The 261,090-nt window shown below is 41.2% G+C and overlaps 1 protein-coding gene and 1 long non-coding RNA gene across 4 annotated transcripts; one reads left to right on the forward strand and one right to left on the reverse strand.

Moving 5' to 3' along the window:
- Positions 1–71,775: 71,775 nt before the first annotated feature.
- LOC115789897 (uncharacterized) lies at positions 71,776–72,321 on the forward strand. The gene is made up of 2 exons (XR_004020746.1): positions 71,776–71,892; positions 72,015–72,321. It is a non-coding gene; the product is annotated as an uncharacterized LOC115789897 (long non-coding RNA).
- A 33,856-nt stretch (positions 72,322–106,177) lies between these two features.
- Positions 106,178–235,802, reverse strand: sorl1 (sortilin-related receptor, L(DLR class) A repeats containing). 3 transcript variants are annotated; one of them, XM_030744182.1, is made up of 48 exons: positions 235,482–235,802; positions 208,388–208,504; positions 201,528–201,662; positions 200,600–200,761; positions 198,100–198,167; positions 189,909–190,089; positions 174,381–174,482; positions 173,409–173,578; positions 170,306–170,498; positions 161,132–161,249; positions 154,774–154,847; positions 153,656–153,744; positions 152,508–152,686; positions 149,684–149,870; positions 148,777–148,905; positions 147,364–147,449; positions 146,220–146,392; positions 145,906–146,037; positions 145,418–145,509; positions 144,287–144,533; positions 144,031–144,169; positions 143,690–143,863; positions 143,451–143,564; positions 143,239–143,361; positions 139,426–139,545; positions 137,122–137,247; positions 136,864–136,974; positions 136,526–136,657; positions 134,333–134,464; positions 133,950–134,084; positions 132,827–132,979; positions 132,149–132,328; positions 130,549–130,677; positions 129,830–129,956; positions 129,513–129,682; positions 127,312–127,424; positions 125,361–125,465; positions 125,206–125,272; positions 124,489–124,571; positions 124,294–124,384; positions 123,999–124,189; positions 120,247–120,366; positions 113,129–113,293; positions 112,529–112,703; positions 111,257–111,363; positions 110,829–111,018; positions 109,774–109,986; positions 106,178–109,229 (listed from the first exon to the last, which is right to left on the reverse strand). In XM_030744182.1, exons 1-48 carry the CDS (start codon positions 235,800–235,802, stop codon positions 109,162–109,164), a joined length of 6,708 nt encoding a protein of 2,235 aa, XP_030600042.1. In that variant the 3' UTR covers positions 106,178–109,161. The 3 variants fall into 3 exon arrangements, with proteins under 3 accessions (XP_030600042.1, XP_030600043.1, XP_030600044.1); XM_030744183.1 differs by having other exon boundaries at positions 132,149–132,325; positions 235,482–235,801; XM_030744184.1 differs by lacking the exon at positions 133,950–134,084 and having other exon boundaries at positions 235,482–235,801.
- Positions 235,803–261,090: the final 25,288 nt, after the last annotated feature.

Genomic DNA, 261,090 nt, shown 5'->3' on the forward strand with positions numbered 1-261,090 from the left:
GTGCCTTGCCTCCTGGCCGCTCCTTGCTGGTTGCCTCCTCCCCCTACCCCCCTGGGTTGGGGGTGCCTCGGGGTTCCTGGTGGGGGGGCTGGGTGTTCTGGCGTGGGTGCTGGCCTGCCCCCCTTGGGGGTGCGGTGCGGGGCTGCGTTGGCTTCATCGGCGTGGGGGGGGGCTCTGTGGAGGGTCGGGCGGTCCTTGGGTGCCGTGGGCCCGGGAGCCCTGCCGCCGGCCAGTGCAGGGGGCTGGCCGCTGGGGGGGGGCTGGCTTCTCATCGCCTTGGGTTCCCTGAAGCCCTCGCTCCTCGACTGGGGGGGCTCCGTCTGAGACCACCCTCTCCCGTCTGCTGGGGTAGGTGTGCGGTTGTCTTTGGACTGAGTGGCCGGGGGTCTTCCTGGCTCTTGGTGGGCTGCTGGTGGCCTGGGGTTCCGGGGGCTTTCCGTACCTGCCTCTGGCTTCTGATGGGTGGAGCTGCAGCGTTTTGCCCTCATTGGTAAGTACGTTCCATGACACAGACACAAACATGACACAGACACAAACGCCCACTCAATCACAACTCAACAAAATTGTTGGTGTGCGTAACATGCTTTGTTAGTTTGTTTTTCACACACAAATTTATTTTTGCAAGTATTGATAGTATTTTTTTATATGTTTAAAGTGATGAAGTATCTGATTAATAGACTTGTGCTCTTTCCCCTTTTTTTTTTTTTGCTCCCTTTCTCTCTCCCTTTTCTTCTCTTTATTTTCCTCTTCAGCCTGTCAGCTCTGGCTGTTACATAGTATGTGGAAAAATAACTCAGATAAATAAAATAAAGGGTTAAAACATCAACAAGAAGAGCCTATTGAGAACCTATAGAGCTCATCTTGAAATAGCAAATATGTTTGGCACAACAACGCATTCAGATCACAGTTCTGCTTGCAAGATCTACCAGACATGACAGGCTTTAAAAAAAAAAAAAAAAAAAAAAAAAAAAAAAAAAACTGTTGCAGTGTTTTCAAAAGATGAATACTGGGGTGATGGTGACTTTGTTCTGCCGGATGTTGGGTGGTTCTTAGGCCCTGCGACCCTGTTCTTGGCTCATGCCGGCTGGCCTCTTGCGGGGTAGGCTGCCCATTGTCTCTGGTTTTCTGGGGCTCTTGTCTTCAGTACTCTCGAGGGGCTATAGATGACCCGGATCTCCTGGGTCTTTCTCTATCTGCCTGTTGTGGCAGCTTGTTATTAAGTGCATTTTGTGACAAAGACAAATATGGAGACATTCCCATTGGCACACACACACACACACACACACAAACCAAACACAACAAAATTGTTGGTTTGTGTATTGGTGTTTTTTGTTCTTTTTTTCAGGTGCTGTTTGTTTTTTGTTTGTGTGCTTTTTTTTTATATAGTTGGTGACCTATTGTGTTTTTCTACTTGTGCTCTGTCCTTATCTTTTGATCTGTTTTCTTGACCTTTTTGTTTTTTCTTTCTTGCTCTTTTTTCCAGCCAGTCAGCTCTAGCGTTGCCATTACACATGCACTCATGTGAATAAAAATATAAATATATTAGTAAGTAAATGAAAAATACTAACAAGAGGAGTCTATAGAGATATTACAGAGTTCATCTTGGAAAAGCAAATATATCTGGCGCAGTCAGTGCATTCAGTTCATGATTGCAAAGCATGCCAGACAAGACACCCCCTCCCAGAAAAAGAGAAAAGAAAAAGAAATTAAATGAAATGCATTAATTTTTTAGTGTGTGAGACTTGTAGGTGTTACAGACAAACGTACAGGCTAATTTACAGATACAGTATAGGTAAGCAGACAGTGTGCATTGTTGTCTTATATCTGATGACACAGCAGTTTGTGAAGGCTGGCCCTTTTTCTTATTCAGAAGCTACAGGGTGAGGTTGTCATTATCACAGCAGTGTAATTTTTCTCTGTTTTCGTCTGGGTTGTATCTTGTCTGAGAAAGAAGGAGAAAGACGCTGCACTCATACATAGCCTCTTGTATGACAAACCTTTTGTTTGTTTATATCTGTGGTACATCAGGGCAGGTGTGTGCTCTGTAATGCACAGTGCTTAACTGTATCATTTGAACCTGGTTTAGTCAGTCTTGAGTGGCAGGTGAAGAAGCAGAGTGGAAGTTGGTGGAGTTTTGTTTTGTTTGTTTTTTTTAGTTCAGTTTTATTTATAAACTGCCAGTTCATGACAACATTCATCACAAACAGATTTATTAAGGCAAGACCCTAAAATATTACAAAGAGAGCCCCAAAAAATCAGACAGGTAGAACCAGACTCAGGACGGACAGGCATCTGCCGTGAGTGGTTTGGGATGAGTGGAAAGAGAAGCAAAACAGCAAACAGGAAGCACACAAGCAGAATTTCTTAGGTCAGAAAACCACTGAGCCAGTCAGACTGTTTGTGGGTGTATCACCCACAAACAGTCTGACATTATCAGTGGCATTATCAGTGGCTGTCTGACATTATCAGTCTCACTCTGGCACCTCGAAAGTAGACTTTAAAAAAATCCTCAAAATAAAAGTTATCTTAAAAATTTGATAGTACTGTGACAACAATCAGGGTAGTAGGAAGAAAAAGAACACAACCACAGATACACAAAGGAAAGGGACAAAATAAAACCAATTTTTAGTGAGTAACGAAGGATACATAATCAGTGTTGATAGCACTAGCAACACTAACTAGCTATAATCCAGCCATCCATAATGGCAAATTCTGAGCAGTTACTGACATTATGGGCCAAACCTATTAAAGACCTGCCCCAGTGCAAATCCCTTTGTTATTTGTATGAGAAATTGCAGGCAATTCCCTTTATTTAAATTAATCATAGAAATGTGATTTGTCAAAGGTTTGAATTTATTGCAAATTGTACCAAATTTAATAAAGAAAAAAGTCTTATTTTGTGTCCGATGTAGCTGTGGTAGTTACTGCTAGAAGCTGTTATTTATTTGAAATGTTAGGCATAAAATGTTATCAGGATGAACAAACCTTGGCACAGATTGCTCAAAGATGTGCCAGGGCTTTGGTTTTGTTCTGTAGCTCTTCACTGACTCCTTCCCCCAAAAGTTTAGAGCCAAACCTCATATATTTCTGGTTCTCAATAATACTGGTATTCTTTTTAATCAGCATGATTTAACTTAAATGAACTGAAATTAAAGAGGACACAACAATTGTAGTCAAATCATCCTTTCTGCTTGCCATATTTCATTTGAGACAACTTTACTGAGAGAAGAGACACAAGAGTCCCATTTTAAAATTTGCAAGTACCATTTACAATATGTACTTCAAAGAATGTTTAAAGAAGTATCCTTCAGCCTATCAGTTTGTCATGTGTCACTGTGTCTTATGTGATGAAAAAAGAAGCAACATATATAAGGAACTAATGTCCCACTGAATCTTAGAAAAGTAAGAAAACAGCCATTCAGCCTGATTATCGGGCTGATGTGAGTAGTATGGAGTGTCATGGCTAATTGTCAGTCTCCAAGGAATCTGTAACCATGACAGCAGAGGGCTTCTTTGTGCTTTCAGGGCTTTTGTTCAAATGTCCTTTTTTAAAATTGTGTCATCATTAGATTTCTCTTAGCATATCAAGTACTCATGCATATTTTGCTTTCCTTATGATATCAGCACAAATCTGATGCTTTGAGCTGCAGTGCAGTGTGTAACAAGATATAATCTTTTCATGGATATGCAAACCAAAACCTGTTTTGCCAAAAAAAATTCAACAGAAATACGACCTGACGCTAAACTTAAAATTCTATATATTCAGCCAGTTTTTCCACCCTTTCATATGTGATTGAGTTTTAAAATGTAACTCAGTTTCTTTGAGGTTCATTCCCCCATCATCTCTCTTTTTTGTGTTCTGGAGGTTCAGAGAATGGTCTCAAATGCACAAGTCTGTTCTTAGGCCCTCTGGTATCTGGGCCTCTCATCTATACTCTTGATGCTGACTCCAATGCAAGCCAACCTGCTCTAAACAAAAAAAAAAAAAAAAAAAAAAAAAAAAGGAAGAGGAGAGGCATATAGAGAGGCGGTAGAGGGGAATGGGAGATAGAGAGGAAAGAGAGTCAGACAGGACAAAGCTGGGAGTGGGGAGAAACTGAACACAGTGTCTGTTGTGTGTATGAAGGCAGGACTTGGCACAAACACTGGCCAGTCTGTAAGAGTATCCTGTGCTCTCTGCTCCATGCCTGCCTCCTCAATACTGTCTTTGTCCTGCCACTGTGCACAGTGACACTGAGAATGCACACAGCAACACCTGGCCCCTTCAACACACAGTGTCTCCTCTGCTTTAACACAGGAGGAAGCAGCATCAAACATAGGACAACACTAGATAGGACAGGACAGGGCAGGATATCAGACTTTTAACAATAAAAAAGCAAGGCTTTTGTTGATTTGTTCCAACACCTATTGTATATTTGCATTTCCTTAACCACCAACTCCATATGACCATGTGAAAAATAACTGCAAGCAACCTCTTGGGCCTAAAAATTAAGCAAAAAAACAAAACAAAAACTGCATTCCCTTCAATGGCCACTTGATGCTGTCTCTAAAAATGAGTCAGTTTTAAAATGCCTAACTTTAGAGCAGAAATTAACATGTTTATCGCCTGTTGCAGAAAATGGTTTTGGTTTCAAAAGTTAACATCCCCCTTCTTGACAAATATATGATGGTGGGGGTTTTTTTGTTTGTTTGTTTTTTGTTTTTTGTTTTTTTAACTTACTTGTATAATGTTATTATGGTTTAAATTTATGTGTTTTTAAGAGTGAAGCCACTTTCAGTGAAACATGGTAAATTTACCAGAATTTATCTATCTTTTCTATAGTCTTACTGACCTCTCAAAGTAGCTTTTACAACAAACCTCACTGACCCATTTATGACCATGGAAACCTACAGTAGGTTAATAAAATCAGCAAGACAAGGATAAAAAAAAATGTAAAAGAAAAAAAAAAGAAGTGTAGCCAAACAGTGAGTTTGGTGGTTTAGCTTTATTTATTTACATATTTGCATGTATGTATTTATTTATTTATTCTGTGGTGTTTTGTGGATCAAAAATTTGATAAAGGCTCAGTATGAACCAGGTGGGTTCAGGATGGTGATGCTTCCAGCGGAACCAGCGGCATTTACAAAGATCAAAAAACAAAAGGCTTTTTATGAATAAATATCCCTCAGCACTTACACTCAGCACTTAGTTTGTACAGCTAAACTGTACACTTTAATTGTGCACTAAGGCGCAGAATTAAATACAAAATTAAGTCCTCGACAGGTTGTGATTTTTACCCAACAATGTAACAACAGCATAACTGCATCTGTGTGAGGGACTCAAGCCTGACTTAGCAGGTTTGTTGTGGGAAGTGAATCTCTCCTGATATGTGAGAAGTGCAGCTGCAGCAACTGAATGCTGTTAGCTGACATTAGTCAGCTTTAAAGTTTGGAGATAGGTGGGGCTGTATGATATTAGTTACTGAAAGTCAGTTACTTAAAGGGAAGAGAGCCACAATAAACTGGAAATTGACTCTCTAGCCATGACTGTCCTGGTGCTAGATTGTTTCTGATATCATATGCACCTTTTTTTATGTGACTTGTTCATTTTTTAATATCACAATTACCAACAGTATCGATATAACATGAAACCCCTACTGGCCATCATCTCCTTTCAGAGTAAATGGACTAGTTCTTATATAGCGCTTTTCTACTCAGTCAGAGCACTCAAAGCGCTTATACAACACGTTTTTTACATTTACCAATGCACACCCATTCATACAAGCACTTCCATGTTAACTAAGCTAAGTGCTTTTTAATTATATAACATCCACACACATTCACACTCCGACGGAACGGTCGGAGAGCAACTTGGGGTTAAGTATCTTGCCCAAGGATACATTGGCATGTAGCCTGGAGTAGCCAGGAATCGAACCCCTGACCTTCCGATCAGTAGGTGACCTGCTCTACCTACTGAGCTACAGCCACCCTACAGTACCCTTTGCTTGTATGAAAGTATTAGTACCATTCAAAACATTATTAAAACATTATTATTGTGTAAGTGTTACTACAACTCAAGCCTTTACTACCATGGCAGAACTTTCTTTTCCACACATGAAAATGTTTTACTGTAGGCTCCCTGTTTGATTTTTACAGTAAAGATCAAGGTACTAAACTAACAGTGTGTGGAAGTTAACCTTGCGTGGAAAAACGAACGGGAAACTTCTCACTTTAAGACTCCGTGAGTCGTGTTTATTAACACAGGAAAAAAGCTAGCCAAAAAAAACCAACAGCAAAAAAAACATCATCGGGACTCTTAAAGAGACCGCGACCATTACATGAATCACAACATTAAAGACGGTGAACAAACAACCTAACCATAACCATAACCGGACATGTATACAAAAGTGAATTATGCCATCAGTGTTGATAGCACTACACATGCCCCCCCAGAATTCACTACAACAGAAAACCTGAAGAAGAAAACATCAACGGCGTGGTGGGCGAAGCAAACGCCCGGCACGGCTCCGCCGAACGGGAGGAGGCAGAACCGCGTCCTCAGCGGCCGGCTGAGGGGCTCTGCTGCGGCATGGTTGAGGGGCAGGCGGAACGGGAAAAGGGGGCCTAGTCAGGGGCCGACCTCGTTTTGGGGGCAGCGCCAACTTGACCGGCCCAGCCGGATCTAGGTGAGCTGGTTTAAGGCGGTCCACGGATATAGTCTCCGCTTTGCCCCCCACGTCCACCACAAAGTGCTTGTCTCCAGTGCCCATGACACGGAAGGGGCCCTCATAAGGCGGCCGGAGGGGTCCGCGGCGACCATCTACTCGAATGAAAACGTAGCCCGTAGACTGCAGGCCCCTGGGGACGTGAGAGTTCGGCAAACCATGGCAGGAAGTAGGAAGTGGAGCAAACCGTCTGGCATTGTCCAACAGGCTGGAGCGCTGGAGTGCAGCTGACCAAGGGGTCGTGGTGCTGGGGACGAAATCCCCAGGGACCCGCAGCGGCTGGCCATAGACCAGCTCCGCGGAGGAGGCCTGGAGGTCTTCCTTAGGTGCTGTCCGGATGCCCAGCATGACCCATGGGAGTTTGTCCGCCCAGGAACTGCCCGTCAGGCTGGCCCGCAAGGAGGCTTTCATCAACCTGTGAAAACGTTCACAGAGGCCATTACTCTGGGGGTGGTAGGCCGTGGTGCGGTGGAGTTTAACCCCCAAGCTCGCTGCAACAGCGTTCCAAAGTTCAGAGGTAAACTGAACGCCACGGTCTGAGGAAATGTCTGAAGGGGTGCCAAAACGGGACACCCAGGTGCCAATAAATGCCCGTGCCACATCGGCTGATGTTATGGATGAGAAGAGGAACAGCCTCCGCCCACCGTGTGGTCCTGTCGACCATAGTGAGCACATGGGTGTAACCCTGCGAGGGTGGAAGGTGGAAGGGCCGACTAGGTCGATGTTGACGTGGTCGAATCGCCGTTCCGGCACTCGAAACTGTTCCAGTGGCGCTTTAGTGTGGCGGTGTACTTTGGCACGTTGGCATGCCACACAGGTGTTTGCCCAGTCCCTCACGTCCTTTTTAAGTCCATGCCACACAAACTTGGCTGCCACCAGCCGTTGTGAGGCCTTGGTTCCAGGATGCGAGAGGCCGTGGATGGCATCAAAAATGGGTCGCCTCCATTTCGCAGGCACCACAGGCCTAGGAGGGCCCATGGAGATGTCGCAAAGCAGAGTGGTGCCAGCCTCGTCGAATGTCACATCTTGTAGGCGCAGCCCAGTATTGGATGAACGGCAAGCCTGCACTTCCGTGTCTGTGGCCTGGTCAGCTGCCATGCTGCCGTAGTCCAAACCGAGGTGCACCGCCCCTGCGATAGCACGGGAGAGGCAGTCTGCGACATGGTTGTTCTTTCCGGAAAGGTGTGCAATGTCCGTTGTGAATTCCGAAATGTAAGTCAGCTGCCGTTGCTGCCTGCCGGACCATGGCTGAGTGACTTTGGACATGGCGAAAGTCAGAGGCTTGTGGTCCACAAAAACGGTGAACTGGCGTCCCTCCAGCAGCGAACGAAAGTGTCGGATGGCGAGGTATACACCAAGGAGCTCCCGGTCGAAGGTGCTATACGTCCGTTCGCTGGGGCGCAATTGCCTGCTGAAAAAGGCAAGGGGCTGCCAAGCATCACCCACCCACTGTTCGTAAACCGCACCGACTGCGTAGTCCGAGGCATCCGTGGTAAGTGCGATTGGGGCGGAGGAGGCTGGATGGGCCAACATGGCGGCCTTAGCCAAGGCTGACTTAGCGTCGACAAAAGCCTTGTCTCTTTCCGGGCTCCAGCCCACAGGCTGTCTGGGTGTGCTGCCTTTCAGGGCCTCGTATAAGGGTCGCATGGTTTGGGCGGCCCCAGGGAGAAAACGGTGGTAGAAATTAACCATGCCTAGAAACTCCTGCAGGGCTTTGACAGTGACTGGGCGTGGAAAAGTGGTGATGGCCTCGACTTTTGACGGAAGAGGAACGACCCCATCCTTCGTGACTCTGTGCCCCAGAAAGTCTATGGTGGACAGGCCAAACTCGCACTTGGCTGGATTGATGATGAGCCCGTGTTCGGTCAGCCGCTCGAACAACGTGCGAAGGTGCACAAGGTGCTCTGAAGGTGATGAACTGGCCACCAGGATGTCATCCAGGTACACAAACAGGAAAGGGAGATCTCGTAGCACAGAGTCCATGAGCCGCTGGAAAGTCTGAGCAGCATTCTTGAGGCCGAATGGTGTGCGCAGGAACTCAAATAATCCAAACGGTGTGATTACAGCTGTTTTTGGGATGTCGAGAGGGTGTACGGGCACCTGATGGTATCCTCTGATCAGGTCCACCTTTGAAAAAATGACCGTACCGGCCAGGTGCGCTGAAAAATCCTGGATGTGTGGCACTGGGTAGCGGTCAAGCGTTGTCGCGTCGTTGAGCCATCAGTAGTCCCCGCAAGGACGCCAGCCCCCTCCGGGTTTAGGGACGAGGTGAAGGGGGGAGGCCCAAGGGCTGTTGGAGCGTCGAACAATCCCCATACGCTCCATGGACTCGAACTCCGCCTTGGCCACGGCAAGCTTGCTTGGCTCGAGGCGCCGAGCACGAGCGTATACAGGCGGGCCAGTGGTGTCAATATGATGCTCGACACCGTGCTTGGCTGTGGAAGAGGAGAAGGTGGGCTGTGTGAGTGCTGGAAACTCAGCAAGCAGATGCTGGAAACTGTCCGTGACAGAGAGCAGGCTGGAGAGGTGTACTGCGTCAGAGGCTCCGAGCGTGCATGCATAAGAGCAGAAGGTAACGGCGTTGATCAAGCGCTGATTTTTAACGTCCACCAACAGCCCATATGCACACAAAAAATCTGCCCCTAAGAGGGGAACAGCGGACTTTGGCAGTCACAAAAGTCCCCAGCCAAGCGTTGCCCCCCCAAAACACAGTTCAACATGTCTTGTTGCCGTCGTAACGGATGGGGCTGCCATTAGCAGCTTCCATGGGGGGGCCGTGGGTGTCAGCTACAACGTCCACTTGTGAAGCAGGCAGGAGACTGCGCTGCGCCCCTGTGTCGCAGAGGAAAACGCCGGCCGGAAATGGAGTCGTGGATGAAGGGCAGCCTGCCGACATGGCCGACGCTCACGGCCACTAACGAGCGCCGGCCTTGGCGTTTCCCACCCCGCTGAAGCTGCAGGGAGAGCGGCATCGTTTGGCCTTGGAGCCAAACCTGGCATGGTAGTAGCACAAACCGGAAAGACGGCTGCCGACGCGGGGGCTGCTGCTGCGACGAGCGTGTGATCATTCCGTACTTCGGAGAAATCACCGGCAGGAGGGAGGCAGCCGCGCAAGGCTGCTGACTAGCCAGGAAGCACTTGTCGGCTTCCGCAGCCAGTTCTCTGCAATCAGTGCTGACAGTGTTGGCTAAAGCGGCTCTCACGTAGCAGGCAGTTGGCGCAGGAAAAGGTGTACGAAAAGGAAATCCGGCTTATTGTTCACCGAGCAGAGCGAGCATGCGGGTCCATGAGCTCCGAGGGCTTGCTGTCACCGAGCCCTTGAAGGGAAAAAAGCCTATGGCCCTCTCGGCCGTCGGACAGTCCGAATGTTTGCAGTAAGTATTCCTTCAGAGTTTCATACTTTCTTGTTGGAGGAGGGTGAGTAAGAGGCTCACCACTCTCGATGCCGTAGAACTGCCCAGGGGCCGATACCCACGTAGTAGTATTAGTTTCGTCGGCGGTTATCTGGCGTAAGGCAAACTGTGCCTCAGTCTGGAGCAAACCAGGCTGAAGCAGACGATTCCCAGAATTCGGGTAGCTTGAGAGACACAGCGTTGGCGGTCATGGTGATCTGGATACGTCCAGTAAACAAACGTCGGGGTCACCAGTGTGGAAGTTAACCTTGCGTGGGAAAAACGAACGGGAAACTTCTCACTTAAGACTCCGTGAGTCGTGTTTATTAACACAAGGAAAAAAGCTAGCCAAAAAAAACCACCAGCAAAAAAAAACGTCATCGGGACTCTTAAAGACGACCGCGACCATTACATGAATCACAACATAAAGACGGTGAACAAACAACCAACCATAACCATAACCATAACGGACATGTAACAAAAGTGAATTATGCCATCAGTGTTGATAGCACTACAAGTGTCTCTATTAATGGGCTAGCACTGTTTATTCCTGGCAGACATGTGTCAGCATCCAGAGTAGAAGCACAGAAGGATTTAAAGAAAGAAAGAAGAAAGAAAGAAAGAAAGAAGAAGAAAAGAAAGAAAGAAGAAAGAAAAGAAAGAAAGAAAAAGAAAGAAGAAAAAGAAAGAAGAAAGAAGAAAAGAAGAAAGAAAGAAAATTTCACAACAGGAACAAAAAGAGTAGTAATCAGAAGGCTGTGTGTGTGTGTGTGTGTGTGTGTGTGTGTGTGTGTGTGTGTGTGTGTGTGTGTGTGTGTGTGTGTGTGTGTGTGTGTGTGTGTGTGTGTGTGTGTGTGTGAAAAGAGAGAGAAAGAGGTATTCCAAGGGAACGCTGAAAATGGAGAGGTGGTGGTGAGCGGCATTCTTTTAACAACATGATCTGTGCAGGGAGTGGAGCAGGGTGAGATAAAAGGAGAAAGGAGCGTTGTCTGAGTGCAGCTACAGGAAAAGCACGATTAGAGCAGAGGCCCAGTATCAGGTGTGGCAGGTCAGCAATCCCAGCCAATCACACTGCAGGAACATTAGGCACAGAGCAGCTTGACTCCACTGCTTCTCCCAGCACCACCCCGACCAGCCCACTCCATTCACCTCCTATCAACATCAAATGTCTACCTCTCTCAGTCATCTCTCTCTTCCTTGATGATGCACTTTATCCATTTCTCATCCTCAGTCCCTTTTTGCCTTGTTGCTCCTGTCCCCCAAACAGCTCTATCTCAGACAAAAGTATCTTATCCAATAACAAAATTGTGGATACAATAAAACACAGTAAAATTACCAGTATTTTTGGTTTGAACAGATTAACTGTAATGGTAAAAAAAAAAATAATAATAATATCAACTATGAATTAAATACTGTTGTGCATTGTGAACTGTTGACTATTAGCTTGACAAGGAACTTTACTGTCTTTCAGCTCACTGTCAGTTCTCAGAAAAAAGGTCAGTGTTGCTGTTGCAGATTGTTGCACTGCCCCCAATGGCCTAAAAATCAGTTGCCAAACTGTCTAGCAACAGATAATTTGGAAAGTCATGTGAAGTATGAGATACTGTACTGAGATGAAATGAGATTATTTGTTACTAACGTGTTACTAAATTGTATAAAGGTGTGTTATTCTGTATGAATGTCTACAGATGTTATATACGTGTAGGTATAGAGTAGACATTTTGATCAAACTGCCAACTGTTTGATAAGCTGGACCTTCAGTGACACAACCAATGGTTGGTGCTGACTAGGCTGCTAGCTCTATGCTAGTTATCACCTATGATAATCTGAATCACTGAGTATACTAACAGTTCATCCCAAAATTCTCTGCTCTGACTTTGTTGATTGAAATTCTAGTATTTAAATTTTTTTAGAATAAAGCACTGCGTGATTATATGGCTAAATATGCAACTTGCAGTCTAAAGGGCTTTGCGTGTTCACTAAAGTGGTCACACTTTAGTGAACTGGTTACTACCAGGTCATGTAAATCACAGGTATTCTTCCACAATACAAAACCATGGATAAGCAAAAGGGAAAACTCAGAAAAATGAGACTGGCAATTGGGACAAGGAATGCCACCTCTCTGGTGGGGAAGGAGCCTGAGCTAGTGCGTGAGGTTGAGAGATACCGGCTAGATATAGTTGGGCTCATCTTAATGTATGGCCTATGCTCTGGAACCTGTCTCCTAGAGAGGGGCTGGACTCTGTTCCAGTCTGGAGTTGCCCTCTGTGAGAGGCGGCAAGTTGGGGTGGGTATTCTTGTATCCCCTTGGCTTGTTGCCTGTACAATGGAATTTTCACTGGTGGATGAAAGGGTTGCTTCCCTGTGCCTTCGAGCCAGGAATGGGTCCTGACTGTTGTTTGCGCTATCCGCCAAATGACAATTCAGAGTACCCACCCTTTTTGGAGTCACTGGTTGGGCTGCTCGAGGGTCAACCATCCAGTGACTCCTTTGTCCTACTGAGAGACTTCAACCCTCACATGGACAATGACAGTGAAACCTGGAGGGGCATGATTGGGAGGAACGGCCTCCCTGATCTGAACCCGAATGGTGTTTTGTTAGTGGACTTCTGTGCAAACCATGTTTTGTCCACTGTGTTCAAACGTGGGGATGTACATAAGTCCACATGGCACCAGGACATCCTAGGTCGCAGGTTAATGATCGAGTTTCTAATTGCATCATCAGATCTGTGGTTGTATGTTCTGGACACTTGGGTGAAGACCTCTCTTCAGCTCCTCAGCTGAGCTGTCAACTGATCACCACCTGGTGGTGAGTTGGATCTGGCAAACCGTCAGGTGACTCAGAAGGGGAAAGCAGTGCTCTACCCACACGGTTTATAGTGCGGGTGGGGCGCTACTGACTTCAACTGAGGCTATAGTCGGATGGTGGTGGAAGGAAGACTTGGAGGACCTCCTTAATCCCACTGACATGCCTTCTGTAGTGGAAGCAGAGTCTGGGGATTAGAGGGATGACTCACCCATCACTGGGGGTTAGGTCACTGAGGTAGTTAAACAACTCCTTGGTGGCAGGACCCCTATGGTGGACAAGATTTGCCCTGAGTTCCTGAAGGCTCTGGATGTTGTAGTGCTGTCTTGGTTGGCATGCCTCTGCAACATCATCTGGGGCAGTGCCACTGGACCGGCAGACTGGGATGGTGGTCTCTATCTTTAAGAAGGGAGACCAGAGGGTGTGCTCCAACTATCGGGGGAGCACACTCCTCAGCTTCCCCGATCAGTTCTATGCCAGGGTGCTGGAAAGGGGAGTCCGTCTGTTAGTCGAACCTTAGATTCAAGAGCAGCAATGCGGATTTCATTCTGGTCACACTGGACCAGCTCTTCATCCTCTTGATGATATATCCATCTTATCTCAAAGACCTCATAGTACCATATCACCCCAATAGAGCACTTCGCTCTCAGACTGCTGGCTTACTTGTGGTTCCTAGGATACTTAAGAGTAGAATGGGAGGCAGAGCCTTCAGCTTTCAGGCGCCTCTTCTGTGGAACCAGCTTCCAGCTTGGATTCGGGAGACAGACACCCTCTCTATTTTTAAGATTAGGCTTAAAACTTTCCTTTATGATAAAGCTTATAGTTAGGGCTGGATCAGGTGTCCCTGAACCATCCCTTAGTTATGCTGCTATAGGCCTAGTCTGCTGGGGGGTACACATAATGCACTGTTTCTCATTCACCTTATTTACTTTGTTTATACTCCATTCTGCATTTAATCATTAATTGATATTAATCTCTGGCTCTCTTCCACAGCATGTCTTTCTCTCCCCTCAGCCCAACCGGTCGCGGCAGATGACTGCCCCTCCCTGAGCCTGGTTCTGCTGGTTTCTACCTGTTAAAAGGGAGTTTTTCCTTTCCACTGTCGCCAAGTGCTTGCTCATGGGTAGGTGTTGGTTCGGTATTAGTGTGGGTTTTCTCTGTATTATTGTCGGGTCTTTACCCACAATACAAAGCGCCTTGAGGCGACAGTTTGTTGTGATTTGGCGCTATATAAATAAAATTGAATTTAATTGAATTGAATATGAGAGTGGGTGGGAGTTTGCCCATCCGGTCTACATGTGTTTTGTGGACTTGGAGAAGGCATTCAATTGCGTCCCTTGGGATATCATGTGGGGGTTGCTGTGGGGGTATGGGGTGTATGGCCCGTTGTTGAGGGCCATTCAGTCCATGTACATCCGCAGTGAGAGCTTGGTCTATGTTGCCGGCAATAAGTCGGACTTGTTTCCTGTGGGTGCAGGACTCTGCCAGGGATGCCCTTTGGCACGATTCTGATCATAATTCTTGTGAAACACAGAGAAATGGGGAAGGAAACAGAAACTCTTTACCAAAAGCTATAACAGGATTCAGAAACTATAACAAACTGAGAATCTACACTGTAAGTAAACTTAGAAACACAGCAGAGATATAATTAAAAAAAATCAGAAACTAGTCACGGAGGCTATAGGGTAGTCACGGAGGCTATAGGGTAGTCACGGAAGCTATGCTGTAGTCACGCGAGACTTTGTGAATCTCGGCAGAATCGCCAATGGCGGCGTGATTCCATTTGCAAACATTTGAGTGATTAGCTTTTTTTTCCGCCAATTTATAAAGTAGACAGGCTTAAACTAACAAATCTAGATAGTTTTTCAGCCTAACTTAAATTTTTTGCAGGCAATCTGGAGGACGGTTTGAAGAGGACCTGGACAGTCTGTTGCGTTACATCGACGGGTTGTTTTGAGCGAGTCATTATGGGGAAACCCGACAAGACGTCGACTCCCTCCACCAGCAAGGGAACTCCGGCCACGAAAAGAAGCCGCCCCGAAGATTCCCCTAGAGGCGGTATCGCCACCCACCACTAATATTGTGGGCATTCTGGAGTCCATTGACAACAAGCTGTCAAGCTTTGACGGCCCGCTTGGCCCTGGTTGAAATCCTCCACAAGGAGTTTCAGGCCCTGCGGGGAGTCAGTCGAGTTCAGCCAGCATCAGGTGGAAACACTGGCTGCTGAAAACGCTGTCCTCAAAGAGTCGGTGAATTCCCTCACCGAGGAAACGACCCGGCTCTCAGCTGAAAATAAGAAATTAAAGAATCTATTATCGAGCTTCATGCCCGCAGCATGAGAGAAAATCTTGTGTTTTCAGGTATTCCGGAAAAGGCAGAGGAGGACCCGGAGGCTACAGTGAAGGAGTTTATCCAAACTCACCTGAAGCGTCCCGGATGACACCGTGAAGACCATCGCCTTCCATAGAGGTCCACCGCCTGGGAGGAAAGCGACCCGGAGCACGCAGACCCAGACCAATCGTGGCCAAATTCGAACACTTTAAACAAAAGAGCTGGTTGAAGAGCCGCGGCCGGGAGCTGAGAGGGACGGACTTTCAGCGTCAACGACCAGTTTCCGAAGGAGATCCTGGAGTAGTGACGCAAGTTCCTGTTCCCCATCCGAAGAAGCTCATGCAGGGAGGCTCCCGGGCTGTCATCGCCGTGGACAAAACTGTATGTAAACGGACAGCTTTACCGCGACAAAAGCACACGCCATGGCTCTACTGATTCGTTCAGGTGATCTGTGTCCATATTAACGCTCTTTTCTGAGTTTCTTTTTTTTTTTTTTGTTTCTTATTTCTACTTTCTCTGCAGTTTTCTAAATGTATATTCAACTGTCTAAATAGTACCAATAACGCCGATTAATGAGCATAGTGCCGTGATCACTTGTTTGTTTTGTTTTAAAGGATGTTTCTTCTTCTTCTCCTCCTCTTTTTCTTTCCTCCTTTCTTATTTCAGTCTTATGTCACTCAGGTCACTTTTTTCCACGTCTTCTTTTTATTTCTGCAATCAGCACGCCAACACGCCAACATACAGAGCATACGCACACATACACACACACACACCCACCAACATTACAGCGCATATACACCACACATCTTTAGTGAGCACACAACAGCCCATAGTTAGGTTAAACATGAGCACACTCAGATTTGTCTCATGGAATGTACACGGAGCTGGTTCGAGGGAAAAAAAGACTAAAAATTTAATCAGTTTAAAAGACTTAAAGCAGATGTTGTTCTTTTACAGGAGACACACATGTCCAAAACATCTGTGCACACTCTCTCCTCTCCACAGTTTCCCTCACACTTACTCAGCCTGCTACAACTCCAAACAAAGAGGTGTAGCTATACTGATTAACAGGAAGATAAATTTTAACATTAGCAACACTACTATAGACCCTGAAGGTAGATTTATAATACTTAATTTATCTATTCAGAATACAGATTTATGTATTGCTAGCATATATGGACCAAATGTTGATGACCCCTCCTTCTTTCATACTTTCTTCACCTCACTATCTGATCACTCTGACACTACACTAGTAATAGGAGGAGACTTCAACCTGGTACTTAATGCAGATATTGACAGGCTCAGTACAGCAGTGAATCAGAGGAACTGGCAGTCTGCAGACATTCTTAAACAGTACATGAAGGATTTTGGTCTTTTGTGATGCTTGGCGTTCACATCACCCCACTCTGAGGGATTATAGTTTTTTTCTTACCAGTATATCCACTCCCACTCCCGCATAGACTACTTTCTAGTTAGCAGCTCCATGTGATGGACATTACAGACACCTCAGATTCATCCTATCACGATCAGTGATCATGCACCGGTTGTCTCTCTCTCTGACACAGAAAAAAGTTACACCACCAACCAGGAACTGGAGATTTAATACATCATTACTTAAAGAACAAGATTTCATTAATTATTTCAAAAAGGAGTGGTCAGCATATTTAGAAATAATGATCTCCGGAATATCACCATGTGTTCTTTGGGAAGCAGGAAAGGCAGTAATGCGGGGCCAAAATATATCTTACTGCTCGATATGAAAAATAAAGAAAAAACACTTGTGTTAGAATTAGAACAGAAATTAAATCTTTAGAAACTGCCTATGCTGCTTCACCACAAGAACATCTAATTAACAACCTGAGGAAACTGAAACTGGAGTTAAATGAAATAACTGATAAAAGGACACAATTTATGTTGCAGAGGCTGCGTTTGGAAAACTTCGAGCATGGAAACAAATCTGGAAAATTCCTGGCCAACCAATTAAAACTAAATAAGAAAAAAACAGCTATTTATTCTATTAAAGATTCAACTGGTAACATTACTCATGACCCACAACAAATAAACAACTCTTTAAAGACTTTTATGAAGCTTTATACTCACCACAGATTAACCCATCTGATACTGAAATGGAAGAATTTCTTAACAATATAATTCTACCAAAACTAGATGACGATCAAGCTGCAGCTCTGGATTTACCTCTTTCATTATCTGAACTTAGTGAAGCAGTACAGCACCTCCCAAATAATAAAGCCCCAGGTCCAGATGGTTTTCCAGCCGAGTTTTATAAAGAATTTTGGTCAGAGCTAGCTCCCATTTTTTTCAGAATGGTAACTCAGATTCAGAGTGATCACATCTTATCTCCAACCCTAAACTCTGCTAACATTAGCCTGCTTCTTAAACCAGGCAAAAACCCCACACTCCCATCCAGCTACAGGCCAATCTCTCTCATTAATGTAGATCTTAAAATAATTTGCAAAGCCATTGCCAAAAGATTGGAAAGTATTACTCCATTTATTGTACATCCAGATCAAACAGGTTTTATCAAGGGTCGGCACTCAGCCAATAATACACGTCGACTGATAAATATAATAGACTATTGTTCTATTAACAAATTAGAGACGACAGTCGTGTCTTTAGATGCAGAAAAGGCATTTGATCAGGTAAATTGGAAATTCTTACTAGCAGTTCTACAAAAATTTGGATTCGGTTCATCCTTTATAAACTGGATCAGAACACTACACAGCTCCCCAAATGCACGTGTTAGGACAAATGATCTCATTTCCCAAAGCTTCAGTCTGCAGAGGGGCACTAGGCAGGGCTGCCCACTCTCTCCCTCTCTTTTTGTAATTTTCATTGAGCCACTAGCAGCAGCAATCCGTCAAAATGCAAATATTAAAGGGATTCAAACTGAAAATATGAACCATAAAATTAGCCTTTATGCTGATGATGTATTACTTTTCCTTGGGAATTCACAAGCTTCTCTCTTGAAGACTATCACACTGATAGATAAGTTCTCATCTATATCCGATTACTCTATCAATTGGAGTAAATCAACAGTTTTGCCTCTGAATTGTAATTTCCATAGAACCCCTAGGGCCCCACTAAAGTCAGGAAATATTAGATATTTAGGCATAAATTTTTCCGCCAGGCTCTCAGACTTGGTAAGATTAAATCATATCCCCTTATTAAAAAAAACAATAGAGGATGATCTCACACGTTGGAATAGTTTACCTATATCACTCATGGGGAGAGTTGCTGCCATTAAAATGATGGTCTTACCAAAAATTAATTATCTATTTTCACTGATCCCTAATAAACCTTCTATTCCTTGGTTCAAGTCACTAGATTCAAACATCTCAAAATTTTTATGGAAAAACAAACCATCAAGAATAAGCTTAAAAACTTTACAAAAGCCAAAACAAAGTGGAGGTCTGGAATTACCAAACTTTTATTACTATTTCTTAAGCAATAGGTTGCAGTATATTTCAAAGTGGATCAAATCCAATTCATTAGACAACCCATGGCTGGATCTAGAACAGGAGTTTTGTGGAAAAATAAAAATCTCGAATCTACCTTTCATTAGCCCTAGTATTAAACATCATAACTGCTATAAAAACCTTAGTATAAATACTTCTCTGAGAGCTTGGTGGGAATTTTTGAAAATAACTAAATCTTCACTTATCCCCTGTAAGCTAACACTGATTTGGAACAATCCAGATATTTGGTCAGAAAAAGAAAAGTCTGAATTTTCCCGTTATGGGCGTGATAAGAGTGTAATAATTAGAATATATTATCCAAGATGGAAACCTTATTACATTCCAAGAACTTATGTCAAAATATAGAATTGGCAACGGTAGATTTCTGGAATATCAACAACTTAAGTCCATTTTACAGGGAAGATTTAACCTTAATCAGTTGAATCTAGAAATACCTACATGGGTAACAGAATTTCTTAACCTCTATACCCCAAAATTGTTGTCAAAATTGTATAAATTATTACTGAAAACTGATGATTCAGTTTCCCTCCCAATTGCAAAATGGGAGCGTGATCTTTCTGTTAACCTAGATCAAAATTTATGGACAGAAATATGTTTAAATATCTTCAAAATGACTAAAAGACCCCAAGTACAACTTTTACAATATAAAATTCTCCATAGAACACACTATACTGGACAAAGGATGTTCCAAATGGGCCTTACACATTCAAACATATGCACCCACTGTACAAGCAATTCAGAGGAGAATTATCTACATGCTCTGTGGTCTTGTGTACCTGTTCAGAGATTTTGGCAAAGGATATGTAAAGACCTATCCACATGGTTTAGCTGTCGCATCCCATCTTCCCCCAGACTATGCATCTTAGGTGACATCAGTGAATTAGTGATGGAGTCAAATATGTCACACATAGTTCTCACCGCCTTGTGCATCGCTAAGAAAACTATCCTTATGAATTGGAAGTCAAAAAATAAACTATGTATTACTCAGTACAGAAATTTATTAATAGATTATGTTAGTTTAGAGAGAATGTCTGCTTCATCTAAAGATCAATTGGAGGAATTTGACTCTCTTTGGTTCCCACAGATCAGCTCCATTACTTAGTGGGGGTGGTTGGCTGTTGGTTCTGCCCCTGAGGTGCTTTGTAGGCGGTCGGGTGGAAGCTCTGGGGGCCTGTGTAGCTGGTAGCCTCCTGAGACTGGAGTCCTGGGGCGACCTTCTGGTGATGTCTGTGTGCCTGTTCTAGTTGATGGTGGTGGGGGCTTGGATGGTGCTGCCTTGCGGTCCTGGGGTGTGGTCCGGGGTGTTTGGGGTGATGGGTGCCGGCCCCCGGTCGGTTGGCTGGTCTTCCCTGGGTGGCTTGGGGGCTGGGCCCTGGGGCCCCGGACCTGGGGCCGTGCCGGCTCCCGGTGGGTCCCCCCTGGCGCTGGGGGGTCTCTGCTGTCCCGGGCGCGCCACCGGGTGGGGTGGGTTGACCTAACCTGCGTTGGGACGTCCGGTCTGCGCTTTTGGGGCCCTGGGGTGCCTGCGCTGCCGGGGGGTGGGGTGGGGGGTGGGGACGGCGGTGGGGTGGTTGGTGGGGACGGGGCACCGTATTTCCAACTCAGGCCAGCATGTCCTGTCGCTTGTTTGTGTCTATTGTTGAGTGAATGGGCGTCTAGAGAGTGGGCTACCCTCTATGATGGGGGCGGTGGCACCAGTCTCAGGTGCTGCAGTGCTCTGGGATGCTGTCACCATGGCCCCGGGCTCACCCCTCCCTGCCCTGTGCTGGGGTGTGGGAGGTCGGGGTGCCTACTGAGCCAGTGGACTGCTGGCTCTCTTCTTCCAGGTTGGGTGGGGTTTTTTTTTTTTTTTTTTTTTTTCTTCCACCTTCCTGGTCTTACCCCCCCCCCCACCCACCCACCCACACACACACACGTAGGGTGTAGGGTTGAGAGGCTTGCATCTCCTTTTTAATTGCACTATAGACATTATAATTCACAACACATGCACACATACTACACGATACATATAGGACCTTTGGGGCAGGCATGTTACACAGAGGTTGATGAGGGGCGGCCGCTGAGGTGGCTCCATTCAGATCCTCATTTCTGTCTGTCCCCAAATTTTATTTGCATTTTAGACATGGAGGGTTTTTGGGGGGGCAGTGTGGGCGAGCACTGACGTCCAGCAGTTGGTGCTTGTGGCACAACTGCCCCCTCAATTTTAACTGCACCCTATACACCTCATTCATTCACAACATAAACACATACACTTATAAGTTGGGCGGGGGAAGGGGGGGGGGCCATCTCACACCCCGATTTCTTATGCCTCGCCCGGGGTCGGGGTCGGGTGGTTCCTTGGGGACCGGGCTGGCGGCATCTTGGGGTCACTGTTGGCCCTGGGGTGGTTTCCGCTCCCATCTTCAGAGAGTGGGTCGCTATGGATGAATGTGTGTCTTTGTATTTGTCACAGTCTTCGTGAGTATGGGTGGGCGAGTGAATATGGTGTATCTATGTTTATATGTGTGGGAGAGTGTGTTTGTGCATAAATGTGTACATGGGTGTACTTGCCGGTGTGCGTGTGGTTGTATGTTTGGCTGGACCTGGGTCTGGGCCGGTGGCTTGCCTCCTGACCGCTCCTTGCTGGTTGCCTCCCCCCCTGCCCCCCTGGGGTGTGGGTACCTCCTGGTTCCTGGGTGGGGCCGGATGTTCTGATGTGGGTGGTGACCTGCTCCCCTGGGGGCTGCGGCGCGGGGCTGCATTGGCTTCTTCGGCGTGGGGGGGGGGGGGGGGGGGGGGGGGGGGGGGGGGGGGGGGGCGGCCCTCGGGTGCCGGGGGCCCTGGGGCCCTGCTGCCGGCCGTGCGGGGGGGCTGGCCGCTGGGGGGGGCTGGCTTCTCGTTGCCTCGAATGCTCTGGTGCCCTTGCTCCTTGGCTGCTGGGACTCCATCTGAGACCTCCGTCCTCCGTCTGCTGGGAGGGGTGTACGGTTGTCTTTGGAATGAGTGGCCGCGGGTCTTCGTAGGTCTTGATGGGCTGCTGGTGGCCTGGGCTTCCTGGGATTCTCTTTGCCTGCCTCTGGGTTCTGATGGGCGGGGCTGCGGCTTTCTGCCTTCATTGGTAAGTACATTTCATGACACAAACACATACACCCACATAATAACACAAAATGGTTGGTTTGTATAACTATTCTTCTTTTATTTTAATTTATTTTTTTCCCCACACAATCTTTAATTTTGTAGATATTGTCAATATCTTAAGTTTAACAAGTGGCTAACTATTTGGTTTACTTACTTGCACTCTTTCCTGTTTCTTTTTTCTATTTTCTCTCCTTTTTTTTCCCTTTCTTCTTCTTCCTCTTTCCCTTTCTCTTTTCTTTCTTTTCTCTTTTCTATTTCTTAAACCTGTCATTTCTGGCACAATTTGATAAATAGCATGTTAAAAATAATTCAAATAAAATAAAGGGTTACACAGTAACAAGAGGAGCCTATAGAGAACCTATAGAGCTCATCTTGAAATAGCAAATATGTTTGGCACAACAATGCATTCAGATCACAGTTCTGTTTGCAAGATCTGCCAGACATGACAGGCAAAAAAAAAAAAAAAAAAAAAGAAACTAGTCAAATGGCCCAGGACCATGACACAAAATGGCAATCATTGTAATGCTAAGCTTAAGTTTTCAAAATGGGGTCTACAAACCAATGGCTGGAGCCAACATTTATCTACAGTTTATGGGCAGAAGTAGAATTTTCCTGTTTACAGCCTAGTAAAACTTTTTTATTTATATAGCATCCAGTCACAACAGCAGCCACCTCGAGGTGCTTTACATTGTAAGGTAAAGACCCTAAAATAATACAGAGAAAACCCAACCCCCTATGAGCCAGCACATGGCGACAGTGGGAAGGAAAAACACCCTTTTAAGATACCCGCAACACCAGGCTCAGGGAGGGGCAGCCGTCTGCTGTGACTGGTTGAGAGTGAGGAGAGGGAGACAGGAGAACAACAAATGTTTTTGCCTCTGTGAATATTTTTCCCTTACAGGATAACATTAAAGCATGATTCTGTAGTTCGTGACAGAAGTTCAACCAAGTTTAGCCATCTTTTATATGTAGTCTATGAATGTTAGTATGTAATATTCATAGACAATGTAACATATAATTTTTTATAATTGCATATGACATATAACAAAGGCTATGCTTTCTGTTTCTGCTTCCATCACAACAGCAGCATTGAATGCAAACTGTAACAATAATTCAAAACTGCTTTTGAACAAAAGGCTAACCCAACAACTGAGCAAGCAACTTACTGCAAGCCATTTATGTTCCTTGGAGAAGGCATTCTTTACTAGCCAAAATAATTATGATGACAACAAAGGAGGAAGTCAGGGGGCTAGCCAAGGACCCACAAAGTCTGCACACAGAGGAGGTTTGTATGGATGGATAAACTGAGACAACCATGAGTGTGGCAAAAGCTTAACCAGCTACTTATTATTCTAACAGTGATTGTCCTCTCTTTCAGTCCAAACCTTAATCTTTCCCTAAATCGAACCAGGGGGTGAAAATGATCTATGCTATTATTTCCTGCCACCAGTAGGGGTGATAATTTATGGGTCATACTTGGGGAGTAAAGAAAAACAACCTATATTGTCGGTTAGACTGGTGGACTTGTGTAATTTCTAGGATCCTGGGTGGTTCTCGCCTCTTCTGTGCTTAATATCTTTCATCACTCCCACTGTGTATTTATCATTCTGTTCTATTTCTACTTCATCTAACCCAATCGCAAAACCATAGGGAGTACTACTTAGCACCCACACTGTTTGGCTTCTGTGACTGTGTGTGCTTGGTCTGGCTTGCAAAAGGAAAGATATTCTTCTTCACACTTATCAGAAATTTCAATTTTAATTAGAATAACAGAAGATGCATAGCAGAAACCCAGGAACAATCCTTATGTTGCAGATGTAAATCCTGAGAAACTATGCTTCTAAATACCTTGGATGATTTACTTTGCCTAAAATTAAAATCTAAATTACATTTTAACCCTGAAATTCTAAACTATACGATTTTACATATTTGAAATACATGTCTTAAAACTGAAAATTCAGAGTGAAATATAAAATGCCAGATAGAGATGTAGGTGTTGGATTTAAGCATTCATTTCTTATGAGTACCTTTTTCTGCTTAAGGAAATGGTCATTTCCCTTAAAAGTATTAGTTTGAAAATGAACAATTACTTTTTCTTTTTTTTTTTTTACAGCAGTTTCAGGTAATGATCTAGTTCCAGAGCAGCCTTTATGCATTCAAATTAAAGTTAAATACTTTCATAATATATAATAATATTTGTCTATGGAAGAATAACACTGGTCAACAACAAATTTGTTGTCTGTGTTTTTTCAGCTGATTTAGGACGAATCTGATGCGCTGAATCCAAAAATCACATTGGTTTTGCTCAATCAGGTCAAGTTTTTGAGCTATGGCCACATGTCGTTTTTTATCTTTTGTTCACATGTACGCATGTGTGGAGCATTTTAGAAGAAGTAGGTGGGGTAAAATGCAATGTCGAATAATTGTTTTGATTGGAAATGATCATTTTAATGACAAGAAGTATTCAGGTCCGGTAGTTCTGGGTGATTATGTTGAAAAGGGATCAGTTTGAAGTCATAAAACCTCGAAGTCTTCCAAAAATTGGTGCGGCAAAGCATAAAGTTGGTGGATCAAAACTAAAGTTAATGGGGCAGCCACCCCACGAAGTGTATAGGAAAGTTTGCCTCTGTACCCATCGCTCACTCGACTACACTGAAGGAGAAGTTTTGAAGCGGTGAAATATGCTGGGAGAAAATTGGTTATGATCAGCATAAGTGGTTTATTTGTGCTGACCTGAAGATGGTAAATTTTTTGTTGGGACAACAGTCTGGCTTCACCATGTTTTCTGTGCATGTGGGATAGTAGGGACCGTGCTCAGCTGTGCGGGAGGAATTGGTGCCTTGCGAAGAAAGGAACATCATCAACCACCCTCTGGTGGACAGAGACAGAATACTCTTCCCACCGCTTCACATCAAGCTCGGCTTAATGAAGCAGTTCACCAAGGCTCTGGACAAGGATGGTGACTGTTTCACTTACTTGTGCCAGGCTTTTCCAGGATTGACCATGGAGAAGTTGAAAGCTGGCATCTTTGACAATCCTCAGATCCGTCAGCTCATCAGAGATCCAGAGTTCGAAAACTCAATGAACGAAGTGGAACTGGAAGCGTGGAAGGCATTTGATCTGGTAGTGAAGAACTTTCTTGGCAACAATAAGGCCAGAAACTATGCAGAACTTGTCAACAACATGCTGACCTTTCAGAAACCTGGACTGCAACATGAGCATCAAGATGCACTACCTATTTTCATATATGGACCGGTTTCCTGAGAACCTGGGTTCAATGAGTTACGAGTAGGGGGAGAGATTCCATCAGGACATGAAGAGATGGAAGTCCCTGCCGCTGGGCATTCCAGGAGTTCGAAGAAATGGAAGTTCAAGCCCTGAAGTTTGAACAATGGTGAAACAACATGCAATTTACGTGTACTTACCTTTATCATTGCCCACCATTCAGTTTACAGTAATCAATGTTTCTATCAGGTAATCAATATATGTTGGTTGTAAAAACATTTTTTCTCTTAAAAACATTATTTAGGATGATATGTGTTGACAAAAATCAGCTGATAATGCCACAAAAATGTAATCGATTTTGTCACAAGATCTGATTTTTTTCAATCACTTAGCACAAAGAACCTAACCTGATGGAGAAACGGATTGCCATTTCCTGATTCAGCAGGGCAAAAATACCCTAATCAGTTGTAGAAATCTAGACAACATTCAAAAAGTTAAAAAATTGTTGCCCAGTGTAATCTTTGAAACATGGTCAGCGTTTAAGAGTAGAGGGATGGGATAGGGTTAGAGTTAAATCTTAACGCCACACCTGCAAGGAATCTTGCAGGTGTTGGCGTTAAGACTAATTCTTTATTGTAACAACCCACCTACAATGTTATTGATGGTTATGTGACAGAAAGGACACACAAAGAAGACAACTACTTTACAGCACACGCTATTAGTAGCTGTACCAATTCTTATACTCACAAAGTATCCCTTTTTTTTATTTTTGCAGTGCACACTAATTAAAATTTCATGTTATGTATATCCAACACAGACAGTGTAAAAGATGAATGCAGCTCCAGACCTGAAGAATGAAGCCCCACTTATGAATATTTTAAACATATTTATTGTAATTGTACATTGTTTTCTTACATTTTATCACTAAAACTATGTGACATTCTTCATTTTAGACCAAAAATAGAAACAGATCATCATGCCACGAAATTATAAGAGGAAGACAGGCAGGGCTTCCACTCCTCTAGAGGACATGGACAGAGCAGTGAAAGAGGTGGAGGGGGGAAGTACATTCGTCAGGTGGCAAGGCAGATGAACATATGTAGCACTGCACGAAAAGAGGCATATCCGTCCCCGTATACTGACGCGGGCGCCGCTAGTAAACGGCAGCTTTCGTCAGCATACGGGGGATGCGCATATTCGTTCGCCTGAGACGGATATGGTCGTTTACGTACCACTAGAATCAGCGGGGGTAGAGGTACGGGGGGGAGCCGGCAGGCGCGAGGTGTTAACGACTCCCACTTTACATATGAATAGCAGCGCTGCAAGCCGAAGCAGCGGCAAGAGACCCACGTGGCTTCTCTGTCATTGGATGATAAAAATGACCATCACAATTCAGTATTCACATGTGATTGGTTTGGTAGATCTGTCCCCCCATTGGCCTTTATAAAGACAGGCCTGGGTAAGCCCCTCCCTAATAAATAATAACCCAGTAATAAAAATTATTTTTAATTATTATTTCTGTGATATACCTTGTATGTTATGTTGTATTCATGCCATGCTAATAACCTCAACTAAAAGGAATTCATTAAGAGAAAACAAATTGTGAGGCACAAGTTTGAATTTTTTTTTTTTGTTTTATTTATAAAGCAATATGCACATACACCACACACACACATCATATAATCTATATATATATATAAAGAAAACAAAAACATTATGACATATAATGCTTTGCTACATCTGGGCCATGTTGGTGGTGGCTTTCTCTCAGAGCATGGTCCAGCATACAAACACTTATGGTGCACAGTGTTGTATTTAGGGTGAGCTTCTAGTCTGTCTTGCAGTTTGGCTCAAGAGGTCACTGAGCTCCTGGCTGGGGAAGCTTGGGGGTCTTAATCCAGCCCGACACGCCCTCTGAGACGCCATCCTCCTCATCCAACATGAGGTCAGTGGTGACACCGTCCCAGAAGGCAACCTCCTTCACTGCCAGGTCACTCGTCTCGCCTCCAGCAGCTGTTGACACAGAGCACACATTAAGTCATTATGAAACTATATGAAATATTGTGAAAAATCAGGAAACTGCACTGAAAGTTTGAGTCTCTTGACTTTGAATGTACACATAGCAGATAAGACCCTGAATGCAAAAAAAAAATTAATCAGCCCATCTTTGTCATCAGAAACAATGGTTATCTGACAAAGTACCAACTCCTGCATCCTGTGAATAAAAGACAAATGAAAAAGTACTTTGAAAAAATTTAACACTGATAAAAGTACTTCAGTGATTTTGGTCATTAACCCTTGAGGCACCTTTAAACTGATTATACACTTTTTGTCTTTTAGGTCCCAAAATGTTACAGCTGCCGAAACTATAAACATTTAATGTTAATTATTTTCACCTTCACTGCAGTGGTGGGCCGTCAGGGCCTGCAAGGCCTTCTCTGCTGGCCTAAAAAATATCTGAATCACAGACTGATGTTAATTATATCCTGTCCATCAATACTTGTTAAATTATTCCAAATGGTTTGTACGGTTCCTTTCACAGCTTTTCCTGTGGTCGCGCTGTTTCCAGACGTGTATTTTCATATTAAAGCATTTAACCAATCACATTTCAGCCATCATTTGTTGCCAGGGTCAAAGAAATCTGCCTGGAGGCCTTCATAATCAGTTCTGCGGGCCCCGTAGTACAAAAATAAGTGTCGAGCAAACAGTTTGATCAACCAATCAGATTATGAGTTGGCAACACTGAGGCCCTCTAGCAGGCGTACGGTAACGTCAGCATATTCATACACTTTGATTGGATAGTCAGTGTACTAGCCAGAGCTAGCAAACTGCATCTGTAGCCAGCTGCACAAGCAAAAATATGGTTGTGTGATTTTATAGCTGTTTTGTCAACCCACAATGGCTGAAGGAGGAGAAGAAATGGATTTGGTTGCAGATTTATTGCCAAAGCCAAGACGGACTTTTCAAGAAAAGCTGGACATCATTAAGAAAGGTCGGGGCAACTCCGAAGCTAGCAAGCCTGTCACAACCGGGAAAAGGATGTGTCCACCACTTTCAGTCCACTAATTACGAGCGGTACCACTGGCTCACAGGCCCCGAGGAACACTGCAAATTGTATTGCTGGGAGTGCTTGTTGTTTGCCACTGATCGACATGGTGTTTGGAGCCACACTGGGTTTGTAAATTTGACTTGCCTAACCAAGGCAGCAAACGAGACACCAAAGCACTGCCGGACACTTACAAGCAAACATTCGGGGACACCAGAGCGGATGAGCGAGCAAGTGCGCAGGAAGCGGAGCTCCACGACGTAAAGGTGAAGAATAATAGGGAAATCTTAAAGAGACTGTTAGATTGGCTTTTTGGGGGGGGGGGCAAGCAGGAACTTTCATTTCGGGGTCACGATGACTAAAATGTTTCTCTTAATAATAATTTTATGAGGTTGTTATCAATGCATTTTTATATGTGTCGCAGCTGTAGCGGCAGTAAAAGCAGACTTGTGAACCTTGGGTTTGTTTCTTCGGTAAATGCTTTTATTCTGGCTACATGAGCTCTCAATCTGTGATGCAACAGCTCTTTCTACTGCATTTCTGCATAAAAAGATGTTTTTATTGCCATAAAATAGTTATTGAGGGTGGAGTGATTCAGGCGGATCACTACTGAAGGCCAGGTGTGAAATGCACGGCCGCCACTGCTTTTTATATACATTTTGGGTTGTTCAGAAGAAGCCAGATTTTATATAAAGTTAAAAAAAACAATAAGTAATATTTTCCAAAAATAAAACTGCATTTCCAAGCTAACTACACAAATACAGCAGACCAACAAAACAATCCAATACATCTTACCGGCTTCCTTCTTGCACGACACAGGGCAGAGTTTTTAATGGCTGCCGCCTTTTCCGGACCGTGAGGCTGACTGTAGCGGAAGCTGCGGCGAACCGTCTGTAGGTTTTTCAAGAAGCTGAAAAACATTTTTGTACATTGTAAATAAACACAGTGTACACACAGTGCATACATAAACAATATTCAGGCAAAAAAAGATACTTACACACAATTATATCACTGTCCACGCATTAGAAACCCACTCGCTTTGCGAGGCGAACAGTCTGTGGAAAAAAACGTGAAAATAAATAAGAGTAAAAACATTTGAAGTTCTTCTCTCCTCCACACATTGAATACTGCTGCTTTGTTTCTGATTCTTACCACTGCAGAGGATCATACCGGCTTTTATTGGATTCAGAGTTGTGCAGGCCGCGAACTGCTTCCTGTAAGATGAAATAAAAATAAGAAACCAAATCACAATACGTCTGTCAGCTTACTGTGACCATTCCTCCACTCTTAGTATTTTTGTTTTAGAAACGACCAAGTCTTACCGCAGTTTTCGGATCGTGCTGCCGTCTTTTCCTCGAGTCCTTCTGTAGGTGAGGCTTTGTTTAGAGCATGGAGTCTCTACACAATAGACGCCATGTTGTCTTTCAGTTGCACTCGTACAAACTTGAGTAACTGAGTCGATAACCCACTCACTGCAGCCAGCAGCGTCTTCTCGTCTGCAGCGGGGCTGGTTGAGGCTGGCCGGTAGAGAGGCCCGCTTTCACCGGGAGCTTCTGGGGTGTTGAAATATAGACGACGTCCTCCATTGTCGTACCGGGAAAGCAGCGTAGACAAAAACCGCCATTCAGTTTGAACGGAAGAGAAGGAAGGCACTGATTGGTCCTACAGACCTTCAGCGTGATCCTGCACGTGATCTTTATTGTCCAATCACAGGCGAGGAAGTTGCCACACGGAAATTAAATTCATTTCATTTCAAGTGAATTCAATTTTATTTATATAGCAGCAAATCACAACAAACAGTCGCCTCAAGGCGCTTTGTATTGTGGGTAAAGACCCTACAATAATACAGAGATAACCCAACAGTCAAAATGACCCCCTATGAGCTGGAAGATGTGTTGTTCACACATCCACTGTCTGTTTAAGCAGGACAACTGAGAAGGTGACTGTTGCATTAAAATTTTCCTTATTTTTTTTTTATTTACCTTTTTACATTTACATTTTTCTCATGAAGGTTTTGCTGATATCTCTTATGTACATCCATGTATAGCAAAATAAAAGTTTATACATTTTCGTATTCCATCTGCCTTGGTAGTCTTTAATGTCATTAATGCATGTGAACATTCACTGAACGTTTATAGCAGCGTTCATGGGATGTTGTCTGAATGTTCAATGCTAGCTGGGAAGCCACTGCACAGGAGAGGATGATGATGTGACAGACTTTTTGTTACAGTGAATTAGACTGAAAACTGAGTATGCTTTTCAATGAAAATAATGCTTGTGGTGTCACCAAAATCAAGTTATAGCCTTTGTTTATCTCCCTCAGTCCACTAAAGTTCAGGGTTCACAAAAAACTCCATGACAAAGGCTCACAGACAGAAGCTCACAGACAGAAGCTCACAGCCTTATTGGAAAAAGGGACAAAAACTGAAAACTTCCAAAATATATTTCCAACTAGATAATTCAAATTTATAAATTAGAATGATTTCTTGTGAGATTAGTCTTGTTTGAATGTTTCACTGTAGAAATAAAAATATGTTGGTTACAACTTGGGAGGGGTAGACCACTGGTGAGTATTGGTGACCACTGGTGAGTACTTGATTTGCATTTGTATGACTCACAGAAACCTCCTTTACATATGAGAGCCTGCCCAAGACCTGAGGAGAGGGGGGAGCTGAGGGAGCACTGACACAGAGAGTCCACGGCAGTTTCCCTACAGTTTACTGTTCTGGCCAAAGCCTCTTGCTGAGAGCCCTAAAACTCAAGGCGCGCGTCAGTATTACATACAAGAAACTGTCGAAAAACCCACTTTTCATGCAGTGTAGGATGTCATTAAAACGATACATGGAGAAGAAAAAGATAGATGGAAAAGAAATAAGGCCTGAATATAAAAGAACTGGACTTGCCAATCAAATATTTGACGAACATATGGAGAAAGAGCTGGCAGAACATATAAAGGCACTAGCAGCATTTATGGTCTAAGTCCCATGAAATGCCGTGAACTGGCTTTTGAGTATGCACAAAGAAATAACATCAATATCCGTGCAAGGTGGATCAGAGAAGAAAAAGCAGGTTGGGCTAAGTGTACATTTATTAAGAAAAAGTAATTATATTTTATTTAATAATTATATAATAATTATTTCCCCGGGAAATGTTCATTATCAGTTCTCACCATGCAGATAGTTCACAGAAAAGCAAAATTGGGTACTTATTTAGAGTGTATAGCTTCAGCTTGTGTAAATCTGAATGTAAGCAGCAATGGCTCAATAAGGGACAAATTAAGAGATATGTAAATAATGCTAATAAACTGTTTGTGGTGGCCACATATATGCACATTTCACACCAGAATGCCCCAAGCTCTTATTGCGAAGAGAGAGACCGGAATAGATCTGGAAAAGGCGGGAGAGAGAGGCCTGGGATAAAAGGGCTTGACTCCTCCTTTTGCAGGAGTTATATTTGGAGTTCTAGTTGTTGTGAGTTTACCGAATAAAGCTGAGACTACATACCTGCTCGTGTCTCCTTCCACCGACTCCTACATTGGTGACCCCGACTAAAGAACATGTCTGCTGACGACAGCTCAACGGCCGCGGCCGCTGTTTCCTCACCAGCCGCCGCCGTTTCCCTCACCAGCCGCCGCCGTTTCTCCCGCTATTTTTGCGGCCACGGTCAAGCTCCCGGAGTTCTGGCAGCACGATCCAGAGCCTTGGTTCCAGCATGTGGAGGCCCCAGTTTCACCTCCGCGGGATCACCTCAGACGACACCAAGTATTACCATGTCGTCGCGGCGCTGGACTCTGCTTCTACCCGCCGGCTGATGGGACTGCTCCGGGACCCGCCGCCTGCTAACAAGTATGGAGCACTGAAGGAGAACCTGCTGCGGATTTATCAGCTTTCAGACGAAGAGCGGGCTGATCGCCTGTTGTCCCTGAATGGCTTGGGAGATGGTAAACCCTCCGAGCTGATGGAGCACATGCTGGCTCTGCTCGGCCCGGGCGACGCTTCGTTTCTCTTTACGCATCTGTTCCTGCGCCAGCTCCCCCCTCCCGTGCGCACCGCGCTAGCCAGCTCCGCTCTGATACGGGCAAAGGATTACCGCGGGCTAGCTGAAGAGGCGGACAAGATTTTGCTGGCATCCAGGCATTCCGGTGTGCATGGACTTTTACCGAGTGCGGCTCTACAAGGGGCGGAGACGAGAGAAGCTGGTGCTGTGGCCGCCGTCGCAGAGCGCCGGAGGAAGGAGAGCGTGCTCTGCTTCTATCATCGCCGGTTCGGAGTGAAGGCGAAGCGCTGCATTCCGCCGTGTACCTTCCAGCACCAGGGAAACGAGAGGGCCGGTGCTCACTAGCAGCTGTGTGCACTGGCAGCTCGGACAAGCTGCTCTTCATTGAGGACACTGCTTCGGGACGCCGTCTGCTTGTGGACTCGGGTGCTCAGCGTAGCATCATGCCGGCTTCAGCTGCGGACGCATTGGGACAATGTCACGGACCCCTGCTGGACGCGGCGAACGGTACCCCCATTCGCACATATGGAATGAGGTTGGTGACTGTGTGTTTCACGGGACGTCAGTTTAACTGGGACTTTGTGATAGCGTCTGTGTCAGTACCTATACTCGGCGCTGATTTCTTGTGTGCTTTCAGGTTGTTGGTCGATGTAGCTAATAGGTGCTTGATAGATGCTGTGTCTTTTGATACCTACCCCTGTACACTTGGTAGTCCTGGCCCCCTGCCCCTCGCTAACATGCTTGCCACAGGTGATGAGTACCAGCGTTTGCTTGCCGAGTTTCCCACCCTCACGGTTCCCACCTTCTCTGCAGCCGTAGCTAAACATGGTGTGGAGCATTACATTACCACTGTGGGTCCGCCGGTTTTTGCGCGTGCACGCCGTCTCGATGCCGCGAAGTTAGCGATAGCCAGGGAGGAGCTCGTGTCTCCTTCCACCGACTCCTACATGTTCATCTTTTCTAGGACGTGATTAGTTTGTGGCCTTTAAAGCACGCCACCATTTGTCATGCCGCACTCCTGAAGCAACCTCTCTTGGTAGAGCTACTGCCTTCAATAGGCACAACGTGGGGGAGTCCTTTGATAACCTCTCTAATGTGATGGACAGGTAATAATCATGTGTCAGCCCCAAAAAGACACTCCTGTACACAATCTCTCTTCTCTCTCTCTCTCTCTCTCTCTCTCTCTCTCTCTCTCTCTCTCTCTCTTACACACACACATACACATCTCTCTCTCTCTCTCTCTCTCTCTCTCTCTCTCTCTCTCTCTCTCTCTCTCACATACACACATTGACCAGGAAGCCTGGGACGGAGATGGGGAACATCTCTAGACGGTCCCTGTACTCATAGACTGTACTGTAGCAGAGTTGACATTACACAATGACATCCAAGTACCTAAAACTGCTGTAAACCTCTCTGATCAACAGAACTTTAATCTAATTTCAGGTATAAGTTCCCTCCACACAAGATCTACAACATGGATGAAACTGGTGTGACAAGAGTACAGACACCTAAGCAGATTGTGACCAGAGAAAGGGAAGAAACAAGTGGGTTCAGTGACATCAGGTGAAAGAGGAGAACTTGTCACTGTGGCCTGTGCAGTGAATGTCACAGGAAAAGAAATCCCACCCATGTTTGTTTTCCCACGTGTCCATTTCAAAGAACAGTTCCTGAATGGATCACCAGCAGGATCCATAGGTCATTCTACGAGGTCTGGATGGATGAATGAAGAAGGCTTCATCATCTTCATGGAGCACTTCATCCGCCAAACCAACTGCTCCACCAACTATTCAATTCAATTCAATTCAATTTTATTTATATAGCGCCAAATCACAACAAACTGTCGCCTCAAGGCACTTTGTATTGTGGGTAAAGACCCTACAATAATACAGAGAAAACCCAACAGTCAAAACGACCCCCTATGCGCAAGCACTTGGCGACAGTGGAAAGGAAAAACTCCCTTTTAACAGGAAGAAACCTCCAGCAGAACCAGGCTCAGGGAGGGGCAGTCATCTGCCGCAACCGGTTGGGCTGAGGGGAGAGAAAGACATGCTGTGGAAGAGAGCCAGAGATTAATATCAATTAATGATTAAATGCAGAGTGGAGTATAAACAAAGTAAATAAGGTGAATGAGAAACAGTGCATTATGTGAACCCCCCAGCAGACTAGGCCTATAGCAGCATAACTAAGGGATGGTTCAGGGTCACCTGATCCAGCCCTAACTATAAGCTTTATCATAAAGGAAAGTTTTAAGCCTAATCTTAAAAATAGAGAGGGTGTCTGTCTCCCGAATCCAAGCTGGAAGCTGGTTCCACAGAAGAGGGGCCTGAAAACTGAAGGCTCTGCCTCCCATTCTACTCTTAAGTATCCTAGGAACCACAAGTAAGCCAGCAGTCTGAGAGCGAAGTGCTCTGTTGGGGTGATATGGGACTATAAGGTCTTTGAGATAAGATGGTGCCTGATTATTCAAGACCTTGTATGTGAGGAGAAGAATTTTAAATTCTATTCTAGATTTAACAGGGAGCCAATGAAGAGAAGCCAATATGGGAGAAATCTGCTCTCTCTTTCTAGTCCCTGTCAGTACTCTAGCTGCAGCATTTTGAATCAGCTGAAGGCTTTTCAGGGAGCTTTTAGGACAGCCTGATAATAATGAATTACAATAGTCCACCCTAGAAGTAATAAATGCATGAATTAGCTTTTCAGCATCACTCTGAGAAAGGATGTTTCTAATTTTAGAAATATTGCGCAAATGCAAAAAAGCGGTCCTGCATATTTGTTTAATATGTGCATTGAAGGACATATCCTGGTCAAAAATGACTCCAAGATTTCTCGCAGTGTTACTGGAGGCCAAAGTAATGCCATCCAGAGTAAGTATCTGGTTAGACACCATGTTTCTAAGATTTGTGGGGCCGAGAACAAGAATTTTAGTTTATCTGAATTTAGAAGCAGGAAATTAGAGGTCATCCAGGCCTTAATATCTTTAAGACATTCCTGCAGTTTAACTAATTGATGTGTGTCATCTGGCTTCATTGATAGGTAAAGCTGAGTATCATCTGCATAACAATGAAAATTGATGCAGTGCTTTCTAATAATACTGCCTAAGGGAAGCATGTATAATGTAAATAAAATTGGTCCTAGCACAGAACCCTGTGGAACTCCATAATTAACCTTAGTGTGTGAAGAAGGCTCCCCATTTACAAGAACAAATTGGAGTCTATGAGATAAATATGATTCAAACCACTGCAGTGCAGTGCCTTTAATACCTATAGCAAGCTCTAATCTCTGTAATAAAATGTTATGGTCAACAGTATCAAAAGCTGCACTGAGGTCCAACAGGACAAGAACAGAGATGAGTCCACTGTCAGAGGCTCTAAGAAGATCATTTGTAACCTTCACTAATGCTGTTTCTGTACTGTGATGAATTCTGAAACCTGACTGAAACTCTTCAAATAAACCGTTCCTCTGCAGATGATCAGTTAGCTGTTTTACAACTACTCTTTCAAGAATCTTTGAGAGAAAAGGAAGGTTGGAGATTGGCCTATAATTAGCTAAGACAGCTGGGTCAAGTGATGGCTTTTTAAGTAGCAGTTTAATTACAGCCACCTTGAAGGTCTGTGGTACATAGCCAACTAATAAAGACAGATTGATCATTTTTAAGATAGAAGCATCAATAATTGGAAAGACTTCTTTGAACAGTCTAGTAGGAATGGGATCTAACAAACATGTTGCTGGTTTGGAGGAAGTAACTATTGAAGTTAACTCAGAAAGATCAACTGGAGCAAAAGAGTCTAAACAAATACCAGCAGTGCTGAAAGCAGCCGAACATGAAGAATAATCTTTGAGATGGTTATGAATAATTTTTTCTCTAATGTCTAAAATTTTATTTGTAAAGAAATCCATGAAGTCACTACTAGTTAACGTGAAAGGAATACTCGGCTCTACAGAGCTCTGACTCTTTGTCAGCCTGGCTACAGTGCTGAAAAGAAACCTGGGGTTGTTCTTATTTTCTTCAATTAATGATGAATAATAAGATGTCCTAGCTTTACAGAGGGCTTTTTTATAGAGCAACAAACTCTTTTTCCAGGCTAAATGAGCATCTTCTAATTTAGTGAGACGCCATTCCCTCTCCAGCTTTCGGGTTATCTGCTTTAAGCTGTGCGTTTGTGAATTATACCACGGAGTCAGGCACTTCTGATTTGAAGCTTTCCTTTTCAGGGGAGCCACAGTATCCAAAGTTATACGCAGTGAGGATGTAAAACTATTGACGAGATAATCGACCTCACTGGGAGCAGAGTTTAGGTAGCTGCTCTGCACTGTGTTGGCACATGGCACTGAAGAGCATAACAATGAAGGAATTAGATCCTTAAACTTAGTTACAGCACTTTCAGAAAGACTTCTACTGTAATAAAACTTATTCCCCACTGCTGTGTAATCCATTAAAGTAAATGTAAATGTTACTAAGAAATGATCAGACAGGAGGGGGCTTTCAGGGAATACTGTTAAGTCTTCAGTTTCTATGCCATATGTTAGGACAAGATCCAGAGTATGATTAAAGTGGTGGGTGGGCTCCTTTACATTTTGAGAGAAGCCAATTGAATCTAACAATAGATTAAATGCAGTGTTGAGGCTGTCATTCTCAGCATCTACATGGATGTTAAAATCACCCACTATAATGATTTTATCTGAACTGAGCACTAAATCAGATAAAAAGTCTGAGAAATCAGACAGAAACTCTGAGTAAGGACCAGGTGGACGATAGATAATAACAAATAAAACAGGTTTTTGATTTTCCCAATTAGGATGGACAAGACTAAGAGTCAGGCTTTCAAAAGAATTAAAGCTTTGTCTGGGTCTTTGATTAATTAATAAGCTGGAATTGAAGATTGCAGCTAATCCTCCTCCTCGACCTGTGCTTCGAGCATTCTGACAGTTACTGTGACTCGGGGGTGTTGATTCATTTAAACTAACATATTCATCCTGCTGTAACCAGGTTTCTGTAAGGCAGAATAAATCAATACGTTGATCAATTATTAAATCATTTACTAATAGGGACTTGGAAGAGAGAGACCTAATGTTTAACAATCCACATTTAATTGTTTTATTTTTTGGTGCAGTTGATGAAGCTGTATTATTTATTGTTTTTGAATTTTTATGCTTAAATAGCTTTTTGCTGATTTTAGCTTTGGTTTTTGGTGGTCTGGGAGCAGGCACAGACTCTATGGGGATGGGGTTTTGGGGGGATGGCAGGAGGAGAGAAGCTGCAGAGAGGCGTGTAAGACTGCAACTCTGCTTCCTGGTCTCAACCCTGGGTAGTCAGGTTTTAGGAGGGTTAATAAATTTGGCCAGATTTCTAGAAATGAGAGCTGCTCCATCCAAAGTGGGATGGATGCCGTCTCTCCTAACAAGACCAGGTTTTCCCCAGAAACTTTGCCAGTTATCTATGAAGCCCACGTCATTTTTTGGACACCACTCAGACAGCCAGCGATTCAAGGAGAACATGCGGCTAAACATGTCGCTCCTGGTCTGATTGGGGAGGGGCCCAGAGAAAACTACAGAGTCCGACATTGTTTTTGCAAAGTTACACACCGAGTCAATATTAATTTTAGTGACCTCCGATTGGCGTAACCGGGTGTCATTACTGCCGACGTGAATAACGATCTTACCAAATCTACGATTAGCCTTAGCCAGCAGTTTCAAATTTCCATGAATGTCGCCTGCTCTGGACCCTGGAAGACATTTGACTATGGTCGCCGGTGTCTCTAGCTTCACGTTTCTCAAAACAGAGTCGCCAATAACCAGAGTTTGTTCCTCGGCGGGTGTGTCACCGAGTGGAGAAAAACGGTTAGAGACGTGAACAGGTTGGTGGTGTACCCGGGGCTTCTGCTTAGGACTACGCTTCCTCCTCACCGTCACCCAGCCGGCCTGTTTTCCCTGCTGCTCGGGATCTGCTGGGGGGGAGCTAACGGCGGCTAAGCTACCATGGTCCGCACCCGCTACAGGGGCCTGGCTAGATGTAGGATTTTCCAGGGTGCGGAGCCGAGTCTCCAATTCAGAAAGCCTGGCCTCCAGAGCTACAAACAGACTACATTTATTACAAGTACCGTTACTGCTAAAGGAGGCCGAGGAGTAACTAAACATGTGACACCCAGAGCAGGAAAGTGCAGGAGAGACAGGAGAAGAAGCCATGTTGGTAGTGAGTCGGCTAAGGGCTAAGCTACTAGCTGAGCTAAGCTAGCGAATTTCTAAAAACAAATAAAGTGAGTAATGTGAATACAGGTGATTCAGCAAAGAGTATGCTATTTAAAGTAGGTGAAGATTACACTAAAATATGTTATTATCCAGATAAATCGAGTTATACAGATATAACAGCTAACAGACAGCAAAACACTGTGCTCCGAAACAGGAACCGGAAGTGATACAATACTGCAGTGAGAGGCAGTGAGAGCGAACTACCCAGCTCATTCTGGACAGCCATGAATCTCACATCTCACTGAAGGCGGTGACAACTGCTAAAGAAAATGGTGATGTTATGCTCACCCTGCCACCACACACCTCACACTGTTTGCAACCTTTAGACAAAACAGTCTATTACTCATTGAAAACCTACTACACTGTAAACCCGGATAAGTTGAATCTACTTAAAAAAACCAAGGTAACTCGTTGCCTTAAATTTTTTAAGTAATGAAACAGTTCATTAAACTCAGCCTGTTAAGTAAGCATTACTCCATTTCCAATTGAACTAAATTGTATGTTCTAATTGACTAAACTTATCTTTTATAGTTCATGAAAAAATAAAATATCTTTTCATCAATCAGTTCCCCCTATCCTTTTCATGATTGTGTGGGAGGGGTGGTGGGGGCTGGAGCCTATCCCAGCTGACAAGGCAGTAAGATGCAGGGTAAACCCCGTACAGGTCACCAGCCTGTTGCAGGGCTGACACAGACAACCATTCACACCTGTGGGCAATTTAGAGAGACCAATTAACCTAACCCCAGTAACTGCATGTCTTCAGATTGTGGGAGGAAACCCATACAGACACAGGGAGAACATACAAACTCCACACAGCAAGAGTCCCAGGCTAAGGTGGAATTGAACCCAGACTATCAGATAGCTATTCTAGCTGTGAGGCAGTAGTGCTAACCACCACACCACCATGTAACACAAATTTTTTTTACAGTGTTGAACTGTGTCTGTTTAAATTTGGTAAATAAACATGATAAAACTCAGCCCTGCTGAATGCTGGTACATTAACATTTACAAATAACATTTGTCCATGGAACAATAAAAAAACTATACGAGTTGTGAACAAAAGCCAAACAAAAACATCATCCATCCATCCATTTGCTTCCGCTTATCCTGTTCAGGATCGCGGGGGGGCTGGAGCCTATCCCAGCTGTCATAGGGCGAGAGGCAGGGTACACCCTGAACAGGTCGCCAGCCTGTCACAGGGCCAACACAGAGAGACGAACAACCTTTCACACACATATTCACACCTATGGGCAATTTAGAATAGCCAATTAACCTAACCCCAGTAAGTGCATGTCTTTGGAATGTGGGAGGAAACCGGAGTACCCGGAGGAAACCCACGCAAGCACGGGGAGAACATGCAAACTCCACACAGAGAGAGGGAGAGGCCTGGGCCAAGGTGGAATCGAACCCAGGCCTTCCAGATGGTATTCTATCTGTGAGGCAGCAGTGCTAACCACTGCGCCACCGTGCTGCCCATCAAACAAAACATCAAATTTCTACTATTCCAAACAGCGAGAGGCCTGGGCCAAGCTGGAATTGAACCCAGACCTTCTAGATGGTATTCTACCTGTGAGGTAGCACTGCACATTAATCCAGTCTGTTAAAACTGGTGTAAACTAGATTTTTAGCAGGTGCAAATCTTGATGATATTAAGTTGTTTGAACTCAAACACATGATTACAATAAGATAGACCATCACAAAGTACAGTCTACTCAGCATTAACAAGTAATGTTCACATTCTAGGCAATTTTAAGTAATATGAACTCAATATTTTTAAGTGGAACCAAATCTGGGTTTACAGTGTACAACAGAGCGATGGATGGATGGATGCACACTAATCCTGGTAGAACCGTAATGATTTATGAGGTCCCAGAACTTGTAAACCAAGCATTCATGTCAGCAATGACACCAAGAAACATCACATCAGGTTTCAGAGTGACACGCATATTCCCATTCAACAGGGATATCTTCCCAGATGAAGATTGTGCCCCATCAATGCTAACAGACAGGCCAAACCCAGAAGAGACCTCCACCAGTGCTGCTGCTGATCTGCGTGGACCATCACATGAGGAGCCAACCCGTGCCACAGGTATTGAAGCAGGTCCAGACCCAGGTGAACCACCCACTCTTCCAGAACCAAATCCCAATCAATCATCAAGTGACAAAACTGGTTCTTCTGCCCATTTGGGTAATGTATCTCCAGAAGCCTTACTTCCCTTGCCAAAAGCCACAGCAAGAAGGCCCATAATGAAAAGAAAAAAGTAAAATCAAAAATCATGACCAACACACCTGAGAAGATGGAGCTGCAGAAGGCACAAAAAGAAAAAAAAGATAAAATGGCTGAAAAGGAAAAGAAAAAGAATGAACGGCAGAGGAAAAGGGCTCTCAAAGAATCAAATCAAACTAAACTCATGATGGACTATGATAAAGCAGAAGATGGCCTGGAGGACACACATGACAGAAAAAATGAAATGGGTGAAAAGGAGAAAAGGAATGAAAATAAGAAGAGAGGGGCTCTTAAAGTGTCCAAACCAAAAAGGAAAATGTTGTCTACAGCAGCTCAGAAGAGAGTGACATTTCCATCCCACTTAACGACATGACTGACTATGAGAGTTCAGATGCCCAGAATGATGATGATGATGATGATGATGATGGTGACAAGGATTTGTCTGCTGGGGACTTTGTAATTGTAAACTTTGCAGTCAAAACCAAATCTTACAACTACACTGGATTGGTTGAGAAGGTTGATGGTGCCGACATCACTGCAAAGTTTCTAAGGCGAAGTAGTAAGAGGTCTGTGGATGGAAAGCCCATCTTCACTTTCAAAGAAAATGATGAAGGAGTTATCCCTAGAGAAGATGTGCATAAGAAACTACCCACACCACAAAAACTTGGTGGTACAGCCAGAAGGGAGCAGAAATTTATCTTCCCCTGTTGCATTGACAAGTGGAATGTTATGTAGTAGGCCAACTCTGTGAAGAGAATTGCCGTCAATTTGGTCTTCATTTAATTTTGTTATGAACATATCTTCATGTGGCGCTAAGCCTTGTTTAAGAAAACTGGCCTTCGATGTCATAAATTACCTTTAAATAGAATTGCTGATTTTTATTATTCAAATATTTTTATTTGTTTTAAACATGTAATAACAACAATGAAACAAAAACAAAAACAGAACCAAAATGGCAACAGGTGCTGACATCATATAGAGGTTCTGTTTTTGTTAACTGCAATTTCCCCATTTGTGGGACTAATAAAGGCATTCTGGATTCTTGATTCTTGAACAGGAAGGAGGGGAAGGGAAGAGGATATAGATTAGATTAGATTAGATTAGATTCAACTTTATTGTCATTACACATGTACAATACAAGGCAACAAAATGTAGTTTAGCATCTAACCAGTAGTGCAATAAGCAATAGTTAAACAGTAATCGAATATAATGAATATGCTTGTGAGTATATTAATGTGAATATATTAGAGGTATTATAGACATACAGTTAAAATATAAAGGTGCTATACATATGTATGAAAGAATTTATCAATTTAAATCTCAATATGAGATGGATGTTTTTATGTCCGCATTTCAATACAAAATGTGCTAAATGAGTAAAACTATGAGAATATGCAATATACAATTATACAGTGATGTACCATGTAACAAGTGATGTAAATAAATGTGGTACAGTCAATGTCCAGGATGTAAGTGAATGTTAATGGTGGACAGAGTTCAGTAAGGAGACAGCTCTGGGGAAAAAGCTGTTCTTCAGTCTGGTCGTCCTGGTCCGTAGGCTTCTAAAGCGCCTGCCAGAGGGCAGAGTGACAAAAAGTCTATGAGCAGGGTGATAGGGGTCTTTAAGAATACTGCGAGCACGCCGCAGACAACGCTTCGTCTGGATGTCCTCAACTGATGGAAGTGAAGTCCCTGTGATCTTCTGGGCCGTTTTCACTACTCGCTGTAGAGTCTTGCGGTCTGCGACAGTGCAGTTTCCATACCAGACTGTAATACAGCTGGTCAGGATACTTTCTATTGCACAGCGATAAAAGTTCACAAGGATGGTCGAAGACAAGTGTTGTCTCCTTAGTGTCCTCAAGAAAAAGAGGCGCTGGTGAGCCTTCTTGACCAGGCTAGAAGTGTTTGTGGTCCAAGAGAGGTCTTCTGTTATGTGTATTCCCAGGAACTTGAAACTGGCGACACGTTCAACAGCCATCCCCATGATGTAGATGGGGTCAGGTTTGTCACTTTTTATCTTCCTGAAATCTACAATAAGTTCCTTTGTCTTACTGGTATTAAGGAGCAGGTTATTGTTAGCACACCACATGGCCAGATGCTCCACTTCCTCCCTGTAGGATGTCTCATCGTTGTTGCTGATGAGGCCGATCACTGTGATGTCATCAGCAAACTTGATCATGGAGTTAGATGCATGAACAGTTTTGCAGTCGTGAATGAAGAGGGAGTAGAGAAATGGACTCAATACACAGCCCTGTGGTACACCTGTGTTAAGTGAGATGATGGTAGAATGGGTGTGGCCTGACCTAACATGCTGAGGCCTGTTGGTCAGAAAGTCCTTAATCCAAAGGCAGAGGGAGGGGTTAATGTCCAGATCTCCAAGTTTTGTGACTAACTTGGCAGGGATTATGGTATTAAATGCTGAGCTGAAATCAACAAACAGCATTCGTGCATATGTGTTATTGTTGTCCAAGTGTGAGAGCGCGGAATGTAGCGCAATGGAGACTGCATCCTCGGTACTCCTATTGCTTCGGTAAGCAAACTGATGAGAGTCCAGTGTGGATGGGAGGCAGTCCTTCAGTCGTACCAGGACGAGTCGCTCAAAGCACTTCATGATGATGGGTGTGAGTGCTATGGGACGATAATCATTTAGACACATTGGGTTGGAATGTTTCGGCACTGGTATGATCGTTGTGGATTTGAAGCATGTTGGTACAGCTGACTGGGTGAGGGACAGGTTGAAGATGTCTGTAAAAACTTCAGTGAGCTGCTCCGCACATGCTCTCAGTACACGCCCAGGAATGCCATCAGGGCCAGCAGCCTTGCGTGTGTTGATCCGGTTCAGTGCAGCATAGACGTCTGTAGAGGTGAGTGTGAAGGGCTGGACATCTGCAGAAGGTCTGATGTTGATAGCTGCCTCCCTGTTGTCTTTGTCAAAGCGAGCATAGAAGTCATTTAGCTTGTTCAGGAAGGAGACGTCTGCAGTAACCAGAGTGGAATTGCTGGGCTTATACTCACAGATGGCCTGAATGCCCTGCCACATGCGTCGGGGGTCAGAGTTGGAAAAATGATCGCAGGGAAGAGGGGAGGGCAGGTATGAGGGCTATATGCTCAGGAGATCTTTGTCTCAAAATACAAAAGAAATGGCTGCCAGGTGATGTTGTATTGTTGAATTGAGTCGTTAACTGTATGTTTCAGATGCTCAAGCTTCAGATGGAACATAACATCTTCTATCCATTGCTTATGAGACAGAGGAGCAGCTCTCTTCCAATTGACTAATATTAGGCGTCTTGCAAGTAGTGTAACAAATGCTGTGGCATTGGCCTGCTGCGTTGTTATTGGTGTTGTCGGAGGGACAACCCCAAATAAGGCAGTTAGTGCACTTCGATCAATATTCCTCTTACATACAAATGTAATCGTCCTAAAGATTGACTCCCAAAAGGGGAGGAGCCTGGGGCAAAGCCAGAACATATGACTGAGATCAGTAGGGCTGTGCCCACACCTAACACAAGATGAGTCTACGCCAGGAAACATTCTAGATAGTTTATTAGGGGACAGGTGTAATCTGTGCAGCACCTTAAACTGTAGCAGGCTATGTCTAATGCAAATTGAAGAAGAGTGGATTCTTGAAATTGCGGCCTGCCAGGCTGCATCAGTAAATAGTTCCCCTAACTCTTCTTCCCATGATTCTTTCAGATGTCTAAGTGATGGGGATGCAGCGTTCTGGATTTTGCCATATATAGCTGATACTAAGCCCTTATCAGTCGGATTCATATCCAAACATTCATCAATCCACGTTATTCGAGGCAGCGTTAATATAAAATTAGCTTTCACCTAACGGTATACTTTGAGATACCTAAAGAAGTCACCCTGAGGGACACCGAAGTCCCTTTTTAGCTGTTCAAAAGAAATAAATTGGCCTCTTTCAAAAAGGTCCTTTATGCAAGTTATGCCACTCTCGTGCCACTTTTGAAAAGATGGATCTATCAGAAAACCTGACCTCATTAAACATTTTGATGATGGCTTTATGGTATCTTGTTTCAGGTTATGAATAAATCAGTGAGTCAGTTTTGTAAATTTTGGTTATTCCAAGAGTCAAAAAGGATGACTTGTAACTGACGAGTCTTAGCCAATGACTAAGCGGTTTTACAATCCAGTCTACTCCTTGTGTGTCACATCCAGTTAAAAAAAAACACTGAGATGACAACAGGGAAAACGCTTATCGCAAGGCTTCATAGCAGGACTTAAAGAACAATGGGTTATGTCACAGTGGCTCCTACCATCGTTTATACTCACATATAGATCACATATGGAGTGCACGACTTAAATCACTTTAGCTTGCCCACAGCTGCTGCAAGCTGCTCTGCAACCACCCTCAACCCATCACCTCTTTTCATGCTGTTTCTGACTTAATGTCAATCTGTCACCGAGGTCTGCTCTGTCCTGTGCTGTAAGCTTGCTGCTGTTCTTGCTTCCTCTGGCTTTTCAGATTTGAAAGGGTGAAAGGATGGGGAGGTTCCAGAATAGAAACACAGCACCAAACATCAGTATTCTTTTGAATAGAGTGGCCCTGTGGCTTTGGTGATACAAATAAACACTGACACTTTAACACCATACTTTATTAAGATTTTCATTCTTCTTTAACCCCGAATAGGTAGAATACTAAACCGAGCTTGAATTTCAAATATTTTGTTAGTTGCTATTTCTAAAGTTGAAAACAAACTTGTAGTAATATTTAAGTTAGGAAGAATAGAATTGATTCCATGACAAACATTTAAAATCCAGTTAGCCTGCACCTGTCAACACATTCAGAGTGAACTTTATGTGTGCTGTATTGACAGTAGAAGAGGTTTATAGTTTGCATTCAGTTTTTGGCTACAGAGATTTAACAGCATGTACACTGAGAAAAGAAAGACACCAAAAACTGAGCCATATGGTATTTAACAGGTTATGTCAGTCAATGCAGTTATTACCAAACAGCAGAGCAGCTTTCCTATCAGCCATCAATGTAGCAGTTCTAGCAGCTTCTTTTCAGCTAACACGGATTACTGTATCTCTGCACCTCTCTTTGAGGTATCCATGTTAAGTCATGTGCGCCATAAGCCTGTTTTTAGCACAGCAAATGAGGTGTGGGGTACTCTCAAAGCCACAGAGTGCCTATTCAACTGTCAGTGGGAAAAGCCAACAGAAGGCTTCAATCTGTATCCTTTCATCTACATCCTATAAGCCTTACAACTAATCACATCAACTGAAGCATGATGTGTAGAGATGCTTCCGAGAAAGTCCTGTGAGAACAAGAGGAAGAGACAAGTATATGGCAGCTCTTTAAAACATATACAGAATGTCACATCCAGACAGTCTGCCACCAGGCACAGCCAATATATTTAAACTGTACGTTTAGATCAGCTCTGTTCTGTTTCTGTTTGTTTGTTTCTTTTGTTGCTAATAGTATTTTAAAAGAAAAAAAGAATCTCAGAAATTCTCTTCTTAAAGCTTTAGATCACATATGGTCAGTATCAGTGTTGGATGTACTCAGTATTTAGTTACTTTTTCAAACAAGCAATACTGCTAAATATGTTGGAACAATTTTCTGTTCCTTCTGTTGTGACAAAAGAAAAAAAATTCTCCTGTATTTGCAACTTCTGATTTCTTCCAGCTCTTTCACATGCAGCCAAGAAGTCTAGTCAGCTAACTTGATGGTGGAGAGCACAACTGTTACATCATGAAAGTATTTGTATTGTTTTGTTCACCAAGGGCCACCACTAAGGCTTTTTGCTGGTTAGGTGGTAGAAGAAAAGCTACCAGTATTAATTTGCAATGCAGTGAGGCAAAGTCAGTACAATCAAAGTAGATGTGCAATACTGTAGGTCAAGCAACTTCTGATGTTTATTTTTGGTAATGCAAAAAGTACTCCAACTAGTTCCTTTCAATGGAATGGTGAATGGACTAGTTCTTATATAGCGCTTTTCTACTCAGTATGAGCACTCAAAGCGCTTATATAAAGAAAGGTAACACTAGACCCATGGGCTATGTGGTGGTTAGTACCACAGCATTCTTTGTAATAGTCATAGTGAGAAGGTCCTGGGTTCAATTCCAGTCTAGGGCCTTTCTGTGCAGAACTTGCCTCCTGTCCCCATGTCTATGTGGGTTATCTTGCCTCCAAAGACGTACAGGGCATTGGGTTAATAGGTGACCCCAAATTACTTGTAGATCTTAATGTGAGCACAAATGGTTATTAGTCTCTATCTGTTAAAACTGTGACAGACTGACAATCTGTCCAGGGTCTATGCTGCCTCTCACCCTATGGCTGTTGGGATAGGCTCCAGCCCCCTGCAACCCTGAACTGGATAGGCACAAGAAGGACAAGAAGATGAATGGCTAGAAAGCCAAACTAGTGTTTTATCTGTTAAGATTGACTCACTTTTGGAGTCAACCTCAAGTGGATATCAGAGGAACTGCAGTTTTTATCCATGCAGAAAGCAGTTTTTTTTTCTTTTGTCCTATAAACCAGATGACCTCTCATACATACAGGTGATAGTTGTGTCTGTAACACCTAATAAACTTTTTGAACAGAACAAAGTTGCAATCATTAACTAGTGCAAAAAATCTTTCTTGCAACACACTTCATGATTCAAATGCTGTTGCTGAGTATGTGTGTGTGTGTGTGTGTGTGTGTGTGTGTGTGTGTGTGTGTGTGTGTGTGTGTGTGTGTGTGTGTGTGTGTGTGTGTGTGTGTGTGTGTGTGTGAGAGACTTTTTTTTTTTTTTTTTTTTTTCCAAAAAGCAACTAATGAGAAATTTATTGATTTTTTCCGGTGACTTTGGTGACTTTTGGAGACTTTTTGAGATACCCCAGAAAACCAAAATTTTCCGACGCCCTGTTTTGTGTACATACAGCACCCCCTTTGTACGACTGGACTTCACTTTGGCACCGAGGGAACATTTCCTCACCCCTGGACCTTGCTGCAAACAAAGCTGCAACTTTTCCAGAGAGAGCTGTCAAAAACAGAACCCTGTCCCACATGCTTCCCAGCTCTGCAGGAGGTCATGGCTGTCAGTGCGGTGTGCAAATGAAGCAGTATGCAGCAGTTATTGTATCTCTTGCTGGTGAATTCAGCGACTGTTTTTGAGTTTTTGCCACTATCGAAAAGGACCCTGATGACGCTCCACCTCACCTGCAGCTGGAGCTGACTGAGCTTCAGTGTGACAGCCAACACCAGCATCTCTCACGCATACATTTTTATTGGTGTGATGCCAAAAAGTGATTCTTGTTATTTGCCAAAAAAAGATTTGCTGTATTTAAACTGCTGTAAATGACTTTGTCCTATAAGCTGTCAAACAGATGAATCATGAATTATATTGATTCATTTTCAGTGAGAAAGAACACTCTTGTCACAGGTAGAAACTACAGTCATGTTTTGCCAAAGTCCATCCATCCATCCAATTTCTTTCGCTTATCCAGGGCTGGGTCACGGGGGCAGCAGCCTAAGCAGAGAAACCCAGACCTCCCTCTCCCCAGTCACCTCCATCAGCTCATCCAGAGGGACCCCAAGGCGTTCCCAGTCCAGCCGAGAGATATAGTGGGGATCAGATGTCATGGTTGATTAAACATAGGCATACAGTGTGTTGTTTCCTGACAGTCATTTTATTAGCTTTTATTTAGCTCTTTTCAAAAGGTACTTTTCTTCTTTTGTTTTTGCTGAAGCATGCTGTAGATGCTTGCATGACCGGCAGTACTGCTTGAGAACAATGGACCCACCCGTGTCAACTCTCATTGTTGTCTGTATAATGAAGGAAGTTCTCCCCAGTGATGAACCCTCATCCATTTAATGTTAGACACTCTCTGTGCCCCCTGCCCCACCTCACCCAATCGTCCGTGGTTAATGAAAGCATTACAGACTGTTTTGCCCATCCAGGCAAAATCCCTGTCATCTCCCAGTCATACCAGCCAAATCGACTGCTGGCCCACCCCCTACTCTCTCACCCAAACTGCCCACTCTGTTCCCCGCCACTCTGTCTCTCCTGTGCCTCATTTACAATGCCCTCCTGTCACTTTCCTGGCACTCCACATGCCTAAACGCCAGCCAAACTTATTCTGCTCCCCGCTTCTATATCCGCTAGGCTTCTTCTATCACCCCATCACTCCTCGGTCTCCATTCACTTGTCTTTCACTTTCTCACTCCTCCTCAGGCTCTCCCATCCCTCATCTGACAAAATTCTGCCCCCACCCAAGCCTCAATTTGTTTTCAATTTATGTCCCTCCAGCCCCACATCTTTTTGTGTCTATATACGTTTCCTCCTAATACCATCTCATCCAACTGTCATTACTGGCTGTACTTATCTCTGTTCTTTCCCTTACATCATCCCTGCTACTATCCTTTTCTTTCTCCTTCCTTATCACTTTTCATCCTCTCATTCTTTTCCCATATTTTTTGCCCCCCTGTGTTTGCTAGCCCAGTAGTTCAGTCCATTTTCCCCAACAACTTAATTCAATTCAATTCAATTCAATTCAATTCAATTCAATTCAATTCAATTTTATTTATATAGCACCAAATCACAACAAACTGTCACCTCAAGGCGCTTTGTATTGTGGGTAAAGACCCTACAATAATACAGAGAAAACCCAACAGTCAAAACGACCCCCTATGAGCAGCACTTGGCGACAGTGGAAAGGAAAAACTCCCTTTTAACAGGAAGAAACCTCCAGCAGAACCAGGCTCAGGGAGGGGCAGTCATCTGCCGCGACCGGTTGGGCTGAGGGGAGAGAAAGACATGCTGTGGAAGAGAGCCAGAGATTAATATCAATTAATGATTAAATGCAGAGTGGAGTATAAACAAAGTAAATAAGGTGAATGAGAAACAGTGCATTATGGGAACCCCCCAGCAGACTAGGCCTATAGCAGCATAACTAAGGGATGGTTCAGGGTCACCTGATCCAGCCCTAACTATAAGCTTTATCATAAAGGAAAGTTTTAAGCCTAATCTTAAAAATAGAGAGGGTGTCTGTCTCCCGAATCCAAGCTGGAAGCTGGTTCCACAGAAGAGGTGCCTGAAAGCTGAAGGCTCTGCCTCCCATTCTACTCTTAAGTATCCTAGGAACCACAAGTAAGCCAGCAGTCTGAGAGCGAAGTGCTCTATTGGGGTGATATGGTACTATGAAGTCTTTGAGATAAGATGGTGCCTGATTATTCAAGACCTTGTATGTGAGGAGAAGAATTTTAAATTCTATTCTAGATTTAACAGGGAGCCAATGAAGAGAAGCCAATATGGGAGAAATCTGCTCTCTCTTTCTAGTCCCTGTCAGTACTCTAGCTGCAGCATTTTGAATCAGCTGAAGACTTTTCAGGGAGCTTTTAGGACAGTCTGGGGAGCCTGCCTAGTTCTTCACTAATGCCTCTGAATACAGCCTGGAAGACACAAAACCTGACAGCTTCTGATGCCGTTAATGGAACACAGCACATTCAGACAAACATACGCACACACACACACGCACACACACACACACATACGTACCAGATGCTAAAACATTGCAGAACATTTGATATGGTAACTGAAAAATCTTCCTACTTCCTATCTTAACTTCCAGGTAAACAATAAAATTTCACCAATCATTTTACAAAGTAATCTAGCTGGAAATGTTTTGTCTTCACTGATTAGACAGACCAATGAGCTACATCATCATCACCATCATCATCATCACATTTCCTCTCTCTGTCTCCTGCTCTCTCTTCCTTTTTTCCTTCTCTTGCTTCTTTCACCCAACTTTCAGCTACTTCCAGCCCATTTTCTTGTAACTTCATTTTCTTCCCTTTCACCTTAGCTTTGATGTCAGTCACAAGTTTTTTACACTTTTCTATGTCCAGCGTGCTATCAAAACTTTCAAACTTTTTATACCATTTTACAAGAAACAACCCATTTCTGTGGTCCCTAGTCATCATTAACTTTGCATCTCCAGTTATTTTCAGGACATTGCCGTTTTGTTTTGCTACAGCAGCTGCCCATCTTTCACACATATGAATTTAAGGGTGCCGGCCTCTTGTATGGATTTCACCTGAGCAGCACAACCTGTATACTGAGTTCCACTTGGGTGACACCGTTGGGTTTCTCACAAAACTGAGTAGAGACACACCCTTAAATCATCATTCACCTTCAGTGTTTGCTCACTCAAACGTTTGGTTGCAACAAAGACAAAAACAAATAAAACACTTTCCCTAGGGTGATCTAAATATATTCAGATCACCTCATGAAAGGCCTTTGTTTATATTTAGACTGTTTCTTATGAGGAAATACCCAGTCACTTGGTTAGAAATGTCTGTTATTTCTTAAACCTGGGTCTCAACATGGCACCACGGCCCAGAGTTCCCACTGCGGGTCTTGGACGGCACGTTAATTTTACTTAAGGTCCGGAGTTCCCACTGTAGATCAACTTGAACACTTGCGCTCAACTCATGCGCAAAAGTTTTAACAATGTCATGGGTCTCTAAAGACACCCTTTTAGGCCCAGAGTTCCCACTTTCCCTGACACTCTTAATAAAAATTGCTTCTTACCCAGAGCTGTGTCTGATTCTTCTTTTTCTGTGTGTACACAACTTTACAGTGACGTCTTTGGAAGAGGAGCTGGAGAGAATAAATGATCCAGCTTGAAGGACCAAGTAATGTCAGAAAAAAATATATTTTATATATTTTAGGCGCACACAAACAGCTCTCATAGTTAGAAGTTTAATTTCTTGCAAGAAAGGACCAGAATACATACACAAAGAAGTTGTCTGCATGTGCTCACTCAAGGAAGGTCTGAGGACCATTTTTATACACTTGATTACATGCAAACACATGACCTTGTATGACAGAAGGAATGCAGATAAGGAGGAAGCGGGCAGTTGATACAGTTTCACCAGCTGCAAGTAGTCCAGTCTGTTCAAGGCAGCTTTTAGAAGATCATGCAAGGTTTTCTTCCTTCTCAGGCATTTTCTGCTCATCAGCAGCAATTCTGACAAACAACTTATACATTAGCATGATTATTATAACTAGATGATTATTATACTAACACTGAATTTATTTTCCTCACAGTTATAGTAGCTTTGGATTTTACATTATAGTTCAGTTTTATTTTTCTTGCAACGTTTTTCTCTAATTCAATTAGCTTTAATTAGTTTTTAGAGTAGTTTTCTTGTTTTTAATAGTTTTTATTTATTTATTTTTTGTTTAATGCTTTCATTTAGTTTCGTTTTCGTTGTAAGATTCAAGGTGCAAGGGTACCTATTGTGTAATGAGAACTCAACAAAAGATACCATTTAAAAAACTGTATTCACAACCAACAACCAACTGTTCACAAGACAGCAGCATTATGTGCTAAAATGTGTGTAATACTAAGGACACACATGAATATCATGAGACATTAACAGGAAGAAACATAAAGAAAAACATTAACTCCAAAACCCAATAAACTCTGTAATAAACTCCCAATAAACTTCAGCGTGCAGTAGAATAACAATACCTCACATGTGGTTTATAACATCAGAACCCAGCGAATGTCTGGCAAAAACAAACTGAACTCTTTGAAGGAATCAAAGCTCAAATACAGCTTTTCAAGCTTGTGTGTATGTGTTTGTATTTGTTTGTGTCACACAGTGGTGTGGACTTCCCAGTTTCAATAAAGAAATATTTCAGTGTATTAACTAGTTAGCAGTTTTGTTTTGTTTTTTTCGGTGAAAACAGTCCTTGCTGCATGGCTGCAATGCTGGTGCTCAGGAGCTGCTCAGAGACAATAGCTTGGTTAGATACTAACTAGACTTCTGCACTGGGTCTTTGCGGGGCCAATGTACACAACCTATGTAAGTGGCCAATGTCACTGCTGGCATTTATGCTTGTGTGAGCTGCATTATGTGTGTTAGTTACCTTGTGGTCATGTGCCTGTGTTTTATATACAGTGCCAGCTGACAGAAACAAAAAATACTCTGAATGTTTCCCCCTCCTTGGTCCTCACTCTTTATGGTCAGGGTTTTTTTTTTTTTTTTGGTTGCAAACATATTTGTCCCTCTGTTTATTTTTCACTTTCTTTATTTCTCACATCCATTCCGATAGTTTCAGCTGTCTCTCTCCAGGAATTTGCTGACATTTGTGAATCCTTATATTGATGCTTTGATTATTATTCCTGATTGTTATTGTCTCACAGATAAATTCAAAAACTGCAGCAAAACATAGCCAGAAATGCACTGGAGGACTCGACATGTGCTGAGCAGGCCTTGCAGGCTGTGTGGACCAAACATGTAGTTACATTTCTCAAGAGGTGCACCTCAGATTACGTCTGAGGTGCACCTCAGGTTGTAGGTTAGGGTTAGGGAGCCACTACAATCAATTCCCCTGCCTGCCAAATCTCACTGTGAACCCTGACTGTACCTTTTCTGTTTGTATTCTCATGTCTATTATTACTTTATTATATTAATATATTACAAAGTTCAGTAAGCTTTGCACAAAAATAGCTTGTAGATAAATCCTTCAAAGATCTACTTTCTTACTTTGAGTACATTTCAGAGTCTGTATATTTTCAAGAAATAGAATCAGTACTTCAAATTTTACTGGCGTATTTTTTAACACAGGTATCTGTACTTCTTCTTAAGTAAAGAATGTACCACTAATCACTACAGATTTTCAAACTTCATGTGGCCTTCAGAATTGCTCACGAATAGTGTATAGAGAGCTTCATGGAATGGGTTTCCATGGCCGATCAGCTGCATCCAAGCCTCCAAGCCATCCAATCCAAGCCAGGCACAATCCAAAATGTTGGATGTAGTTATGTAAAGCATGCCACCACTGGAAGGATGGCCCAAAAGTCCCGTAAACACACTCCCAAACCTTGTGGAAAGCCTTCCCAGAAGAGTTGAAGCTATTATAGCTGCATATTATAGCTGCATATTATAGCTGCATATTATAGCGAGGGTGGGCAAACATCATATTAAACCCTATGGATTAAGAATGGGATGTCACTCAAGTTAATATGCGTGTGAAGGCAGATGGAAATACAGTGTATCTTAGGCTGATTGGCAATTCTAAATTGGCTTTAGGTGTGAATGTGAGCATAAATGGCTGTCTGTTTCTCGGTTTTATGCTTGTGATGGACTGCTCATCCATACAGGATGTGACCTAGCCTATTGCCCTATGGCAGTTTGGATGGACTCTAGCCATTTGCTCTCAGACTGCAGGGTTGTGGTTTGTAGAGTTTCCTAAATTGGAAAGGGAGGCAGAACCTTCAGCTATCAGCTCCAAATTTAGATTCAGAAGACAGACTTATCTGTTTTAAGACTAAACACTTTCCTTTTTGATAAAATGTATAGTTAGACCTGGTTCAGGTGATACTGAAACATCCCTTGGCTGTGCTAAGGCTTTAGGCTCTGGCTGCTGTGGGACCTCCCATGATGCACTGGGCATGATGCCCTGTGTGTTTATATGCCAAAATTGTAACTTTTGTCTACTGACTGTTGTTTGGTTTGTGCTGTTTGTTATTCATGGACTCTGTATGCTCTCCTTTTCTCTCACCCCCTAACCCATCTCAGTAGATGGCTCCCGCTCCCTGATCCTGGTTCTGCCTCGTCTGTTAAAATTAAAGGAAGTTCTTCCTAACCCCATTGCTAAGTGCTGCTCATGGGGGATCATCTGATTGTTGTGGTTCGCTCTCTAATGTAGTAGGGTCTTTACCTTACAATATTAAGGAGAACTGTGCTAGGTGAATAAATCTGAATAGAGATAATGAGTGAGATGGTAAGATCATGGTTTCTACCATCTTCAAATCAGCGCTGTTCAAAAAGGGTGTAAAACACTGAAAACTGTTTGCATTTTAATAAAAGGACTTTTTTCAGATATCACATAATTTCAAAGGTATACAAAAGTTTTATATGTATTGGGTTTAAACTTGTCCTATTGGCAGACTGAGTTTAATAAACTAGTCTTATTTTCAGCACTTCAAGTCAAGACTATATCACCTGGGCCTTGACATATTTACATTGCTTTGTTTCTTTAATCTTTTTGGATGTTTTAACAAAATCTGAGAAAGCTTAGCAGCTCTTGGAATTTGAAACATGTGATGTATGTGACTATACCCCAGGCTTGGGAATTAACAACTATACATATGCAGTGGGCTGAATTATCTTAGCAAATGTGCAAAATTTTCTCTGTTTAAGATTCTCAGTTTGTGTATTTATAAACTTTTTAAATTAGTAAACTTTTTTCTAAAAAATCTTTGCTCAGTCAACCTTGAAATGAAACAAAATTAAGGTTAGGTATTTGAAAGGTACAGAGCCATGAAGAATTATTTGACTCCAAGATTTATTATTATACAAAAATACCCCCCCACACACACACACACACATACACACACACACACACACTACTTACTCACTAGTTAATGTTGGCCTTTTGTATATACAGAATCATGAAATATGGACACAGTTTGTAGAGATACTGTGGCTCAGTAAAGGTGATTTCCTCACAGACAAATAAGTTGTTTGTAATAATTAAATCTCCGCAGTGTTGTAGTGTAAAGTTGCAAAAAAGTCATTATCAAAGGCAGCAATCACATAATTTTTATTCTTACTTGCAAATAAAAAGATGATCCTATACACTCTAAAAGGTAATACCTATTCTTACTTAAATTACGTTTGTGTGCTTTACTTAAGTCTCACTATACTGTTGAGTTAACTCAAGCAATGTGAGTAATGTACATGTTTAGCCTGAGAAAGGTACAAGACTAAGTTCTAGTGTGTAAACTGGACTTGAATATTTTGTTACTGGAGTGAATGCTGGGGTGAGTTCAGCAGTGCACATGCGCAGTACAGAAGTGCAGGAAGCTTCCAGAAACCCTGTGGACTTACACATTGGAAGAAGCTGATCTTCTCTAAAGGTGAGCTGTCCATCTTCATTCTTTTTTTTTTTTATGTGTCATGTATGACTTTATTATTCAATGTATTGTTACAGGCTAGTTTTGCATGATGATGCATAAACGTATTTGCAGACTAATGCTAATGTTAATGTTAGCATGGGCTTATGGGGCCAATATTAGCTAAAACTGCCATGTACTGTATTTTACTTGAGAGCCTTTAATGTTTTGTCCATGATAAGAGCTCTTAACATTAATTACCTGTATTTCAAATGCAGTACATTAGCATGTTTGTAAGCGTAAACCAGGCCTGCTAACATTCGTGTAGCCTTAATTTCACTCGGTCATGGAGGGTAATGTGACGTTCAGGAACAAGCCTCGAGTGGAAGAACTGCTGAACGGTTCAAATACTGGCACCAGAACCCCGCTGGTGGAAAAGCGGCCTTGCTTATAATATTCTGGACATGGAAGCATGGAAGAAAAAAATGCAATGCATTCCACTAAATAAGTGCGCTCAACGAGCTGAACAATTATTTTGTATCACTTATTGTGAAGAATGTGATTCATTTTCTTCAGAAGATGCTTTCGCTTACTTTTATTGTTTTTCCCTTCTTGTAGACCAATGATGTTGTTGCCATGAGGACTGCTGTCCTGCGATGTCTCTTGGTTTTCCTCGGGGATGATGAAAGAGACTGCTACAATGTCCCTTTTGTACGTATTGCAATTTGGTTTATTAGAGGTTCTGCACTTGGAAATCAAGATTTTCACCCCATTCTCTTTTCCTCTTTTTTTTTCTTAGGATTCAGTTGCCGACTTCACCCAGGTTCCTGTGGGATTATTGCCTGTTATTCCTGAAGTCAGTCAGCAACCAGGTCCAAATGCTCTTCACCTTGAACCATCCAGCATGTTATCATTCTGGAAGGTACAATTGTCATGGTTGACACTGAACGCCATGATCAAGCTGTTTGCCTCATATTTGGACTGATCTGTGCCCTGCATCCTGACTGTCAAAAATGCCTAAAAAAACACCTTTGACTTCATTCAGAGGCTGATGCTCAGTCTGGTTTGTTTTTTTATGCCATTATTTGTATTTCTATGTTTTTTCACATTGTGTATTTATTTAATATGATATTTTTTTAACTTACTATCATATTTTAATTTGATTTTTTTTTTTGCACTGTTGCACTGTATTATCAAATAAGTTGGTAAAGGTCTTATTTTTTTTGTTGGATGCAATGTTTGGTACATGGATTACTTCATCAAGCTATTTATTTATTTCTATGTTTATGTCAGAATCTGTCCTCCATATATAACTACTTAAATCACTTTTTTTTAAATGTTACAGTGCTAGAGTGCCTACTTGTTACAGTTCAAAATAAACTGTTTCAGTTGCTGCTCATTCAGCCTGTAAGCTGACTTAAGCATCTTTCTGGTATTACTGTTATTGAGCCCTGTGCAAGGATAAAAACGTGATTAGTTTTGTATTTGCTCATGTGTGGCCACATTGGCCTTTTGTTAAGAAGCTGAGGATAGTATTTTGTTAAAAATAAAACATTGAACCTTGTGAACTCATCATGTTTTGTTGTAGTTACTTCATTCATTTAAGGCAATCGGTTTCCTAGAGTCTGCTGAGTAAACTGTACTGTTCAAGTAAGTTGGACTAACTTGATGTAGCTAAGTTAAGAACAGGTTAATTTACTTCCTATTTCTGAGTTGAAACAACTTCACTAAACTAAGTTAATTTAACTTAACATGATTAAGTTGACACAATAAGGTCTTAAGTACACTGAACAAGTATATGTTAAGTAAACAAACATAAATACTTACTTATATTTTTCAGGGCAATCGGTTTCCAAGATTTCCAAGAGTGTATGTACATCAAAATGAAACTCCTATCTGCTACGTAATGTTGATCTCCTAACTAAGCTGTTAGGTAAATGATTTCTTTTGTCACTGTGATATGAATGGGGTTGCTGACAAATGTGTAGTTAGGAACATTTTCTTTTGTACAGGAACCACAAAACAGTTATTTTCTGCTCATTCTATTCTGAAAAGGCTTAGTTGGTATTACTCAGATTAAGTGAGTATAAACCAGAATTCCATTACAGGATCACACACAAGCACATTTTCATTGCACAGCACCTGAGTTTCCATGTTTTTGGCTTTAACTCTTTAACACATTGCATTGCAATTTATACGGCAAAAAGCTGAATCTTTGTTTTAGTTTAATTTAGTAAAAGGTATGGTAAATATGGAAATTCAGAGGTAGGGAGAGCAGCAGCAAGATCCCAGCAAACAACAGAGCATGCACCACTGACAACAGATATGACATTAAATCAGAAACAGCAAAAAAAAAAGGAGGACTTTGGGAGTGTCAAGGTGGCTCAGTAGATGAGCAAGTGACCATGTATGCCACGTGCCTGTGGTGTGGGTAGCCCAGGTTTCATGTTGGACCTGTGATCCTTTCCTGCATGTCCTCCCCTGTATCTCTCTCCCCATTTTCCTGTCTCTGTTTACTTTGCCCTATCTAAGGCAAAAAGGCCAAAAAAAGAGGGCTTGGGGTGGAGGTGTGTTGCAAAGCAGGGGAAATACAATTGTTGGAAGGCTGAAGCAGCTTAACTAGTGTGTCAAATAAAAGATTAAGTGTAGGAGGGTAACTCCTGAGCCATTGGCTGCAGAATTAGATCTATTAATCACAAAAAAATGATATATTACACATTATTTGTTACTTTGGCAAGTGAATGAAGTTAAGCCATTTCATTACAATACTTATTTAGTCCTTGAAGAAAGTAATTCGTTCCAAGGCATATTTTTATTAGTTTTGTGTTATTTATCAATATGATTTTGTATGCAATGCCAAAAACTGACAGTGCATCTAAATTAGGTGAACACTTTAAAAAAAAAAACAACTGAAAACTTGAAGTTATAAATCATGCAACAGCAGTACATTAAATCTCCACCCTGCCAATAACTCATATTCTCCATAAAGGCAATCACTGAAGATTCCTTGCCCTTTCCTGACCACTCAGAAATCACAAAGCATTGTCACACTATGCTATTGTTGGCCCAGAATCTTACTAGGTGTATTAACAATCTTACTGAGATTGTTTTTATTAACTATATACAGTGAAAAATAAAGCCAAAAGCTAGAATACTGTCCACTACATCCACTCCAGGCTGTGTAATCATTGTGAACCTGTTGTAAATACCACTAGTTTCTGAATCCCGTAACATTTTTATGAATCATTCATAACACTGCAGCACTTATACTGAGATCTACCACTCCAAAAGGACTCCACCCATCATCATCTGATAATTCTGTGATAGCAGCCTTTCCATAAATATGCAGTTTTATGGTGTTATTTTATCATTTTACATGAATACAATAAACAGCACAGACAGAAATTCATCCATCCATCCATCCATCCATTCTCTTCCGCTTATCCGGGGCCGGATAGCGGGGGCAGGAGCCTAAGCAGAGAAGCCCAGACATCCCTCTCCCCAGCCACCTCCTCCAGTTCATCCGGAGGGACCCCAAGGCGGTCCCAGGCCAGCCGAGAGATATAATCTCCCCAGTGTGTCCTGGGTATACCAGGACACCTCACCCAGAGGCGGCCAGGAGGCATCCTAATCAGATGCCCGAGCCACCTCTACTCTGAGCCCTTCCCGGATGGCCGCACTCCTCACCTTATCTCTACGGGAGAGGCCAGCCACCCTTCGAAGGAAACTCATTTCTGCCGCTTGTATTCGCAATCTTATTCTTTCGGTCACTACCCAAAGCTCGTGTTTGGTGGAGGGTAGGAACATAGATCGAGAGCTTCGCTTTTACACTTATTTAGGTGACAGTAGCTCTGGCAAATTCACATTTAGCCAGATTAACTGTCAAGTTTGCCCAAACCAGTCTTAAGTCAGTCTATGTGTGATTCCCAGGTCTCAGTGTATAAATATACGGCACAGCCATGTAACCCAGACACAACGGTATTCATTAAATGCAGAAATGTGGCTGGTGCATTTGAAGACCAAATGGCATAACAGTATATGAATACAGACCTGAAGGAGTGGTAAAGGAACAAACCTCTTTGGTCCTTGTAGTGAAACGAACCTGCCAATATTCTTTCAGTAAACCCAACTTACTCACAAACTTTGCGCCTCCCATCTGGTCAACACAATCCTCCATTCTGGGAAGAGGATAGGCATCTGGCTATAATTAGTCAGTGCAAGGCCTAAATGTGGAATCTGGGTTCTTGACCAAGCAGATGAAGAAGGCTCAGCAATGCCATGTTCCAGCATATATTGTACCTCAGCTTCTAGTCTTTCTTGCTTATCGGAATACACCTGATAAAAATGCTGTTTAATAGGCTGAGCCTCACCAACATCAATATCATGCTCCACTACATGAGTACATGATGGTGTATCTGAAAACAGGGATGGCTTATGCCTGAATTATGTTAATCAAGGTGTTACAAATATCCAAATGTCCCAGTATAGCAGATAAATTACTCTGCTTCTGAATTTTTAAGCCGAGGTTTAACACTCCATCTTCCATTTCCCCTTCCTCCTCAAAACCTGCCATCACCTGAGATGAGCTAGAGGTAGCAACAGCGGCCAAAAGAGAAGGCTTTCCACATACTGTGGAGTCACCTGCCTTACTAGACCAATCAGATAATGGGTAATGAGCATGATATGGCTTGAGCAAGGTTACATGGCAGAGTTAACTGGATTTTTTTTTATTTGGCATGTCAATCAGGTAATCCTGTTCTGATACCCGCTTGATCACAGTGCAAGGACCAAAAAACTTTGCCTGAAATGGCAATTCGACAAGTGGCAACAACATCAACACCTGATCACCAGAACCGTAGTGCCGTTCTTCAGCTCTATGATAGTAACCTTTTCATCTTCTTTTGAGAATGTTCTAGCTTCTCTTTAGCTAGCACACCGGCCTCTTAAAGCTTCTGCCTAAAACCATTAATATAATCTATTGCATTTTTTGGTAGTTCAGAGGACCTCCACTGGTCATTTATCACAGCCAAAAGACCCATAACAGTGTGTGCAAATACAAAAACAAGGTAACACTGACTCCCTGACAAAAGTATTTAGAACTCCTGAATCTCTTAAAATCGTAACTGGAACTTTTTGCTCTCCACCAACCAGAGATAGAAACCCCTCAGATAGGAATGGGGCATAACCTGAAACATCTTCATCTGCATCTAATGTTTTAGTCTGCATCTGAAAAGGAGATACTACCTTGAATACACTTGCCGTAGAAGCGCTAACCCAGCAGACTTAGGAGACAAAGTACTGGGCCCTCTTTCATGCTTCAAAGAGGGACAGTTATTTTTCCAATGACCCCTCCGTTGATAATAATTGTAAATCAATAATTGTAAATCCTACTGGGATCATTCTTCCAAAATGCGCGACAATCTTGTGTCGAACAAAACTCCAAACCTGTTCTCCCCCCTGTCAACAGCATCTTTGGAATCAGCATCTCGACACTTATCACCAGAAACACACTTATGGGTCAAAACAAATTCATCAGCCAGTACGACCACCTCACATGGTGTTTTAACCGTTCTTTCATTAAGGTAGGTAGCAATATAGCCAGGAACAGTTTAAATTGTCTGTTCCAACAATATAAGGTCACAAAATTGCTCAAATTAACCTACATTTGATGCAGTACACCAACGCCCAAAATGGGAAGCCAACTCCCTCACAAACTTCACATGCGTTTGATTATCAGATTTCTTCCAATTTCTAAAAAGCTGCTTATATGCCTCAGGAACCAGTTCATATGCTTTCAACACTGTCATTCACTGTTTTATAGACTTTACACTGCTCTGAAGACAAAGCTGCAAAAGCCTCCTGTGCTTTCCCAGTAAAAACACATTGCAGTAGCAAAGTCTGTTCTCCATCAGATCAATTTCTTGAATCCACAGGACACTCAAACATACAAAAAAAAAGCACATCTGGATCCTTCTCATTAAACTTTGGGAGCAAGCGTAAATTACCTGTAACGTCAAATCCACAGCCACCACCACTCAACTCTCCAGAAACCAATTTGCCCTCCTTAATTAAATTTAGTTTACTTTGCTCAATTTCCAATTTAGGCTGCTCAGTTTTCTGTTTCAATTCAATTTTATTTATATAGCGCCAAATCACAACAAACAGTCACCTCAAGGTGCTTTGTATTGTGGGTAAAGACCCTACAATAATACAGAGAAAACCCAACAGTCAAAACGACCACCTATGAGCAGCACTTGGCAACAGTGGGAAGGAAAAACTCCCTTTTAACAGAAAGAAACCTCCAGCAGAACCAGGCTCAGGGAGGGGCAGTCATCTGCCGCGACTGGTTGGGCTGAGAGGAGAGAAAAAAAAGACATGCTGTGGAAGAGAGCCAGAGATTAATAACAATTAATGATTAAATGCAGTGTGGAGTATAAACATTATGGGAACCCCCCAGCAGCCTAGGCCTATAGCAGCATAACTAAGGGATGGTTCAGGGTCACCTGATCCAGCCCTAACTATAAGCTTGGTCAAAAAGGAAAGTTTTAAGCCTAATTTTAAAAATAGAGAGGGTGTTTGTCTCCCGAATCCAAGCTGGGAGCTGGTTCCACAGAAGAGGGGCCTGAAAGCTGAAGGCTCTGCCTCCCATTCTACTCTTAAGTATCCTAGGAACCACAAGTAAACCAGCAATCTGTTTCATCACCTCAAGCTCCAACTTTCTCTGTTGTCTAAGTTTCTCATTATCCATTTGCAACAGTAACAATTCTTTCTGCTGTTCAAAGGTCAAATTAGCAGGTGATGTGGAGAAAATTGTACCTTCAGTACACACCAAAACTCTTCTGTCACACAGGTTTGCCATCAAAATATTTTTCACAGATTCCTTCAAGCAAGATGTAGAGATGTCCACCTTAAAATGATCAGCAATCTTCAGCAGCTGATCCTTAGTACACTGATAGTACACAGAAGTGCTTCAGAGGGAGCCTGAATAAAGCCATGACAAACTTCCAACCAAAATCACCACAAAACTTCAAGCCCACAGGTGCCCATCAAAAGCAGACAAGTTAACCAAAACACACTGGAGTTTCCCCAACCTAGTCTACCTAACATTAGATAAACTAATTACATACAGTCATCCCTAGCCTTCAGGTGGCTACCGGCAAGGGGTACTTATTCACTAAAGCCCAGGAAGTCTGACCAGCCCCTGCTATGCAGTTACCATAAGAACAAACTGGATGTGATTCTGAGCACAAAGCTCTACTCGCTTTCACCACCAAAATAAATTTCCCAAACAACAAAGGCCCCTAATAGATCCAGTTGTCAAAGCTACTGAGAAAACATCGGAAAACCACTTACCTCTACAGCCCAGGCACCAAGCGCTTACCAAAATCACCAGTAAAGCAACACAAACTGCACAGGAACTCCAAATCACGGCCAAACAAGGAAACGGGAACAAAAGCCTCTCCCAAACCACTAACACATCAAGCACAACACTAATCCATCCACCAACAAGACAACCTGCCTGCTCAGGCAGACACAAAAAAACTTTGTAAAACTCACCAGAGTTACCCAAATCAACAAGCCCCCACTTTTTGTCACAGGGCAACATAAATAACATAACCAAACTGTGTCAGTCAGTAGTGTGTGCTATGTCTGGATGCATGGTGTGAAACAATCAAAAGAAAGCAAACCCCAAGGAGAGAGAGAGTCAAACCTGATGCTGGCAGCTTAAATACTACAGGCCAATCAGCCAGCACAGCTGCAACCCGTTCCCCTCAGGACCTCTCGCCAACAAGGAAGCACCCCAGAACTCACAGGGTGTCACAAAAGAATAAATCCATTTTATCTCAACCTGATATTTTCAATTAGTATGATTATTTTGAAATTTAAAGCTATTCACAGTCATCCAAATACCCAAAGCCGGGTGTTTCGGTCCACTGGCAAGTTGTCCATAATCCATTTTTAACCCCTGCATCTATTATGGTCACTGTGGTAAAAAGTAATTGTTGCTTCCAGTTTTAGTTATAAAAGCGCTGACACATTACATATTTATTTAATATTCACCAGCTATCATATCCTTAAAGTATACTTCAAGGATATAAGTAGTATGATAAGTAGTCTTTTTCCATGGCCTCACTCCCACACAGGAGTTTTTCTTTGGCCATTGCCCGAGCCACATTCCGCTCGGCCTGCCAGTACCCATCAGCTGTCTCTGAAGTCCCACAGGCTAACCAAGCCCAATAGGATTCCTTCTTCAGCTTGATGGCTCCCTTAACCTCTGGTGACCACCATCTGGTTCAGGGATTACCACCACGACAAGCACCATAAAGTGCTAAGTGCGGAACACGGTCCATTCGGACGCAGTGTCCTCAGGCTCCCTCTGAATGCTGTCAAAGTTCTGCCAGGGGTGGGAGGCATTCTGCCAGGCATTCCCAATTTGTTTAGGTGCACTGGGTCTGTCGAGCATCCTCCCCCGCCACTTGATCCAACTCACCACCAGATGGTAATCAGTTGACAGCTCATCTCCTCTCTTCACCCAATTTTCCAGAACATACGGCCACAGATCTGATGATGTGATTACAAAATGTTTGAACATGGTGTTTGCTATGCACAGAAGTCCAATAACAAAACACCATTCGGGTTGAGGTCAGGCAGTTTGCTCCTCCTAATCACACTCCTTCAGGTCTCACTGTCATTGACCACGTGAGTGTTGAACTCTCCCAGTAAGACAATGTAGTCACCGGATGGAGCACCCTGCCCAGCGACTCCAAAAAGGGTGGATATTCTGAATTGTCATTTGGCGCATAGCGCAAACAACAGTCAGGACCTGTTCTCCGGCCCAAAGGTGCAGGGAAGCAACCCTCTCGTCCACCGATGAAAACTCTGACATACAGGCAGCAAGCCGAAGGGATACAAGAATACCCACCCCAGCTCACCGCCTCTCAACGAGGGCAACTCCAGAATGGAACAGAGCCCAGCCCCTCTCCAGCACTAGCACAGGCTCTTTCCCCACAAGAGGTGACATTCCATGTCCTAATTGCCAGTCTTGATAGCCAGGGATCAGTCTGCCAAGGCTTCTGCCCTTGACCACCGCCCAACACACCTAACACCCCACCCCTGCAACACCTCCTGCGGGTGGTGGGCCTACAAGAGGGTGGGTCCATGTCTCCTATTTGAGCTGCGTCCAGCCAGGCACCACAGGCTAATGCCCAGCCACCAGATGCTCTCCCTAGAGCTCCCTCCCCAGGCCTGGCTCCAGGGTGGGGCCCCAGTAACTTTAAACTGTTCTCTCAGTGACTCTTCCATAGGGGTCTTTGGAATACGTGGGGGACCTCCTTAATCCCGCTGACACATCTTCTGTAGGGGAAGCAGAGTCTGGGGATTAGAGGGATGACTCACCCATCTCTGGGGGTGAGGTAAATGGTCACTGAGGTGGTTAAACAACTCCTTGGTGGCAGGTCTCCTGGGGTGGACAAGATTCACACTGAGTTCCTGAAGGCTCTGGATGGTGTAAAGCTGACTTGGTTGACACATCTCTGGAACATCACGTAGAGATGGGGTGGTGCCACTGGACTGGCACACCGGGGTGGTGGTCCCCATCTTTAAGAAGGGAGACCGGAAGATATGCTCCAACTATCAGAGGATCACACTCGTCAGCCCCCTTGTCCTGGTCCATATTGCTGGCAATAAGTTGAACTGGTTTACTGGGTGTTGAACTTCGCCAAGCTGCCCTTTGACACAGATTCTGTTCATAATTTTTATGGACAGAATTTCTAGGCATAGCCAAGTGGTGGAAGGCTTCCACCTTGGTAGCCTCGGAATCTCATCTCTGCTTTTTTGCAGATGATGCGGTCCTGTTGGCTTCATCAGTTGATAGCCAACAGCTCACAGTGGAATGGATTGCAACCAAGTGTGACTTGGCTGACATGAGAATTAGCACCACAAAGTCTGAGCCCATGGTCCTCTGCTGGAAAAGGATGGAGTGCCCACTCCGGCTGAGGGATGAGTTGCTGCCCCAGGTAGAGGAGTTCAAGTATCTCTGGGTCTTGTTCACGAGTGACAGGAGAAGGGTGTGAGATGCACAGACGCATTGGGTCTGTGTCTGCAGTGATGCAGACACTGCACCAGTCTGTCATGGTGAAGAGAGAGCTGAATGTGAAAGCGAAGCTCTCGATTTACCGGTCAGTTTACGTCCCTACCCTCACCTATGGTCATGAGCTTTGGGCAGTGACCGAAAGAATGAGACTGCGAATACAAGCAGCAGAAATTAACTATCAACCCAAAGGGTTGTGGTGGTTCGGGCATCTGACCAGGATGCCTCCTGGGCACCTCTTGGGTGAGGTGTTCTGGGCATGTCCTACCAGGGAGGAGGCCCCTGTGGCAGACCCAGGACACACTGGAGAGATTATATCTCTCAGCAGGCCTGGGAATGCCTTGGGGTCCCCCTGAATGAGCTGGAGGAGGTGGCTGGGAAGAGGGAGGTCTGGGCTTCTCTGCATAGGCTGCTGCCCCTATGACCTGGCCCCGGATAAGCCGAAGAAAATGGATGGTAGGCTGGATGGCTGGATGGATAAAAAACTATCAACCATCCATCACTATACTGAATTACCCTACCAGATATTTCATTAAATGATCAAATCTGTTCAATGAAATTCTGTTTCTGTGTAATAATCATTTATCAGCAGCTTGTGACATACAGTTATGTGAAAAAGAAAGCACTGGGGCGCCTGGGTGGCTTAGTGATGAAGCCGGCGACCACATACATATGCAGTGCGGGCGGCACGGGTTTGAGTCCCGGCCCGTCGTCAATTTGCCCACATGTCTTCCCCTGTATCCTTGCCCCATTTCCTGTCTCTCTCCATTGTCCATAAAAGCTGCTGTGGACAAAAATGCAAAAAAAAAAGAAAGCACAACCTCTTTCATTTATAAGGTTGTACTTATCAGTGGCATTTTTTATGCAGAAGTAATGTGTGGAAAAACTAATACACCCTTACTGTTTCCACAGGAATTAAGAGAGTGAGTGCATAGCTAAAAAGTAGCTAAACAGTTATCATATTGGAAATCTGACTTTACTGTATAATTTGCTGTACAATGGATCAAAATTAATTAAAAGAGTAAATGTAAAATCTGATAAAAATGCAAAAAAAAAAAAAAAATTACAGCTAGGAATCAGAAAGCAAAGGCATTAAACTTGATGAAGATAATGTCCTGGTGCAGGGAAAGATGTGCTCTATTCTATATTCCACATCCAGATCTTCAGCCTTAAGAAGCCTGGTGAGTAATCAGCAGATTGCACACAGGTGGGTAATTACCAACTGCCTCCAGGTGTGCAGGCAAGGAAGGCAGTGTGCCAGGGAAGGCTCCACCTATGAAACTCAAATAATTCCACACACCCACAGACAGAGGAGACAGAAAGAGAGACAGAGCAAAAGATTGAAGAAAAGAGAGAAAGAAGCAGATTGGACCAGGAAGACCAGGGAACCATGACAGAATTAATGCTTTGCACTAGAGATAATATCCCAAGACCAAGGGCTTTGATTTACCTGGGATTTCTAGTAATCTAAAATATAAGGAAAGTGAGTGAAATATGCAGCTGAAGAAGAGCGCGTGTGAGATATGTCTATGATGAAATTTAACAAAACTTTTGTGTTCTTTTCAAGCTTGAGATCACATGATACTGCATCAAGAGTACACTGTAAAAAAAGTACGTAAAAATGACAGTGGAAAACTGTGAAATGGCAACAGTAACAGACCGGAAAATCAAAAATGGTGTATTTCTGTAGCAGAAACATGTGATTACCGTAAATCAAAAAACAATACATAACTGTAATTTCCACTGCGATAATGTGTTGAAATGACAGTGAAAATCTTTTTCCTGCACTGCAAAAAATGTTTGTAAAAAATACAGTGGAAAACTGCCAAATGGCAACAGTAATAGACCGTGCAATTGAAAAGGGTGTATCTCTGTGGCAGAAACATGTGATTACCGTAAATCCAAAAACAATACATAACTGTAATTTTCACTTTGATAATATGTTGAAATCACACATTTTCACTGTGAAGATCTTTTTTCCTACACTGCAAAAAAGTCTGTAAAAAATACAGTGGAAAACAGCCAAATGGCAACAGTAATAGACCGTAAAATCGAAAAGGGTGTATCTCCGTTGCAGAAACATTCAATCATCATAAATCAAGAACCAAGATATAACTGTCAAAATATGCTGAAATCACACATTTTTAATGTGAAAATCTTTCTTTTCTGTAAACTTTCTATAAAAATGACACTCATACCATAAAAATAATTTCTGTCTGAATTATACATATTGCTGAATTGTACATTTAAATGTATTTCCCAGGTTGACTGAAATTTAATCAGGAACTTTTTGAAATAATAGTTTGTTTTTTCAGAAAAGGAAATGCAAAACATTGTATTGTTTTATTATTCTGTGTATCAACTGCGTCTGAACTGTAAACTGAATAACTGGATTTACATTTCATCTTACAAATTTTCTTTTCATGCACCTCGTGAGTGGCCCCAAAATATTCAGCTTATTGCAGAGTAACCTGCTAATATAAAATGAGACTGAGAGAGATACATGCATGTGTCACAGACAGAATCCAATCAGCAGCTTCAGACTGAGCCATGACTGAGCAGTTACACTCAGAGGTTAGTGCCTTTTCTGCCCTCTCTGTGGGATAAATGACATTACTACACGATGGTACATCATCCTGCCCCAGGGTTTACTCCAGTTTTGTGTCAACCTTGCAACAACTAGTTATGTCACCACGGTAAGGTAAGTTACCTTAACAGTACTGATACCATTAGCAGCAGTGAAGACCTGAGCCACCATTGTGGAGGTAAAGCCAGAGTTAACTTTAACCAGTATCAACTAAGGAAATGTTCAGCTGTAATTTTGGGGGAAGTTGTTTAAGACATTGAAATGTTGTGTTCCTCACTGCAAACTTAATCAAAATGAACTGTTTATTTAGGTGCATTCGCTGGCATGTTGTAGATAAGGAGAAATTTAAGGCTAATTTTTACCGGAGTTATAATCAGGGTTAAAGTGGACCAGAGCATCTTCAGTTAGTGAGTAATCCATATGAAAGGCAGTTTGATACTTAATACTGTACAAAGGTCAATTTTGTCTCTTTTCCATGGATTCTGTCATCAGGCAGTGAGCACAAAAACATCAGCATGCTGGTGGGTTTCAAAAACGGCAGGTTTGATTCTTGTGAAGGAGTCGCTTGCATGACTCATCTAGTGACATCACTGCCTGGCCAATCAGTGGCATGCAGCCTGTTGATGCCATATTTTCTACATTTTCAATCAACTTGGCGCACCTGGAACCGCGGCTGAGTAGGTACTAAAAAAGTATGTGGTAGCACCTCCTGGTCCACACTCCAGTCCAGTGGGTGGCGGTAATGCACCTATAAGCTGGTTTGCCCACTGCCATTAAAACCACAAGAACAAGGTACTAGCGCCCATAGATATACGTCTATGCTAGCGCCTAATGGAATACCCTAAAAACTAAGCCAAGCTGAGTCTAGCTGAGCTGAGTAGGTACTAGTGGAAAAGCGGCAGTCTCTGATATCTCCATGCTGACAGCATGGAGATATCAGCTCTGTAACTAGAGCTCTGCTAGCATTATAGAAGGTGAGCAGCATAAACAGAGTGTTTGTAATTGGCAGGTGATTTGAAATGTTTCAAACTGCTCGACAAACTGCAGTTTGGACCACAGTGTGCCTGTGAGCTAAAATGTAATAACTGTTATTCAAAGGTTGCATGGAAATACCACGCAGTTTAGTGCAGGCTAAAGTAGTTAATTTGAAGTATTGTGGTGACATGTACGGTGATGCAGTGTGTTGGACTAGTGCAGAGCAGGCTGTGGTGTTAATGGCCAATGTTAACAGGCATCAGTTTAAATTTAAGGACTGGACTGGTACTTAATGCCTGAGTGTTTGAGCTGATCTGTCTGCTTACACCTTGTTGAATTCAGTTATATCCAAAAAGAGCAATAAACCAAAGTGCAGCAGCAGATGTCAGCTGATCAGTGTGTAAAATTCTTCCCATGCTGCATCACTGCTACACCAGATATTAGGTTTACCCAATCTGCCAAACTCATGTTAACCCCAGGACATAGTGTAGGGGTGGCCAACTCCAGGCCTCGAGAGCCAGTGTCCTGCAGGTTTTAGATGTGTCCATGATCCAACACACCTGAATCAAATGGCTGAATTACCTCCTCAGTATGCACTCAAGTTCTCCAGAGTCCTATTTGATTCAGGTGTGTTGGATCAGGGACACATCTAAAACCTGCAGGACACCGGCTCTCGAGGCCTGGAGTTGGCCACCCCTAACATATTGTATCTGCTCCTGTTAATGTTTGTCTCTAAGACAGCTGTTAACACTTTTAAATGGTTATAGATGAAGATTTTTAAATTATTTTGTTTATTTTATTTTTATCATTTCTTTATTTATGCTTTCTTTTCTGTCTTTTATTTTATTTGTATTTTTGTGGCATGCCTACTTCATTGAGTAGTGTCAGTAGACAGACGGGAAACACAGCAGAGAGAGGGGATGATCTGCAGCAAAAGGCCCAAACTGGAATCAAACCTTGGCCAGTGTGACATGTGGTGCATGTAGTACCAGGTGAGGCCCAACTGTTTATGGATTTGAGTGTGAAATGTATTAGAACTTGCATACCTACAACTGAGGCAGTGGAGACCGTCAGAAGACGACTACAGGAAGACGATTCCTTACTGAACAGAACCAGCTTCACCCCAGATCAGATTTGTGCACTTTTAGATCTCTGCCTTACCACAACATATTTTAAATACAATGATGGATTCTACAGACAGAAGCATGGATGTGCCATGGGCTCCCCAGTGTCTCCCATTGTAGCCAACCTTTACATGGAGGAAGTGGAAAGTAAAACTCTTGGTTCTTTCAAAGGGATGGCACCTAGCCACTGGTACAGATATGTAGATGACACCTGGGTCAAAATCAAAACCCAAGAAGTGGAAGCCTTCACTCGTCACATTAACTCAGTGGATAAATACATACGTTTTACCAGGGAGGACACCAGAGATAACAAGTTACCATTCCTGGACTGTGCGGTGCTTATCGAGGAAGATGGAAGCCTCAACATTGAAGTTTACCGGAAGCCCACACACACAGACCAGTATCTCCTCTTTGACTCCCACCACCCTCTGGAACACAAACTTGGGGTGATCAGGACCCTACAACACCGTGCGGAAAGTGTCCCCTCTAAGGCAGAAGGGAAGCATAAGGAACACACACACATTAAGAAAGCCCTCAAAACATGCGGTTACCCCAACTGGGCCTTCATCAAATCAGCTAAGATGCACAGGAATGAAGGCCAAACACAAACTACAGAGAATGGGAAGGACAAGAGGAACAACATTGTCATCCCATATGTGGCAGGCTTGTCAGAGAAACTCAGAAGAATTTTCTCCAAGCATGACATCTCAGTATACTTCAAACCAAGTCACACCCTAAGACAAAAACTGGTTCATCCCAAGGACAAACCCGCCAAACACAAGATCAGCGATGTAGTGTATGCTGTTCAGTGCAGTGAAGAGTGCTCGGACCTCTACATTGGTGAAACCAAACAGCCTCTTCACAAACGAATGGCACAACATAGAAGAGCCACCTCGACAGGACAAGATTCAGCAGTACATCTGCATCTGAAGGAAAAAGGGCACTCTTTTGAGGATGCCAATGTTCACATTTTGGACAGGGAAAACAGATGGTTTGAAAGAGGAGTGAAAGAAGCCATCTATGTCCACTGTGAACAACCATCATTGAACAGAGGAGGTGGATTACGTCACCAACTTTCCCCCGCTTACAGTGCTGTCCTGAGCTCCCTTCCCAGACGTCTCAACCCCCATTCACACCTTTGTTCCAGTGACCTCAATAGGCCACAGGAAACAATAGAGCGGAGTCCTAAATTGGTTTCAACTGAAACCACTGATTAAATATGACCCACGCCCCCTTCACACCTGGGCACATGTGTTCACGCACATGATCAATAGAGGGTCATAACCACCTCCAGGGGACTACGCCCACAGGGGTTTAAATACCTGGGTCTCTCCACCATTTGGTTGAGAACTGAAGAAGCCTTTCGGATGAGAGGTGAAACGTCTTCAAGAAACAAAAAGAAGTCCAGTCGCCTTTTTCAAGCTCCAGAGACTACTATGACCTGGATGACTGAGAATCTACACAGACAATGTATTAGAATGTAATTTGCTACATGTGCAGTGAGCAGAGTGACAGTGTTGATACCTCTCTAACTTAGGAGGATGTTGGTCCTGTCAGTCCTATCTTCTGACCTGCCAGTGGTTCAGATGGACTTAATCAACTACTTTGCTGTCCTACCAATCTACCTGTCTGATCAGAAACCAGTCTTGTCAAGGATAAATAGAGGTAAGTGGTTGGACAGTTCAGTGTGTGTTGACTGAAAATTTGTTTAATTCATTTGTGTAAGAACTATAATATTATCATTCTTATTATTACTGCTTTATTTTATTTTGTTATTCTGGCTGCAGAGAGGATCCTGCAATTCCACAGCAAACACCTGATGACTAACCGGGGTACTCAAGCAGAACTGGTGACACTACAATTACATACTTTTCCCAAAGAATGTCTAAATGCAAAAACTATTTATATTTCAACAATGTCTTTGTTTGTAATGGGCTTTATATGTTATTTTCTCTGTAATTAACCACGGGCAGTTGGTTGTAAAATCTTAGCCACTGGTGTTCTATTTTTTTCTGGGTGAAGTTCTGGCAACAACAGCTGCCACTGTTTGAATGTAATGTTGATTTTTACAATTAAATACTGTTATGTATCACACAGTTGTATTCTGTTTTTCATCGACTATAATTAGGTTTAAGGTATATCATTTGTATTTGGAATTGTTTATCATAAATGGTTTTAAATTGTCACCGTATTTTATACAGTAAAATATAGGCAACCATAGCGGCCAGTATTTTACCATGAACCCAGCTTATGGTATTTTGCATTGAACCCGGTTTACAGTATTTTGCCGTGGACCCGGTTTACGGTATTTTACTGTGAACCTGGTTTACGGTATTTTACTGTAAACCCGGTTTACGGTATTTTACCGTGGACCCGTTTACGGCATTGTACCCTGGACCCGTTTACGGTATTTTTCCTTGCACCCGTTTACAACAATGTACCCTGAACCTTTTTATGGTGTTTTACCGTGAATCTGTTTACGGTAGAATACTGGCAGCTGTGGTCGCCGGTACTTTACCGTGAACCTGTTTACGGTAAAATACTGGCAGCTGTGGTTGCCGGTACTTTTCCGTGAACCTGGTTACGGTAAAATACTGGCAGCTGTGGTTGCCGGTACTTTACCGTGAATCTGTTAACTGTAAACTGCTCTACGGTAAATACTGTAAAGTACTGGCAACCACAGCTGCCAGTATTTTACCGTAAATTCAACAGATTTTTTTTTACAGTGTACAGCACTTTTTCTCTGTAACCTTTTATCAGCTCTTGTTTTTGATCTGAGATGGCATTAGGTGATGGCCATGTTGTTGATTTTCTCTTGATAGATAATGCTTTGATCTCAATCCATGTTTCCCTTTTACAGCAGTACTGGTAAATGTGCCTTTGCCATGTGCACCTGATGCACCACAGCTTGGTCCTGCAGGAAGTATAGCAATGCTGAACTTGAATCCCATCTTACGCATCTTAAAAGGGTGCTGAGTACACTTACTATAATTACTATTATTTTAAGATAAGATGAGATGAGATAAGATAAGATTAATTATTCTTATCTTAATAGTTGGAATATTTCAGTGTTACAGGAGCTAAAATATTTATCAGAACTTCCATCCATCCATTTTCTCCCACTTATCATTTTCAGGGTCACATGGGGGCTGGAGCCTATCCCAGCTATAATAGGCGAGTGGCAGGGTACACCACAAACAAGCTGCCAGTGTGTCGCAGGGCCAACACAGAGAGACAGACAATGACTCACACTCACACTGACACATATGGGCATTTAGAATTACCAGTTAACCTAACCCCACTAACTGCATGTCTTTGGACTGTGGGAGGAAGCCGGAGTACCTGGAGAGAACACACGCAAACACGGATAGAGCTCGCAAATTCCACACAGAAAGGCCCCAGTCAGATGGTGGTTTTGAACCCAGGACCTTCTTGCTGTGAGGCAAGTGCAAACAGTCCTAATCCCCCATGCCATGATGCCACCCTTATCAAAACTTATTGGTAAATATTTCAACAATATAGCTTATGTTGTTAAAATATGCTCAACAAAATAAATACAGCATAAAAGGACCCCCCCCCCCCCCCAAAAAATAACCTCAACAAGCTAAAATGTTCACAGAAGAAGAAGCACAGTTAGACATTGGGGGTTTTGGGGGAGAGTGTGGATGAGCACTGTTGATCGGCAGTCAGGTGCCCATCTTGCATCTGTCCCCTCAATTTTAATAGCACGGTGTGGGAGCCCCAGCTGAGACCCCCTCCTTCTCTGAGATTGGGCACTTGGTTATCATCGGGATGTGTGGTCTCGGGTCTTCGGTGCTCTTGGGGGTCTGTGGGTAGCCTGGGTTTCTTGAATCTTTCCCTGGTGGTCGTTGTCACGGCTTCTCACCCTCATTATCAAGTACATTTCATGACACACACACACAAGCACACACAACACACATGCACGGACACACACACACAGGGTTCTGTTGTGTATTTTGTGTTTTGTTAGAGATGCAACAGGTAATATTTATATTAATGCAGAAAATCCCTGGGTACATTAAAAATAATTTCATTTCAAAGCTGAACTTGCTTTCACAAGTTAGGAATTTGCATTTTATGTTTAATATGATAAATTTTTAAAAAAATCACTTTTCATTGTGTTCAGAGAACCATTTAGATGGACATCCACAGTTGAGTTTGTACTGAACATTTGTCCACTATTACAATCCTTATACTCATAAACTACTTTTTTAAGTAGTTTGAACACTAAAACATACTTGCAATTAGTTACTTTTGTCTTGCAGAAAGAATATTCTGCACCTTGTGTTCTTCATGTGCTTTGAGTGAATGAACTCTCACTCAAAGCAATATTTGTTCTGTTGCTGAAATACATAGACCATCTGGCAGGATGACTTAGACTAAATCAGTTAAATAAATAAATACAGTCATGGTCAAAAATGTTGGAACCCCAGAAAATTTTCCAGAAAATGAAGTACAGTATTTCTCCCAGAAAATTATTGCAATCACATAAGTTTTGCGCCCGAAGAGGTTACATGGGCCCGCCTTCCTGTAAGCCCACCACCCGCAGGACGCGTTGTAGGGGTTGGGTGCAGTGTGTGTCAGGCGGTGGCCAAGGGCGGAGGCCCTGGCGTTTCGATCCCCGGCTATCGAGACTGCCTATTGGGACATGGAATGTCACCTCTCTGGTGGGGAAGATGCCTGAGCTAGTGCGTGAGATTGAGAGATACCAGCTAGATATAGTCGGCTCACCTCAACGCATGGCCTGGGTTCTGGAACCAGTCTCCTGGAGAGAGGGGCTGGACTCTGTTCCAGTCTGGAATTGCCCTCGGTGAGAGGCGGTGAGCTGGGCTGGGTATTCTTATATTCCCCCCGGTTTGCTGCCTGCACGTCGGAGTTTTCACTGGTGGACGAGAGGGTTGTTTCCCTGCGCCTTCCCTAGGCCGGGGAACAGGTCCTGACTGTTGTTTGCACTTATGCGCCGAATGACAGTTAAGAGTACCCACCCTTTTTGGAGTCGCTGGGCAGGGTGCTGGAGAGTGCTCCATCCGGTGACTCCATAGTCTTGCTGGGAGACTTCAACACTCACATGGGCAATGATAGTGAGACCTGAAGGGGCGTGATTGGCAGGAAAGACCTGCCCGATCTGAACCCGACTGGTGTCTTGTTATTGGACTTCTGTACAAACCACAGTTTGTCCATAACGAACACCATGTTCGAACATAAGGATGTCCATAAGTGCACATGGCACCAGTACACCCTAGGTCGCAGGTAAATGATCGATTTTGTAATCGTATCGTCAGATCTGCGGCCGTATGTTTTGGACACTCGGTTGAAGAGAGGAGCTGGAGCAGTTTACAAAAGAAGAGTGGTCCAAAATTCCAGTTGAGAGGTGTAAGAAGCTTGTTGATGGTTATAGGAAGCGGATGATTTCAGTTATTTTTCCAAAGCGTGTGCAACCAAATATTAAGTTGAGGGTGCCAGTAATTTTGTGTGGCCCATTTTTGGAGTTTAGCATGAAATTATATGGATTTTGTCTTTTTCCCCCTTTTTTTGTGTGTTTCCCATACACACAAAGGAAATGAACGTGCAAAACAAAACGTGTGATTGCAATAATTTTCTGGGAGAAATAATTTTTAGGGGTGCCAACATTTTCGGCCATGACTGTAGTTCACTCACTGAAATGGCAAGCCCAGCAAAAGAAAAGAAAAGAAAAGAAAAGAAAAGAAAAGAAATCCTAATCAATAAAAATCAAAACTATAATACAAAAAAATAGCAAATCAGTGCAGGCATTGTGGTAATATGTGATACAGATTTTCTGTATCTGACATTATGTAAGTGGACCTGAAACAGATGTTGCCTGTCCAGAAAATGGTACAGAGGGTGATCTGAATCAATTTATATTCAGGTCAAACTAAATTTTGTCTGTACAAACTACATTTTGTCTATAATGAACCCATGCCCATAAGTGTACATGGCACCAGTACACCCTAGGTAAATGACCGATTTTGTAATCGTATCATCAGCTCTGCAGCCGTATGTTTTGGACACTCGGTTGAAGAGAGGTGCTGAGCTGTCAGTGATCACCACCTGGTTGTGAGTTGGATCAGGTGGTGAGGGAGGATGCTGGGCAGATCTAGTACACCTAAACATCTGTACACCTGGCAGAGGGCCCAGTCCATGAGATCTTTAACTCTCACCTCCTGAGCCTGAATGGACCATGTTGCACACCTCCATTGTTGAGGCTGCTGCATGGAGCTGCAGCTGCAAGGTGGTTGATGCCTGTCATGGTGGTAATCCCCAAACCAGATGATGGACCCTGGAGGTGAAGGGAACCATCAAGCCGAAGAAGGAGTGCTATTAAAATGGCGGTGCCCTTGATGGCAGCGGCCGCAGGCACTTATCTCTTGGACGAGTGTTCTGGAACACGATCTCATTGTATGTCTTGACGTATAATGACAATAAATTCTTCTTGATTCTTGATTCTATTGGGCTTGGTTAACATGTGGGACTTCAGAGGCAGCTGATGGGTACGAGCAGGCCAAGCAGCTGGGTTGATGGCTGAAGCAAAAACTCGGGTGTGGAAGGAGTTCAGGGAAGACATGGAAAAAGACTTTCAGATTGCCTCAAAGCGATTCTGGCAAACCATCAAGCAACTCAGGAGGGGAGAACAGTACTCTACTCACACTCAGTCCCTGTACAACTGCAGCGAGAGCTTGGTCTGCATTGCTCTCAATAAGTCACACTCGTTTCTGCTGGGTGTTGGACTCTGCCAGAGCTGCCTTTTGTCACAAATCCGGTTCATAATATTTATGAACAGAATTTCTAGGCATAGCCAAGAGGCAGAAGGCTTCCACCTTGGTGGCCTGAGAATGTCATGGATGGATGGACGGATAGATGGTATATAACAGCGCAGTTATAGGTGCAGTTTCCATCATGTTTGTTTAGTTGGGTACAGGTTGTGTTGTAATTAAAGCTAGTTCAGTCAGACAATTTACTTTTGAAATGAATGATTCTTTACAGCAGCAAAATACAGTTAGAGTTTAGGCTCCAAGCTCATCACTCCCTGCAAACATGCTAGAGAGATTGGGAAGTGATGAGTAAACATTCCCCCAGAGCCTAGTGGTGGTTGAGGTATTGAGACAACACACAGTGGTGCAAGGCAGCAACAGCACTGAGATAGTGGGACAAGTAAATTTATAAAAAACCCAAATTTTTAAAGTTCTGTGATTAATTCAAAGAGATTGAATTGAGTTGAATTATAGCTTCTTGAGCTAATTAAGAATTGTTTAAAAACTGAAAAAACTCATTGTGTTAAAATAAGGGTGTTAAAAGTTTTTAATGTATTTGTTTATTTCATTCAGAACTGTGAATGATGTACGAAAAGTGCTGCAGCACCTCAGGGAGTATGGCATCATACGCAAACCAAACCAAGTGTGAACTGTTCAAACATGAGATCTGCTATCTGGGTAGAATAGTCTCTGCAGAGGGCGGCAGGATTGATCCAACTGACTTTGAAGCTGTTAGGAAACTAAAAGACACCAAACCTCAGAATGTGGGCCAACTCAGAAAAATTCACCCACTACAGACAGTACATCAAAGACTTTTCATGGAAAGCTAGCTGTCTTTATGAGCTCCTAAAAGCAGATGCAAAGGAAGCTCCTGACAGTAATAGGAAAACAAAGGCAAAAATGGGGAAAGTGAGCTATGTTGTGCCCTCAAACAAGCCGATTATGTGGATGGATCATCACCAGCAGGTACTTGAACAACTGTTTGTGCCATCCACCAGTATTGGGCTTCCCTGATTTCACTGATCCATTCATTGTACATACCAACGCATTACACCAAGGCCTAGGAGCAGTACTGTATCAAAAGCAAGATGGCAAACGTAGAGTTATTGCTTATGGCTCTCGGATGTTGACACCTGCTGAAAAGAACCATGTTCTAGGGTCCTGCACAGAAATTTGTTAATGTCCTGTGACAATTTACCTTTTGAGACCCAACCAGACCCAACCAGAAGCAGAAAAGGAGGCACCAGCCTGAAACTCAAATTCAGGAGTCTGATGAAGACAGTGGGGATGTGTATGAACGTCATCACGAACCACTCCAAGCGTGCACAGTGCCAGCAGAGAGAAACCGGACTCTAGATGAATCAGAGATGGCATGAGAGAAGTTAAAATCCCAACTTGTGTCTCACCACCAGCACAGCTTCCTCAAGACGAGTACCTGGAGGAGTTAAGTGAGCCTACTGAAAATCAGCCTGCAGAGGAAATAGACTTACTTGCTGAAAATCTGCCCAATGAGAATTCATTGTATGCTTTTCATCCTCAAGTGAGGCTGCTGAATCTGAAAAGCAAGATATTGAACCCCAGTCATGTAGCATCTGAAATGTGCCAACAGCTGGCTTGTTCCCTTGTCAGTGTCTCATGTAGCAAACACTATCATGAGTGTCTTTTGTTCTTTTCACTCACTTCTTTTCCCTCTGTGTGTTTATACACCACTCTGCATTTAATCACTATTATTAATTAATCTCTGGCTCTCTTCCACAGCATGTCTTTTGTTCTGTCTCCCCCTCACCCCCAACCAGTCACTGCAAATGGCTGCCCCTCTCTGAGCCTGTTTCTACCAGAAGTTTCTTCCTGTTAAAAGGATTTTTTTTTCCTTCCCACTGTCACCAAGTGCTTGCTCATAGGGGGTAACTACCCTCTTGTTGGGTAGTTGGCTAATTGTTGGGTTGTCTCCGTAATTATTGAATGATCTTTACCTTACGATATGAAGTGCCTTGTGGTGACTGCTGGGATATGGTGCTAATTGAATTGAATTGAACTGAATTAAATTGAATTGAATTGGTCAGCCAGTGTATGTTCCTCACTGCTGGCCAGGTGATGTTTCTCCATGTTAGTCTATCAATCTGTCATGTCCTGGGTCTTGAACCCAGTGTTTTTGTGTTCATGGACTTTTTGGGGTTCTGTTCTGTCATTTTGTTATCCCTGGTTCCTCCATTGTGTTCTCATGTGCTTACCTCCCCATGTTAAGTTTGCATTTGTTTCCCTGATTGTTCACTTCCTGTTTTATTTTGCCAGTCTCCTGTTCTGTGTATGTGTTGTCCAGTTTTACAGAGTCCCTGTAATTAGTTTCAACTGCCCTTCCACCTGGTGCTTGTTCCCTCGTTACTTTGTGTATTTATTCTTCATTTTTCCCTCTGCGCCTTGTTGCATGCTCCCTCGTGGCTGTGTGTCTCCTGGTGTGTAGTTGACCTCCTGTTTCTGCTACATTTCATTTGTGTTTTTGTGAGGTCTCAGCAATAAAGCTTCTCTCTGAGATAATCTGGTCTTCCAAGTCCTGCATTATGGGTCCACCCTCCACATCCCATCCAGCCATACATGACACAATCTCTCTAATATCATATCACCGTGTCTTTTTTAATTATTATTTCTAAAGATTTTTCCAGCTCTTCATTTTCTGGTCTGCATATTTGTTGCGATTAAAGTCTGACAATCAGCTTACAGACTGAGAACCTTTTGTACTGTGCCACTGAAATTCAAATCACTTTGAATCATGGACTTTGAGAAATATCTTTTAAACAAAACCCACAATTTCCCCAAAACATTGTAATTTAGTGGTAATTTGCTGAAAAGTCCTTTGTAGGTGGCTTTGTTTTCTTTTGACCTTAATCATGACACAGTGTGAAATAATTTATGGATTACAGGAAGGACATGTAGACCCACTACATCCACTCATCCTTTCTAAATTCCATCAGCTAAATCATGCCACGTCCCCTGAACCTTTGTTTGTTTAATTCTGTCTGCGACATCTATCCCACACAGCACAACATCAGACTAATCAATCACCACGCTGCCTCACACTGCTGCTATTGTCAGAACCCTCGCAGACTCAAGGAACACACTGGCAACCTCTGTTTGCATCCTTTCTCTGGACCTTAAACAGGCCATATAGCCCTCTCTTTGTTTGCCCCACCCATATTGATGGAATCTGAAAGTAAGCACATTTGCAACGGATATTAGCAGTAGGCTTGCAGAACAATAGCGCAGAGAAGCATGGTACAAAGTTGAGAACAAATGTGCCCTTTATGTCAAGTGGGGGCCTTGTTCTGAGAATGGAGGGGAGGAGATGTATGAGGAGGGGTGTCTTCTCACACTGCAGATGGAAATGAAAATATCTGCGCGCACACACACACACACACACACACACACACACACACACACACACACACACACACACACACATCAGTTTCCACTATGAGTTCATACTGATAGCCAGATTCATGGAAGGCCCAACATCCTGACAGAGATTAAAGAAAGCCATCATTATACACACACTTAGACACTCAAATAAACATACATCAAAAATATTCTAGTCTTCCAAACAAGCAGCTGGGGAATCTGCACTGTATATCTCCATCTTCAGCTCCAGCAGTCTTCCCCTCCTCTCTGCTAATAAAGGCGCCTTTACACCTGCCTTTATGGGTCCATCTGTCCGTCCCTCTGACACCATCATGGGGGGGCATTATTGGTTGTAGCTGCAGGGAGTCTCTGAACACACATGGATATGATTCTAGCCTGCAGTAATGCAGCACCACTGCAGGATCAAAGGAAGGTTACACTGATATGTTTTTACATCTCTGTTTCCCATGCAGTTGACTACTTAGTCTTAGAATGATGGACACCTAAAATCATTTTGTTTAGTTAACATGTTTGTTGTATTTTTGTTGGACACAATCTGAATTTGCAGATTTATTTAGGTTCATATAAACCTAGCACAAAAAATAAGGAAATATAGGTTTGGCTGATTATTTTTTCATGGGATATGTTTTTCGGGGCGCAATATTCAACTCTGCTGCTCAACCCACAAATGCATTTCCTTACAAATGTGACACCATTTAGGTGAAAATAAACAGGTTTTCCATTGGTCTAAAATTTCTTGCCAAGAAGCATTGTTACAACAAAGAAATAATTCACTAAACACAAATTTCCTTTCTTTCTGGCCTAGGTTTATTTGAAAATTGATAATTTGTTATGGAATAACACAGGAAGAGGCCACACCTGAAACTACTGATCAGTCAATTGTCTAATTACTTTGAACTTATGAAAATGGGGGACGTTCTTAGATAATCGATGCAATACTCTTGTTAAACCCCTCAAATTAAAGTTGTAGGTCTGCATGTCAATCACATTTTGATTGTGGGATTTAAAATCTACTGTTTTGGTGTTCAGAAGCAAAATGGGATCATTGTCCAAACACAATACAGGACTGTAAATCTTTCCTAAAATGCAAAATTCTCTAAAAATGGACAAAATTCAAACCCAAAGTGATCTTGCTGTGAGGCAACAGGCAACATAAAAGGGCTATAAATGTTGCATTCAGGTAAAATAAAGAGTGTCGGTTTCAAAAGTTTGTTAAGGCTGCCCTCTCCCCTCCCTGATGGACATCTACACCTCCCGCTGCATCAACAGAGCCAGGAACATCATCAAGGACAGCTCACACCCTGGCTTTGACCTGTTTGACCTGCTGGCAGGCGCTACAGGTGCATCAAAGCCAGAACAAACAGACTCAAGAACAGTTTCTTCGCCAGAGCAATCACCACGCTGAATTCTCACACTGTAACTGTGCAACACCCACATCTCTGTGCAATATAAGATTATTCATACTGAACAATATCTAACATTCCTATATTGTGTAATATCCAGTATTCATTCACCAAGAGCAATATTCATCATCTTCATTATTATATGTATACACTTATTTACTTTTCTTACAATGTACAGATGCACCAATGTATGTATATATTTTTATACATTCTATTTTTTGTATATTTTATACATTGTTTATTTTCTGTATATTTCTTTATTTTACTAGATTTTAATATTTTTATTTTTATTTTAAACATTTGACCTTTAAAAGAACTCTGCATACCCTTATAAAACACATTCATACATCCATTTTATTAACTGCTTTTTCAATTCAGGGTCACAGGAGAGCTAGGCTCTATTCCAGCTGTCACAGGGCGAGAGGCAGCATACACCCTGAACAGTCACCAGTTCACATGTATCACTATACATACCATACCACACCGCACCGCACATATCACTTTATAAAGCACTTTAAAAACAACAGCAGGGCTGACCAAAGTGCTGTACAATAACACCAAACACAAAAGACAAAAACAGACAGAGGGCGAAGAGATATAAAAACACAACAGAGGTGTAAAAAGTTAGAACAATGAATTAAGAACTACAAAAAAAGTATCTCACACTGGGTCAAAGGCCAAGGAGTAAAAGTGTGTTTTTGAACAAGATTTAAAAACAGCAAGTGAAGGAGCTTGTCTGACATACAACGGCAAATCATTCCATAATTTTGGAGCTGCAACTGCAAAAGCTCGATCACCTCTGAGTTTGAGTTGCATCTTTGGAACAAGTAAAAGCATCTAATCTGCTGACCTAAGGGAACAAGATGGAACATATGGGTGCAGCAGTGTAGACAGATTAAATGGGGCATAACCATTTAGGGATTTAAAAACAAATAAAAGAACTGGATTCATAAATGAACTGGAAGCCAGTAAAGAGAAGCTAAAATTGGGGCGATGTGCTCGCGTTTGCTTGCACCAGATAAAAATTGAGCAGCACCATTTTGCACCAGCTGTAGGCGAGTAAGGGAGGCCTGGCTGATTCCGATCAAAAGAGCATTACAGTAATCAAGATGAGACGTTATAAAAGGATGTATTACCATTTCAATATTATCTTTGGAAAGAAGAAACTTGATTTGTGACAGTCACCTCAGCTGGAAAAAGCTGGATTTCACCAATGTGTTTACCTGAGTATCAAGCCTTAACGTCAGATCCATTTTCAAACCTAAATTAGTGATAGCTTCTATCAGAGAGGTAGGACCTAAACCACTGGAGCGCTGCACCTGTGATGCCCACACACTGCTCCAGCCTGGAAATGAGGATCTCATGGTCCACAGTGACAAAAGCAGCTGTTAAATCTGATAGCACAAGTAGCACACAGTCACCATTTAATATCATTAAAAACCCTTAACAGAGTAGACTCAGTGTTGTGATGGGTTTTAAACCCAGACTGGAACACTTCCAGAATCGCATGTTCATCCAGAAAAGTCTTTATTTGGGTGAAGACAATCTTTTCCAAGATTTTAGAAAAAATTGTAACTTGGAAATGGGCCTAAAGTTTGATAAAACCAACAAGTCTAGGCCAGATTTCTTCAGCAAGGGCTGCACAACAGCATGTTAAAATTTTTCAGCACCATACTAGAGGTCAAACTACTATTTATAATAGTAAGAACAGAGAATGAATGAATGGACCAAGGGTAGGAAAAACTTCTTTAACAAGCCGTGCAAACAACATCAAAGGGGGAAAGTGATGGCTTCAAACTGGAAACCAGCTGCTCCAAAAAGGAGAGCGAGACAGGCTGAAAGTGGTCAAACATAGCCGAACAGGATATTAGGGTAGATGCTCATAAGAAGGTTGTGAAATGAGGGTCCTAGTGGTTGCAGCCTTCTCTAAGAAGAAGTGAAGGAATTGATCACAAATTTCACAGGAAGCATCCAGATGGACAGGTTCATTGACATTTAGGACAGAGTTCAGTGTTGTAAAAAGCACACGGGGGTTGTGAGAGTTACAGTAGAGACAATGATATCAGAAAAGTCTTTTGACCTAGTGGCTTTCATGGTTTTCTGATAACACCGCCATCCTTTTTTTCCACCTCCGTTCAGCTTTCCTGCACTCCCATCTAATGGCACGGGTACACTCATTTAACCATGGCTCCAATCTGGGCTTTACTTGCCTGGTTTTTAATGGAGCTACAGAGTCCAGGACAGTTTGGCAAACAGAATTAAATTGAAGGGTCAGCTCCTGAGTACTGGTAGACACAAAGGGTTGAGGTCACTTCATGAGCAAAAGCAGCGAAGAAGTGAACGGCGGTGGAAGGTTTTAAAGCAGGGAAGTGCTGTACAGGAGTGCATTTTTTTAGCAGGTTGACAGAAAGGAACAAAATCAAATAAAACCTGACCTGAGGACACTGCAATGCCAATTTGCAAATTAAGAAGAGATAAACCCCACCATTAAACTTGGTCATATCTCGGCATGATTTCAGCTGAGATCAGAGAAGTCACTTAAAAAGTCTCTATTACAGTATACTTTGGTGGACCGTAACTCACCATGCAGAGTAGCGCAAGAGAGTGACCCAACTCAAAAAGACTCAATCAAAGCTGGAGTATGAAACTGGAGAAGACTAGTTCTTATATAGCACTTTTCTACTCTATCGGAGCACTCAAAGCATTTATACAACACATTTACCCATTCATACAAGCACTTCCATATGAAGCTAAGCTAAGTGCTTACTGTCTACCATTCAGACTCCAACACTTGTACTGGAGAGCAACTTGGGGTTCAGTATCATGCCCAAGGATTCTTTGGCATGCAGCCCGAAATCAAACCATCAACCTTCCAATTAGTAGGTGACCTACTCTACCTCCTGAGCCACAGCCACTCAGACAAGTGCTTACAGTCAAAGACTGATTTGAAAAGAGTCGCTAAACCTCCACCACGACCCGAGGACCGCGGAGAATTGAAGTACAAGCAGTCAGGCGGCAGCAGTTCAGAAAAGGCAGTGGACTTACCAGGAGACATCCAGGTTTCAGTCTGGCGGAGGAAATACAGGCCAACAGGGGATAATAGCTGCATGTTTGCTGTACATCTTTGCTTTGTATCATTCCATGGTTTAATTATGGCTAAATTAAAACGGTTTGACATTATACAGTACAGAAATTTGTATCATGTTAGCTGGTGAAGTTTGGTTAGCTTGTTATGACAAAGCATATTTCAATAGTCATTAGGCTGATGTTAGTAGTGTTATGTGGTTGGCAAGTGTTGACATGAGGATTGTTTCTTTTACGATATTAATGTTTCTGTTTAAAGGAGAATACATGTGGGTGTTTACTGTCATGCCCTTAAAAAATGACAATACTTCATGTGTATAATCATAAAGTTAGAAGAACACAGAAATTTTGAAAAAAATAGGTAAGGCCAGAGGCTTACACCACTTCACATAAGCAACAGAGGGGAAACTTGTGTATTTGGACAAGCAATTTTCTCCTTGGGTGTTAGTTGCTGAAGAGGTGAAAATGATGCATCAGTTTGCCAAGAGCCCTTTTTGAATATTTATCATCATTAAAAAGTGCTACATTCAGACCTTTTAACCATGAATGGAGTTCAATGAGGTGTCTACAGGATGAACACACTGCAGTCGAGAGAAACTACAGGAGCTCCACCTGCATTTTGGTGAAGAGGCTGTAAATATAAATCAGAAGCATGCAAACAGCAGATGTAATGGACCATCAAGGGAGAGCAATGCACACTTTCCAACACTTCCTGTGAGAGCTGTGAGTGCATGCTATCTGAGTGTGTTTTTGATTATAAGGATGGTGTGATGGTCAAGTACTGACACCTCAGCAGAGACAGATGGTGAGCTCTCCCTAATTTATTTACCAGCCAGGGAAAGAAAGTCAGATGGAGAGTGAGAGAGTGGAAGCTCAATATTGCAAATTCTCCAAAGTCAGTTGAGCTTTCAAAAGAAACTGAAGTTGATATTAAATTAGGTGAAATTAGAAAAAAAAAGTAATGTGTCATGTAGCACAGATGGTTTTCCTGGATATGTAGCTTCTTTGAGAAAATGGTCAGCTGGTATCTTTTAAAGAAAACAACAGAGAAAAACTGCAAACCAAAATTTCACATTTGGACATCAGACTGAATTTCCACTGGGCCAAATCTGTTCCAGTATTACTGCAGTGTCAGTGTTGTCTCTAAGAGGTGTAGAAGTGATTGTGTCACACCTAATTCAATTCAATTCAATTTTATAAATCAGTGACAATAATTATTTAACAAAAGCTAAGCTAAAATGCAAAAGTTGTGTGTGGAAAAAGTATACCCTTACTGTTTCCATAGGAATTGAGAGAGTAAGTACACAGCTAAGACCTACACAATACTGTTATCCATGCTGAAATCTAGACTAAAAACTAAAGGTGACAGAGCCTTTGCATTCGTGGACCCCACTCTCTGGAATTTTCTGCTCTCCATTCAATGATCTGTGAGCTTTGTAGGTGCTGAAAAGCAGATGAAGACTTACTGTTTAAAACTATGTAGCCTGTCATTCTATTTTAGTGTCTTTTGTTTGTATATAGCACCAAACCACAATAAATAGTTGCTTCAAGGTGCTTTATAGTGCAAATACAGGGATAATACAGGGAAAACCCCAACAATCAGATGACCCCATGTGAAAAGCACTTGTGGGACAGTGGGAAGGAAAATCACCCTTTGAACAGGAAGAAACCTCGTTCAGAACCAGGCTTAAGGAGGGGCAGATGGCTGCCGCTAATGGTTCTTCTTCCTCTCTCCCTGCAACACACAATAAAACACACAGATGGGACCGTTTCTCTCACTCTTAGGCTCAGATTTATTTTATTTGGCCATTCAAAGATGACTTGGACAGGTTGCTGTAATTCAGTTACATTTTTTAACAGGCATGCCAATGCCACCTGCAAAGAGTTGGGTTATACTGTAGACCAGTGGCACATGTTGCAGTAGGGGTGCACAGGGAGCAAATATGCTGCATGGAGTGAAAGGGACAAGTGTATGTACAGCACCAGTCAAAGGTTTAGACACACTCACCCATTCCAAACTCTTGACTGGTAATCTAGGTGTTTGAAAAATAACTGGAAAGATAATTATTGCTATTGTTATCAATGAACAGTTGCAGCAGTGGTGGTAGTGATACAGGTAAAACCATCTGTGCCAAACTTTCAGATCTGCTGCAATTGGTGTAAAAGAAAAATCAAAACAACACATATTTTGAGATTCAGTGTGACTTACACACTTAGAGGAAATTGTTTCAGATGTTCATCAGAAATGAATGTCTATATTGTCTCAGGCACACAGCCCTGACTTTGAACACAGAACCACTACTGTTCAACCTGTTTGTTTGTGAGTGGCAGCCAATCAGAAGAAAATCGGCTTTTTCTGGCATCCCTCATATCAGAAGCAATTTTTGTGCAAGTTCACACCCCACAATTTTTATCAGTCATTAACAACAAAAGGATCCTCGTACATGAATAAGGGTCAGCGCAATAGCATCAACTTGCTTTTGTTTTCTCTTTCTTCCCTCCCAAAAATGATATTAGTTCAACTTATTTTCACCTTTTATTTTTCACATAGCTGTCTGTCACACCTACAGTGACTCCACATCACTCTTATAGAGAGGTCAAGAGGAAGTAAAAATGGTTGTTTAAGATGGAGGATGGTCTGAGGGGGTGCACCAAGGCCTAGTAGGTGATAAATAAGGATTATTTTAAACTGGGAGAGTGCAAGAATAAAAATCTGGAGGTGGAAATGATCAGTACATTTAAGAAAATAGATACAACAAGGTACAACAGAAGAAAAAGAGTCCTTCCTACTACCGTAAATATACATCAGTAAAGTATGTTTTAAGTCAGCTTTTATCTCAGTAGAAGGGGAGAATATCTTTCATTTTAAGCATGAGACTCTGTAGTATTCTGAGTGCTGACAAGGTTGATGAGCTATGAACCTCAGTAAAATATGAAATGAGCAGAATATTTATATAAAGTGAAAGAAGAAAAACCACCTCAGTAAGTAGCATGTGTCCCACACATTTTCTCTGCTGACTTAAACAAACTGAAGCATTTATTACCCACCAGTGACTGAGTGGAGACCAGTCTGAGGTGACCTCCCATGAATATGGTTCACTAATAAACAACCATTATCTTGAATCACATTTATTAATATTTACATGAATAAGATGAAAAAGGGCTGAAAGAAATATATTTTCCAAAAGAATACACCATATAATAAAAGGGGACCTGTTATTCACATTTTCAGCTCCATATTTTGATTCAGGGACTTCACTAGAGCAACTTTGAATGATTGACAGTTCAGTATAATCCTTATTTATCTTACACTCAGTCTTGGTGCAACCTCTGTCTGAAACAAGCTGTTTTAGCTCCTCTTCTCCCTCTGATTAAGCCAACTGTGTTTTGACTGGTTGCTCCTTGTAAATTGAAGGTTTGAACAGCAGTGTTTGTGGCCCACTGCGGAATATTTTGCAAAATATGTTTGTTAAGAGCATGCAAACAGGTGGGGAGAGATAGCTTGGAAGAAGCCTTTAAAGCCTTACAAGCATTAAAACTATGTATTCCCGTCCCCATTTAAGCTTCATGTATCCATAAAAGTGTCAAAATATCGGACTGCCAAATAAGCACTGAGCACTCACTGTACCACAGAAAGTGCACACCATATATTATTATTTATTAATTAATCTCTGCTCCCAATATGAATTATTTTATGAACCCACAAAAAAGTGAAACACAAACCCTGGTTAAAATCATCACACTGATGAAAGGAATAGCTTTTTAAATGGTTTATCTTCTTTTCTGTTATCTAGTGGCAATATGCAGCTGGTGAAACTTGTTGCTAGGAGAGATGCAACTCCAATCACTGCTATTGGCCAGAAAGGGCAGGATGTTCATCCAATAAAAGCCCCATAGCAGCAGGACAGTGATAGCCACCCAGACACAATTATTATGGTGCCCTGACTGCTGCTGTTGAAGTGGACTGAAAAGTATCTGTTGGAAAGGTCACCGCTCAAATTGTTACAAAGTGCCTTGAGGGGACTGTTTGTTGTGATTTGGCGCTATATAAATAAAATTGAATTGAATTAAACTGAATTGAATTGAATGTCAGCTGAGGGAGAAGAGAGCACTAGGGCATATGTACCCTCACATACTGTATATTGTATTTGTGTTTTTTTAGTTAGTATGCAAACACTGTATAGAGAGAGTGTGGCAAACATATCAATTCAATAAAAATACAAAATTATGTAATCCATGTATTTAGTCTTTTTACTACAACTGCTTTGTTCTAAACTCCAAAGACAGAAATTGTCATGGTCCTGGGCTGTTTGCCCAGCACTTTGTGTTTTTTGTTCCTTGGTGTTGTGTTGATGTATTAGGTTTTCTTATGCTGGGCTCCTGGTTTTGATTCCTGGCTTATGTTTTGGTTGTGGGTTATTTTTGTGTTTTTAGGTTGTGCTGGTGTCTTGTATTTGTGTTGTCTACACTCCGTCCTGGTGTCAGGGTCATGTGGCTTAGTCTTGGTTTGTGTTTCCACTTCCTATTTTATTTTGGTATGTCTTGGTCCTTGTACTTTGGGTTTAGTTTTGCTTCCTGTGTTTCCTTCCCAGCTGTTTCCCATTGTCCCATTACCTAGTGTGTATATATTGTCAATGTTCTTTGTCTGTTTGTTGTCAGGTCATTGTCTCCATCATGGGGGAGTGTCTGTTTGTTCCATGTCTTGCCCTGAATGTTCATGTCAAGAAGAATTTCAAGAATCAAGAAGAATTTATTGTCATACGTCAAGACATATAATGAAATTATCTTCCAGAACACCCATCCAAGAAATACAGACAAACAAACAAACATGGGGAGATAGGTAAACTGTGACCATGCTGCCCCCTTCTGGAGCGCTGCCATTAAAAAGACAGAAACAATAGCAAAAACATATACATACAAGGATACAAAAAAATCATCTCATACTTTGTATACATACATACATACACATACACAGTATAAGTTTACAGCCAGCGGAGGCAAGAGGGGTGTCGGGCGACCGTGGGGCTCTCTCAAACTCCCCTCCTCAGCTAACAGTTCTGATAAGAAGTGGAAAAATGTTCATCAGAGGCTAGGTCAAGGGAGATCAGTCCAACACAGATCAGAGGGAAGACAGGACAGCAGTGGGTGTAGAGCATCTGTTTACAAAACATCCAGGAGAAAAACTGAGATAAGCGGCAGTCCAAGGCCACCAGGGAGCCAAATTTCTGATTCTTTGATTTGTTTTGGTACAGAATGTACTGATTAATTTGTTGACAGCCTTCAGTCTTTCTGGCACCTCTCTGTGGTGAAAAAATCCAATCATCCGAATCCCTTGGTTCAATCCTTCGCCTTGCAGAAACAGATAATGCTCCAAGATCTAATCCCTCCAATCAGCTCCAGAAATACTGAGTCTGAGTTTGAGTCTGTACCTTACTGCTTAACCCGTCATAAGCAGCCTTACCATGGCCCAACAGCTGCCCAGACTTCCTGAATTGTAACGACAAGCCAGGTATCTCCAGGTCCAATTCTGAGAAATCCTAGCGTCAATAAGCCAAATGTGTATGTCCTCCATCGACAGTACGGCCAGACACGTTATCTTCCACTCACACAGGAATCCATAATGTAGCCAGCTGGGAATATCAATTGGATAAGAGGGAATAGGGTTCTCGTTTCTCCAATCCCCCCCATGGTGAAAATTTGATCAAAATAATGGCGTTGAATATGTATCGAATCATGTTGGCAGCTGGTAAAATAGCCATCACTAGGAACTGGCTGAAGACAGAAGTTCCTAAATGGGAAGATTGGGTTGACGTAATGCATAATATTTATATGATGGAAAGGCTGACTTTTTACATTACATTAGAATATGGCAAATTTACGAATTATTGGAAAAATTGGTTGGACTTTATATCTACATTGAGATCAGATTTTGTTGAATAATAGTTTGGGTTTGGGGGAACCCTTATAGTGCTACAGAATGTAAATAGTTCGGACGTAGGTAATATTCAGTGAGAAGATTGGGAGAAGAGAATGGACAAGAAAACCTAATTTTGTTTTGGAAGTGTTTGGATAGGACGTGTAATATAGAGGATAGCAAAGTAGTTTTGTACAAGACATGTGTGCACAACTCTTCATGGTTGGTGTTGGAAAAAAAAATACTTGGAAAAAAAGAAAAAAAATGTGTAAATGTTTTGGATGAATTGTTTGGAAAATCATTTCAATAAAAATTGAAAATTAAAAAAAAATAATAACGGCATTGAGAGACCAGCTGACCAGATCCATAATGATAAATTCTAGTTCGGAAGCTTAGTGAAGAGAGGCTCTAAGCAGCAAAGCAGGATAAAAAGGAAGGGCTGGGGGGAAAAGAAAAGTGGGTCCATCTCTGCTGAGGAGCTGAAGGAGAAAAAAAAAAAATGTCATGTCTTGGATTTCGTGCCTTATCTTGCTCCCAAATGGATTTTGCACTTTTGTTTTGACTTGTCAGTAAAGTCCTTTTTAGTTCACATCCATCTACAGAGTCCTTCTTTTGGGTCCAGTTCAGCCTGTCACTTTGCCCACCTTGACAGGAATATGTCCTTTTTACTAGTATCTCAATCCAGTCCAGGCTCTAAATTAATTGACACAGACTATCACTGTCAATAATAAGAAATTTGAGGATGATGATGTAGATGTTAAGTCTTGTCTAAGTATGAATATTCTTTTTAAAAAAAAATGGCAATGACAGTGAGACCTGGACGGCCTGCCCGATCTGAACCCGAATGGTGTCTTGTTATTGGACCTCTGTGCAAATCACAGTTTGTCCATGACGAACACCATGTTTGAACATAAGGATGTCCATAAGTGCACATGGCACCAGGACACCCTAGGTCGCAGGTCGATGATCGATTTTGTAATCATATCACCAGATCTGCGGCTGTATGTTCTAGACAGAAGAGAGGAGCAGAGCTGTCAACTGATCACCACCTGGTGGTGAGTTGGATCAGGTGGCGGGGGAAGATGCTCGACAGACCTGGTGCACCTAAACGTATTGTAAGGGTGAGCTGGGAGCGCTTGGCAGAAGCCCCAGTCCGGGAGATCTTCAACTCCCACCTCTGGCAGAACTTCAACAGCATTCCGAGGGAGGCTGAGGATACTGAGTCCGAATGGACCATGTTGCGCATCTCCATTGTTGAGGCTGCTGCTCAGAGCTGTGGCTGCAAGGTGGCTGGTGTCTGTTGTGGTGGTAACCCCCGAACCAGCTGGTGGTCACCAGAGGTGAAGGGAGCCATCAAGCTGAAGAAGGAGTCCTATCGGGTTTGGTTAGCCTGTGGGACCCCGGAGGCAGCTGACAGCGAAATGCAGCTTTGGCAGTGGCCGAGGCAAAAACTTGGGTGTGGGAGGAGTTCGGTGAGGCTATGGAAAAAGACTTTCGGACTGCATCAAAGCGATTCTGGTAAACCATCAGGCAACTCAGGAGGGGAAAGCAGTGCTCCACTCACACGGTTTATAGTGCAGGTGGGATGCTGCTGACTTCAACTGAGGCTATAGTCAGATGGTGGTAGGAATACTTCGAGGACCTCCTTAATTCCTCTGACACACCTTCTGTAGTGCAGTGTTTTTCAACCAGTGTGCCGTGGGAAATTATCCAGTTTCACATAATATGCCACGAGTGTCTGTGCTGTAGTCATGACTGGAGCATAATCATGTAATACTCTTACATATCACTAGACTAGATAGCAGCAGGTAGCAAATTGCATTGTACATAGAGACAAGAGAATTAAGCCATGTTTCCATACGGCTTGACTCGCCGCGGGTCGACTCGACTCGACTCGCCGGGATTTGACGGCATCTCCATTAAAATCAGGTACACTTTGTTAGTCCTTTTTCCGTACTCACTCACCCAAGGTTCTAAGCGATCCAAGGTGGTACAAAAATATGACGAGGAATAAAGCATGGCACCGATTGGCCAGGGAGTATCGTCACTAGTAGCAGAGGCATGAGAGCGACTCCTTCACCACAATCATTATTAAAAACCCACAGCAAGAAACTGGAGGCATGTAAAGCACCGGTTGAATGCCCAGACCGACAGTTTGCAGCGGTAGTTTTGCAACATGAATAGAATAGAATAGAATAGAACTTTATTGTCATTATACATACAACAAAATGAATCATTATACAACAAATTATATAACGACATTCCATCATAATATAACGAAATTGCATTCGGAACAACCATCCAGAGAAGAACAGACAAGACTAACATAGGGGAGATGGGTGTCCACAGCCGCTGCCACTCTGGCAATCAGTCCCCGGAAAAGGAAACAAACACACATCATGGGGTAGTAAGGTTAAAAAAAAGTCATCTGGTACAGTGCTCAAGATGAGCACCATACCAGGGTCCAAAAAAGACCACCTTAGCAAAGCATATTTGCACATTTAAAGCCAGGATAGCAATATGGTGGGGAAGGAGGGGGGGCAGGAGTGGGGGGCAGGAGGGGATGCAACCGGAGACGAGAGGGTGGGGGGCATTGCAGAGCCAGATGCCAGCTCCTAGCCAAAACAGTTCGCTGATAGTGATGGAAGTTCATCAGCGGCCGTGGTACACCAGATCCAGCTTCACAAATCACAGAAAGGGCTGAGGGGAAGAGCGACCATCACACATTGTCCTGGAGAGATATGATTGCCAGTCCAAGGCCGGCTAGGGAGCCGAATTCCTGATAATGCAGATGTTGTTTTGGAACAGGCTGCTTGTTTTTTTCCAACAGCCTTCAGTCTCACTTGGGAACCCATTCAGTAAATCCAATATTCCAAATTCATTTGTTACCATCCTCACCGTGCAGAACCGAACCTTATCTCCAGATCTAACCCCTCTCGCCTGCGAGCACATTCTCAGCTGGGCTACCCGTCCGCTTAACAGCTCAGGTCCAACAGGCTTTGAGTCTGAGTTTGTATGGCTCTGCACAGCCCATCCACCTGGGTCTGCAGCCTCGGCAGGTGTCAAACTGCTGCCCAGATTTTCTTAATTTCCCAGTAAATCAGGTATCCTCCGAGCCCAAACAGAAGAGACTCCGCTACCAAATATCCGAATATATAGACGTCTTCAACATCCTCGATCTCCAGAGCTGAGAGGCACACAGGTCTCCACGAACTCCAAGAATCGATGACATATCCAACTGGATCTGTTCCACTCAGACACGCAGGCTCCCCTTTCCCCGATCTCATATTGGAGAAAATTCGATCAATGGTGTTTAGGGCCCAGTTTGCCAGATCCATGTTGCTCTTAATCTTATTCTTATTCATACAGTGTGTAAGAGACGCTCTTACAGCAAGCAGCAAGCAGGAGAGATAGGGAGGGCAGGGAGAGAGATAGAGGGCAGGGAGAGAGATTTATAACCCTATACTGCCGGGCGATCACCCCTACTAGCCGAACAGCTGGTTAGCACAGACCCTTAGGCGGTTGATCAAAGGAACTTTGAATTACATAATAACACGACCGTTTGTCCTATCAGAAAAATTCAAACGGTTTCTGAAAGCTGAGAAACTGCACTTCACAACAAAAATAGGGTATTACTGTGTTGTTATTACGGTAATTGTTGCCGTAAGTCCACGAACAGCGGCACTTTTGAAGTACACTGAGCCGATTATGACATTCGGGGGTATAGGGTTATAGTTAACAATGACAACTTTCATCCATTAAAACATTATAGGGGGATTTATGCATGATGATGATATTAAACTGGCATTAGCTGTGAGCTTGCCTCTATCTCATGTATTGTTGTGTTGTGTTATTCCTGGTAATAGAATGCTTTTGGACAGAATTAGAGTTTGCAAAACACTGATGTTTTCTACCTTTAAGACCACATTGTTGTGACATTTCTTATGTTCAAGCTGTGTTTTTGAAGTGGACATGTTAAGTGCACTTTTTATTTGAAAGAATATATATATTATATGATAAAGTTCTTTTTTGTGTTTATTTGATTCCTATTCAAGACACTTTGATAAGAATGACTATATTGTTAATATAGGCTACACAGTATCATTTTTTAACATTTTTGACTGGTTGTGTGCCTCGTGATTTTTTTCAATGAAAAAAATGTACCCTGGCTCAAAAACGGTTGAAAAACACTGCTGTAGTGGAAGCAGAGTCTGGGGATGAGGAGGATGACTTCATCCATCACTGGGGGTGAGGTCACTGAGGTGGTTAAACAACTCCTTGGTGGCAGGGCCCCTGGGGTGGACAAGATTTGCCCTGAGTTCCCGAAGGCCCTGGATGCTGTAGGGCTGTCTTGGTTGACACGCCTCTGCAACATCGCATGGAGATCTGGGGCAGTGCCACTGGATTGGCAGACCGAGGTGGTGGTCCCCATCTTTAAGAAGGGAGACTGGAGGGTGTGCTCCAACTTCCGGGGGATCACGCTCCTCAGCCTCCACAGTAAGGTCTATGCCAGGGTGCTGGAAAGGAGGGTCTACCTGTTAGTCGAACCTCGCATCCAGGAGGAACAATGTGATTTTCGTCCTGGTCATGGAAGGCTGGACCAGCTCTTTATCCTCTCAAGGATATTTGAGTGTGCGTGGAAGTTTGCCCAACCAGTCTACATGTGCTTTGTTGACCATGTCCCTCGGGGTATCCTGTGGGAGGCCCTGCAGGGGTATGGGGTGTCTGGGCCGCTTTTGCGGGCCATTCAGTCTCTGTACAACCGCAGTCAGAGCTTGGTCCGTATAGCCGGTAATAAGTCAGACTTGTTTCCTGTTGGTGTTGGACTCTGTCAGGGCTGCCCTTTGTCACCGATGCAAATATTTTGGAGTAGACTGCCCTCGTTGTTTTCACAACAGCCTTCAGTTCTCTGGGACACTCACTGTAAGTCCAAATTGCTTGGTTACTGGATGTGTAGGAGCAGAATATGTATTTACTGGGTATCACGCATCACAGGGTAATTGGTGGGCCTGACTATATATGGTAAGGGTTTTTTTTGGTTTGGTCAGGTGTTCCACCCGGAAGGGAAAAACAGTTTTTGACCGCTGAAGATGCAAGGACCTTGGAGAATTATGGGTGTTGATATTTCAAGTGTTTCTAGAAATATGTGCAAGTATAATGGACACTGATGATTGTGGATAAAAATAAATGGACGAAGTGTTCAACTGGCAAGTATGACTCAGACTTTGATTCATCAGGCACCGTGATCAGCGCGTCAATTAGGTTAGCCCGTGTGTAGCGCCTCAGTGGCTTAAAGCATTGGCTTAGCCTCTACAATCTCCGGCCCCTAATTGTTATGGCCGACTGACATAACAGTTACTGTTCCTCACTGTGCAGACACGTACTATATCTCCAGATCTAATCCCTTTCATCTGAGAACACGTTTGCAGCTGGATTATGAGCATCCAGCTTGCGACTCAGGTCCACCAGGTACTGAGTCTGAGTCTGTACGGTTCTGCATAGGTCATCCACCCGGTTAGACAGTCTCGCTAGGGGCCGAACTGCTGCCCAGATTCTTTTATTTTTCCGGTAAATCAGGTGTCCTCCAAGCCCAGACTCATTATCTGCAAAGACAGCATGCTTAATAAGACCATATGCTAAGACCTAGCTCGTAGTGAAGAAGCCAAAATGATATTAAAGTGCAGTGTGTACTGACCCCAGACAAGTGATTAAAGCTTCATTTTGAACAGGTACCAAAAACAAAAATGAGTGGTCAGGCTTGTAGACATGTAGTTTCTGTTTTTACACATACCTGTTTCAGTAATATAGCTACAGCCACAACATTCGACATGTTTGGAGGTATAAGGTTAAAATGTGTCCAGTCTTTGCTATGTTTTCCGTCACACATTTTTCTTACCGTTCCTGTGTGTAGCCTCTATGTAACGTGCAAAATTGAGGATAAAATTCACACAGGCTCACCAAAACTGGAAGCTACAAGAATGGAAAGATGTGGCCTGGTGTAATGAGTCTCGATTTCTGAGCAACATTCAGATGCTAGGGCCAGAATTTGGTGCAGAAAAAGAAAACATGAACGCATGGACCCGTCCTGCCTTGTATCAGCAGTTAAAGTTGATACAAGGCAGAACTGAGGCTAAGAATAAATGCACACACACAGTTTACCTGAGCATTGTTGCTAACCATCTCCATCCCTTTACTTTTGACAGCTGCTTCTAGCAGGATGATGCCAGTAATATGTCCATGCAATAAGGAAAAAATATATACATCAGCAAAGATATCCTTTAAATTCAAAATTAAATGGCAAAGATCTAACAGATCTTATGTTTATGTCAAATGTATGCATGTATACCTATATTTGGAAAACTTTGGAAATAAAGTTAAACATTTCTATTTTATGTCATAATATTTAGCTCGCCCACCGACAAGTGGAAGGAGGCTATGTTTTCGGTCGCGTTCGTCTGTCTGTCTGTTTGTCTGTCAGCAGGATAACTCAGAAAATTCAGAATGGATTTTGATGAAAATTTCTGGAGTTACTGGGGTGGTACAAGGAATAATTAATTACATTTTGGTAGTGATCCAGATCATGATCTGGATCCAGGAATTTTTTTTAAAGAATTCTTTACCATTGTGAGACAGGGACAATATTCTCATATTTGATGATTACTCAGACAGTTACAAACAGACTTCGATGAAAATGTCTGAAGTTGTTGGAGGCGGAACAAGGAGCATTTGTTTGAATCTTGGTGATGATCCAGATCACGATCTGGATCCAGGATTTTGCAAAAGGATTATGATTAGAGACAATATTAGCATATTTGCATCTAAACTTATGAGGATGAGTCAGAATCCTCTAAAAAGAATTAGGGTACAGCATGACCATAAGTTCTGTCATAGAGCAAAGTTTATTCATGATAAAAGGAGATCCAGATCCAATGATCCAGAATGCTGAAAATTATTTATGATTGAGTGTGACAACATTGGGTGGTATCTATTGCAGTGTAGAATAGAATAGAACTTTATTGTCATTATACATACAACGAAATTAATCATTATCAGCACAGTATCAGTATCAGCACATAGAAAATATGGGGGCGGCAAGGTATGCACTCCACTAAGTGACCTTCTAGATTTTACTGAGAAGGAATTGTACTAATTCCATCTCTTCACATGATCTCCTTAAAAGCGGAGTGTAGAAGCACGTGCCCTCTCTGAGCTTGTGTTCAAACCAGTGTAGTCCTCCTTTACTCCGACATTAATTGTCCTTCACTGGAGCGTGATGGTAAAGTGACATTCTGAGGACTATCAGATTTAGGAATCTTTGTTTGATCCCCTCTGCTATCCACTATCCTGTGTTGCATTCTTTTTCTCTCTCACAGCCATCCACCTGTTCTTGACCCCAAGCTGTTGGCCTCCAGTCTGTTGACCTTTGACCTCAGCCAATTATAAACAGCCAGGAACCTCTTGACTACCTCTTGACCTTTGGAAAGTGAAATGAGCTATTTGTTATTGTGTGTGTGTGTGTGTGTGTGTGTGTGTGTGTGTGTGTGTGTGTGTGTGTGTGTGTGTGTGTGTGTGTGTGTGTGTGTGTGTGTGTGTGTTTTCTGATCTTTGTTCTCAGTTTTAATTAAGTATAAATCATTCAGACACATACTCAGTACACATCCTTCCTACAAATCCTTTGATCCTTTGGTTGTTCTGGCTCTGTTGATGACTCCAGCTGGATATTTTTAATGTCTGTTTGTTAGTCAGTCCCCCTCTTTGGTCTAGAGCAGGATGAAAATATTCTGAAGAGGTCGCCTGAATTTCAGCTCTCTCCATCAGCATCAGTAGCAGGTCACAGTTATTATTTCTCACATCTTCTAGGTAGTCATGAACATAGTTTGATACAAATATTCACAGCTCCTAATATATCCCACGGATACACCCCAGACTGCCATATTGTGCTGTCTTGCCCCCTATATCAAACCATTATGCCCAAGGTGTCTTATGATGGCGGCACTTGAGGCACCAACCATGCACTAATGCATCATGGTTGTCATGTTCTTTTGCACTTACCCAGCAAATATAGTTGAAAAACTGACATTATTTCCCTGGTCAAAACTGGCTACAGTAGGACGGCAAAAATTGCAAATCAGATGTATATGTTGTTTCCATGTATACAGCAACGTAAGAAATATTGTTCACATTATTCCAATAATGAAAAAAAATGCAGGCCTCTTTTTTCACACAACATTTGATTACCCCAGGGATGGATACATTGATACAATTGTCCTTTATCTCTTATTGTTCTTCCATTTAGGCTCAGATAGGTTTGATGTTGAGGGTGCAGTGACTTCTCTCAGACGCGTTTGTGTAAAAATGTAGGGAGTAAAAGTTAAAAAAATGTCAGAAAAATAATTACTCAAGTAAAGTACAGATACCTGAAAAATCTACTTAAGTAGAGTAATGAAATATTTGTACTTCATTTATTCCCACCTCTGGCCAACAGTTACTCAGTGTTGATATGTTGTTGTGCCCATTGAATCATTTCATTTAAATTGATTTTTAGTCATAGGTTTGGTTAGGTTTAGGAAAACATCCCGATTTGGAATAAATCTGCCTTTTCACATTAACTTATGGACCTACTGTACTGCCAAAAGGCACTCCGTCACACTCTTGGAAAGAGACACCTGTGTAAATTGTAGGATCTTCACCCGCAATACAAAACGCCTTGAGGCAACTGTTTGTTGTGATTTGGCGCTATATAAATACAATTGAATTGAATTGAATTAAATGTGACACAAGAACAGTCTTTCTTTTTTTTTTTTTTTTTTTTTAAGACCGCATTATTTAACACCCCAGAAATTGAAACAGATTGGATGAGACTAATTGTTCATTTAATCCAATCATCAAGTCAGAATGATCATTTGTCCCTGTTATATTGATTTAAAAATACCAGTAAACTGCCCATCATCTGCCACAGCCATTCCTCATGTACTAAACTAAAACTGTGAACCTTGTAAAGATTATAGTGTACCTACAAAATATCAGCATAATTTTGGGACTATCAATAAGTTAAGCATGTTGATTTTAATGTTTGTTACTGGATTCTATATGAGTCAATATACAACAATTACAACAATTACATCAACATTTTTTAACTTGTCCATCACAATTTTGTGTCGATGAAATATATTTTGTCATTCCTACGTCTAATAATTTTCATTCTTAAATTTCTTGTGCGACCTCCTTAAAGCATCCCCAGCCCCCAGGTTGGGAATTACAGCTACATTGCAAAAGTATGTTTTAAAACCAGCTTCATTCAGCATATTAAATGATTGCACTGTCAAAATGTGGCGTTGGACATGGATAATTTAGTGAAATATAATGTCAGCAAGCTAACATGCTCACCAATTCAGTGCTGAAATATATACACTGACCAGGTTCTGTTGAAAATTGTTGACCAGGTATGTGGTCTTAGTTCATGAAACCCTTTAAGCAGTTACTATAGTCGCTACCTTAGACTAGCTTAGTGTGTTGGTTTCACTACTAATAGTCTAACTGAGGCTGGTGGAGATATCATTAGTATTTTTGGAACTAAACAGAAGTGTCTGACAGTTTGATTTTGGATGTGTTACCCCTGTGGTGGGCTCACAACTCAACTTTCATGCTATGACAGCTGGTAAAAGGCTCCATCTCCCGTTCAGCCCTGGTTGGATAAGCAGTTAAGAAAATGGATGGATGGACATTTGGATTAAAACTCGAGATTATAGGATCATCAAAATTATCACAGTTAATCATAAGGGATTCATGAAGGTTTTAATTGAATTCCATAGCAATTTATCAAATAGTTGTCAAGACATTAAACTCCAAAAATGTCAAGCTGCTGGAAGTGCTACAGGAAGTGCAAAGATGGATTACAAACTTGATAAAACAGGCAGCTGTCCAGTAGTTTGTGTCTACGAAAGTATCACATTTACACCACATGATTTGGATCAACAACTGAATATTTCTTTGAAACTGTACCACTGAAGTAAAATTCACTGAACAGACCGTCCTACATCAGAGGGACCCTGTGTCAAACTCTGCTTTTAGGAACATTTAATGTAGTTCAGCTGGATTTTATTTATAAAGCATTTTGAGTGCTCATTTAGAGTGGAAAAGCACTATATACTGTAGGTACAAGTCCATTTATCATTATTTCACCTATGCCCTACCATAGGACATTAGAGAGAAAACCCTAACAATCAATGATGTAATGCACCCACACTGCATATAGCACTTTTGTAGTCTTATTGAACACTCAAAGCACTTTAGACAGTCAAATTTTAACCATACATTCATATAGAACTTCCACAGCCAATTTAGATTTATCATTAATTTTGTACATGACTTTGGGTGGAAGCCAGAGTGCCCAGAGGAGGTTCTCCTTGTACCTGGGTGGCACAAGGAGAACATAGAGCAAACTCCACACAGAAAGGCCCCAGCCAAGATTCAAACCACAAACCTTCTTGCTGTGAGGTGACACCTTTGATGTCCTGTGTGCAAGCACTTGGCAAGCACAGGGAGGAGAAACTCCCTTTTAATAGGAGACACTTCCAAGGAGGGGCAGTCATCTACCAGGACCAGTTGGGTTTGAGGGGAATGAGAATACAAGAACAGCATAGACAGACATATGTGTTCATATATCTGTGTCTCTTTTCTAACTGTTTCATTATTTTAGGCATTGCCACAGAGAATTTATTGTTATGTGATAATTTATTTTATTGTTGTTCAGTGGTTGAAATGGTTCAAGTACACAACCATTTCATTTTCATTACCATACCTCTGACAACTAATGTCTTTATTTATTTTTTTAATAAAATATCAGAAATGTTGAAAATTCTAATGAAGCTTTCCCTGAAACATTCACCAACAGTTAAATTCTAAATGTACTTTCATGGAAAGCAAACATTTAAGAAATGGGTACCAGAAGATTTCTGTATTTTTACCAGAGGTATTTTTGCTTAAAACCATTAAATCAATTATCAAACATGCTCAAATTATAAAATATGCATTAGTAAATTCATTTACAAATTACTTTTAATTTCTTTTGTTTATACAGACATTAATAAAATAATTTATTGTTATATAATTTAATTTATCATGAAGAGAAATTATAAATATATTTTTTCTAAATGAACTATTGATCCATTATAGCTCAAATGGAAAGGAAATTTACAGGGAAACAACATTAAGATCAAACATAAAAAAATAAATAAATAAAAAACTTTTTTAAAAAGTATTTTTGAATTCAGAATTTTTTTAAAAAGATTTTCTGACTCTTTTGAAAATGCAATTTGAAAAGAGAAATAAGTGAATACATTCAAAAATAACATTAGGAATACAGATTTATTTCTGACTCTTTATCAGTTTAATTTCCTCTTCCTGTTAGCTGCTCAATTAGCATTTTACCTTTTCACGACTCTTTTGGTCTTTGGAGAAAACAGTTACACAGTTACAGTCAGCAGTGTAGCTCCACTCTTGTAGGCTCGTGTTAGCTTGTGAAAATATTGCGTCCCAACAGTAATACCTAGCTACCATTTTGGGTAAGCTAATGTGCGCTTCAAAAAAAAGCCTGAAGCAGCTCAGACTGTTAGAACCACCACAGAGCCCTGTTACACAGTGCTAGTGCAATGGCTGCAACCTACAGCCTTAAATCAATAATAACATCTGTAATCTTTGTCTTGGCAGAGGGCAATAATATAGAGAATGACTAGACTGACATATCATTTTAATCACTTTGTCTTAATAAAGTAATGTATCATCAGGGATAATGAGTGTTTACAAACAGCATTTTAATCATTATTTCATAGTACATTTGTTTTAATTACATGAGTGCACACATTCTAGGCCTTTTGAAAATATGATTGTTGAATTTAAATGATGACTGTAACAGGTTTGGTAAAGTAACATGACTACTGCAAAGTTTTCTTGGGTCTAGTTAAAATTACGCAAGTATCACACCACGTCAGGCATATATAGTTCCATTTTATATAGTACACTGTTGAAATGAAAAATTGAATATTCCAGTTATTGTTACTTATCGTTTGTCAATAAATGGACGTCACTGATAAGTGAAACTGAGCTTTAAGTGTTTTTGGCAAACTTGTTTCTTGTTTTTTAGAATTCAATAGCAGCTGTGGAGGAGGGTACTTCAATATTTCCTTGGGTCTCTTCAACATCACTTTCCCGCACCTGGAAGCTGAGTGATGGCTGACGAGGAGACAAACCTCAGAGTTTTACGTCCTCTTTGCAACAATTTCAGGGAGAGAGAGAGAGAGCAGCTTCCAATCTGTAGAAAGGGAACTGCTTTATTTGGATGTGTGTGACTGTACTGGTCCTCCATAATTTTTCACTCAAATAGCTGAAAAATTAACTAACTAATCATTTCAGCTTGAGTACTGGTGCTTTCTGGGATGTATATATAGGCATGTATACATTCATTTAACCAGAAAAAAAAATTAAATTAAGAGTCTCTTATCTTTTGGTATCTGTTGTATAGATGTTTGTGTACATTTGAGTGTCAGTTTACACTCTTTGTGACTCCAGACAGATCTAATCCCATCAGAGTGATGCTATCACATGCCACTCAGCTCATCTTTATTGCTGAAGCTCTCGTCTCCTCTCCATCCAACATCTGCCAGTGTAACACAACCTTCATGCAGGTCAGATATGTACAAAACGAGTATAACTATAACCTGCAGATCTTAATTTTACATTTTCCCCCAGTGCAAGTGTTCTTTGTTTTGTGAGAAAACTAAACTCCCCCAATCCATAAACGCTGAGCTGCAGACAGTAGTAAAATGATTCAGAGGCAGCAGACTGAATGCAATGTATTTTAAATGAAACTAATATGACAGAGCTGCTGCATAGTCAATCCTGCCCCCTGGTGGTTGTCCCTCACACACACACACACACACACAGACACACACACACACACACACACACACACACACACACACACACACACACACACACACACACACACACACACACACACACACAGTGACTCTGAGCTCTGTGAATGCTGTTAAGTGTATGCTTGTTCCTGAGTAACCTGAGGCCCGTCTGAGGGGCCTGATGAGCCAAATATAGCCTGGCTTCAGCTCCAGTGGCAAGTAGCAATAACACAGTGCTCAGCTGTGACCTCCATGTTGAGTCGACTGGCCCATGAAGGGGTCAAGTGGTTTTATGTGAGTTCCTTTTATCCAGTGGTTTGCCCTGCAGTTTTTGAGCAGTCCCTGACCCCCAACTCCAAACAGCCAGTCTGTGTTGGGCTGATAAGGTGCTCCTCTCAGCTGTACATGACCACATTATCTTCAGCAGGACACCTGTCAAAACACTGCTTTAAAATGAGTTACAAATAAGCAGTGAAAATGAAATATGTAACTTTTACATTCAAATATAAAAGTTTATCATTAAAAAACAGAAGTAATTGCCTGTTTAGACAGCTCTGCTGAAAAATATTAATGTACTCATGGCATACTTGTCTTGATGCTAATTACTGCTTCAATACCACAACATTTATGAGGCACATGTGTACTGCATTTATGTGACAGATAAGATAAGATAAGATAAGATAAGATAAGATAAGATAAGATAAGATAAGATAAGATATCTTTATTGTCATTGCCATTGCACAATACAATTACATTTTGTCAGAGCCATCCTCTGGGTGCCGAAACAATAATTGATACAATATAGAAATAAGAAATATAATTAAAATAAATAAGGATCTGGTATTTACTGTGAGCAGAAGTAGGATGATGCAATAGTTTGTAGGTTTGGCTTTAAAATCAATCACCAGTCAAGTCCATGTGAACCACTTTTAAGAGGTCCATTTGTCTGCACTACAAAACATGAATTGCCAAAAGTCACAGGTAAGTTGTGGGTCTGTTTGAAGTTACCGAACTTGTAAGTGATGAAAAGTAGAAGGTATATTGCTGTGTAAAGTGTTCATTTGTCTCTAATATCTTAAGCTGTCTTAGTCAGAGGTTCAGCAGTTCAAGAGTTGACTGAACTTTGTGTGATAAGGTTATCTGTCCCAAGTGATAGGTCTGTCAGATGAGAACATTGTGGACAATCATGTATTACTGTACTGTTTTTGGTTTTTCAATTCCAGGAATGAATACAGACACCTCTTTGTTCTAAAACAAAGACTGGACTGGAAGGTTAGCCAGAAGCTAAGCAAGCCATAACTGAGTCACTTGTATTCAGTAATCCTCTCAGTCCCCTCTTAGTCATGTTTCCAAGCAGAAAATTGACATTAAGCTGCTCTGATCAATATTTTCATATGAGCAATGGAGCAATGACTATGTATAACATGACAGGGCTTATTTGTAATAGTGAATCCAGTGAGAATTATTACCCAGGTCTGTGGTTCCCCTCATTTCTGTTGATTATTTTAATCCTGTTTCAGTTCAATCTTTTGGTTCTTATGGACTCTCGAGCTTTACTGCAAAAGCTTCACTGCACTGTACAGCTGACAACCTTTACTATAATAGTTTCAAAGGATTGATTTGGTTGGTGTTTTGAAGCTTGATGTAATGAGTGAGTGGTGGATCTGACTGAAACTGAGGGAAACGTGATGCTCTTGGTTTAATTATGTTAAGCTGGTTTATGGAAAATAATTAGGATGAGACTTTACACACAGTGCATGATGTTGTATTAAGTAAGACTTAAAACTTGTGATTGAGACCACAATCAGTGGTCAGCCCCTGCTGTCCTTTTTAAAGAGGTGCAGTTTTAAATCAATTCAACACTGGCTTCACTTTCACAGCTGGAAGCCACAGCCATCTTTCACACACAGTCTGTACTCCCCCCTTTGGCACAGTCATAGTAACAGCAAGAAGACATCTTATAAAACTAGTTTTTCTGCCATAACTAAACTTGAGTTCATTCCTTTTTGACATCCCAGTTTTTCCTTTTTGCTCTGTTTGGGTTTCTTTTGGGTTTTTTTTGTGCCACTGTCTTTGAGTTCATGAACAAGTCGTTTCATGCTGCATTCTTGTTGGTTGGTGAGTAGGCACAGATTATTGTGTCATCCTAAACTTCTGTTACTGATGAAATTTATCCCAGCTCCTTTGGAGATTGTTATAAAAGGTAAAAGATGCTCCCATGAGACCCTGGTCATCTCTCACCTCAGAAATCCCAGAATTGCAGTGTGTACCTAGCTGTAGACATGAATCTTCAGTCTATCCATATAATAATGTTTGCCCATATATAGCACAGTTATAACATGTTCATTATAGTCTTAGTTTTCAACATCCCACATAGGTTTGCTGCATTGAAATAAAAAGGAGACGACAGTTTAATTTTCAGCAAGTTTATTTCATTATAAGTGTTTTTTGAAACAGCTCACAATGTTTTCAAAACATTTTACTTTCCTCGCAATCTCTGACACAAGCAAGCAAGACATTAACATCTTCCAACATGGTCAAAGTCACTGCCAAATGACATTTTGAAGCAAGCTATTTCACAAGAGTCCACTTTAAAAGAAGTGAAAAGCAAACAGCACATAACAACCAATAAGAAGACTTTGCACATGTGTAAAACCTGACTAAAAATACTAAGAGGCCATCTTGCAGCACAAAGGAGCAGTGATCTGACAAAATTAACCAAATGCCCGAACAGTGAATTCCTCCTCAGCCTTGCATGCGGGTCGTGTGTGTGTGTGTGTGTGTGTGTGTGTGTGTGGCTGTATGCATGCATGTGCATCTGTGTTACATTGTACAAACAGTAAATTACATAGAAACCTAACGTGTTCTAATAAGGCAATATGTGGCAAAACAGAAAATCAGAGAACGCAAACTCTACAGAGCAAAAAACAGCATCAATGCCAGAAAAATCTGTTAAGGCCAAGAAATGGAACAAAGTGCCTCATGAACAGGGTGAAGAGCTGCGTGAAATCAAGCCTAAGTCTTGAGGAAAAATGTCAGCACAGACACCGTTTGATGATCTAGGAAGGGATGAGATGATGAAAGCAAACATGTGGGCTCAACCTGACAGCAATGGTTTGCTGCGCTGAGTTCACAAATCGGAAGGTTTTAAAACAGCTGCAATTTGCATGCAGAAACAGGTTTAAATAAAGGCTGTGTTCCACTGTGTGTGTGTGTGTGGGGGGGGTCACAAATCCGGGGGTAAAGAACAGAGCATGTGCACTGACGTCACAGGTGGTGACAGTAGCATAATGAGCTGGAACATTACCAAAAAAGTACAGATGCAAAATACATTCATGAAGACGTCCTTACAAACAGAACAAAAGCAAGATCAACACAAAGCAGAACACCATCAGTTCAAATGGCTTCCACAGGCAAAACACCAACATCTGCTAATGGACTGCGGTACAGTGTTAGGTGAGGAGGGCGGGAGCAGAACTAATGTTTGTGCATGTGTGTTAATGCATCTATTCATGTGAGATTCAATATTGTCCCCACATGTTACTCTCTCTATCCAATCAGCTGCTCCTTATGCAACACTGGTTCCACCATCCTAAAGAAACCAACCAGCATCCCTATTGGCTTGCTCGTGCAGTTCTGCTTATATTTGTCCACGTGTGGATAAAAATGGCAAAACTTTGAGAGTTACAGCTCATGGAATGTGAAGGGCTGGATTTATTCTATTTACATCCTTGAAGTTTAAAAGTTAAAGTTGAAAAAAAAAAAATTAAAAAGGAGGGACATGTAGTAATTATTTGTCCTGGTTATTTTTGTCGAACTGAGCGTCAAAACATTAATTGTTAACAACTTGGTGGTTGTTTCCTGTATTTAAGACTTTCATCAAAGGTTTATGAGTTCGAACTTGTCAGATGTGAAGCCCTGCAAACCTTCTCTCTACATATTATTGTAGATTTATTGTCTATTTGACTTTTGGACTGTATTGTTTTCTCATGAGGACATGCACACCACACACTGTGTGACTATCCACAGGAACAGGACACATTTCTATCTAAAAACCAAACCAAATAAATGCAAAACAATAAAATGACTAGACACAACCAGCAGTGTGTAAAAAACTTCTTGATGAAGTGAGCATTTAAACTTTGATCTAAAACAGCCTAAAACTGACGCTCACGCACAGTAATCTGTACCTACAGCTGATCCAGGACCTCTTCAAAGATTTCTTTATCTATTCAGTAGATGCACAGTGCGGCCTAAGCTATGGCGGTGGTGGTGATGGGCTGGTGTCCGCTCCGACACAGTTCCCTGAGAACCCCAAACACACTTCCTTGAGGACTACAACTATGGCAAAATGTTGCGAACAATGATTTGTGGTTCTGAACAATATAAACAAACAATAAAACCCAAAACAAAACAAAATACACATTTTACTGAACAACATGGTGCAGCATTACAAGGAGAAGATATTTTAAAAGCCAATATTTACAAATTCATTCAGGTGATCTTGGCAATGCTAGGAGGCTAGGAGGGCGTCTTTCAAAGCCAGGAATATTCTTCAATCTTGTGTTGCCTCTACTGACACAAAACAGTGCTGCTGGTGGAAAAGAAAAGCGCACCTACGAGGACACTACATGACGCCACCAGCCAATAAAATCACTGATCTGATTGATAGCGCTGTCAATCAAAGACTTTTTGTTTCTGCACCAATCAGCAACATCCAAACTGGTGATCCTTTGACAAGACAAACAATTCTGATTCTGGAAAAGAGGACACGTGATCCACAGTTAACTCATCTAACTGGCTCACACGGGGCACCAATGTTACATATACTGCTACAGTATAAACTGTACTCGTACCAGAATATGTAACTATTACTGCTCCAGTATTTTCTATTTACACATTTTGTATACAGCGTAAGTCTATAAGTTTGTATTTTTTAATGTGTATTTCCTGCATTCTATATTCCAGTCTCTGGATCCGTATTTTGGCTTTAAGCAATGTACCACTCCTATGGGTAATGAGTTTGCATTACAGATAGGGTCGTTTCTTTCCCTGACGTGCTCCACAAACTCAAATCCTTCACAGTTTCTTCAGAGTCCACTTCTTCCTCCCAGTCTTTTTTTTTGACCCCATATATATTTTTAACATTATAAAAAATAAGTTATTGCGCATCCAAAAAAAGTGCATTGTACATTTGAAAAATATTTTTCTCTCTTTACACATTTCCATTTTTCTTCATGTTTCTGCTAATTGGGGTGGATTCCCACTGATGAGGTTGGGATGGCGTCGAGTTTCCGCCTGGTGGCTCTGCGCTCCATTGTACCGCGCTGCCGACAGGGAGTGAAGGGGACTAAAGGGTGGAAGAAGAGAAGAGAAGGGAACAGAGAGAAATGGGTAATGGGGAGGTCATGCTATGCGATAACCATGGGAACATCGTCTGAGAAACCGCTGATCATGGGAGCATCTTCATCATCATCACCTGTTGAGGAAGAGGAGAGGAAAAAGAGATATTTAGAAAATGTCACGGAATTAAAATTACATGTAAATTTGTTTAAATCTCAACACACACTTGAAAGAAGTGGACATGACTCAGAAGCCAGGAGTCACTGCATGCTCATATAGGAATGACTTGGCAGCCACATCCTGAAGTACCTCCTGCTCTATTTTTACTCTAAATGTCACAATAATTTACAAAAAGACCACAATTAAAACAGTTTATCTCGTACTTCAACCTGAAATTTAGATGACTTTTATAAATAACATCAATGTCTAATTTGTTTTTTTCTGCCCAATATGATATTTATCATTTTAATTTTTCCCAAATTGTTATTACAGATGGAAACTTCCAAAAAAGTGGCACATCAGTTGTGTTAGCCAAACCACATTCTGAAGGCTTCTTCCAAAATGTCAGCAGTATTTTTTCTTTCCTACTCATCTTTGCAATGTTATGCAACGAGGTTCTCCTGAAAAAAACCTGGATGATCATACTTGTGAAGAAAAACCAACAAAATCACTTTTATTACCCAGTTCATCCCCAGAGGAGAAAATGGCAGAGCCCAGCCGAGAGTTGTAGTGGGAGTTGGCAAAGGCGGTAAAATTGTTCTGCAGCCGCCGGTGTCGGAGGTAGAGAACTACCAAGCCGCCACACACTCCCAGCAGCAGCAGGAAGAGGACAGGAACCACCACTGCTGCCATGTCCCCTGAGTGGGCCTCTCTGCGGGATGCGTCGCTGCTCCCTGTACAGGCGGGAAAAGAGCATTTGCACATGAAAGGAAGTTTTCTCTCATTTTTTTTTTTTTTTTGCACCTCAAATTTTTAAATAAACCCCAATTCAGGGTGATACAATGGTCTCCACAGGTTACCTCAGTGGTTTTTAAAATAATATGCCCAAAGGAAAAGTCAAAATTTCAAGCCATCTTTCACGACATACCACCTGGCATACTGTCAATTTCTTTGGACTGCACTGTCAAAGGCACCTTTAAGAGTCTATCTGCAAGATTTGGACCTATGACACTCCTGCAAAACAATTTACAGATATTAACCTGCAAATTGTTTCTTCATATTTGTGGATGGCTTTAATTTTGAAAGATTTTAAATTATTTTTAAACACAAGGATTTACAATAAGTACCTTTTACAATGCATCACTGAGAGCAAAACTTTGTGTTGGAAATTTGTTTACTGTTGTGATTAAAAACATTTAAGACCCATTAAAACTGAATTTCAGAAATGTTTTTTATCAGTAAATGTTTTCTGTTTTAAGACTAAGGACCCGTGGATACCCTGTTATTAGAAATATTATTTGCTGTGATGATACGACAGTCAACAAACTCAGCATAGTTGCCATCATAAGATGGTCATAACAAGTTCATAAATGCTAATAAACTGGCGAATGCCTTGAGCAGCTCCACAAAGTCAACCTTACCCATCAGATTTGCTCTTTAGGATTCCTTTTTGTTCATTCTTTTCACATTAAGATCAATGGAACTCCAGTCCAGGTTACATGTGGAAAATGTGTGGATGACAACACTACAGGTTTAACTAATGTTTAACAGTAATTACTAAATGAATCTGCAGTACCTGTCAGTTGGTTATAGAGCAGTAGGGCAGGCTCCCCACACAGCTGACCATTGAGCAAACAGCGAGCCTGAACAGAGAAAGTGTAGTTGTGTCCCATCAGCAGGCTGCTGATCCTGAAGTACGTCTCTGTGGTGTTTCCCAGGTATGATGTCATGTTGGTCCCACTGTCAAAGACATGCACTTCATACCCCTGTGAACAGCAACCGAGGCAGTCAGTGGAGCGTAATAACAGCAGAAAAGCAGAACCAAAATCAAAGCAAGAACTATATAAGAACAGTGCCATTAGGGTCAAAAACTTCTCAAACCTTATATCACTTAAACTTAACTAACCAGACCTCTTTGGTAGCACAGAAGAACATGCTGTATTATAGTAAAATAAAACAATGGTGCACCATAGATGCAGCAGTGGTCAGTGGTAGGTATCTCACCCTGCTCTCATTGAAGCCCTTCTCTCGGACAGCCAGGCTCTTCCATAAGAGGAATATGTGGTCTTTTTCTGTCAAAATTTTCAGGGCTTCGGGTGCCGCAAGAGGAACTACATGTACAGGGAAATGACATCTTAAAAAATCCATAGTTTATGAAACGTAAGCATAGAGGAGGTGTACAGTTGTAGCAGGCCAGGAAACTTTGGTCAATACTCATAAGCGGGATTGACAAACTCTGACAAACTCCAAGGACTGATTATGCAAGAATAGGTTGCTATCTGTCAGGATTTGGCCAAGAAGTTGATTGACAGCATGCCAGGGCAAATTGCAGAGGTCTTGAAAAAGAAGGGCCAATAGTGCAAATATTGACTCTTTGCATAAACTGCCAATAAAAAGCCTTTGAAATTATAAAATGCTTGTCATTATACTTCAGTGTGCCATAGAAACATCTGACAAAAAGATCTAAAAACACTGAAGCAGCAAACTTTGTGAAAACTAATACTTGTCATTCTTAAAACTTTTGGCCACGACTGTCTTTGTTCTCCACTAAAAGACATCAGCATAGTTATGAGCACACCTGAATAGACTGTCAGGGTTGTGTGTGATAAGTCAACCAGATGATTAAATTCTGCTGAGTTCAATAGTAGGCACCAGAAATATTACTTGATCAAACTAATTATTTAGATGCCAGTTAACTGTTGGTTCTAAGATGTTACATCACCTGCTGAGACTGCAGCTCCAAAATAGAGTGCAGTCTCACTGTGACAGGAAGTTGTAAAGTGGAAAAATGGCAGCTGTGCAAATCAGTTGTGAAGTGCTAAAATCCACAAAACAAATGGTTGTATGTAGGCTGCATGTGTAAACAGGCGTGTGTCACTTGATCAGAGCAATGTGTAACTACATTCTGCAGGCACTGCTCATGTAAGCCATTGTGGGTTGGCAGTGTTACACGTGCCGCAAAAGTTTAACCTTGTCTTATAAAAAGGATAGGTGACTTTACTAGAACTGTGATAATACCAGATTTTCACCTCATGATTATTGTGGTTAAAAAAAAAATCATGTTAATGATATTTATGATGACTATATCTACATTTAAAAAAACAACAGCAACAATGTTAAAGTCACCTATAACTATTATGGGGGGTTTTCATTTTTGTTATCTTTTTGGCATCTTAATTTTCTGATGCAAGTCATAAGGTCTAAGTAACTAGGTGTCCATTTGTGTACGTATCTGAGTGTCATATGCTGTGGTGTACTGTGCTGTACTGTGCACACCTGTGCCGAGCGTGAAGCTGGCCTCCTTGCTCATGTTTCGCAGGCGGACAGAGACGCTGTATCGTCCTCCAGGCTCCAAGCCTTTCAGTAGGTACTCCACTGTGTTGTTCTGGGTGGTCAGTTTGTAGTCACGCTCCACCTTACGAATCACATCCCGCACATGGATTGCATATGTCTAAAGAAAGAATAAGTGATTGCAAAAAAAGCCACTGTTGAGAGTTGGTGGATGTTAAAGGTTGTAAAGCATTAGGTAATAATGTATTTATTAGATCATAATTCTTTTTTATTATTCAGAATAAAGGGGTTCTACATACCCACAGGAAACCATTTTTAAGAACAACACCTGCAGCCACTGAGTGAACTGTTCATGTGTTTCATGCATATTTGCATATAGCTTGTGCTCAAATGCCATATGCAACTTAGCATCCACCAAAACAGTTACATAAGACTATCCTGCGCTGTTCTGCTACCATGTTATGTACTGTACGTCATGTATGTTGTACAAAAATGAAAAGACCACCATATTACGTTTACCTGAGTATAACTGTAATGACAACAATGTTGACTTTGATGAGACAAGAACATAAGAAAGAATGGTACCAAAGGTTTGCTTGGGCTGTCATAAGGTGGCTGCCATTTCAGTGTAGCCTGAGTCTTGTCGACTCGTACACGGTGGAGGTTCCTGGGTGGCAGCCTTTCATTGGGAATCATTTTCACCACAGCATAGTCAGAGGGAGGACCCAGGAAAGGAGCAACAGCCCGCACCTGAACAGAGAACACACAGATCATGACGGCTCATGGCTAATGACTGAGTTCCACCCTCAATATGATGTTGCCTATACTTGTGTTGCCAAATATTGCAAACCCAATTCTGAAAATGCTTCATTTTGACAACACCTAACAACAGTAATGACAAAGTAGTAATTTCTTGACAAAGTCAAGCTGGTAATTGTGATTTAATTTTTCCTAGTCTTATAAGCAAGATTATGTTTTAATGGTTTTATTTGTTTTACAGATGAGTTAGATTATTACATATCATAAAGTTAAATATACATCGCTTAATCACTTAAATATTTTAGAAATCTGTCAAAAACTTGTTTAAAACTAAAAGTTTTATATATATATATATAAAAATAAAAAATCCCAGCTTGCCCTGTGGGCAGTCTTTTCTCAGGTCCTCTACCAGAGGCCTGGGAGCTTAAGGGTTCTGTGCAGCATCTTCACTATTCCCAGGACTGCGTTCTTCTAGACAGAGATCTCGGATGTTGTTCCTGGTATCTGCTAGAGCCATTCTCCCAGTTTGGAGGTCACTGCCCCGAGTGATCTGATTACCACTGTTACCTTCACCTTCCACATCCTTTCCAGCTCCTCTCTAAGCACTTGGTACTTATCGAGCTTCTCGTGTTCCTTCTTCCTGATGTTGCTGATTCTTGGTATTGCAACGTCTATCACTATGGACTTCTTCCTTCGTTTGTCCACCACTACAATGTCTGGTTGGTTAGCCATCACAAGTTTGTCTGTCTGTATCTGGAAGTCTCACAGGATCGTAGCAAGATCACATTTTGACCTCGGGACTTCCACGTCATACTCGGCACAGATGTTCCTGTATACTATGCCAGCCACTTGGTTATGGCGCTCCATGTATGCCCTGCCTGCTAGCCTCCTGCACGTGGCTGTTATGTACTGGATTGTCTCAGGGGCATCTCTGCACAGCCTACACCTGGGGTCTTTCCGTGTTTGGTAGATCCCAGCCTCTATCGATCTTGTGCTCCGGGCTTGTTCCTGTGCTGCCATGATTAGGGCCTCTGTGCTCTCTGTCAGTCCAGCTTTGTCCAGGTATTTGCAGGATTTTTCTAAGTCAGCCACTTCTTCTATCTGTTGGTGGTACAGGCCTGTCCTTCCATGATGGTTCCTGTTGTTCCTCCTCTTCTTTCTTGGGTTTCTGCTGCCTGAGGTACTCAATAAGCACCAGATCCTTTCCTACATCTTCCTGATGTAATCATGAACTTTTGTTGTTTCATCTAGGACAGTGGTTCTGACACTCACTGGTCCCCGGCCTCCTTCCTTGCTTAGCGTACAGTCTCAGGGTGCTGGATTTGGGGTGAAACCCTCCATGCATGGTCAGGAGTTTTCTTGTCTTGATGTCAGTGGCTTCTATTTCCTCCTTTGGACAGCTTATTACCCCAGCAGGGTATCTGACAACTGGCAGGGCACAGGTGTTGATTGCCCAGATCGTGTTCTTCCCATTCAGATGACTCTTTAGGACTTGCCTTACTCTCTGTAGGTACTTCGCGGTTGCAGCTTTCCTAGTGGCCTCTTCATGGTTCCCATTTGCCTGTGGGATCCCAAGGTACTTGCAGCTGTCTTCGATGTCTGCAATGTTGCCTTCTGGTAGTGCAGTCCCCTCAGTTCTGACTACCTTCCCTCTCTTTGTTACCATCCGACTACACTTCTCCAGCCGAATGACATTCCGATGTCATTGCTGTAGATCTGTGTGGTGTGGATCAGTGAACTGATGTCTTGTTCACCCCTGTATGTGAAGCCCACAGTCACAAATTTGGGTGTAAAGATGGATGAGAGTCTTAAGTTGGAGAGTCAGATTTAAATCCAGTTTCTTTCACCTGAGACAAGATTAAAACTATCTTGTCGAAAGATCATTTTGAAGCTGTAATCCATGCCTTTGTTACGACCCGGCTGGATTACTGTAACTCTTTGTATATTGGCGTTAACCAGTCCTCCTTGGCTCGTCTTCAGCTGGTCCAGAATGCCGCTGCACAGCTTTTGACTGGAATACGTAAGAGAAAGCACCCCTGTTTTATCTTCATTGCACTAGTTACCTGTTTCTTTTAGAGTTCATTTTAAAATTCTTTTATTTGCTTTTAAGTCTTTAAATGGCCTTGCTCCATTATACCTCTCTGAGTTACTGCACCTACACTCCGCTTCCCACGCGCTCAGATCAGCTGACAAACTGCTTTTGGATGTGCCGAGGACTAAGCGGAGTCTTAGGGGACAGAGCCTTTGCTGTGGCAGCCCCTAAACTGTAGAACTTGCTGCCATTGCATATTAGACAGGCCTCTTCACTGGCCACTTTTAAATCTTTTCTTAAGAACCACTTATTTCACCTGGCTTTTGACCAGCTTTGAGATGTTGATTTTAGTTATTGTGTATTTATTTCTTATTTATTTTTATCTAGTTAGTTTATACTATTTTATAATTTGACTTGTGATAAACTATGTATTTTATTGTTGCTTTTTTCTTGTGTTACCTTTTTATCTACACTTTTCTTGTGTACTGTTGTGTCCTGTTTTCTTTGTTCAGCACTTAGGTCAGCGCTTGCTGTTTTTAAAGTGCTTTATAAATAAACTTGGCTTGGCTGGTGTACAGTTTGATGTCATCCATGTACAGGAGGTGGCTGATGTTTGCTCCATTCCATAGTCTGTATCTGCAGCCAGACTTGTTAATGATCTGGCTGAGGGGATTCAGGCCTATGCAGAACAGTAGTGGGGACAGAGGATCTCCACGATAAATCCCGCACTTGATGGTGACTTGTGCGATGGGCTTGAAGTTGGACTCTAGTGTTGTTTTCCACATTCCCATTGAGTTCTTGATGAAGGCTCTTAGGGTCCTATTGATCTTGTATAGTTCTAGGCATTCCAGGATCCATGTGTGTGGCATTGAGTCATCAGCTTTCTTGTAATCAATCTAGGCGGTGCACAGGTTGGCCAGTCTAGTCCTACAGTCTTGAGTGACTGCTTTATCTACCAGTAGATGGTGTTTTGCTCCCCTGGTCTCTCTGCCAATTCCTTTCTGGACCTCGCTCATGTATTGAGCCATGTGCCTGCTCATCTTAGCTGCTATGATGCCTGACAGGAGTTTCCACGTTGTACCGAGTCAGGTTATGGGCCGGTAGTTGGATGGGACTGATTCCTTCTGGGGATCCTTACGGATCAGGGCTGTTTGACTTTCAGTCATCCATTCTGGGTGTCTTAGCTTCTAGCAGCTGGTTCATTTGTGCTGCCAGGTGCTCATGGACTGCAGTTAGCTTCTTAAGGTGTGAATCATATCAGGGCCTGGAGCTGTTCAGCTCTTTATATATGAGACTCTTTCCTGGATGTCTGCCACTGTGATTGTTACTGGATCCTGTTCAGGGAGGTTGCTGTGGTCTGCTCTTAGATCCATTAGCCAATGAGCATTGGTGTTGTGTGTTGCATCCTTCTCCCATTTGCCCTTCCAGTATTGCTCTGTCTCCAGCCTTCGTGGGGTTGCTGTTCTCATATTGTTCCCCTGCTACTGAGAGTACACCTTGGATGGTTCAGTGAAGAACATCCGGTTTATTCTCCAGTCTCTCTGGTGTACCTCTTCAGGCAGTTTGCCAAGGCTGTGAGTCTTTACTTGGCAGTCTCTAAGGCCTCAGGTATAGACAGCCTGTTGTACTTCTTGGGCGCCCCTTTCTTCATCACACCTTTCTGCAACTCTGAGAGGTGGCAAACTTCCCTCCGTGCCTTGATCTTAGCCTCTAGCCATCTTTTCCATGGAGGGTACTGCTCCTTGTGGCTGTTCATCTTATAGCCAAGCATCTCAAGTATCACTGCCGTGGTATACATCAACTGATTGGTTTCAGTGTTGGTTGAAGTAGAGATTGTCCGTATGCTGCATTCGCATCTTCTAGTAGACATTCAGAGGGTACAAGGGGGTCCAGGTTTCCAGCTTAGCCATGACCTTATCTTTCAGGTCAGTATTCAGAGTACTAGTTGTTACTATTATTGGGGCTTGGTACCCAATCTCGGAGTGTGGGGATGATGAAATCTACTGCCTGACCTGTCGTCCTGGCTCCCCCTTACCTTAGCATTTGTGTTGTACCTCATCAATTTCCAATTGCGATAGCAGCTGCTTCCTTCATATATTGGAACACTGAGCTACAAGTTGTATTGATGATAATTTGGATGTTGGGTTTCGAAGAATCCAAAGGTCCCACATCCTCGTCATGTAACCCCTCTCAGTGGGATTACATGTGTAGAAGCATTCCAACAGTTCCTGCCCCTCATCTCGTGTCCATTTATGTCATACCCTTCTAGTTCCAGTAGCCCACTTATGGTCAGTATACCCTGCTTTCTCAACACCTGACGTGGACCTTGTTAATCCGGGCGACGTCTGAGCCGGTATGGCTTCAATCATCTATCTCTTGCTCATATTCCGAGGTAGGCTTGGTTAGCATGGGGGGGTCTAGCCTGGGGACCCTTACTGGATGTATGCCCTGGTCAGGATTTTATACGCAGATGGCAGTACACAGTACATATACGATGCAGTTTTTACATGATGATTTAATTTATCAAGGAAAAAACCTTATCAAACCTACCTGGCCCTGTGTGAACTCATGAATTAACTGTGATTAACCACATTTTTTGGAAAGCCGAGTTAAATTTCATGAGCCACACCCAGGCCTAATTACCGCCTGACCTATTGAATCACTTAATCAAACCTGTCTGAAAAAGTGAAGCAGGCTAAAAGATCTCAAAAAGCAGCACATTATGCCACAATCTAAAGAAATGGCTGAGAAACAGTCATTGATATCTATCAGTCTGGAAAGGGTTACAAAGCCATTTCTAAGGCTTTGGGACTGCAGTGAACCACAGTGAGAGCCATTATCCACAAATGGCGAAAACTTGGAACAATGGTGAACCTTCCCAGGAGTGTGCCAAAATTACTGCAAGAGCCCATCGACGACTCACCTGGCAGGTCACAAATGAAGCCAGAACAACATCTGAAGAGCTGCAGGCCTCACTTTCCCCGGTTAAGGTCAGAGTTTATGATTCAACAATAAGAGAAAGACTGGGCAAAAATGGTATCCATAGGAAAGTTCAAAGGTGAAAACCTCTGCTGAAGAAGAGCATAAAGGCGCATCTCACATTTGCCAAAAAATATCTTGATGATACCCAAGACTTTTCAGAAAATATTCTGTGGACTGACGAGACAAAAGCTGAACTTTTTGGAAGTTTTTTGTCCTGTTACATCTGGCATAAAATTAACACAGCATTTCATTAAAAAAAAAAAAACCATCAGACCAACAGTCAAACATAGTGATGGTAGTGTGATGGTCTGGGGTTGCTTCGCTGCCCCAGACCCCTGTTACTTTGTCGCAACTGATGGAACCACAAATTCTGCTCTCTACAAGAAAATCCTGAAGGAGACTTCCCGGCAATCAGTTTTTGCTCAAGTGCACATATGCAGCAGACAGTGATCCAAAACACAATTGCCCGTAATTGCCCATAGGTGTGAATATACTCACATTCAAATCTATGGGCAACCTACTTCAAGTGTGACTGACTCTCTGTGTTAGCCCTGCAACAGACTGGCGACCTGTCCAGGGTGTACCCTATCCCAGATACCAAAGGGCAAGCGGCCCCTCAGAACACTGAACTGGATAAACACAAGAAACTGGATGGATAATCTGAGACATTTTAAGTGTGAAAAATATGCAAAAAAAAAGAAAAAAATCAAGAAGGGGCAAATACTTTTACATAGCACTGTATATTTTTTAAAATCATAGTGCATATTAAGTAATTTAAAGATACAGTTTGACAAAACTAAAAATATGAAGGATGTTTAATATAAACAGCTGCAAATGTCCCTACAGTGTCAGTATTATTTCTTTACAGAAATTATTAATCAATTTTAGAAAATAAATTAAAAATAACTGATAAAGATTAATCCCTTGAGTTTTTTAAATCGACTGTTTTATTACACTACAAATTGAATACCTTTTCAAATGCCACTTAAAATAGTCATTTTTCATTTTTTATTGAATAAAAATAAATAATTCCATGTTTTTAAAGTGTATCTATTCTGCTTACATTTTTTTCTACTCTATGATGCCAGTTAGAACAAATATTCCTAATATGGTCATCTCAGGCACTCTGCTTGACAAGGACAGCCAATCACAAAAAAATGAGTGTTACAGGGGAGCTGGCCTTAAAGGGAGAACAGTTTAAGTGGCTTGTTACAGAGGAGAAGGGGCTGCACGAAGGCCCAGAATATTCTGGATTCAGGGCTGGTGACTCTGTCCACTGAATGTCATGTTCACAAAAGCAGTATGAGAATTGCTGCATTATAAGAGGCCTAACGCGTGCCAAGAAAACATTCCCATCACACCAGGAACAGCAGCCTACACTGTAGTCACACAGCAGGCTGGCTCCATGGATTCTGGCTTGCCTGCTTTAAACCCTTGTTATTATTCAACTTTAGTTTGAAAACTGTTTGCATTTAAATTTCTTCTTCACTACTAAGCTTTGATCAACGGCTTGCAACACCTCCCACACCACCTTCAAGTACAAACGTGATGGCACAGCTGTGGAGAAGATCATGGTTATATTTGCACCTGCATTCATTAAGCTTAACACTGAATAATTTCCACTTCTGCGCTGAATTTTTGTTTTTTTAGGTGGGAGATTTTGCCCTTCATTTTTCTCACACATATTATATACACAAATTTGTTCTTCTGGAACTAATCTGACTTCATGCTAGAACAAACTTTTTCAGAATAACAACAGAGAAGAACTCACTAATAGATGGGCCTAGTTTCCCTTATAGTGGTGCAGTGTTCAGAAACAGCAGGTATTCAGTGAATGAAGACATAAGAAGCTGGATCAGCAGACTGCAGACTTTTTGGAATTATTTTTGGTCAGTAGAGAGGAGTGTGTAAGAATAGAGGAAGGACCCACCAGGAAGAGATATTGTTCATCGCTTTCTACAGTCACTGTGAGGCCGGCAGAAGTGGTATGCACCTGATGAGGACTGAGGTAGAAATCCAGGAAGGAGGTGGCATAAAATACACCATACACCTGATCACACACACAGATACACACAAACACACAGAGTTACAATGGCAGATACTCATATTCAACATGGCCAGAGTTTTAAATAACTAGGGTTAGCGTATGTAGGAGTAATCCCTTTGAGACAAAAAGTCAGGCTTGGATGTGTATTATGTGAAAGAGAGGGTTTATCCCTTATGTGGTCATCTGTGGGACACAGCTTGGTTAACAAGGGGCAGTCAATCAGAAGAAAGTTGGCCTTAAAGGGAGAAGAGCTAATGGCTTGTTTCAGACAGTGGATGAACAATGGGCCGCACTGAGGCCCGATAGATAATGATTATTTATGTGATCTCAAATGAGTGGAATAGTTGCCCCTTAAGAATCCTTTGCTCATTAATGTGGAGACACATTATAAAGCAGACACATTATAAGAGCGAGACATGGCACGCAAACAAACTTCCACTACAGTCAATGGAAGAATTCTGTAACAGCAAAGATGACGGCAGAAGTCTAAATTCAATAAGGAAATGGAATGAAAGATTTTATACTACACATTTGATTTAAGAATGCTGGTTGCCTTTACTTTAACAGCTGCTACATTTAATCTGTCTTATTCAAAATCAGCACTCCTCATCAACTGTGAAAGAGAAACATTCACATAGCACGCTCTAAAGATGGCAAATTTCATATGGTTTCATATGGTGCATAAAACTTTGTTGCATTGCTGCTGCTCCTCTTCATAGTAAAACTATGTACATTCATAATATTAATTCTGACTCAGAATTTTGTCATATAGTTGGGCTCACTTAAACGCATGGCCTGAACTCTGGAACCGGTCTTCTGGAGAGGGACTGGATTCTGTTTCAGTCTGGAGTTGCCCTCGGTGAGAGGCGGCGAGCTGGGGTGGGTATTCTTGTATCCCGTCGGCTCCATGACAGTGAGACATGGAGGGGCGTGATTGGGAGGAACGGCAGGTCCGATCTGAACCCAAATGGTGTTTTTTGTTATTGAACCTCTGTGTAAACCACAGTTTGTCCATGACGAACACCATGTTTGAACATAAGGATGTCCATAAGTGCACGTGGCACCAGGACACCCTAGGTTCTAGGTCGATGATTGATTTTGTAATCGAATCATCAGATCTGTGGCCATATGTTCTGGACACTAAGGTGAAGAGAGGAGCTGAACTGTCAACTGATCACCACCTGGTGGCGAGTTGGATCAGGTGGTGGGGGAGGATGCTGGACAGACCCGATGCACCTAAATGTATTGTGAGGTTGCACTGGGAACACCTGGAAGAGGCCCCGGTCTGTAAGATCTTCAACTCCCACCTCCAGCAGAACTTTGACAGCTGAGGACACTGAGTCCAAATGGAGCATCTTCCACAACTCCAGACCTTTGGCTGCAAGGTGGTTGGTGCCTGTCATGGTTGTAATCCCCAAACCAGATGGTGGTCACCGGAGGTGAAGGGAGCTATCAAGCTGAAGAAGGAGTCCTATTGGGCTTGGTTAGCCTGTAGAACTCCGGAAGCAGCTGATGGGTGTCGGCAGGCCAAGCAGAACGCAGCTCGGGCAGTGGCCAAAGCAAAAACTCGAGTATGGGAGGAGTTTGATGAGCCCATGGAAAAAGACTTTCGAACAGCCTTGAAGCAATTCTGGCAAACTGTCAGGCAACTCAGGAGGGGAAAGCGGTGCTCTACTCACAGGGTCTATAGTGTGGGTGGGGCACTGCTGACTTCAACTGAGGAAGTGGACAGAATACTTTGAGGACCTCCTTAATTCCACTGACACGCCTTGTGTAATGGAAGCAGAGTCTGCGGATGAGGGGGATGACTCGTCCATTACTGGGGGTGAGGTTACTGAGCTGGTTAAACAACTCCTTAGTGGGAGGGCCCCTGGGAAGGACTAGCTTTGCCCTGAGTTCCTGAAGGCCCTGGATGTTGTAGGGCTGTCTTGTTTGACACGCCTCTGTAACACTGCGTGGAGATCTGGGGCAGTGCCACTGGATTGGCAGACCAGGGTGGTGGTCCCCAGCTTTTAGAAGGGAGATCGGAGGGTGTGTTCTAATTATCGGGGGATCACACTCCTCAGACTCCCTGGTAAGGTCTATGCCAGGGTACTGGAAAGGAAGGTCCGGCCACTTGCTGAACCTCGGATTCAAGAGGACCAATGAGGTTTTCATGCTGCAGGAGTATGGTGTGTTTGGCCCATTGTTGTCAGTCCCTGTACAACTGCAGCGAGAGCTTGGTCCATATTGCCGGCAATAAGTTGGACTCATTTCCTGTGGGTGCTGGACTTCTCCTTTGTCACTAATTATGTTCATAATTTTTATGGACAGAATTTCCAGGTGTACTGTAGGCTAGTGGCAGAAGGCTTCTGCCTTGGTGGCCTCAGAATCTTATCTCTACTCTTTGTGGATAATGTGGTCCTGTTGACTTCATCAGGCGGTGGCCTCCAGCTTGCAGTGGAACGATTCACAGCCAAGTGTGAAGCAGCTGGTATGAGAATTAGCATCTCTAAATCTGAGGCCATGGTCCTCAGCCAGAAAAGGGTGGAGTGCCCACTCTGGCTCAGGGATGAGTTCCTGCCCCAGGGTGGAGGAATTTAAGTATCTCGGGGTCTTGTTCACGAGCGATGGGAGAAGGGAGCAGGAGACTGACAGACAGATTGGGGCTGTGTCTGCAGTGATGCTGACACTGCACCAGTCTGCCTCTCACTTAGAGGTAGAGTGAGGAGTGCAGCCATTCGGGAAGGGCTCAAAGTAGAGCTGCTGTTCCTCCACATCAAAAGGAGCCCAGCTGAGATGATTAGGGCATCTTACTAGGATGCCTCCTGGGCACCTCTTGGGTGAGGTGTTCTGGGCATGTCCTACCAGGAGGAAGCCCCGGGGCAGACCCAGGACACGCTGGAGAGATTATATCGGCTAGCCTGGGAACACCTTGGGATCCCCTGGATGAGATGGTGGAGATGGCTGGGGAGAGGGAGATCTGGGCTTCTCTGTTTAGGCTGCTGCCCTTGCGACACGGCAGAAGAAAAGGGATGGATTTTCTTTTCTTTTCTTTTCTTTGCGCACAGAGATTTCTCCAGATTCTCTGAATTATTTGATGATATTATGTACTGTACTGCTGAGATATTCAAAGTCTTCACATTTGTATATTGAGGAACATTGTTCTGAACTTGTTACAAAATTTGTGGATGCAGTTTTTTGCAGATCTGTGAACTTCTGGCCCAACTTCTAAGAGACTCTGCCTCTCTAAGATGCTCATTACTGACCTGCTGCCAAATAACCTAATTAGCCCTAAAATGTAAAATGTTTCTTTTTAGTAACACTTACTTTTACAGCTTTTTGTTGCCCCTGCCCAAACGTTTGAGGTGTCACTGCCATCAAATTCAAAATGAGCAAATAATTGCAGTTTAAATGTTTAATATGTTTTCTATGTTCTACTGTGAATAATTTTGCAAATCATTATTTCCATTTTTTTTGTTTATATTTTCCACAGCTTCCTGCTTTTTCAGAAATTGTTGTGCTCATATTTAAAATGTTTCATCTACAACCTGGAGTTTGACCAACATGTAGCCCTAATAAACTCATTGATGGAAGTAGGAACAAGTGTAAACTGGTGTAGTTTGCTATTGATATTGTTTCTGTGTGTATTGTACTTGCGCAGGCGATCCACTAATGGTCCAGCTGCACTCCACAGCTGTCTGATTGACAGCCTTGGCTTTGAGGAGAGGCCGCTCTGGCTGCGCGCCTCTGGTCTGTGGATGTGACAGGGCAGTGGGACTGTCACCAACGCTGGTGTGAGCCCACACGGCCACCTCGTACACTGTCCCTGCTGTCAGGTTTGTAACTGAAAACAGACAGCACATGTCAACACCCAGGAGACACTGTCGGAAAAATGCATGTAACATCTTCAAAATATAACTTGGGGGGGGGGTCACATAGGAAGAGTACCTTTGAGGACCCCTGATGTGACTGTATAGTTTGTCTTCTCCTTCACATGGGTGTCAAACTGCCAGGACAGGATCACAATGTACTGTTTCACCTGAAAGAAACACAGGAGAGCCATCAGAGTTGTTCGCACAAATGCTGACATAAATGAGATCAGGTTTTAAAAAGGAAAAAAAAAAAATCAAGAGAAGCTCTTACATCGTACTGTGAGTTTAAGCTAAATGATAGGCTCATGGAATCAGTGGTGATGCTGTCGGCGATTACAGAGGGAGGCGGCAGAGCTACAGCAGAGAAAGAGAAGTCAGAAAGGTTTCCATGTCCTTTTCTTAGATTTCAGGCTAATGAGGAAGTATTTTCAGAACAGTCTGCTTGTATCTTCAATGGTGGCAATTTTGTTTTCTTGAACTTAATGTTACTGTTAATGCACACTCAACACGTTCTGAATCTGTTTCACATTAAAAGCCTTACACATTATTAATCTGTTTATTTTTTATGGAGCAGCTGCGGGGAATGCTGAGTTTTATTTGCAGCCGTTTAACACAATTAGAATAAAAGTGAGTGAATTACATTTTCTCTGTCAAGAAATGGTAGGAATTATTCTGAAAATATTTACTAGGGTGATTCCTGCTATTTAAAGCTAAGCTTATTATTATGGGCTAGGGTTACTTCATATAATTGACATTTTAAATCAATTCATGTTAAACGTTCTCTTAGATCAGTGAAAACATCTGATGTGAATTGGTTATGTGGCTATTCTTGACAGCTCAAACCTGCATTCCCTGAAGAAACAATCACACTATTACTCATGAAGTTTCAGAACTATGCCACTTGCACTACCTCAAATGTTTCCTAAATACCAGTAGATGGCAGTGCAGGGCAGCTTTTCAAATGCCAGTGAATGGGCGACCAGCTTACCTTTCCTAGGAGTAATGGATTTCTCTTCAGACCAGTTTCCAACACCTCGACCGGTCACTGCAGCCACCTGGATAAACATGAGCGATTATTAATACTGTACATGATACTGTCACAACTGATACTTCTAACATTTTGAAGCAGCGGAGGCGTCTTACTTTGAACCTATACAGAGTTTCTGGCTGCAGCTCCTTCACCTCAGTGCTGTTTGTGGTGGATCTCTGTGATGTCCAATCAGCACTTCGAGGCACGCTGTACTCAACCTGTCAACAAACACAAATTAAGGCATATTTAGCCTTAATTCACACAAAAGCCAGTGAAGTAATCTATAAAGTTTAGAGACATTTTCTAACCCAGAGGTGGGCTAGAAAAACTGAGAAACTGGGACTGTTGTAGAGGGCTGCACCAATATGCTGAACTCAGTTCTGCTCAGTATTAATTTGATCCCTTTATAAACCGCTACTGTTGCAAGTAGATGTTTGTTACAATTAGGCAATGAAAATGTGAAATGAAATGCAAAACAGCAATAGCAGTTTTTATAGTTGTTCAGTGAAATACATCTTATTTTAGGTTTGAACAAGTGCAACAAGTCAGGTTCAATGTCATAGCTTAGAGGATCTGTTTCTGTATTTGTTAAACTTCATCACTGAGAATGTTTGTTCTCATATGAAGATCCAAAGACAGCCAACATTTTCTAAGCATGTTGCCTTATGTGTGGAAAGTTCTCCTCTTTGAGAGAAGAATAAAAATCCTGCAGTGATCCTAACCTCAAGTGCTCTGCCAGTCATGAATCAAAGGTGCAGAAAACTGTGATTCAGTGTGCTGGGCCTGATGAAGTTACCAATTTTAGTTAGAATATCAACAACATGTTTAATTTTTAGCACAGACTTACACAACACTTCCTGGTGTATAATACAATGCAAAAATACCAGTTTCAGTTCTGGGTTCAATTCAGCCACTTTTTCTTGCCTCCAACATTTTTCTCTTGTCAGATTTGGACAGCCATCGGCTGTAACACCTGCTGTCTTTCCAAGTATGCAGTTACGTCCATAAACAAATCACTTCCATTCGATGCATTACTGCCAGCTCCTCTGCAAACAAACTCTTTTGTTATTCCCACGTTGAGTAACTGCCTGGGCTGTGTCGCAGACATCACAGCTCTCGCCCAGAGCCAAGGAGAAAAAGTCAAAATTGTCCACTGTGTATTTCAACTGAAACTCCAGATTTCCCGCAGTGTCCTCGATTCATCTTGTCACAGTTTACACTGTGCCTCTTGCTTTGCAGGGCATATTAGTGTGGCAAAGTCCACCAAGCACTCATTGACAAACCCTCCACCAGAAAGTGGCGTACTGTTTTTTTGCAGCTCTGTGGGAAACCGCAAAGATGATCCTGACTGCTCCATCCCTAGATGTGTAAAGTTTGGTAATAAGTCCCAACTGTTTTTTGCAGCTTCCTGCTCTGCATCAGCCAAATTGTATTTCTCTGCATGTTTTGTCTCATAATGGCAATTCAAAAAATCTACTCTCGACAAACTAAGCACACAACTTTACCTCTGACTTAAATCCACGTCTTCTTAAAAACTCTGCATTCTGCATCACTGTTTCTTTTTTTTAAAATGTCAGTTCCAACACATTTATAGCAAAGCTGCATTCCCTTGCAACATGTGTAAATTTAAAAGAGCATAAAAGCAACAGTTGTATTGTAAGCTGTATTGTGATTTCACAATCTGAAGAGAAGTTTATCGGTGTTTGGTGGCTGAACTGAGACAAACTGCATGATGTACAATTATTTATGTTTGAATCCTAATTTCCCACTGACTTTATGCGGGCCGGTCAGGGACAACTGACTAGCAGTAGCATGCCATTTAATACCCAGGTAAATGGACTAGTTGTTATATAGCACTTTTCTATATAGCCACCCCAAGGTCTGTTCTAATCACTGGTTTCTAGATTCTGCATTTTGAAACCTCAGCGTTTGTGTTTTACCCATGTTGGGTTTTTGAAGCCATTTGCAAATACACCAATCAGAACAGATAATCTGTTTCACTTGTTTTGGTACCAATACAAAAATAATATATTAATCCATTTGGTTACTTAGAAAGTGACTTACAATGTACTCCCTGATGAGGCCGTTGCCCTTGTCAGGAGGGCTCCAGGAGACCAATACCGTCCCATCCTCACCATTATCACAAGACAGCTGCAGATTCCTGGGAGGGTCAGGTACTAAACCACACACCCACACCCACACACACGCATGCACGCACGCACACACACACACACACACACACACACATTCATCACCCAAAATATAAATACAAAATAGTGTCTTTACAGCAGAAATACTAGCAATCTCTTTAGGGCAGAGTGTAGTACTGTAGTACTACAAGTACTACAGTGATGAGTCTCCTGAACATGAATATTTATCACCATTATTCATATTACTCCCTAAAAAACATCATGCATTTATTGAACTTTTATAAACAGGAGTTAAGACCAGATTAGCCCGTCTCACAAAAGCAACCACTGGTCCACAGCCTCCACTGCAGGATGTTTAGGTGTACATACGGAGGCAGCAAGAGAGACCACAGTTCTGGAGAAAGTGATGGAGCGTTAAAATCAGCAGCAGCAGCAGCATCTCTCTCTCTCTCTCTCCCTCCCTCCCTCCCTCCCTCCCCCTCTCCCAGTTAGAGTGTGGGGCAGTGCGCCACTGTAAACCAAAGGGGTGCTTGATTTGTAACAAGACAAAACAACTGCTTTGTAGCAGAAATACTAATACTGCACCAAAGTCTTGAGCCACCCATCAATTATTTATATTTTGCTTGCAAAATGGGAAATAGATGCAGCGATTTATTGAAACATGCAAGCATAAAGGAAAACACAGTATGCAAGCCAAAAACAGAGTTTATACATTTGGAATGAGCCTGAAAGTCAATATTTGAGTCTTCAACACAGCCTGAACTCTCTTAGGATTAAGCGTTCTTATATTTTTTTAAGTAGTCTTCAGGAATTCTTCTCCAGACTTGTTGAAGGACAAAACACTTCTTTGTTCTGTTCTCTGTCAAGATGAGCCCATGCTTCTTCAATAATACCAATTCATGACTGATAGCATTTCATTCTATTTTTCAATGCAGATATGCTTTTACTGTATTTGTTTTTACAATCATTGTCAGGATGAATGAAGCTGTTGTCAATCAGACACTGATTGGCAACAGGGTTGTATGGTGGATCAAAATCTGGCAATGCTTTTCTATGTTCATAATTCCAATAGTTCTGACAAAATCCCCAACACCACTGGCTGAAATGCAGCCCCAAACCCTGACAGAGCCTCCATCGTGTTTTACAGATGGCTGTAGACACTCACACTACCTCTTTTGCTTACCTCCTCCATACACAGTGATGACAATTTGAACCCAAAATTTCACATTTGGAGTTTTCCCTTAAGATCTGTTGCCACTGATTTTCAGTCCTGTTCTTGCGCAGTTCAGCATGCCTCAGCCTTTTCTTGTTGTTTCCCTTCCTTAAAAATCACTTCTTGACAGCCACCCTTCTACTGAGACAATTTCTGATGATGCCTTAACTCCTTTATGGCTGTGAAACTATGTTATTGGTGTTATTCATCGATTCAACCTAAGAAATGGGAACACATGTGTTTTTGCAACCAGCTGCTAGTAACCAAGTGCCCTAAGATATCATCGAGTCCTTTGCTAAGTTGTCTGTTACATGCAGACACAACACTGGTTCAGGTGGGTTTTTTTTTTTTTTTTTTTTTTTTTTTTTTAACACGAGTCAGTGTTAAGTGTCTTAACAAACAAACAGAAAAGAACACTCCTCTGAAAATGGTCAGGTGCAAAGACTGGACTGAAAATGAGTGAAAAAGCAGCCAATGTCCACAGAAAACCTTGAGAAGACCTTCAGAAAGTCTGAAGAACTACTGCTAAAAACCATTTAAAGATTTTACAAGGAAGTCTGATTCCTTGGAAGCTAAATATTTAAAAATGAGGGGTAGCTCAAGACTTCTGTACAGTACCTTAAAAACTATACAATAAAGAAATTCTTATATCCCAACTCGGTGGCAAAGCAGCAGCACGACAGCAGATGGTAACGCGGACAGTTTTGCTAGTCGCTGTGCTAACACGCCTGCTAATGTTTCCTTGTTCCGCGGCGAAAATTAATCTGATGTTCAACATTTGTTCAGCATAACTTTTCTCCCAATATAAACAAATCCAAATTTAGCTTAAAATTCAGACATGAGCAGAAGTCAGAGCTGGAGTTATTTTAAGAGCCTCATGTGGTTGATCATGTGATACTCACATCCCTCTAGGGTCCTGACTGTGATCATCTCATTGGTCTTGTGCAGCTTGCTGAGGCACTGAGTGAGCACCTTCACCTGGTAGGTGGTGTCTGGTTTTAGCACAGTCAATTTGTAGCTGGCCTTGTTACTGCTGGTATCCATGATGGTCCACTGCTGCATTCCCACAAGCCTTAAACACAAACACAAGATGAGAAACATCCTGGCAAGATGTGTCAGAGTGACTTTTTATTATAAACCCTTTTACCAGATTCAGTAATGTACTGTAGATGGCTGATATCTCATAGTGTGACTCTAGGATTACTGACTAGGTTCTCACCTGTAGTAGATGAGGAAGTTGCAGGAGTCCTGGGGAAGGTTTTTAGGACGGGTCCAGGTCAGAGTGATGCCACCAGAGAAGTCTGGTGTCCACTTGAGGTTCTGGACTTTATAGGCCAAGGTCTCCGCTGGTAGAGAGACAGGACAAAGTAGATTCTGATGCTGAATTAGCTCATGAGAATATTTCAGGAAAACACAACCTGCAACAACCAACAACAGCTGGCAAGATTGCATAGGACAAGGAGGCAGATACTGAGAGATATATACAGGTTTTCATCCATCCATCTTCTTCCGCTTATGCTTTATAGGGTTGTGGGGGGCTGGAGCCTATCCCAGCTGGCATAGGGCGAGAATCAAGGTGCACCCTGGACAGGTTGCCAGCCTGTCACAGGGTTAACATAGAGAGACAGACAACCATTGACACTCACATTCACACCTATGGGCAATTTAGAATCACCAATTAACCTAACTCCACTAAGTACATATCTTGGAAGGACTGTGGGAGAAAAATCAGAGTAACTGGAGAGAACCCACACAGACAGAGGGAGAACATGCAAACTCCATACAGATGATGGATTAGAACCCAGAACCTTCTTGCTGTGAGGCAAAAGTGCTAACCACAGTGCCACCGTGCTGCCCTATACAGGTTTAATATGAAACAAACCTATACATGGGTTTCTTTCATGATAAATCAAAAGAGTAAGAATAGAGTGGACCTACTGGTACAGCTATCTTCATCACTATGGTCAGAGCAGTCCAGGAACCCATCACACCACTCACTGTCCAGCACGCAGGCTTCAGAATCAGAACAGCGAGTCCCATTCACACAGAACAGAGGCCCAGGGGTAGCTGGAGACAGAAAGAGGCTTTATATGAACTGCTTGCTTATTGCATTACCTGCATGCAAGCATTATGTTCACTGAACAAATCAGTGTGTGGATGATTTCCTACAACTGAATTCAGAATTATAGAATAGAATAAAAAGAATAAAATCAGCATCTCCACTCCACTCCAAACGTATCGGAACACTCTCTAAGGTAAAATCCATGCTTTGTAGGGTTTAAGTCTGGAGATTGACTTTCTCTGGACTTCTGAGTTCACTTTACTGCTGCCATCATGCATGACATCATCAATGAAGATTAACGAGCCGTTCCAGAAGAAGGCATGCAAGCCAAAGCCATGACATTACTTTCACTGTGTTTCACAGATGAGCTTGTATTTTTGGGATCATGAGAAGATCTTTTCTTTCTCCAAACTTCAGCCTTTCCATTACCTTGGTAAACGTTCATCTTTGTCTCATCAGTCCATAAACTGTCCCAGAATATCTGAGGCTTGTCTCTCTACTTATTGGCACAGTCCAGCTTGGCCTTCCTATTCTTCTTGATAATTAGTGGTGTGCATCTTCTGGTGACGCTTCTGTACTTTTGCTCAGTAGATTGTGATACCTTCACTTCTGCCCTCTGGAGGTTGTTGTGATGTCACAGTTGTTTTAGGGTCTTTCTTTACAGCACTTACACTCTTTCTGTCATCAACTCCTGCTGTTTTCCTTGTTCTACCTGTTTGACATCTGTTACTTAGTACACCAGCTACCACTTTCTTCTCCAGGACATGCCAAAACATTGTACTGGCTATGCCCATTTAGCTCTGATCAATTTTCCATCTTCTCTCAGCTTCACAATTGATAGACAGTTCTCTGGTTGTCATGTTGATTACTCCTGTAACTATAAATGCCCAGTCCAGCAAAACCCAACTCTAAAACTGAGCATAGACATTCAGTGCTATTTATTGTCTGAATAATCAATGTAACAGGACACACCTGGGCAACAAAACATTCCAATACTTTTGCTCACAAGAAAAATTGGTGGCTTCAGAAAATAAGGTGCCATATTCTGAACTTTGTATCAAATCCAGATGTAAATACCTGGAAATAAAAGCTGACATGTTGGCCTTTTGTCTCATGTTCATTCTATAATGTCAAACCCAAATGTTTTCAGTCTACAGCAAAACAAAAACAGATTGGCCTCACTGTTCCAATACTTTTGGAGGGGAGTGTATCTAAAAACCATAACACTTGACTCTTCAAATTATGCCAGAAATCTTGGAAGAATTATGGACTCAGCCACATAAAAAGAACTATTTCAAAGCTGGCCTACTATCACCTTAAAAATATGATTTTTTTAAACTCTTTCTGCCATATTTATACCATCTGGACAATGCCACAATTGTAAAAAACTTTATGATAAATAAACTGTTTTTCCTCACAGTCTACACTCAGTATTTGTGTGACGGCATCTTGCAATTGCAGTATGCAGAGACTCACGGCAGTGAGCTTCATCAGAGCCATCCTGACAGTGGCGGTGTCCATCACAGCGCTGCCAGTCAGGGATGCAGTGGGCGGGATGATGACACAGGAACTGACCTCGACTACAGTGATCAGGGGAATGAGGCGGGGGAGGGGCCTGGGTGGGTACCAGGGCAGGAGTCACGGAAGCATTAACTGCTATCAGAAAAATAAGAAGCAAAAATAGTCACTTAGCACATTTTTTGTCACATACAGTACGCACACACATTTCAAATCTTGGAAGCTCATGTAAAACAAAAGTTTCAAATAACAAGGTCATAGTGCATGCAAGTAATCCATATGGGCAAAAAGCTCAGGCTTCAGACAGCTTCCCATATTTTCAGTTCTTGGATGCAAATGATAAATGGACTGGTTCTTATATAGTGCTTTTCTACTCTACCTGAGTAGAGTGGATGTCACTAATATGGGATAGAATGAACTGAGGGGTTGCACCAAGAACCAGTACAAGATAAAGAAGAATAAATACATAAGTGTGAATCATGCAAAGCTGTTGTAATAGAACCCAAGAACAAAAATCTTGAGCTGGAAGTTCACATACTTGGTCCCCTTTAATTGGACTATATTTGATGAATATGTTCCTTCGATTTGGTTAACACCTGTAAAATATAAACTGCTATAAACAGCAAAAATCACCACCTGCTGGACATCCAAACTCATCGCTGCCATCAGGACAGTCGGCATAGCCATCACACACCCAGGTATTGATGATACAAGTCCCCGAGCCACAGTGGAAGCGGTTGGGGGCACATGTAGAGGGACCAGGGGCCACAGTGTGAGGAATAACACCACCTGCAATGAAAAGTTAATTTATTGGTTCAAGAAGCAAGATTTATTCAATTAAAAATTCGTCATGCAGCATTCACCATACAGCAGCAAGAATATGGAAACTATGTCACTGTCCAAATACTACAAATCATCAAAAATAGGTGTTAATGCTGATATTCAAATACAATGACACACCAACTATAGAGCTGTGTTTCTTTTACCATAAAAGTAATCCACTACCCACTCTTCCTACTTTAGTCAAAATGGGATTTTGATAGTATGACTCTTTTCTGGGACAGCCTTACCCTTCCAAACACATACATAGAAAACCTAAAGGCAACGAGACTACCAGCAACACCCCATTACAGAAAAGGGCAGATATTAGTGAAAACAGATATGACAATGACCCATGCCTGAAGGAGCTGGAGTGAATGTGGATTGAAAAGTGGCTTGCAGAGACAACTGCTACAACAGCGTAAACAGACCACCACGTACAAGATTGACCCTTAGGATGTGCAAAGTAGTATCAACTGAGCCATCGGCTGATGCAGCATGGCACATCAGCTGTCACTCCCAAATTAAGCATGTTCCAGTAGTAAAGCTGTACTAAAGTTAAAAAGCAAGCAAAAACTGGATTTCTTTTGCCCCTACTCAAGGTAGAGCCATTCATGCATCACAGGTAATACAGCGCAATGCTTTTTTTTGTCAATGTTCTACATATGGCTTCTTTAGCGAGTCACAAATAGACAACAGTGGCCAGTTTTACTAAATGTTTATGTGCTCTGCCACCATCTTGGATTGTTTATTCGAGGATGGTGGGGCTGCTCCAACGTTCCAAATTGGAAGTCTGACTTAAGGAGGCATTCCAATTGAAAATACTAATTGAGAAATCAGATAATTTACAACTTCCAATGGAACACACTATAAAATCAATGGATGTGCTGACCGAGCTTGACTGCCAGAACTAACACTGTGCTCTTAATGATGTCCGTACCTGTACACAGGGCCTCATCAGACCAGTCCCCACAATCATTTTCTCCATCACACTTCCACCATGTGGGGATACAACGACCATTTTCGCACTCGTATTGAAAATACCTAGAACAGCCTGGGACCTCAGTAGGAGCAGCTGCAGTAAGCAGAGAAAAAGTTATAATCAGAGTAATCTTAATAACAATAATAAGATTACTGATAATAATCATCTGTAATCATACTTGCTCATTTCTCAGATAAAAGCCTGCAAGAGTACAAAATAATCTTCCAGATTTGTTATCTATTCAGTGTGTTCAATCAGTGCATTTCTTCCACGAGCTGATAGTAAACATCGAGTGCAGTGTGTGTGGTCTGGGCATTTCTCCATAAGCTCCTCCTCCTCACCACAATTGGCTTCATCAGAATAATCCCCACAGTCATCCATGCCGTCGCACTTCCACTCCAGGCTCACACACACTCCATTGGCACACTGGAAGGTATAGATGTCACACACTTTGCTGAATTCGGATGGTGTGGCTGAAAGAATATACACAAGGAATTTATTTGCCTGCTAGTCCTGCACAAGCTCTTATTTTCTTTGGATCCACAGCACATGTGCTATTCATTTGTATATATTATATTTGGTTAGTGTTCCCATGCACAAATGTATTTGTAGTTGACAAAATTAGCGTTCTATTTCATTAGAATGTTTACAAGACCAAAAAAGGTAAAACATTGAAAAGTTGGAAGTGTAAGAAGAGAGAGAGACATTCACATCCATCCACCTCTGAAATGGGGGCGAATGGACACCCCCACCCCCAGGATGCTGCTGGCCCAGCCCCCAAAACACCATCCATCCCCCACTCTGGGCGAAGTGTAGGAAATAGGGGTGTAGAAGGACCTGCCCACCCCTCCCCCTCCCTGCCGGTGATATGATGGGTCCATGTATTAGTGTATGTGAATGTATGAGGTGTAAAGCTGTGTGTGAAGCTAGGGTGATGTTAAAATTGAGGGATCAGATGTGACACAAGCACCTGACCACTGGTGGTCAGTCCTCATCCACACCGTCCCTCCCCAAAACCCTCAATGTCTAAGGTGCAAAAAAAATTGAGGGGCAGACAGTAGCGAAGAACTGAGAGGGGCCACCTGAGAAGCCCCACCTCATCATCCTCTTGGTGACATGCCCGCCCCACAAGGTCCTGTGTGTATAATAATGTGTTTGAATCATAATGACTATATTGTAATTAATAAGGAGAGGCAAGTGGCTGCGCGGCACTGTACGTGGCCTCACCGGGACCCTATGTGTGTGAGTGATGTGTAGTGTGTGTGTGTGTGTGTGTGTGTGTGTGTGTGTGTGTGTGTGTGTGTGTGTGTGTGTGTCTCCTTTTTTGTTAACTATGTTGTGTAATTGTTAATCTCCTTTTCCCTTGTTTTGAGATGATGCACCTACACACCTGCTTTAAGAATTAAATTTGAGAATAAAGGTGTACATCTAGATGTTACAGGTTAAAAGATACAGTTAATCAACGGAGGGTTTCCAAAGGCATGGAAAGTGGAAGGGATGCTCCTGGTGACTAATTTCTTAGTTGGCTAAACAAGAGAAAAAAAAATTAAGACTAACTGACTAATCTAAAACTAAGAATCAGTTGGATATCAAGTTAATTTTAAAAGTGTTTAATGAACAACGTCAAAAACTGTCTCAACAAAGGTATTTGAAACCATCACTCCAACTTTCCAGCTTGTAAGTCATGCCCAGATCTCCCTCTCCCCCAGCTACCTCCTCCAACTTAGGCCTGATTCTTTGTAGAGCTACCACGTAACCTACAGTATGTAATTGGACGACTGGCGTTTATGCTTGTGTAGGTCCATTGCATGTGTTAATTACCTTGCAGCCATGCCCCGCAGCCATGCGGTGCCGGCCAACAGAAACATGAAATGCTTGGACCTTTTTCCCTCCTGAGTCCTACTCTTTACTGTGGTCAGTTGTTTTAAGGCGCAAACACATCTGTTCCTCTAGTTTTTTTTTGTATCTTTGTACTATCTTGGGGATATAGCTGGAAATGCATGGAAGGAAATGGCAGTATTTCTTGGGAGGTGCACTTCAGATTGTAAAACTTCAAAATTAAATTAGACCTAATAAAAATATCAGGCCAAGATTAACAGAGTTATTTTTCTATAATGATGTCAGGTGGCAGAGGGCTGCATAACATTTAGAAGAAAGGAAGAAAGTCCGCACACCAGAGCACTCCAGGGACAAAAATTTAATCCAAAAGGACCTTCAAATCACCATCTGAAGGTCCTTATGGATTAAATTTTTGTCCCAGGAGCGCTCTGGTGTGCGGACTTTCTTCCTTTCTTCTATTGTACCTGTTTTTGTTCCTGCACCCTTTTACTACTGCACTATTGTGCGTGTTCGGCCTACAGAGAGCTGCATAACATTTAGGACAACCACTTACCAGCACCGGGTATCAATGAAAGTCTTAACAATTAGGCTAATCAGCCAGTATGTCTGGTACCGACTAGTGACAATAGCACGGTTTAGTCGACTAGTCGCGCGCCTCCCTAGTAAGTGATGCAGTATAGATGATTGTTGCTCACCACATCCAGCATATGCAGTGTCCTCATCAGATCCGTCTTCACAATGTTTGATCCCATCACACACCAGAGACTGGAACAGACACTGGACTCGGTTCTTACATACAAACTCCATGTAGCGAGTACACAGGGGATCTTTGGGTGAAAAAAAACAAAGAAACTTATAAAAACACAATGACGCACTTACACTACAGGCTTTGCAGTGTGTTGTACAAATTAGACCTCCCCTGTGGTGGCTCAGATGGCTTTTTAGAGGGGGGCAGATTAGCCTAACAGTCAGTTGACTATATTCTCTACTGGACAACATACTTACTGTCTCCTAAAGAAATAGGATCACTCACCACAGTTGTTCTCATCTGCACCGTCTGGACACTCCTTGATGCCATTGCAGTGTGCGGAGGCTGGCAGGCAGGTGTGATTGGAGCAGAGGAAGCCTTTACACTGAGTTCCCTCTAATAACAGAGCATAATATGAATAAAACATGATCAATAACAGACAGTCTTTGCTTACATTACTTTTTTTATAACAGGACATGAAAAATCATGACCCTACCCCAAATGCCATGTTTTCAAGGTTTGACTGCAGGAGGGTAAACTTACCACAATGCTGTGGATCTTCATCTGAGTCATCCTGACAGTCATCATCACCATCACATTTCCAGCGCTGCGGTATACAGTGACCTGTGGTACACTGGAAACTGCTGGGCTCGCATGTATGGTGGCCCACTGAGAACAAACAGAGATTAAAGGGAAAAGCTATTATGACAGATGACTTTTTTTTTGACATGACAAATTTAAATCTTGTTGATATGAAATGTAATGATTTTTACAATACACACTTTTTGTTAGTGGCATTACTCTGATGCATAATGCATGTTAAATTCTCGCACATGTAAATAGACGTCTTTTCCATAGTAAATAAATACTCACCCAACACTTTATTAGGTATACCTATGTACTCAATAACGCAAAAACACACGGCAGCAACTCGATGCATTTAGGCATGTAGACATGATCAACAACCTGCTGAAGTTCAAAACCGAGCATCAGAAAGGGGAAGAAAGGTGATTTAAGTGGCTCTGAACATAGCATGGCTGCTGGTGCCAAATGGCCTGGTCTGAGTATTTCAGAAAATGCTGATGTACTGGGATTTTCCCACACTCATTACAGAGAATGGCAAATGGACTAATTCTTATATAGCACTTTTCTACTCTATCTGAGCACTCAAAGCACTTATACAACACGTTTGCATTCACCCATTCATACAAGCAACTGCATATGTAACTATGCTAATTGCTTTTATCGTCTAACATTCACACACATTCATACTCCAATGCTTACGTCAGAGAGGAACTTGGGGTTCAGTATCTTTCCCAAGGATACTTTGGCATGCAGCCCAGAATCAAACCGGCAGCCTTCTGATTAGTAGGTGACCTGCTCTACCTCCTGAGCTACAGCCACCCAAAAATGGCCCAAAAATAGAAATTAACCAGTAAGCAGCATTTCTCTATGTGAAAATGCCTTGTTGATGCCAAAGGTCAGATGGGAATAACCACAGTTACAAGCTAACAGGAATGCAAAAGTAAATCAAATAACCACTCATTACAGCTAAGGTATGCGGAAGAGCAGCTGTGAAAAACAAGTTGAATATTGAAGAAGACTGTGAGGCTATGACAGCAGGAGACCATCCTGGGTGCAACTTCTGTCAGCTAAGAAAACTAAGACTACAGTTCACACAGGATCACCAAAATTGGACAACAGAAGATTGGTAAAAACATTGCCTGGTCAGATGAGGGTCAGAATTTGGCATCAACAACATGAAAGCATGGCTCCACCCTGCCTTGTATCAACAGTTCAGCCCACTGGTTGTGGTCTAATATTGAGGGATATTTAGCAGCACATGCTGCTGGGGTGGCTGTGGCTCAGGAGGTGGCTGTGGCAGGTCACCTATTAATCAGAGGGATAGCGGTTCGATTCCTGACCACTCCAGGCTGAATGCCAAAACATCCTTGGGCATGATACTGAATTCCAAGTTGCTCTCTGATGCAAGTGTTGGAGTGTGAATGTTAGAGAGTAAGCACTTAGCGTAGACATACATCAAAGTTCTTGTATGAATAGCTGAATGCAAATGTGTTGCATAAGCACTTTGAGTGCTCAATTAGAGTAGAAAAGCACTATATAAGAACTAGTCCATTTACATGCTGGGTCCCTTAGTACTAACTGGGCATCCTTTAAATGCCACAGCCTACCTGAGCATTGTTGCTGATCATGTTCCTCCCTTTATGACTTAAGTGTCCCTATCTTCTGATGGCTGCTTCCAGCATGATGACATGCCATGTCACAAAGCTTAAATAATTTCAAACTGGTTTCTTGAGCATGACCGTGAGTTCCCTGTACTCAAATAGGCACCACAGATACAAGAACTCAATCCAACAGAGAACCGTTGGGATGTGGTGGAAACATCATGGATGTGCAGCCAACAGAACTGCAGCAACTGTGTGACACCATCATGTCAATAAGGACCAAATTCTCTGAGGAATGTTTCCAGCATCTTGTTGAATCGTTGCCACAAAGAATTAAGGACATTCTAAAAGCAAAGGCGATCTAAGCTGAGACTAGCAAGGTGGACCTAATAAAGTGACCACTAGCCTATTTGTATTAAAGCTCATCAAGAACTGATTTAGTTGCTGTTTCATTTATTAAGAGGAATAAAAAAAAAAAGAATATCCAAAACAGCACTATGGCTACTGTACTGTACATTTCTATGACTATAGCTGAGTAGTTAGCTGTCTTTTTAATGACTGTAGCTATGTAGTTTGCTGCCATTTTACAACAGGTTACACCTCTTGATAAAATATGCTTTTGTAGTACAATATAATGTATCATGCAGTTGGTCTTCCTTACCAGTGCAGTTCATTTCATCTGACCAGTCTCTGCAGTCATTGTCTCCATCACAGCGCCAAGTCTTGCGGATGCAAACACCACGTGCACATGTGAACTCATCGGGCCCACACTTATGAGACTCTGAGAAATGCATAGAAAACAAATATACTGATAAAGCATAGCATTATGACCATGTGCCTAGTATTGTGTTGGTCCTCCTTTTGCTGCCAAAATAGCCCTGACCCGTCGAGGCATTCAATTCAATTCAATTCAATTTTATTTATATAGCGCCAAATCACAACAAACTGTCGCCTCAAGGCGCTTTGTATTGTGGGTAAAGACCCTACAATAATACAGAGAAAACCCAACAGTCAAAACGACCCCCTATGAGCAGCACTTGGCGACAGTGGAAAGGAAAAACTCCCTTTTAACAGGAAGAAACCTCCAGCAGAACCAGGCTCAGGGAGGGGCAGTCATCTGCCGCGACCGGTTGGGCTGAGGGGAGACTACACTAGACCCTTGAAGGTGTGCTGTGGTATCTGGCACCAAGATGTTAGCAACAGATCCTTTAAGTCCTGTAAGTTGAGAGGTGGGACCTCCATGAATTGGACTTGTTTGTACAGCACATCCCACAGACGCTTGACTGGATAGAGATCTGGGGAATTAGGAGGCCAAGTCAACATCTCAAACTTGTTGTTGTGGTCCTAAAACCACTCCTGAACCACTTTTGCTTTGCGGCAGGGTGAGTTAATCCTGCTGAAAGAGGCCACAGTCATTAGGGAATACTGAAAGGCTGTACATGAGTCATACTCATCCCACGGGCTGGTTAGCAGCCAATCATGGGCAGAATATTCGTCATTGCTGTCATTGGGAGCTGCCCAGCAGAGGCAAAAAACACGGTGCCTGCTATCAATGAGGGCACTTTCCAGCTGGGACTGGTCCAGGTGCAGGCTAATGATGTCCTAAAAGCCAAGTTCAGAGCAGAGACTGTGTGAGTTTTGGGCACACGCTGCTCATCAGTATCCGAACTCGCTATATACATTTTGACAATGTTCGGATGCACCTACATATGTGAGTCGGGGTTTTCAGTGATGAATCTAATTAAGGACAAGAAGCGCAATAGACACACCGACTCACATCTCAACCAGTGTTTACATATTGCCTTGATATCTCACAAACCAAACTTCAGTAAATTTTCACAGGAAATGAGATGCATTACCTCACATTAAGGATGTAACTGATCAATAACTGCTAGTTTGTGATGGTTAAAATGTAAACATATGATCACGTACGTGTGCTGCCTGTTCCAGACTCTAAAATAACCAAGCAGTTTTTTTTGTTTTTTTTTTAAATGAACTATCGTATTTCAGAAATGTTCCAATATTTGGTGGTTTGCACTGTGCAGTTATGTGTTTCTTAATCAATGCATTTTATAAACAGCTTTCACACCAAAAGAGCTGAAATATGTTCATTCTATGCCTAAGAATTATTAATAATCATTTGCATTTTTGAATTTGTCCAACATTTGTCTGCATGATAGGAAAGGTTACAGCTATGCTGCTGAAGACGGTTCAAAATACTGAATTGCAGTGGAGCTAGCAAAATGCATCAAAATATGTGCACGAGCTATCAGCCTTTTTCAAAGTTTGCTTATTTAATATGAATGTAGTTTAATAACTGGCCCTGTGCCTCTTCTCATTTTCCAAATGTGGCCCTCGGCTAGATGAAGTTGAGTGTCCCTGGTGTACATGATCTGCAGCAGTGCTTAGCCATGCTATGTTCAGAGCCACTTAAATCACCCTGTTGCTCGCTGACCCTTGTTCCTTCCTTGGACCACTTTTGATAGATACTGACCACTGCAGACCAGGAACACCCCACAAGAGCTGCAGTTTTGGTGATGCTCTAATCCAGTCGTCTAGCTATCACAATTTGGCCCTTGTCAAACTCATTCAAATCCTTACGCTTGCCCATTTTTCCTGCTTCTAACACATCAACTTTGAGGACAAAATGCTCACTTGCTTCCTAATATATCCCACCCACTAACAGATGCCATGATGAGCAGATAATCAGTGTTATTGACTTCACCAGTCACTGGTCATAATGTTATGCTTGATCAGTGTGTTTCCTCTGTTGTCAATGATACAACAAAACAAAAATGCATGTAATGTGCTGCCTGTTTTAGACAAAATATAAATGCAGTGCTGCTTGATTATGTACACTTCCAATATTTTATCTACCTCACATGGCCGTGGCCAATATAGACTCATCAGCTAACCCAACATGCATGTCTGTGCCACATAGGCACAGGGAGAAAATGCAAAAGCCCCAGCCAGGGTTTGAATCAGATGTCCTCTAGCTATGAAGCAGCTCACCAGTGTAACAACATGGTTAACATATAGATATGAACTGAGGAGTGGCATTATTTTTAGGCAGTTCTCATGAAAAACGTCTAGCTCAAATACTTTGCATAAAATAAGCATTTTGCCTTTATTTCTATTGCTAACCAGTTTCAATTTCAGTTTCAATTTATTCACTCAATTTAACCATTACATCAAACATTCTATTACAACACTTGCTATACATGAGTGAAAAGGGAGCAGGAAGAAGAAGAAATTCTTGTGAAGACCTGCCCCTTTCTCAATAATTCCAAAAAAAGTTTTTTACATGGCCGTATACTTTAAATCAATAATATAAGTTGCAAACAATTATCATTCTCTTCATTACTCACTTAGAATTGCATAAGATTTAATAATTTTTTTCTTATAAAGTCTTTTGAATTGATTTATTGTAGAACATTTTTTTTAGTTCATCATCCAAACTGTTCCATAATTTTACTCCATAAACAGAAATGCACATTTGTTTTAAAGTAGTAGTTTATGGATTTACTTATAAAATCATGCTTCCTTCTATTGTTTCTATCACTTGAATTTAAAACAAAAAACTTTTGTAAATTAATTGGCAATAGCCTTTTTCTGGCTTTAAACATAACTAATAACATCTTTAAATTAACCAAGTCTCTTAATTTTAAAATATTTGATTGAATAAACAATTTATTAGTATGTTCTCTAGCATTCACATTGTGTAAAACTCTTATAACTTTCTTTTGCGTCACAAACAGCGGCTTGATGTTAGTTTTAAATGTGTTGCCCCACACCTCTATACAATAAGTCAAATATGGAATGACAAATGAATAATATAATGTCCGAAGTGTTGACAGTTCTAAAATGTTTTTTTACTTTGTTTAGAAGTCCAATACTTTTACATAGTTTTTGTTTTATGTGTTTTAAATGAGATTTCCAATTAAGTTTATTATCCAGAACAACTCCTAAAAATTTAACATCATTTACTCGTTCCACTAGATTGTCATCTATAGTCATTGTATTAGAATCAACTATTGTTTTGTTGCCAAAAACCCACAGAAGGTTGCTAAATTTCCTATACATTTAGCAAGATGATGTGTTGGTTTATTTTAGGATTGTTTACTCTTGTTAAAATTACCAACATTATTTTCACCTACAAGTCACTCAGAAATCCCTGCTGCATCTGCAGCTTATTGGGAACCATGAGAATGTGTATGGTGCCAAATCAAAACTGTTTTATAGGATTATATCAGTCTTAGAATGTGTAAAAACACATTTCTGTTGTATTTAGCTGAATCACATGCTGTTTTTAAACTAAAATGTAGCTTTTTGTATTACATTTTTATATTTCATTTTGGAGCTGTGAATGTCAATGTTAAATCACTACAGATAATTAACACCAAATGTCAGTCAACACCTCCAAGCAACATTTGCTTGAAGTAATAATAGCCACACAGGGAGTAACACATCTTACCGCAGTTCTCCTCATCACTGTTGTCACCACAGTCATCTTCACGATCACATTTAAAGGCCAGTGGGATGCAGGAACCTGAGGCCACGCAGCGAAACTGGTTGGATGGGTCACAGGTCGTAGTGGCTGGGAAAGGACAGAACAAAAAGAACTGTATTTCTATAGAAACAGCTGATTATTTCTGTTATGAAAACAACAACATGACTAATACTTACGACACTCTTGTTCATCACTCATGTCTCCACAGTCGTTGTCACTGTCGCACTTCCATATGCTGCTGATGCATCGGCCATTGGAGCACCGATACTGGTTTGGCAAACAGCTGTGGTCTGAAGTTGTAGTATATAATATGCAAACTGTTAATCATTCACACTCTGAGGTAAAAGCCTCATATCTGTATATTTTACAACCCAGCATCTTTCAGAAGCATTCTGCAGTTTGTGCTTAATCTCACCGGTCTTGACGCAGGTGTTGTTCTGGAGCTGGTAGCCCTGGGGACACTGGCACTGCAGCTCTCCATTGGGCATAGTTACAGTTGGTGCACCCTCTGGGCAAATGCAGGTGTGTCTGTGGCCGGGCTGAGGCAGACACAGCAGGCTGCATGGCTGGTCAGCACAAGCATTATGGCCTGGTGAGTAAGAAAACAAACACAGTTTATTTAATTTAATCCTGCGCCTACAATATTTCCCCTGTCTTTGCCAAAAAGTCTTGAATACAGCAAATTACTTAAAATATTGGACTGATTTGATTTTTACTTTCAAACTTTGTGAAGTGACTTCCCCCTCTGTTCCTCACCTCTGTTCTTCCCCTTATAGAAGATCTTGAGGTCCATAACTCCAGTTAGCCTGCCAACAATCAGTTCGTTGTTCTGAGAACCAACCTTTGGAGCTTTGAAGATTCCCATTTTGGACCAGTCGTCCCAGTACAGGTCATTCTGAACACAGCATCCGATGCAAAAGTGTAAAAAATTAAACAAATATAGCCTTTTTGTAATACAAGACTGAAGGACGGTATTAGGTTTAAAAAAAAATAAACATATGCATGTTCTTACCTTAAAGACAGCTATGGCGTATGGGTGGGGTAGTCCCTCCATGAGAACGCTCCTCTGCCCTCCAGTAAAGTCGGCCCTTTCAATGCGGTCGCTGTAGGCTTCAGTCCAATACAGCCAGTGGTCATCAGCTGTGATGCCATTGGGCCAGCGAACACCTTCTGACACGATGTGGGACACGTTGGTTCCATCCATGTAGCTTCGGTAAATCCCAGGTGCTCGGTCTCCCCAGTCAGTCCAGAACATCAGACTGTGTGGCATCAGTGGACATCCATGGAGAGGATACAAGATTAAATTAACAAGAATTTACACCAAATCCAGACTTGTGTACTTTTTTATTGTGATTATGAGCCAAGCATTTAGCTCAGACTATTCAAATGTTTAGTAAAAGACTGTTCAATGTAAAAATATATGAGTGACCACAAAAGGAGGAAGGACAAAGCCAGTACTGTGAATCAACCATAAATTCATTTTAAATAAGAGAAAAACAAAGTCAATATGAGACAAAATGAATCCTAACATGTGGCATCGAAAATAAAAGCAGACCTACATTTGCAGAAGTAGAACCAGCTCTTTGTTTTTGGCTGTGTTTTTAGAGATCATATTTAGAAAGTGTGGTCAGTTTGTCTGATCATCTCTTCTCCAAAGGCTGGTTGGAGTGTAGAGTCAGCATTATTGTATGTTTAATTTAAGGTAAAGTTAAAAAAAGCAAATGCAGAATTTCAGAACCACAAATATGTGAATGACACATACACTTTGTACTCATGCCCTCCAAGTCTGTATTGTTACTCTGTAAGAGCTTCGGATGATTCACAGAAAGGAAAAAAAAACATTCTTATATGTTATGGAACCACTCAACTGAGTATCTGCCTGGAAAAGGCATTTTTAGTTGCTCATGTGGATGCTCAAAGAGTAAACAGTAAACCTATTATGTATTATAATTTCTTGTTCTTGATTGGAAACGTCAACTTCTCAAATCAGCTTGAACTCTGTGTTGAATATAAGACAGGACAGTATGAGCATCCATCAGCAAAGATTATAGCAGGACAGCTCTGCTCATTCTGTAGATTCAGTCTTTCAGTCGCAAGCTGCATAGAAATTTCTTTAAATGGTCTTGGTTCCTGCTGTTCTTACCTCTCTCCAGACAGCAGAACCATAGCTCGCGGATGTTCTAGGATGGAAGAGTTGAGCAGAGTGTGACGCAGATCTCCATCAGGATTTGAAACCTTCAAAGGCAACAACAGGGACAAGGTTCAGTTAATATTTGCATGACTGAAATTAAAATATCTTACAGAACCGTTAAGCTATTGATGAATTCATATCTACAACATCACAAAGGCTCTAAAGACACTCATGAAAAGTCAGAGTATAACAGTAATGAAGGTGTGAAAACAAAACAAATATACTGTAGTAATATAACTAAGTAGTACTGTAACATGACAACCAAAGCTGTCCATGAAGAAAAGAACTGGGTAAAAATAGGCAATTGCAATTGCCTGTGGACTCTGATGTCTCAGCAGTGTAAAGGATACATTTAGAGCAATGGTATTTTGAGTGCCAAACATTTTCTCACAGAACACTGTCAATCACATATACAAACACATAGAAAATATCTTCTATACTTCAATCTTCTGTGCTCCAGCATCCACCCAGTATAGCAGTCTACTGATGGGGTCAAAAGTCAGAGCCTCCACATTCTGCAGGTCTTTCCTCACAACAACCTCCTGACCTGTGCTGCCATTCAGACACAGCCGCTGCAGGACAAAAGAAGATAAATGCAGGTTAATAAAAAGGTGTAAGTAGATATGGAATACATACAAGCTGAGGGACTATCAGTCATTTTGGAAAAAAGTGGGAGGGGTGAACAAACAATTTTGACATGAATAAATTTTGAGTCTTCGAGTCTCATCACCACAGTTAACATACACACACCGACCTGTATGGTGTCCAGTGAGATGTCGGCCCAGTACAGGCAGTTCCTGTCGTAATCAAAGTCCAGAGCCACAGCCTCCCTAAGGCCAGCTAGAGGCAGAGCCTGGTCGGTGCCCGTGGCCAGGTCGTAGCGATGGATAGAGTTTCTCACAGCATACAAGATGAACTCATTACTCTCTGCAAGAGCACAGGAGACAGTCTGAGTGAAAACAAAGACAACACTGGGACTACAAATGTGTATGTGATTCAGTTTGGGTAACGATATTAAGCTGCAGAGCAAAGGATCTGAAAAGGATTTTCATGGTCTTATTTTCATTTTCTCCCCTTTCTTCAATAAAACAAACAAAGAAAAAAATAATTGTAGATTGTAATGATTGTGACACAACAGATAAATACAAGTCACTGACATCAGTTAACGTCATCTCATTTCCAAATATGCAGTATCGCCCAATTTCTTCATTTCCGGGAATAATGAATAGATATTTCCACCAAATCCTAAGTTACATGAGTTTATTTTTACAAACTCAGGAAGCTAGTGTTAATGACTTCAGTCAACTTAAAAATGCACTGAGTGCCACAACCAACACACATAAATGGTAAATGGACTGGTTTTTATATAGTGCTTTTCTACTCTACTTTGATAACTCAAAGCACTTTACACAACATGCCTCATTTACCCATTCACACACATCCATACAAGCACTTATTTGTACAGCTACATAAGTGCTTTCTATCTAACATTCGCACACATTGCGAATGTCCAAGAGCATCGGAGGGCATCTTGGGGTTCAGTATCTTGCCCAAGGATAGTTTGGCATGCAGACTGGAGCAGCCAGGAATCAAACCACCAACATTCCAATTAGTAGTTGACCCCTGAGTGAGCATTCAGGTGCAGCAGTGGAAGAAGACAACTTGAAATTGTTATTTGTTTTTATTGATGCTAAACTTTTTATTTCCAATATAGCTGCATTGCAGTGTTTATGAAAAAATAAATGCATTCCACATGTTCGGCACCAACAATCCACACAAGCATTCCGGCGAGTAAAACTGGATGAAATCATAATTTGTTTGAAAATGCCACATGACACATTTAAGTTTGAAATTCCACATCAGTCACATATTCAAATTTTTATAAAAAAGCAGATTACCTCCGATAGGACAAGGCAACATCTCTCCATCCAGCCTGGCCTCCACATCGCCACCGCTGCAGCTGTCACCTGGTACCTTCCTATAGCTGCAGGACGAATGCAAAAGAGTGTTCGTTTGTCACACACTTGGAGGTGTCCCAACCAAAAAAGTGGAAAAAGGAAGCAACAAACCAAGAAGAATAAATGCAGGGGGGAATTCCTGGGAATTATCAGTTACTGTAAAGTGACAAAAATTATTACATGTGACCAAAGATGTAACGAACGAAACCAAAAGCTTTCAAAGCAACGGATGTTTCATGAGACAGTATGATGCTGTACTACAGATTCCTAAGAGTAGATTTAGATTCCTCTTTAGTACACATGTCAAACTCAAGCCCCGCTAGCGAGATAATTCAATATGGCCCGCTGGTAAATAGCACTCCCACCACTTATACTACAAATCTCACTATGCACTGCAACAGCTGCCATGCAGATCAAGACCTGTTCACTAACTCATTGTCCCACGTTGCCAATAAGACATTGATCAGCAGTCACCAGATAAAAACATCAGTCAGCACTTTTTACAGTGACATTTAAGCTAGCCTGACCCCCAAAAATGGCCACATGAAAAGTGGACCTTGAAAACAGATAGGAGGCCTGTTCGCTGACACCAGAGGTAAACCTGTCTCTTTTCCCCACCTGCGATGTGTGGGGAAGAGTGAAATTGTGGGGTGGATGCGGGAGAATATGCAGAAGGAGTCCTGCACAGGTGAGCTGACAGTGCATCACTGCATCACATACCAGGAAACACTGTGCAGTAAAGTCCTGAAAACAGAACCCGTCATAAGCACCGTAACACAGACAGTGAACTTTATAACTGGCAAAGGTTTAAATCACTGTCAGTGTTGGTCTTTTCTGGAGGAAATAGCTTCTGAATTTGGTGACGTGACTTATCACTCAGGTACGATGAGCTGTCTGAGGAAATTTGTCAGTTCATGGAAAGTAAGAAAGAAATGGAGTAAGAGACTTTTTGCTGATATCACATCAAAAAGAAATTTGCTAATTTTCATCAGCTTGAAATGTTCTCATTTTCCCTGGTGTTATTTTTGAGGAAAATATATTTTATTTAATGTGTTGAGGAAAAAGTTGCTGTTTTATGGCCATTCAAATTAATATTGCTGATTATTTATTATTATTTTAAGTTTTAGACTGTTCAATAATCCTGTTCAGCCTGCGACTTAGGCTGTTTTAAACTTTAACCCGTTCTGTGATTGAGTTTGACACCATTGCTCTAGTAGATAATTAAAACTAAAGAACAGGAAAAGTCTTCCTATTTAATAAAATCATGTTGTTGTGAATCTGTTATTCCTAAAAAATGTCATAAAAGCACGGTAGGCTGCATGTTACTGCATTTTAATGATAACAGCAGTTTACCCTTTGCTGCGGAGGTAGGTGGTCCCAACAGGACAAGGAACTGGAGGAGCGTAGAGATCGCCCAAGAACTCAGGGTCAGGGACACACACCTGAAGAGATAAGTCTTCACTCAACTTGAAGCCATAATCACTGAAAGGACGATAAGGACAACAAGGGAAAAAAAAGTTAGTTTTACAATTTTTTCACAGCACAGGACACTCAGTCTGATTTAATGTAAAGTGAAATGTAATAAGAGTCAGAAATCAGCCGAACCCTAGCCATAGTACTTAATTTGTGATATGACAGAGGTTCTGTTGATATTAAACCTAATGAATATAGAAAATACATGGCCAAAAACCATGGCACCAATTTTCTCCACTGCATTTTCAGATTTCCCATTTTCCCCGTGCCTTGTTGTTGCTCGCCCTGTACCACCCCCACTGGAAAAACCCATATTTTATATATATATATATATATATATATATATATATATATATATATATATATATATATATATGAAAGGTATTCTTACTTTCTCTTTTCATTATTCTTGTTATTACATGGGTTCCCCAAGTTAAATGTTATAAGTTTTGAAATGCACATTGAATGAAATTTAACCCCAGTATCATATTATCAAACAAAGTATTAAAGACATCAATAAAAAGCAGCGGCTATCATGTCACCAAGAACTGTTCACCTATCATGCATTAATTCTCTGACAATTCAATGCCTTTTTCAGGACTTCCTGAAGTCAATTCCTGGCAATATAGTTATCAATCATTAAACATGACCGGGATGTGGATAAACAGTAGAAAATTGATTGATAAAAGATTTATCTAATAATTGAATTATTCTTATATGAGACTTCTGAAACAAAAGGCCTGGAGATTTTCTGGACTTTACAAGGGTGGTTCCCTGGTTCCCTCACCACTCATAGTCCTGGCGTGTGCAGGAGCAGTTAGAGATGGTGACTGGCCGGTCAAAATCCTCTCCGTTAAAACACGTAGCATGAGGAGCTCGCCTTTTAAATGTTATCTCTCTGCCCAACAGACACTCGTTACCATGCTCATCAGATGGGGACCAGTACTTGTAGTCCTTCTCAGAACAAGGTACCCCTGGAAAAAACCAAAGAAAGAAAAAGTATAGATATGGATCACACAAATGCTTATAAATATTCTGTGTGGTCCATTTATCAAGTCAATCTTTCAAGACAGATTTATAGCTGTACACTTCTATTGTTTTGCTAGCATCATGGTTCCCATATGTTGCTAAGTATTTAACAAAGTAAATAAACATATACATTCCAACTCCTTTGTCTAGTTTACAAAGCTTTTCATGTATTTATATATTTCACTATATTTTATATCAATTATGTTTTTACTTGTAGAAGTAAAGTATCAGTAAGAAGTTTGGACACAGCTTCTCATTCAGTGTTTTTATTTTTTTTTCCTACATTGTAAATTAATACTGAAGTCATCCAGACTATTTTTTAGATTTGATTCAACTCATTGTCATTGTGCACACAAAGCACACAACGGAGTCATGTAGTAAAAGTGTTAAACAAACCAAAATATGTTTTAGATTTTAGATTTCAAAGTCGGCAACTTTTGCTTTGATTCCAGCTTTGCACACTCTTGGCATTCTCTCAGTCAGCTTCATGAGGTAATCACCTGAAATGGTTTTTGCAACAGTCTTGAAGGAGTTCCCAAAGGTGCTGAGCACTTGTTGGCTGCTTTTGCATTTACTCTGCGGTCCAGCTCATCCCAGACCATCTTAATTGGGTTTGGATCAGGTGGTTGTGGCAGCCAGGTCATCTAACGCAACACTCTCATCCTCTTTCTTGGTCAAATAGCCCTTACATAGCCCACACCAGATGGGATGGCATGTCACTGCAGAATGCTGTGGTAGCCACGCTGGTCAAGTGTGCCTTGGATTTTTGAATAAATCATATCATAAATCACTAACAGTGTCACCAGCAAAGCACCCCCATACCAACACACTTCCTCCTCCATACTTCACGGTGGGAACTGCACATGTAGGAACCATCAGCTCACCTTACAAAGACATTGCATTTGGAAGCAAAATCTCAAATTTAGACTCATCAGACCAAAGGACAGATTGCCACTGGTCTAATGCCCATTCCTTGTGTTCCTTGACCCAAGCCATTCTCTTCCTCTTGTTCTTCCTTAGAAGTGGCTTCTTTGCAGTACTTCGACTATAAACTCCAGATTCATGCAGTCTTCTCTGAACAGTTGATGTTGAGATGTATGTGCTACTTGAACACTGTGAAGCATTTAGGTGGGGTCTTATCCTGGGTACAGTTAACTTGAGGTTTCTGAGGCTTCTCCTCTGCAACAGAGGTAACTCTTGGTCTTCCTTTCCTGGGGAGGTCCTGAGGAGAGCCAGTTTCATAGTAATGTTTGACAGTCTTGTGACTTGTGAGTTGAGTATACTTTCAAAGTTCTTGAAATTTAGTGGATTGATTGACCTTCATTTCTTAATGATGGACTGTTGTTTTTCTTTACATAGTTGAGTAGTTCTTGCCGTAATATGGAACATTAGTGAAATACAGGTATTCACTGTATACTCGTATTTCACTGTATACCAACTCTACCGCTTCACAACACAACAGATGGTCTCAAACATATTCAAGAAAGCAAGACATTCAAAAAAAGTTAACTCTTGAAAAGGCACAGCTGTTAACTGAAAGCCATTCCAGGTGACTGCCTCATGAAGCTGACTGAGAAAATGCCAAGATGTGTAAAGATGTCATCTAAGCAAGAGATGCCTATGTTGAAGAATCTAAATACAAAATATATTCTGGTTTATTTAAGAGTTTCTTGTTTACTAAATAATTCCAATATATTTGTCCATAGTTTGGATGACATTAGTATTAACCCTCTGGAGTGGACGGAGTGGACGGAGGTGCGGGCGGGTCCAAATGGCATCGCCGAGATAGAATAGAATGCCTTTTATTGTCATTATACAGGATGTACAATGAGATAGGAGCATTGTGACTCTGCCATGCTGATCTGTTTCAATTTGAGTTGAAAGCACAGACTTCAAACTACATACCAGTTTTTAAATTGTGTTGACAGGCCAAGTAAAATCAGAGTTATGACCAATAATTTACACCATGCTTTTCCCTGTATATTGTCATCAAGCTTTCAACAGTGGAAAGGAAAATCTTCCTTTTAACAGGAAGAAAACTCCACCAGAACCAGGCTCAGGGAGGGGCGGACGTCTGCCGCGACCAGTTGGGTGTGAGGAGAGAGAGACAGGACATACATGCTGTGGAAGAGAGCCAGAGATTAATGATAACTAATGATTAAATGCAGGGTGGTGTATCAACACAGAGAGTAAAAAAAGGTGAGTGCAGAAGAAATGCTCAGTGCATCATGGGATGCCCCCAGTAGCCTAGGCCTATTGCAGCATAACTGAGAGAGGGTTCAAGGTCACCTGATCCAGTCCTAACTGTGAGCTTTATCAAAAAAGTTTTAAGCCTAAGCTTAAAAATAGACCTGGTGTCTGTCTACCCTAAGAACCACAGGTTAGCTGGCAGTCTGACAGTGAAGTACTCTGTTGGGGTGATATGGGACTATGAGGTCTTTAAGCTAAGATGGGGCCTGATTATTCAAGACCTTGTATGTGAGGAGAAGGATTTTAAAGCAACATCTGATTAAAACTTGATTTAAAAAAAAAACAGTATTTGCTAAGAGCTCTACTCTCCTATTTCTCAATCTTGGACCTACCCAGAACGTCAGAGGTGTTGACCTGCAAGATGAGCCAGCTGTGCCTCTGCTCTGCGTAAGAACCAAAAATAGTGAAGATGGTGCTCTTCTCTCCAGGCTCTGTCAGCAGCTGGTAAACATACACGTCCTTTTCTGAGAACTTAAAGTCGGTCCACGTCTCGCCCTCATTGGTGCTGAACCTGACAGGGGTGTGGCATAATTATCCAATATTATATCTTTTGTTATTATATCTATATCTTCTAAGAGTTTCTTTTTTTTTTTTTTTTTAGCTGTTCTTGATGTACTGTCGACTAAACATACTGAGTAATTTTTGATAACAAGAGTTACCAAATTTTCAGCTCATCGGCTGTATGCCCACTCATTCACTGAGTGAGCAACGGCAAGAGGGACAAGAAATAATCAGAAGAAAGAAAAAGAACACAAGTTAATTATGGCAAAAATTGGGAGTACAACAGACACTAAAGGTGTGGCTTAACCCAGTTATAGTGACATTTGTATGTATGAAGGTAAAACCAATTTACAGAGTTATCAGGGTAAGGACAGTAAATGGACTGCTTCTTATACAGTGCTTTTCTACTCTACTATACAAGATACCTCAATCATCCATTCACACAGGCACTTCCTTCTACAGCTAAGTGTTTTCTATCTAACATTCACACACATTCATACAGTTGCATCAGAGTGCAACTTGGGATTCAGTCTCTTGCCCAAGGATACTTTGGCACGCAGACTAGAGTAGCCAGGAATCAAACCACCAACCTTCCAATTAGTAGGTGACCTGCTCTACCTCCTGAGCTACAGGAGCTACTTTAATGAATAAAAACTGGCTGCAAGGTAGTTGGCATTATATGAAACACCGCTGTTGGCACAGAGGTGTTTAATATAATTCTGTTCATTGATGGAAGGAGTATTTGGTTTCTAACTCCAACAGGCAGCTTCCCATTCACAGTCTGCTCCTGCTGACTAATGAGCACAATCACATGGTAGGTGCCGTTTATGTGCTTTACTTGCTAGATTTCTTAAAGCTGTTTGGGGATTTCCAATGGAAATCTTCCAGTCACAAATTAGCCTATCTAGGATTGAAGCTCCTGAGCTCCAATCTGCTTAATTTCCTCTCTTAGAAGACTATTAAAAGCATTTGGACTTACTTCAGTTGTGTAGTGGGGCCTCCTTGTGTGATAGCCATAAGGATACCACCATGGTCACCCCAGGTGTAGAAATGAGGCCCTGCCAATGCCTAGATTACAACAAGTACTGTCAGTGAGCACTCAGAACATATTGTGCTTAACAGTTTAGAACAAATCTGGAAGTGCTAGTCTAGAGGCATCAATGGCCTTGTGATGCTTTGTATAAAAAAAATTTAAAAAAAAGGTAGAGCTTAAAAATCCCAAAAGGCTACACAATGAGCAAAACATTCAGGCATTATAGTGGCTCAATAATGTCATTCAGGCATTATAATGATGGCTAAAAAAAGCCTCCATTATTTTAATAAAGGCATCTCCAACTAGCATTGGTATTTCTGAAGAAGAAAAACTATGTACTTCTGAAGAACAGACTTTTACTTTTTGCCTTGCAAATTTAATTTTAAATGGACAAAACCTTCTTTAAAGACTTTTCTCCGCATCAATCTATATCCAAATAAGCTCTAATAATAATTTTAGAAATTTTGCACATTTACAATAATTGAAAAAGTGATGTTATTTTGAGTAAAGTGTTCTTTTTATGACCTAAAACATTACACTACAACAAGTATTAAGCAGGAAAAACACTCATGTATTCATATCAAAGACTTCCAATGAATGTGATTCACCGCACATATGAGGACCCTGAATACAGTGATCTATCTCCTGTTAGATTGTTACTTTACTCAGTAAACAATGCTTAGTTTGAAACAATCCAATTACCTCAAAATTACTTCATTTAAATCCAGGACAAAACAACCCCCCACCAAGTTGCTACTGAAAATGAAGCTGATAACAGCAAAACTAAGGAATGCACAACATGAGTCTTTGAACACACTAATGAAGCAATAATTACTAATCTATGTATTTTGAAAACTAAATGTAGTAAATTAATACTGACGTGCCTTTGTGAGACATGGGCAAGAGAAGGTCAGTCCTTCTAGAAAGCTAAATAAAGATCCAAAAAGCTTGACAATGTCTACAGCCACTGGACTTGAATGAACCACAGTATGTTGACATTTTATTTGACAGACAGTTTTACAAGCCAGCCTTTCCTAGTCATCTGTATTGAATTTTGTACTGACCTCTCTCCACTGGGCTCCAGCGCTGCTGGATACATACACATTGGGTTTGTTGGCCAAGTTCCTGCCAACAGATCCTGCAATCAGAAAACAAAAAAGGCCTTTAACACACACTAAAGGGGTTTTCCCTGAGTATTACAGACTTGATGTGACCACTGCTTTTGCTTCCACATATGGAAAGTATGTAACTCAAGAGCTCAAACAGAGCATTCTGCATCTTTTCATGCATGTGGCCTTACTATGTGCTGAGAAATGCATTCCTCTGAGCTCATCAGCAATGATCTGCTTAGGACATTCAGTAAAACACATCATGAGAAAAAAATAATAATAAAAACACAAGATTCATATATTTTCCCTTATTCACTGTATGTAATCTCAAAAATGATGAACACATCCACCCAATACAGAATCCAATAGAGTGAAACATTTCAGTGGAGAAGTAAAGAATGGTGACCTGCTGGCAGTGACAGATGAACTCAAGAAATCACCAAAGTTAAGGATTCTTCTACCAGATTCAGTGTTATACCCTACAATGTTGAGTGTAGTGCCTGAATCATCCACCAAGGAACCATTTGATTGATCCGAATTTATTGTGTAATGGGACAAGTCCAAGTCCAAATATCCAGCATTTTTCAGTAACTGAAGACAAAACTGAATGCAGAAAGACCCACAAACAAGCAGCAACTGAAGGTGGCTGCAGTAAAGGTCTAGCAGACCACCTCAAGGGAAGGGAAACACAACATTTGCTGATGTCCATGGATTCTATAGTTCAAGCAGTTATTGACTGTATTATATGTAAATAGTCTTAATATTTAAATTTATGTTAATTTGTCCCATTAATTTTGAACCTCTAAAAATGGGGAGTGATTGTTTCATTTACTGTGGTGATTTACAGAGGCAAAAATACAAAAACTGTGTCTCTGTCCCAGACATTATGGAGATTACTGTATGATACAGGCAAGCACAGTCTCTGTGAGTGTGCGTGTACAACAGAGTTCTATTATCTTCTCCATTTGAAGGCACATACTGGTGTTTTTGAACTGCAACTGCCAATAACAACGTGTTCTTCCAAAATTCACTCTTTAAACTTGTAGAATCTCGTGCCCATAATTCAGTGTGAGTCTGTGTTTCTGCCAGGAATTGATTTCTGGATGAGTGAGGAAGCATTACCTTCAAAAATTAGAGGACCACAAGGGTAATTTTAAAGAGAAATACAAAACTTTCTCAAATTTATTTAAATTCAAACTTACCTATTCATGCAGAATGTCTCTTAGAATAATTTCTGAGGAAATCAATCAATGTCATATGATTTTACTGTACTGATAGTCCTGTGTTTTCCTATTTTTTTGTGTGTTCTGATGATCATATGCTTTACCTTGTTAGTCATATGCTTTTTGTCCATGTTCTTATGCTTTATGTTAATGCTCTCATTTTATCTCAGTGTTCTTTTGGTTTCTCTCAATCTTTTTATGGTTTGTATTAATGTTATTGTGTCTTATCTTAATTCTATCATGTTTTATCTAAAGTTTTTATAGTTTATCTCACTTTCCTTTGTTTCTTATTGACATTCTTGTGTTTTATACTCATGTTATTTGGGTTTCTCTGGTTTTCATTTTGTGATGTTCTTATATGTTTTGTTGATGTCCTTGTGTTTTATCTTGTGCTTCAATTATCTTACTGTTTACCTCAATAGCCTTATGCTTTTTGTAGATGTTCTTAGGTTTATATAAATATGCTCATGGGTTATCTCAGTGTTTCTATGCTTTGTCTCAGTGTTATTTTGTTTCATCTTGACAGTCCTTTGCTTTATATTGATGGTATGGTGAGTATAAGAAAGCACAGAATGAGCATGGGACTTTCACACTAGACTATCAAAACAAACCACAAGGTAAAACACAAAAAGATTCGGAAAGTGTGTTTATATGCTTTAAACTGATAAAGTATGGGACCTTTTCTGTTTAACCTTGTAGTTTGTTTTAATTTTCTAATGTTTTTAAATTAATGCTCTCATGCTATCTTATGGTTTGTCAATTTTTTTTCTATCATTAAAAAAAATTTTCACAGACCAACAAATAGTGATAAACTGCAAGTATAATAACAGACCGTAATATGCACTGATTGAGTCCAACAATAAAACAGGTGACATTTTAATGTAAATAACGTTAATCATTTTGTTATAATCCAGTATTTGATGGGAAACTTGTGATCCTCTTATTCAACTGGATAATACCTCTCCCAGCAGGACAATGCGCTCCACCACACTGAGAAACTAGAACACTGGAACATGCACTGGAATCCAGACACAATCCACAGGACCCAAAGGATCTGCTGCCAGGACACCCTCAAAGGTCCTGTCTCAAGGGCATGGGCTAGGACAGTGGTCCCCAACCTTTTTTGAGCCTGGTTTAGTGTTATAAAATATTTACATGGACCGGCCTTTAATGTGTGGTGGATAATACGTCAAAATAGATGATCAAAAGTGTGATATGTAGTTCAATAATACTTGAATCCACTGTGTACTCATATGCAACTCTATTGGAAGCATCCTCCTAACCTCGCACCACAGCATGAATGACATCCTCTCTCTCCGCAACCCTCTCTGGTCGCCATGGTAATGTTTAAACACACTTTCAAAATAAGATACACTGCAAAAACAAATATAGTAGAAATCGTCTCAGTCGGATTCAAACAGTCCATGGAATTTCATCCGACTTGTAAAAAATCCATCTTAAGACAGATAAAATTTCGTTGCAATTGCTTCTGCTTCATCTCTGAATTTGTTTCTGCAAATTTTATAATCACATATTTTTGCTCGTAAGTGCAAGTTTACAGCTTATGCTGGCCTACTGCATTTGCCATAAAGTGATCTCCAGGCACTGTTAGTGTGTGTAGTTGTGCATGAACGAGCCAATGCAAGTGAGCGGGTGGGAGCTGAGGAGGGCTTTAGCGCTAAACTCATCCGGCTTATATGATCACATTTAATTGGAAATGTATTACAATGGGACCAGATTTTTCACCCGAGGCAGGCAAAAATACGACTGATTTAGGTGATGATCTTATTGGAATTAACGTTAGGAAAAATCGGGACCTGCAGAAGCCATCCAACTAGAGCGAAAATCCAATTTGTGCGACTTCGACTGAGGCAATTTTTACTGTATAAAGCGCATGAAAAATACAACTCACCATAACGCTTAATCAGTGTGAGCCCTGAGCTTGTTTCTCTGCAACTCATTTTTGCTACCTTGTGTAGCTGATACTTACTTGTGTAAGTATCAGCCGGCACACACCAATACAAGCTTTGATTTCACATGGAGAGTGGCTGCAGAGCCGCGGTGTCGAGTGCCGGAGAGTGTCAGCTTGATGGCTGGGTCCGCCTGGATCTGCTAACCCCAGTTAAATACAAATGGACTAGTTCTTATATAGTTCTTATATAGCACTTTTCTACTCTTGTTGAGCACTCAAATATTTAAACGAGCGTTATGTAAGTCAACCAACCGATTTCATTAAACAGGCATGAAGCTTCTGGGTTTAATTTTAGCGGCGACGTATCATGTGACTAGAAGCATCTTGACACGTCAAGAGGAAGTCATAGCGAGAGAATTCGCTCATTTTTCAAAATAAAATATAGTTTATACTCAGATAATAAGTAAAACAGAAATAATGTAAGTAATTTATTCTTTAAGTGCGGCCCGGTATCAACTGACCCACAGACCGTTACCGGTCCGCGGCCCGGGGGTTGGGGACCTCTAGGTTAGGAGACCTACCAAATGTTACTGAGATTGTTTTAATGTTGGTGCTTATCAACGTACATATAAATCAAGGACACTTAATAATTTTTAAATAGTAATTTCAGTTGCATGGGAATGAATTGTGGTGGTTGTGCATGTAAACAGTGTGTTTATATATATTCATCCCTGTATTCATGAGTGTGTTTGACCCAGAAAGTGTCCACTGGGTGCTGCAGCAGTAATTAGCCCACATTTCCCACAGGATGCAATCACATTTTGTGTGTTTTGAGCAACACAGGAAGTGGACACATACTAAGAGAACTAGAATGGCATCTCAAACACCTCAGAGGTCAAGAGAAAGTTGCTAAAGAAAAACAAGACATTCTCCAACAGATGGCACCGAATCTTCATCTATCTTTACTAAAATACATTATTCTCCTACTATTTCCATCTGTCAACTGAGTGTAAGACAAAAGTGTTACTCCAACCATAAAAATCTGTCAGTATTTGACTCCACTGCATGTAATGTATCTCCTACAATAGAAGGTATCTTTAGGTCTTTATGCAGCTGAACATATCCTTATGTGCAGCTGCTTTCAGTACTAGACTTTTTCTCTCCGATTGATCTGTCTGAGTTAACTTCAATAGTTACTTCCTCTAAACTGTCAGCATGTCAACATGGGGTGGCTGTAGCTCAGTAGGTAGAGCAGGTCACCTACTGATCGGAAGGTCAGTGGTTCGATTCCTGGCTACATGTATCCCTGGGCAAGATACTTAACCCCAAGTTGCTCTCAGACGCAACTGTCGGAGTATGAATGCGTGTGAATGTTAGATAATTAAAGCACTTAGCTTAATTAATCATGGAAGTGCTTGTATGCATGGGTAAATGTAAACATGTTGTGTAAGCGCTTTGAGTGCTCATACTGAGTAAAAAAGTGCTATATAAGAACTAGTCTATTAGACCCATTCCTACAAGACTACTCAAAGAAGTCCTACCATTAATTAATGCTTCAAACTTAAATATGATCAATCTGTCTTTATTGGTTGGCTATTTACCACAGGCTTTTAGGTGACAGTAATTAAACCATTACTTAAAAAGCCATCACTTGACCCAGCTGTCTTAGCTAATTATAGGCCAATCTCCAACCTTCCTTTTCTCTCAAAAATTCTTGAAAGAGTAGTTGTAAAACAGCTAACTGATCATCTGCAGAGGAACAGTTAATTTGAAGAGTTTCAGAATTCATCACAGTACAGAAACAGCGTTATTGAAGGTTATGAATGATCTTCTTACAGCCTCTGACAGTGGACTCGTCTCTGTTCTTGTCCTGTTAGACCTCAGTGCAGCTTTCGATACTGTTGACTATAACATTTTATTACAGAGATTAGAGCATACTATAGGTATTAAAAGTACTGCGCTGCAGTGGTTTGAATCACATTTATCTAATAGACTCCAATTTGTTCATGTAAATGTCTTCTTCACACACTAAGGTTAATTAAGGAGTTCCACAGGGTTCTGTGCTAGGACCAATTCTATTCACACTACTGATCATTGTCTCAGAGTGATGTTGAAAAGTTAATTCATGCGTTTATTACTTCTCGGCTCAACCTCCTACAAAATGGCAAAAATTCTTATTTTATAATAATTCTTATTCTTATTGTATTTCCTTACTATCAGGCTGTCCTAAAAGCCACCTGAAAAGCCTTCAGCTGATCCAGAATGCTGCAGCTAGAGTACTGACAGGGACTAGAAAGAGAGAGCAGATTTCTCCCATATTGGCTTCTCTTCATTGACTCCCTGTTAATTCCAGAATTGAATTTAAAATTCTTCTTCTCACATACAAGGTCTTGAATAAAATCTAACCTTAAAGACCTCATAGTACCATATCACCCCAGTAGAGCCCTTTGCTCTCAGACTGCTGGCTTAATTGTGGTTCCTAGAATACTTAAAAGTAGAATGGGAGGCAGAGCCTTCAGCTTTCAGGCCCCTCTTCCTTGGAACCAGCTCCCAGCTTGGATTTGGATCCAGACACCCTCTCTACTTTAAGATTAGGCTTAAAACTTTCCTTTTTGATCAAGCTCATAGTTAGGGCTGGATCAGGTGACCTTGAACCCGCTCTTAGTTATGCTGCTATAGGCCTAGGCTGCTGGGGGGGTTCCCATGATGTACTGAGTATTTCTTTTCATTCACATCTTTTCACTCTGTTTATACAATACTCCATATTTGATCATCAGTTATTATTAATCTCTGTCTCTCTTCCACAGTGCGTCTTTTGTCCTGCCTCTCTCCCCTCACACCTAACCAGATGACTGCCCCTCCCTGAGCCTGGTTCTATCGGAGGTTTCTTCCTGTTAAATGGGAGTTCATCCTTCCCACCGTTGCCAAGTGCTTGCTCATAGTGGGTCGTTTTGATTGTTGGGTTTTCTCTGTAATTATTGTATGGTCTTTACCATACAATATAGTGTGCTTTGAGGTGACTATCGTGATTAAAAAGACAAAAAAAAGACAAAAATGGTCAAATGAGTTGGGGGAATGGAATCTATTCATATTGAGGAACCATGACATTTTTTTTGTAATGTTTCAGACAATGAAAGAAAAAACTCTTAATCTGTGTTTCCTTTGTGCATTTTCCCACCTGTGGCCATAATAAGTCCAGGTGCAGAATCCTTGGATAAAATAGGTATCCTCCTCAGCTGGATGTTGAACAGCTGGCTCCAGCGCTGAGCCAGGTGGAGAGAGCAACCTTTACTGAGCTAAGAGGGTAAAGCAGAGGAGAGAAAAGTCAGATGATGCTTCGTTGGTTGTTTCACTGCACTCCTGTCTAACCTACTGTAGCCTAACTTTCCTGCAGTCAACATCATTATTTGATTTTTGGGGATCAAATCTTATCCTGAGCCCTGCTTGTGGCTAAAGTTAGCTAACACTAGTGTGCCTATAAACATGCAAGAAAAAAGAGCAATTAAAATGGCAGACTACAGGAATCACCTGAAATTTAGCCTCAGATGCAGACAGAGCAGGATTACTCCTTAGTCTACAAATGAGATCATCTATTAATGGCCTCTGAGCTACTAAAATCCTCCAGAAGGCACAGAATCAGCTGCTAAATGACTAACTGAGACAAACTAATTTTACCATTGATGTGCTAAAATCAAAAGAGAAGTAGATTTGAGAAAGACTTGGATTGAAAATTCTTCAAAAGGTGATTGAATTGACAGAGAAGGCTTGTCTAATGCAGTACAAAAAGTATAAGACCAGGCAGCAGAAAAAGTCTGATCTACTCGCTTTGGGCCAAAAAACATCAGCATACTATGGAGAGTGTCCTCAATAGCCAGCAGAGAGACAGATGCCAGACACTCACCAAGGATGTGGACAAGTGTTTGAAGAATTTGTCTGACAGACAACTCACTCAAACAGACAAAGACATACTTGTGTAACGATTTAACTTTGCTGTCATGCCGAGACAAATCCCACTACTGGAACCTATCACAGCCGCAGTTCACCAATGCTGAACATCAAGTATTAAGCAGAAAGCTTGTTGGTAGGCAGCTCCAAACACCATGTTCAGAACACTCGGTATATATATATATATATATACCCCGAATGTACTCCAATGAGCAACTTGGGCTTCAGTATCTTGTCCAAGGATACTTTGGCATGCAGACTGGAGCAGCCAGGGATTGAACTACCAACCTTCTGATTAGCAAATGACCTGCTCTACCTCCTGAGTTACAGCCACTCCATGCTCCAGAATGCTCTAGCAAACCAGGTGAGAAGGAGAACAATCGCCTAAACACAAATCTTTGGTGGTCTCTTATGTGTCAAGAGTATCAGAACAGCTGAAATGCATTTTCTCAAAACTCAGTGTCTCTATGGCTTTCAAACCTCAAAACACGCTATGCCAAAAATCCACCCCAAGAATATGGGACAGAGTGTATGTGGTTAAGTGCCAAACTAAACTGGGTGGGTGTGCTTGGGAAAAGAAAGACTTTGAGCACATCAGTTTAAGTGCAGCTAGCCACCAATGAAGAACCACTTACTAAGCAGTAACTCAATAGTCAATGAGTGAAAGAGAACAGTCTTTCCTTTTTCTTTTTTTTTTAAACATAAAATTTATTGCTGCAGTCAGTGGCAGCGCATGTTTTTTAAACCCAGTTTCACAGAAGTGTTAAATCTGTGATAATGTAACTTCAGTATATTGTTTATGCATGTACTTCTCATCTTGATGTGTTAGTCACCGACTACACTTCAGAAAGTATGAAGAGCTCATATAACCAGCACAGAACTGGCAGACAAGTGTCCCCAATACAAAGGCCAATCTTCATACCATATACATACTGTACAGATCCAGCCACTTAAAATGACTGCTCCCAGCCGGCTGACAACCAGTTGTAAGCCGCTAGGAGTCCCCCCTCCATCTCCTGGGGAGACTGGGGACTACTTTGTGCTATAAACACACCCTTTTGAGTCAATTGCAGTGTCACCAAGAGATGGCGCTTTCTTCACAAAACCTTTTACTTGTATAGTTTCATATTGTTTTGAAAGGTTTGATGCATAAATATTTTCTCCTGCTGAAATATAAAAAAGTAATCAAAGTTATGCTTTGAAAATGTAAAAAAAAACCTTTACCGTCAGTTTGACCATTCAGACATTTTGCATTTACATTTACATTTTGCAACAGTGAGCGTCTACAGCTGTCTGTAAAACGTAGCGGAGGTTCGGTCATGGTTTGGGGCTGCATTTCAGCCAGTGGTACTGGAGAACTTTTCAAAATTCATTTATCAGCAAAGAAAAGTCCCATACAGGCTGCCAATGTAGTAAAAGCATACCTGGGTAGAAAAACACCATGGAACATGATCAGTTATGGACTGGCCTCCCAGAGCCCAGACTTTAACATTACAGAAGCAGTGTGGGATCATCCTGACAGTGAATGGAACAAAATGCAGAAACATCCAAAAAAGAACTTTGAAGCCTGGAGATTATTCGTGAAGACTTCCTCAATTCTGTAAATTTAAGGTTTTCCAACATGATATTTAATTTTTGTTGGTTTATTTTTTGCTGTTGAAACAAACAATTTCTCCTAAGTAGAGTCCATGCTCTACTTACCAAGAATGGTCTGAGTGTTGGAGTTTTCATGAATGCAGCCTGGAAACAGTTTTCTGATGGAGCTGACCCAAATAAACTAAACAGGCATATTCAAACTTATCAGATCATTCCATCACGTGGAAATGATGTCTGCATATTTTGAAGTTGCACTTAAATTCAACATGGTGTAACAACATTTACAGATGTCTTAACACAAATTAATATACTCTGGGTTGCATACTTTTAAAAAACAGATTTTAATAATGTATTCACTACAGACATGCAGAAATGGGGGTGGCGGGGTGCTTCTTGTCTGCAGGATCTGTCACTGTGATGCAAATGATGCGTGACAGCTCAACAAGCACTACAATGAGAAAAGAAAAATCTCTAATTTTAACATCGTAATACAGTGGCAGAAGGGCAGAGTGATATCTGACCTTCTGTGTGTTTGTGTGGTGGTGGTGGTGGTGGTTGGGGGGGGGGGGGGGGGGGGGGGGGGGGGGGGGTTCTTAAAGTTCTTGTGCTCGGCCCCACAAATCTTAGGAACATGGTGTCAAACCAGATACTTACTCTGGATGGCATTACTTTGGCCTCCAGTAACACTGTGATAAATCTTGGAGTCATTTTTGACCAGGATATGTCCTTCAATGCACATATTAAACAAATATGTAGGACCGCTTTTTTGCATTTGAGCAATATTTCTAAAATTAGAAACATCCTTTCTCAGAGTGATGCTGAAAAGCTAATTCATGCATTTATTACTTCTAGGCTGGATTATTGCAATTCATTATTATCAGGCTGTCCTGAAAGCTCCCTGAAAAGCCTTCAGCTGATCCAAAATGCTGCAGCTAGAGTACTGACAGGGACTAGAAAGAGAGAGCAGATTTCTCCCATATTGGCTTCTCTTCACTGGCTCCCTGTTAAATGTAGAATTGAATTTAAAATCCTCCTTTTCACATACAAGGTAAAAAAAACAGAAACCATCTTATCTCAAAGACCTCATAGTCCCGTATCACCCCAACAGAGCACTTCGCTGTCAGACTGCTGGCTTACTTGTGGTTCCTAGGATACTTAAGAGTAGAATGGAAGGGCACCTGGGTGGCTTAGTGGTGAAGCCGGCGACCACGTACATATGCCGTGGGTGGCGCAGGTTCGCATCCTGGCCTATCGCCAATTTGCCCGTGTGTCTTCCCTGTATCTTTCCCCCATTTCCTGTCTCTCTCCACTGCTAACAAAAGCCACTGTGGCAAAAAAAAAAAGACTAGAATGGGAGGCAGAGCCTTCAGCTTTCAGGCCCCTTTTCTGTGGAACCAGCTCCCAAATCCAGATTGGAAACTTTCCTTTATAATAAAGCTTATAGTTATGTCTGGATCAGGTGACCTTGAACCAACCCTTAGTTATGCTGCTATAGGCCTAGGCTGCTGGGCAGTTCCCATAATGCACTGTTTCTTCTTATTCACCTCTTTTTAACTCTGTTTATACTCCACTCTGCATTTAATCATTAGTTATTATTAATCTCTGGCTCTCTTCCACAGCGTGTCTTTTGTCCTGTCTCTCCCCTCAGCCCCAACCGGTCACAGCAGATGACTGCCCCTCCCTGAGCCTGGTTCTGGTGGAGGTTTCTTCCTACTAAAAGGAAGTTTTTTCTTCCCAGTGTCACCAAATGCTTGCTCACAGGGGGTCATTTTGACTGTTGGGTTTTCTGTGTAATTATTGTAGGGTCTTTACCTTACAATACAAAGCGCCTTGAGGAGACTGTTGTGATTTGGCACTATATAGATAAAATTGAATTAAATTGAATGGATGGATACTTTAGAAGATATTTTAGAATCCAAACAATGGAGGTATACATTATACAAATTATACTAACAATACAGACTAACAAACTATACTAACTATACAAACTATACTATTATGCAAACTATACTAAACTGTACAGGTGCTTCGTGCTCTGAAAACAATGAAACAATGAAAACAAAACAAAACCCAGAACACGGGGATATGAATGAGTCCAGTAGTGCATATACAGATGGATAGTCATTAGTGCAGTGGCAGATGTGCAAACAATGCAGTGCAGTAATATACAGTAGTAAAGTGATAGAGTGCCAAATATCAACATATGTAATGATGACTGTATGTTAACATCCCCCAAGTGTAGCATTAAAAAGTCTGACGGCTCTTGGAACAAATGATTTCTTGAATCTGTCAGTTAAGCAGTTCTGCTCCTGTGTTTCATTATACTGGTGTGTAATGGGTGACTGTCATTGTCCATGATAGACAGTAGTTTGTCCAATGTCCTTCTCTCTGCCACTGTAGTCAGAGAGTCCAGCTCCACTCCAACCACTGACCAAGCCCATCTGACAGAGTGCGCTCCCCTACCTTGTCTGCAAAGGTAGATTTTGCCCTTAAAATTACTGTAGCACTTTACCAGAGATGTGCATTATTAATTTATTTTATCCAAGGGTGTGGAAACTTTTTCTTTTTTGGAGTGTCGCTTTTAGAGTGTGCAATTTATATTTAAAAAAATAACACAAAGTGGTTTGTGGCAGGCAAATTATTTGTAAAACTGGTGCTAGGACATCTATGTAACCCTTTGTATTATATTTTAATATGCTTATTTATTTATCGCCAGTCTTAAGAAAGCCAGGATTGGTATCAGGAGTTTCCTGCATCTTAAGCCATTGTCATGACATGCGAAAAAAGCAGACTGAACACTAATGTTTGTAGATTACAGCTCAGCATTCAACACCATAGTTCCCTCCAGGCTGGTCTCTAAGCTGCTGGACCTGGGCCTGGGCCCATCCCTGTGCAGGTGGGTTCACAGCTTCCTGACCAGCAGACCACAGGTGGTACAAGTGGGTCACCTCACCTCATCCTCCCTCACCCTCAACACTGGATCCCCCCAAGGCTGTGTGCTCAGCCCTCTGCTGTACTCACTGTACACCCATGACTGCGAGGCCACGTCAGAGTCCAACGTCATCATCAAGTTTGCTGACGACACTGCTGTTGTGGGACTAATCTCTCACAATGAGGAGACAGCCTACAGGAGAGAGGTCTCCCGCCTGGAGAACTGGTGCCAGGAGAACCACCTCCTGCTCAACGTCAGCGAAACGAAGGAACTGATCGTGGACTTCAGCAGGAAGCAGCAGAGGGACTACCATCCACTTGTCATCAGTGGTGCTGAGGTGGAAAGAGTGGACACTTTCAAATACCTGGGAGTGACCATCTCACAGGACCTGTCCTGGACTCATCACATAAACATCACTGTGAAGAAGGCCAGACAGCGTCTCTACCTCCTCAGGTGGCTGAGAGACTTCAAGCTCCCACTCAAGGTGCTCAGGAATTTTTACACCTGCACCATCGAGAGCATCATGCGTGGGAGCATCACCACCTGGATGGGAAACTGCACCAAGCAGGACTTCATGGCCCTAAAAAGGGTGGTTCGTTCAGCTGAACGGACCATCAGAACCACCCTCCCCAACCTGCAGGACATTTACACCAAGCAGTGCAGGCTGAGGGCCATGAAGATCCTAAAACAGCCCAGCCACCCCGGACACTCTCTCTTCTCCCTGCTCCCATCAGGCCGGCGTTACCGCTGCCTGAGGGCTAAGACTGAAAGGTTGAAGAAGAGTTTTTACCCACAAGCCATCCGCCTGCTCAACTCTGAGCCCTAACTGGACCATTATTGCACAATGTAAATATTATAATTTATAAAAGTGTGTATAGTGTATAGTATATAGAGTATAGTGTATAGTGTGAATTACTTTTTTTTATTTTTATTCTTCTCATTTATATGTGTGTGTATATATGGTTGCAGGTACAAAATACATTTCACTGTGCATTGTACTGTGTATAACTGTGCATGTGACAAATAAACACTATCTTATCTTATCTTCTAATGTCACGTTAATTCTCACCTACCTGTTATAATACTCAGTTTTTGCACACATAAATAAACAAATAAATAAATAAATACTGCAGTATTTGGCTGGACGCATTTAGGGAACATGTGTCTGTTGTTGCATTTGGTCGCTTTCACAGTGCAGCAGAGTATTCAAATGAATCACAGAGGAGATAAACTAAGTGACTACTAGAGACAGACACCTCAGTGCATCGAGTAATGCTTAAAGTAAGTAGCATGGCGATGACCGATGCCACTGTGACTGTTCATTTATTTGGAAAGCTGGAGCGTCAGCAGCACAGATTTATTCCCGTAGTTGAGAGCCAAATCTTTGAGTCCCTCCCTAAAGTAGCTTTTCATTGAGTCTTCACCCTAAATGTTTAGAACAGAGCTCAACATATTTCTGCCATATTTATTTAGAGCAGAGTACACACAGACATACAGCATTGTTGCGCAATCTAGCTGCTCTGTCATATCATATAAACCAGCAATAATCAATTCATGTTTAAATTTTGAATTTAATTTTTGTAACTAACGATATTAGACCTAATAAAAATATCAGACCAAGATTAGCAGAGTTAATCCACCAGATATCTGCCACCAGATAGAGCTCCAGCTCTATCTGGTGGCAGATATCGGCATAAAATCTTAATTAGGCTGACCGACTAGTACAGCCGTGCCCAATACATCAATCGCGATCTACTGGTCGATCGCAAGAGGCGTGCAGGTAGATCGCACGGAACCCCCAGTGGAGTTGGGGGGAAAATGTAGATTGCACGGCATTAAAAGAAGTAGAAGATGATTGATGAACTGTCATCCATCCGTTTCATTACCACCCTACACACGCGCATTTAACCATGCTAGCTTTGCTTGTAGCTCGCGAGCTGAAAAAGTGTGGGCACCCCTGGACTAGTATGTCTGGTACCGACTAGTGACAATAGTGATGATTAGTTGTCTAGTCAACTAGTCGTGCACATAAGTAGAGTGCACATCCTCTACTTTACTGGTTGCAAGCAAATATCTCCATCAGTGTTTTACAGAATGGTTCAACATTATAATTCTGTTATAGGACCCCTGAGCAAATTTACCACCAGTTTTCCTAAATACTGCTCAGGGGCATTACCACTCGTGGCCACATTGCCCACGGCCCAAGTGGGAGATCTCATTTCAGCCAAGGATTGGCCATGAATCGGCCACAGACCCACCAAGGATCCGCCAGACGTTTTAAGTGGTTGTATCTGTATGTTTTGGTTCTGCCCTAAACTAGTCCCAGTCTGGTTTTGTATATTTGATGCTGCCACAAAGAAACTTGAAACAATCTGTTCCAGTCCTAGATATGTTATATTTGGATCCAAACCAGAAACTATTATAAGCAAAGCTCAAACAGTTAGCGCCTTTATTTCCCTAACAGCTAGAAGAGTTATTTGAATATGGTGGAGGCAACAATCATTTTAATAATAATAATAATGCATCAGTCTTATATAGCGCTTTTCTAGACACTCAAAGACGCTTTACAATTTCATGCACTATTCATTCACACCTCAATCATACCTGGTGGTGGTAAGCTACTGATGTAGCCACAGCTGCCCTGGGGCAGTCTGACAGAGGCGTGGCTGCCAATTTGCACCTATGGCCCCTCTGACCACCACCAGACACACAACCACATTCACACTTAGGCAGTGTGGGTTAAAATGTCTTGCCCAGGGACACAATGACAGCATGCGCTCAGACGGGGACTCGAACCAGCAACCCTCCGGTTGCAAGGTGAGCACCTGGGTACTGCGCCACTCACTGCCACCCACTTTTTAGCTTTACAAGATATATCATAGGCTCTTTGTAGCTATTACAATTAAAGACTCTAAAAGAAAAAATTAAAACTCAAACAGGGCCAGAAAAAAATTAAGGATCTGGATCTTCTTGTTATTTTTTAATCTAATAACCACTATTGTACAACATACTGGTAATAAGTGCGGCTGATAAGATGGGCAGAAAACCTCACGTAGCAGGGACAGGAAAACTTCCATCAACTTAATAAAATTCAGAGACAAAAATCAGGGTTCTAGCCAGCGGTTGATCACCCGGCGCTGCACCTTGCTGAGGTGCCGTTGCACTGGGCTGAGAGTTTCAGCGGTTAGCGACCAGAACAGATCACAATCGTAACAGTTAATTAGCGACACGGTCATTAGCATTAACACCCCCATCCCCCTGGTCATACGATCACCCCGGCCTGTGAATTTTTTTCTGGCTAGAACCCTGCAAAAACAAAGTCTTACAATTTAAAAGAAATGGAAACGATTTATATGATTATTCTGTTTCTAAAACTGTTGTTGACTGTTTCTATCAGCTAAATGGATGATTTAATGACCAACATGTACTCTAGATCAGTGGTCCCCAACCTTTTTTGCGCCACAGGTCGGTTTAATGTCAGACAATATTTTCACAGACCTGCCTTTATGGTATGGTGGATAAATACAACACAATAAAAGATACGAATGGCAAAAAACCTGTGATATTTTCTAAATATAATAATAAGTGTGAATACACTGTGTATTCGTATGCAACTTTATCAGCAGCATCCTCCTAACATCGCGCAATCATAACACGAGTAACACCCTCGCTGCTCTCTGGTCGCCATGGTTAATAAATAAAATGGAAATAATCTAAGTTATTTATTCTTTCAGTGCGGCCCGGTACCAAATGACCCACAGACCGGTATGTGGCCCGGGGGTTGGGGACCTCTGCTCTAAATGAAGTAATGGAACCATATCTTCTGTGCTACAGTGCAAAAGAAACAACTGACAGAAATAAATTAGCTGCTCGGTGTACCTGACAGTCTATGGTTCCTCCCAGGCTGTCGGTGGCAGGTGGCTGAAGCAACTCCCATGTCCCTCCCTTGTCAAACGTGATGACAGATCGCATGTTGTCCTCGCTCACAGAACCATTGATGAGAGTGGCGATGTAGACGCCTCTCAGCCCCTCCACACGGTGCAAGTCTGCAAACGGCTCATTGGCAAAGTACCTGCACGACAGATGGAAACATCATGGCTGGGTCTAGGAGTGTAACGGTACAAAATTCCACAGTTTGGTTCATACTGTCGTATATAATAACTGATGATCAATTGATCAGTGTCTGCTACATATCACCTGAGAGGTCTCTTATTGTTTCACTGCTAAAACACAACGAAACCTAACATTCCTCAGAAAATATAGCTGACTTAAATAATCATCTTCTGATAAGATTAATGAGAACAAAATTAATCAGCATCTACATATCACCCTATTATCCCTTCCCAATATTGTCGCAGTTACTGATTTTCAGCAGATCAGACCTGCGACCCTCCCGTTTACAGACAGCTGGCAAGAGCCGGCTGATCAACAACAGCTGGTTATAACCTGACATTACACCAGCTAATGATGGGCTCAGGTGTCCTAATCATACTTTCCCTCTGATAAACAGTTTGGTTACATTCTCACATCATATGCGAGTATGTAACCAAACAACATTAGATCAAACTCAAAGAAAATTTCAGCACCCCGGGCTAACACTGGCCAAATCCACAGCCTTTACGGTACAATAACCATGTGATCTGGTCACAGTTCACTTCTATACCGTGTTATTGGTTAACCACAGTTAACTGTTACATGTCTAGCCAAGTAAAAGAGAAATACCCAGAAATTCTTCTGTATTTATTTGCTGACCAGTGTTATTAATATGTTTGTATTTTCACCATTTATTTTCAGTGCTGTGTCAGTTCAGTTTGCTTGCACTCTGATTTGCTTTTCCACACCATCCACCCAAAACCTTTAACCTCCTAACACCTAATCTCTAGATCACCCTCTCGACATATAACAGATGATTTCAGTCAAAAAGACAGGAAAACAGAATGCATCAGCATGTTGAAATTTAAAGACGTAAACAGGAAACTTGACTTTCAACACACAACCCCAAGCCTGATGCTTTGTTTCAAAATGCTTCGTGAGAAACAGCAGACACAGAGAAGTGTTACCAGCAGACACTGTTGGAAAAAGAGAAGCAAACAAGTCTGGCAGGTACCTGAGCCAACACTGGGACTGGTGCTGTAAAACTAACATGAGATCTTAGTCATGATTATGTAGAAGGCAAACAGTGAATACAGAGCTCAGAGGTCACAGAGGTGACAGCTGAATACACCATTCTTATTAGATAAGGATGCACTACTCGTAAGTGTTTGCAAAACCTATACTGTTACCAAGCATTTGTAAAGGGAAGTAGAGGCCTTCCTGTCAGTTCTCGTGGTTTCTATGAGAACAACTCAATTACTGGCAAGGCTGCAGATAGTGCTCAATTTGTCCTGCAGGTACAGACTGCATTAATTTTTATCTGCTAGTACAATTTAGTTCATCATGTGATCAGCTCATTTACTTATCTAAAGGGAAAAAAAGAACAAATTAGCTAAAGCATTTAAAGAAAGGGGCCAGCTGAGACAGTTCAGGCATCTGATAAGGAGACAGACTGAATGGAATTATTCTGGGCACATTCAGCTGTGAGACCTAAAATCCTGAGCTCTTCACTTGTTCCAAAAGCATTCAGACCATGATGACTTCAGACAGACTTCACAGCGACCACCTCATGTAAAACAAACCCTGATGGTCCTGATGCAGTAAACATTTCCCAGCAAACACTGAGCAGTGCAGTCTGACCGAGTCTGTCGATGTGACTGTGTGTGAGTGTGATGTTCACAGGGACCCAGTTTTTAAGTCTTCTTGACCTTCTTGGGTAAGTCTGGATAAGATACCTGGCTTTGGCTAGTTTATCTTCCTTCCTGGAACATCACCTCATGCTGTCCAGACTGTCTTTGTGTTTTGCTCAGTTCATCCTTCATGTGCTCTCAAACCCATGATTTTCTGTGGTTTGTGCCGCACACAAACGTTTACTGCTGCGTTGGGCAGCACAAGTGCTCAGTCCAGGGAGCACTTGCGGGTGCTCAGTTCTGCTTGGGCGCTGTGCCATACATTCACACGACCAATAGAAAAAGAATGACAGGAAGTTGGCACCAAAAAAATTATCTGTACAGATAAAGCACAGCTGCCAGCACAATGCAAATTTTGGGCCATAAGCTCAACCTAGCAGTCAGCACAGCACATGCCACTTTGTATGTGAAAGGGAATTTTTGAAAACTGACTGGTTTGCTCTGGTTTGTTGTTCTTGTGTCAGCCTTCCCGATCAGCTCATCTATTCTATGCAGCTTCATGCGGCATCCATCAAAAACAGACATAGCACATACTTGTAATACAACAGAGAGCTGCTTGTAAGACCCTCCTGAAACACTGCGAGGTACAGTTGGTGTACCTGGGACCATCTCTGTTAGCTGCACTGCAGCTGCAGAGATGATCATCCCATCTTTGCAAAAGTCTTAAGTTTTGATGAAGAGTTCAGTCACCGCCTGACCAAAGTGCTTCTAACTCACGTGACAGCCAGAACACGCAGAACACTCAGTACCTGATACTTGGAAATAGTTTTTTTTTAATCACTGCCTTGAGGAGGTCTACTGAGAGTTTTTTGGACTTGATGCTTAGGTTATATCCTGACACACAGTGTGTATTGTGTGATGTTACATCCATGGATGTGTCCATGGACAGTTTGTAAACATTTCTAAAAGTTTGTTTTTACTTAAAAAAAATAAACACAGCAAAGAGTAAAAGAACAGAACAAATCTCAATATGTTCTAAATCCACTCTGATACAGCTGTGGCTGATTTAGTGCCCTAGGCAAAGACTTTCATTCAAAGTGGATTATATATTTTATGTTTTATGTTTGAGAGAGTCTCCCTTTTGTATCCAAACAGGTTTGGTTGATGTGTGTGTGTGTGTGTGTGTGTGTGTGTGTGTGTGTGTGTGTGTGTGTGTGTGTGTGTGTGTGTGTGTGTGTGTGTGTGTGTTAATGTGATACCTGATGAGTGTGTTGCTGCCAGAGCCTTCAGGACTGTAATACAGCACATTCTCCAGTGACAGAGAGAAGGAGAGGCCCTGTGTGTCTGAGATGTAGAGGTGTGTGACATTGTTCAAGTGGTTCACACACACAAACACTTGGTCCTCAGATGCATCTGCTATGTAATACTCCTGTAGAGAGAAAGGGGAGAGACAGGAGGTCATCTATAGTTCACTGACTTACCGTACGATTACACTAGACACATTGATGTTAGAACATATAGTTTTATAGTGCACATCATACACTTAGAAGACTTAAGGCCCTTTATGTTCATGATTTTCTCATTGCTGAGTCTGTTTTAGAAGTGCTTCATAGGTTTTGTGCATTTCAGTAATCTGTCACTCTCTCTTGGATCAGATATACATTAATCTGAATCAGCATCACTGTGTGCAAAGGCTTCATATGCATGTAGCTGCAACCTGGAGCATATCCTGTGTAAACATAGGCATCATAGACAGAGATCTGAAGCTGCTTTCTTGGCAAATCTTGTTCATAATCATACAGTTTTTAAGTTATGAATACTACACTGAATGGCACTGAATACTTCTTCAGTTCAAAGAATGATTATCTGTGCCTTTTAGCTGTATTATTGCAATACTTTGCAATATCTACAATTATTTAACCAAAAATCAGATGACAAAACATTCTATAATTAAATAAAGGATGTCTTTATGGTTGTTAAAAACTTGGCTAACAAGCTGTATCTATAAAATGTTAAATTTCAGAGTAAAAAACTGAAGATGTCTTGGGCCATCTGAACCAAACAGTAAGCCATATTACTTATCAGATTCAAAAGGCATCAATACTACAAATACAGTTTCAAAGGTCCAGTTCAATGACTTAGGTTGCTGTTTGCACATGCAAATCTGTTAAGTAAAACGCCTGTATTTCTGCTGTATACATTAAAAATGAATAAGTAAATAAAACACTCACTGTGATTGGATGCCGGGTCATGAACTGGGCTGCTTTCATTGGCTGGCGGTTGTAAGAGACCCAGAGCTGAACAGATGAAGGTTCATGGCTGCCCAACAGTTTCTGGAGAGGCAGAAGACAAAGAGACAGCACAAATCATTCAACTTGTCCAAAGACTGAGACAGACGGTTCAGATTTAGTTTCTCAGCAGATGCAGCTCACAGGTGGGATACAGGTTCTATCACCAAAGACAACATTCAGAGCTAGCACAGAACCTAATGATGAAATCCCAACAGGACAAATGGAAAACATCTGGATGGTTTTTGGAAGACTGAGATGAACTGAAGAGGCTCTTGAGAGCCTGTGGAAGTCCTGACTACTTATTTTGTAATGGACTACAGCTGGAAAATGACCTCAACAGTAAGGCAGAAAATTAGGAGAAGAGACTTGAGTTAGGTGGACTGGCCTGATAATGTTTTGCTATCTTAATATCCCTGTGGTACAGAGTTTAGCCGCTGAGTGAGGAAAGCATAAAAAAAAACAGACTCTCAATGGGGATCAAAAATCTGTGCGAAAGGGAAAGAGGAAGAAATCCAAGGGCACATCTTCATTGTCATTACCAATACATTAGGAGGCTGGCTGCTAGAGGGCTCTGATCTATTATAAATTATAAGCATGCAGACTGCACGCGTGTGCGTGTGTGTGTGTGTGTGTGTGTGAGTGAGTAGAAATGGAGGAGAAACTGAGATGAGGATGTCCTCCAGATTTGTGACTTAGACTTTATTTGAAACTGAACTCTGCACCTTACAAATGCAGAGTGATGGCAGCATGGTTGCGTATACACAGCGGACACACACTGGATAGAAGTTTTATTGTCCTGATTCTTATTTTTATGGCTAGAATGTTATTGTCTTTTTTTTAAAGAAACACACAAAAAATCTTTTTCATTACTTGTTTTGCTTCAAATAAAGAAGAGATGAGGTATAATCAAGTTATTTTCTCCCTCCAGAGACAATAAAAAGGAAATTATACATAAACTGACAAACTGCATATATCACATCTCACACACACAACTATTAGCTAAACATGTATTTCATAGTTTTTCAAAATAATATTTTTTCATCATCTGTGTTAGTGATGTGCACTTTAGCACTCCTAAATTACTACATTGTACAATATTAGCACTCCAGTATGGGCTTAGTACTTTATGCATTTGTAATACTTTTTTTACTATAAGCCACATTTAGCCATTCAAACCCACAATACTTTATTCTATGTATTTAAGCACATTAGAACCATCTCACACACACTCACACTGGTGATTGCATCAGGGGCAATTTACTACCACAGTGATGCGAGTTTAAAGACATTGTCAGAAAATATAAACATATTCTATTCCAATAAAAGTACTCAGATCTTCTGTTGATGTTTACATTTCACAAGCAGAGGAGAAAGGCTACCAGCACTACCAGTGGCTGTCTGCATCCAGAGTGGAACAACATCCAAAACTGGGTTTCCTCCTGGAAAGCTTGAAGACTGCTTGAAGATGCAGCTCAGATCAGATACACTGGTCCTGATGCAAGTATCTACATCTGACACTGACAAACCATGTAGGATTTATGTTCCTGTGTTGGTGCCCATGTGTGTACCTCTGGAACTGTAGAAATTCAACAAATACTGAAGCTACAAAGACGCTGTTACATGCAGTCCTTGAAAAAGCTAACAGTGCGAAGCCTGACTGCACCGATGCTACGTGTAGGTCAAACACTGATTGGGTGAACAACTGGTGAAACACTCAGATATCAAGTAAAATTTTAGCACTGTTTAATGGACAATATCAAAAACTGTCTAAACAAAGGCAGCTGAAACCATTAATGCCATTCTTCAACAATGAATCAAACTTTAAATGCTGCTTAACTGTGCGGCACTGTGCATCATGCATTATGACCACTGCACGTTATACTCCAAACAGACAACAGAAGGGGAAAAAAAACTTTAATTGATGTTAAATATATGAAAACAAATTACTGCAAACGCTGTTTATGCATCATTAAAATAGGAGAAAATAACGTTCAGTGTGCCGCATTGTGGTAAATGGTAAATGGTCTAATTCTTATATAGCGCTTTTCTACTCTAGCTGAGCACTCAAAACGCTTATACAACATGCTTGCATTCACCCATTCACTCACACATTCATACAAGGACTGTTTTCTACTTCAAAGTGCTTTCTATCTAACATTCACACACATTCATACGCTGACGTTGCATTGGAGAGCAACTTGGGGTTCAGTATCTTGCTCAAGGATACTTTGGCATTGCAGACTGGAGCAGCTAGGAATCACATCACCAACACTCTGATTAGTAGATGACCTGCTCTACCTCCTTAGCCACAGCCACCTCATTATGAACGATGCTTGTTGTTTTACAATTCATGACACGTATGTCAATAAAAGTTAAAATCTAAAATGATAATGAAACAATGCAATACAAACATCCATCCATCTTCTTGCACTTATCTGAGGCCACAGCCTGCACAATGAAGCCCAGACCTCCCTCTCTCCAAGCCACCTCCTCCTGCTTAGGCCTGAATCAGACTTCAGCGCTGGGTCTTTGTAGAGCTACGATGTAACCTACGTAAGTGGCCGATGTTGCCAACATTTATGCTTGTGCAGGTGCATTGTGTGTGTTAATTACCTTTCAGTGTGTCCCAGTGTTTTACATGCGGTACCAGCCAACAGAAATGTTGGGACTGGTTTTTTTTTTGTTTTGTTTTTTTTCTAGACATGTTTGTAGAGTTTGAAAGGCAGCAGCCTGCACTGTTCATGTGGAGCACAGCACTGACACAAAGCTTCAACTCTGTGCATTAAATCTGGTCCAATGAAAAAAAAAGTGCAGATGTTCAATTCATAATTGGCAATTGAAAAAAACTGACAATAGAAAAATGACATTATACATTTCTTGATGGCTCGACAACTTGTTGCCCAAACTCATCCACAATATTTTGTATTTTACTATTCTTCAATTACTCTGTCTGTTGTGAGTTTCCCAGTTTAATGGAACTGCAGTACTAAATAAATTGCCCCCTCTACCCACCCATACTTTATTCCAAGTAATGAATAATGGTGCATTTATTTTTCTGTGGTAGTACACAGATTTATCTCCTGTTTGCTCTAATCTACAGTCAGAGATGTTTTCCTTTCTGTTACTAAACCAGGCCTCTGTGCTTAAGGTTCCATTCTGTTCTACTTTCATGTTTTATACAACATGTCTCATTCACCCAGTTACACATGCATTCATACAAGCACTTTTTTCTATGTGCTTCACACACGTTGGCACTTTGATGAATGCACTGGAGAGCAACGTGGGGTTGAATATCTTGCCCAAAGATAATTTGACACACAGACTGGAGCAGCCAGGGATCGAACCACCAACCTTCTGATCAGTGTTGCCTACTCCTTAGTAAGGAAAGTAGCTACTGGCTGCCCTAAAAGTGGACAGAAGTTGCTATACAATGTTATCACCTAATTTGTGTAACTGGTCATTTGGAAGTAGCCGTAATCAAGGCTATACGAGAAAGGAATAATATGGACAGACAAAAAAAAACACCCTAAATTCTGTACGAAATAAGTTCATGACTTTAATGCTTTGCCTAGACCAGTGTTTCTCAAACTGTGTGGCGCAGGGTCATGACAGGTGTGGCGCGAACAACCTGGGTGAAAAGTCTTGCGGAACAAATGTTGAAGATCGGATTAATTCTCTGAATGTGTCCAACTACCACGGTAATAATAAATTATTCCAGTCCATCAAAACTTACATTTTTGTTTCAACTGTAGGTTTAGTTCTCCCTCTTCATACTCCATGTGTTAATCACAGTTTTAATGTCTGTTTACTTTGTGAGTCATAAGGGAAAATTAGACTGAAGAATGTATTTTCACATGTAATTGGCATGGCAATTATATATTTTTCCACTGTCACGACGTATTCCATTCCAACAGCAACGGTAAGTGAACTTTGCATTCCACAGTGTGTTCACATTCTCTCAGATCCCTACAATTAGGGCTGCAACTATTGATTATTTTAGTAATGAAGTATTCTATTGATTATTCCACACTTTGATTTCTGTTTTGAGGGGATTTTCGGGGTTTTTTGAGCTATGGTCTTAAACTTTTGATCAGCTGAAAAATTCATGTTTGAGTGTAAATGCAGTTTTCAAAAAATTCCCTGCTCAAAAGTTTTTGTCTCTTGCGCCAATTTCTTCTTTTAGCATTGTGAAGCTCTACTTCTTAAGTTCCAATAGTGCAAAATGCAAATTCTTGCAATTTTTTAACTGGTCTTAAGATTTTGATCAGGAGTGTATTTGTATATCCTTGTTTGTCTTCAGATTGGCTGTGACACCTGCCCATGGTGGGACCACAGGAGTTGTGCCAAGAATCCCGGTTTTTAATAGATTTTTGCTTTGGATCCTTGTATCCTTATTTATGTGTGTATGTATGTTTTTGATTCTAGATGGTTTCATTATTGTTCCTAGTTTTTCAGTTAAGGTTTGTTTAATGTTTGCTTGTATGATTATTCCCGTATGATGGTTAGGTAACCTGTGTTTTGGATATTGTATCCTCAGTGCCCTGTGTTTCTGGTCTGTTTAGGTCTACTGGAGTTTTCTTTTTTTTTCTGATTTGCTTTGTGTTTATTTTAGGGTGGCTGTAGCTCAGGAGGTAGAGCAGGTCACCTACTGATCGGAAGGTCAGTGGTTCGATTCCAGGCTACATGCCAATGTATCCTTGGGCAAGATACTTTACCCCAAGTTGCTCTCTGACCGCCCTGTCGGAGTGTGAATGTTAGTTAATTAAAAGCACTTAGCTTAGTAGAAACATGGAAGTGCTTGTATGAATGTGAGTGCATGGGTAAATGTAAACATGTTGTATAAGCGCTTTGAGTGCTCTGACTGAGTAGAAAAGCGCTATATAAGAGCTAGTCCATTTACCATTTATTTTTTTAATTCAAATGTGCTTTATGGGCAGGACATTTTTCACATGTTTACACAGTTTTTCTCCCTGTCTCTGATTTTTTTAAGCTGAGCTACTCACCACCAGTTTACATTATGTTATTGCTCCTCTGTTGTTGTTGTTGTTTTTTTTTTTAAAGTCCACTCATTGTTTTGTTTGTAGTCCAATATATGTTTAAACTCCCCTAATTTCCATGTGTCTAATGATTGTTTGGATTTGTATTCATCTGGTTGTGATTTACAACTTTTGGAGATTTGTATTACTTCGGACTGTTGAATGAAGTCTTGCTTTATGTTGGCACCTCTGCCTCCTGCATGCAGCAATAGGAGCTTAAAAAACATCACTGCACTACACACACTAGATTATGACAATAAGTGTGGTTTTTTATTGCTATGTTATTTACAGTAATCAGTTCTAGTTTAATTTATTAATAACTACAGTGATCACATACACTGGATTAATGAACACTGTATGCTTTAGGTTAGTAGTTTAAGATTGAGGCCTGTTATATACTCTCATGTTATGGCTGAGGCCCCAATCTCACCTATGCACACATTTTGGTTCACATGACATTGTATCACCTCATTATGCTTTATTTTACTTTATGACTGTGTGTGCCCCCTGAAGCATGACTCGGCAGATCAACCTGTGTTTGGATAATGTGAATTATTATGGGGATAAATTCTAATTAAGTGGATTCTGTCTAAAAGTGGTGCTGTAGCAAAGGCTTTTTAATTGGAGAAGGATCCATTATTTACTATGCCTGTCATAATTGCCATAAAGCATAGGGTACTCCGGTGACATGTGTAACTTTACCACACGTGAGAAAGTAGTTGGCAATTCACCCAGAAGTTATTGGTCTATTATCAGGTTTCAGAGGACGGCACTTTATGCAAATTGAGAGGGGTGAAAGGCAAGTGGGCAGAGTTAGCACCCACAGTTTATATAATGAGGTGCCTGCTCTTTGTCTTTCTCTTCACTTCCTGTCTCTGCATCTGTCCCTGTCTCTTTGTTTCTCTTTCTTTTTCTTAACTTCCTTCTTTTTTCTTCTTCTTTGTGTGTATGTATCCTTGTCTTACTTCTGTTACTGTCTGTGTCTGTGTCCTGGTCTTTGTCTGTGTGTGTGTGTGATTCTTTGTTTAACCTATATGTGCCATGGCATATGCTCTGAGGTTTTTGGTGTCTGTTTTTTGTTGTAACCTGTATTTCTAACAAATGGCCTGCATTGGATCCTGCTCATCCCAGTGAGTTTTTTGGGGGGGAAACATTGGTTTTAATTGAGTTTTATACAGGATTGAATCCACTCCATTTAGGCCAAAAGGAAACTCTGGGACCCCTAAAATTATGACCCAACAAGTGGCATGTTATCAGTTGTAATTTCTGAAGATAGATGAAGTTCAAACTACTTCAGAGACAATTTCAAAACTTGTGAAACCAGAACAAATCTAAAGCATTGGTAGATAATTATTGGTAGAAGACCAAAGAAAAAAACTCTTTGGTTACAATGGTTATAATTTTTGGCAGCTGGAAAAAGACATATTTTCTGTTGTAACGTCCCTTTAAAGTAATTTCAGCTGTTATAAGGGAGTGTTTGAAGCATAACCTGTCTCACGTGAGGCTTATGCACTGCTATCACTTTTTGTTCTCAACAGCAATACAAAGGCATAAGGATAGTGGTGCAATAGGTCTTTATGTATTTACCCACGACAGCTACAGTCTTTTAACCAAGGTAAACAAAGACAGTAAATATATTAAACCTATAGACATCATAAATTATATTGTGCTGTCTACAATCATTCATGACTATAAACTACAAACAAACTTTTGACTTTTTCAAGACACATTAACATTCCATACATACATACATACATACATACATACATACCTTTGCCTTATAAAACAAAAAAAGAGCATAAAATTGTAGACAGTTATGTCAGTGTAATCCCAGAATGAGCAGCTGAGGAAGTATGCGCTTTAAGCTAGGCACTGCAGCTTTAAGGAGCTGCGCACTCCTGCAAACCACAATCAAATTCTGGCAGCCGGCGTCGGCCACTTACATAAGTTATTTCGTAGGTAAAGACCCAACAGAGAATGTAGTTCGTACATGGTGACATCTGAGTACTGCAGAGTTTAAACAAAGCATCGAAGCAACACATTTGTGTTGAGCATTTTTTACTCGAGTTACTTGAGGAATCGCCCTGCCTGAAATAAGAGCTTCTTGGACCTGAGATCAACTCAAACCGAGTGGCAGACACAAGGAAAATGGTTTGAAATGGAACACTGTCTACAAGTAATTGTACAGAAAGAATCAACTGTGACATATAGGAAAAATTTAGACTAAAATTCTATCAAAAAAAAGCTAAATTATTCAGAGGAATTCCATCCTTGCGCCATATAGACTCAAGAACAGTTTCTTCGCCAGAGCAATCACCACCCTGACCTCACACACTCACCCACTGTAATTGTGCAATATTATATTATTCATACTGAACAATATCTGACATTCCTATATTGTGTAATATCCAGTATTCATTCACTAGTGCAATATTCATTCACCAAGTGCAATATTCATCATCTTCATTATTATATGTATACACATATTTACTTTTCTTACAATGTACAGATGCACCAATGTATGTATATATTTTTATACATTCTATTTTTTTGTATATTTTACACATTGTTTATTTCTGTATATCTCTTGATTATATTGATCATACTAGATTATAATATTTTTATAATATTTTTATTTTAGAGAGTTTGATTTTCTGTTACATGGCACTGAACAGGAGTGGCCCTCCAATCTCATTGTACATCCTGTATAATGACAATAAAGGCATTCTATTCTATTCTATTCTATTATATGTGCAATGGCATGTTTTAATCACAGAGGTTGGTTGCAGATGTTCCACGGGGCTCAATTCTGGGTCCTCTACACTTCCTCCACATGTCATTGTCCAAGAGAGAGCAAAACAAACTGGTCAGGCCCGTGAGGGAAAGGTCATCTGATCTGCAAGCTAGTTCTACTAACATATTTTTTGACAATATTCAATTATTTCAAAAAAACATTCATTCTACCAATAAAACAAAGACCAGACCACAAACAACAGTCTTGTTGATAAATGGGAATTCTAACACAATTGCAACTACAGCATTCAAACTGCTAGCAATTTTAATTACGATATATATTATTTTAAATACTCAATATGCTCTAAGGTTCACTAAATTAAATGTTACAGCCAAGATATGGTTTTTACATTCTTTTTAAACATTATGGTTTTTATGTTCTTTATAAACTTTTAATAGTTAAAGAATGGCCATTATAATAGATTTACTGCAAGCTAAATGGTACCCAATCCTGAAACCTCAAACTAAATTGTAAGTGATCCTTAAAAGCTAATTAACTTGAGGTTATGTTCACATGAATATTCATGAAGGGTATTGTTGAGGCTACAATTTTTTTTCCATTTATTTATCTTATGATGACTTGAAATATTGAAATTTTGTGGTGTCTTGTTGCATTTAAATAAGACTATGTCTTACATAATCTTAAGATAAGTTAAATAAAGTAATGCAAGAAGGGATTCATTTTTCAAGGACATTCTCCACAGAGAATCTTTTTCTAAATAGATAAGCTAGCAAAGTTAATGCAAAGTAATCTACTGATGTCTTTGGATATCTCTGTCCATCATGCAAGCCTGACTTTGCATGTCAAAGCAATATCGATAGAATCTCCCCATATTCAAAAACTACCTTCTAGTCAAGTCAGTGAAAGGCGCCATATGCTGCAAACATACGTCTGAGTTCTCAGCCAAGCTACAGTGTTTGGTATTTCTGCTAAATCCCACAGTTTCTTTCACAGGATTTACACAAACCTCTCTACAAATAACACTCAAGTGTAACCTTAACATCTTCTTGTACTTCTTTTGTGAAAGCTCTTCTACCATACAGTAAACAGCCACAAGGTGACATTTGTTAATGACTGGCTCAGAGGTAGAGCACATGTTCACTGGTGCCTTTTTTTAAGGCTGAAATTTTATTATAATGAAAGATACCTGCAATGGCAGTGAAACAAACTGGAAATGTCACAAGCAAATCCTCTGAGGCAAAGAACCCTCTGTTTGTTTCACCCAAATGTTGCACATGAATCCTACCAAAACCTTACGTGCCTGTCATTAAGGACATCATTCTGCTCTGCCCCAGCTATATCTCAGGGATCATCTGTTAACATATTCACGATCGACCACCTCAGGCACTGCTGTAATTCAGATTCTATAGTGTAAAGCCAACATGTTTTTTCTTTTATATTTGCAAATTCCCTCTCGTGTCTGTCGGTGGTTTTAAGTGTTTCTGTCCTGTTCAGTGCAAATGCTGGAAAACATCTGCAAGCACAAAATAAAAACAACAAAAAAAAGATGAGTGAGCTCTGAGCAGGAGTATATGTGTTGGTGTTTTGTCCCTCTTGAGGTCCAGTAAATGGTAATAAATTTAAGAAAGCGTGCTCATGCCTTGAGTGCAACACTTTGTGTTCCTTTTATATCTACCTTGTCTGTTTAACACTGTGGGTAAATGTCTCTGCTTTTAAGCCTTTATGTAGGATTTAAGGCTAAATTCTTGATGTTAAAAATGTTTTTGATTAATGTATTAATTTATTGACAGAAAATATGGAGTTGAAGGATACTGTTAGGCGGCTGATCTCTTTTAAGCAGCAAAACTGTCAATATGGAAAACAACTCTGAAAAGCCTCTTATCTCTTCTAAGAACTTCCTGTAGGGACAACAAGGCTGAATACGAGCAGAAGATTTCAGAAGTCCTAGATATTTACGAGACTAAATTGTTCTGAGGAACCGCAAAAGCTCCAAAAGCCAAAAGAAAATATGCTCAGCTGTAAAGGGAGGATTCATTCTTCCACCGGGGTCCTCTTGCTGTTTTTTTTTCTCTCTCTGTCCCAGACTATCTTTGAAGAGAATCTGTGAACTAAATGAGGAGCACTATGGAGACCAGATAACTGTGGACCTTATCAGCATCCTCATTACATCTGCTAAACCAGTTATCTTCCACGGGTCTGCTGGATGGGACCAAAGGTTGAGGACTCTAAGGCCTGATTAGCACTCTCTTGCTCAGGATCCCTATTGTTAAATAAAACTCTCCATTTCTGCCTCTTCAATTAGCTAAAGCAGCTTGGTACTGCCAAAAGCACTTGCGATATTCCATTAATTTAATCCTATTACTGCCAGCCAAAGACAGGAGATGAGAGAAAGTAACAGACTAGACCAAAAGGATGGCCCTTTTTATAGCTCATGAGCAAGGAAGCTATGCTAGCAGTAGGTGGTTAATAGAGCTGATGCTTTGTGACGGGTTAGTCTGTATCTCGTCCACTCTCCTCCATCCACAGCCATCTCTATATTATCTCCAGGGCCAGTAGCTTTACTCAGTCCAGAGCTAGTCTATCTGGCAGGTCTCATCAGCTCTGGAGGTCAGATGTCAGATACAGAGCTCTGAGAGGACAGAGGTTATAGATGGGTCAATCACAACAACATAGTGTACAGCCTGCTATCTAATGTCTGATGAGAAATCCATTATCACTATTTTAGGTGTGAAACTGGATCCTAATCTAAAGCTCGATACATAAAAATTAAGTGAGGCCTGTTATGTTAACTTTCTGTTATCTGAGGTAAAACATATGTACAAAGTCAAGAGCTCTGACTACTCTTTTTTCCCTATGTTCTGGTTTGTTTATATCATAAAGATCCAGTTCAATACAGTGTTCACTCAATCTGACCATGTAATATCACACAGTCAAAGTGACATATCAGTGGTTACACTGACCAACATTATGCCTTTGAACTGTTAGGTCAACTTTGAACTATTCCTGAGATTATCAGGAAGGTTATCAGTCATGTTAGTCATGTAAGTGGTCCCACTTGACTGATGAAGAGCTCTAGTAATTATAGAACATCGAACTACAGCAAGCAGTCCACCTAACAGCAACACTATTTTCACCTATTTTCACCTATTGTTCTCAAAGGCTTTCTAATCTTTTCCATGCCAGCAAATCCCACATGGATCAGTGTTAGGCCACAGACTAATTTGAGAAAACTTTGTTCTCCAATCTAAAACATTTGTGGATCACCTCTTCTGGCAGACGAGGAGGCATATTGTTTTAATGTCACTTGTTAGCCTACTGTGTGGCCATTATATAATGCTTGAGTCACTTGTTAACAACACACCAATTTCCACGCTATCTGTATTACTGAGTTTGTCTTTTGGATTTGTTTGTTACTTGCAAAGATGTTTCACACCGAATTTGATTCTTTCTGCAAATGAAAATCGAACAGTTCTGGTGCAGAAAATACTGAACCTGATAAGCAGACTGAGGAAGAATTATCTGGACAATCACAAACTAAACCTAAAACTGTTTCCAAAGCAGTACCGGAATATATGTGTATTGTGTAATAGTATGTTATTGTGGGTTTTAACTTCAGCAACAAGAATTTCCCTAGAGACAATGTACTTCCTCTGTCACATCCAGTCAGCAGATCTGATAATGTACATATACAGAGCACATACATATATAGTGCTGACTCATACGTTGTTGTAGTTAAAGGGGTGGGCAATTACTGTCATTTCCAGCCCACTATTTTTATTTTGAGACTCAAGTGCAGAAGTGCTCTATGATTCACAGATTATTCTCTATTGACTTTTTTGTCAATATACTTTTTTTTAATGTTTTAGACCATCAAACAGTTTTTTTGTTTTAGACAAAGATAACCCAAGTAAATACAAAATGCATTTTTTAAATGATGCTTTCATTTATTAAAGCAAAGCTATTCAAACCTACCTGGCACTATGTGAAAAAGCAATTGCCTCCCTTGTTAAATCAGTTTACTGTGATTAACCACATGTTTTTGGAAAGTTGAGTTCCAGTTCATTAGCCATACCCAGGCCTGATTACTGCCAGACCTGCTCAATCAAGAAATCACTTAGTAGGTCTTGCTGACACAGGCAACACTACCAATCATTGGGGTCACAAGGCAATTACTTTTTCACAGCACTGTTCGAGTCCAAAGCAGATCACTTACTGACAGACACACTCATCCCTCTGTTGCTCTTTTTTTTTTTTTATAAATATCTAAAAACACAAGTTGTTTGCTAATTTCTTTTTCAAATCAAACTGTGGCACAGTAGCAGCCACAAGTTTTATTCAGTAGTTTGGTTAATTCTACTGAAAAAGAGGAGTAACTGGGCATTTTTATTTGATGTTGTTCCCTCAAGCCATGTGCATGCCTTCTTTCCAAACTCCTGTTTCCCCTTCAGAATAGTAAATAAACCAAAATAGGGTTTGAGGTTAACTTCTGGGCCTTATTGGACCACAATAGTAATTAGGAGTAAGTATTACTCATTAGTTTTGACCACATTAGGCACGGGGAATTACTATAGGCTGTCTACGCTGTTGTATTTGATCGCCTGTAATCTGCATCATATGCATCTGTTTCAATACGTGACAACATAAGCACAAACAGTGTTGATTAAACAATTTAATTCTCAAGCAATCATTACTTTCAGTCACAGATGCCTACAAAGAACTGCCAAACTTCAGACAGATTACAACTGAGTAGATGAGAAATTCCTGACTTAGAAGCATGTAAGCACTCAATTACAGCAGTGAGGGCTCATGTAGCTCCCAGCTTTTTTTTTGCTGATTTGAAGTAAAGCTATGTACACTAACTCAGTCTGATGAACCATCTGAAATCAATTATCAGATGAGACAAATTGTTCATTGCTGACCTCCGCTGACAATCAACAGTTTTCTCAAACACTGCAGCTACAGGCTGCTGTCAGCCCACGAAGCAAACACAGGACACAGAGGAACGCCAATCTGTTAGAGGCAGCTTGCAAAAGAAGGGAAGAGATGAGATCCAAATCATATTCACCATCTGCTCTACTGTCTGTCAGCCGCCTGTCCAAGGCTTACACTGCACAAACACTGGAGATGAACAATGACAAACATACTGTGCTTCATGTGCACTGACTGCCAAATATTGATCGACAGCATGTCATGTGTAGCACATTATGCTGAGGTGGGAAACTGGCTCCTTACTGCTCGCTATGCTGTAACAAATGCATGCAGGTACTGAACTAGAAATGCAGCAGCTACTTGCGGTTGCAACATGTCTGCCTAGTGTTGCCTAGTGCAGTTTACATAAAGACATATTGGTTAGCCTTCACCTGGTATTTTCATAAAGAGATCAATGTGAAAACCACAGATGACACAGTTAACTGACTATAGGTCTCAAATTTCCTGTACACACTGAAGCACTGCCTCCTAGTTTATCTTTCATCTGTTTTGAAAAGTACAGAGAAGGCCAAACTTGCTTCAATCAGTAAAAATGATTCATAATGCAGAGAAAGGGGAACAAGATTTTACCATTTATGCTATCAGTAAAATTAATGTTTGACTAGGACAAGGGCAGAGAAGTGTGTATAATGTGGGTTTAAAGTCTTTAATTTGCAGAAATGTAAGGTATCTCTTAGGAGGCTGCATTTTTTAATGATTTTTTATGATAATTTCATTCAGAATCTTCTCATTAAAACTACTAGAAGGTTCTGGGTTCAAGTCCACTGGCCAGCTGGGAGCTTTTCTGTATGGATTCTACATGTTCTCCCTGTACCTGTGTGGATACTCCAGCTTGCTCCCACAGTCCGAAGACATGAATGTCACCTAAATTGTCAACAGGTGTAAATGTGAGCATGAACGGATGGTGTCTGTGTGACCCTGTAATGGACAGAGAACTCTCCAAGGTACTTCACCTCTTGTCCAGTGTTGGAGGGCTAGATCCCATCCCAGCTAACGACTCTGAGTTTTATATGACGTTACATAAATGGACAGATGGGTAGATTACTTTACTGAAAATAATGTACATATTTTAGGCTGAGCGTATCACCCCTGAGACTTCTGATCAAAGGCACTTTGAATTAATTAGGTGACTGTTTGTCCTATTGGAAAAATTCAAACAGTTTCTGAAAGCTGAGAAATTGCGCTTCACACTCAATGTAGGGTTATTACTGTAATTGTTTCCAGAATTCCGCGAATGGCGGCACTTTTGAAGTTAATGGGCCAGGCCAATCAATACTCTTTTACATTATACATAACTGGCATCACTGATCATGCTAGCTGGTGAAATGGGTTTGCAAAATATCAAATTAGCAAAATAAAACAGTGTTGTGCTGCAATACATGTGTTAGAGCTTTGCGTTGTGTTAGCTGTCTCCAGTTTGCCCCCAACTTTGTTCATATACCAGTGTGACCAAAAGAGATTCATTAGATCAAGTCATCTTAGCTTGCGTCCTCTTTAACATGTTGCTGGCAAAATAATATGAGAAGCCTCATCAAAAAATCATACTTAGGTGGAGTTTGTGTAGAATCATGACTAATGTTACTTAGTATTATTCTATGCTGATCCTGTCAGGAAGTAAGGGACTCAGCCGTGAGCATAAACTTTATATTTGAATTTTCAAAAAAAAAATCCACCCACCATCTTTTAAACAAATCACACTACAGACAGTTAGAAGCAAACAGCGGAGTCAGAGGTGGTCTAACTTTTAAAGGTAAGCTACGTTCGCACTGCAGCCTGAAGTGACCCAAATCCGATTTTTTTGCCCTTATGCGACTTGTATCTGATCTTTTCATGGCAGTCAGAACAACACAGATCCAATTTTTAGAAACGCAACCCAGGCCACTTGGATATGTGGTCCTAAATCCGATATGTATCTGACCTTTTCAAATACTACCTGTCTGTACGGCCAGGTCGCAATCATCTGACCTGCACATCACTGATTCTCAACAAACGTCACTATTCTGCGTCCCGCTACGCAGAACCGGGAAGAAAATCAAACTTACTTCCGCAAACACTGAGCACGCTCACTACATGTGACATTACTGCGCATGTGGGACACTTTTAGGTTCATTTGCAGTTCACACACAGATCACATACAAGTCGGATATATTTGGAAACGTGAACGACCACGCAAAAAAAAAAAAAAAAAAAAAAAATCAGATTTCACAAAAAAATCTGAATTGGGTCACTTGAGGCTGCAGTGTGAACGTAGCCTAAATAGCCCATAGCCATATATTGTCTGTCTTTCTGTGTTAGCCCTGCAACAGGCTAGCAACCTGTACAGGGCTGAATGGATGGATGTTACAAATAAGAAAAATAAATAAATTTTAAAAAATGAGAATGTTATGCGATTAGCCAGACCTTCTTTGGAGTATGTTTCCTGCCAAGCCAAACAAGCAAGAGGAAGGAAGGAAGGAGGGAACTTTTTATTGATCCCAAAAGAAAGTAGGGCAGCAGTAGTAAGTCTAGCTCAGTAATGGGGAAAACAATGTGGAAATGATCTGGATTACATCATGTTTGCTGACAATTTAGCAATATTTTCATCAGCTTTTTTTGTTTAGTACTACATTAAATATCAAAACTGCCATCACTTCTCTGTCTGCTAACAAGCCAGTTATTCATCTAACTATTTTAACACAATCATCTTACCTGTGTGGTGGTGGCAAACATGTACTTGTCTCGGAGCTGGAAGCTGTCCACCAGCCCTAGGATCACTCTGCGGTTCTGTTCAGTCTGAAAGAAGTCTGTGCTGCTGAGAATAGTGGAGACACCCTGTGGTTCGTGTCTCTGGACAAGCACTGTGGTTGGGGGGTCGTAGGGTTCCACACCCCTAAAGTTTCAGAGAAAAGAGCAGGACGATTAGAAACAAAGATGAATGAACTTGCATTTGAGGCACCCAGTCTACTGACAAGGTGACAAACTGACCAAACTGCTGTCCTTGGATGTGTGCTCTCCTAGCAGTAAGGTTAAAATGGCTTCAAAATCACAGCTCGTGAAGAAAAAAAAAAATTTAATGTATCCCAAAACCCCCCAGTAAGTGCATGTCTTTGGAATGTGGGAGGAAACCGGAGTACCCGGAGGAAACCCACGCAAGCACTTACTGGGGTTAGGTTAATTGGCTACTCTAAATTGCCCATAGGTGTGAATGAGCGCGTGAATGTGAGTGTGAAAGGTTGTCTGTCACTCTGTGTTGGCCCTGCAACAGGCTGGCGACCTGTTCAGGGTGTACCCTGCCTCTCGCCCTGTGACAGCTGGGATAGGCTCCAGCCCCCCCCCGCGACCCTTAACAGGATGTGCGGAAGCGAATGGATGGATGGATGGATGGGTATCCCAAAACCCAAAAGGTGACTCAGTGGTTAGCACTCTCACCTCAAAGCAAGTCATTTTAGAATCTGAAAAAAATCCATTCCCTCTGCTAGCATGCCCATCCTGTTGGTTTCCTCAGGTGATCTATTTCTAGAGAACGTTACTCAGAGGTTTTTCAGTGTGAAAACGGAGTGAATTCTGCTGGATCACCTACAGTAACTGAAGTATTCTTCTCTCACTGAGTGATTTCAGAGGTATTTTACAGAGAAAAGAATCCTTGTCAGTTTTGTAAGTATAATTGGCCATTTTTGACTACTTTAGTTTTTACTTTATAGTGTCACACAAACTACTTATGCTACTACAAAAAATAGTTCCTGTCCACTAGGGCTGCAACGATTCCTTAAGTAACTTGAATAATTTGATTATAAAAAAATCCTCAACACAAAGCGCAAGCGTTTCTCCCACATTAGCAGCATTAAAGTTCTCTGTTGTTGTGACAGATTTCCTTCATTTGGCCTATCAACACAATTTAAAAGCTGGTACATAGTTTGAAGTGTGCACTTTGGGGCAGCATCTTGATGCTACATCATATTGAATCAGTGATTTCATTTGGACGTGCTGGCACGTTCGTTGACCCCAGAGGGCAAGTTTTCAAGATAATAAATGTCAACACAAAATAAAAACCGAAAATATCCATCTGTGTGCCAACCCTGAAAAACAGCGTGGTCAAGCCATTTATGGCAAGGGCTGTTTCTGTTCAGAGCTCATGGCACAGAGTCAGCTGTAATGAATGAAGAAGGTTCACTGCATCTTATCGTCTGCCTTCCAAATCAGTGTGTTTCCTACCAGAGTCTTGAGAGCTGAACAGAGAGAGCAGTGTCTCGGCTCAGCTCTGCCTCTGTGGCATTCATTCAAAGGTCCTTGTTTAACTGATGGACACTGTCTGGCCTGAGAGTGTATGGAGAGCTATTTGTGGTCTGTCTCTGTTCCTTCTTTTGAATTAATCTCTACCCTTTCAAACGCTTCCTAAATAGAATTCTTACCCTGTTTGGGCCGTTTCTGTTTAGTATTCAATTTAAGCTTTCTGAAAATGCCACTTCTTTTAAGACTGGACTGCCAACAGCAAAGGCTTTTAATAAGAAATTTTTTCTCAGACCAGATATTTAGAGTACAATAAAAAAAAAAAAAATCATTTAATATGGTGAAGATCACTTCAGGCCCAATTCTGAGTTGACTGTCCAAACTGTCCTGCTTATCGATGGAAAGCAAAAGCATAATTGCACACACTGTGCATACTGCACATCTTAGAAATGTTATGTGATACAGATCATGATCCTGGATCTACCACACAACATCCTATGTGACATTACCCACCTCTCTCAAGCAATGAATAATTATATATGTCATAGGACAAACTGTTATTTTGTTAGCATTAGCCAAATTAGCAGACATAAACTACTGAACTACTCAGTAAAGCTAAAGCAAAAAAAACAAAAAAAAAAACACCTTAGTGAATTAAACTAAGCAAAGAGGCATTTTATTAATTTGTAATTTGTTTATTGATTTGAAACATTGGAAAAAATTTAACTATAACCTAGCCTAGTCAGAAACTACACAACTTGACAAGCTAAAATACAAATCTAGCTTTTTTATTAAAACAGGTTATAATGTAGACAACCAATAAATACCAGACTTTATTTTTAGTCCATGATTTTGAATCTTTAAACATGCTTCTGCTTCTGCATGAAGCATGTTTAAATGAAGCATAGTCTGGCATCATAATTCACTGTGGTTTGTTATTCTATATTCTACTAGCTAAACTGCTGAGCTAAAAATAGCCTGTTTAAAATTTGCTTTCATTTTCACTCATGAACTTTGGCCAGTTTTAGCATGATCAAGTCTGGCATTGGTCTTTCTTACATATAGCACACTAATCAACTTCAGATGCATTTACACTATAGAAAATACTCTTTGTGGTTTAAGTTAGGAAGCTGCTTTGATAGAATTAGTCAGCAGTAAATACCTACTATTTGCACTTTTTGTAAATCAAAACACAATCCAACATAACAAAGGGCATGGGCAGGTTAAAGATCACCATGTTAGAGACCACGGCCACTACTATAGCTCGCCTGGATGAGCTGGTGACCTGCATACTAAACGTGCTATACCTGGGTTCGAGTCCACCCAAGACTGGCCAATCAATTCAATTTTAAATAATATAGCGCCAAATCACAACATTCAGTTGCTTCAAGGCATTTTATATTACAAGGTAAAGACCCTACAATAATTACAGAGAAAACCCAACAGTCATACACTACTAATCGATAAGGCCTAGAAATTTTCAGGCTTACAGTGCTTGAATGGAAACTGCTATTGAGTCTGCCTTTTCTCTTGTGTTATCTAGTTAACTTCCTCCTTTGACCCCATTTGTACAATTCCCCTGGTTTTCATATATATAAACACTATATTGGCAAAAGTATTTACTCATCTGCCTTTGTGCACATATGAACTTGAGTGACATCCTATTCTTATTCCATTGGGTTTAATATGATGCCAGCCCACCCTCTGCAGCTATCACAGCTTTAACTCTTCTGGGAAGGTCTTTTTGACCATTCTTCCAGAACTACATTTGTGAGGTCAGACACTAATGTTGGATGAGAAGGTCTGGCTTGCTGTTTCCACTCTAATTTATCCCAAAGGTGTTCTATTGGGTAGAAGTCAGGACTCTGTGCAGGCCAGTCAAGTTCTTCCACACACCGGTATCTTATCACAGTACCATGCTGGAATTCACTGAGCTCCTGGGGCAACCCTTTATTTCACAAATGTGGCCATGCAAGTGATTGGAACACCTGAATTCAATGATCTGTACAGGTGAATGAATACTTTTGGCAATATAGTATAATTGATACCCTTTTTATGCAGGATTTGTATCATTCTCTGTAATCCATGTGGCAGAAGAGGTTGTATTTCTTATTGTACACAGAGGATTTTGCCTCTAGTCTGTCTCCTAGCAGGGAGATCATAGGATTACCAGTTACGCAAGTGCGTGAGGAGGGTACCCATGAGTTTGAACACATTCAGTAGACTGATAGTCAGGCTCAAGTTTCTGTGGCTTACAGAGCCTTTAGACTGATGTGCAACACAACAGCAGCAGCCTTTTCTAAAGCCAGAACAAACAGGATTAGATCCAAATTGGATGGAACACCGGGGGGAGTGTAAGATCAATCCTTATTTGTGCTGCCTTTGGCCTTTGGCCTCAGATAATTTGCAGTTTGTTTTGGCTGGTTTATCACTGCAGTCATGTTTCTTTAACATTTCATCAAATTTTACTTGCTCACTGCTAAATGCATCAGTAGTTAAAAACATATAGAAGTCTAGGCACCAGATAATGAAGTACACTTCAATGATTATAAAATAATAAGAGAAAAAAACATTACTTTTACAATATTTTTTTAGCTAATAAGCTCTCATTTTGTCTTGTGTTATGAATCCATCACACTGCTGCTTCTCCCTAAAAGCCTAAACACTCTCACTGTTTAAATCAGCTCAAATCAAGCAAACAAATAGAAGGTATAACACGATAGCGTAGGGGGACCCATAGATGGACCACTACTAGTTGCCTGTGGGTCCTTTTTCAATCTATGCAGCATGTGACCAAGGTGTTGTTTTACGTTTCTGCCTCAGCTCATTATAACTCTCCCCATGGCTGCTGTGCAGGTCTCCTGAGGTTTCTGACTGAAACTTATCTGAGCCTGCTGAAGCATTTGGAACAGATAAGAGATAGAGGACTAATTTCATTATATGACTGTTGGCAGCAGTGTAGCACAAGGGCTGTAAAGGAAAGGATACTTCTACACCAAACTGTAATTCAGCTTTTACCAATCACCATGAAAGGTAGTTAAAGGAGGATATTGATTACATATTTTGGCACACAGCAAGTATAATCTTTCGTCTCTAAAGAAGGCAAATAATAGTGGTCTGTTTATATTTTTTGCGGTGGCTAAGGCTCGGTTGGTAGAGCAGGTTACCTACTAATCGGAAGGTTGGTGGTTTGATTCCCAGCTGCTCCGGGCTACATGCCAAAGTATCCTTGGGCAAGATACTGAATCCCAAGTTGCTCTCCGATGCAAGCGTTGGAGTGTGAATGTGTGTGAATGTTAGATAATAAGCACTTAGCTTAGTTATATGGAAGTGCTTGTATGAATGGGTGAATGCAAACATGTTGTATAAGCGCTTTGAGTGCTCAATTAGCGTAGAAAAGCACTATATAAGAACTAGTCCATTTACCATATTTTAATAGAAATCAATCCAACAGAGCTTTGAAACCAGGCTTTACTGCAGTGTTTCATGTTGTGCTTTATTATAAGGAAATAACTAAAGGAGGACTGCATACATTCTAGAAAATAACTGTTAAAAATGACACCTGCAGCCCTTTAATAATCTGCAGTCAGCATTTTGTTATTCACTCTTGCGTGCAGCTCGTGCTTGCACTGGGAGACCAGTATAATTACTATATACATGATGGTCATGACCACCACAAAGCTGACTTGGACGTGACGAAGCATGACGAATGCACAGTATGTTGAAGAAGCTGGCTATTAGTGCAGAAAGGAAATTTTAGTTATGTGTATTAGTTTAATGACAAAAAAAAGGTTTTATTGATGACTAAAATTCTGTAAGTTTGAAATTATATATAAATTAGTAACATGAATCACTTTAGCTGGTGAATTAATTTGGTAAGATAGGCATTTAGCATTTCCACTAAAAAGGCATCCACACTGGAAGTGATTCACAGCTATGTGGCGATCACAGACCTTAGAAAGCGAATCACATTCAGCAACTTGAAACAATGATGGCTGAAAAAAACACTGGTGACACAAAGTGGGCGGGTTTCTAATTAAATATCACTCCACTCTGAGGTGATGGATTAAAGCAACTACCAATGAGAGAGAAGGATTGGCACATAGCAGTGCTGCAAATACATCAGAAAGCCTAGGCAACTGGAGCCCAGAATATCTGGTAGTAACCAACAGTCAGTGACAAAGTGAAATGTGTGACACTGGAAGCGCACATTTCAAGTGTGTTTAAAAAGGAAGTCCAATGTTCAATTTAGCTACTAATAACATTAAAAAGCAAGATTAATCTGATGATGTTTAGGTCATAGCTCATAATACTGGCTGGGAAAAGCATCTGAAAACTGTCCGCTAAGTCACCAGATAAGCACTGGGAGTTGGATAAATTAACTAACCTATCTACTATAGACAGGACTGCAATGCATTAGACAGCTTGCAATTATACATTAAATAAAACCCTTAACTGACATTAATTGCTTGATACCCAAGGTAGCAGCTGGCAGGCTAACCTTACCTTGCTTGTACGCCAACGCCATGACCAGCAAAATATTATCGGAATCCATGTGTAGTTGGCAAGGATGCACTGAGTTTGTTTTGCGCTGAGAGTTGGTCACTTATTGACGTTAGCGATTAGTGAACTCCATTTCTGCCGTTAGCTATTATCGCTCTGATGACTTTGGGAGCAGAAGAGAGGCACGGAGTGTTTTTACATGAAAGTCACTGCACAGGTTGATAGAGGGAAATGAGAGTTTCTGGGAAGGTCTCATTTTTTTAAATTTCATTAGAATCCATTCATGTTTATATTCAAATAATAAAAGTGCTAAATGGCTTAAATTGCATTTAGTTTCCAAAAGTAACACGTATTCTGCCTGATCTGATCCAATTCAGGTAGAGTAATCGACTCCATTCATCCGTTGCCTGTCAGTTGGTTTTCTGCCCTGGTGACAACGTGTGACATGGGCCAATAAACACTTAAACGACCTGACAATGTGGTTTCAGAGAACAAGTACCGACAAAGACTGAGTGAAGCGCTGCCTCATATCAGTTCACAGCCTCTGTTAAAAACACACTACAAACATAACAGGGGAGGTTGCTGTCTCTCAACCAGTCACATTACACTGAATCCATCCCAACACAGGCTCAGAATGCAAACCAAAAGTATTAAACCGTGCACACGCTGAACACAACACACTCAATAACTGGACATTAATGGCTATACATTTTTACAGTGAACTTTTTCTGTAGGTTGATCATTTTCATTTCCATCAGACAAAATGGCAGCCTTTCATTCCAAACACATTACCTACTCCATATCAGTATAGATATTCAGCTTGAGATCTGATGTGTTTTCAAAGCATTCCTTTCATTTTTTTTGTGCATTTTTGTGCAGTGTATAAAGAACAAACACTGACTTGGTTCTCTTGATAACCTGTGATAATCTGGGTCAACTTCTATCTTGTCTGCAAACAGTTAAAATCTAAGGCCTTAGTGGAGGAACAGATAACAGTCATGACCATTGTGGCAAGAGTGAAAAATTAGCACTTAAGCCCATGCTTGTACTGCTAATGAAAGTGAAGGGTTGCAGGGGTTGTTTAACAGCTTCTGCACAAGAAAAACAAGAGCTCAATCGTGTGTAGTAAAAAATACAGCATCCTTTTAATTCAGTCAGGCTACAAAGTTACTGAAATATTTGCTTCAGGTAACCAGTCAAGCCAGAACGAGTCACGCCCATCATACTGTACAAACAAAATGTGTGTCTTTATTTATCATTCAGTTAAAACTATTAAAACTGATATGTGGGAAGAGATCAGAAAATTATTACAGGTTATTTACTGTTGAAGCCTGTAGTTATGCAATTTGTATTTAATTGCTTTAGATTTTGTCAGACCAATATAGCCACAGCCACAGCCATTGTGGGTTGTACAGTTTCTAATAATACAAAAAGAAACTTGCTTTTCAGCTTGACTGTTCTTTAAATTTGTTATGGAGTCAGTTGTGACAAACAAACGTGAGCGTGATACATATATGCACATCAATAGCTTGTGAGATGAGTCTCTGCCAGCATCTAGCTCGAGGTCTGAGTGTGGGATCTGACCTGCTTCTAAAAAAACACAAACAAAAAGAAAACAGACTTCTGTGCTTCTGTTGTATAATCTAATGAAAGAAATGACAAGACTCAGCAATTAATTGGTGGTGGTGGTGAGTGTGTGTGTCTGTGTGTGTCTCATTTAACTGTCCTGACACCAGATTAAGCTAAAGGTGGCTCATGACAGGTAAAGAAAAAAAAGAAAATTAGTACGTCAGAAAAAGGTTCAAATGATATGTCATGCAGCCGTGCCTCTGTAACACATACAGGGGTGCTAAATTAACTCTTTGAGTCTTAAATTTGTTTCACTGCACTAATGTGACAGAGTAAGCGTTAACTTGCTTATGTAGAATCATTGCCTTGAAATGCTTTTAGACAATGCAGCCATAATTTATTGTATCATTTATGATTAATTTACATCCATGACATTCATGTGCTTGTAACTAATGTGTAAAGGCTGAAGAGATGCAAAATAAAAAAGGTAATTTGTGAAAGGTTGTATTTACTCAGCACTGTGTTCATGACACTTCTCAAATACAGAAAATATAAATCCTTTGATGCCTGTTGTACTTGTGAGCTGTGTCAGCCTTCTTACCAAAAGTAGGTCTTCACGTGCTCTTGGATCAACACCCACGTTTCCCCAAAGTCGTCTGATTTCCACAGCTAAAAAGGCAGGAGGGGAGAGAGGGTGTAAGGAGAGAAGAGGAGGAGGAGGAGGAGGACAGGGTGAGAAGAAGAAGAGGGGGATGGTGCACTGTAAAAATGTAGGTCAAGCTCATTCCTTCATTTTGGCTCCAACACACATGTAAAGGAGAACACTGGAGAGACATTTGCCACTATTACGTTTGCACTCAAGACAGCGGAGCTACAAAAGCTTCTATGCAAGGACATTGCTGCGTCTCTTGGTTACAATATCCTCCATGTGAATTTCTGAATCAGACAAGTGATGAACACTCAATAGCAGGTACACATACAAGAAACAATCACTATCTAAGCATTCTTTTTGTGATTTTACAAAAGCAAGAAAAAGTCAATGAATCCTTTGGAAAAACCAGGATTTCTGCATTTGACACTCATAAAATGTGGTCTGACTCTTATCTGAGTCACAATTATACACAAACACAATTTCAATAAACTAATACACCAACAGTTGTACTTTTCATGCTGCTATTAAGCACACCTCTTTTAGTGGCAACACCCTCCTGTTGTTGCTTTTTGGACTTACACAGTGATGATGAGGAGCTTTAGATAGTTCCTCCAACACTCGTGGACTGCTGTCCCAGAATTCTGGAAAATTTCTTCATATAATTTTGAATACCGCTTCCCCCTTAATTGAGTCAGACTGCATTTGTCTATAAATGTGCCTTAGACCTCATCACACAGGCCTAAAGTTCATTCGGTGACCCCCTTGCTTCCTCCGGTTGCTAGGGAAACATGTATTTCCTGGTCAGTTGGTGAATGGCTGATGAAGGCTGCTGCTGGTTGCCTTATGAAACTGGTCACAAAGAGATGCTGCACCAATCACCCAATGTGATTGCTTTGGCTGATAGATTGCTGTAGTCACCCGTGGTTTGCATGGAAGATAACGTTTGCCTTCAAAGTAAAAGTTGTGCCTTACTGCTGAAATTAACTCACTTCAAAGGACAAGTTTTATTTTGAAGGCGAATGGTCTCCTTTACCAGTTTGAGTTGCATTCTTCACAGTTTCACAAGCACTTGGAGAGTAGTTGGCCACAGCAATCTGTTTACCTCCTTGCAAAAAAAAAAAATCACCTAGTGACATTTAGCAACCTCCCATAACTGCTTGCTAACCAGTCAGGGAATAAATATTATTCTCTAGCGAACTGTGGTTACCAGGGGATCACTGACCAGTCTCTATGCCTGCATGACTGAAACTAAGCACACAGTGACTGCCATCAACCAACAGCAACTACTTGCAACCAGTTGGGCAATACTAATTTTTCCCTAGGAACCACTGGTTACCAGGTGGTGGCTAATTGCTCTCCAGGGCTGTCTGACCGGGACTTTAGATGGTTATCAACTGATATTGATAAGCACCCTGGCTGGGGTTCAAATTAGGAATTTTCTTGCTGTCAGGTGACAGTGCTAACCACTGCAGCACTGTGCCACCCATGCAAATACAAATGAAGCAACACCAGTACACGCAAGCAAATGTGAAGCAGTGCAGCCACCTAATTTCATTGAGCAAAATTTCAAATGTGCAATACCAAAATAAGTCTAACATTATTTACCCTGGACACCATTTGCATCTATTTTTAACACTTTTTTAAATGTTCCTAATGAGTCCTTAGGCAAGCAGTAGCAAAAGCGTAGTCAGGGGATAGAAAGACTCACCAGCCTTCATTAAACAAAAGTCAGTTCAGCTACTGAACGCTTAGTAGCCAAGAACTAGCGTAACAACACTTGCTAGCTGCTCTGTAGTTGAACTAAATTTGATCGAGTGCATTTGCTGTACCAACAAACAAAGAGAACTAATTTTGTATAGCTCGTGGGTGACTTCAAGCTGTTGACCTCAGAAGCACATTAGTAATATTATTATTATCACATATTATTAACAGACCTAGTATGAAGCTGAGAAGAATAACATTATTTGTGAGTAACATCAGTCAAAATCAGCAATTACAGCGTTATCATTTTTATTTTGAATCAAAATATATAGAGCAGTAACAATAATGTTATTTTTATCAATAAGCACTATCAGTAGTCACATAAAGACTAATAAAATCCCAATGACACCCACCCCTAAAGTCCTCATTTTGTGAATAATCAATGCAGAAATTCCAAAGGTTTCAACAAACTTTTTACTTCCATGTATGCATTTATGTATAGCTGTAGTAATTCAGATGCAAAATTACAGTTATTTTATCACCTTGAATTTTGGCTTTAACAGGGTAGTCAAATCTTATTACAGCTGCTTCATCATATCTACAAGCAGTAACTAATGCGAACATTGATTTGAGTGAACACTGAGAAACTGGGTGTATACTGAACATGTTAGTATCATTCTTATGGTTTCACATAAGATTTGATCACACAAGAATGAAAAGATGAGAGTCAGAACCAGGACAGACCTACCTGTTTGTTTGGGTGGGAGCTGTCATACCCAAGTACTAGGTTGGATCGTCTGCTGTGGAGCAGCAGGTCGGTTGGTTTGAAGGGGAGGGAGAAGTCCTGGACGGTTTTACAGAAGTCAAAGGTGTTCCAAAGGTGGTTGTTGGTAGAGTCTACAAAAAGGTACTGAGGAGGCAGAAACAAACAGGACTCTTATTTTAAATACTTTATCTACAAAGGAAAAGTTCCAATGGCAAAGTCAATGGCAACTCAGAAAAAAGTGAATACTACCTTTGATATACAGGTTCTGTCTGATTAGTCTTTAAAGATGTCACTTCTCATGGCAATGACTTTGACTCAATAGCATCCAGGTTAAGACTATACCAGACTTAAACAAGTCCAGGTACCACTGTGAATCTGCTGTACCCTCATAAGTATTCTATGTCTAGTGAGTTGGAGCTGACCTAGTGGGCAGGTTGGCAGTGATGACCCACCTGATACATCCCTGATATAGTGACTGATTTTTTTTTGTTAGTGTGTTGTTCCATATTGAAGAAAAAAAGACCATCAATAACTGTTACTCCTCTTCTATGTTTCAAATAAAGTGAGGGTTAAAGCCTTTCCTCCTGTACTTGTTATGTGGTTCAGCAGTAACTTAACAGGATAGCTGCCAATCCACTGGCTAGCAAGGACTAGCTTTCATGCCATCACATATACAGATGTCTGAGGTTGGTTTGTCTTTCCATCTTTGGTTTTAGATAAATTATCACCTGTTACATTTAGAAGGGACTTAGAAGTTGTCAATAACTAGAGTAAAACTTTTCTCTTATATTTCTCTCCTGCTAATACACACTTTGCTGTGCCCCACACTTAATTTCTCTCACACGCAGACAGGCTCGCTTAAGTTCATGTGTTTCCAGGAGAATGGGACTACACACCGAGTGTGACTTACCCTTCTGTTGTCTGCAGGGCTGTGGTAGAACTGAGAGATGACCTGCTTGCTGCCATTCTTCATATTAGCCCCCGAAAACCTGAACTTGTCTGAGACAAGTATGAAAGTGGTGCCATAGTCATAGGACACGTAGACCTGAAGATAAAAAGGGAGTAATCAATGTCTACACCCTGTGGTCCCTGAGAAAACCGTGGTTCCAGATTAAAGCATAAATATTAGCCCAGTATGATTCATCATTATTAATTGACCATCTGAATAAGTTCACTTAGTAAACTACAAATTCTGCTATTTTTATAACATTAATCTGAGAGGTCTGAGGAAAGTGGAACTTCAAGTATACTCTCCTGCTTGGCATCTGTAATCCACAGTTTAAAGCATGACAAATTTCTGTGCCTGATATGTGCTGGAAAGGATGAAGGGAAAGAGGGATTCATTACTGACTGAATACCTATAAACAGATGTTATTTTGTAGACACCATGTCTGGCACCCTATTTCAGTAAAAAAAAAGAAAAACCAAGCCTATTCATTCCTAGTTGGAAATCCTCACATTAACTTTGAATGCTTAAATAGTGAAAAAAATGCAATATATTTCCTTAAACAGAGCTTGTCGCCAGGAGCAACCCTTTATTTGAAGCAGCCATATTTAGAAAACAGATTCAATTTCCAAATCTAAGTCCTCTTCTAAGATGAAGAATATGCACAAAGCCTTGTTCCAGTCTGTCCTTGTTTGCTATTTTAAAGTAATGCATCACACTAAAATAGACTAACTCTATGATAATTTCTTGAGATACAGTGGTAACTTACTAGTGAGAGGGTTTCTGAATAGTGCATTAATTGTGAAACATTTGCAAAGCTAGAATTTTAAACCCTGCTCATTTAATCTGTTGTGTTTGAAAAAGCCTCTGAGCCCAAGTGGGCACCACAGTGTGTGTGTCTTAAAGCTATTATAGGTAGATACTTAAACTCCCTCACTTGGGACAGCAACTCGTCCCTGAGCTGAAGTGGGCACTCCACCCTTTTCCAGTTGAGGACCATGACCTCAGACTTAGAGGTGCTGATTCTCATTACAGCCGCTTCACACTCAATTGCAAACTGTTCCATTGTGAGATGGAGGCCACCACTGATGAAGCCAACAGCACCACATCATCTACAAAAAGCAGAGATGAGATTCTGAGGCCACCAAGGCCGAAGCCTTCTGCCACTCAGCTATGCCTAGAAATTCTATCCATAAAAATTATGAACAGAATCTCTGACAAATGGCAGCCCTGGACCCACAAGAAGCGAGTCCGACTTATGGTCGGCTATACAGACCAAGCTCTCGCTGCAGTTGCAAAGGGACTGAATGGCCTGCAACAATGGGCCAGACACCCCATGCTCCCACACAGAGGTTGGAAGTAACAAAGTACAAATACTTTGTTATTGTACTTAAACAGATTTTTCAGGATCTGTACTTTACTTGAGTATTTATTTTCCTGACAACTTTTTACTTTTACTCCCTACATTTTTACACAAATATCTGTACTTTCTACTTCTTACATTTTCAAAACAGGCTAGTTACTTTAGGTTTAACTCATCTGAGGGAAGATTTTATTTCCATCACTGCACCTTCAAACATCAAACTGATCTGAGCCTAAATGGAGGAACAAATTAAGGGAGAATAGTACTGGTGTGTGAACGATTAAAGACTTAAAAGCATATGATTTATGTTTCATTTATAGCGCTGTGTTCAGGGGTTAAAGTTGGCCGGACCGGGTGCAGATGTCTGTAAGTTGTGGCGTCTAGCTAGTGCTACATAAGAGGAGCAAAAATAAATGGAAAATAAATAAATGTGTTGCAGGTAATTTCAAAATGCAACATTCCTAAATGTTCATCAAATATCAACAAACAGTGTATGCAGTTTGTCACCCAGTGTGTCTGCTAGCTAAAAGAACAGCTGCTATATTTCCAGGGAGAGAAAAGAACAAGATAGAAGTTCACTCAGAGATGGAAAAGATGTAAGAGAGAGGACAGGAGAGGAAGAAGAGAGGTTAGATTTAAAGGTAAGAACTGCTCAGTGACATCTGATAAACTGGAATTTTTAAACTTACATTTTAAAATCAGATCTTGGATCCGTATATGATGTGAAGTTGATGTTTTTTTCAAACAAACAGGTATACTAAGTTTGTGTTAAAAAATGCTGCAGTTTAGTGCAGGATAAACAGGTTAGTTTGCTGTACTGTGGTGAATTTAGAGTAAAGCTCTGTGCTGGTGTTCATGCTCATTGTTAGGTTACAAATGTAGCAGAGATGAGTTTGAATTTAAGCTGATGATGCTTAGATTCATTCACTGAATTCAACCTTTATACCAACTGCAACTTGATACCAACTAAACAGTATACTGTCAGTGTAGGGGTGGAGATCAGCCAAAATAGCTTGTGAAATACTGGGCTACAGATTTTTGAATTCAGTTGTGTAAATCCACAAAGAGCAGCAGCAGCGCAGATCAGCTGATCACAGCCTGACACAAAGAAAATCTACTAGAGCTCAAAACAGAAATTATTGTGAGATGTGATTCTTTACCCTATGCAGAGCCACTACAACCCATCTTAGGGTTCCCCCACCTGCTGAAAAAACGATGAAGAAAGTGTCAATTAATTTCACAAGAAAATTAATTTACACTTTGGTTTCGTCTTGACGAATCGTCATTGTTTTTATCCTTTTAGGTGGTTTTAATTTAGTTATCGTCTCCTTTTTGTCATGGAAAAAACGGTCGTTGGCGAAACCTATGACGAAAATATTTCGTCAATAAAATTAACACTGCCTGGCTGTAGTGCAGCAACAGCTGGACTGCAACGGCCGGATCCAAAGCCCAGTTCCTGTATAACAGAGCATCTCTGGATAGCAGATCCGCTTCTAATTCAGAGAACCCAGTTATGTCCCCATGGAAATGGAAAAAAAGTGCCTGAGGAAGCTCCAGATAATTTATGTGGAGCTGCTCCAGTGTCCACTCACAGGTCGCCCTTCATGTACCCCATCCCAGCTGGACAAGGATTCAAGGATTCTTTATTGTCATTCGCATCACATTTACATGCAGTGGAATGAAATTTCTGTCCTCAGGTGCCAGTGTTGCCCTTAAAGAAGAATATAAAAAAAAGTAACAATAATACAAAAGAAAAACAATTGTTTTTTCTTTTATATTAAGCAAGCTCCACTTGCCAAGACCTCACAGTGCCCATGGGCAGTCCTTGGTTTAGAAAAACTGTCGCCAACAGCGTAACACAATTGTTCATTCAATTCAATTCAATTTTATTTACATAGTGCCAGATCACAACAAACAGTCACCTCAAGGCACTTTATGTTGTAAGGTAAAGACCCTACATTCCACTGTTACAGTTCCTCTCAGTGTGAGAGAAACCACAAAGTGCTGAAAATCCCTCACATTCAGCCAGCCAGCTGGATGGCTGACAACATAAGCCCCAGTGGCTGAAGGGGACTGTTTTGTACAGGCAGAAAAGAGCAAGACATGCTCTTAACGTCTTCACTCTGTCCACTGACAGACGGGCGGTAAAGGAGATTGAGTCTGTGGATGAACCCAGAAAAGTTATTTGTTGTTGTGAAAACAACAATTTTTTTCAGTGTTTATTACGAAGCCCAGGTCAGCCAGGCCCTTCACCGCAATAGACGTTTATGGTGTAGCTTCCTGCCCCAACATCAGGCACAACTGGCTTATTCACCCAAGCCGATTGTGCCTGATGTTGTAGAGACAACACAAGCAGACCCGATATCTTGTTCCTATAAACGCACAGTTGAGCCACAGAGTTTCCATTTCCTCTGGTCTAAGGGAAAGAGGGGTCTATCTTCACTAGCTGGAGAGCTAACAGGGACAAAGGGTGTTAGCTGGCGTGATAAACTATGCAAAGGAAACACTATCTTACCATAGGTGGTGTGATGTCTTAGGCTATAGCAAAAGCCTGAGCTAAGGAATAGACCTAAAACACGCAGATAGTGCCCAGCAACATAGAAGTTAGCTAAACACTTCTATCTACGGACAATTAAGCTAGCTAACCTATATTGTAGTTTGAGATATGCTCCAAAGAGAAAAGAGGTGTTTGAGTAATGACTGCGTAATAGCCCGACCTACATAAGTTGAGGGTGGTTCTGACTGACACTGTGATCACCTGACAGTTAGGTTTGATGTACACAGGGAGGTACATCCCACACACTGAAATGAATGCTAGGAATGAGAATCTGTTTTCTTCATCCATATCAGGGTTCTAGCCAGTGGTTGATCGTCCAGCACTGAGGCATCGTCACAGCAGGCTGAGAGTTTCACCAGTTTGCTATTGGAACCGATTGCTATCACCACAATTAGCACCCCCCCACCCCCACCCCCGAAGTGGCATGCTGTTTAATGACTGTGTTTGAGGCTTTCAGTATTTATTCTGTTTGTGAATTCCTCCTCAGACTGCATGCAGGGGGAAAGAGAGAGAGAGTGCGTGTGTGTGTGTGTGTGTGTGTGTGTGTGTGTCTGTCTGTTGAGGTAGCAGATGGACAGATTAATGTGTAGCTCAACACTCATACCATCATGAGAAACATATTACACAAGTGAGAACAAAACCTTCTGCTGCACTGCTAATTTAAAGAAACAATGTAAAGACTGCGATTTAACTGAAAAACAAGGCCTTGAACATTGTATGAGGCTATAGCTGACTGTAGCTGTATTGCTCAAAAAATTAAAAGAACACTTTTATTTGATGATGTCGGGCATGATTGTGCATCAGGAGGAACTCAGGACCCACTGCACCAACGTAGAGTCAGACAGTGGGTCCGAGGATTTCATCCAGATACTTAATGGCAATCAGGGCGCCACTGCCTAGCCTGTAGAGGTCTGTGTCCATTCATGGACAAATGGACCCACAATAGAAATGTATTGAGGATGTTTGTGAATACAAAGCATTACAACATTAAGCGCATGCAGTCCCCAGTTTTTCAACAATAACACTGATAACACAACAGCAGTAGTTGTGTGTGTCTGTGTGCACACAAGGAAAGCACAAAGAGGCGGAGCCATTATCAAGATGTGAACTCAGGTGGAGCGAAAGGAAACATTTTTCTAGCATCCAAAGCAGCAGCGCTTTTTCCTGGAACCACCATTAAAATCTTTACAGTTTAACAGCTGGAGGAACCCTTCATCAACCATAAGACCAACAAGTGTCAACGTGAAAAAAAGAGAACTTTGTAGCTGCTCTATCCTTCACTGCTTGTTTCACACAGCAAAAAACTGCAGTAAAGCTCAATGGAATAATCAATAGAATACTTAATTACTAAAATAATCGATAGTTGGAGCCCTATTCCTGAGTCTAGGGGCTACGACTGCAAAAGTCCATTCACCTCTATGCTTAAATTGAGACCTCAGCTATAGTAAGAGGATCTGGTAGATGATCTCGGTGCTCTTTTGGGGTTATATAGGTTGAGCACCTTGGCTAGATAGCTGTGTGCCATTCCATTTAAAACTTTAAAAGTAAGTAAAAGAATTTTAAAATCAATATGAAATTGAATGGGGAGCCAGTGTAAACCTGCTAAAACTGGAGTGATGTGGTCATGCTTTCTACTACCTGTCAAAAGACGTGCAGCAGCATTTGGGACTAACTGCAAACAATGGAGAGATGACAGTTCAAGACCCGAATACAGAGAATTGCAGTAGTCCAATCTAGAGGTGTTGAAGTCATGAATATGTTTTTCAAGGTCCTTTGGAGGAAGATAAGATTTTGCATTGGCAATTAGTCCCAACTGATAGAAACTGGTCTTCACAACTCTAAAATTATGCTGCCTGTGCAGGGTTTGATCCAGCGGCTGATCGCCACGCCACGCTGAGGTCATGTTGCGTGGGGCTGAGAATTTCACCAGTTCACTATTGGAACTCTTCACTATCACTCCAATTAGTAAGCGGGTGCACACCGTGCACACTCCGCTTCGCTGCTGATACCAGACTGATTTGTTTTCTCTTGCTAGATCGCTGCACTATAGTATTATTTCACTGCAATTTGCAATCTACTGCCAGGGATGGCCAGTTTTGTTCCCAATGTGCACATGTGATCTTGTCACGGTCCTGTTCATGTTTGATTTCGCACAGCTACAGAACCCTTAAAGCAAGGGGGAAGAAGTGGAAAAGGGGAGCACAAATTTCAAGCTTCAAGTCGCCAACTTGGTGAGATTTAGTGACTTTTCAGACCCCCCTAAGCACCCCCCCCCCGTCCCAAAAAAGCGACAAATTTAGCAACTTTCTGGGAACTCTGGTGACTTTTGGAGAAAACGGGAAAGCCGAAATCCTCCGCCAATGCTGTGTTTTGTGTACACACAGCATGCACATGAGCATCGCTCGAACCTTGCTTTGGACGATACAGCAAATCTTCTAGAAATGGTACGTACTGATGTGCCATCCTGGAAGAGCTGGACTGCCTGTGCAACCTCTATAGGATCCGGGTATCACCTCATGCTACCATAAGTGACACTGACCCTAGCCAAATGCTAGTGACTAGTGAACTAGTGAAAAAGCAGTGAAAAAAGATGAGCAGGGAAAAATATCAGTAACCTCCACCTATAAAATCATTCCTGTTAGGTGGTTGTTGCATCGTTACCCTTACTGTGCACCAGTTATTATTTTCGTTAACACCAAAGCAGCTGAAACTGATTAACAACCCAGCAGGTACTTAACTGACCACATCAATAGCCCAGAAGATTGAATGACTTGATGCTTTACTCTGATTAAAAAGTGCTCCTTAGGGATTTTTTTGGGAGGTTTTTTGAGCAGTGTAGTTCTGGGCCTTTTAGTTTAAGCATTCCTATGTATTTTATGCATAAATGAGTTCAGGTGTACTTACAGAGCTGGTTTTGGGCCCGGTGGGTCCTGCACTGTCTCGAGCCAAGGCTACAATGACATTGCTCTTCTCTCCAGCCCAGTGGACCACCATCTGGTTATGAGAGTCATTCAGGTTGGCCTGCAGAAAAAAAAAAGGGAACAAAAGATACAAGAAAACCATTACTCTGCAAATCAGTACATTATGCTAATTTGTATTTAATACAATTATAAAAAAATAATTATTGTTTTGTAATCTTTCTGTTCCATTAGCACTCAATTTCTTAACATTTTCCAGGTGGTTTGTTTCTAATTACTGATTCTTATAATTTTGTAGGTCACTAAAATTATTTCACAATATTGCTTTAATTACAACAACCAACCAGAGCTTTGTGGCTTTTCATTATGCATTTTAGCAAATCCCAGTCTCGCTTTTTATGATTTGCTTTCAACAGTGTTGTCCTCCTCGGTCGTCTTCCATTAAGTCCACTCTGGCTCAAATAGCAATGAATGGTGCAAATCTGACACTTGTACCTCAACCTTGGAGTTCACCTTTAATTGCTTTGGTTACCATTTGTATTATGCATCTCTTCAATTTGTCATCAATTTTCTTCTTGCAGCCACATGCAGGGATGTTGGTTACACATATTGCAATAATATGTGTATCGCTGACCCTATCCAAATGCAAAACTAGTGAAAAAACAGAAAAGATGAGCAGGGGAAATATGTCAGTGGCCTCCACCTGTAAAACTCGGGTTGGCCGATATATTGAGTTTTTAAAAAATATCGATATATTTTCATACGATATAATAGGGCTGGGCGATATGGACCAAAAGTAAAATCTTAGTATTTTTTTACCTGAATGGTGATATATATATATATATATATCTCAATATTTTTTCTTCCCAAAAGTTATAAACAAAAAGGCACTTCTGAGTCAAAGCTACAAGTCCAAAATGTCACACTGGCACTTTTATTAAGATTCAGCTGTAGATGTACATGAGAAATTGCTCAAAAATAAACTATTGGCATTAGGGCTGCAACGATTCATCGATTAACTCGATTAAATCGATTCTAAAAATTTATCGACACAAATTTACTGTGTCGATGCTTCGTTTAAACTCTGCAGCGCTCAGCTGTCTCGGTGTAAGCGGCGCTCCTCACTAGCATTAGCAGCATTAGTGCTGACGTTTTTTTGTGGGTTTATTGGGGGCTGGCAAACCAACATAGAACTGCATTACCGCCACCTACTGGACTGGAGTGTGAATCACTCACGTATACACAAGCACACATTCTAAAAAGCTCTCCGTCACTGCGATGGATTTCATTTAACACAGAGTGGATCATCACTAGAGTTGCCACCTGTCTCGTAAAATACAGAACCCCGTATGTTACGGGACTCCGTGGAATACGGCTCCGTAACATGCCGTGTTCCGTACTTTACGGGACGGGTGGCAACTGTCGCTGACATGCATTTCCACGCTTCCACTGCTCTCTGTGTGTCTGTGTGTGTTGTGCTCGCTGAGAATTTCAGCTGCTATTTTTGTCTTTACTTCAGCTGTAGCTACCAGAACTGGTTTGCTAGCGAGCGCGGGCCATTAGCACTAGCGATGGTTCGGTACCGGAAGGCCCGCCCCCCAGGACCGAGGGGCTCCTTCAAAATATTTTTTATACTTTAATCCCTTATTAGTGACTAAATATAGACCTGCAGTAGAAACGTATTTTCGAGAATGCTTGTGAATACAAAGCATTACACCATTACTCACACATGCGCTATGGCTCCCGCAGCCACTAGTTTTTCAAAACACTCATAGCAGGCAGCGGTTTTAACTGCGCAAGCGCAAAGAGGCGAAGCTGTGACGGTGAGCTCAAGTAGTGAAAAAGGAAACGTTTTTCCAGCGTCCAAAACAGCAGCTTTTTCTTTTAGTAACCACCATTAATCTGTGAAACAGCTGGAGGTCCTTCATCAAGCACCTGATCAGCAAGTGTTAAGGTGAAGAAAAGAGAACTTTGTAGCTGCTCCATTCACCGCTGTTTGTTCACATGGCGAGAAACTGCATTACGGAAGTTAAAATATGCAGATAAACTGTTAATAAAAAAAAGTATTTCTTATCCGATTACTCGATTAATCGCTGGAATAATCGATAGAATACTCGATTACTAAAATAATCGTTTTATGCAGCCCTAATTGGCATATTTAAATAATAATGCTCGTCAAATAAATTAATGCTTTTTTCCTCTATAAAACAAGACTCACAGCTGCGCTATTAAAATGTAAATGGAAAAGATACAGAGCAAAATAGCAAAAAGCTGACTTATTCTTTAAATAGAGTCTGGTGAAGTCTACTTCACTGGAAAGTACTTCCTCCTGTGTGTACTCCTGTACATCTAGTACTCTGTGCAAATAACAAAACATGTAAACAGACTGAATGAACAAAATTCCATCCTTCAGTCAGACAGTAAATCCATAGACATATGTGCTGTCGTATCACAGCAACGGGCGCACCCACTCAGTGCGGCATCTGCAAGCACATGAAGAAGAAACACTTCTGCTATTAAGGTCACGTGACTTACAGTACAACCCGATTTCTGCTATCTAGTTGTGGTATAGCCAGGAAGTCTTGGGGGTCAAGGTGATGCCAAAGCGTACGAACGGACGCACAATACCAGTGAATGGCCTAAACAACATCTGTAACGTGCACAGCAGTGTCTCAAAGTGTTTCAGTGGGGACCCATTTCACTGCAACACCAGAACACCACAGGTGTGCTTGCTTGAGCATATCCACAAAAGAGTAGAGGGTGCCGGCAACAGCTGTAAAAGCAAAGCAACTTTGCAGGTGGCTGAAGATGACCCAGAAGAATTAATACCAAAAAGAGGAGCTACGTCTGTCGTCTGGAGGTTTTTCGTATATAAAAGGTCAGACGCTGACTAAATGATGATATATTGCAAATGCTGTAGAGCACAAGTGGTTGCTGGAGGTGGTAACACTAGCAAGAAAGAAAATACGGGTAAGAAATTTTGTCATACACCCAGCCCTATTTGGCACAAGGCCCCATAAAATCTTGGGCTAGCCCTGGCTATACAAATAAAACTGAACTGAATTGCTGCCACTTAACAAGGTGTATGGTATGCATTATGGTATGTTTATATTGCAACACTGAGCAAAGCACTATTCTTTTTTTTCTTTTTGATTCGCCTAACCTAATAATATTTAAAATATAATATGCACTATACAAAGATTCAGTACAAGTCAAAAGTTCCCCACACTTCCCCATTCATATGAATTGGTGTGTCCAAACTTTTGAGTGGTACTGTGTATGCTGCTGGCATGACAGCATGAATAAAGATTGTATTCATATTTTATCCACAGAACTCCTTCATGTTATTCCTATGGATATGTGACACGCTTGAAAACAAGGATGAGTTTAGCACAGTATCCTGATCTGCTGACATCTCTTCAGGCTGGCATATGGCTTGAATCTGAGGCTAGAGCCCTGGAAATCTGTAATAATTTAATTCCAGGCACAGAGTCAAGCTCACTTCTTTGATTCCTCACACCAAACACCAACTCTCTGTCTTCAGAAAAACTCTCAAACTACAACAATGCAGAAAGATAAAGATCAACAGAGCCCAAAGATTTGAACCAGCCTTCCAGGCTTTGTGACAACTCAGTAAGGCTCGCACACAGGCTGTGACCTGAGATAACCCCAGGCTGTTGAGCCTGCATTTGTCAGAACATTTCCAAAAACAAGACAAATCACATTTAATAGCTAAATCCAGTTAGCCTGTGTATAGCCTGACTGATTTATTCAGCAACAACAACAAAATGGCACAAGTCAATATTTCATATGAAAAACTGGCCAAATATTAATGTGTAATGTGAAGGGTACTGCTCAGAGAAGAAAAACAGAGCTATCACTGGGGTCTGGTGTTCCCCTCAGTTCTATTAAAGATTTGCTCTAATGATTCATTTTTCATTGATTTCTGTGTCTCTATTTCTTACATATTGGATTTTTTTTTTTTCCATCTGTCCATCCATTCTCTTTTGTTTATCCGGGGCTGGGTCGTGGGGGCAGCAGCATAAGCGGAGAAGCCCAGGCTTCCCTCTCCTCAGCCACCTCCACCAGCTCATCCGGAGGGACCCCAAGGCGTTCCCAGGCCAGCCAAAAGATATAATCTCTCTAGCCTGTCCTGGGTCTATCCTGCGGCCTCCTCCCAGTGGGACATGCCTGGACCACCCCACCCAAGAGGTGCCCAGGAGGCACCCTAGTCAGATGCCCAAGCCACTTCAACGGGCTCCTCTTGATGTGGAGGAGAAGTGGCTCTACTCTGAGCCCCTCCTGAATGGCCACATTCCTCACCCAATCCCTAAGGGCGAGGCCAGCCACCCTTCAAATGAAACTCATTTCTGACGCTTGTATTCGCGATCTTATTCTTTTAGTCACTACCCAAAGATCGTGACCATAGGTGAATGTAGAAACGTAGATCGACCAGTAAATCGAGAGCTTCGCTTTTACACTCAGCTCCCTCTTCACCACGACAAACCGGTGCAGCATCCGCATCACTGCAGACGCAGCCCCGATCCGTCTATCAATCTCCTGCTCCCTTCTCCCATCACTTCTTCTTGGATCCGAGGTTTGACTAATGGGCGGACCCATTTCCAGCACCCTGGCATACACCTTACCAGGGAGGCTGAGGAGTGTGATCCCCCGGAAGTTGGAGTACACCCTCCGGTCTCCCTTCTTAAAGATGGGGACCACCACCCCAGTCTGCCAATCCAGTGGAACCCCCCAGATCTCCACACGATGTTGCAGAGGCGTGTCAACCAAGACAGCCCTACAACATCCAGAGCCTTCAGGAACTCAGGGCGAATCTCTTCCACCCCAGGGGCCCTGCCACCAAGAAGTTGTTTAATCACCTCAGTGACCTCACCCTCAGTGATGGGTGAGTCATCCCCCTCGTCCCCAGACTCTGCTTCCACTACAGAAAGTGTGTCAGTAGGATTCAGGGGGTCTTTGAAGTATTCCTTCCACTGTCCGACTATAGCCTGTTTTTTGTTTTCTTATGTTTTTGTTTTTTTTGGCGGGGGGGGGGGGTTAACAATGAAAACCTGAGTGAAGATGGTTTCCAAAAATGCACTTTGGCCATTTCTGGCCAATTTACATAGCACCAAATCACAACAGTCACCTCAAGGTGCTTTATATTGTAAGGTAAAAACCCTACAATAATATAGAGAAAACCCCAACAACCAAAAGGCCCCTATAAGCAAGCACTTGGCAACAGTGGGAAGGACGAAATCTCTGGCAGAATCAGGCTCAGAGAGGGGCAGCCAACTGCTGCAACCAGTTGGGGGTGGGGGAGGAAGAGAGGACAAGAACTGTTCTAATGTTCTGCTATCTGCAAACTCATGCTACAGAAGTAAAGAAGAGTAAGGAAGAGTCATTAGGAGGATCCCCACCATTAAAACAAACAAGCCCAAAGCAGATTCTTTAAGAGTTTGAAAATACTATCAGCTTAATCTTGGGCTGAAAAGAGTAATCAGATAAGAAATACTTTTGTCTTTTTAACAGTTCATCTGCATATTTTAGCTTCCGTAGCTTTACTGCAGTTTTTGCGCTGTGGAAACCAAACAGTGGGGGATAGAGCAACTACAAAGTTCTCTTTTCTTCACGTTGACACTTGTTGATCAGGTGGTTGATGAAGGGCTCCTCCAACTGTTAAACTGTAAAGGTTTTAATGGTGTTCCAGGAAAAAGCTCATTTCCTTTCTCTCCAGCTAGGTTCACCTTCTCAATAATGGTTCCGCCTCTTGCCACGCATGTGCAGACAGACTTCACATAAAACTGCTGCTGCTGTTGTGTTATCAGTGTTATTGTTGAAAAACTGGGGGCTGTCTGAGCTTAATGTTGTACTGCTTTGTATTCACACGCGCCCTCCTAAATACATTTCTATTTCAGGTTTATTTTTAGTAGCTAATCAGGGATTAAAGCATAAAAAACATTTTGACGGAGCCTCTTGGTACCAAATGGGAGGGTTTTCATCATTTCCGAATGATCGCTACTGCTAATAATGGCGCCCGCTAGCAAACTGTGGTCACAGCGATCTGTTCCAGTGTCTAACAGCTGAAATTCTCATTACAGCAAGCACAACACACACACGAATATAGAGAGCAGCGGAGGCATGGAAAAACATGTCAGAGATGATACACTCGATGTTAAAGGGTTGTTTTTTCCAAATGATGGAAATCAGTCACAGCAATGGGGAACTTTAATGCTGCTAATGTGGATGAAAACACTGCAGAGTTTTTAAAAAACACTGAAGCAACAAATTTGTGTTGAGGAATTTTTATAATCATTTTATTCAAGTTACTCAAGGAATTGTTCCAGTCCTAGTTTAATCAATTTAAGCTTCCACTGTTTTTTTTTTGCATCCCAAAAACACGTGTTATTTGAAGGCATTCCTTTTAACAACCTTGTAACGAACAGAATTCCTACTGCATTGCAGGAGGATGGCAGGTAGCATGTCTGCTGTTCAGATGTGTGAAGCTGAAGGGGCAAAGCTGTCAACACCGTAAAGTAGTAGATCAAACATTTATCACCACCAAGAGCAGACAATCTTGAAGAAATACTGACTGGGTGCACCACACTGACAACTTTTAGGACAAGCCTTAAGTTGTAAGCTTAGTCAAGACATGCAAAGCACGCTCTTCTTTAAGAATCAGCTGAAAATCACCTCTTTTATGAAAATGCAAGGTCTCTATCTAATCATGACAACTGTATTACCCACCTCCCTGAGGGGAACAAAAAACCCACAACACTACATAGGAATAGAATGGACATTTTTCCATGTCTCTGAGAATAGGATTTTTGTGAGAATATGATGGAACAGGATTAAAAATCTACTCCTGTGTCCTGTAGCACCTGTCTATTTCCAGATCTCTCAAAAGATCTCTTGTAAACCCTCTGCCGTAACTAACTAAGAAACATGGTGATGCTACTTATTTACAGCTTCTTTATTCTGTCTGTTTATCTCAGCTCAAAGGAATGTACTTTGTAATTAAGTACAAGCTTCCATTACAGTTCTTCTTGTTTCATAGTTGAATGGTGAACACTTTTGGCTGCATAATGATGTATGTGGAAGCAAGTCAAAAAATAAACTCCAGTGGGTATGTTGATGGTGCTGAAAGAACACCCAGTGAGACAGCGTGTCTGAGTGAGTTTTTGGACAACAAGCAGCAGTGTGGCACAGAGGATGGATCTGCAGCTCAGTGGACAAAACCACACTTTTCTTTGACTATGTAAACATCTGGCTGATCCTGCTCCAACAAATCGTCTGTTCTGATGTAGAGGATGGATAATGCAATAACTTGCTTAAACACCCACTAAGTCCCCTCCAGTGCACCTCCCATTTAGCGTGTGGACAGAAAACAGGCTATTTCATTTTTTTCATTCTCACTGTCTTGCCATCATTCTGCTGCTACTTTTCATTCCTTATCTTTTATTGATGATTTTGAGAGGGGGCAAAAAAAGGCTCCATTTTGCTTCAAAGGCCTTTCTCTGTACTTTCCTAGTCCAGTGTGGAGCAAACAACAAGTATCGCCATCGGCTGTGATCAGACACAACCCTCCACCCAGTCTGCTGCCACTACCACAACAATGATGTGGATAATGATGCAAAAAGGCAGCATTATGCCTGTATAAGGAACAGGAGTTTAATAAAATATTCAGCCTGAGACTTTCCAGCAGTAAAAAGCAACTGCTGGCAGCATAGTCTGCACTGCTGTGTCTTATGTGTTGTTAACATTTGGATTGAAAAGTCGGTGCCAATGTTCAACAATAATCTGCCAAATACATTAAAGAGAAGGCAGTGATGCTAATATCTCCACCTACAGTGGTCTCAAAAATGTGTACAGCAATGCAGCAACAAGGCTCACTATGTGGTTAAGGGGGTGGCTGATCACAAAAGGAGCCTTGAAAGGCAGGATATACGAGAGTAGATCTATCCTTTAGTATAATGCAACCAGAAAACGGCAAAGCAAATGTCCTGGAGTCTGTGTGTCACCAGTGAGACACAAATTTAACCTTTTCCTCATACAAACTCCAACAAAGGGATGACTATGAGGTGCTGCCATACAGTCAGCTTCACTGATAAATAACTTGCTTTTCCATCTCTTGCTTTAGCCATCCTGCTCCTGCTCCTCCTCCTCTCCATCTTCTTCTGTGTGCCTCCCCCAGGTAAAAGCCAGGGCTGTCTCTGGTGCTGAGGTGTTGCAGCAATAAATCTCTGCATTTTTGGCATTACTGACCACTGCGAGTGGGCGAAAGGGGTGTCAGCAGCTCTTCAGACAGACAGAGAGTGCAATGATGACTCTGGGGATAAATAAAATTAATAAATTATCTGCCAGGTTGTAGCAAATTGCAGTAAGACAATTCGTCCTACCATGGGTGATCACTGCTCTGCAGCTCCACTACACGTCATAACGACAAGAATATGTATACCATATACACTCCCAGCTAAATTCTTATTCAACACAGCATCTTTGTTCTAAGCTTCATAAGAGTAGTGGGGGGCATTATTTTCCCTTGTAGGATTTTGTTCTTTTGAGGAAAGCAAAAATATTTAATACAAATAGTGTCACATTTTTGTCATATCAATGTGATATGGTAGCTATAAAAAGGAAAAAAACAAATGTTCTGTAGATAAACTGCTTGTGGTAAGTTTTCTGGTCACTTCAAGTTTGCTTTAATAAGTGCAATAAAAAACATTATTAGCACTTGTCAGCACCACTTTACAGATTTGACAAGAGGGCAAGCTGTATCCTAGTAACAGCAGAAAAGAGACATCGCATCTTTGTGTTGTAATTTAGGACACTGATGAAGCCAGGTTCATGAAAATTCCCTATTCACCATCTCTCCTGTTTTCTTTTCTCTCTCTCACATCCTGCACTGCAACATGGCCTGCAGTCCTGGCAGAGAGGTGTTCCTTATCTTTTCATGTCCATCAATCTTATTGACAGTTTTGTAGGTACTTGGAGAGTGAGGCAGGGGTTTGGTTAGACAGGAGAGCGTGTTGCAGGCAACCAACAAGGGAACTGTAATGCAGCAGGTCCTTGTCTCCATCTTTCACAGACAATCCATACTGGAAACCCTACACCTTCTATGAAATCTTCTGGGCAGTCGGGATTCAGGAAAAGCAAACCAAACCGTAATAAACTGCAGAAGCGAAGGAGTTTTTGCATCGGTTCATTATCAGAACTGAACCGTGTGCGGCTATTAGCACTAGCAAGCAGTTGTTCGATAGTGGGAAAAATAAGTATTTGACACACTGCCGACTGCGCACGTTTTCCCACCTACAAAGAATGAAAAGGTCTGTAATTTTTATCGTAGGTACACTTCAACTGTGAGACACAGAATAAAAAAATCCAGAAAATCACATTGTATGATTTTGAAATAATTAATTTGTACTTTATTCCATGAAATAAGTATTTGATACAATAGAAAAACAGAACTTAATATTTGGTACAGAAATATTTGTTTGCAATTACAGAGGTCAGACGTTTCCTGTAGTTCTTGACCAAGCTTGCACACACTGCAGCAGGGATTTTGGCCCAGTCCTCCATACAGATCTTCAGGTTTTGGGGCTGTTACTGGGCAACATTCAGTTTCAGCTCCCTTCAGATTTTTCTATTGGGTTCAGGTCTGGAGACTGGCTAGGCCACTCCAGGACCTTGAAATGCTTTTTACGGAGCCATTCCTTAGTTGCCCTGGCTGTGTGTTTCAGGTCATTGTCATGCTGGAAGACCCAGCCATGACCCACCTTCAGTGCTCTTACTGAGGAAAAGGAGGTTGTTGGCCAAAATCTCGCGATACATAACCCCATCCATCCTCCCTTCAATACAGTGCAGTCATCCTATCCCTTTTGCAGAAAAGCACCCCCAAAGTATGATGTTTCCACCCCCATGCTTCACGGTTATGACAGTGTGGATACCAAAATGCTCCATTTTGGTCTCAGCTTAATTCCCATTTTCCTAGCATAGTATGAAGAAATGAGGGGTGGTTCAAGACTTTTGCACAGTACTGTATGTCCAGCCATCCATTATCTTCCGATTATTATGACTTTTACATATTCTTTATTTATTAGGGTAAAAACTGTCATTGATATTAAAAAAATCTTTTTAAAGAGATATCTGGCCAAGAGAGCTCCAGAAATTGTAACAAATATAACATGACAGTTCTATAACGATCTTTGAAGTGGCCAAAACAACTGGATTGATTATAATGTAGACACAATAAGATATTTACAAAACAGCTAATTTCTTCATTTCATATATAAGTCCTTCATAAATCCTGTTGACTACAGTCTATTTACAAATATAATCAAAGACATTACACTGAAAAAATAAACAAATAAATAAATTTTAAAAACACAGACACATTGGAAATCACTGGCAGACTGTGCGGGAGCAGATCTAACCGCCTCCCTGTGACGGGGATCCGTTGTAGGACGGGTAGCACAAATGGAGCATCTCGGTCTCGCTCCTGATTAGTCATGCCCAGGAGAAGGGCGGGCAAAAGGGGCCAAAAACCACCCTACACGCAGGACCCCAACCAGGTCTGGAGGTGAGCCTGCAGCTTGCAGAAGCCAACCACCTGAAAGCACCAGCATGAGGGTCAGGCTATATTTGGCATGATACCAGTAAACATAAAGTACACACTGGTCTCTGCTCACCTCCTACCATGTTCACTGTGAAACGAAGCAAAGGATAAGCTGCATCGTGTTTCTATTTTTAGCTAATTATTTGGCTTATTATCAGCGTTTGCCTCATTTGTCTCAGAAGCAATACCTGTTTTTCCATCAAATATCTCTCCATTTTGATGTCACTCTACAGCTGTGACAGCAGCGAATGAGAGGACTACTGAGGTGAATTTCTTTGTTCCGCCATGAAAATGGTTCCGATGTTAAACATTAGTTCTGCATGTCTTTTCTCGCAAGTCGCTTGTGCCCCACCTGTCATGAATCTGCGCCCACCAATAGCACGCCACACACTTTGAGAATCACTGCTCTAATTGCTACTAAGCTGGCTCCAAAATTTAGCCAATCCTGATAGATTCCCATTTTAAAATGGTCAGCTGTTGAGCAGAAATAAACATGATTATCATGGGCAGGGTTCTAGCGAGCAGTTGATTGCCTGGCGTTGCGCCATGCTAAGGTCGTCTTGCGCTGGACTGAGAATTTCACCGTTTACTATTGGAACTCTATCACTGCAATCAGCAAGCAGGTGTGCACCCCCATGGACTCCACCCTGTCGCCGATCCCAGTCTCAGATTTTTGTTCCCTCTTGCTAGATCGCTGCACTACAGTATTATTTCACAGCAATTTACAATCTACCACCAGCCACGTTCGGTTCACAATGTGCATACGCGATCCTGCGACGGCCCTTTTTACGCTTGACTTCGTGGGGTCCCAGAAAGCACAACGGCAACCAGCGTGAATGTGAGGAGGAAGAAGAGGAAAAGGGGAACTCAAAGGACCATTTCAGGCTTTCCAGAAGCTGTAAGAGGACTTGTCATGTGATGACAATGTGATGATGGATATTCGAATGTAGGAAGTCCTTTTAGCAGCTGATTGGTTCGATAAAACATCTGGATTATAACGTTTTTGTGTGTATGCTTTATACGTGATTTCTGCAAACCCATTAGTGGAAGGAAACAGCACTCTGGGACACACTGAATGCTTGATATGTAAAGTGCAACTCTTTTGGCTTATATGCAAAAAGAATTATTGCTCTACTGACCTAGAAAGGCCTGAATTAGGTGCCGTTTACACGAGACCGTTTTCATTTTGAAACGGTGTCGTTTTGATGCGTTTTGGCCTTGCGTTTACACGACAACGGTGTCGTTTTGATGCGTTTCGCCCTTCTGTTTACACGACAACAGAGTGAAAACGATGTGTTTCAGAAACGGGGTCCAGAGTGGAGCGTTTCAGAAACGCACCGGCTTGCGTTTTCGTGTAAACACTTGAAACCGGGGTGATTTGAAAACGCTCGACTCGCACATGCGCACTATGGTTGCGACGGCCAGTTTTTCGCGCACGCGCAAACTGATAAACAGTACTCGCGGATTCACGAGTGCTTCTTATGCTTTTCCTGTGTTTTTACCGTTTTGTAATTCAGCGTTGTGTGCAGCAGCGATCCAACCTCATCATCGGTCCACACAAAACCTCTCACATTGGCCGTTTTGTAAGTAATGAACAATTTGCCGCACTACCTACTGTGTCACTCCACGCATGCGCGTCTTGCGTAAACAAACTTTGCAAAGAGAAAACCAACGCCAACTTGTGGCCTGGCATGGGAACTACATCGTTTTCATCGTTTCACATGTCCTCGTGTAAACACGGATCGTTTCTGAAACGCCATCGTGTAAACGAAAGGCTGAAACGCATCAAAACGACACCATTTCCAGTGAAAACGGCTTCGTGTAAACGGCACCTTAGAGTTCTGCATCACTCCTACATATGTAACTGGAAAACCCCTCTGAACCCTATGCTGTAACATACGACATAACCTGACGTGCACCTCTTGAGAAATATTAGTACACAACCTCAAGGATTGTGAGTACCATCTAAGCTTCAGAGGGGATTTCAGGTTACATACATAGGCCCCGCAAAGACTCGAGTCAGAAGTCTATTTCACGCCTAACTGACTGTTCACCATCCCTCAATTAGCATTAGCTAACTGAATGCACTGGGCTGAAATTTTTTTCTGGATAGTACCCTGGACAGGTATAAAAACTACCCTGATCTCTATAGCTAACTTTGACCTTCATACCAACTGCAGCTGTGGATTTTGTTAAGACTTAAAGTTAGGGGCACAGCCACTCTGACAGGTGTCTCTGAAGCAGGAAGCTGTAGCCAAAAGCCACCAGCCACCACCAACACTTCACCCTCAACTAATTCCACTCACTGAACTGGACCTCTTGATTGTGTTTTTTGATTCTGGTGCCTTTTGGAGTGTTTTTTGTAATTTTCAAATAATAATATGAATATATAAAACTTCTTATAATACTAAGAAAACATCAGTTTCACACACAATTAAATAACTGAAAGTACAAACTTCTGTTACTTAGCACTAATTAGCAGATAGCGGTACCTATTCATTTAATCTATACAGCTTTAGTAGTAATACAGCTTGTTAACTCAGTTTTCTAGCCTTAGCTATACCCAGGAACTCCACCCTCTCATCTAAATATTTTCTTCTGGCTCCAAATCTACAACATAGCAGTAGCCAAACCCACAAATCCACAAACTAACTGTGTTCATCTTTTATATACAGTCTATGCTAACCACCTGGCATCCGACTTCTCTGCAGTTACAGGTATTTAAAATTCTGAAGAAAAACTTCTCGAGCAACTGGTGTTTTTCAAAGCCACAGGCCCAACCCCAAACTTACTCTGAACCTTAAGAAAACATGACTCAAACTCATTTCACTTTTTTTTTTGAATCACCACTCATCGAGTCACATACTCAGTGTTTTCTGTCTAATATGACACCTTTAAATATATTCCTTGTCACTTTAAAAAGGTACGCTAGATTGTTTGCACCACAACTTGAGGAGGCAAGCAAAACTTTCCCTACAGGAAAAGGTCAGGCTGTTATTGTGGCAGTCCTCAATGATATCTGACTCGAGTCTGTCAAATCACCTCCACAACAATGCAGTCAGACAGTCTCCCACACCACCATCCTGAATTGCAAGTGGTCATAGCAGTCCTTGCTCTGCTCTGGTGATCCTCTGTGAGCAAGAGAGCCACTTTAACCAGAACCTGCACCATGTGGAAAAATGGATTTAGGTGACACCACCCTGAGCTCACCAAGGCTACAAAGCAGAACAGGTACTGCCGCTGGCAGCTCCAGTCCAAGACAGAGGGGACAAAGTGCATCAGACTATGGGAAAAGGAACTGGCAACACATTGCTCTGTTAGCTACTGGCATAAAATACATGTTATTATTTATTCCTTTACTTTATAAGACACTCCCTCACTACCATAGCAAGTTCAAGTTCATTCTGTTCAACACAGTCACTACTAGCAGCTGACACACTGGTTGCATTCCTTATGTGTGCTTGGACCCAAATAAACTACATCTGGTCTTGTGCAGACACATGAGAAGAAAGGCACAAGTTATGTAAAGCTTTGTCTATGTATATCACTGGTATTTTGACATGTTTTTGCAGTGTTTGGTGCTCACTAAACTGCAACCGAAAAATGTTAGAAAAAACCTAATACAGGCCCAGGTGAAATACAGCAAGCCAGGCTTATGTATGAGTCATTCAGAGCAGGCCACACACCCATCAGCAGAGAAGGATTAGCACTGAGTGAAACATTAACATTCAAACAAGATCCAGACAAAGCAGTAACCTAGTGTAAAGACTGCTTGCAGACAAAGGTCTATGCTCCCAACAGGCTTTAAATCTTGAACACAAACCAGGTTATAACTACCTGCTGCATCTTCCTTTCTCCACCTGTCATCTGAATTGGAAGTTTATATACAGGGTTTCCTTTTAAGAAAATGAAAAAGAAAGTGCTACATGCATTGTTTGAACAAACGAAATTGGAAAATAAGGAGATAAGGATTAGGAGATTTGAAACAAAAAAGTAAATTCTAGAAATACAAATGTACTTCCTCTTAAACAGCATGAGGGGATTTTTAACATCCGCATCATTTGTTTTTCACAAGCCGTCAGGCAAGGAGATGCACAGGTGACAGTCCCCATGCAGTTACATTTTTTAACCACACTGTAGATAGGCACGTGCTTAGAATGGCAAACATCAGTTTTCATATCGGAGCCTAACTCCGCAACCTTTTTCTACACCAAGAAAACAGGCTTCAAAAATCTTGACAGGAGTGTTTTATTTATCCCTGTTCTAGCATTGTAACAGAGAGGATATTCTCCCCGGCTGGGGACATAACAATAGTAACACCACACACTGTGTGGTGTACAAGGTAGTTCACACAGAGATTAAGTTCAGTGAGTCACTTTAGCTTTTTGTTTGTTTTTTTTGTTGTGGTTTTTTAAATCCATCAAAAAGATACCATCAGTGTTTGATTTACTAGTGGACAATATCCTTCCCATTATTTGGATATTCAGGTGCTCCCCAGCTAGCCCTGGCCCTTCCTTTCTCACGTTTCCCTCCCGGTTACCCAATCAGGTCACTATTGTGGCAGTTACCAATATCATTCAATTGCTTCTCCAGAGAGGCTGCTACACCGAAGTTACATGCTGCAGTTCAAGACAGCAGAATCACTTGATTACTGCTCTATTATTTATTTTTACATACGCACTGCTCAAAAATATAAATAAAGGAACACTTTTAATCAGCGTATAGCACCAAGTCAATTAAACTTCTGGGATATAATTAACAATGGGTGCACTAGAGGGGCAACAATGAGACTACCATCAAAACAAAAATGGTTTTACAGGTGGAGGCCACTGACATTTTCTCTCATCTTTTCTGACTGGTTTTTCAGTAGTTTTGCATTTGGCTCGGGTCACTGTCACTACTGGCAGCATGAGGTACTACCTGGACCCTACAGTGGTTGCACAGATAGTCCAACTCATTCAGGATGGCATATCACTACATGCCATTGCCAGAAGGTTTGCTGTGTGTCCCAGCACAGTCTCAAGAGCATGGAGGAGATTCCAGGATACAGGCAGTTACTCTAGGAGAGCTGGACAGGGCCAAAGAAGGTCCTTAACCCATCAGTATCTACTCCTTTGTGCAAAGAGGAGCAGGATGTGCACTGCCAGAGGCCTACAAAGTGCCCTGTGTGTGAATGTCTCTGGCCAAACTATCAATAACAGATTTCATGAGGGTGGTTTGAGGGCCTGGCATCCTTTAGTGGGCCTTGTGCTCACTGCTCGGCACCTTAGAGCCTGACTGGCATTTACCATAGAATACCAGAATTGACAGATCCACTAAGACTGACTAGTCAAAACATTAGACTGACAAATCACATGGAGAAAAAATATCTATCAACTGGCCCAAATATCTAGCCACCATAAAAGGTAAAAGATTAAATATTTCTATTAAAGCATAACACAATAGTTCCTTCCAGAGTTCCACCCTTCTGGTGATTTGATATTCCTTGGAAGCATGGAGGAGTTAGGCTCAGTGTCTGGTAGTACCAAGGAGTGGAATGCAGCAACATTATGCATGGGCATTTAGCCTATTCTCCACCCTCCCCACTCCTAAGCTCTGAGCTCTCCATTATTCAGCTGCAGGAGTGAGAGTGTGTGTGTGTGTGTGTGTGTGTGTGTGTGTGTGTAGTGGGGGGGTGGGGTGGCAGCGTGACCAGGAGAGTATCATCAGCGGAGCCTGGCTCAAACAATGACATCATCTCTGCAGGACTGGCAGGCAAAGAAGGCCACTGCGCTCTCACCGGGAGCTGAGCACTGTCCACTTTACATGTTCAAACTGGCCGGTGTTTTATGGCTACAGGGACGAGGCACAATTGAGCAACTGTTCTCCTCCCAGTGTGACTGCAGACCTCTCTGCCTGAGTTCTTTTCAGACTCACAACGCAAGGTGTTCAAGAACTTGCACACCAAAATAATGCTTAGAAGTATATAAAAATACAGGCAAGTTATGAAGTTAATTTGTGCTACTGAAAAGCTTGATACTGCAGAACTTGATAGAAAATGATGAATGTTATTGAGGTCTACTGAGAAGTGGGCCAAAGCTGTTCCACACCAAGAAAGCGCTGCTTGAAATGTTTTGACAGCAGCTTCACAAACTCAACCAGATAAAAACTAATGAAGTTGTTTTCATACTGGAGCTAAGTGCTACATTACAGCAGATACACACATATATATTATATATATATACACACACAGTGGGCTGCTGTGCCTTCAGCCTGAGCTTAGGGAGCTAAGAGTGAGAGTGTGTGATGAATTTTAAGGAGGAGCATGTGAACATAAAAGCAGAGCATGAAGATGCGTGCAGTTCCTCAGAGGACAGTGCCTGCTGCTTTCAGGATGCAGTGTGGAGAGACTGATGCTGCTGTAAACACTACTCCAACTCCAGGTGATGGGTGTCATTAAGGTGGATTTTACTCTGGCTCAAAGGCACCATGCACACCGCTCTCACATGCTAATGTAGCTTGAAGATGTGAATGTTTTTTGTCTTGAAATGGGGGGGTTTAAAGTAAGCTTCCTATTAGTCTGGTTCTGTGACATATTTATGTGCACAGAGAGCTGTGCAGATCTGTTCCGCTATGCTGGCTCTCATTTCTCATGCAAGCAGCTAAATAAACAAAACAGCGATGTAGTGCAATGCTACAAAAATCCAAACTGTGGCTCTAATAATATTTCTGAGTTATCTGTAACGTGTCAAACTCAAGGCCCCCGGGCCAGAACCAGCCTGCGATATAATTATATTTGGCCCACAATATAATTTCATATGGGTATTTTTAATGGCCCACTGGTAAAAAGCACTCCTACCACTCATACTACAAATCCCACTATGCACTGCAACAGCTGCCACGCAGGTCAAGACCTGTGCACTAAGCCGTTATCCTGCATTGCCAATGACACATTGATCAGTGGTCAAGAGACAAAAACAATGGTCAGCACTTTTTACAGTGACATAAACTAGCCTGATGCCCTAAAATGGCCAAACAAAAAGTGGACTTTGATAACAGGGATTTTTCAAAATAGGTGCGAGGCAGAGGACCTGTTCTCTCGCATGGAAGGTAAGCCTGTGTGTCTCTTTTCCCTGCCTGCAATGTGCAGGGAAAAGAGTGGATTGGTGGGATAGATGTGGGAGATGATGCAGGGGGAGACCTGCACAGGTGAGCTGACAGTGCATCACAAAACAGGAAAAGCTGTGCAGCAAAGTCCTGAAGACAGAACACGTCACAAGCACTGTAACACAGACGGTGAACTTTAGAAAAGGCAAAGGTTTAATTCACTGGCAGTTTCAGTCTTTTCTGGAGGAAATAGCTTCTGAATTTGGTGACGTGACTTATCACACAGGTGCGATGAGCTGCCTGAATTTGTCAGTTTATAGGAAGTAAGAAAGAAATGGAATAAGAGAGAAACTAAACAGCTGTTTGTTTCTTGTTTCTGGACTTTTTGCTGATATCACATCACAGTTTTTATCTAAAAAATGTGCAAATTTTCATCAGCTTGAACCGTTTCTCATTTTCCCTGATGTTACTTTTGAAGAAAAATATAATTTTATATTTTATTTAATGTGCTGAGGAAAAGGTTGTTGTATTATGGCCATTAAATCTCATATTGCTGATTAAAATCATTTCAGTTTGAGACTGTTCAATAAATGCCAATCCTGTTTGGTCCATGACTTACACTGTGTTGTCATTTCATTGAGTTTGACACCCCTGATCTATACTCAATATAACCACAAAAATACTCCACAAAACACATTGTTTTTGTACTAGGTGAGATAAAGATTCTGTATGTGAAAGTTTAGAAAACAGGCCAACCTGAGGAGGGAAATTTAGCCTCAAAATATTTCAGGTTAATTTGTGATAATTATTTGTATGACAATTTAGAAAAATCATCACCATCCTTCTTTTTCAATGAGCTCCTGTCACTGATGACAATTCAAAGCATGTATCTATTATAAGGTTCCAGCAGCCATGGGATTATAGTACAATAGCAGTGACATAGCACAGTGACACAGCATAAATCAATCAGAACCATTAAAGTAGCTTAGGCAGTGTTTTTCCTGGAAATTTTAAGTTAGTTGTATTTAACAATAACTAACGTTACCTAGCCTTGTAACTCTCCAGAATGCATAACAATGTCACATAATAAAATTGAAACTGAAAAATATTTTCTATTTAGGATGTTGTATCTTGGGTCGAGCTTTTTAACCAGCTGCTTAAAGCTTTTCCACTGTTTAACCACATCAGTAACTTCTCTCTAGCGTTTCCTCTTCCTGTGATATGGGTGTAATTAGCGAGTGTTGCAGCTATGCAGGGTGGAATCATTCGTCTACTTTTGTAACTCATATTTTTTGATAACGTGATTGTCCTCAACGGTGTGTTTTTTGCCTCAAGTCATGAAATAGGTTTGTTGCATATTTTGCAAAGCACTGTGCTTTGTTAGAGGCTCTTGAATTCGCTGCCTTTTCACTAAATTGTCATCAAAGACTGGCATGCAGCTCTTGCTGCCAGACATGCTGAGGCTTGTCTTCTTGTTGTGCGGCAATAGGGAATGTAAACGCATAGCATCACTTTCATTGATATGACCCTTACAGTACCAGTCAAAAGTTTGGACACAACTTCTCATTCAATGTTTTCATTTTTCTATTTTTTTCCTACATTGTAAATTAAAATTGATGTCATCCAGACTTTGGAGAAACACATAAGGAATCATGTAGTAAACTTAAAAGTGTTAAATTAATCAAAATATGTTTTAGATTTCAGATTCTTCAGAGTCGGCACCTTTTGCTTTGATTACAGCTTTGCACTCTTGGCATTCTCTCAGTCAGCTTCATGAGGTCATCACCTAAAATGGCTTTCCAACAATCTTGAAGGAGTTCCCAGAGGTGCTGAGCACTTGTTGTCTGCTTTGCCTTCCCTCTGCAGTCCAACTCATCCCAAACCATCTCACTTGGTTTTAGATCAGGTGATTGTGGAGGCTAGGTCATCTGACACTCCATCACCCTCTTTTTTGGTCAAATAGCCCTTACAGAGCCTGGAGGTGTGTTTGGGGTCATTGTCCTGTTAAAAAAGTGATGGTCCCAATAAGCACAAACCAGATAGGATGGCACATTGCTGCACAATGCTGTGGTAGCCATGCTGGTTAAGTGTGCCTTGGATATTGAATAAATCACCAACAGCGTCACCAGCAAAGCACCCCCATACCATCACACTTCCTCCTCCATACTTCACAGTGGGAACTACACATGTAGGACCCATCTGCTCCCCTTTTCTACGTCTTACAAATACATGGTGTTTGGAACCAAAAATCTCAAATTTGGACTCATCAGAGCAAAGAACAGATTTCCACTGGTCTAATGTCCACTCCTTTACTAAATAATTCCATATGCATGTCTTCACGGTTTGGATGACTTTAGTGTTAATCTATAATGCAGACATTTTTAAATAATGAAAAACCACTGAATTAGGTGTTTCCAAACTGGTACTGTATATCACATAAAAACTCATACCAGTATTATTGTGGAGATGATAGGATTTAGCACAGCTTGAGCCAAATCTCGTGGATGAAGTTAAAAACTGTCAGTATAATTACTGTTTGTTAATCAAAATTTTAATCAAAGCATGTTTTAAATGTCATTTAAGTGTGTGCGGGACATTATGTTATTAGTTTGCAGTGTGACTAACATTAGTACTAGTAGCAGAAGCCTTCTTTCCTTGCAGTTTAGCATGCACACACCCGTGCAGAATGCACCTATCCATTGCTCTGGTTATGTGGTTTTATTTTAGTTTACTCTGATGCTGCCTACAAAAAAACGTTGATTCTCTAGATCAAAGTACTGCAGAACAACAGTGGTTAGTGGGGCTCTCATCTATCTTACTTCACACTTTTTCACAACTTCCTGTCATAGACAGAGAAAGAGACGAGGTGCTGCAGTCTGCAGTACAGGCATAGGGCAGATTAATAGACAGTTAAAAGACGATAGTAAGTAATAAAATATGAATGATCATTTTAACTGGCAAGTATCTCAGGTGAAGACTCACAACTGTAACATTTGATCGTCTAATTAACTAGACAGGGTTCTAACCAGCGGTTGATCACCCGGCACTGCGCCATGCTTCATGCTGAGGCCTGAAAGTGAGGGGGGAGAAGTGGAAAAGGGGAGCACCAGGGGCGTGGTGGCCATCGGGAGGTTCGGGAGTTTTCCCGAACGGCTGTTGGTTTCCAGGCCGAACCGGCCAGTTATCAAAATTTTTTTTTACCCAATTAAGCACAGCAGCACTCGCGCGGCCACAGGTGCAGACAGTGATGGTCGGTTGCGAACATTTCGGCTCTAAGAGCTGGCTCTTTTTTCATCGATAGGGGCTACAACTATGGCTACAAACAGAACAAGCAGACTTGGTGACCCTTTGTGCAAAGCATTGTGCTTTGTTGGAGGTTGCTGAAGTAGCTCTGTTTTTAGGTACTATATAATCATCAGAGGCTTAATCTCAATCTTAGATGCCTGGTCTTGTTTCGTTGTGTGCCCTAGGGAAGGCAAATGCATGGCATCAATGTATCAATGATATTGTCATGACACTTTTATAATTATATACAAATTTATGCTGGAATTATCACAGATATGATATGGCACAGCCCCAGTGGAGAGACCTGATAAATGCAGTTCATCAATAGAAAGAATGGGAGAAACTGCCCAAATGCAGCTGTATACGCTCTCTGTACTTGACTTGAAGGGTGGGTGCTGAATTATGACATTTTTTTATTTTATTTTTTTTTATCAAAGTCTTTTTATTGTTTTGTTTTTTAAGTAAACATATAACAACAAAAATACACACACAGTACAAAAAAAACAAAAAAACAAAAAAACCCTCCCACCCCACCTCTTCTATGCCGATCTATTACATCAACGTGTACATCTTGTGCTTGTAAAGTAACTAATATTAATCTCAGGCTTGTGCATATATAATACAACCAACAATTGATCATTACACAACTTTGTCTGCCGAAATACCTTCAATATAAGATAAAAATGGCTGCCAGGTATCATAGAATTTTTTAACAGATCCCTTGACTGTGTATCTAATCTTCTCCAGATCAATGTAATGCATAACCTCTTTTATCCAATGTCCATATGCTGGAGGATGTGGATCTTTCCATCTACATGGAATCAGTCTCCTGGCCAGAAGAGAGCAGAAGGCTATCATATTCCTCTGATGTTTGCTGAGGATGATATCTGCTGGGGCCACCCCTTAGAGAGCAATGAATGGTGACGGATAAATAATTTGTCCAGATACTTCTGATAAAGTATCAAAACTAGACTGCCAATACCCATGTAGTTTTGGACAAGTCCAGAATGTATGTCAAAGTGTGACTGGAGTCAGTTTACAGCGATCACATGTCGGAGCCAAGTCCTTTTTAAACTTGTACAGTTTAGCTTTAGACCAATGTAGACGATGTACCACCTTGAATTGAACTACTGCATGCCTTAGACAAATTGAAGAAGAATAAATAGTTTGAATAACCTTTTGCCAGTCTGAATCTGATATGGATTCCTCCAAGTCCATCTCCCACCTGTATTTCAGAGAATCCAAATTGGTATCATGGTATGAATTACAGTAAGCAGTGTATAAACTCTACTCTACACTCAGAGTTTGACATTACAAAATGTCTCAGTTGCAAATATCTGAAAAACTGTGATTTATTAATGTCAAATTTCTGTACCAACTGTTCAAATGAAGCCAACCTATTATCTACATATAGATCATATAATAAATGTATTCCTTTTAGAGCCCAGGTCTTAAAAGCTGAATCTGTTAATGAAGGAATAAACATGTGATTATTTGACACAGGGGCAGCCAATAATAACTCTGTACTTCTGAATGATCTACACTGATTCCAGATTTTTACTGTGTGAATTACCACTGGATTAGAAGAATATGTTGAGACTGGTTGATTAAAAGGTATCATGGAGCAGAGTAAAGTGGAGAGAGAACCATATACAATTGAGCCTCTTTCCAAGGCCACCCAACTTGGAACAGGAGTTTTCTTTTTTAACCAATATAATAAGGTTCTAATGTTAGCCGCCCAATAATAGTACATGAAGTTAGGGGATGACATGCCTCCAAGACTACGAGGTAATTGCAGCATCTTCCTGCCAATCCGTGGATGCTTTTTATTCCAAACAAACGCTGATAATTCGCTGTCCAAATTAGAAAAGAAAGACTCAGTAAGCAACATTGGCACACTCTGAAATAGATAAAGAAATTTAGGCATTATGGTCCTTTTGATTGAACTGATTCTTCCCGCAAGGGAGAGAGGTAGGGATTCCCACCTAGCAATGTCCTGCCTAAGATTCACCAATAGTGGTAGATAATTTGCCTTATAAAGGTCCTTATAGGATTGAGTTATCCAGATACCTAGATATTTAAATTTTTTAGAGCTAATTTTAAAAGAAACAGGGCCCATTGGCTTCCCTTCTATAGATGTCACAGGCATCACCTCGCTTTTTTGAAGATTAATCTTATAACCAGATATTCTAACAAATTTTTGAAGTAAAATAAAAATTTCTTATTTTAAACATTTTTTGCTACCTTTTACAAAAATGTAATTCTGAACATCAGAACTAGAAAAACATTTTGGCAAATATTATCTAGTTCAAGGTTATCAAATGTGAGAAAAAATGTGATGAAATAACTAGGGCTGCAACTATCGATTATTTTAGTAGTGATACAGTAATGATTGTTCCGATGTAGAACAATCGCTAATGCTAATCCTCGCTAGCAAACTGTGGTTATAGCGATCCGCTCTGGGAGCTAACAGCTGAAGTAAAGAAATAAATAACAGCTGAAGAAGACGACGGAGAACTTTAAGGCTGCTAATGTGGGTGAAACTCTTCGCTTACATGGAGACACCTGAGCGCTGCAGACTTTAAACAAAGCATCAAAGCAACAAATTTGCTTCGAGGATTTTTCATAATCGAATTATTTGAGTTACTCGAGGAATCACTGCAGCCCTAGAAATAACTTTTTTAAAATACTCTGTAGATCAATGAATAACAAATAACCTTTAACAAATTTGGAGTCCAATAAAATCTTACTATTTTCTATTTTTTTTAACTTTTGGATGCATTTGCCTGGGGAAAAAAAGTATTTCCTATCAACTTTTAACAAATCAGACAAATGAGCAGCTGTTTAAAAAACTGCACTTGTGAGATAATTCACTATGTTTCAAGAGAGCTTGTTGAGTGTTTATGCCAGTGGATTGCCTATGAAGTAGGAGAAATTTTGCTCAAATATGAAGCCTTTCTAAGACTGGAAACTGTTCATTTATACCCCAGCCTGTACAAGTGTGATTGAAAGCCAGGAATATGAATTGAGTTGATGCTTTAGCTTCCCACATTCAACCACAGGGAAGATACCACAGGGAAGATACCACAGGGAAGCCTGCCATAGACTTTGGTTTGATCTAAAACCATCTGAAGCACAGCTTCCACGGCTCTAGCTGCCCTTCAAAACACTGGTGTCCAAGCCTGTGCTTTTCTAATCTTTCAACAGTCACTATCACGTCTGATATGGTGAATAGATTTATGATTAAGTACTGTACCCCACTCAGACTGAGTCATTACCTCTAATTACAATGCCTCCTCAAGGTCCTTAACAAGTCTAGGCATACCACTACAAGCCAACAGGAAAACAAGCAGAGGCGCAAACACTTGACAAGCCAAGCATTTAATAACAACATCCTCCAGTCTTATCTTTCACAATTGATGAAACACGATCCTGATGTGACTCTCTGGAGGCTATAGCAGTTCATGCTGTGTTTGGACTGCAGACGTAACCAGACAGAGAAGTGTCGGTCAGCGTGAGACAGCAGGTTGATGACAACTGATAAACACTTCCACTGCCCTCTGCTCACTTCCCTTTTACAAAGCTCTCGTTGGGTTTTAAAACACACCCAGATGCACTCGCTTTTGTTGTCTCTGTATTCTTTTACTAGCAGTATAACCATTTTGACACCTATTTTGCATTAAATGTTATTTGTTCTCATGCTGTCATTTATTGTGCTGCTTTTCCAAAAGATCAACATAGACATCCATTAAAAACTAAAAAAACATGTACAGACTTAAATATTTAAGGAATAGCTTAACTGTTCACTAAATTTCAAAATAAACCATAATTTTAAAGTGGATCTATTACAGCCATTTTCTGTCCCCATTTTTTTACTTTTATCTGCATGACTCATAGTGGAAAATGATCCTTATGGATTTTATAGTGAGCCTTAGCACAGCCTCACGGTTTATCCACTCTAAAACAAGTTGTTTAGCTCTCTTTCCCTCCCTTTATTTGGACTCACATCCCTACCAATGTTAATGCCAAACCTTCTGAATACATGTAAAGGATCTGTCAGTATCTTGTGGCACTAGAATGTGAGCAAATTTATTTGGTCTAAATAATTTGGTCCCATTTCGTCCTAGAATTATTAGTCGTGATAACTGGCATTACCGTTCTACTTCTTTATCTATTTATTTATTGTTTAATTTAATGTAATACTCATTTTCAAGAGACTGATGCACTAGATTTCAAGGTATTCACTGTTCTTTAAGTGCAATACATGCAGTGTGTTTACAAAGTCAATGAGTAATCTTGATTTCAATACTGACCAAAATAATCGTGATTATGACTTTTTCCATAATCGAGCAGCCCCAGCTGGTGGGGCTTCTTGCTTGAGAAAATATGGAAAAGCATAAACATGATGACCTTGACTCTTCCTCATCTTTCAGAATTGAATCCAAAGTGATTCTGATTACTATCCTATTGTAGGGCAACTGGCTACAGATGTTTACCTACAGATCCATAAATCAGAGCAGTTATAAAAAGCTGCCTGGAAATCAACAAACTGTCTCTATCCATGACAGAAAAGCTGTAAAACCAGCTTACAGGTTTCCAGCTAAGTTCACCACATTGAAAGTTGCACAATGACACATTCCTAATTCTGAATTCCTTTTCTCTACTTGGAGGTGAAATGCTTTTTCCAGGCAGTTGAGTTTCATTGACACCACTGACATTCCTTCTGAGAAATGCTTCATTAGACATCCTTCATCGTGCTGTTGTCTGCATGTGCTCAATAGCTGTATAATCCCGCAAGGCAATCAGGGTGCAACAGCTCTGTGCGGCAAGTCGGAGTGCCGGATGAAATGTCTTTGTTAGTACTACCAGTGCTATAACAGGACTAAAGACCAGTGCCAACTATTGTGTACCACTGTTTACTGGATTCAACCTTCTCCTCAGTAAAGAACACTGTGTCACACTGAATAATGGCAAAGGAGGACGAGGACACATAAGAATACTGCATTATTATTTGGAGCAATTTAAACAAATAAGCGTGGACCAACATTTCAGCAGCTGTAGACTTGGCCCAAGGTCCAAATCATGAGGAAAACATTTGCTTTCACACATAGCTAGACTGAGGTTAGTGACCTGGAGTGAGCTTGTGTGTGGAGAGCGTCACCCCTTTTGAGCCTAAATGTCTATTTTTTAAATAAATGCTTCCTTGTCGTTTCAACTTTCACACCGTTGAATTAAAAATTTTGACCAAATCTGTACTCCTACCTTAATACTAAGCATGTTTTATGCGGTGTTGTTTGCTAAATGGAAACTTCCTAACGACTAAAATATGTTCAGTCATTTTGTGTCAAATGTGTGCAAAATTGAGCGATAAATACGGCCGCTCAATATTTTCTTGAATAGACCTGCTTTGTCTGCCTCTGTGGGCTCCTTGGATGGAACCTAGTTTCCTAACACAAGCTTTGTGTTGTGGCTTCAGTGCATCCTCTTGAGATGACAGGTAAAGAAAATAGCCATTTGGTTCGCACCTAGCATTAGCCCCAGTCCCCTCCTTCACTTATACCGAAAACAAATGTTCTCGTCAAAATCTCTGGCGTTTTCTTTTCCTTGTTACGCCTACATACATTTAGTAGGACAAAGGAAGATATTTTCGAAATTATGAGTGGGGTTTGGTAACTTCGGCATACATTCAATCTACGTAGTATGACACACATTCTTACTTTCTGTTTTTATCGTTTCTGCATCGACAATAGGAAGTGTCGCGGACAGGTTGCCATTAACTAACTGCAGGGCGAATCATTGACAGTCATTTGAATAAACATTCAGTGAATCGTAATGTTATAAAGCCATTGTTACGTGGAAACCGCCAGGTGAACTGAGAGCGTTTTGCTCTGAGGTTAAACGGGGTATTTTGCGCCCTTTTCTCCTCCATACAACAAGGGGGCTGCTTCAGCATAAGGTGCAAGAAATGATGCTACTTCGGAAACAACAGTGCGTAATTTCTTTAAGACACCCATGCCAGCTAAGGTCAGTCTGAGGTGAAGCACAATGTGCAAATCAAAGCGAGCAGTATCACGCAGTTCATGCATTGCATTACCTGGCCGTACACCTTTGGCATAGCCGGTTTACCAGTGCTCCGACGACTTCGATGCTGCGGATAGGCGCCGTAGTCCGACCCGCCTTTGACTCCACTACGAGCGGCCAGATGCAGCGCTCGAGCCGCGGAGCCACCTCCATCTCCGTCTAATAAATCCTCATTTGCTTCTATTGTGAAAAATCCTCTGTTTTGCGGCAGCATATGTCGCTGCTCAGGATGGAGACGGAGGGTCGACGAGTTTATTCCTGCAACACCGAGGACCAATAAATATAACAAACACCGAAGAGAGGACAGCATCTCTCCTGCTTGTGATAACGCCATGTTTGTGTATGTTTTGCCTTGTGGATTAGGTAAGACCGACGAGCTCCTTCTACTGGCAGTGACTGCTACATTCACAAGCCATGGGAATTTTCGGAAAGTACCACATTTCTCACTTTAAAATATGCTGTTGCTGGATCGGTATTACACGCAAAGGCAGTTAACAAGCCTCCAAGGGTCCACGCCATTCCTCTATGAAACGACCTGAAAGCAAAATTAAACAACGATAAATTCGGCAAATAAATGCGTTATCCGTACCAGAAAAAAAAATGTAAATGTGAAAATCCCATAAATATTCACACAAAACTCGGTCGAATTATTACATTACAAAAATACATGCAGACCATAAAAGTGCAATTTAAACCATAACAATAAAACTTTGACATTTAGTTGAATTCAATTCAATTGAATATTTTATAAAGCGCCAAATCACAGCAATAGTTGCCTCAAGGCACTTTATACTGTGACAAGACTCTACAGTATTCTGTAGAAAACCCCATCATTCAAATGACCCCCCTTTGTTGGTAATCGAAAGGTTGGTGGCTCAATTCCTGGCTGCTGCAGTCTGCATGCCAAATTGTCCTTGGTCAATATACTGAATGCTCAGTTGCTCTCCAATGCAACTGGCGGAGTATGAATGTGTGTGTGAATGGTAGATAGAAGGCACTCTGGCATAGAAAGAAGTGCTTGTGTGAATGGGTGAAAGAGGCGGGTTGTATAAAGTGCTTTGAGTGCGCAAAAGTATAGCAGAAAAGCGCTATATAAGAACCATTCCATTTACCTATGAGCAAGCACTTGGTGACAGTGAGAAGGAAAAACTCCCCTTTGGAAGAAACCTGTGGCAGAACCATAGGGACGTGCAGATTTACTGACCTTTTGATTGGTAGATAATCCACTCTATCACCTGCAAGACAGGCTTTTATTTTTTGTCTTATTGCTCTGAGTTAGATCATTACTACTCTCACATTTACATATTTATATTATATTCCCAAATTTCCCCTCTGTGGGACAATAAAGGCTGTTTCTTCTTTCTTCTTCTTCTTATCTAAAACATGCTTGGTTGATGCTGCCTATCTCAGTCCAGGGGACTCTGGCAAAATAAATTTGTAATCCCAAGAGTTAAAAAAAAAAAAAATGAAGAAGCTACAGCCAGGAGACAGATTGCTAATCTGGGGACAATGTTGTCTTGGCAGGAGCAGTAACATCTTGCTTTCCACTGCCTCTGGATAATAAAGACCTTTTTATTATTTGACACAAGCCAATGCAGTCCTAGTACCGGTCCCAAGCTTGGATAAATGGGGAGAGTTCAGGAACGGCATCTGATGTTGGCCAACAAGGTGCTGGTGGAAACTGTGCTGCTGCCGGCCAAAGACAAAGAAAGAGGACAGGGAGAAGGCATGTTAGGAGGCAGCCAGAGAGAAGGAAAGGCAGGAGTGTAGAGGTGAGAGTAGGGACCTATAATTTTTAATATATATCTTTTAAAATTAATTAATTAATTAAAAAAAAAAAGAGCACCACCATGCTCAAGGCCAGCACCCACCCCAGAGAGTAGTTTCAAGCATGCAGATGCAGATTCCTATATGAGTAATGCACAAATCATTTATTGATTTCCAATTCATGAGGATAGTTTTCTTAGCGATGCATAAAGCAGTAAGAACTATGTGTGACATATTTGCTTCCATATCTAATTCACTTACATCACCTCAAATGCACAGTTTGAGTGAGTTTGGGATACCTCAAAATGCTCAAAAAACTGTCAGCAAACACACAAAGTGTTTGCAGTTTGTCATATAGTGTGTCTGCTAGCTAAAAAAACAGATGGTCTCCAGGGAGAGAAAAGAATGAGAGTGAAGTTCACTCAGAGATGGAGAAAGATGTAAGAAAGAGGACAGGAGAGGAAGAAGAGAGGTTAGATTTAAAGCTAAGGACTGCTCAGTGACATCTAATAAACTGGAAGTTTAAAGCTTGCATTTTAAAAATCAGATCTTGTATCTGTACATAATGTGAAGTTGAGTTTTTTTTCATATTGTGAAAAATCCTGCAAAACAAACGGAGGTATTCTAATTAGCATGAAAATACTGCAGTTTAGTGCAGGATAAACAGGTTAGTTTGCTGTACTGTGGTGAGTTTACAGTAAAGCTCTGTGTTGGACTGGTGCACATCAGCTGTGGTGTTCATGCTCATTGTTAGGTTACATCATGTAGCAGTGATTAGTTTGAATTTAAGTTGATGATGCTTAGATTCATTCACTGAATTCAAGCTTCATACAACTGCAAACTGTCAGTATAAAGACAGTATAAAGAGTATACTGTCAGTGTAGGGGTGGAGATCAGCCAAGATAGCTCATTATGTTAGCTTGTTGAATCTGGCTGTGTAAATCCATAAAGAACGGTAACTGTACTGTACTCATTCCTGTTCAGGTGAGGCAGAGTCATCCTCTACAATGTAGGTAAGAGCAAACAGAGCTTTTTAAAAATTCTCTTTCTTTCTCTGCTCATGTTCTACATAACAGTGTTCAAGCTGAGTGCATTCATTAGAATTAGAACTTAGATTGAAATAAAGTTTGGATTCTCATGTAATAATATTGTTTTATTATTACATAAAGCACAAGGTTCAGTTAACTTGGTAGATATGTCTTCCAAAGAGCTACTTTTACTTTCTTACTTTGAGTAGATTTCAGAGGTTGTGCTTTTTCACTTTTACTTGTACTTCTACCACCTCTGGCCATTTTCAAGTTTGGGCAGAGCTGTGTAAACCCACCTTTTTTATGGAGAACCTGACAGTTGAAAACCAGCCAGTGTGAAAGTAGAGAAGAGGATTAAAGGCATGACATCAAGGGGAGAGTCAACTGAAAAATCTTCACTATAGCAATGGAAGCTTTTAGGAAAACAGTCAAGCAGCTGAAGCAAGAGAGGACCTTAGCCAAACCTGCTTTCACCAAGCAAGCAAACTATCTGAGCAGGGCTGCAGATAAGATGGTCAAACGTGAGCTACAAGAGGAGTTCAGCAAGCTTACTTCCCTGGCAGGATACGTCTGTGAAAAAAATGATGAATATGAAGTCAGCCTGCTGGCAGACACTGAAGCTGGGACCAACAAGGGTGAAGAAGTAAAGCTGGAAAAACAGGAGCAGGATGAGCTGAAAAAGACTACAGAGGAGTGACACAAAACTGGATTAAATAAGCAAAATGTACAGAACAAACTCTGGGACAGATATGGCAAAGATGAGGTTAGATCTGCAGTTCAAGAAGTAGATAAGCCTGTGGATGGGCTCCTGCAATGCCTGTGTCTGCTGTCAATAGAGATGGCTATGAGTTACATGTGGAATGTGTGACGAAGTTAGTCCAAGATGAACACACAAGCCCGGGGGTCGGCACCCTGTAATGCGGAAAGAGCCATTTGAACCCGGTTTCCACGGAAAACAAAGCAGTGAGAGCCGCAAATACTAGCGGAAGTTGGTAGCCGCTACCGCGAGTGACGCATATATTGAGAAACGAAAATAAATAAATAGATAAATAAAATGATTTTATTTTAATATTTCAAGATCACAATAATGTTCCAATTTAAAACTGACAAAAACAAAATGCACTTCAATTGGATACTTATAATTTACTTCCACGAGCCGCACAGAGCTGCAGATTAAGCCTGAATGAGCCGCGGGTTGCCGACCCCTGCACAAGCCTAACAGACTGGGGGAAGTGGATTCCTGGTGCACAAGTAGAAAGTCTGGAGGGCAGAGTGAAGGATGTGAGAACACTCAGCAATAACCTTGAAGCCAGGAGGGCAGAATTCCTGTGACTGTGACTTTGTGGATCTAGAGAAAGCATATGATAGAGCAGCAAGAGAGGAAAAAAATTGCCATCCATAACTCGAAATTTTGAGTTACGTATCTCAGAATTTTGAGTTAATAAGTCAAAATTTTGAGATTTCCGTAATGTTTAGGATCAAAACCACAATTTTTGTAGTTTTGCCACAGTGGTTTTATAAATCAGACAATCAATATGTGATTCAAGGGCAGATATTCAGCTTTTTTTCTTTTCTTTTTTTTTTTTAGCCTGTCATGTCTGGCAGATCTTGCAAGCAGAACTGTGACCTGAACGCACTGTTGTGCCAAACATATTTGCTCTTTCAAGATGAGCTCTATAGGTTCTCTATAGGCTCCTCTTGTTAATGTTTGCCCCTTTATTTATTTATTTGTTATTTTTCACATACATATATCTGCGCCAGAGTTGACAGGCTGAGGAAAAAGAAAAGAGAAAAGAAAGAAAAGAACAAGCAAGAGAGAGAAGGAGAAAAAAAGGAGAATGGGGAGAAAATAGAAAAAAGGGGATAGAGCACAAGTAAATAAACCATCATCAGTTGCTATACCTGTAAGAGAAGAAAAAAACAACATACAAAATACAGACAATACTTGGAAAAATACATTTATGTGGGAAAAACAAAACAAACAAAGCATGGCTACACAAACCAACAATTTTGTTGTGTTGTGATTGCGTGGGTGTTTGTGTCTGTCATGAAATGTGCTTACTAATGAGGGCCGAACACCGCAGCGCCGCCCATATATATAACTTCTATGTTGATATAACTTAATTGATATAACTTAATTATGACTGGATTACACACCTAGTGGTCCACCTAGTGAACCCCATTGCTCTGTATTTGTCATCCTTAACAATTGTTCTGTGTGGGCAAATATTTTTCTGCTTATCAGTGTTTTAGCTAACTAGCTCCCTCCCTGGAGGGGAATATCTGTTATCTTTGCAGACTTGTGATGACTGGGTCTGCTTGTGCACCGCACTCAGCATTGCCCTTTCAAAGTCTGACCATCATTTGGTGAGGCAGTTTCTGTCTGAAAAGGTCCTAAATGGTGGCAGCATTCCCAAGTCTCACCAGCTTCAAGAAAAATACTTGGGAGATGTGTCTGTGTAGGTTCTCAGTCATCCAGGTCATACTGTAAAGTCTCGGGAGCTTGAAAAAAGGGTGACTAGACTTCTTTTTGTTTCACCGCTCATCTGAAAGGCTTCATCAGTTATCAAACCAAACTGCTGAGAGACCCAGGTATTTAAACCCCAGTGGGCGTAGTCCTCTGGAGGTGCTTGTGGCCCACTATTGAGAACTGAAGAAGTCTTTTGGACGAGAGGTGAAACGTCTTCAAGAAACAAAAAGAAGTTGACTTGAGATGCAGACAGTCCAGACTGGTTCCCAAGAGTTTGTGCCTTGGATCCACAGTTAAAGGACATAGAGCTGAACAAATCCTATGGAAAGCACAGAACCAGCTTTTGAGTAAAAGTTCATTTCACCATAGATACACAAACAAACAAAATCCACCAGATCTGGCAGAAACTCTCATCACTCTTACCTCCCTTCATTTCTACATTTGTGGACAAAGCCCAGCTGGCACAACATATCAAAGGCAAGGAAAGACAACTCCGTAAATTTCAGTCACAGCAAACAAAGAAGTACCATTCAGAGTCAGTACACAGACCATCTGGAAACAAACAGGAAGACACCATAAGCAATGACAACCAAGAGAAGTGATTACCACACCAAAATTACAACACTCCTCAGTGACAACAATACTTATGAGGTCTTAAGACAAAACCCCACAAGCAACTGCAGGAAAAAAAGTCCTCTGTTGCTACAACAACTCAAAAAGGAAAAAGCCATTGACCGCCCCACTTACTAACGTCTTTACCCTGGAGAAAGGACTCCATGCATTTATGGACTTCCAAAGATCCACAAAATAGTAGACTAAACAACATGGAGGATTTCAGGCTGTTAATGCTATGATAATATATGCTAATAATGATATGCATCCTCTTTCTCATGCCTGATTGGTTTAGCCTAATTATGTGATCACATTGCACTGTGTGATTGGTTATAAGCAACTGACCTAGGTCCAGCTGGCAGTAGCTAGATAGTGAGAAACTGGGGAAACCAAAGAGTCTATTTATAATATCAGTTCTAGGCTGCAGCCTTATTGATTAGCTCGTGATGCCAACTTCTGATTGGCTGAGCATTGTCTAATGTTGGTCACGGATGACTATGACTATAAATAGTACAGACTATGACTCACCATTGAGCAATATTAAACCATGCCTACTGCTCAGCAATATTACTCAAATGTAAAAACAAACAAACAAAAAATGGTTGCATTATGTTTTGTACATGGTTGACATATGAGTATAGTGATGTTATACATATGAGCAGATTATGTAGTATGGGTGCAGTATATAGTAATATTCCTGTCCATATGGGTGTAATATGAAGTGAATACCTTGTAAAATTGCATACAGTATCTGGCTTGTTATAGATAACATAAATAGAAAGACATTATGTCGTATACACCCTTGTACAGTATGTTTGTGGTTTCCAAGAAGTGTTTGTAGGAATTTTTGACTCACAAGACGTATGTACATCACACATGCAGGTTGTTGAATTTACATGTGAGGAATTGTGCGATGAATACCTGCACCCATGAAATGAAATTATTTGCTTGGGATTATGTTTTTTCTTGCCTGCGACTTTTGATATAAATATAACACCATATAAAGTGGAGATATATAATGCACAACAACACGACTGGTGAAAATACAGCATATTGGCACAAATGTCTCATACAAACCATTAAATATAGTGGGGGAGGGTGATGATTTGGGCTTGTTTTGGAGTTATGGGACCTGGGCACTTTGCAGTCACTGAGTCATCCATGAATTCCTTGCATACCAAAATATAGAGAGTTTTCTTATACAGTTTCAGCTATACCATAATAAATACATAGTAGAGCCAAATCAGCATCTGCATCCATCATCTACTGTAACTGACAAATTTATTTCAACATTTCAGTTGAAGCCAAGTCAAGTTCCAACAAGTTTGTAGTTTGTGCCGCTAGCTCCTGACCAGCTCTGCCTTATGTTCTGCACTTGCCAAAAAACATACAGTCTCGCTTTCGTGTCCTGCATTGGGGGCCTGTACCTGCCTGCCACAGCGGTTACATGGCAACATTGAACATGCTCCTCTTCTGCTTGTTAACAGCAGGCCTATTGTTAGGACAGGTAATCAGGCAATGGTTAAAGATGCAAAGTAAACAAACATGGAGGCAGTTAGCAAACAAAATGGACAGGAGGTGGGGGAAAAGGTGATGTCCAATAACAACTATGTAAACACTTACTGTATCAAAATACAAAAATGATGATGAGTTAGTGAGTGTGTGTGTGTGTGTGTGTGTGTGTGTGTGTGTGTGTGTGTGTGTGTGTGTGTGTGTGTGTGTGTGTGTGTGTGTGAAGGTTGGTGTATACTCCTATATAATAACCCGTCCATTTAAGAACCAATTCAAAAAAGGTGTGAATATAGCAAAGGTGGCAAAAGTACAGACATTCTTTAAGAATAGATAGATAGATAGATAGATAGATAGATAGATAGATAGATAGATAGATAGATAGATAGATAGATAGATAGATAGATAGATAGATAGATAGATAGATAGATAGATAGATAGATAGATAGATAGATAGATAGATAGATAGACAGATAGACAGATAGATTTTAAAATATCATTCAGACACCATGTTCAAGAGCTTGGATAAAGCACACAAATATGTTATTTTACCAAAATCAAATCAAGTTTGGTCACATTTAGCAAATGGTCAGGGGTCCATAAAGGGCTCAGAAAAGTTCAAAAAATGTCCCCCTTGTTTTTCAGAATGGCTGTGCATCGCTCCAATCGAAGTGTATCGTTCAGAATTTGTTTAAACAGAGTGAACTTTTTTTTTTCATTTGTTTGATATGTATGATATGCTAAGTTTTGCACCTATGACATGATGAGTTAGGGTATATCTTTCTCAGCCTTAGTGGTGTGAGATACACTCTATACATAAATTTATCGTTTTGTACAGTCATTTTGTCACAGGATATGAATGAGTCCAGTAGTGCAATATACATATATAAATGGATAATTGTACAATACAAATAATATTATTACATGAGAATACAAATATTATTCCGATATAAATTTTAATTCCCTCACCTATCATGGGGGTTATGTTCCAGAGACCCCCCCACCCCACCCCAATAGGTGAAAATCCATGAAGTAGCAGCATTATATTTATTTTACTATTTATATATTTTAAGGCTTTATGAACCTTTCCCACTCTCCTATTAACAATCTCACGTTGGCAAACTTGCACAAGCAGTAGTGGCGTACTGTACTGCATTTCCATTGTGTAGAGTATTCATACACTGATGAAATATCTGTACATACTGTATTTTATTTCAATTTAATATACTTTTAATATGTTTGAATTGATATTTTTTAATATTTTTTTATATTGTTTTAAATTTTTTAGGCAAAAACATTTAAAATCATAAATATTATTTTTTTAATGATTCCCATGACATCACAAAAACTCCACAATACAGAATTAGATATATATTTAAAAAAAACAAAAAACAACCTGCAATACAGTGAAGCTGCAATAAGTGAACAGCAAATTAATGAGGGACAACTGGGTTTAACTTGAATCTGTTATGTAGGACACAGGCAGTGAAAGAGAATTAAAAAATACCTCTTTTTGTTGCCTACATCATAAATGGTGACCCTGCCTCCACACCTAAACACAGAAATTAGTATAAAATCTCTGCTTCTCCCCTCCCTGGCAAGTGAGTTACCAGCCTCACACTCTGAATCAGCTGCTGGTAAGCCGGAGAGAAGAGGACAAAGGTAAGGTGACGAATAAACAATAATCTGAGCATGAAAAGTAGTGATGGGACTGCTGTGCTGAAGCTTCAGAGCATATGTTGAGAAATCCAGGAAGGGCAAGTGATGCTACTGATGACGTCTGAAGCTTTGCTGGTTCGGGTAGTGGTTTGACTGGTGTGATTTATGAACATATATAAAGTGCAATGGATCCCTGCAAAATTTGCATGTTAGTGTTTGTGTTGGTGTTAGGCCAGTTTGCCTGTGACACAGAGGACCTGGTTTTCTTGGAGATGCTAAAAGGTGAAGGGTTTCCCCTGTATGGAAACACTTTGAGCTGATCTCTCCCACTAAGGTACTACACATAATATACCTGTAAGTAATGAAATGTGTTACTGCTGTAATATTTACATTTTTTCTTTTTTCATTCCAAGGTGAAGTATTTGTTGCATACCACGCAGCTAGGGTAGAACAGCAGCACCTGATCTATGGGTATCATCTAGGTAGAGGTGCATATATCCAAGCCTGTGAAATGGTTTTCTCCAAAGTTGGAGAGATTATTTCCAAAAAGATAAACCAACATCACCCCGGTGTTCATAAACACAGTCACTGTCCCATCTTTCGAAAACACTGTGACAGTTTTAAACTTCTTATGTCCTGATGGGTTTATTAAAACACTGACTGAAGTCACACTGACAAGTTTCTATTACCATTACTCACACATTAATCAAAATCAGACTAGATGAATGAATGAACCACACAAAATCAAGTTAAGGTGTTTTTATTTTTTATCTCAGCAGTGATTATTCCCATACTGACACTGGTGAGGCCATTGCAAATATGACAGTAAAGGGGGAGGGGGGTGCACAAACATTTTGTCAGTTTAAAAAAAAAATTAATAACATTAAAAAAGCACTTAACATTTCAAATACTCAATATTCATCAAAAATGAGGAAATTAAAGTATTTACAACCAATATACTTTGCTTGAAAAGGCAATGTGTATCAGGTTGAGACAACCCAGTCATGTTACATGAGAGTGCAGTCAAAGTGAATCACAGAGGAGCCACAATGAAAATAAATACAAAAACATGTATGTGCAGATGAAGCCCTGAGGCATGAACGGTTTTTTTGAACCAGTTGGATGGAAAACTTCAGGGTTTCATGAGGCTTTATCTGACCACCAATGAAAAGGGCTCGCGTTACCACTTGTGATGAGACAGTCTGGTGTCGGCTTGGAAGAAGCTTCAGTCTTTTAAAACCAGGACCTAATCAGCATAACAGCCAGCAGGAGAGTAAACAGGACCACAGGGGCTTGATTACAGGCACAGAGACCATTTCTGAAAAATAAAAACAGAGTCCCACTCACATGTTCACACATATGACAGAGAAGGAGGAGATAGAGTGCAGAAAAGCAGAGAAAAGGAGAGAGAGGGCAGGTCAGCCAGGAGGACAGGGGCCTGACAAACTGAACTGAGCAAGATGTAACACCAGCCCATTTTAACCTCTTAGTACAGTGCTACAAATGATACATTAATTATATGGTTTTGCCTCTTTCATCTATTTGTATACGATAAGCTCAGGCGATAGATACACAAACAAGACTGGCTTTAAAGTGTTATTGTTCCTCCATTTAGGCTCAGATTGGTTTTATGTTTGAAAGCGGGCACATGAAATGTAAACTTTCCTCAGATGTGTTAAACGTAAAGTAACAAGCCTAAAACGCAAGGAGTAGAAAGTACAGAAATATGTAGGGAGTGAAAGTAAAGTGTTGTGAGAAAAATATATACTAAGTACAAATACCTGAAAATTTACTTAAGTACAGTAAAGTATTGCACTTTGTTACTTCCCACCTCTGGAAGATGGCAAAGCAAATTTTATATGTTATAGTTTTTGTTAAAACATCCTGGGTCCTTATGACCCCGTGTTTTTGGTTTATTCTTTGTTTTGTATTGTATGTATCTTTTCTGGGTTTAATTATGTTTTGATTTCTTGTCCCTTGTGTTTTCCAGTGTTCAGTGTCTAGTCTGCATCTTTGTTCCCTCGTTTGACTTCCTGTTTTATTTTGATAGTCGTCTGGTCCCTGTGTTTTGTGTTCAGTTTTGCTTCCCCTTGTTCCCAGCGGTCTCCACTTCCCACATTATCCTCTTGTGGATTTAAGTCCTGTGTTTTCTCTGCCTGTTGTTGTGTCCTTGTCAGGTTCCTGCTGTGTGCTCCTGGTTATCAATGTATGTTTATATTCAAGTTCATGTCAAGTTAAGTCATGTCTGGCTAAGTCAAGTAAAGTGTGTTTGATGTTGGTGCTGGGGGCTCCCGTTCAGCCTGTCCTTTGTTCACTCCAGTAAATAAAGCTGGGTGTCCTGCTCTGGGGTCCTCATCCTGCCTGCCACACAGCATACATGACAGAATATATTTTAAGCAGGAACTGAAGAAATGAAGATCATGAGAAGTCTCTGCTGCAGAAGTTAACTTTGCTGCTGATACTGTTGAGTTTTGTTCAGAGATCAAAAAGGCACTTGACCATCATTACCACAGCCTAGCCATTTTAATGCATATCTTTAACCAGCTCTAATTGCACTTTCTTTCTTTGCTTTATGTCTTTATTTGACACACTGTACAATTTCATAATCCACTTTGCTGCCACAGGGCAGCAGCATTGATCCACAATTAAATCCACCACCTTAACAGCTTCATGCCATACCCACTCCACTCACAGACAGCTCTAATCTCATTTTGTATAATCCCATTGACTTAATCCACCCAGGCTAAATGAAGTGATTTGAACACATCCCTGATGCCCGGGACAACCACTTTTGTCCATCCACTTACTGCTTAAATAAATGGTTGCTAGCTTTGAATAGAGCTGTGAGAGCTCTGTTTTCATGTGTTATCTCCAAACTTGGATGTTACTGTTTTTTGTGAGGAATCTTCATTAAACAATGAATAAGCAGGATGTGACTTTCATTACTTAAATAGCTAAAGTGAAAAATATACTGGTTTGTCACCCTTACTGTTGCTCATGGATGTGATCATTCAAGAAGCAAATTGAGGCACTTGCAATAAATGGCTAATTACTCTGATGCATGATCCAAATAAACCCTAAGTTTAGGGCTCAGCAACATATAAAAACTGCATGTATAGAATCACAAGTTGAATCTGGTATAAAAAAAACAAAACAAAACAAAAAAAACAAAAAAACCCCAAAAACAACCAAACAAAAAAACTACACTGTTCACATCTGAGCACGTGTGAAAGAAGTGAAAGTGTCTGGAGAAGCTGTGGAGAACGTTATGCAGCCTGTAACATGTTCAGCATGACCAGCTTTGTGGTGGGTCAGTGAATGTCTGGGGAGGCATATCCATGGAGTATGAAGGAGTATTCAGGCCACATTAAGAAAAAAAATTGAATTCTGCTTTTTGTGAATAAAGTCAAAATTTGAGAAAAAAGCCGAAATACTTTTTCAAGAAAAAAATCTAAATGTGGAGATCAAAGTTGTTGTTTCAAGTCAAACAACTGCTATGTGATCAGAGTGAACCTCTCTTCTGTGAAAAGCACAGGGCACCAGTGGTGGACCTGCCAAGTCTGGTATTCTCTGGCAAATACCAGTCAGGCTCCATAGTGCTGGGCAGTGAGCACAGGGCCCACTAGAGGACATTGCACCCTCATGAAGTCAGTTTCTGATTGTTTGGTCAGACATTCACACCAGTGGCCTGCTGGAGGTCATTTTGTAGGGCTCTGGCAGTGCTCACCCTTTTCCTCCTTGCACAAACCCCCTCTGCTACTTAACCGACCAGATTCATAGCCCAGAAGTTGAATTAACTTGATGCTATACTGTGATTAAAAAGTGTTCCTTTAATTTTCTTGAGCAGTGCAGTTTAAAGTGCTGAATTCTCCCAGGGATTTCAGTTAAGGATTTGCTGTGTACCATCTCTCTCTCTCTCTCTTAATCTCTTTGATATGATGCACGTTGATTTATGGTATTTTGTTTTTGTCTTGTCGTGTAATTTCTTTCTTCTTCTTTTTGCAACGTCAGCAGTCTATTGAACATTCAGAAAAGATTAAGGAATGATTAGATATCACATTATAAGCACAGGATGTTAATGTATATTTAATATTTAATTAATATGTCATTTTTATTTAATTTATTTAATATTATATTATATTTTTAGCATGTTTCAATAGAAAATATATTTCACCTCCCAGAGTATTTAATGCAGCATGTCTACTGCATAAACACTTTTATTTGTTTTTTCCCCAGGAACAGTGAATGCAGCATTGTCTGGACATGCGCCCTCCGTTTTGGCTTCTAAACGTATAAATTGGTCGAAACTCTGCAACTATTAGCTGCGAAATAACTGACTTTACAATCGTATTCGCATCTTTTATATGGATATATGAACACATATAACTCTTCAACACAGATATTGAACGTCGTGTAAGTAAAAGTTACCTCTATTTTCTTTAAAATCTTAGGAAGTAGCTATTAAATAGCTAGCGGAATGGTTATCTGCTAACAGCTGCCATATGGTAAAGTTGTCCTAACAGCATTATTTTCAGCGGTCATGTACCTAAAGCAGCTTTATTATTAATATGAACAACAAGCTTTCAAAAGCAATATCTCCAGCCAAGGTAAGGCTGTAACATGTTAAAACACCAAACACAGCTTTTATCATCATATTATTAATGTCTTTCTGAGACCCAGAAAAAACACGATTTTGATCTTTTGATTTCTTTTTAGATAATTTAAGCAAAAACTTTCAAAATTGTCATTTATTTAATTTTTATCTTCTGTCGTTGTAGTGGACACTGACGTGATAACAGAATCAATAACAGGTGGAGGGAGGTCATGTTTTCACCCCTGTTCATCTGTCTGTCAGTAATATAACTCAAAAAGGTTGGAACCAAAATGAATGAAACTTTGTTTAAATATTCCTTAGGGACCCAAGAACATATGATTTCATTTTCAAGGTCAAGGTCATCACTAATTTTCAAAATTGAAAAATCTCTATCTCTCGTCAGTTTAGAAATTTTAAAATTCATATCTCTGTGAATTTTTCATCTATTGCAATGAAATTTGGTACTCGGGTATAAACAGTTATTCTTGATATTTCACTGTCTTTTTCTATTTGAAATCAAAATGCTCACAATAAGGCAAAGTGAACTAAAAACCCTACACAAAAAAATCACATGCAGATATACAATTCATATCTCAGCAAATGCTTGTTTTTCTTTGTTTCATGTAGTTTCTTAAAGAATGCTGTTAAGGTACATAAACTGAATAAAATATATCCAGACTAATGATGCCATTATCTGTCATCTGTCATTTTTTAAATAAAGATGTAAAATCAGATTTTACAGTTTTTAAAACCAGTAAAATCAATGTCTTTGTGATCTAGTAATTTATGATGGAGTATGACAGCACTGGGTGGTACCTAATGCAGCGACACAGAAAATTTGTGGTGGGGGAGGCTCTACTGCTGCCCTTCTAGTTTGTTTTCATTTTTAAATGGATTTCTGGTCAAATTTAGTTTTTATTTCATGAACATTACTGTTTGATGAAGGAAACTAGGGATGTTCCTGGCGACTAATTTTTTAGTCGACTAAACAAGGAAAAAAATTAGACTAACCGATTAGTCTAAAACTAAGAAAAACTAAATTTTATGCCTGTTTAATGAACAGTGTCAAAAGCTTATTAACAAAGGCATTTAAAAACATTAATTGCATTCTTCTGTGATGAATTGCACTTTAAATGCTGCTTAATTGTACAGCACTGAACACCGTGCATTATGAAAGCCACACATTATGAACACCACGCATTATGAACACTGTGCATTACACTCCAAACAACGAAGAATAAAAACATAAAATCAGTTGATATAAATATATGAAACCCGTTACTGCAAACGATGTTCATGCATCAATGAATATGAGAAAATAACATCAGAAAAATGAATAAATTGTGGCTTAAAAGTGTTGCGCATTGTGCCGTGCATTATGAACAATGCTCGTTGCTCCACAATTCATAAGACACATCAAAACAATACAATACAAACATCGATCCATTTTCTTCCTATTATCCGGGGCGGCATCCCGAGCAGTGGAGCCCAGACCTCCCTCTCACCCTGCCTCCTCCTCCAGCTTACCCCTGATTCAGACTTCAGGGGCTACAATGTAACCTGTGTAAGTGGCCGATGTTGTTGCTGGTGTTGTGCCAAAAAGTGATCGTCTGCTATAAAGTGATTTCTGCTATTTCTATGTGCTTTTATGTGTAATGTCTTTGCTTATATTGCTAAACAGAGTGCAGTCAACATGATTTATGAAGGGCTTAAATATAAAATGAAGAAATAACCTGTTTTGCAAGAATCTTTATGAGTCTGTGTTATTGTACCTACATTATAATCAATCCAGTGCTTTTTGGCCACTTCAAATATCTTTATAGAACTGTGATGTTATATTTGTTGTGATTTCTGCAGCCTTCTTAGCCAGATTTCTGTTTAAAAATACATTTTTAATGTCACTGTTTTCACCTTGATTAAAAAACGATGGCAGATGATCACTTTTTGGCACAACACCGGCAACTGATGAAAGTAACTAATAAAGTAAATTGTAATCTAACTTAGTTACTTCTAAAATTAAGTAATCAGTAAAGTAACTAAGTTACTTTTAAAATGAATAATAAGTAATCACTAATTGGATTACTTTTTCAAGGTACCTGTGCCGTCACTGGTGTTTCTTTTCGATCGTGTCCCGTGCCCGACAGAAACAAAATGCTGGGACTTTTTTCCCTCCTGGGTCCTGCTCTTTCCTGCAGTCAGTTTTTTTAAGGCGCAAACACATTTGTCCCACTACTTTTTTCCTTTCTTTGCACAAACTTGGAGGAAATAGCCGGAAATGCAGGGAAGGATGTTTCTCGGGAGGTGCGCTTACGTTATGGCATTTTTCTATAACGATTTAAGGATTGCAGCTCCATCTGGTAGCTGCATAACATTTAGGACAAACATTTACCCGCACTTGGTTAAATAAAACCTTAATAATTAGTCTAACCGACTACTACATCTGGTACTGACTAGTAACAATAGTGACGATTATTTGTCTAGTCAAGTAATCGCACACATCCCTAAAGAAAACACATCTGAACACTAAAACATCATTTTAACCAGTGCTTCTCAATTATTTTCTGTTCTAGGAAGAAGAACCCCCCCCCCCCCCCCCCCCCCCCCCCCCACTGGAACCCATTCTATGCTGTGAGTAGGCACCATAGCGCTATTACTTACTGCGCACACTCTGACAATGAGGGCGCCACTGCCACCTATTGTTGAGGATGTGAAATTACAATTTATTCTAGTACGGCAAAAAAAAGCACGTTCCCCGGGGTCAGATGTGCCCCCCCTGGTAGCCCCACTATTTGAGAAGCACTGATTTTAACAAAAAAGTTAGTTTTGATTAAAACAGGAAGGTTCAGAGGAGGATATCCCAGCTTTTAAAGAGCCTGAGCTGGTGCAAAATGACAATACCTGAAGTCTATTATGTGTAATAAGCACTGTGTAAGCTAGGACTCTGAAGCTGTGAGAAAGGAAACATCAGCTCGTCTACACAGGCTTTCCAAGGTCTCAGCAGATTGATGCAGCCTTGTTGCGCTCTGAGAGCTCTCACCTTCAGTCTCATTTGTTACTTTGATGGACTGCCTTATCTTGAAGAATCTCTCTTGACTTATTGAATTGGCCATAACTAGGACCCAGTATATCCAGGTCCAAGTCACGCCATAGATATGAACATATGAACATATGCTGAAGTATGTTTTCAGCTCCTGAAAGTTTGGTTCTGCCTTCAGAGATGAGCACCTCACTGTGGTTTGTGGGCTTTGACATTTTCAAAAACCTGGTTACCTAATTGCTGTTTTAATATAATCTCCAGTCTTGGTGGTTGTGGGCAGTTTTGTCATGATTTCATGTTTAAAAGCCTTTCAACCCAATTTCAATAGGGTTGAAACTGAACAGATTAAAAAAAAAAAGACTTTACTGTACTTTCATTAATAATAGTTATATAAATCAACAGAGCAAATAGCTTAAGAAATCTTTTAGCTGAATATGTACTCTACATTTGTATGTGTGTGTGTATTCAACTGAAAAAGCTTTTATTTCCCTTTCTACAAACAAAAAAACAAAAAACAACAGCGCCCTAGCTTACACACTGATTTTTATCCATAATGGATGGTGGGTGCCATCCCTTTGTCCCAGATCAGGCTCCTTGAAGCTGGCATGTCCCCTGAGCTTTCTAATGTCTGACCCTCTTTCACCTCATTCACTGACAGCTCTAAGTTTGACTCCCCTTCTACAATTATGAGTTAAATCCTTTCTGCCTCACTCTCTGCTTCTTGAAGCATGGACATCCACTTGGTTTAAAATGTTAAATATATGGAAGCTGCAATGGCCATCATTTTGAAAAGAAAGCCTGAGTTGTCTGTTATTGAAACCACCACAAAAGTGGAATAACTAGAAAGGATGTTCTGTTGACAGTACAGTGGTAGATTGCGCAAATTTTGCTTAGAGGTAAAGGTCTCAGGCTCATGTCCCCCACAGAGTATGGTGGGAATTTTTTTCATTATTGGCCAATATTTTAATTGCTTGATTCAATTTTGGAGTTACTGATTTGTCATTATTATTTATTAAAATTGTATAGAGTCAATTTAATCAAACCATACTGTAACTGTCTTTGACACTGACAAATAAAGTTAGAGATTGTTTTTTTTTTTAACTGTCTTATTTCCCATTTGCAGTATCAAATGGAAGATATGGCACCAGTGGCAGGAAAACTGAAGCCACCAGCAATAAACAGGATGACCATGAACAACAAAGGACTAAAGCAGACAAGCTCCCAGGAGGCAAGGATAGCTATCCAGTACATATCCAAAATGTATTTCTTTAAGAAAGTGTACATATGGAGAAAAATATGACAAGATTAGTATTTGTTTCAAGATAAGCGGAAGAAAATGGATGAATGGAATATTTGTGTCGATTTAAAACGTCTAACACCACATGGTTAAAGTTCAAAACAGGTGCCCAAACCTTTTTAAATATTTTTGTTTGGCTTTTATACACGGATTAAGCATAACGTGATCACCTGCCTAATCAGAATCAGAATCAGAAAGTTTTTATTGCCATATGGGTGAACAGGTTCACAGCATTAGGAAATTGCTGTGGTACTTCGTGCTTACAGAAAAAACAAATAAGTATAAAAACTATAAGACAATATACAAGTATACAATTGCAAATATACAGAGATATTAGAACTATAACTATAACAGAATATTACAAAATTACAAAATATACAGTGCAGAGACTAATTAAAAGATAAAAGAATGTAGACTATATTCCACTAATATGTACATCAGTGCAATCAGACAGGTGCATAGACATAGGGTCATCAGCGTTTGTGGAGGGTGGTGGTAACAGTCTCAGGGTTATTGTTCATGAGTCCAACAGCAGAGGGGAAGAAACTGTTCTTATGGCGGGAGGTTCTGGTCCGTATGGACCGTAGCCTCCTGCCTGAGGGGAGAGGGTCAAAAAGTCTGTGCCCAGGGTGAGAGTGGTCGGCTGTGATCCGACCTGCACGCCCCAGTGTCCTGGAGGTGTACAGGTCCTGGAGAGATGGGAGGTTACAGCCAATCACCTTCTCAGCAGAGTGCACAACGCGCTGTAGTCTCTGTTTGTCCCTAGTGGTGGCTCCAGCGTACCACACAGTGATGGAGGAGGTGAGGATGGACTCAATGATGGCAGTATAGAACTGCACCATGGTCCTTGCTGGCAAGTTGAATTTCTTCATACGTATGATAATAATAATACGTATGACCTTGTTGCTGGTTCACCGCTGTTCCTTCCTTGGACCACTTTTCATGGATACTGGCCACTGCAGACTGAGAACACCCCTCAAGAGCTGCTGTTTTGGCAATCAAAATTTGGCCCACCCTCAAATCGTTGCCCATTTTTCCTGCTTCTAACACATGAACTTTGAAGAAAATGTTCACTAATATATCCCACCCGCTAACAAGTGCCATGATGAAGTAATAATGAGCATTATTAACTTCACTGGTCAGGGGTTCAAAAACGTATGCCTGATTGGTGTATACTTTATTCTTTTTAGTAGAAGATTTAACATCAGAAAACATAAATTTGGCTTTTCTTCCTTTTGACATGTTTTTAGATATGTCATTTTGCTTGTGTGCATAATCAGTCTCCAGGGGCCTTTTTGAGTGTGGAGAACCCCTGCTAAGATGTTTGAATACATACAAATAATTTCATGTGATCATTTTTTTTCCCTCATTGCAACAGGTGGAATGTACAAATACAAATGAAGAAATATCACCACCAAAAAAGAGGAAATCTCCCTCTGAAACATCTGCTTTGGATTCAGCTGATTCATTTGATGCTACAGCTGCAAGTATGCTAGTCACACAGAACTGTAATGTAGTATATAGTACAGCAAAAATTTTTTGGGCTACATCAAAGCAAACATCAGCAAACACACTTTTTGCAATAACTAGCAGCATGATGTCACAGGAAATTAGAATGAGGTGACCCAAGGTCTAAATGTTGCTTAAAAAACAGGATATGATTGTTTAAAAAAAACAACAAGCAGGATATGAATGATTAACCTTTCAGTGACAGTAGTGATAATCTACATGTTGCTGACTTCTCTTCACAGCTCCGAAATTCAAAGAATCTCAATCCTGAAATCAGCAGGAACAAATGTCTTTGTTCACTAGGCAATTACTCCTTTAGTCATACAGCCTGGTTCCAAACTTCTGAAATCAATTTATTTTTTATACCAATTCACATAAGTAAGATACTGAAAAAAAAAATCAAATGGCAGGTGAGCAATGACATTTTCTAAACTAAGTGAAATTTGCCTCACCCCTCCCATCGATTTGCGTTCTTGTTGTATACAGGTGCAAGCAGTGAGGTCAGCATGCTGATTTCAAAGTTTGCTGAAGCACTGAGGTATGTAAACAAGTTAAGTTTGATTTTTTTGTTTTCTCTACATGATTAAACATAGATGATCAAAGTTTTCTTGTGAAGAAGGAGAATATCATGAGTGCTGTGAGGCAGGCAGGTTGTGAACTCAGGAGTCAGGATGTAATAGAAAAAAACTGCTTTAATGCTAAAGGCTTCATTCAACCAGAACATACAGAGCTGGGCTGGAACCAGGAAACACAAACTAGGAGCTTGAGCAAACACAGGACTCAGAATACAGCACTGGGCATGAGGGATGATGCAACAAAGACAGGAATAATGGAGAAAAAATGGAGAACACTAGGGAACACAGCAGGAATGAATTGGGAGAAAACAAGACAGAGGAAGCAAACCTGAACACAATGCACAAGAGACAGGGACTGGCAGCATAAAACTGAAAGTAACTAACACCAAAGAGAGACGGACACTTGAAAGACATGGGGACCATACGGAAGGCAGGGCAAATTGGAGCTGAAGGACTAGAACAGAAAAACTAGAAACTCCGACCTGAATCCAAAATATAATTACAAAACATAAAAAATATTTATTAGAAATTACGACAGGCAGGTGAGTCTGAGAGGTGAGTATTTGGCCTGAATCTTCCAGATGATGTGGACCAGCTTGACGGACACAAGTGAGTGGGTCTTCCCTCCAGGAATAACTATGAAACAGAAACAAAGACAGCACAGGAAAATCACAAGAAACACAGAGAAACCTGATTACTGTCCCACTATTGAGGACAGTCTGGTGATGAATGGCTGCTAGAGCTGGTCCTCAAGTTCAGGTGGGTGTTGACTGACGATGAATAGGTGTGATGGCTGAAGAGCGGGAACAGGCACCTGCAGGCGGAACCCAGAGCAAGAGCAATGCTAGCATAGGAACAGTATAGGAAAAACCCCTGGCTAGCACAGGACCATGCCACAGCATTTCACATTGCAAACAGATAATGAGCCAAAGTAAACTCCAAAAGCAATTCAATTCAATTTTATTTATATAGCGCCAAATCACAACAAACAGTCGCCTCAAGGTGCTTTGTATTGCGGGTAAAGACCCTACAATAATACAGAGAAAACCCAACAGTCAAAACGACCCCCTATGAGCAAGAACTTGGTGACAGTGGAAAGGAAAAACTCCCTTTTAACAGGAAGAAACCTCCAGCAGAACCAGGCTCAGGGAGGGGCAGTCATCTGCTGTGACCGGTTGGGCTGAGGGGAGAGAAAGACATGCTGTGGAGGAGAGCCAGAGATTAATATCAATTAATGATTAAATGCAGAGTGGAGTATAAACAAAGTAAATAAGGTGAATGAGAAGAAACAGTGCATTATGTGAACCCCCCAGCAGACTAGGCCTATAGCAGCATAACTAAGGGATGGTCACCTGATCCAGCCCTAACTATAAGCTTTATCATAAAGGAAAGTTTTAAGCCTAATCTTAAAAATAGAGAGGGTGTCTGTCTCCCGAATCCAAGCTGGAAGCTGGTTCCACAGAAGAGGCGCCTGAAAGCTGAAGGCTCTGCCTCCCATTCTACTCTTAAGTATCCGAGGAACCACAAGTAAGCCAGCAGTCTGAGAGTGAAGTGCTCTATTGGGGTGATATGGTACTATGAGGTCTTTGAGATAAGATGGTGCCTGATTATTCAAGACCTTGTAGGTGAGGAGAAGGATTTTAAATTCTATTCTAGATTTAACAGGGAGCCAATGAAGAGAAGCCAATATGGGAGAAATCTGCTCTCTCTTTCTAGTCCCTGTCAGTACTCTAGCTGCAGCATTTTGGATCAGCTGAAGGCTTTTCAGGGAGCTTTTAGGACAGCCTGATAATAATGAATTACAATAGTGCAGCCTAGAAGTAATAAATGCATGAATTAGCTTTTCAGCATCACTGTGAGAAAGGATGTTTCTAATTTTAGAAATATTGTGCAAATGCAAAAAAGCGGTCCTACATATTTGTTTAATATGTGCATTGAAGGACATATCCTGGTCAAAAATGACTCCAAGATTTCTCACAGTGTTACTGGAGGCCAAAGCAACCCAATAGTTTCTCAAGGCGAAGACATGAGAGATTCTTCAATGACAAGACAGTCACCTGATCTCAAGCCAGTAGAGCATGCTTTTCAGTGGCTGAAGACAGAGAGAGCCACAAGCAGCAACTGAAGGCGGCATCTCAAGGGAGGAAACACAGCAGTCAGAAGAGTAAGACCTCAAGATCTGCTGGCGATAGCCCGTTACTGGAGAAAGCGAGTATTCCCCAGCTGGTGGAGACTGGTTGGTTGTGGTTGCTGGAGGTTCAGGTCCAGCTGCAGACAGAAAGTGGAGCTCCTTACAGCAAACACTCATTCTTGGTTAACATAATGGAGGAGATGCAGCACTTAGAGGATTTTGCCTCACTTCTGCTTCCTCATCCCATTGTATTAATTTTGAGCAATGCTGCTATATTTTCCTCTTAGGTGACTTTATGGTCGGGAATAGATTGTTGCAGCAATGTGATATCAAGCTGATTTGATGTGTAAACAATGGCGGCCAACAAGTTAAAGGATTTAAATTTATAAGATTAAAATTTCTTATGCAAATAAGTAATTATATTCTATATAAATGACACTGATGACCATCACAACAGGAGCCGGGCCAGTGAAAATCAAAATAAATAGCTTATTTAACTTTTCACAATATTTTATGCATAGACACTGTGACAGCCGAATGGCTGACCTTTAAAATATGGCCACGTGTTATGTGTTTTTTTTTTTCCCCCCTTCACGCCCTCTGGTTGCCGACCAATGAGATGCCACGGATTTGGTGCTGCAGTATTCAACTCAGCCCATACTACTTTACTTATGGACCACTGTTCAGTGTAGTAGGGTCGAGCATTGAAGAAACATGTGAGTTATCTGTGCGATCTCGGCCAAACACACAGCAAGTTTAAGCTCTCCGCTCAGTAGTTCCGCGGGTAACTTAGCCTCGCGACAGGACCCATTGGTGAAGAACTGCCGGGATTCCCTGAAGGGCATCGTCCTGGATTGGACAACCAGATGTGAGCCTTGGTGTTGTAAGACCTCCAGCTGGTCAAACTTGGTGGATTTGAGTTGTTTTGAATTGTTGACAGCCAAAGCTGGCATACCTTGTTGGAAGTGGTGAGAGCACTTCCTTGTTTTGTTTTGTGGAAAATCTGGGTGGAGTTTTTAATTTGGCCTTATTGCATTTGGACTGAGAAAAACCCGGAGTGGATTTCTTTTGATTGATTGTTTTTTTTCCCTGTGTAAATGAACTGAAAGTAAAGTAAGTAAAGTAAAATTTTATTTATATAGCACTTTTCTAGATAAAATCACAAAGTGCTTTACAGCATTTAAAAGAAAACAATAATACACAATAAAACACACACAAACCACTAGTTAAAAGCAAGCCTGTACAAATGAGTCTTGAGCTGTTCTTTAAATGATTCAATAGAGTCCACAGATCTCAGGTGTGATGGTAGTGCATTCCACAATTTAGGAGCTGCAACCTCGAAAGCACAGTCTCCCTTAGTTTTTAGCCTAGAGCGAGGAACCACCAACAGATTTTGGTCAGAAGACCTCAGCAGTCTGTGCGTTATGTATGGGTGTAAGAGCTCACTAATGTATTCAGGCATTTGACCATGCAGAGCTCTGAAAGTCATCACCAAGATCTTAAACTGGGATCTGAACTTTATGGGAAGCCAGTGCAGAGATGACAAGATAGGTGTCACATGAGACCACTTAGAGGATCCTTTAAGTAGCCTGGCAGCAGCATTTTGGACCAACTGGAGGCGATTCAAAGACGATTTGCTGAGACCAATGTATAAAGAATTACAGTAGTCCAACCGAGAGGAGACAAAAGCATGAACAATAATTTCCAATTCCGGCTTGGACACCATTCGACTGAGGCGGGCAATATTTCGCAAATGAAAAAAGCAGGATCGCACAAGGCTATTAACATATTTCTCAAAGCTAAGAGCTTGGTCAAATGTAACTCCTAGGTTTCGAACATTTGACTGAACCATTGATGATAAAAAACCAAGATTGAAAGACATTGAACAGAAATATATTTCTTTTGTTTCTTTTTCTTATAATTGAACTTAAGGACTTTGCTGAACTGTGAGATATTTGGGACTAACCGAGATGAATTACTAGTGCTGAATGGTTGTTGTGTTGTTTTTTTTTTTCCATCCATCCATCCATCCATCCATCCATCCATCCATCCATCCATCCACTTCTACTTATGTTGTTTAGGGTTGCAGGGGGCCTGGAGCCTATCCCAGCTGACATAGGGCACTCTGTACAGGTTGCCAGCTAACCTGAGTTTTCATTCTATGTCTGAGGGTCTTAAGTCTTGGTTACTTGCATCCTTTGTGAGGTTTGGAAATCTTATATGTCAGGAGAGCTACCTGGCTGGCACCCCTAAACAAACATAGGCAAATCATCACAAACAAAAAAAAGGGAGCAAACAATGGGTGGAGAGATATTAACCAAAGGTAGCTGTTAGCTTGTTCTTTTGGATGAAATAAAACCTGTACAAATAATCAAATACCACACAGCAGTGAAAACAGCCCCCGAGGCTATAATCATCAACTAATTTCAGAAAAGGTTTCCGGATGTCTTGAAAACAGACATAAGATCTGTCTTTACCATATCAAATCCATTCAAGTTTAGCAGTAAGCAGCATCTTATTACATCACCTTTTAAAATATGGTGGTGATGCTGGTTTCCATTCTAGTAGAATTAGTCTTTTTGCAGCAGTAATGCCTTCGCTCAAAGCTTGTCTCTGATGGGAGGGAATGACCCTGTCCCATCTGAGCAGCCATGGAAGATGAATGGCCGTACCACACTGGAGAACCAATCAAATGTGTCCTTCCTGAAATTACTCAGAACTGGGCAAGACCAAAACAGGTGTGACGATGACCCCTCTGCAGTACCACGTTTATCACACATAGGGGAGACAAAGCCAGATATTTTGTTAAGTTTAATCTTGGAGTAATGAGACCAGTGCAAGACTTCAAATTGAATCAGCCTATACCTGGAATTGACAGAATGCTAGACAGGCACTCTTTCCAAAGTTCATCTGAAATTGCAGAACCCAGTTCATTGGCCCAGCATTCCCTGAGCTGGTTGGCGTTATAACAGGGGTAGCAAAAAAATTTTACAGACTGGGAAATTAAATATTTGGATGTTAAATACACCAAGAATAGATTGTAGACGGTGACTTATAAGCTTAATAATGAAATCAGGGATACATCCACATTTTAAATGTCTGATTTTTTAATAATAAAAATGTGACTGAGGAAGGTGGAACTTCCTTCCTCTTTCAGTATAAGAAACTCTATCAATGCTGATTGTTTGTTATTGGGAAGTGAACAGAAAATACTAATAGTCCAAGGATTTATTTTTCATTTGATTCAGGATCTTCAGATTATTACAAAGGGATGCACAGGGAGGCAATGTGGCAGATTTTTACAAAGGGGTTGTCTCCTAGTTTGAGAAGGACATCTGCTGATATACCTGTCCAATGTGGGAAACACTGTAGTTGTGCAGCTTCATGGCCAGTGTTTTTGCTCTGTTGCAGTGAGAGAGCTGCTGCAGACACCT

The sequence above is a fragment of the Archocentrus centrarchus genome, chromosome 13 (assembly GCF_007364275.1).
Source record: "Archocentrus centrarchus isolate MPI-CPG fArcCen1 chromosome 13, fArcCen1, whole genome shotgun sequence".
Lineage (NCBI taxonomy): Eukaryota > Metazoa > Chordata > Actinopteri > Cichliformes > Cichlidae > Archocentrus > Archocentrus centrarchus.

Excerpts from the sequence above, each read along its gene's own strand:
- sorl1 (XM_030744182.1), bottom strand. The coding sequence starts at position 235,802 with ATGGCGTTATCACAAGCAGGAGAGATGCTGTCCTCTCTTCGGTGTTTG. Across the intron at positions 139,546-143,238 it reads CAGTGATGAGGAGAACTGCG|AGTCTCATAAGTGTGGGCCC; the intron begins GTAAGATGTGTT and ends TGCATTTCTCAG. Across the intron at positions 113,294-120,246 it reads ATGAACAATATCTCTTCCTG|GTGCGGGCTGTTGCTCCTTT; the intron begins GTGGGTCCTTCC and ends TTCTCTGTTCAG.